This window comes from Phyllostomus hastatus, unplaced genomic scaffold, assembly GCF_019186645.2.
Source record: "Phyllostomus hastatus isolate PE091 unplaced genomic scaffold, TTU_PhHast_1.1 phas_contig_80, whole genome shotgun sequence".
Lineage (NCBI taxonomy): Eukaryota > Metazoa > Chordata > Mammalia > Chiroptera > Phyllostomidae > Phyllostomus > Phyllostomus hastatus.
Window position 1 is genome coordinate 6,476,988 of NW_025333960.1, and position 288,358 is coordinate 6,765,345.

Sequence of the window (288,358 nt, forward strand, 5' to 3'; positions counted from 1 at the left end):
AAGAAAGAATTTTTTTCCCTTGAAGAATGTACACTTTTACTTGGATCATCTTTCGGCCTTCCCTTTATTAATAATTCAAAAGAACAATCTCTTCTTATATTCATTTGTTATCTGCTGTCAAATGAGGAGCTATTTTAATGCCATCATATTTAAAGTTATTTTGAAGCTGATCATCAGGTACCAGGTATCTATAGTTTGTTTTGAGCTATGCCATTTTGGGTGTATAAAGTAATACAAGTGGGTTTCTAGTCCTCAGGTCTACCATCCAGCTAGAGAGACAAAACTAGCACTAGGACGTGTGATATAATCTATGACATTAAAAGATTCTATATTGTTCAGTGTTAATTGTGAAATCAGACAACAATTTCTCTAAGACTTCAGAGGAGGAAGAAAGAGGTCAATGGAAAAAAAGGAATCGGAAGTATTCCGAGAAGAGGCCTGTTTTCACATTTAGTAAGTACTCAACTCTGGGTTACACTGAATCAAAGCTCCTGGAGTCTTTGTTGCCTCTTGTAACCAGAAGGCTGGATGTTAATCTCAGGCTTTGTCTACTGGTCAATACACCCATTACCCAGGTTAACACATACAATTTCACTCATACCCCCTAAAGCTCCCTTTGTTCCCCTCCCAATTGCTACCCTCCCCCTTCTCCCTTAGGTAACTACTATCTGAATATTAACACCATATATTCATTTTGTTTTCTTTTGAAGTTTACCTATTTGCTCTCCATGCCAGCTATCAAGCTATCTCGCTTCCAAATCCACCCTTCTAGTCTCTGCCTTGTGACGAGGTTGAGAGTCCACCAGCCCCATTTCTGTGTTTCTGTGCCAGCTGTTCCCCTAAACTCAGCCAGGAGAACAGATAGAGAGAATCTGCAGTCTGAAGAAAGAAGGGACTTGCTTCTTCCTGCAAGCTTTCTGCTGGCTCTCTACTCCCAATGTCACTCTAGTAGTGTTTCTTCCCCACCCTCCCATTCTCAACCAGTTACAGTGCCTTCCTGCAGTTGTAGCTGAGTCAAGTTTGTGATTTTCCTAAGACTTTCAGAGCCAGCCTCAGCGCACCCCGAGAAGCCAGTCCAAACACCAGAGAGCTGGGCCCAGGAATCAGGGTAGCATTCCAGAAGACGCCCCACTTCTATGTTTCTACATTTCAGGAATTCTAACATTTTTGTTTTGTCTACCAGACTAAGGATAAAAGCTACTACCTCCCCATACCTTTTTTTGACTTTTAGTCATCTAGTTTACATCTTTACAATCTAGTTAACAATTCTTTACGTTGTGTTCTCTCCATTGGAATAACTGGTACAGTTTCTCTCTTTTAACTGGATCCTGACTGGAATTATTCACAGTTGGTTCTTTTGTGTCTGGCTTCCTTCACTCATCACGTTAGTGAGACATGGATATAGTAGTACATAAAGCTGTAGTTCACTACTCTTTGCTTCTGTTTAGTGCTCCATTGTATGGACACGCCACAACTTATCCAACTACTGTTAGTAAATATTCAGGTTTGGCCTCTTACATATGATGCTGCTATGAATATTCTTGTACATGAGTTTTGAGGTGCATGTGTATGCATTTCTGTGTGTCCTTGAGGTGGAACTCTTTCATAGGGTATGTAGATATTCAACATTAGTATGATCAGACTGTATGGTTTTCCAGAATGGTTGTACCAATTGCATTCCTCCCAGTAGTGGAATGAAAGTTCCCATTATCTATATTTTAACCAGCTCTTAACATGTCAAACTTTTAAATTTTAGCTATTCTGGTATATGTGTGGTAGTATCTCATTGTATAACTTACTTATTTCTGTGTAACAAATTTTTCCCAAATTTGATGTTTTAAAAACTGCATTATCTCACAGTTTGTGTGAGTCACCAGTTCTTTGTGAGTGATTCAGCAGGGCAGTTCTGCTCAGGGTCTTTCACTCACTTGGCTCTTGGCAGGAGGCCTAGGATCCTTGCCTTGTGGGCCCTTACAGGACATGGCAGGTTTCACACTGCCTGAATGAACAAAAGAGAAGGAGTGAAAGAAAGCCATGGGGCCTTTTCCGGCTGAATCACAGAAGCCTCATGTTTCATCAGTGTTATTCTCTCTGTTGAAAGCCAGTGCCCACACCTAGACTAGTGGCAAAGGGGGGCGGGTGGAATTAGGCTCCATGTTTAAGTCTATAGTCGTTCCCTGTAATCCATGTGGACATGTTCTAAGACCCCCAGTGGATGTCTGAAACCACAAATAGTACCAAATCCTATGTATATTGTACTGTTTTTTCTATACATACATACCTATGATAAGGCTCAATTTATAAATTAGGCACAGTAAGAGATGAATGATAATAGCAATAATAATATAGAACAATTATAACAATATTCTGCAATAAAAGTAATGTGAATGTGGTCTCTATGAAAATACTATACTGTACTCACATTTTCATTTAAAGGAAGCACTGTATGGTTTCTCTTTGGCATATCTTGAATTGCCAGCATCACTACACTTGTGTTTTGTGGCCGTAATTCAGTAAAGTAAGAGTTACATGAACATAAGCACTTTGATATAGACAGTAAATCTGATAAATTGGCTACTATGTGACTATTGGGTGGAAAAAGGGATAAGCTGAGTTCCAGGTAGGACAGAGATAGAAGGCAAGAGATTTCATTATGCTACTCAAAAAATGGAGTACAACTTAAAATTTGTTTATGTATGGAATTTTCCATTTAATACTTTTGGATCATGGATGGTTGTGGGTAACAGAAATGATAGTGAAATTGTGGATCAGGAGGCATACTGGATCAAAGAATTTGTGGACAAAGCTTAAATTCATCACATGCATTATGGTTTTCACTAACAAAACTGCAATTGTCCATTTGAGTATACTCTGGTGAAGGGTCCAAATCTCTTGAACATTTTTTTTTATTGTTTTTAAAAATTGATTTGTAGAAATTCTTTGTATATTCTGGACACAAACTCTTTGTTTGAATTATGTGTCGCCATTGTCTACGCAATCACGGGTGATTTCCCCTTTATATTCTTCAGTGTTTTCCAATGCTTTCTTCAGTTAACAAAAATTACTTTTATATTTTAAAATATCTTTAAAAAATAAAGTTTTAGTGGGGACTGACAGTAAAAGTAGACTGTAGAGAGTTACGATGACAGTGGATGTGAGGGAAGGAAGATAGTAGGTGCTGCCAGGACAACTATTCACTGGAAATCAGTCACTGACCCGAACATTCCAAACTCTTGTTTCTTTGGAAACTTATGAGAGCAGGCATTTAAGAAACTTTAATTAATCAAGTTCAAGTTCTACTTTCTGTCCCAGATTGTGAAGATGATCCCAGGGATGACATATTATGTCCCCCACCTTCCCAAAGAGGTAAATGCTTTTGGGTTTACTCTTTGCTTGCTCATAAGAAATGCATAGATTAGAACTCAAAATGTGAGCAGGAACACTGTATTAATTTGTGAGTAACTAGTGAAGCAGCAGAAACATTGGCTGATCTCAGTAATGTCTAATCAATGCCCCCTTCCCTGTGGTTTCTTTCAGGTTTGGTTAGCTTTGTTATAGGAAAGGTTTCTCCATTATGAGCCGTTCACCAATTAATAAAAATATTTTCAAATATCTGAATTCTTGGTACTTTGTTGTCCTTCGGGACACAATCTAAAACTCTATCTTGGGAGAATTCTTAACTTTTTCAAAGCCCCAAATGATGAGAATGAAATACTATTATTGGTGAAGTCATGGCACATTTTAAAACAGTTTAACATGAGAAATAAATTAAAAAGCATCCACATTTTGTCTTTTCTACTTAGCATCTCCTGGAATCCCACTGAACAATTTCTTTCCTAACCTAGACCTTTACCTGGCCATGAGCCACTGTTCCAGTCACCATGTGAAAAGGAAACCTATTTTAATACTAAATAGGTCATACTGTGAGAAGTCTCATCATAGCAGAGGGCAGCTTGCGCCATCTGCTGGAAACATTAATAGTCATCTTTCATGAATTGTCCTGAGTCTAGTCAGTTCACAACCTCATCAGCTTTAGTACAATATTTCTGAGTGACAGTTTCTTCTCTTGAGACATTCCCTTTTATTTATTTTAATTTTTAAAGATTTTATTTATTTATTTTTTAGAGAGAGGGGAAAGAGGGGAGAAAGAGAGGGAAAGAAACATCAATGTGAGAGGGAAACATCGATTGCTTGCTTTTCCTACACCCCCAACCAGAGACTGAACCCACAACCCAGACATATGCCCTGACTGGGAATTGAAACAGCAACCCTTAGCTTTGTGGGCTGACACTCAACCAACTGAGCCACACCAGTTAGGGCAAGTCCAGGTGATTTTTAGAGGATGTTTATTAAATCTAGGGAGAGTGAAACAAGGAAGGGCTTAGGATAGGAGCAAAAGGAGAGGAACTAGTTGTGAAACCAGAAAGGTTGCATCTATGCTGCCTATCACTACAAGAACAAATAAGTAGAGACAAAGATGGATCTTTATGGGTGCTTTATTCAGATGCCAGCAATCTGAGACAATGGCAGGTAATGTACCTAAAAAACCATCTTAACATCTCATCTCATCTTCAGCCAAACCTTTTTATAAGGAGAAGAAAGGGTAGTTAGGTAGGGGTTTGGAATTCAGGGGAAAAGATAAAGCTTTTAATCAGATAAAAGCTGCAGCCTGGCAATTTTTCTAGCATCCCTTCATCTGCTGACTGTAATTCTTTATCTGTGTCCTGGTTGGCAGAAGTTTCCTCACTGGAGTATACAATAACTCAGATACCATCTTGATTGCTTGGGGCACATCCTGGGACACAAAGTTTGAATTGCTTGCCGGTCTCCAGGAATTAGGGTATGTCTGGTCATACATTTCAGTACCTGGAACAACAGCTTTCTACACACTTTAATCACTAAGCCTCTTAACTGTAACTTAAAACTAAAAAATTTTAACTCTTGAGTTCCCCCATCAGTTGGGGAAATGAGCCTAGGCTGAGCTGCTTTGGCTCTCTAAGAAGTCAGAGAAAAGGGGTCCTTGGGAATAGGTTCAGGGGGTTAGCCGGGGATGAGCTGCCACTGCCCATTGCTCCCTGATTGCAAATCTCATGGGTCCTATAGGGTTTGGGGGATGCATGCCTGTGGGGAAGAAGAGGGGAAGGGAAAAGCGTGGGCATGCTTCTTGGAAGGAGAGCAGGAGATAGAGGGAGACAGACACTCTTCTAGATTATGTTTAAGATAAAAGTGAAGCATAATTTATCCTAAACTATGCAGAATTATTGCTGACTTTATCTATTCTTACCCCAAAGTGTGTTCTAAGGAGGGGTAAGATGATAGGTATAGTTGGAAAATAGTTAATTTCTTTAAGGCGATCACAGTGGTGTGTGCAAGCTTTCCCACCAAACCATCTCTCTTCTTCCCTCTCTCTCTCTTTCCTTTTCTCCTTTCCATTTTCTTTCTCCTTCCTTCCTTGCTTCCTTCCTTCCTTTCCTCTCAATCTTTTATTTCTTTTCCCTTCCTTTAATCCTTCCACTCTTGCTCCTCCTCCTCATCCTTCTTCCTCTCTCTCTTTCTGTCTTTCTCTGTTAACAAAAATGATTTGAGAATCTGGTATGTACTCAAAACAAAGATCATGGGCTAAATAGTTCTACATATATTTTTTTGTTAGGTCGGAGTCATGCAAGAAACTGAACAGACACAGAGAGCTAAGGAGAGCAGGATTTATTAGTTTATTATAAGAGGGAAAGTAGAGCCAACCGAGGGAGGTTAAGAAGAAAGTGGGACCAACCAAGGGAGGCTGGGGAGCCAACCAAGGGAGGTTGGGATTCCCTCCGTTGTTCTTAGATCAGGGTTTTTAAAAGCAAAAACCTGCAGTTGGGGTATTAGAGTCTGATTGGTTAGAGCTGGTTGCTAGGTTAAAGCTGCATCCTGTTATGCTGGATAGGCTGACCCCAGACCCTAATCTTCCTGGGTAGGGTCTGCAGGCAGCTTGCCATTTTCTCACCTGGTGATTTTCATTCCTCCTAGGCCTGCCTAGATCTAACATTCTTCTGTTGACAAAGTTCCCAGGTTTCAGAATCATGGCAGAACACTGATGTGCACTGAGGATAGACAACTGGAAAGTAACTCAGTACTCTTATGGTTCTTGGGTGCTGGGCTCAGAAAGTTCGTTATTAGCCAGACTGTTGGGGCTTCTGCTCCCTAAAGAGACCTAGGCTTGAAGGTTCAAAACTTGGCCCTGATGATTTGTCACCATATTGTTTGTTTGACCACTATTGAGCTTGCAGGCATAATGAGTTGCTGAACCCTACTCTCAGCTGGATTCCTGCTGCTCCCCAATCCCAGCCCCATGCCCCACAACTGCACTCCTCTCTGCCCCTCACCTCTGCCCTGACAGTACCCCCACTGTGGTGGTCTGGATGGTTAGTTTCCCCAGACTGGTCTTCCCTGTTCCCACTTGTGGACCCTTGCCAGGCCCTGCCAATGAGTGGAATGCACTAGCTCTGTGCTCCTCACAGGGGGATTTAACAGTGAACTGAACTCCCATCAATACTTGTTTCACTGCTTACCTTGTTTGGCTGTACCTGGTTGCTATTCCAAGCTCAATCCAGCCACTCCAACTGTGAGTACTTTTTTTGGATTTAATAAAGTTTTATTTTTCAAAATGTACAGGTGGTAGGACCTTCACCAGCAGCTGGGGCATTCCCACCTTTGGTGTTTCTGGTGCAAATTTGTTGAGCTGTGTGCTTTGAAACTAGTTTAACAAGTCCTTTACTAAGGAGCTCCTGAAGGGCTGCCCTGGCCAAGGAACTGCAGATCTTTAGTCACTCAGAGACAACAGCTGGGGTTATAAGCTTGTAGGTGGATAATTCCTTACACAATTTGTTGTATGTTGTTTTGTGAAACAAGACCACGTTATTGAGCCTATCCTGAACTTTGCCTTTGGACCACTTCTTCTTTTTGGTCTTGCCTCCAGATTTGTTCACTGGGTCTTTGTCTTTCTTGGACAACTTTCCAGCATCTTTCTTCTTCTTGTCCTTGGATAACATAGCAAAACATGAAAAGCAGCTGCTACCACTGCTGCCTTGATAAGATGTTGAACAAAAAGGAAACTGTGAGTACTTTAAATCCTTGTTTTCTTCTGGATGTGATGGCAGTGTTTCCACATGGATGGCTCAGCAAGTTTTACTTGCAGTGATTTAAGAAAATTACTTTATCTGATATGAATTTGAAACCCAGTGAAATAATACTGTAAGCTCTGGGTCTTCTTTTTTATAGGAATTCGGTAGAAGGATTCATTGGATATGATGACCATTGGGGTCACATGTAGTAAGGACTTATTGTATTTACTTTGTGCTCACAGAGCAGTCTAAAGTTATATTACTTTTCTTCCTATTGTTACTAAATATAAGTAGAATATGAGCACATCTACTCTTGAGAGGTGTTTGAGATTATTAGTTGAACATCTCTGTTAGAATGAACAGCAGTCTCTTCTGTCTTATAATTCTTTTGTAAAGCTATGAAAATAATTTTGAATTCTACCTTTTGAGACAATTATGTCTTCAGAGGAAACTGCTCAAATTTTCCTGAAGGTCTTCACTTTATTCTTCTATCTTATTTTTCAAAGGGATAGTTATTCTTGTGTGAGCGAAGTGTGTCAGAAGGCAGTTTTGCTCATTTCTTCTGTAAGGGTATAGAGGGCACCAGAGCTGAAGTCTATCATATTAGATATTAAAATTATAAATAATTTCAACCACAGATAAAATAAACAGGTAAAGCGTTAAAAATGTCACAACACAATAGAGTTCTTTCATCATAGGTAGATACACTCTGCCTCCTCGTACAACCAAAAGAAGAGCAACAACAAATTTAAAAACAACAAAATAAACCCCCAGAACTGACAGAAAATTGAACTGTATGGAAGTCTGACAACCAAGGAGTTAAAGAATAAACATTCATCCGGACCAGTGGGAGGGGTGGAGACAGACAGCTGTGTGGAGAGGACTTGCACCAAGGCAGTGGCTGGTGGACCAGGCAGTTCCACATTTGCCTGCAGGTAAACTGGGAGGAAAAACTGGGGGGTGAGATGGACCACACAACCCAGGGCTCCAGTGTGGGGAAATAAAGCCTCAAAGCCTCTGATTGAAAAACACCTGTGGGGGTTGAGGTGGCAGTGGGAGAAAATCCCAGCCTCACAAGAGAGTTCATTGGAGAGATGCACAGGGTCCTAGAATGTACGCAAACCCACCCACCTGGGAATCAGCACCAGAAGGGCCCAATTTGCTTGTGGGTAATGGTGGAAGTGACCGAAAACTGGCAGAGAGCTGAACAAATGGTATTGTTTCCTCTCAGACTCCTCCCCGACATTCAGTGTTACAACACAGCAATGTGGGTTGCCCTGCCCTGGTGAATACCTAAGGCTCCACCCCTTTCTACTTAACAGGTGCGCTGACACACACACACACAAAATGACCCAAATAAAAGAACAGATCAAAGCTACAGAAAAAATACAACTAAGTAACGAAAGATAGCCAAACTAGCAGATGCACAGTTCAAAACACTGGTAGTCAGGATACTCACAGAAATAGTTGAGTATGGTTGCAAAATAGAGCAAAAAGTGTAGGCTATGAAAAGTGAAATAAAGAACATTTACAGGGAACAAATAGTGAAAGAAGGAAACCAGAACTCAAATCAATGGTTTACAGCAGAAATAAACATTTAGCCAGAACAGAATGAAGAAACAAGAATTCAAAAAAATAAGGAGAGGCTTAGGAACCTCCAGGACAACTTTAAACATTCCACATCTGAATCATAGGGGTGCCAGAAAGAGAAGAGGAAGAGCAAGAAATTGAAAACTTATTTGAAAAGATAAAGAAGAACTTTCCCAGTCTGATAAAGGAAATAGACTTCTAGGAAGTCCAAGAAGCTCAGAGAATCCCAAAGAAGTTGGATCCAAGGAAGCACACACCAAGTCACATCATAATTACATTACCCAAGATTAAAGATAGAGAGTCTTAAAAGCAGCAAGAGAAAAGGAGAGAGTGACCTACAAAGGATTTCCCGTAAGACTGTATGCTGATTTCTCAAAAGAAACCTTTCAGAGAAAAAGGGGCTGGAAAGAAGTATTCAAAGTCATGAAAGGCAAGGACCTATATCCAAGATTACTCTATCCAGCAAAGCTATCATTTAGAATGGAAGGGCAGGTAAAGTGCTTCCCAGATAAGGTCAAGTTAAAGGAGTTCATTATCACCAAGTCCTTATTATATGAAATGTTAAAGGGACTTTTCTAAGAAAAAGAAGAAGATAAAAATTGAACAGTAAAATGATAACAAACAACTATTAACAGCCGAACCTAAAAAAAAACAAAACAAAACAAACTAAGCAAACAACTAGAACTGGAACAGAATCACAGAAATGGAAATCACTTGGAGGGTTATCAGCAAGGAAGGGGAGGGGGGAATGGGGAAAAAGGTATAGGGAATATGTAGCATAAATAGTAGGTAGAAAATAGACAGGGGGAGGTTAAGAATAGTATAGGAAATGTAGAAGCCAAAGTACTTACATGTATAACCCATGGGCATAAACTAAGAGGGGGCGGGTTGTGGGTAGGAACTAAGGGTGTTCAGGGCAGAGGGGAAAAAGAGGGGGAAGTGGGACAACTGTAATTGCATAATCAATAAAACATGTAAAAAATAGAGTTCTTTCTTATGAGCTGGTGATAACAATAGTAAAGAAATCATAAAGAATCTTGAAGGTTTTCAGATTAGATAATGGGAGTTCATTGGTTGACATACTCAATAATATACACTGAAGCTGACTGGGTAACACCTTAGAGAAAAATCAGAAGTACCAGCTCTTACCCATACCATCCACGTGACCTTGGTTGGTTACTTAACCTTTCTGAACTTTAGCTCTCAACTGTAAAAAGGGGTCATCACATAGAATTGTTATTTACACTTAATTCTCTTAAAAGAGTAATAAGTGTTTAGAATTGAGCAAAGTATATAGTGCTCAATAAATGTTACCTAAAGAAGCAAATTAACTTCAGGTTCCTTTTCATGATATGCACGTGGTAACTAGCTTCTGTGTAACTATCCCTAATGGTCCCCATCTCCTGATGGTCATGCCCTTGTGAGTCTCCTCAAGGTAAAGTATTCTAGGTTGTAGGTCTTTGCTTTTCATCACTTTGAATATTTTATGCCAATCTCTTATGGCCTGAAATGTTTCTGTTGAGAGATTAGTTGAAAGTCTTATGGGAGCTCCCTTGTAGGTAAGTAACTGTTTTTCTCTTGCAGCTTTTAAGATTCTCTCTTTGTCTTAACCTTTGACATTTTAATTATGATGTGTCTTGGAGTCACCCTCTTTGTGTTCTTTTTGTTTGGGACTCTCTGCGCTTCTTGGACTTTACATATTTTCTTCACTAGGTTAGGAAATTTTTCTGTCATTATTTTTTCAAATATGTTCTCAATCCCCCACTTCTTCTGATACGTCTACAATGCAGATGTTGTTATATTCTGTGTTTTCCCAAAGGTCTTTTAAACTACCCTCATTTAAAAAAATCTTTTGTCTTTTTGCTGGTCTGATTTGGTGCTTTCTGTTACCTTGTCTTCCAAATCACTGATTTGATCCTCTGTTTCATCCAACCTACTGTTTATTCCTTCCACTGTATTCTTCACTTCAGATATGGTATTCTTCATTTATGGCTGGTTATTTTTATGGTTTTTATTTCATTTCTTATGCCTGCTATGTCTTGGTTGAAGTTCTTGCTGAGTTCCTTGAGCATCTGTATAACCATTTTTAAAACTTTATATTGGTAAATTGCTCTCTTCCATTTCATGTAGCTTTTTTTTTTTTTAACCTGGAGATTTCTCCTATTCTTTCATTTGGTACATGTTTCCTTGTTTCCCCATTTTTCTGCCTCTTTATGTTTATTACTATGTGTTATATAGATCTGCTATAAAGTCCAGTCTTGGTAGGGTGGCCTTATGTAGTAGGTGTCCTGTAGGACCTAGTGGTGCAGTCTCCTTGATCACAAGGAATTTCTCTTATGTGTGTTATGTAGGCCCTCCTGTTGTAATTGATTCTTGATTTTTATTGTCCTTTTCATGGATGAGATCAACCCTAACAGTGACTGACTGTGAGGATTTACTTGTATTTCAGTGTACGAGCTGCTGTGCAGGTGTTGACCACAATAGCAGAATTTGCCTAGCAGGGTCTGGTGCTTGCTGAGATCTCCCTTTAGATATCCTGCTTGTAAAGCTAATTGGATTCTGGTCTGATGTTGGCAAAGCTGGTTACTGGGTGTGTTGGTACTGCGGCCTCTTAGGAGGGACTCTGGTGCAGGTCAATGTCAGATGTTGGCATAACTGGGCCTGGGCAACCTATTTGGAGCTACAAAGCAAGCTGCAATTTGTGGTTACCTCTGCTGGGCATGGGTGTGCACAGTAAGGGCCAAGCTATGTACCAAGGGCCAAACTGTGCACCAAGCTGTGCAGCACTGGGTCCTGGGGACAGGTCAACAAAAGTCCCATGGCACCCTGAAATATGCCTCTGCCTGCTGGCCATGTGGTAGGCTTAGTCACTGGAAGAGCCTGATAATACTCAACTTGCATGAAGTGGGTTTTCAGGGAGTTACCAGGTAGAGCAGAATGGTATCTACCATACTGATAAAAGTTCAAATTTGGTGCCATTGCTGTTTCTGAGGCCATGGGTACCATGCAGCTGCCACCTCCTGGGTGCTTGCACACTTTTGTGTTGAGGAAGGTCTAAGGAAGTGTTCAGGGGTTCCAGCAGAGTTTATCAGGCCCAAGTAGACCAAGATTTGCCTATGCAAAGGGACAATCATGCTGTTTAGGTTTGTAAGGGAAAATTGGCTCCAGTCCTAGAGTCACACAACTCAATCTGTCCCCTATTCTTCCAGGAACTTGATCTCAGCCTGGCGAGGTTCCCAGGAATCAGGAGGATGGGGCTAGTGGACAGCTCATGAGGGGAGGTGCTGGTCAGGTTTGGGAAAAAGATAGAGGGAGTGGCACCCTTCCCAGAGCCATACAATTAAGTCTGTCCCAAATTCTTCTCACATCTTGGCAGGGCAGTGCCACCAGGAGTTGGAAGGTTGAGGCCACTGGGAACCCAGAGAATGGGGCTAACCCATGTCCTGTGAGAGGGAAGCATTAGTAAGGTTCACAGGACAGTAGGGGATTAGCTTCTCCCCAGCCAGACAACTCAGTCACTGACTCCCCTTGAGCCTGTCCAGGCTTCTACATCCCAGCCCAGACAGCTAACTCCTCAGCAGAGTACAAGCTCTGCAAGGTGGGGCTACAAGGAGTCCAGAGGGTGGAGCTATTGCTTTTCCTAGGTTGATGCCATATGGAGCAGAGTGCTCTACCCAAGAAAGATGACATTTGTAGTGTGGGAGAATGACCCAGCACAGCCATCCTTGTGGATGTTCCTTCAGCTCTCTCCCCATAGCCACAAACCTCAGTCTCCCCTCTCTCAGCTCTAGTCTGCTCTGCCCTACCTCCACCATAGCTGAGGGTGAGTGGCTGCAAATGAAATTTTGTGTGTTGGCCCTTTAAGAGGATACCTGTGGCTCTAGCAGACTGCTGTCTCTCCCTGGTGGATAGAATGCTCTCTGATTTTCACAGCCAGATGTTATTTTGGTACCTCTTCCTGGCTCAAGTGCTCTCTGCTGGGGAGCTCAGCTTGGGCTTGAGACCCCCGCTTCTAAGGAGGAAACTTTGCAGCTGATATATCCCTTCAAAATATCAACCACTGCCTGTAGGAGCAGGGCCAGCTCTTTTCATGTCTCTACCATTCCTACCAGTCTCAATGAAGCTTCTTCTATAAATCCTTGCTTATAAGACTTATATTCAGCTAGTCTTCAGTTGGTTATTCAGGTTTCTCACTCTATATTTTAGTTATAATTCCAGAGTGGTCCTGAGAGGAAGTGAGTTTAACATCCACCTACCTTTGCTGCCATTTTGCATCTCCTGAATTCAATATTTCAAAAAATGAGTTTAGTTTTGAGTTCAACCCCCAGTTGGGGCACATAGGGAGATAGCCAACTGATGCTTCTTTTTCATATCAATGCCTTTCTCTCTCTTTCTTTTTTCTCCCCCTTCTTCTATCTCTAAAATCAATTAAAAAATTGTATGACTGCATTATATGGAATGCTGACAACACTGAAGACATAACAGTTTTTGTTAAACCAACAATGAAAGGGACCAGGTCCAGAACAAGACTTGAGCCAGCCTGTAGGGTGTGGTTTCTTGACTTAAACTAAGCCAGCTAGTCTATAGGACTTTATTATGGCAGCCCTGGCAGACTGATGCAGGGATCATATGGAACTTTCTTCATAGGTTCCCACTTGGGCTTCTCTTGAGCAATAAGGTCTCTCTTGATCTTATCCATTGGTGTGTGTTAATTAGCCTTATTTACCAAAGGTTATCTGAGATTATGTAAATTTGAAAATCATGTTGGCTAATTCCCATTTTTCTTAGAGTTTTAGGAATATTAAATTCATATAAGTGCTTGCTTTTTCTAAGCAAATTAAAATATGTCTGTTTTATAAGATTTTTATGAATTTTGGCAATACCATGTAGAGGTAAGAAATACCACATTTGCATACATATTATATATACACAGACATATACAAACATACAGAATGACACAAAGAGAAAATTTTATTCATGAGTCAGGCAAATATAGTAATTCAAAATTCACTCTTTATACAAAATAGTTGGATCCAAACTGTGTTTCTGGCAGATGGAAAAGGTTTAGGTTATCTGCTCAGTGGGGGTATGGATGAAAAAGGGGTTCTAGTAAAGTGACCTCACAGGAGGATGTGATAAAAAATTCCTACCTGGGCTGGTCATTGTGAGTAGTCACATCCCAGGCACATAATTTAGTAACAGGCTTATCTTTGCCTTAAGCAAACCATGTCCATTGTTCTTGTACATCTAGGTTAACACACCTTGGAAATGCCTTTTCTCAGACCCCTTCTACTTTATTTTATTTTTATTTTTTATTTTATTTTCCAATAACAGTTTATATACAATATTATATTAGTTTTCAGGTGTATAGCATAGTGATTTCACATTTTTATAACCATTGACATAAGAAACTTCCAAACATGTAGTGCATTTTTAGGAGTTTATTTGAACCAAAAGGATGACAATTACTGAAAAGCAAAATTTCAATGGATTGAGAAAATGCTCCAGAAAATGATAGTTTCACCAATTATTTTACATATCAGAATCAAAGGGGAAGATGTAACTGGGCTACATGAAATCCACTGGTGATAGATTAGGGAGGCAGGAGAAAGCATAGGGGAGAAATTTCTGAGATTGGATAAAAAGTAAAACAGATGGACACATACTTCTTTTACATTGGTTGGTATAGGATATTTAACAGTGAACATTTATAGCACATAGAGATGGTAGACAGGAGAAGAAAATAACAACAAGGGGCTCTGTGGTCTTGTGTTGTGGTGGGAGATTGTGCCCTAAGGGATCTGAAAGAAGGTGATTATTCTGACATTCCACAAGTATGTTACTGTAGATGAAAAAAGACAATAGACAGGCTCAGGTAAGGTAAAGATTGACCTTTGTCAAGGAAGATACTGGCTTAGGACATGACTACCAGCCATGACTCACTTTTAGTTAGGAAGTTTTAATTTCAGATCATACTATATGGTTACTTTAGGTCTCTGAGTTAGTAAGGTTTTCCATGTAGGCCTTACCCGAGTGTGGCAGATTTAGTACATGGCCCTTTTTTTGGCCATATGTCACCAGAAAGGGACCAGGCCCAGAGCAGGACTTGAGCCAGCTTGTAGTATGTGGTTTCTTGACTTCATGTAGGAACGATTTTACAAAACAAGTCCAGGTGATTTCGAGAGTACATTGATTAAATCTCAGGACAGTGAAACAATGGAAGGGCTTTGGACAGAAGGAGTAACAGGAGAAAGCCTAGGTTGTGATGCTTTTGGCCATTATAGGAAAGAAGTGAATCATGTAAGGCTGTGTGGACTCACTGAGAAGTAAAAGTCACAATGACAGAAGAGGGCCAAGGCAGCGCTTCTTTCAGCTGACTGAAAAGTCAGTTAAAAAGGGGCCTTGGAGATAGGTTCAGGGGGTTGCCTGGGATGAGCTGCCACTGCCCACTGTTCTCCTGGTTGCAAGTCTCAAGGGGACCCTTACGGTTTAGGAGAAAGAGAGCAAAAGTATACATCCAAGAAAAGGAGAGGCCTGGGTGTGCTCCAACAAGAGCACACTGGCTTCCTTTATCTTGAGGATTTTTATGTTTTCTAAAGGTGAGAATTTTAGACGAGGTCTCAGGGAGGGTCTCATTAGAATATTCATCAGCTTTCTAGGTGCATCCTTCAAACCAATTTCCTTGAACCAATTTTTCTCCTATTTTCTTTAGGAGTCTTAAAAGGCTCAGTTAAATGATTTCCAGGAAACATGTAGCAGACTCACAAAAACTCTTAACACCTAAATTCCTCTCCGCTCAGAAATCTTGAACTATCTATTTTGTGGGTAGATGTTATTCAAGTAAAGGAATAAATATCTGTTAAACTGAAAAAAAAAAAAATCAACAAGCATTTTTACAACCTAACCAGGGATGCAAGAAGCATCTCTGAGAGGGTATAAAAGATGTAGCCACTATGATTCAGAGTCACTCCCAAAGCTGGACAAGAGAAATACTTGCCTTGATCATGTAGCTCAGTTGGTTAGAGTGTTGTCCCAACATGCCAAGGTTGTGGGTTCAATCCTTGGTCAGAGCATATAAAAGAGTCAATCAATGAATGAATAGGTGGGTAGAGCAACAAATAAATGTCTCTCTCCCTCCTTCTCCCTCTCTAAAAACAAATTAATCGAGCCCTGGCTGGCGTAGCTCAGTGGATTGAGTGCAGGCTGCGAACCAAAGTGTCGCAGGTTCGATTCCCAGTCAGGGCACATGCCTGGGTTGCAGGCCATGACCCCCAGCAACCGCACATTGATGTTTCTCTCTCTCTCTCTGTCTCCCTCCCTTCCCTCTCTAAAAAATAAATAAATAAAATCTTTAAAAAAAAAAGTGCCTGTTAGCCTCATGGCACCCTTATAAACAAAAACAAAAACAAAAACAAATTAATCAATATTTTTTAAAAAAGAATAAAGACTTAGAGAAATTCCCTGAAACCTGACAACATTTGGTGCCATATGGACTGCAATGGGATGCAACCCACATTTCTGTTGGGTTAATCATCACGTTGCAGTTCCCCAATGGCTGCCTACAGATATAACCCTGACAACCTGTGACTCTGACAGGCAGAAATCCAAACCAAATTTTCAGGACACAAATGGGACAAACAGAAAGTAATGACTCTCTCTGGGAGACAAATGATCAATAATCAATGAATATTCAAAACCAGGAGTACCCAAAGAGGAACCCAAAGGGTGGGTATCTCCAAATATTTTCTCCTTTAATGTAAATGTAGAGATGGAGAGGTTGTTACTGCCCTTATTTGATCAGACCCCAAGCAGAAATTTGAGTGACTTGACTTGGTAAGAATTTTTACTTTTTTTTTGCCAGCTTTACCAAACATCCTGAGTTCTTAGCTACAACCTCCATAATGATTGGAATGTCCTAACTAGACTTTTGTTGCAGATGGAGATGAACTCCAGGCTCTTGGTGGTCATGAACAAAGAATTTAATGGACTAAATAAACAGAGTTAAGTGAAACAAGAAACAAAGTAAATAAGATTTATTAAGAAAAGTACATTTCTCAAGATATGGGAGTGGGCCATATCTGACTAGAGAATGGCCCTCTTCGGCTGAAATGGTGCAGGATTTATTGAGCCCCATAATTCTCCTTGATTTCCCACACAAGTGAGGAAATCATAATGCTAATTTAGGATAATAAGGCAAAGGTGAAACGGTAGTCAACTGAAGCTTTGGTGCATAGGTATGGCTCCTTGCCCCATGTCACAAGGCAATCCTCAGAAATCAAGATGCTGACTGATGATAGCTGCAGTGTCTCAGGACTTCCTCATTCCTATTCTATCTCCTGACTCAACTTCCCTCTGAGAGCATGGTTCTCAAAAATTCCTTTTCCGGGTTGTCAAGGGAGGATGCTCAATCTTCTGTAGATACTTCCTACTGGAAAGGAATAGTAGACCCTGCCTGCTGAGAACCAACAAACTCTCACCCTATTTCATCTAGAGTTTGTAGAGGAATCCCTGAGACAGGCATGGACACCATGTGTTGGAAAGTATCAACATTGGACTCCTTAGGGATTGGTTGAAAACCCTGGAGTGACATCATCTTGGTGTGGAACTCTTCATGGGGCAAATATAAGAATTGAAATAATAATTATAATATGTGGTTACTTCAGGATTGTCTAGGAGAAGGGCCTGATATCTGGTCAATCTATTTCCTGTTAGCCAAAGATGCCCCTTCATTTCTAATACTCTTTGTACCTGAGGGAATTAAGGCCTCTAACTCCTGCCCATGAGTTAACTTATTAGCAGCTTCCTCAGTTAACATGGCTGTGGCTGCAACTGCTCTTAGACACAGAGGCCACCTAGTTGCTTCATTGTCCATCTTTTTGGAGAAACATACACCTGGTTGAGGCTCATTTCCTAGTTGTTGGACTAGGAAAAGGCTATTCTCTGTTTCTCTTCTACGTATAAATAGAAAGGCTTAAGTCAGGAATCCCTAGGGCTGGGGACTTGAGTAGACCCCGCTTGATTTTATTAAAAGCCTGATCATGTTCCTTTTCCCATATAATGGGTATGGTGTCTGGTCCCTTAGTAGTTTTGTATAAAGGTTTTGTGATTAGTCCAAAGCTGAGGATCCAAATTCTGCAAAGTCCAGTCATTCGTAAGAAAGAGCAAAGTTATTGTTAGATGGCAGATGGTGTTAGCTCAATGATTGCTTTTATTCTTTCTTGTGACAGTTGTCTAGATCCTGGGGTTAGGATATATCCTAAATAATTTACTTTTTGTCCGGTAATTTGGGCCTTTTTCTTAGACACTCAGTATCCTTTGTCTCCAAGGAATTTCAGAAAGTTCTGGACCAATCTTTACTTCCATGTTGGTTTAAGAACAAGGAGGATTGGAGTACTGCAGGAAGACTGACAGGGTACTAGTGCATGTGTTCCCAAATTTCTCTGTGATGGGCTGCATACCCTCTAGACCTCCCATTTGATAGGATACTGTTTCCTATGGGGATAGGCTATCCCCAGGCTTTAAGCAAATTTAAACTGGTTGGGCAGTGTTGGCTTTTTCAGGAATTCCAAAGTCCCAAATTAAGGGACCTACTTTTTGTAAAATTTGTTCTGAGATGCCATTTTCTTATTTACTTCCACTGGCTAACATAATTTAAAAGATATTATCTGGGACCTTCTGAAACCTCAAAATGGTCCATAATTTGGCCAAAAGTTCTAATTCTAGCAATATATAGGATATTATGGAATAATTGGGAAAGAATGTAAAAAAGTTGGCTTTCAAGTTGACAGGTGACGGGGGGTGTTTAAAAAAAGTTCAAGGTTTTCCTTCAACTCCCATAATATTAATTGAATTAGAAGAGAGAGGTCTAGCATAAAAATTTTGGAAAGAGTGAGTGGCCCCAGCATCAACAAGAAAATTAATTTTCTTACCTGCCATATCAAAGGTTACCTGGGGTTCCTCAGTAGAGATCGAGATACTGGTGTAGGGCAGAGTTAAATTGTTCCCCGGGCACCCTGAGTCCTCAAGTGCTATCATGGCCTTTGGTGATACCCTTTTCTACTCTGGGAATGGGGGCAGTCTACCTTCCAGTGCCAGGGGTCAGGGTTTTCACCTTTGCATGTGGGACATGGCCCTGGGGGTGGCCTACTGCAATCCCTTGCCCAGTCTCCAGGGAATTTTCACTAGAGGATGTTCAACATTTTTGCCCTTGGCATTTTTGTGGATTTCCTGGGTTACCTTGAGGTAGCTGGACATTCCCAATTGTGCTGCTAACAGCTAGTACTATTAGTTTGGCCTGCTTTTCCACCCTCTTTTTCTCACACTGGCTCTGCCCTTTTTCATTTCCTCCAAGTTATGATTCTTAAAGACTGAGAAGGCAATATCTATCAACTGGGTCATAGGAGTTTGTGGGCCCATTTGTAATTTCTGGAGCTTTCTACAAATATCAGGGACTGATTCCTCTGAGGTACGAGCAGAGGCTTCAGGGCTTTGGGGCCTACTTGGTTTACCCTGAGAGACAGATGGGGAACTTAGAAGGGGGTCATCTAGAATGTCATTGTTGACTCCTAAAGGGGCTGCTTCCCTTGGCCCAGAACACATGGGCTGTATTGCCATACGGAGCCATGAAGGCTTGAGCATAGGGAACCCCTGACCATTTTCCTAACCTTCTACAAAACAGGTCTAACTGGAGTATGGTGTTATAATTATTGCTCCCATTTTCAGGCCATACTTTCCCTCTCTTAGTTTGTAATGAGGCCAAGCTGTGTTGCAAAATAAAATCAACCTCTTTTTCTTGAGATTTTCAGGGTCAAATTTATCCCAGTTTCTAAGAATGCATCCCAATGGGGATCCTAAGGGAATAAAGGGTGCATTACTCATCTTATCTGTGGAATACTTGGGGAAAAGAAAAAGATGTTGGAACTCCTGACTCCCTAGAGGCATTCTCCTTTGTTTGCTCAAGGAGTACTCTAGTGGGTTATAGGGCATCCCCCATTATCTCACTATCATAAGCTACCAGACATCTCTGGTGAAACTAAGAGAGCTTGAGAGCCAGCAGAAAACAAACTGGAGTTGCTGGGTACTAATTGTACTCTCTTTCCTGGTATCTAAAACAGAGGCTTTGGTTAAATTGGACATGGCTTGCCTTATGAAGAGTCCAGGTAAGTTGGACTCCTGCAAGGAGTTGTAGGGAGGTGACTGTACCAGTCATTTGAAACATTTCCTAAAAAGACTGAAGACCAAAGAAAAACTGCTCAGCCCAGACAGACTGTTCCTGAGTTTGAGAAAAACATCCTCCAGTTACGTGGACCAGGTTGTCTCCTGTCTCTAGTATCTACAGGACAAAAACAAGAGACAGTTAAAGAGGAGAAGTATGCTCTCCTCTGTAAGGTACCAGCAGGGAAATTGATTAACTGGAACTATTTTCCTCTGCTCTTCATGAGCACAGAGGGGCCAGGAATATTCTGGTTTGTTTGTTTGTTTTACAAAACTAACCTGGGTTGTAAGGGCCCCCAAAAGGATTTTCAGGAGAGATATACGTAAAAGGTCCCCTGTTCCCACTTGGAATGAACTGTCAAAGGCCATTCCCCAGCTTGAGTAGGGCAAATAAGAGGGCCCTAAGGAGAACAAAGGACCAGAAGTGCCTGTTAATGGTCTCCAATGGCAAAAACAATGGTGATATCGGCAGGAAAGTGGAGGTAATGCCTCACCTGCTCTAGGTCCAATTGAAAGGGCCCACCAACATTGACATACATTCAATGCTAGAGTAAATGCAGCAAATGTTTTGGTTGCAGATGCAAACAGAGGGGCTAAAATACAGTGGGTGAAGCAAGTTTTATGAGGAATGTGATTGGCTTGCAAATGAGATTGACAGTATAAGAGGACAGAGTGAAGAAGGGAGGTGCACCTGGGAACCCTTCCTGAGAGTTACAATAGCCCTAAGTGGAGAGCCATGGCGAAGGGACGATGTTATGTTTTACAGTGTGCCTCGTTTGCATGGATATTGTCATGTGCCTGCAGGGAACCTAGAGACTCTTCCCCAGTCCATGACCAGGTAATCCTCACATAAGTGTATTTCAAGCAGTGGGAGGCTTATTGGCTCTTAACTGCCTGACTGATCAGTGCCCACACATAAATGGCCAACTCTCTTCAAAAAGCTGGTGTTTCCCAAGGCATTAGAAAACAAAATGGAAAGGAGACAGAGAGAGTGAAAGTCTCTTTTAACCACTGAGGCAATGAGGAGCTGTCTTACCACTCCAGTGCTTCCACAGAAGACCTCCTGTCTGGCTTGCCAAATTGCTGCAGATGCAGACAGGATCCAGGCTCTTGGTGATCGCAAACAAAAAATTGAATGGACTACAAACACACAGTTAAGTGAAGCAAGTGAGGTTTATTTAGAAAAGTACACTTCCCAAGATATGAGAGAGGGCCACCTCTGACCAGAGAATGGCCCTCTTTCACTGAAAGGGTGAGGCTTAATTGGGTCTTATAATTCTCCTTAATTGCCTGTATGGGGAGGAAACTGCAATGGTAATTTAGGATAATGAAGCAAAGGGGAAACAGTGGTCAACTGAAGCTCTGGTGTGAAAGAGTGGCTCCTTGCCAGTTGTCACAAGGTAATCCTTAGAAATCAGGATGCTGACTGATGACAGCTGTGGCATCTCAGGACTTCCTCATTCTTATTCTATCTCCTGCCTCACCTTTGTAATTGCTAAAACTCTAGAGAAAGAAAGAGCCCTACTGTTTTCTTTATTTTCTGAGGTTCAGTGGATGGGGGCTGTGAATTAAAGTCACCAAAGACAGATTAACAGTAAAAAAGTTTTATTTCACATGCATATAGAGGCTTTTCAGAAAACAAGTTAAAAAACCAGAGAAGCAGTTAGGTCCAGGGTCTTATACACTTTTTTTTTAAAGGATGACAAATTGTGGTGAAGAAACTCAATAAAGGAAAAATGGAAATTGTTAAAAGCTGACAAGAAAATGTATGGTAAATAAAAGTAAAATATTTTAGTATAGTTTGTAATGCAGTTTCAAGTTACCACAGGTGGTAAGAGTTGTCTCTTAGTCTCCTATTTCTGGTTTGAGAAATGTGGACATCTTTAGAAGGGGATTTTTTTTTTTTAACAAATGGAATGGAAACTTGGGTTTGCATTTAGGCCAATGGAGGAGTAATAGGGGAACTTAAGAGTTAAAGATTTTAGCTTCAGTTATAGTTGATAGGCTTGTGATTAATGCATATGGAAAACTGTTATTCCAGGAATTGGAATGCATGACCTATGTAACTCCAGGAGATTGACAAGCCATTCAGCCTTTGTGCCCCAGGGCTCTGCAAGCAATGAAGGTGGTATTTGAGCCATTGTGTTCCAGGGAGCTAATGTCCTTGATGCAAATAAAGAATAGTTGATTGCTGATAAAGAAATAATGGGAGAATCACCACCAGACTGAAACTCTTATCTGATTAACCTTTGTCCAAAACCCCTTACCTACTCCTTTTTTCTCCTTATAGAAAGGTCAGCTAGAGATAAGATGTAAGAAGGATTTTAGGGTACATAACCTGCCATCTTCTCAGAGTGCTGTCCATCTGAATAAAATGCCCATGAAGATTCAATCCTTGTCTGTACTTACTGGTTCTAGTAGTGACAGGAAGCATGAACACTAACTTTTATGGTTTTAGGAAGGCAGAGAACTCCTCCTGTGTTTGCTGTTACTCAGTTGCCTTCTATCAACATAAGAAACTGTCAATGTTCAAAACTGTAGATAATTTTTATGAGTTTATTTGACCCAGACTGATAATGGCTGAGAAGCACAACCTTCACAAGCTGAGAAAATGCTCTGGCAACTGGCAGTTTTGGACCTTATTTTATACATTCTAATCAAAAGAGGAGGAATAAGTAGGTTAGATAAAATTCATTGGTGATAGATTAGGGAAGTGTGGGAAACCTCTGGGACTGGATAGAAAGTAAAATGATAGATACATACTTCTTTTACAGAGATAGATACAGGATAGTTAACAGTGAACAAACAGCAGGAGAATAATTTCAATGGGGGAATTTGTGGTCTCTGCTCTGGTGTGGTTGTCATGCCTGGAGGGATCTGGAAGAAAAGAAGTTACCTCAACATTCCAAAGGTGTGATATTGTAGATGAAACAGGAAAAGGCACTGGAATTTGGGCTGCCTGTCACTACCAAACCCAATAAGCAATAACAGTGATTGAATCTTTATGGGTGCTTTATGCAGCTGGCCAGTGATCTGAGAAGATCACACGTTCATACCCTAATAGACCATCTTTTCTTTTCTTTGCAGGCCAAGGTTTTTATAGCAGGGAATAAACAAGATGTAGTGAGGGGTTTTGAAATTCAGGGAAGGTCAGGTAGAAGAAACTGCAACATTCCTGTCTTTGGTGGTTAGCTATTCCCAGGGCCAGGTAGTTGTTTGTCCGTCCCTGAAACACAATGGCCTGGATGCCTCCACTTGTCCCCAGGCAGTAATCTTTAGCAGTGCCCCAGGAGGTTGGCTGCTTTCCCAGGAGCCAGGATGGGCCTTATCTGTAGTTTCTCAAACAAAAGCTTTAACATGTACATTATTGTTAGACTTATAACTACTTACCTTAAACTAAAATTTTTCAATTCTTAAGTCCTCTATCATAGATGCAAAAAGATGACAGGCTTAATTAAGGTAAAGGTCGACTTCGGTCAGGAAAGGCTCTAGCCTAGCATATGACTTCCCACCATGACCTGATTTTAGTTAGAAAGTTTTAATTTCAGAGTATCCTGTGTGGTTACTTTAGGTCTCTAAGTTTGTAAGACCACCATGCAGGTCTTCCCTGAGCTTGTCAGGTTTAACATGTATCCCATTTTCACCCATGCTTTAGATAAAAATAATTATTTTTTGCCAAAGTGGCATATTTTGATATGGCACTGTTAAAGAACAAAATTCAATTGAGTAGATTTTAATTTGTGAATTTGGTAGCATCCCATCCAGCAACTAGAAAGGTGCTCTAAGGAGCTGTAGATAATGGAGGGCTTTTATAGGCAGAAAAAGGGTGTGACAGGAAAGTTAAGAGTGGATTATTTCAATAAAGTCATTTCTCAGGGGAAGACAAGGCTTTTTTTCAGGCAGATTACCTTACTAACGGTGACCATGAAATTCCAGACTGATTGGTTTAAAATACTGAGGCAGGTTAGTAAGAAGCTAGAATAATTCCTTGACAAGTAGAATGAGGAAGACAGAGAGAAAATAGTTAAATAAGTGGCTGAGAAATTACTAGCCAGCTAAAAAATCACAAGACCCATCCTCTCTAATGAAGGATACTTAGGAGCAGATGGTTTACATCTCCCCTCCCCAACTGTTACAGGGTACAGCCAAGAGGGGGACCCCAAATGGGCATTTGAAATGGGGTCCAGAACTCAAGGTGTCCAGGGGATTTTTGGATGTCCTCACCGCCGGCCCCCCCTCCGCCCTCTGCCACCCCATTCCCCAGGTGTGGGTTGGGGGAAGGGACAAATGGAGCAGGGCCATTGAGAGCTGTTTCGCATAGCAACAGCCTTTCAGCTAAGCTCTGGTGTGGTCATTTAACATATCTATAGCCTTTAGCTGGTCACTTAGATATGCTAAATAGCTATGGCCAGGCTCAAGGCCAGGGGGAATGGAAGTAACTTCCCTACCAAGACGCAACTGGGGGCAGGTCCCCTGAGTTACAGTGCCTGCGTGGGAGCTGGGAGAAGATTGGCTCCATGACATGGGGTTACACCTGCCCAGACCCACGATGGCGACCAGAAAAGCTGGAGAAGACAGCAGATTGAGGGCAAGTGTGCCCAAGTGTAGGAGGAGTCGGAAATGGGGCTGCAGAAGAAGATTGGCGCGGGGGATTTAAACCCAGAGGCGGCAGCCATTGAAAAGAGAGAACCATGCACAGCCCTGAGGAGGAGAACCATGTGCAGCCCTGGGAGAGGTGAACCATGCGCAGCCCTGAGAGGGAGAACCATGTGGCTGTGGAAGTGCAGAGAAGATCACAGCTATTGAGGAGGGAGAACCACACAGCTTTAGCAGAGTGAAGACTCCCGCGGCCCTGAGGGAGAACCACAGGGCCTGAACAGAGTGGGGACTCTCCCTTCCCGTGGCCCTGGGAGAGAGGACCACGTGCCTGTGCCAGAGTGGGGACCCCCGCAGCTTTAGAAGGGGGAACCACCACCTGGTTTTAGCAGAGATCCTGGCGACTCAGTGGAGGGTGCCGGGAACCCAGGGAGGTCTCCCAGTAGAGATGGAGTACTAACTGGGAAAAACCAGAGGACTGCCTGAGCCATGGACTTCTGTTTCCTTTCCTGAGATACGGTACTCTGGACTGGGCAAAGGGGGAAGGAAGGAAGGACTGTCTGTTTGTGGGTGTTTTTAGGGACTTTAGGATTTTTGATAAAGACATTAGGTCACTACTTGAAGTTTGTATAGCATTAAATAAACATTTTCTTTCCTTTTCATGAATCTCTGGCGTTGAGAGACGTCTTTCCTCGGGTGGCGGACATAACAGACCCGGGGCCTTCTTTCAATAATAGTATATCATCCCAGGCTCCCCCTTGTTTGTTCTGTAACACAACCATAGAGTGATAGCTTAAATCACCACAGACAAGGAGATAGATAACAGTGACCTAGTTAGTGCCATTAGTACCAGGCAAACCCCAAAGCAGATAAAGTCAGGGGAATAAATAACAAAAGACAAATCTAAGATAGAGGTGAAGCTGACTAGGACAAGATTCCAAACACCAATATAGATTCCTTTTGATGGATCAGCATATTGAAAAACACATCTAAAAATTGAATGAATATTCTGATTGGGACCACCCTTAAAATATACACTTGTAAAAACAGATAAAAACCTTCAAGACAAAGGACCTAGTACATACTCTCCATTGAATATGCCCGTGTCTCCCTTTCCTCAGGTGTGAAAGTTTTATTGTTATAAAACAATTTTTATATGTTTTACAAACATATCCTCACCTGAGTATATGTTTATTGACTTCAGAGAGAGAGAAAGGGGTAGAAAGAGAGAGAGAAACAGACAGATGGACAGACATTGATGTGAGAGAGAAACATCGATTGGTTGCATCCCATATGTGCTCCGACTGGGAATGGAACCCACACTCTAGGTATGGGCCCTGACTGGGAATCCAACCAGCAAATTTTTGGTGTGTGAGACAACACTCCAACTAACTGATCCACTTGACCAGGATGGTTTTATTTTTTTAACAGGTATATTTTGATCCCCTTCACAAATTTCCATGGTGTAAATACACCAAAAGGGCTGACTTTAAATGACATTACCAATGTGACATCACTGCATTAGAGTTCTAAAGAGGTGTACATAGTGGTTCAGGTAAGCTGGCTTGAGTTGGCTTCAGCACACCATGTCTGTATCACTTTTCTTCACACCATGAGTCTTGGTGTCAGGGACACAGACACTGATAACAATTATTAACTGTGGGGGTTCAGACCAAGTCACCCCAAGACATGCCTCTATAGTATGTAGATTATTTTGAGCTAAAGGCAACCATGAACCTGTGGGTTCAAGAGAAACTTCTGCTCCCCATTTTACTAACTAGAAATTTTTGAATTAGAGGCTTTGCACATAATAAAGAGATTATCGTGTAACAGAGTGATATGCTTCCTCTCTCTCTGATGGCCTGCACACTAATAACTCCTGCTATATATATGCTAATTAAATAGAGCAATTCTACTTGAGGCTTGAGCATCCCCCCATGTCAGCAAAGAGGTGGGGAGTTATGCAGAAAATAATGACTGTTTTTCAAAGATTCACAGGAGTCTCCGTAACTGGACTCAAATCAGTAGGCCAGCAGACCAACTGGGAACACAAAAAATTGAGAGATTTCATACTCTACCTTGGATCTCTTATTGTCTGTCTACTGACAACTCTCCCTGTCTTCCTCCCTTCCCATACCTTGACAATAAAAGATGCCTGGATTTCAGACTCTTTTAAAATGGATCTGATAATTAGTTCTCCCATTTTCTTGAGCTAGACTTTCTTGATCAATTAAAATTTCCTTGCTCCAAACTCTGATCTATTGAATATTGACCTATATTTTGATCATCGGACACATAGATCTTCAGCCTGTAGCAGTCAGAGATAACCTAACTGTATGGCAGGGCAAACTACTGATTACTGAACATGTGCTCTCCCTGACAGGACCTTCTGAAGTCCCAAGGTGCCTAACCTCATCCTTAGCTCAGAGTATCATGTAGATCTCATCTTCCCTTTCTGTCTCTGGACCTCTCATGTATGTGGTGGGGTCTCTGACTCATGTGTGCAGGGTTCCCATACATATGTATTGCATTAACTTGGTCATTTTCTCATGCTAATCTGCCTAGTGTTTATCTGATTATTAGACCAACTGAAAGATCCTTGGGAGTACAGGAAATTTCTTCTTCTCCCACACTATTTGTCTTTCATTAATAGGTTTATCATCCATTATAAATGCAACAGTATTAGAATAACACTGCAAATAATATTGCTGCCAATATGCTTATTGAAAACAGCATTATTTTCCCTAGTCATTTTGATTGTCTGAAGCTTGTTTTCTAGAAGAAAGCATGGGAACTAAATTCTCTGAATTTCTGCAGATTGATTATAGTTGTCTGTGACCTTTATACTTAAAACTCATTTTTGCTGCATATAAAATTCTTGGTTCACATTTTTTCCCTTACAAAATCTTAAGTATGTGTAATCTGTCTTCTTCTAGCATTGAGGGAGAACAGAGTTTGCCACCCCAAAATATGCTTTTTTTGGGATGTTGATTATTTTAAGCTGGTTATTTATTTTCAAAAACATGAAAGACTCAAGAAAAATCTTTGAGCTCCCTTCTAACTGCCTAAAAGAATTTAGATTGATAGCCCTGGCCAGGAGCTCAGTTGGTTAGAGCATTGACCTGTTATGCCAAGGTTGCAGGTTCTATTCTCAGTCAGAACACATGCAAGTATTGGTCAATAAATGCATAAACAAGTGGGAAAACAAATCGATGTTTCTCCTTTTCTCTCAAATCAATCAATCAATAAAATAAATAAAAGAATTTAGATAAATGACCTACTCCAGGAAGACAGCTATCATTACAGATAACTATGGTTTAATATAAATGACAGTGTGCCAAATGGGGTAAAACCTAGTAAGCCCCCTTTGATCAAAGTCCTCTTTGTGTCCCATTGTTAAAGATGGCCCAGCAAGCATTTGTTTACAAAGCACTTTGTTTTCCATCTCCATGTCGATTGCCTTCTTTCCTTTTGAAGTCTTAAACCATAAATTCTCTTTCTCCTTAGCTCAACATGGTATATAGACCTGAACTTATGGAGTTGATATTCTTATGGAGTCTCCACACTTACATATGTAATTAAATTTAGTTATTATCTTCTGTTAATCTATCACATGTCAATTTGATTATTAAACCAACCAGAATAATTTAGAAGTGTAGAAAGAAAATTATTTTCCTATACTGCAGCATAAAGAATCTTGTCACAGCCTGATAACAATCTAAAAATCTATTTCCTCACAAGTCACTTCTCTTATTGTCTAGATGCCCAAAGATATTGTCTTTGAAATCCAATAATTCACTACAATATGTGTTGGCATTGAGCATTCTGCATTGATATTCTCAGGTTCATAGGATATTCTCTTAATATGTTTCAAATGTGTATATTGTTTTACTTCAAGAAAGTTTTATTGAATTATAGGTTTTAGAATTTTCTCCTATGTTACTCTGCATCTTCAGGAACACCTATTATCCTTTCTTTTTAATTTTTATTTAGTGATTTTAGAGGAAAAGAAAAGAAGGGGGGAGAAAGAGAGAGATCGATCAATTGGTTGTTCCATTTGTTTATGAATTCATTGGTTCATTCTTATATGTGACCAGACCCAGGATTGAACTGTAACTTTGGCAGCATGATTAACCCAACTGAGCTTTTGGGCCAGGGCAGGGACTCCTATTATCTCCCCCCAACACACTGGTCAAATATATCATAGTTTATTTAACACATATTTGTGTGTAAGTATGTTTGTAAGTGTGGATTTCACATGGTGCTTTTGTTCCTACCAGGAGCTGTCTGCTCTTTTTATCTGTATTTATAAGAAAAAGTCTAATTGTAATAGGGTGAATCAGGCCAGATCACTGGGGAGCAGAGGAGGGGACCTCAGTAGTAGCACCAGAACTAGAAGGTTGCAGGAAGCCGGAGAGGCTGCCTGGATTGAAATCGCAACCAAAACCACATGACAGCCTTCCCACTCCCTGGAGCTACTGTAAACAACTGGTGAACTCATGACCCAGTAGGAGAAAGTTATGCTAAGGCTGCATGGGGCCAAAAAAGTCAAAATACATGTGTGTGCTGGAAGTCAGCAAGCTGCAGCAGGGGACAAATGCCCTGCCCTGGGTTGAGATCCTCATGCACATGTGTGCAGCTGGAAAACTTCTGCCCCCTTCCATAAAATGGGTCAAAGACAACTGTGACAAACATGGCCAACATTGGCTCACATGGGTTGAAAAGCTGGACACTCCCACAGCATGTGGGATTTTGGAAGGGGACTTGAAAACACAATGTGTCAGACGACTCTCTCTCTCGCTTGCAGATGTAGGGCCCACTTGGGGCTTAGGCCTTACACGATTGGAAGCCCACTCACAGAGGCAGAGTCCTGCAATGGACATGCCTTGTTCAGTGCCAGTATGTGAGACACTGAGACCCTGGCAGCATGGCGTGTGGGTCCTGGACTGCTTCCATTCCCTTACCCAAGAGCACTGCTGGGCAGGCTGGGAGCAGCACATGGAGGCTGGGAGCAGCACACGGAGGCATGAGTTGGGAACATTCCTTGGTCCTAGGGGTGCAGGCAGCCTCGGACACCAGGGCCCCATGAATGGAACTTTCCCTGCATAACCATCTGGAGTGATTTGGCAGTGCACGCCATACCCTAGGAGAGAGACAGATCTGCCCAAGGTGATGGTGACACTAAACCCACAAGTGCACACCAGAGAGAGAGAGAGCCCGAGGACGGAGACCAATTTGTGTTGCCAACTTGGGCTCCAAAAGGACAGATAAGCAATAATGGGGAACTTTTGGCAATGGATTTGGATTTCAGTCTTTCTGGGAACGTGGGAATTTCTGTACTTTGCTGGAGATTGGCTTGGAGCAGGAATGTTCTCAGCGCCCACCCCTCCCACTGGGTACCCTGTTAATTAAACCTCTTTTCCTTCTCCACAAATCTTGTGATATGCTTGTACATGGTGGCAAGCAGCTGGACCCCAGGCGGCCCAGTTACATAGTTTTGTTCTGTGTCTAAGAAGTCATTTCCCTTTGGGACAGCTGTTTTCAGAAGAGCTAAGAGTTTCCTTAGTATAGGAGGGATCTGTAATTCCTCCCCTGTAGGCTAAAAGCTTGGCAACATGCTGTGAGACCCACAGGGCAGGGGCTATTACTGTTTTCTTCTGGGTCTGTGGTTGGTCCAGTGCCCAGCACAGTGCTTTTCCTCCACTTAAAGGAATTGAGCAATTAGCCATGATGTTGGAGCAAGTAGCCTGGTGGAAGGTTTTTCTAACTACTATTTCCATAATGTAGGTTGTGGAAGATAACAAATCTGTATCAATCTTTCAGTGTCTGCAGGCATTACTTTCCTTTATGTCTGTCTGCAAACAGCTGGTCTCCACCTGCCCAACCAGGGAGCTCTCTGTGGACCTGCACTGCCAACATTTGCTGGACATCATCCCAGGCATCTTTGTATGCCTATAGATTTATAGAACTCTTTGTATCTTGCAGCTTCTATGGCTGTTGGTGATCCTTGGTATTCTTTGGCTTATAGATGCATCACTCCAGCTCCTGACTCTCCTATTTTCATTTTGATGTTTTTGCCTATCCTCAATATTTGTCATATTCTCTTAAATTTATTTTATATTTTTCCTTTTTGATTTTTAAAAAATTTTTTAAATTTCAAATTCTTCTCCTTTTCACTTTTTATCTCTCTTAAGGTGTTTTTGGTTATGTTTATTTTCTCTCATATTCCTTTAGTATAGTCTTTATTTCTTAACTTTTTAAATTTCAGATTATTTCCTGAATTGTCACTTTATTTCTGAGTTTTCCTAATTCTTATTTATATTCTTTCACATTTTGTAGCATTCTCTTAAGGTTTTTAGCCTGTTCTGAAATGATAGGTTACAGTTGTGGTCTGTTTGGTGAGCATGTTTTCTTTGTCTGTAGGAATGTGATCCTACTTTTTATTCTATTTTTTTGCTGAAAATAACTTTTATGACTTTTGATCTCAATTCTTTTCTAATGCCCATTTCCCCTCTATGAATTTACTTTTCTTAACCATTCAAAAGAAGCAGAGTTTAGGAGAACTTTTTCACTTAGCAGTGCCTGCTGTTGTCTTAGTTGGTATGCTAAAACATGGAAGCTTGCCTTCAGAATTTCCCCTTTCCCACATTTATCTGCATTTTCTCTTTCCTACATTTCTCTTGTCCATGTCCTACAGAATTCTTATTCCATCCCGGGAGTTTCCCCTCTGTGTGGGGTCTTGTCCTGGAAGGGTTGCTCTAGGCCTTCAGCTCTGTGGGCTCCTTGCACTTAACTTGCTATTGGATGGGGAAAAAAATCCTTTCTGTTTTCAGCTGCTGTTCCCTTCATGCTTTCATGGGGGAACCTGATGCTATTTTGGAGTATCTTCTGGTCCATCAGATGTTTTATTTTCCCCGTTTCTACTTGTATTATGCTGATACCACCAGATCTTGTACCTATCTGTGGTTCATCCTTACTAATCTTCCCTTTTGGAATTTGGGGTATATCTTGTCAACTAGCTTTGTCCCAAGCATTGTCCATGGGTTTTGGTTTTGCTATCTAATTACTCAGTCCATAGCACCTAATGGATAAATGACCCTTGATCCATGTTTAATTTTTTTTAATGATCCATTCTCAATAATTTGCACTTTGGACTCTGACTAGAAATAAACACATAAATGCAGAGTAAATTAAAGTAACCCTCTCAGGAAAGCCTTAACAACAAAGCTGCTTAAAAGTAACTATCCATAAAAGTAATTAAAGTTTCCTAAACCAGAATCTCTGACAACTACTTAACATGCCTTAATGTTTTAAATTCATCCAATATATTTTTATTGGGAATCAGTCATTTGTTGTGTATTCTATTAAATGCTATTCTGGGTATAAATAAGTATAAAGCATAGTCTCTCCCCTCAAGGAGTTTCTAATATATCTGGAATTTTATTGGATACATGAAATAGGAAAGTAATTTATAAATGACAATGATATAAAATGTATCAATTGTTTCACCTCTTGTTGCAGATTGACCATAATGTATCAAGTGACAACTCCCCTTCTTCATAGTTCCCTATAATCTATTAAGGAAAATGGATGTGATACGTATATTTTTGATCTTAGACATCAAAAACTAAAACAGGATAGATTGTTTACTTAAGAAAAAATTGCAAACGTCTAAGAACTAAAACTAAATTCCAAATGCATAATTGAGGTAGAAAAAAATAGTTCTTTTACCACCTTAAATGAGAACTCAATGTGCTGAAACAATATGTATAAAACAGATAAATTGGAAATAATAATATACATAAAAATTTTCTTCAATTTATAAAATTGTTAGTGAGCTCTCATTCTGCATTTGTATTTGCTTTGCTTCCCCCCCCCCGCCGCCCCAGCCATTTGCATTGTTACATCCCTTCTTTTACAGCTTGGTTTGGTGTCTTGTTTGATTTTCTGGTGATTTGCTATGAAGAGTTCAGTACAGTGGACAACCAGGTCAGGAACTGGCTATGTCAAAAACCCTGGGCCTTCTCTGGACTTTGGCTTTTCTCTTGAAATGAGTATGGAATACCACGTGTGGTAGATAGAATTTCACACTGTCCCCCAAGGTGTCTCCCCGAATGTATACCCTATTGAATCCTCCCCTTGAGCGAAGGTGGAACCTGAGTTCCATGGGGTATGGCAAAAGTAAAGGAATATTATAATGGTAATTAACGTCCCTAATGACATAAAGTTAATCAAATGAGAGATTATTTTAGGTGGGCCAATTTATCACATGAATTTTTTAAAAAGGGTCTCAAGAAGAAACAGAAGTCTGAGAGGTTTGAAGCAGCAGCAGAAGACGCTCTCCTGTTGGCCTTGCAGAAGCAACTGCCATGTGTGGTGTGGGCCAAGTGCAGTGTGCCTCCTGCACAGCAGGAGGCCCCTGGGATCTGAGGCCTTCAGTCCTACAACCACAGGAGCTGAATTCTGCCAACTGCCAGTGAGCTAGAAGAGGACTTGGATCTTCCAGGTAAGAACTTATCCTGGATACCACCAAATGGATTGCAGCCTGAAACGCTGAGCAGAGGGCATGGCTTAGCCTGACTCCTGAGCCATGCGAGCTGTGAGATAATCAATGTAGGTTTGTTGTGAAGTTGCTAAATTTGTGGTACTATTACACAGCAATAGAAAGCTAATATAACAAATCTTCAAAAAAGCCCTTCTTGTGAATTCCTGGGTTCCTACTCTCCCTTTCCCCAATTTCATCTCTGCCTCACAGCCCAGTCCCTGGGATGACCTTTGAAAACACCAAGTAGATAAGGTCACTTAGTAGCTAGGACACAAAAAGGCTCAATGCCTGCCTCTTACATGAGTGAATGAAGTCAAGAAAGCAAATAGCTGGATACTCCAGAAGCTCTCTGCTTCCTCACTTTCACTTTTCTCCAGTGTGCACATTAACAGAATGCAGGTAAATATTTTTCTATTTTCTATTGGGTAAATATGGTTAAATGTAAGACCCTCACCTTTGTCTCTGAGGCTCTCACACACTAGTTTATATAGAAAAGGAGGAAGTTTCAAGCCTTCCTTAGTGTAAGCCAGCATTTGCTATATGAGATAACAGGGAGATTTAAACTATGACAACAATATTATACAGTGTAGCTGCTCCTACAGAAAAAGACTATGTAAGACAGTGAAGTAAAATATGAAACTTAAGGCATTATGGAAGAAACCAATGACTTAAAGGAGTTCTATAGAATTAAAACTAGCTTGCAGCATTAAAAATCAACTAATAGAACTTCCAGCCGAGATGGAGACATAGGTGGACGCACCGTACCTCCACGCACAACCAAGATTGGAACAACAATTTAGAGGCAGAATAACACCCAGGACTGACAGAAAATTTATCTGAATAGAAGTCAGACAGCCAAGAAGTTGAAATAGATCCATTCATCCAGACTGGTAGGAAGGGCGGAGAAGAGCAGCCAAGCGCGGGTCGTGGCACAGAGAACAGGGAGAGTTGGGCACATAAGGCAACCGGGAGCATGTAAAGCATCTGGGGCGCACAAGATTGCAGCAGGTGGACCCTGAGTACGCAAGCGGCAGCTGACAGACCCAGTGAGGCGGTGATTGTGGACCAGGGCAGAGCACGCAACCCAGGATCCCAAGGAAGGGACTGAGGTCCCAGGAGAACGGAGCTACCGCCATTGTTCCCTCTCAACCCCGCCCTCACATACAACATCACAATCTAGCGACTGGGGTGCCCAGCCCTGGTGAACACCTAAGGCTCCGCTCCTCGCTGTAACAGGAGCGACCAGACCCCCTCCCCCTCAAAAAAGAGAGAGAGAGAGAGAGATGACTCAAACAGAAGAACAAATCAGTGCCCCAGAACTCATCCTTTTGAGCCACCAAGAGATAGCTAACCTATCAGAGGCACAGTTCAAAACACTGGTGATCAGGAAGTTCACAGAATTGGTTGATTTTGGTCGCAAATTAGATGAACAAATACAGGTTACCATAAAAGAAGGAAAATGCATAGGGAACCAATAGAGATGGGAAGGAAACTGGGACTCAAAACAATAGAGTGGACCAGAAGGAAGAAAGAAACAACCAAACAGAAAATAATGAAACAACAAGAATTCAAAAAAAAACAAGGAGAAGCTTAGGAACCTCCAGGACGTCTTTAAACGTTCCAGCATCCAAATTATAGGGGTACCAGAAGGGGAAGAGGTAGAACAACAGATTGAAAACATATTTGAACAAATAATAAAGGAGAACTTCCCCATTCTGGCAAAGGAAATAGACTTCCAGGAAGTCCAGGAAGCTCAGAGAGTCCCAAAGAAGTTGGACCCAAGAAACACACCAAGGCACATCATAATTACATTAGCCAAGGTAAAAATGAAGGAGAGAATCCTAGAAGCAGCAAGAGATAAGGGGACAGTAACCTCCAAAGGAGTTCCCATCAGACTGTCAGCTGATTTCTCAAAAGGGACCTTACAGGCAAGAAGGGGCTGGAAAGAAATATTCCAAGTCATGAAAGACAAGGACCTATATCCCAGATTACTCTATCCAGCAAAGCTTTCATTTAGAATGGAAGGGCAGATCAAGTGCTTCTCAGATAAGGTCAAGTTAAAGGAGTTCATCATCACCATGCCCTCATTTTATGAAATGTTAAAGGGACTTATCTAAGAAAAGAAGATAAAAAAAAACATGTATAGTAAAAGGACAGCAAACTTACAATTATTAACAACCACATGGAAAGCAAAACCAAAAGAAACTAAGCAAACAACTACAACAGGAACAGAATGACAGAAATGGAGATCACATGGAGGGTTAGCAACAGGGGATTGGGAGGAGGAGAGAGGGGAAAAGGTACAGAGAATAACTAGCATAGGTTGTAGGTAGAAAATAGACAGGGGAAGGGTAAGAATAGTATGGGAAATGTAGAAACTAAAGAACTTATAAGCATGGCACATGGACATGAACTAAAGTGGGGGAAGTGGGTGGGAGAGGGTGTACAGGGTGGAGGGGAGTGCAGGGGGGAAATGGGACAACTGTAATAGCATAATCAATAAAATATATTTAAAAAATCAACTAATAAAATTAGTTCAAAATATGGACTTTCTTTAACAGATCTTGTTTCAGCAAATTTGACAAAATGTGGATAACATTACTATCATAGAAAATGCTAACATACTTTATTTGCAATTTGAAATTACAGTAAAATATTGGGAACTATTTTAATCAATACTACATGCACATATTTTGGGAGACTTTTGTATTCTTAAAAAAATCTGTTTTATACATTTTGTTTACTCATTGTTTTATCTATTTCTTGAAATTAATGTTAGTAGGAAAATAACTTTAATAAATGTTTCATTCTTGAAGGCATCTCAGTATAAAGAGTTTGATAGAAATTAGCCTAGATAAGCCAATTCTAAAGTTAAAAATAGGTTGTATCATGCTGTTATATCTGTGGTTTTGAAAATACTGTAAATACTATTATATTAATTATACTCATAAGTTTAAAAAGAGAATCATATATAATTCTTTCTCAAATGAAAATGCTTCAGGTATAGATGAAGTACTTTAAAAATGTGTTTCTTAGGTGGGTCTATGTTTTGTGGACTTAAACATTACAAAAAATTTTAACCATACACAAAGTAGAGGGAAATGTAATGGATGCTTCTATTGGTTTCTTATTGCTGCTTATCAGTGACTTAAAATAATACAAATGTATCTTACTGTTCTGTAGGTCAATAGTCAGACTTGGGTCTCATTGAGCTAAAATCTAGGTGGTTCTATAAGAGAATCCATTTCCTTGCTTCTATGGGCCACTTACCCACATTCCTTAGCTTGTGCCCTGTTCATCTTCAAAGTAAGTAACATGATGGAGTCCTGTGAGACTGCATCTCTTTGTGGGCTGAATGTTTATGTCCCCCCCAAATTCATGTTAAAATCCTAATGCTGGAAGTTAGGTTATTTGGAGGTGGCATCTTTGGGAAGTGCTTAAGTTATTAAGGGTGGAACCCTCTTAGTTCTCTTATAAAAGAGGCCCCATAGCAGTCCCTCTCCCTTCTATCACAGTGAGACAGTAAAGACACAGTGAGAAGATCCAAGCTATGCAATAGGAAGAGGGCTCTCACCAGAATGCAGCCCTGATCTTGGACTTCCAGACTCCACAACTTCAAGAAAGTTCTATTGTTTATAAGCCACTCAGTGTACAGTGTTTTGTTATAGAGACTGAATAAAGTAAGACACCCTCCTTCTTTTTTTTTTTTTTAGTATTTTATTTATTTATTTTTAGGGAGAGAAGGGAGGAAGTGGGAGAGAGAGAGAGAGATCAATGTGCGGTTGCTGGGAGCTATGGCCTGCAACCCAGGAATGTACCCTGGCTGGGAATCGAACCTGGGACACTTTGGTTCCCAGCCCGCGCTCAATCCACTGAGCTATGCCAGCCAGGGCAACACCCTCCTTCTGTTGTTAGATCTTCCTCTGACTCCAATAGAGCTGGGAAAGTTTCTCAACTGGTAAGGACGCAGGTAATTAAATTGGATCCACTGGGGTAATCCAGAATAATTTCTTCATCTCAAGATCCTGAACTTTAATCACATCTGTGAAGTCCCTTTTTCCATTTAAAGTAACAAATCCACAGGTACAGAGATTAGGATGTGGACATGTTTGGGGGGCCATTATTCTGCCAACCACTATGCCATGCATCCAACTTTTTGCTTCAACGTTGTCAACATTTTGTCAGTATTGTTTCTTATCCTACTTCCTTACTGTTTTCTGGAGTATGAAAACTAATTCCAGAAATCATATAATTTGCCTGTAAATACTTTTAGTATATTTTTCTAATCTCAAAAAAACACCCATGACCACAGTATCATTTTTATAGCAAAATTACCAATCATTCATTGGTGTATAGTATCCCCCCCACATCCAAGTTTCCCAACCTTTTTTAAAATGGGTTTAAAAAAAAAACTAGTTTATCTTAATTATGACCCAAACAAGGCCCACAAACTGCATTTGGTTAGTATGTCTCTCCAGCCTGCATTACAGCAGATCTCCCTCTTATCCCCCTCCTTTTGTTTCTGATGTTATTTGTTGAAAAAAGAAATTGGGTCATTTGGTCTATAGAATTTCCCACATTCTGGATTTGGCTCATTGCTTTTTGGTGGTGTAATAGAACGTGTTCATTTGGTTCCTACATTTCCTTAAGTTTGTAGTTAATTATAGGCTTAAATGGATGTACATTTTTTTTTTAATTTGTGAGAATACTTTACAAGTGATGCTGCATATACTTCCTATTGTATGTCAGTGTGCACATAAAGTCTGGTTCTCCCAGTGTTGGTGATGTTAAAATTGTTCACCTGGACATATTTTAAAATATGACAATATCCCCAATTCATAATAATAATAATTAATCTTTACTGCTTACTCACCATATACCAGGTGTTTTGCTGGTTGCTTTCTATATGGTTTTCTCATATGACATTAACTATATTCATAGATTTGTGAAAACATACCAGAATTGGTTGGTTGGAATTCTGAATTACTGCTCTGAGCTTCATGACATTTCTTGTAACACGGGATAATGATTCCTGCTGATTTATAGCTTTATTTTGAGGATTGAGACAAAAGAAAAAACTTTGAAAAGTCGACCACGCTATGCTACACTGTTACAACAGTAGAGTGAGTTAAAAGAAAAAGGAAAGAAAACCCATAATAAATAGTCATTCTGACTGTCACCTCCTTTATTCATCACACTTTTCTTGAAGGCACTTCATGTGTCAGTCCTCCAGGAGCGCAATCTAGAGGCTGGAAGGGAAAAGGAGCAAGTCATCAACTCCAAGGACAACGCAACAGTGAGGCCAGAGCAGTTCGCTTTCTGGAGCTAGCTGCTTTCCCCAACCCGCTCATCCTCTGCCGGATGCCCCTCAGGCCCGCGGTCTTCCAGGGGATGCCGAGCCGCCTGTTGGAGCTCCAAAGGAATGCCGGAAGGCAGCTCAACAGTGCACAGCGGAAGCCCGCCTCCCTACCGGGAGGCGGCGCGTGCGGGGGAGGGGAAGGTCTTGCTTGAAGAAGTGATTACTAGTGGGCTGGAGATGTTAGATGGTGGAGGGATTAAACAAAAAGGAAAAAAAGACTCATGGACGTGGACTACAGTGTGGTGCTTACTGGGGGAGGGGATATAAGAGGACTGAATGATGATTGAAAAAGTACAAATAAATTTTTTTAAAAAAGCGATTACTCAAGCCACGCTCCACTTGCCTTGCAAGGAGGCCGGGGAACCTAGCCCGTGATAGCCCTGAGCCCGCCCCCCCCTCGCCTGGACGAAGGCGATCTTTTGTCCTAACGGCTTTGGTGAGCCCAACTGACTTTTCCTCCAAACGCTCCCCTTGCCTTTCTCCCGGACTCCGGGATTTTCTGCCAGACTTGAGGTCGTGGGGCGGGGTTTCAAGGGGACTACGCTTTGCCGGTCCGTGCGGAAACAGGAAGCTGCAAGGCTGCTGGACCGTGTTCGGAGGGCGTGTAACTTGTTGGGGCCCTTGCAGGGGGTGCTGTGGTTTCGGATCTGTTCTGTGTCGTGCTGAGCCGCCCAGTGCAAGTAGGATTTTACATGTATCATTGTAACTGTGCTATAATATTTGTGTTTCTAGGTTATTTACTCTTTCTTGTCACGGAAAACTGGTAACTCGTTGCCCTTTTAAGATCGCAAGTTAATGTATCAAAAAACAGTATTTTGGATATTAATTATTTATTTGCTAGAAAATCACTATTACTTAAGACCCATGTTATTAAATTGTAGGTGTTTCTCACTTCCTAGTTTACTGATGTAGATTGAAAAACATCTAATTTAAAATACCATTTAAGATGAAAATTTTAACCACAGATAGCCATTGACATTGTGGTAATATATTTAAGATAATGAGCAAGTAAGAAAAAAATTACAGGTCAGTGTATAGTAAGCCTTTTTTAATGCTCTTTTTTGGGGGTGGGAATTTAGATATTCAAATGCTTTTAAGATAAAAATTAGACAATAGATAAATTATTTTGCTCCCTATTATGGATTGCAGCTACTATTCTCATGTGTTGGCAAAGTAGAACAATGCTGTATATGTGCCTTGTATATATATTTTATACTATAATTTAAAAGACCCATTCTTGAATAACAGCATAATGTCAGTCATTTTTCTTTAGCCCTGTGGTTCTCAGCTGCTGCTGCTTCTTTATTTTTATTATTGGTGAGGTTCTGTATCTGTGTGGCACAGAACAACAGCCATGTGCCTTTTAAGAAGTGATGTATTCTCCACTTTATTAGACAGCTGACTGAGTGAAAGATTATTTAGCAACAAAACTCACATTTTTGGTTTTATTTCAGGTAAAGTTGCTCTGATTTGGGGGAGTACAAGCCAACTTACAGCTTTCACACTTAACACAGTCTCATCTACTAGTTCTGTTCTTTAAAAGGGGAGAAGGTGACTCAGTGATATACCCCTAAACCTAGGCTCCTAAGACTTTTTAAAACAAAATTTAAAAGTGATGGATTTAGTTCTGAAAGACCTTGATACAGGATATTGCTAGCTTGTATGGTTCTCTCTGTGTGTTTATATTTCTTTTTAAAAAATTGTGGCAAACCCTACATAACATAAAATTTACCATTCTAACCATTTTTAAGTGTACAGTTCAGTGTCATTAAATACATCCACATTATTCTACGACTATCACCAATATCCATTTCCAGAACTTTTTCATCTTCCCAAACTGACATTCCATATCCATGAAATAACTCCCCATCCCATTACCCCCAGCTGCTGACATCCACTGTTCTACTTTTGTCTCTAGGATTTTGACTACTCTAGTTTCTTCAGTAAGTGGAATCCTCATAGTATTTGTCATCCTGTGACTGGCTATTTCAATTAGTATAATGTCCCCAAGATTTCATCCATTCTGTAACATGTATTAGAATTTCATTACTTTAAATTTTAAAAATATTATGGTAAATACACATAAAACCATCTTGCCATTTTTAAAAAGATTTTATTTATTTATTTTTAGAGAGGGAAGGGAGGGAGAAAGAGAGAGAGAAACATCAATGTGCGGTTGCTGGGGGTCATGGCCTGCAACCCAGGCATGTACCCTGATTGGGAATCGAACCTGCAACACTTTGGTTCGCAGCCCGCACTCAATCCACTGAGCTACACCAGCCAGGGCCATCTTGCCAATTTTTAATGATACTTTTAGATCAGTTTTCTTATTGAGGTTTAAGATATCTTTGTATATGTTGGATAACAGTCCTTTATTAGATGTGTCTTTTGCAAATATTTTCTCCCAGTCTGAGGCTAGTCCTCTTGTTCTCTTCAACTGTATTATTCACTTTTAAGTGTATAGTTTAGAGTTGAATATATTCACATTTCCAGCTAATCTCTAGAGCTTTTCTGTCTTGCAAAACAAACTATGCACATGAAACTATCATCACCTATTTTTCCTTCCCCAGCCCCTTGCAACCATCATTCCATTCTCTGTTTCTATGAATTTGACTATACTAGGGACACCTACAGTAGGGAATTTGATTCCAACTCATAGATGGAATCATACAGTATTTGTCTTTTTGTGACTGGCTTATTTCACTAAGCATATGTCCTCAAGGTTCATCCATGCTGTAGCATGTGTCAATTTTTTTCTTTTTAAAGGGCTGAATAATATTCTATCATATATATATATATATATAACATTTTTTTCCTCTTCATCCATTGACAAACATTTCCTTTTCCCCATGTTTTAGCTGTTGTGAATAATGCTGCTATGATCATGTGTGTACAAATGTCTGTATGAGTCCCTGATTTCAATTGAGTAGATATCTAGAAGTGAAATTGCTTGATCATATGGTAATTCTTTTAATTTTTTGAGGAACCACCATACTGTTTTTCCCACCAGCAATGCACAAGAGTTCCAGTTTCTTCATGTCTTTGCCACCACTTGTTATTTTCTGTTTTTTTCTTTTCCTTTTTTTGTTGTTAGTAATTGCCCTGCCCTGTCTTTTCCCATCTTTTTTTTTTTTTTCCTTGAGTGATTTGTCTGAGACCATACACTGGGAAATAACATAGCTAGGACAGAGATGTCTCCAGCTGCCTGGATTACATAGCCTGGAGTCTAGGGGAGTATTCAGGAGCTACCAAGCATTTTTGTGTACTTCCCTTTTAGAAGAAAGCTGTTTTCTCAAAGAGGTTCAGGGAAGATTGTCACTACTTCTCTATTCACCAGAGAGCTATTCTAGTGTTTCTTTTGTATGAGTCCAACATAGGGCTGGTGAGACGTGTGTTCTGTGTATCTGTTTGCCAGTCTTTCAATTTCTGCCTGGTCCTTTGATCAAAGGAAATAGGAACAACTTCTATATTTCTTCCTGTTCCTGTGATATATGTAGACTGTTAAGCATTTAAAAGCAGATGATGTACCAAAAGAGCAGTAATATGGTATAGTTCTAAAATGTTTGGGGAAGTAAGACTAAATATAAGCTGTTGTTGCTACAGACATTTATTGGGCACCTATTGTTTGCAGGTACCAGATAGGAGGGGGGATATGGAGGTAAGCAGGGCAAAGTCCCTGTTTGCGGGAGCTTAGAGCCTAGTGCAATAAGAAATGCATTGTATATCATGACCAGTACACACAGATACATGTACATAAAAATGGAGACAAAAGTTTTGTGAAGTAAACTTTGCTATGCCTTGCCTTTATGTAGTATAGGTTAGTATTTTCTGTTGTTTTATTTTTTAAAATTCTGGTCACAAACCACCAAGCTAATTTTATAAACTAGTGATGGGTTAATTTTAGCTTCTGGAAAAATTCTGGGATAGTAGGTATTATTAAGCTTTTTTTTTTTTAAGATTTTATTTACTTATTTTTAGAGAGAGGGGAAGGGAGGGAAAAAGAGAGGGAGAGAAACATCAGTATGTGGTTGTTCTTGCATGGCTCCAACCAGGGGCCTGGCCCACAACCCAGGCATGTGCCCTGACCAGGAATCAAACTGGAGACCTTTTGGGTTGCTGGAAGATGCTCAGTCCTCTGAGCCACACCAGCTAGGGCCTAAGCTGCTTTTTTAGAGTCATTACCTGTGATGTTAGGAATAAAAAGTGTGAATGTGGTAGAACTAAAAATACCGCAGATTCAGCATTTTAGTTTCTTACCAGGGGTCTTTCAGGACCTTTAACATAGAATCTAGTTTCCTTACTGACAAGTAAGGAGGGGTGGTGTCTGCCTTTTGATTCTAGGCCAGAACTGTGGTTGGGAGGCCTGTATAGTTTTCCTGCTGTGTTATCATTTGATGAGTTTACTAATACTGGCAAATTGAACTGGGGAGTGGAAACAATAGCATTTTTTTTAAGATTTTTAAAAAGATTTTATTTATTTAATTTTAGAGAGGGAAGGGAGGGAGAAAGAGAGAGAGAGAGAGAGAGAGAGAGAGAGAGAGAGAGAGAGAGAGAGAGAGAGAAACATCAATGTGCAGCTGCTGGGGGCTGTGGCCTGCAACCCAGGCATGTGCCCTGACTGGGAATTGAACCTGCGATGCTTTGGTTCACAGCCCACACTCAATCCACTGAACTATGCCAGCCAGGGCGAAACAATAGCATTTTAGTAATTTTGCTTTAAAAATTTTTTTTATTGTTACCACTTAGTTCATGTCCATTGGTTATATATAAGTTCTTTGGCTTCTCCATTTCCTATACTATTTTTAATCTCCCCCTGACTATTTTGTGCCTGCCTATTATGCTTCTTATTCCCTATACCCCTCCCCCATTCTCCCACTCCCCACTGACAACCCTCCATGTGATCTCCATTTCTGTGATTCTGTTCCTGTTCTAGTTGTTTGCTTAGTTTTTGTTTTGTGTTTTAGGTTCAGTTGTTGATAGTTATGAGTTTGTTGTCATTTTACGTTCATAACTTTGATCATGTTCTATTTCTTAGATAATTCTCTTTAACATTTTATATAATAAGGACTTGGTGATAATAAACTCCTTGAACTTGACCTTATCTGGTAAGCACTTTATCTGCCCTTCCATTCTAAATGAAAGCTTTGCTGGATAGAGCAATCTTGGATATAGGTCCTTGCCTTTCATGACTTCAAATACTTGCAGGCAATCTTGCAGGCAAGAAGGGATCAGTTTCTTTTGAGAAAGCTGATAGTCTTATGGGAACTCCTTTGTAGGTAACTGTCTCCTTTTCTCTTCCTGCTTTTAAGATTCTCTCCTTATCTTTAATCTGGGGTAGCTTAATTATGATGTGTCTTGGTGTGTTCCTGCTTGGGTCCAGTGTCTATGGGACTCTCTGAGCTTCCTGGACTTCCTGGAAGTCTATTTCTTTTACCAGATTGGGTAAGTTTTCTTTCATTACTTGTTCAAATAAGTTTTCAATTTCTTGCTCTTCCTCTTCCCCTTCTGGCACCCCTATCATTTGGGTGTTGGAGCATTTAAAGTTGACCCAGAGCTTTCTCAGCCTTTCCTCATTTTTTTGAATTCTTGTTTCTTCATTGTGTTCTGGTTGGATGTTTATTTTTTCATTTTGTTCCAAATTGTTGATTTGAGTCCCAGTTTCCTTCTGTTCACTTTTGTTTCCTTCTATATTTTTCTTTATTTCACTTTGTATAGCCTTCATTTCTTCCTTCATTTTGCGACCATATTCAGTCATTTCTGTGAGTATCCTGGTTACCAGTGTTTTGGACTGTGCATCAGATAGGTTGTCGATCTCTTGCTTGCTTACCTTTTTTTCTGGAATTTTGATTTGTTCTTTCATTTGGGCCATATATCATTTCATTTGTCATTGTATTTCATATATCATTTCATATTTCATTTGTCTTGGCACACTTGCTCTGTTGTATGGGGTGGAACTTTAGGTATTCACCAGGGCAGGGCAATGTTTTTTGCTGTGTTGTGGCACTGTCTGTGGAAGAGTGGTCAGAGGGGGGAAAATGCCACTTACTGGTTCTGCTCTAACCCCACTTTCTGTCACTGCCCTCACTTCCTACAAGCGGATTGTGGCCTCTCAGATGCTGATTCGCAGATGGGTGGGTTCATGTGTGTTCTAGGGCCCTGTGGGCCTCTCCCATGGGCTCTCTCGTGATCCTGAGAGTTTCTCCCATTGCTACAACTCCTGCAGATTTTTACATCCAGAGGTTTTGAGTCTTTAGTTTCCCACACTGAAACCCCGGGTTCTGTGGTCTGTCTTGCTTCCCAATGGTTCTTCCCAGCTTATTGACCCATGAATGTGGGACCAGCTCATCTACCAGTCACCTCCTTGGCAGTGGGTCCTCTCCACCTTGGTTGCTTGTCTCTGCCCCTCCTACCAGTTTGGATGAATGTTTCTTTAACTCCTTGGTTGTCAGACTTTCATGAAGTTTGAATATCTGACAGTTCTGGTTGTGTTTTGTTTTTAAATTTGTTGCTGTTCTTCTTTTGGTTGTGCGAGGAGGTGAAGCATTTCTACATATGTCTCCATTGTGGCTAGAACTCCTGGGCTGCTTTCTCCAAATCCTTAGTGTATCAGTACATGAGCAGATCCACTTAATTTTGCTTTTTAAACTCAAACTGGCTTGTGCAAAGGAAAACTTCTAATATGGACAGAATTATTCGGCACTTACAAGAAAGCAACATACAGAATATAGTTTTTATTCAAACTTCCCATTTCCTGGTTTTACAGTCTAGTGATACAAGATGGATAACACATTCTTCTCCCCTGTAGTTATTAATAAGGCAGGCAGAGGTGGTTGCATTGGGCCTGGGTGTAGTAATCATACTGCTCTGATGAAGGAGCAGACCCTCCTTTCATTTAGTTTAGGACAACACATTTTCTCTGCATTAACTTGTAAAAGAGCCTGGGCAAAAGATAATAGTAGCATTTAGTTATTTAGGCTGCACGGCAGTGACGATTTTAAATCATTGGCCTTTTTATTATGACTGAAATAAAATTTAAGGTTTACTTTTAGTGAGGAAAGTATATGGGGACTTCAGATGTGAAGCATTAGAAAGTGCATGTCAGTAAATGAGTGGAGAAAACCAGGTTCAGCCTATGATGGCCACAGCTTATAGATTTCTTCCAATTATTGGCATTTGTTCTCTGCTGGTCTTCATTCCCTTTATCCTGATTAATGCTGTTTGAATTATTGTATTGAGTTTGTTGGAATTATTCAGATTATAAATTTTATTCTATAATCTAATCCTGACATACCTGCCTTCTAGAAAGATTTACTTTAAAAAATATTTTCATTTTTAAAGAAAATTATTGATTTTAGAGATAGGAAGGGTGGATGGAGAGAGAGAAAAAGATAAAGAGAGAGAAAGAAACATTGCTTTTGTTGTTCCACTTATTTATGCATTCATTGGTTGCATCTTGTATGTGCCCTGATCAGGGATCAAACCCACAACCTTGGTATATTTAACTAACTGAGCTGCCTGGCCAGGGCTAAAATACTGTTGTGAACATCATTTCTATCAATTTTCACAACATTAGTGGGATTAGGTACTGTGATCCTTATTTTTAAGGCTCAGGAATAGTCTATGGCTTGCTCAAGGTCACAGAGCAGAGCTACAGGTTGGGTTCTTTCCAATTCAACACAAATTCATTCTCTTTCTCTCTCTCTTTAGATTCTCTCTCTGACACAGGATAAAATACTGGAAGAGGAACAAGTGGCTGCTCTTAGGTTTTCTACTTTCCTTCCAAGGAAGGCAGGCTCATATCTACCTTCCCTGGGGGTAGGAAAGTCTTCAGTGCTCCTAATGGCTTGTGTCCAGCAGGTTTCCTTTAGCTGTGTTGGAAAATGAGGAAACAGCTCTGCTCTGAGGTTGTCTTAAGGGTAAGCACAAGGAGATGGTCACTTCATACCCATCTGGAAGCAACCATCAGGGCAGAGTATCGTATTACCTGATGTGTGACTTTGAATGTTGCCTGGCATGATAGCCTTGCAGTGTGCCTTTTGAAAGAAAATTAAATAGTAAGATCAAATGATTGCTTTTCAGGTATTTTATTGAATCAAAACAAAGGAAATTAGGTGGTATTAAATAATATATCCATTATTCCTTAGAGTCTCTCTTATGAATATCAGCCAAATAGAGAATTTATGCCCTTAGACTAGAGAATGTTACTAACATTTGTTCAATCATTCCAAAGTTTGTGCGTAGATGGATGACTTTCTCCTCGTCTACATCATTAAGTACAAGGCTTATAGGATAGAATGATCCACAGGATGCCTACACATCCTAAGCTGCCTGGAACAATCTTAATTTATACTGTGGTCCTGTTTTTATTTGCATTAATGCCACTTTTTACTCTTAAAGGTGTCCCCAGTTGGAAGATAAAGTACGTGTTGACTATAGTTATGCGGCACATGTGGTTCAACCTTAGAGACAACAGAGGTGGTGAGGTGGTTCTAGGTAGAGAACACAAGGTATGGCATATGATCACTGATGGTCTGGACCTAGTTGATAAAGACACTGTGGATTTTCTGACTGGAGTTCCAGTGAGAGCAGTGATCCCAGGTTACATTCACAGGTGCTCCTGACCTCTCTGACAGGTCATATTTAAAATCTAGCACTTGTGCACTATTCCCTCTGTAATAGACCAGTGCTTACTATATTTGATGCCATTCAAATGCAAACTGAGGCATGATGAACACTTGAGGCACAGACCCTTCATTTTACTCCTGTAGTATCATTTCATCTGTTCTGAAAAGCCACAAATGGGAGTGACTACAGTATTTCCTAACACAGCAGAACAACTATCAGTGCTCTATTTGAATAATCCCAAAGTGATGTCCTCATTTTGTCTGTTTCTGAAGGTATTTTCAATTCTGGGGCTATGTTTTACATTTTGGTCATAGCTCAAAATATGTTTGCCCCTATTTATTTTTCTTGGGTAAGGTTTTAAATTTTTCCCAAATGTAGTGCTCACTTATTATACAACATCACCATGAAAAAAGCAAAGGGCTTTATAGAGGCTGGGGCTTATGTGCAAGTGTGAACAGTTCATAAAACTTCATTTCACAGAGATTATTTTAGATGCTACAAAAATGAGTGTTCCTGACTCCTTCCTTGCCTAACAACCAACCATAGGAAGATTCCTAGATTCATCTTAGAAAATCATCTTTGCAGAATAGGATTTCCTTTATTTATGGCTCAGTTAGGATTTATGGTTAGAGTCTCTCCCAGTCCCCTTGCTCTGCAAGACTTCTGGAGCTGCTTCCACAGCTGAGTGCTTCATAGCCTACAGGTTACCGGTCATTTTAAGATTCTTGTTTTGAGCAATATTAGTTGAGGAACCTTAAGTAGAATGTCACCTCTTATATCCTGTCTCAGGCCATCATTTTCTTAACTTTTCTCTTTAGGGGTGTCAAAAATAGATGCTTTCAGGCTTGACTTGGGGTGGTGAACACACAATGCAGTGTACAGATGATGTATTTTGGAATTGTGCACCTGAAACCTGTATAATTTTGTTAACTAGTATCACCCCAATAAATTCAATTAAAAGGAAAAAAATAGATGCTTTCTTTATACAATGCACAGTTCATCTATGACTCAGATGAATCCATAAACATTGTAAAGGTTCCCATAAAGCCATGGTTCATACATGTCTTATTACAGAAGGCCATCCAGAATTTTAAGGCTAATAGGCAGGTGAAAAGCCCATATTGTGAAAATATATATATATATCCTATTTTGCCATGTATAATGCGCAATTTTTTGCCCAAATTTTTGAGGGAAAAATAAGGATGCTCATTATACATGGGTATAATGATTATATACAATGGGTATAATCATCCTATGTATGATGTGCACAAAAACGTGGGTGAATATTTTACGTGGCAAAATACCTGAATGCTGTTTTCAGAGATGGCTCTGACAGAGCCTGTCCTCAGCCCAGAGCCGAGAGGCCAGAGCCCAAATTGGAATGTATTCCTTGGATCTCTGACGCACACTGTGTTGAATAGTCACTTCTTTTGTGGAAAAGAGTATAGAAAAGTAATGAACCCACACCAAAACATTACAGAGGGTTTATGACCTATTAATTTTTAAGGCCCTGGAGGGTGTTAGAAAATCCTTTTAGGAGTCAAATTATACTCAAATAATATTTGTTAACTTTCCCTATTATGTCTACTAAAGCATCTATCTGATACATTTTCATTTAATGATTTCCAAAGTGGTGATAAAATTTTATCATTTTAGGGGGGAAGGAATTCTAAGAACATTATTCTGGCATACCCAGTTGTGATCCTTGTCGGTAATCACACTACGGTATTATCATTGTAAGAGTAGAGGACAAATTGTTTTGTTGGGAATGTAGATAGAATTCTGTACCTCATTAGTTCTTAAACAAAGGGAGCTAGTGATAATCACATTATTGAGAAACATAATCCAAACCTTTTGCTTTTCTCTGTAGGTACATGGCTAAGACCTGAACAGCATCTGCATCTTACCCAGGATTCCTCTTTCCTCCTGGTGAATTCTTGATGGATCTGAATCTTGGTTGCTGGCAGCTCCTCAGCAGGAGAAATGGCTACTATCAGATTGGGGTTTGGAAGACTGAATTTTTATCTGTTAAAGAGGAGGAGTTTCTTGCTGTTGAAACTCATAGCTGTTGTCTTTGCTGTGCTTCTATTTTGTGAATTTTTAATCTATTACTTAGTGATCTTTCAGTGTAATTGGCCTAAGGTAAAAACTTCAGCCTACGACAGTGAACAAGAGACTCATGAAACTGTCCTGAAAGCCATGTTTCTGGCTGATACCCACTTGCTTGGGGAAGTAAGAGGCCACTGGCTAGACAAATTACGAAGGTAGGAGCTAAAATCAGGAATCATTCTGAAATTCTGTAGGCACAAAGGTAGAGTCCTCTCCCCATGGGTCAGGCTTAATGGCTTCAGGGTGCTCATTGTTTCCTCTCACAGAAAAACATGGGACATTTGACTTTTCCTTCAATTTACTATTCACTGAGCATCCTTTATAGATAGGACCCAGAATTTGGAAGGCAGGTCTGGGTTTGAGTCTCATGACTTTGGACAAGTTACTAGGGCCCTGTGAGCCTTTCTCTGCTTTCTTGTTTGTAACTGGGTTGATATGAGAAACTCCTGAAGAAAGTGCCCACAGAAATGCCCAGCGCATGGCTGTGGTCGGCAAAGGTATGTTTCCCTTACCCCTGGATAGGGGTGGACACAGGGTTAGGTTGGTGGACACCTCTCACAGTCACTGGTATAATTCTGAGCTCACCTGGTTTTTGTCCACTTTGGGCAGGGGGAGCAGAGTAGATTTGTGGCTTTCTTCCTGGGGAAAGGATCAGCTCCTGTCTCTCCAGCTTAGACCTGCCTTTCGTAGTCCTTCTGCTTTCCCACTGAAGACTTTTTAAAAATTTAATTTTGGTGAAACACACATAATATAAAAGTTACCATCTTAAACATTTTTATGTAAGTGTAATTGTAATTGTCCTCTTGTGACTGGTTTAATTCACTTAGCATAATGTCTTCAAGGTTCATCTTTTATAGTCTATTCCTGCAAGTAGGAATGTCCTCAGAGTGCTTTGGATGTAAATGAACCTTGTGTTAGGTGGCAGGGGGAGATGTATGATGCCCCCAGGGGTGGATGAAGAAGATAAGATGAAAGAAGGGTGTATGGAGGGGCTGATACACTCTTCTACTCATAGTTTTAAACCAGGATAGGCATGACATGGAGAAGGCCAAGGTGAGATTGAGCTCCCTTGTGCTCATTTGTATTTTACAAATTGTGCTTTATTTATGAGCTGTACCCCAAGCAGTCTTTGCTGTCCTGTTGCTCCTGCTGTTTCTACATGCTTTCTTCCAGTGCAAATAACAAGTCAAGAAAGCCTGAGAAATGTATTTTGCAAGGTATCTTTAGTGAAGATGTACCAAGCAGCAATTTACATTGGGCCTGAAAAGTCCCCTCTGACCAAAAATTACTGTCCCCCATTTATATGCCCCAGGATAGAACATTTCTCTTTTGCAGGGGATGGGGGGAAGCAGCCAGAAATATGCTTTAAAAAGGAGGGAAGAACTGAAGAGTTTTAGGAAAATGACACAGATCAGAGTTGGTTAGGGAGGAAAGGAGGAAGGTTGAGAAAGCATTGACATTTTTGAATACGTTGTGTGTGCCAGCACTTTACAAATGCTATCTCATTTAATCCTGTAACTATTCTGTGAAAGTAAGTTTTTATTATCTTCATTTACCAATGAAGAAACTAGGAATCAGAGTAGGCAGCATTCTCAAAACTTCACAACTGGTTATTGTGTAGAACTGGGATGTTGAGCCATTGCTTGTCAGATTTCCAGATCTCAGGCTCTTTTTATTTGTCTCACCTGAAGGCTGATTACTTGTATGTCTGAAGTCTACAGGATTTACAGTTTTGATATTGGCTAGTTTGTTTCTCTCATTGTCTCTCCTCAACTCTGAAGGCAAGAAGTTGAGATTCCTTCAGGAAGAAGTGAAAGTTAAGCCAGATGCTGCTGTCTCATCAGTGTGGTACAAAATCAGTCTCCATTGGGCAGCTTTGGAAGCTGTGTTAAACTCTGATCCCTGGGGCTCTCATGACTGAGTGATGGCATTGTGGTGCAGTGTGGGGCTGTATCTATGGGTACCATACAGGGGAAGTCAGCCTTTGATATTGGGAGGGGCAGCCTGACTCTCCTTTGTACCTTTGCTCCCCATGTTTAATTAAATATGGATTCTTTGGCCCTTGCAAGGAGTGGATGGGAATGTGAGGGTGGGGCCATGGGAGGAGAACGGTACCATTTAGTTCACCTTTTAAATGGCCCATAAGACAGATGTAGGCTCCACCCAATAAACAGACTGATACCTTTTTCCTAATGGCCTTTAGAGAATGGCAAATGGAGAGAGCCTTCCAGACAGCTCTGTGGTTGTTGCAGCCGGAAGTTGTCTTCATTTTGGGGGACATCTTTGATGAAGGGAAGTGGAGCTCCTCTCAGGTAGGACCCTTTGATCCTGGTACCCTAGTCCTGCTTTCAGGGTCCTGTACAGGCAATCCATAAAATGCATGAAGCAATATCAGCTAGGGTTGGAAGTTTTTTGCTTAGTCTCTATATTAAAAATGTATAGTCTGTCTTGAAGATTATTAGAATCTGTGTCTAATGCCAATGTTGAGTTAGGTTGACTAATCTTACATTTGCCTATGTAGCAACTAGGTAGTGTAGCCAGACATCACTTTGTTGGAAAGCACATTCCCATGAACCTCTTGAGAAAGGGGAAAACTGCTAAGATGGATGCTATTTCAGTTGTCACCTAAATTACCAAATACACATTGAAATGTAATTTGACTTTACACTCTTATTTAACCCCGAAACTGTAAGAATTGTGCTACATAAGTTATTTGCTACTATCTTATCTTTTTTCTTCTGAGGGAGAGGTGCAGAAGAAGCCATTGGCCTTAGAGTGAGGTTCCTTTGCTTGGATTGATATGATGGAAAGAGAGGCTGTTCTCAATTTAGTGGTCAATGCTTTGCTTATTACATTTCTGGAATTAATAGTAATAAAAAAGAGCTCTTCTTCTTAAAAATGTTTAGTCATTAATGATTTTTTGGAAAATATTAAAAATTCATTGGTATTTTACAGGACAATCCAAAAGCTGTACAAAGAAAGTCTTGGTCTAGATATGATAGAAACCCAGAGTTTATAGTGTTGCAATGTTTGTTATAATCTGGTTCAAAATTAAATATGAAATAATGGAATGTTATAAGTAAAAAGCAACTAGTTATAAAATGAGATTTGATATCTCATTTTATGTTGCTATATATGTTGCTTTTCCAAATTAAGGGCAACATTTTGTGTGTTTCTAATTTTATGCTATTCTGTTTTACATTATTCTAACTTTAAATATTATTTGTTAGAGTGAAGTTTTTGTAAATGTATTGAAGAACTCTCTACACAGCATGTTTTCCTAGGTTGGGCTAAACTTAAAACTTTTAGGATGAAGTTGGTTATTATTCAGCTAAGTATTGTCTACCCTACAGTATCTAATTGATGTTTTTAAGCTTAATAAAAGTAAGAACTATATGAACATAGTCCTCAAGATTTAGTAGTTAGATTTTGTTTTCCCCCCGACTGTCATCAGGTTTCACTTCCTCAGTTGTGGCCATAGGGAGATGCTAATGCTGAAGCTGTTCTTTTCCTTATCTTGGTGGAGACACATGAGTTCACTTGACATTTCCTCCTAAGTGCCTGTTCTTTTCTTAAAAAGTATATTTTATTGATTATGCTATTATAGTTGTCTCAATTTTTTTCTTCCCTTTATCCCGTCCGTCCTGCACCCCCCGCTCCAGTATTCCCCCGACCCTTAGTTCATATCCATTGGTTGTACATACAAGTTTTTTCACTTCTCCATTTCCTATACTATTCTTAATCTCCCCTGTCTATTTTATGCCTATGTATTATGCTTCTTATTCCCTGTACCTTCCCCCCATTCTACCTCTCCCGCTCCCCACTGATGACCCTCCATGTGATCTCCATTTCTGTGATTCTGTTCCTGTTCTAGTTTTTGTTTTGTGTTTTAGGTTCAGTTGTTGATAGTTATGAGTTTGTTATCATTTTACTGTTCATATTTTTGATCTTCTTCTATTTCTTAGATATGTCCCTTTCACATTTCACCTTATCTGGGAAGCACTTTATCTGCCCTGCCATTCTAAATGATAGCTTTGCTGGAGAGAGTAATCTTGGGTGTAGGTCCTTGCCTTTCATGACTTTGAATACTTCTTTCAGCCCCTTCTTGCCTGCAAGGTTTCTTTTGAGAAATCAGCTGATACCTACAGGCTAACTGTCTCCTTTTCTCTTGCTGCTTTTGAGATTCTCTCCTTATCTTTAATCTTGGGTAACTTAATTATGATGTGTCTTGGTGCGTTCCTGCTTGGGTCCAATTTCTTTGGTACTCTCTGAGCTTCCTGGACTCCCTAGAAGTCTATTTCCTTTATCAGAATGGGGAAGTTCTCCATTATGTTTTTAAATTAAGTTTTCAATTTCCTGCTCTTCCTCTTCTCCTTCTGGCACCCCTGTGATTAGGATGTTGGAATGTTTAAAGTTGTCCCAGAAGTTCCTAAGCCTCTCCTTATTTTTTTGAATTCTTGTTTCTTCCTTCTGTTCCAGTTGGATGCTTATTTCTTCCTTTTGGTCCAAATTGTTGATTTGAGTCCCAGTTTCCTTCCTTTTACTTTTGGTTCCCTGTATATTTTGCTGTATTTCACTTTGTGTAGCCTTCATTTCTTCCTTCATTTTGCGACCGAGCTTAATGAATTCTGAGCTTCCTGATTACCAGTGTTTTGAAATGTGCATCAGATAGGTTGCCTATCCCCTCGTTGCTTACCTCTTTTTCTGGAGTTTTGATCTGTTCTTTCATTTGGGCCATATATTTTTGTCTCAGAGCACCTTTTATGTTGTAAGGGGGCAGAGCCTTAGATATTCTCCGGGGCAGGGCAACCCTCTTTGCTGTGTTGTGGCACTGTCTGTGGGGGAGGGGTCAGAGAGGGAATAATGCCATTCTCTTGTTCTGCTCTAGCCCCACTTTCCAACAAACTTTCCTGTGAGACTGGGTCTTTTTCCTGCCTTCACAACCACCACTGTATTTTGCAGCTAGAGGCTTTGAGTCTTTAGTTTTCCTGTCTGTCAGCCCCTCCTTATCCCCTTGGTTCTCTCTCCGCTGGCTGGGCTGCTGGTCTCCATGTCTCTGCCTCTCCTACTGGTCTGGATGAATGTTTTCTTTAACTTCTTGGTTGTCGGAGCTCCATGCAGTTTGATATTCTGGCAGTTCTGGTTGTTTATTGTTTTTAAATTGGTTATTATCTTTCTTTTGGTTGTGTGAGGAAGTGAAACATTTCTAAGTATGACTCCATCATGGCTGGAACTCTGTGAAAACCTAAGAGCCTGTTATAATTTGTGATGATGTGATTTTCAAGCTGGGGTCCACTTGTTGTCTTTAGGGGATCTTGAAATAACAGCTGTATGAACCAAATATTGGGGGGGGGGTGTTGCCAGTTAATATGTTAAGATGAGGATAGCATTTAATTAAAATTTGGCATCAAATTAAATAATTAAAATATTAGTTTTAGCAAAAGAAGTTTGACATAAAATTAGAAAATTTAAGTTCTATATTAGCTTTATGGACATGTAATTTGGACAGGGGAATTAGCTTCTCACCATCAAATATGGAGCACAGGGAGGAGAAGGTTCTTGGGTCTCAGCAGTGACCTTTTATCTTGCAGGCCTGGGCGGATGATGTGGTGAGGTTTCAGAAGATGTTTAGGCACCCGCCCCATGTGCAGCTGAAGGTGGTTGCTGGGAACCATGACATTGGCTTCCACTACCAGTAAGCAGTTCTCCAAAGTATTGCAACACAAGCGCTCTTGCTAACTACAATTTTGAAACTACAACAATTGAGGTGAAAGCTTTACCTGGGCTGTGTGGAGGAAATTTGTGTAAGATGTAAGCTCTGGAGTGTAAGCTTCATGAGAGTCAGCATTTTCTTGGTGCATAGTACACCTTCAGCAAATCTCTTAAATGAGTGACTTGTGTATGCCCTTGGTGATTCTAACTTAAAAGTTAGTTTTAATGGCCAGTTATTTTCTTGGGAATTGGAAAGCAAGATAATTTAGACTTACTAGCTAACTATATTGCGCTTATGTGCCAGCCTGCATTAAACACTTTACTTTCATACATTAACTCATTTAATCTTTATATGCTCCAATTATTTTACCCATTGTACCTGTGGGAAAATGGAGGCCCTGGGCACTAAGTCTCTTGCCATACAGACCTCATGGTCAGTCAGTAGTGGAGCTGAGAGCTGCACCTTGATAATCTGGGGCCAGCAGGAGCTCTGAACTAACAATGCTAGTTGGGGGCTCAAATCCTGAAAGGTTTTTGTGTGTGTGTTCGTGATAACTCTTAAGAGGTTTTTAAATGGCTTATTCTGAAAAATGTGTCTTTTTACAATTGAATGTAGGATGGACACATATAGAATAAAACGATTTGAGAAAGTTTTCAACCCTGAAAGGCTGTTTTCATGGAAAGGAATTAAGTGAGTATTATTTGTGAATTCTTATGTCCATTAGCCTTTGGAAACTTAATTTTTCTAAGGTGACTCCCATACTGGGTCAGACCCATGGTCTCTCTGGCCTGGTTCACAGTCTCTGACAAAGGTGCCTCAGGCTCTTTTCATTGATGGTCCCCATTAGAGTCACCACACTAGTTTTCCCTAACAATCCATGGTGGCGGGGTCATATGACTTTGCCTAATTACCAAAGGAATTTTATTCTGTTGGCACTATCTCTGGGTAATATAAATTTAATCAGTCCACTTATAAAGGGGTATTTTTTATTTGTTCAAAATTTACTTATTTCATTTTATAAAGGATGTTTCTGTGGTTATGGTGTCCTAGGATGTGATGACAAGTGTGCTTGCTCACTGTGCTCTGCAGCTCTGTGCCTACCCGTTCCACCACTCCCACCAGCTTTGATTTTTAGATCAAAGCTTCTTAACCCTTTAGTATGACCACCAGTTCCAGCTCTCCCTCTGCCAGGCAGTTTTTGTGCCCATCTCTGTCTCTGGACCCTTTCTGGTCTCTGTGTGTTTGCAGCACAGTGGACCAGGGAGTACATACACACTATTCTAGCTACAGACCTAGTGGAAAGAGAAAAGGTGGGAGAGGTTTTTTTCCACCTATATTGATTATCTCCTTCCCATGGTATCCAGCACTCTGTTGGCTTTGACTAAAGCAGCTCACTGGGCCCATCAAATGATAAAGTCTATGGGAAGCTCCCAGAGACCAGGTTTCAGTGGGTTCTCTACAAGTGCTCATTCCTTCCCTCCTTTGCTTATAGAACAGTCTCTAGTAGCTTCGTTTCCTGAGTCATAATGGAGACTTGACATAGTTTCTCTTTGGGCATAGAGTTTAAGAAATTTTAATTAAACACACTGATCGTATCATTTGATTAGTCAGGTACTCATCTCTAAAATTCTTTAAATTTCAGGCAGTCTTTATGATAGGTACCTTATTCATGCCCAGTTGATATGAGTGTAGGAAATAAAAGCATATTTATTGGGAGTTTATAGAAAAGGTAACCAAAGTAAAGTGGTTGCAAAGGAGAACCATAATTAACTCCATTTGGGATTATCCATATCAGTCAGCTCTAACTAGCACTCCCACCCCCCAACCCTGCCTGTTTGCTGAGTACACAGACATTACCGAACGTCGCCCACACTGCATTTATGTACTAACAATATCTAACATTCACTGACTGCTTTCTACTGGCAGGCCCTAGTCTATGTATTATTTTATTTAATTCTTACAATGATGATGATATGAGTGTACTATTTATATCTCCATTTTGTAGATAAGGCACAAAGAGGCTACGTAACTTGCCTCAGGACACATGGTTCAGTGCTGAATTTAGTGGTAGTCTGTCCTCAGAGCTTCTGTACTCGGGGTTTCTCACAAGTTCTGGGTTACAAATCCTTTTACCACGTCTTGGACTCCACACCGAATAATGCTATTTTGTTTTCTTAGAATTGACTCCTGCCTATAAACACAGATTAATCGAGTTGAGATTTAAAACTGTTCTGGGGGTTTCTTCACCCTGTGGATGCCTAGCTTTCATTATTGCAAAGAAGGCAATACACAGAAAGCCTCCTGACTTTCTGTTTGCTCCTATCTGCCTTAGTTTTGTGATGGTCAACAGTGTTGCATTGGAAGGGGATGGCTGCAACATTTGCTCTGAAGCAGAAGCTGAACTCATGGAAATTTCTCACAAACTGAATTGCTCCCGAGAGGTAGGAGATCATCTGAATAGTACAGGTCCTTCTGTTCTGGCATGTTCTAAAGGCATTGCCAGTTGGAGCACTTCGTGTTTTTTCAGTCTCTCAGCTCCCTCTTTCCTTCTTACCATGCACTGAATAATGGGTTTGCTAGGTTAATGGACTGATACCTGACCAGAAACAGCGCTCTAGCCACTGTGAGAACAGGCAGCTGCAGCTGGCATCAGCCCCAGTCCTTCTGCAGGTGAGGTGGAGAGAAAGCAGCTCCTTGTATTTGGTGGAACTGCACAGGGGACTACACAAGTCACCTCTCACTCCTCTCTAAATCCTGGACAGCATTTTCCACTTTACCGGAGAAGTGATGCTAACTGTTCTGGGGAGGACGCTGCACCTCCAGAAGAAAGGAGCATTCCCTTTAAGGAGAGATATGACGTGCTTTCTCAGGAGGCCTCACAAAAGGTTTGACAGTGTGCCAGATTCTAAAAGTCACTGAGAGGCAGGTGACTTTTGTTAGTTTTGACTGAGAGACGGAGGGTACAATTTTGGCAGTATCTCAGATATTTGTGTCATTGTTTTGTTTCTACCCACCCACGTAGTAAATCCACTTCTATTTCCTAATATCAAGTTAATAATATCCTCAGCTATTCTTTATTCAGAGTTTTTCCACCAACTTAAATGTATTTGGAAATGTAACTGGAACTTAAAGGTTAAATTTTTAAAGATTCTCAAAATGCTCTTTCTTAAATATATATTTATATAATAACATATAAATGTATTTATAAAATAAATTTATAAATATTTATAACAATAATGAAGTCTGGGGTAAGAGGAATAGATTCTCTCTAAGAGCCTGAACTTACTTTTGATAGGGTCTAAATAAACCAAAGGAGTTTAAGGAAAAATTAAAGCAGTCCTATGAAGTAGGGATTTCGTATTTAACTTAATGAAACCAGCAGTGGCCTAGCTCTGGGCCCCAGCAGAGCTCTGTGCAAGCACTAACCACCCTTTGCTGTCCCCTGGGTATGGTAGTTGCTGTGGTGGCTCCAGCCTCGCCTGGTCCTGAGCGGCCACACCCACAGCGCCTGCGAGGTGCTCCATGGGGCAGGAATCCCTGAGCTCAGTGTGCCCTCTTTCAGTTGGAGGAACAGAAACAACCCCAGTTTCATCATGGTAATGTGAACATTTATTTTCGTCTCAAAGCTTTCATAAGTATTTAAATCAACACAGTAATCAACTATTAATTGCTGCAATCTGTAAAAATATACAAAAGCTGTAAATATACTTCCCCTTCTCCACACGCACACTTAGTTTGTTATACTGCCCCCTGTCTGAACACCTTCCTGGCATTATTCCAGAGGGATGAGGGAGGAGCGGCTTATAGAGTAGTTTATCCTTCAAGGATGGTGATGTCCTCTGATATTAGACTCTCTGTGTTTATGTAAGGAAACTGGATCATTGCTTCATTGGGTGTACTTAGCCATCTTGTCTTGTTGTCCAAATGTGCGCATGTACTCTGGCAGAAGTATGCTACAGCTCTTACAAACTGTTTAAGGATGTTGTTTCAATTAGTGATTACCTGATGTTTCAGCTCCTTTCTTTTGCCCTTGGGTTGTAGCATCCAGTTCATAATGCTTTTGTGTCGGGTACTTCTACTTCATGAAAAGATGGGAAAAACCTCATGTTGTTAAATTCAAAGTAGTAAATGACAACATTCCCCACAGCAAAAGTGTCTACCAAAAAAAAAAAAGCCATTCAGATACCTCTAGGACATGTATATCTAGGTGACACATTGCTTATTTTACCATCAAGTGGCATGAAAAATAGCCTTGTACTCCTGATTCTCGATGACTGTTGCTCTAAATCTCCATGCCTCTCTGAGTAGCTTTCAGTTATGCCCATTATACTTTAGAGGAACCCCTGATTCCCCTCTCACCACTGCTTGGGTAGGAACTCCTTAAGTTCCTGAGGAGGAGAGCTACTTCCATGCCTCACCTAAGTAAGCCAGGAAAGCTGCCTTTCCTCCGTTGTTTCTAAGTCAGATTGATGTGTTGAGCTGTGTGTGGAGTTCTTACTGCAGCATAACATTCTTGTTTTCTTTCCAGGGCAGCATGACACCCACAAAGTATGCCCTGGCCAAGTGCTACCTTCCCCATGAGGACACAGTTCTGATCACATACTGTGGGGCAGCTGGGTTCCTTGTGGTCATTATGTTAGTTGACCTTGGACTTCTAGCCTCACCTTTTCTTCTTGGTTGTAAGCTGCTCAGAAAATTTAAGACAGTGTGAAGAGCAGGAGACTTTTTGCATGTAGTAATAAATATCAGAGCCAAAGAAACTGAACATCAGGCAGTGCTCATGTGAGATGAGACTAAAATAGACTCTTTATGCACATCATAAAATTCTAAATTGTTGGTGCAAATTACTGCAGAATAAATAGTTGATTGTACTGTTTTCATGCTATAAAAATGGAACATGTATTCGATGACAATTGTGTTTTCTCATTTTATCAAATATATGTATAATCAAAGATGGTATCCGTACAATATGTAAATGCTATTAATGTCATCATATGCATGCACTAGACAATCCTTCCTTCCCCAAGGTGGAGCCAGTAGCCTTGGAGCTCACTTGGAATTAGTTGTATACAAACCAAGCACTGGGTTTGCTTCTGTCCTCCTAAAAAGCTGTTTTCAAAGTCCTATATATTATAAGGCTGTACACCGAAAATAAATGTACAGATGCTACAAGCAGGAATATATTGTTTACACAGACTTTTGTACTTCTGTGCTAAATTAATAGAATCAAATTTTTAGATAAAGTGTAATGTTCTCTCCAGCAGACTGAGTTGTTAAATCTGAATTTAATGCCTATCATTGATCAAAATAAATGTGAAAAATTGACAAGGAAGTGGCTTTGGTATTTAAAAATAAATATCTTGATAATTTTAAGCCAGATAGAATGTATTATTTTTGTATTTTTTCTAAGAGACTAGTCCTATTTTCAGTCAAACTTTTAAATAGAAAGTTTAGTTACTGGGGAGTTATTGAGTAATAATGCATGTAACAATATACTATTTCATTTTGTGTGTATATGTGGGGGTATATCTGTTCAGGTTTTCCTTCATGTTTTTATTTTGAAAGTGCAATGAAAACTGAAAATAAGTTCTGCTTTATATGTCTCAGTTCAACTGAGAGTTTTGTCAAAAAGTTAAGAGTGAAAGGGGCAGGATTTGGTGATAATAAAATACGTGTTTGTTGCCTTGATTGTCTATAAAGTTGCCATCCTTTCATGTTAAAGTTGGTAGTATTTAAAAATGGATAGGTTTATAAAGGGTTCTAAAAATGCTAATTACATTATAAACTTGAAAATACTTAACGAAGACTAGAAGACTAGAAAGAAGTTACTGAAGTAATGTAGGCCAGGCCGTGACTTCTCTGGCTCTGTACTGTTGAACTGTAACTTGGACATCATCACAGATTAGCTTTGACCTAAGGGAACTGCCCTCAAAGCTGTGGCTGTGGAGAGAGTATAAAACATCCCTGCTACAGTGACTCTTGCTTTCTAGAGTGCCATAACTTTTGAGGCTGCCTTTGTAAATCTTCATATATTTTGACTTCATATTTCAAATAAAAGTTTTGTAATGTTTCTTCTTCAAAAGGCAAATGAAAATGTCATCCTTTGATTCTCCTAAGTAGACACAAATATTGACACCCTTTTGTCTTTTTCTTCCTTTTTACTTATGATGGAACCTATGGTCAAATGAATGGTTCAAAAGCTTTGACGGTAGGAATAGTTGACCTATTCCCACTGAGGGAACTTGTAAAAGTCTTTAAATAGTAAAATAATCAATAAACATTTTGTCTGGAGAGAAAAAACATCCTTGGTTCCTTGGAAGAAGCTTGTGATGTTAGTACAGCATTAATTATAAGATGTGGAAGAGTTATGTGTATAATATAATACATATAATTTTTAAAAATCAAGGAGTATTTTTCAGTATCCTGGTAAAATGTCCTAAATTCTACAGATACTATTTATTCCCTTTCTTTGAGCAAGCGGTGGGTTATGCTGCCATTTAGCTGTTAGCACAATAAAAACACATTTCTTTTATAGGTATGGCCACAATCAAGGCCCAAAGATCTCCAAGGATTTTTCTTCAGGACTTATACAAAATAATATTAAATTCTATGGTCTGTACATTATAATAAACTGGCAATAAAATAACAACAAAAAGAATATATGAAAGGAGACTGTTGCCCAAGCATTGTGAAAATCTAGAGAATCATTTTTAGACAGGATACCCTTTGCAGTAGTGAATGTGGTAGGTTTTCTGCCTAAATATAAAAGGCTCAAAGTAGCTGTAATTTAAATGCCTGAGGCTAGCGGATACTCAAAATATTACTGAAAAAAAAAAAAAGCTTTTCTTACCATTCTGTAGCTTGGGGCCTACTCTAAATCTTGGGCTAATGCAGATCAGAAGAGGTGGCCTCTTGTCCGTTTGCAGCTTAAAGCTAGAATTGGAAAGCCTGGCTCACTGCATTACACAAGTGACTCTACAATCATGTCACATAACTTGGGAAAAGTGTGCTTTTCCGCCATCTATCAAGTTTTGAATTAATGAACAAATCACTGAATAAATGAATAACAGGGGCCCCCACCCAGAGAAATTTCACTGTAGTGTCACCCAAGTGAGAGTAGATGGTTTTCAATGACAAATGGGTGGGGGTGGGAGGCTAGGGAAGGCCATGTTCAATGAGAACAAAAGCTACAAACCAAACCTGAGGGGAAAGAGGTAGCCAGAGGCTTGGTGGTCACACATGGAGAGGACACAGAGCAGGACAGACGGCAGCATGGATGACAGTGGGAACTCACTACTTTCTACCATGGCTTGGGGCTGACAGGTAGTTTGGAAATAACTGCTCTGCCTGGTGTGGTAGCAGAGAAAGGAGAGCAGGCGGAGAGATGGCGCCAGAAGGCATGCCTACTGCCCTAGACGCCTCATAAGAGTTCGTACTGTTTGAGGTGCATCCTCTGGATGATGTCTCGGCAGTCATTGAACACCCTGCGGATGTTCTCCGTGTCCACGGCGCAGGTGAAGTGTGGGTAGCAGTAGTGTTTGCCATCCCCTGTCGCAGTGCTGATCCTCTGCAAAAAAAAAAAGGCGTCAGTGCAGCAGAGCCCTGGCCACTTCGCCCTAGGGCACATGGAAACGCAGCCCCCACCCCATTCATTCTTGGATCAAAGAATAGAGGGCTTGGGTGTTGTCTTGTTTGTTTGACATAGAAATACAGAGCTGTAGGGAGTGTCTAAATAGTGAACACACAACTGGAAACCCAAAGAATTTTAGCTTACCTCTTGCCCACAGAAGCTTAGAATTCATTTGAAACAGGATGAACATTTAAAAGACAGCCAATGAAAACAGAATTTAGGGTGGAATTTTCCAGAAATGAAGGTCTAAACCAACATCTTTCAGTGGAAATTTTGGTGATAATGAAAATGTTCTATATCCTCCCTGTCAATAAGGTAGCCACTATGCTGAGCTGATGCAGCAGAGACTGATTTTCAGTTTTATTTAATTTTAATTTAAATATCCACACATGACTAGTGGTTCTGTATGGGTATAACCTCAGCCATGTTACTTCCTCCTCCACATAGACCTTTAGCATTTCCTAGGGTGTCCCTGGGTTAAGTGCTGTGTGGCCAAATAACTGAGAAACACTGAGTTAAACATCATCAGTCATGACTCGTGAGGACATCTTAGAGTGACGTGCTCATTTGCATTGTGAAGCTAAGTGGGGCAGTGTGGAGAGGGGCTGTCATGGGCTAAATTGTGCCCCTCCCCCACTCATGTTTAAATCCTAACACTCAGCACCTCAGAGTGTGACTGTATTTGGAGATAGGGTCTTTAAAAAGGTAATTAAGTTAAGATGAGTTCATTAGGGTGGGTGCTACTCAGTAAAATGGGTGTCCTTAGGAGATAAGGACACAAACACACAGAGGGAAGACCATGTGAGAACACAGGGAGGTGGTGAAAATCTACAAGCCCAGGAAGAGGTCTCAGGAGAAATCAGCCCTTCTCACACCCTGACTTCAGACTTCCAGCCTCCAGAACAATGAGAAAATAAATTTTCTTTGTTTAAGCCAGCTAGTCTATAGGACTTTGTTTACGGCAGCCCTGGCAGACTGATGCAGGGGTCATATGGAACTTTCTTCATAGGTGCCCACAGGAATCCCCGATGTCCTCTTGTCCCTCCACTCCCACCCCCTATTTTTCCGCAAAGTAGCTCAGGAATCAGCTGTTGGAGAAATACTGGGGCTCTGCAAGGGTGATATGCAAATGTTCATCAGGTTATGAAAATCCTAAAAGGAGAGATGTTTTTAGCAGCAGTTGGGCTATTCTTGAGCAATTAAAAGTTTTTTTTTTAAGTTAGGGACACCAAAGTCTGTAAGTTACATATCTTTTTAGCCCTAAAACACAAGGTGAGGTGTGTGGCACAAGGAGAGTAAGTGCATAGTGAATGAATGAAAATAGGCTTTCTTCTGTAATAATGTGACCAGTTCCTCTTTGCCTAGAAAGGAATGGAGTTATTACAAAGGTTGTTGCAGTTTGCAAATTTCAAACAGTTTAAATCTCGAAAAAAAGCTAATGTTCATTAAAAATAATATGAATAAGCTTATCAAGGAAAACTGGGCAGTTCTAGACTCTGCCCAGTTTGTTTGGCTGGGTCACCTAGCTGCTGTCTTATTCTCTGAGGCCCTTTCTTAGGAGATAATGGTCAAGGTGAAAGAAATCTGAGATGATCTAGTAAATATGAGGAGGACAGCTCAGAAAACATGCAGGCTTCTTACATGCTAAGAGTATGCAGACACAGGGTTGTGACTACATACTTATCACCTTCTGCTTTAAAAGGTTTGGCAACACTGGCCTTGGAAGAGACTCTCTGGTCTAGGTCTGGGCTGGGGCTTGTAGGTGGTTTCCAGCTTGAGGGACAGATCTGGTTGACTATGACTAGGGGGTGCTGGGGGCTGACTCCCTGGCCCTCCCTCCTTTTGTCTCCTTCCATTCTAAGATCCTCCTGTTTTAAGATGACTCTCCACAGGAAGAAATGACTTTGCCTGGGACAAACCTCCTGGTGGTCAGTCCCCTCCTCATGTAGTGCCATTTAAGGAGAATGCTCAGACAGCACTTGGCCCCTTCTCATGGAAGGGTTCCTCTCCTTGTGCTCTCTCCCTTCCAAGCCCCAACCCCTCTTTACCCTCCTAAAGGACAGGTTCTCCCCCTGCACCTCTCCTCCTTTTATAACCTTTATTCCCCACCCTCTCTTGGGGCCTTGTGTTACCAAAGTTATCTTTTCACCTACGATTTGCTCTCTTCCAGATTAAATACTAATAAATAACCAATTTTGTAATCCACTCTGGATGCCTTCTAAGTCTGGGGCTGAGGGTTCCAACTCAAAACTTCTTGGATGACTCACTGCCTCAGGCAAATCCCACAATAAAAAATGTAAGCTGATGCCTTCCATGTCTTTATTTCCCTGATTTGCAAACTCCATACAAGCCAGGTTTGTCCACTGTTAGAGAAAAGGTTTCTGCCCAAGGACTGAATGGTGGGGACATGGCCATTCATATTCTATTTCTAATCTTTATCTAGATGCCCAATTTGCACACTTGGTTATTGTTTCAATCTCATTAGAATAGCATTTGTAGAACACTTTTTAATGTGTTTTTATATATTATAGTCTTGTAAGATGCTCCTTAAGAAAAGAAATCTTTAATCTACTAGAAGCTAATTTCCCTGAATGAAGAGACTCACAAAATGCATCAGCACAGCAAAAGTTCCTAGAAGTCTGACAACAGAGAAACTTGTCTCACTTTGTTTAACACAGCATTTCCCAGATGGACTCAGTACGCAGCTCTTTCCCAGCAGCACTACCTGTTACTTCCTGGGGATACTTGTTCCTCAGATCTCACCTTGGGACTTGGTTTCTTACCCTTGTTACTTTCTCACTCAATATAGGATTCAAGAGGCAAAAGGGAACATCATAAAAGGAGGGTAGAGAAGGGGTTCCTAGGTGCTGTGCTGAGGATCTGATTCCCATGGAAATGCCCGCCTTCAGCCTGGACCATCTCTGCTGCAGACTGGGTTGATTTCCACTTCTGCACAATGGACATGTGCCAAGTGCTGTCTGGGTATGACTGGAACATGGTCTTGAGTAAGTCTTGGCATCTGTTAGTTTCTGGCTAGTGAAAATTTGTAGCTAGTTATACACTGTGGCTTATTCAAATGAAAAAAAATAGATAAGACAAATAAATATGGTAAACTTTTACCAGTTGGTCAATTTGGGTGAAGAGTATATGGTAGTACAATGGATACTACCCACTGGGTAATGGATAAGAGTATATGGTAGAAAGAATTTATACAATTCTTTCACTTTTTAATAGAAAGTAAAAAAAAAGTCTGTTTCTGAGCAGGTCCATTTTCACATTAATTTTAGCCTCTTAGTGTTAAATGGAAGACAAAGGATTAAAGGAGGACCCAGGTTGGGTGCTGGTATTTCAGATTCTGCTGAAAGACTCTTTCCATTTTGCAAAATACAATAAGCAAAAGGGTCTAGCTTGTCTTCATGCCATTCTTGCTTGTAAGCTGTGTGACCTGAGGTTAGACATCTAATGTCTCTGAACCTCAATGTGCTCAGTGATGAGATAAAGTAACAATACTCCTCTCATCTCTTATAACTTGAGGGGAGATTAAACTAGATCATGAAAGGGTAAGTAATTTTCAAATTGCAAAGAACAATACAACTCTATGGCTGTAGGAAAACAAAGGTTAATAAAATCACTTACCAAGAACAGATCCCTTATAAAGAACTTGGCTCTTGTAACTTTGGGATCTTCTCCTGCATCTGGTGTTGCTGTAGAAATTACAAATGGAATTTTAATTAAGTAATGTGGACCAGAGATACAACTCTGGAAAATATAAAATGAGTTACAAAGTTGGACTGCAGTATACTTATAGCATTAAAAGGCATACAGCTAAAATGGCAAAAAGCTAAAATGTCACTTTCATTTTTCTTTTCTCCTTTCAAATCATTTTAATAGTTACAACTCTCATAGAACTTTCATTTTTGGTGGTGGGGAGATAACTTCCACTCAGATAAAATGAAAGCATCTCATTAAACACTTGCCAAGCCCACAGCTGCCTTCCCCTTCAGCACTCTATGGAGGAGAGAAGACCCAGCAATCTCCAGGAGCTGGGTGCCAGGCCTATGGCTGTAGCTTCAGCAGTGGCTCTGCTCATCTGGACTGTGGGGCTGTGTTCTCATTCCATCTGGCTTGTTCTTAGAAAGACCCTCTCTTACTGTTCCTCCTAGAGACTGCAGCATCTGCAGCCCCTAATTAAAATCATCTGTGGTGACCACTCAGCTCTAGGCCCTTTTGAGCCTTTCTCCCATGCACATTTTATGTTCATGGAATCATTATTCAGTAGTTTCTGTGGCCCTGTGAAACTTATTTTCCTAAACTGTAGGCTTCAAGTCAGCTTGTTTTCATCACTCTCTTCCCTTTTCTGTTACAACTACTGTGGTACTGGGAAGCTCTGCAGTTGCTGAGTCATCCCTGACCTGAAGGCCTGCCATGTTTGGCCAGGACAGGTGCCTGGGCAGGCCCAGTGCAAAGGGGAGAGAGGATTGAGCAGGAGAGGAGCACAGGGTGACTGAGTGTGTGTAGGGTAAGATCATAATGTCACAAAGTGTGGGGAGGAGGAGTAGCATAGCATAACCAGGGTTGGGGGGAACAGTGTCACTGAGAATGTGGGGGAGTGCACAGTGTGACTGAGTGTGGGGGGAGGAGCACAGTGTCAGTGAGTGTGGCAGGGAGGAGCACAGTATTGCTGAGAGTAGGAGAGTGAAGCTTTTACTATTGCCTAGACAGGTCAGTTTTGGCCTCAGCCTGTAAGATTACGTCAGTGTTGGTAGGGATAATAAGCATGGTGTGATTTTGTTTCAGAAAGGTGACTTTTCAGAACTTCAGAGAGTTTTCTGGAAAGCTGAGTGACCGGAGTCAGGGAACCTGGGCTACGAGCTGCATTGACTTGATCCATAAGCTGAGAAGAGGGGAATGAGGGTCAGGACCAAGGCTATGAGGAAGGAATAACAAGGAAGTGTATGTTATCATAGATAGCATTTAGGAAATATCTCCACAGAGCTTGAGTATTGATTGGTCAGGTGAAGGAACAGGGTGAGGAAACTGGTGACTGGGAAAGTTAGAGTCAGTTGCTGAGAGACAGGTAATCCAGCAACAGAGAAGGCAACACAAGGGGTGCTCTGAAGATTACCCTCAGGCAAATGGCACGTTACCTTAGCCTTGGAAAGCACACCGCTCGGCTCTCTGAGGTTAGTGCAGAGGCTGATGAATTTTCTTAACTTCTTTATGGGAGTTTCTAGGAAAGTCCCTTTCATTGTGCTTGATGTAGTTTGGGACTCAAATTTAGGATGTGGTGTTATTTTCCTATAAGCAAATCTTTCCTACAAGAGCCTGGTTGCCCAGTGTCTACTCAAAACTGAAGAATAGAAATTGGAAATGGGATTATTATCTCTACCAGGGTTTGCCTGGACAGGACCTTCTTGGCTTTAGCACTGAAAGTTCCAGGTCCCAGGAACACCCACAGATGGTTGGTCTCCCTGAGAGGTGACCAATGTCTAGCTAAAATCATCCCTGGAGACAAGAGATGTAAACATGGTGGCTGAAATCACAGGCTTCAGAGTAAAGGGTTCAAAGCCTTCCTTGTCCTCACAGGTTCTACCTGACTTACTTTGAACAAGCGACTTTACCTCTCTAAGTCCCACTTTCCACCAGAAAACATAATAATAGTAACTCTCACATAGGGTTATGGTGAGAGTTCAGTGTGAAGATCAATGCAAAGGACTGCCCAGTTCATGGTAGTCCCAACTGAGGCACCAAGAGGTAGAACTTATCCCAACTAATGACATACTCACACCTAAAACCTGCCCTTTCTCTAACTGGACAGTTTAAATGGAAAGTCAAATTCTGAAATTTTTACAAATGGAATCCTACATAGGACATTTTAATACTCTCCTACTTGAGGTGGGGCAGTATTTGAGAGGATTGATATTAATTAACTGACTTTTCTAGATTCATCTGAACTGTTTGAATTATAGTTACAGGGCTATTAAAAGAACAATTAAATCTTTTCCTTAGTCAGGAGAAACTTGTTTTGAAATCTTACCATCTTCAGGAACAGTATAATTTGCATACTCTGGGAAATAATCTTCAATTTTTGATTTCCCTGCCAAGACTTTTTCTGCCAGCATATCTTGTTTGTTCAAGAACAAGATTATAGAGATGGTCCTTAGCCACCTGAAAAGGAGATATAAACACACAAATTTCACATCCTCTGTATGGGCAAGTACATCTAACATAGGAGGAATTTAGTGAAAAGGACAACATTGTCACCTTCCTGATGATATATAGGATTTAGCATTATTTAATATACCAATATCTTGGTCTCCCACTCCATCTATAAGAAAGAAATTCATGATAAATAATGATAAATAAACATAGGAGTTGATTTAGCAGTGTAGCACTTTCTAACTTACATTCACTGAATACATGAATTTACTGGTACCAAAACTAAGGTTTACTTACATAATATACTTGGATTATGGTAGTATGATTTACTAATAAAGGGTCAAAAAAATAGAAGTTAAATGAAGGTACAGGACTCATTAGCTAATCACACAAAAAATAGTTTGCAGCTGCCTTCATTCTTCCCCTGACATTTCTAACTACATCTGAGGTTCTCTAACCTGGAGCAGGATGTTAATCAGGTCTGTATCATTGCACTGGACAGAAAAGGCTAAGGGAAAGGGCTAAGGTACAGTGAAGGTGTAGGCTGGAAAGTTCTTTGTTTAATTAAACAGATGCTGAGAAATGGCTTAACATGAATTCAGTGTGTGCATCAGCAAACCTTTAGAAATTCTGTTACTTCAAAGGAATCAAGCTGATGATTAGTGCACAGGAATCTTACTATGAATTAGAAACACCATCCATTCTTCCCCCAAATGGAAATAGCCTTAAGGTTTTTTCTAGTCAAAAAATACAAAAAAATGTAATTAAAATGGCAAAATTCAAAGACAAACAGAGAATCTTAAAGGCAGCAAGGGAGAAACAGGAAGTAACATTTAAGGGAGCCCTGATAAGGCTAACAGCTGACTTCTCAATGAAAACACTACAAGCCAGAAGGGAATGGCAAGAAATATTCTAAGTAATGAAAAGCAAAGGCCTGTGACCAAGACTACTCTATCCAGCAAGGCTCTCAATTAAAATGGAAGGCCAAATAAGGAGTGTCCCAGGCAAAAGAAGGCTGAAAGATTACACCTCCACCAAACCCCAGCACTGCAAGATATGCTAAATGGACTGCTTTAAGAGAAGGGAGAAAAAGAGCAAGAGAGAGAGGAACACAGGTACAAAGGGGACAAAATGGCAATGAATAAATACATATCAATAATAACCTTCATTGTAAATGGATTAAATGCTCCAATCAAAAGACACAGGGTAGCTGAATGAATAACAAAACATGACCCACACATCTGCTGCCTAAAAGAGACCCACCTCAGAACAAAAGACCTACACAGACTGAAAGTGAAAGGTTGGAAAAAAATATTTTGAGCAAATGGACAGGAAAAAAAGAGCGGGGGTAGCAATATGTAGACAAAATAGACTTCAAAACAAAGGCCATAAAAAGAGAGACCCAGAAGGACACTTCATAATACTCAAGGGAAGAATCCATTAAGAAGACATAAATAGTATAGACATATATGTACCCAACATAGGAGCACCTAAATATATAAGGAAAATTTTAGAGGACTCCAAGAAAGATATAGACAGAAATACAATTATGGGGATTTTAACACCCCCCTGTCAACAATGGATAAATATTCCAAACAAAATATCAAGAAGGATATTGTAGAACTGAATGACCCATTATATCAAATTGTACTTAACTGATATATATATAGAACCTTTCATCCCAAAGAAGCAAAATACACATTCCTTTCAAATGCATGTGGAACATTTTCAAAGATAGACCACATGATAGGACACACACAAAAAAGCCTCAACACATTTCAGAAAATTGAAATCATATCAAGCATCTTCTCAGATCACCAGGGACTGAAACTAGAAATCAATTTCAAAGAAAAAACTCAAAAACACTCAAAATCATGGAGATTCAATAGCATGCTGTTAAACAATGAATGGGTTAAGAATGAGATCAAGGAATAAATAAAAAAATTTCTGGAAACAAGTGAAAATGAACACACAATAGTCCAAAACTTATAGGACACAGTGAAGGCAGTCCTGAGAGGGAAAATCATAGCAATACAGGCCTACCTAAAAATGATAGAAACATTTCAAATAAACAGCCTAACCTTACATCTACGAGAACTTGAGGAACAGCGACAAACAAAGCCCAAAATGAGTAGAAGGAAGGAAGTAACCAAGATCAGAGCAGAATTAAATGACATAGAGACTAAAAGAACAATTGTAAGGATCGATAAGTCAGGTGTTGGTTCTTTGAAAAGATAAAATAAAATCAACAAGACTTTAAGTAGGTTCATTAAGAAAAAAAGGAGAGAGGACCCAAATAAATACAATCAGAAATGAATCACAAGAAATTACAACTGATACCACAGAAACAAAGGATTTTAAGAAGTTAGTATGAATATCTATATGCCAAGACATTTGAAAAGCTGGGTAAAGTGGAAAAATTTCTAGAAAAACATAATCTTCCAAAATGGAATAAAGAAGAAGTAGAAAGCCTGAACAGACCTACAATAGCTGGTGAAATCAAAGTAATAATTAAAAAACTCCTGGCACACAAAATCTCTGAACCAGATGGTTTCACAGAAGAATTTTACAACACTTAAGGAAGAGCTAACACCTATACTTCACAGACTATTACAAAAACCCAAGAAAAGGGAAGACTCCCAAACTCTCTTTATGAAGGCAGCATCATCCTAATCACCAAAACAGATAAAGAAACAACAAAGAAAGAAAACTAGAGTCCAATACTGCTGATGAACATAGATGCTAAAATCCTCAACAAAATATTGGCAAACCACATTCAGCAATACATCAAAAAGATCATACACTATGATCAAGAGGGATTCATCCCAGGCATGCAAGGATGGTACAATATTCATAAATCAATAAATGTAATATATCACATAAATAAAAGAAAAGACAAAAATCGCATAATCATATCAATAGAGGCAGAAAAAACATTTGATAAGGTTCAGCACCCATTTATGACAAAAAAAAAACAACAACCACTCAGCAAAGTGGGAGTAGAGGGAGCATACCTCAACATAATAAAGGCCATATATAAAAACCCTACAGCCAACATCATACTCAAAGGGCAAAAACTAAAACCTTTCTGGCAAAGATCAGGAACAAGACAAGGATGTCCGCTTTCACCACTTCTATTCAACATAGTATTGGAAGTCCAATCCACAGCGATCAAAGAAGAAGAAGGTGTAAAAGGCATCCAAATTGGAAAGGAGGAAGCAAAACTGTCATTTTTTGCAGATGATATGATAGCATACATGGAAAATCCTATAGACTCCACCAAAATTACTGTATACAATAAGTGAATTTGGAAAAACAGCAGGATACAAAGTCATATTCATAAATTAAAGGCATTTTTGTATACCAACAATTCAATATCTGAAACAAAAATAAGGAAAAAAATCTTATTTGCTATAGTGACAAGAAAAATAAAATACCTACAGAAAAAAAATTATTTATTTTTAACCAAGGAGGTAAAAGACCTATACTCAGAAAACTACACAACACTGAAGAAAGAAATTAAGGAAGACACAAACAAATGAGAGCATATGCCATGTTCATGGATTGGAAGAATTAACATCATTAAAATGCCCATACTACCCAAAGCAATTTAAAGATTCAATGCAATTCCTATTAAAATACCAATGACATATTTCACAGATTTAGAACAAACATTTCAAAAATTTATATGCAACCATAAATGACCCCGAATAGCCACAGCAATTTTGAGAAAGAAGAACAAAGTAGGAGGATCACCATAGCTGACATCAAACTATACTACAAGGCCACGGTAATCACAACAGTCTGGTACTGGCAAAAGAACAGACACATAGATCAATAGAACAGAATAGAGAGCCCAAAAAATAAACCCAAGTCTCTATGGTCAATTACTATTCAACAAAGGGGCAACAAGCATAAAAGGGAGTAAAAATATCCTCTTCAACAAATGGCATTGGGAGATCTGGACAGCTACATGCAAAAAAATGAAACTCAACCACCAACTTACACCATACACAAAAATAAACTCAAGGTGGATAACAGACTTAAATATAAGTCGTGACACCATAGAAGTCCTAGAGGAGAACATAGGCAGGAAAATCTCAGATATTCCACACAGCAACATTTTCACTGATATGTCCCCTAGAGCAAGGGACATAAAGGAAAGAAGAAACAAATTGGACTTTATCAGAATAAAAAGCTTCTTCATGGCTAAAGAAAACATCAGCAAAATGAAAAGGGAACCAACCATGTGAGAAAACATATTTGCAAATGATACCCTGGACAAAGGTTTGATCTCCAAAATACATTAAGAACTCACACAACTCCACTCCAGGAAGACAAGCAACCCAAATAAAAATGGGCAAAGGACCTGAACATACACTTCTCCAAGGAGGACATACAGAGGGCCTAGAGACATATGAAAGGATGTTCAGCATCACTAGCCATCGGAGAGATGCAAATTAAAACCACAATGAGATACACATCATAACCAAATCAATGGATCTGGCCAACAAGTTTTGGCCAGGTTGTGGAGAAAAGGGAACCCTAGTGCACTGTTGGTGGGAATGCAGACTGGTGCAGCCACTGTAAAAAACAGTATAGAATTTCCTCAAAAAAGTGAAAATGGAACTGCCTTTTGACCCAGCAATTCCACTGCTGGGATTATACCCTAAGCATCCTGAAACACTAATTCAAAAGAACCTATGCACCCTAATGTTCATAGCAGCACAATTTCCAATAGCCAAGTGCTGGAAGCAACCTAAGTGCCCATCAATAAAGGAGTGGATCAAAAAACTATGAAAGAAGGAACTCCAACCCTTTGCAACAGCATGGTTGGACCTGGAGAGCATTATGCTAAGTGAAATAAGCTAGGTAATTTCTTATATAATAAAGACTATCAGTTGATTTCTCAAAAGGAACCTTGCAGACAAGAAGGGGCTGGAAAGAAGTATTCAAAGTCATGAAAGACAAGGATCTACATCCAAGATTACTCTATCCAGCAGAGCTTTCATTTAGAATAGGAGGGCAGATAAAGTACTTCCCAGATAAGGTCAAGTTCAAGGGGTTCATCATCACCAAGCTTTTATTATATGAAATGTTAAAGGGATTTATCTAAGAAAAAGATGATCAAAACTATGAACAGTAAAATGACAACAACAAACTCACAGCTACCAACAACTGAACCTAAAAAAACAAAAACAAACTAAGCAAATAACTAGAACAGGAACAGAATCACAGAAATGGAGATCACATGGAGGGTTATCAGTGGGGAAGTGGGAGTGAGAGGGGGAAAAGGTACAGAGAATAAGTAGCATAAATGGTAGGCAGAAAATAGAACGGGGAGGTTAAAAATAGTATAGGAAATGGAGAAGCCAAAGAACTTATATGTATGACCATGGATGTGAACTAAAGGGGGGGAGTGCTGGTGGGAGGTGGTGTGCAGGGAAGAGGAGAATAAAGGTGGGAAAATGGGACAATTGTAATAGCATAATCAATAAATATATTTAAAAAAACACTAACAGAACCTTATCAAGGAACAGCCCCATGTTAAGTATGTCTATATAGAGATGGTCTAAAGAGATACTTTTTATAGTTTTGGATTCTTTAGTAAGGGAAGAATTACTATATCTGGAGAATAAAAGTAAAAGTGAGCTTAATGAGACTTCTAATGAAAGAAAATTTGCAAACCAGTGGTGAGACTGAATTTATTAGTTTTATAACCTGTTGTTCCAGATGCTTTCAAAAAGGTCCAGGGACTCTCTCAGCCTGTTGGTGTTGTTATCTTCCCGAATCACCATGTTGTAGCTACTGCAGGCTGCCACATAAATGATAGCGGTGACATCTTAGTGAGAGAAGAGGGAAAAAGTTAGACAGATGGCCACTGGGGGTTATGATAAAGTGCACATCCCACTGCTACCCATTTGCAGGGTACCTTTCTTTCCACCAGCATAAGAATGACCTGAAGTCACTCTGTGTGTGTAACTGATTGTTCAGTAATGCGCTCAATCAGGAGTCTACCCATATTAGCAAATGGTAAATGGAAATTCGGGATCTTAAATTCCTTATTTCTGAGATTCATATTTAAGGCATTTTATGGATGATGTCATTCAAAACTACTTAAACCTAGTAGCAGCAGTGAGTGTGAACATTCATCCCATTTTCTTGAGAGCATAGGAATCACCATTAAAGCACTGGATCCATTTTCTTCTCTCATCCCTCTGGCCACCAACATCAAACATGCTGTGGAAGAACAACAGGACAATTATTTGGGGGTGTGAGGAAGTACCCTGCCCTTCTGTGCTCTTCTCCATTGCTGTCCAGCTTGCAGCCCCACCTGTGCAGCCTCAGCAGACTGCTCAGGCCCAGCCCTGGGTTCTGCACTAGGGTGCTAGGTCGGTATCCACACCCAGTTACTTCTCTCACTCAGCTCTCACCCTGCGGTAATCAGGCTGGCTCAGGCCCCTTTTCTCAGGGCAGCCTGCACAGTGCACCCCCCTGCCCGAGTGTTCTGGCTGCAGTTTCTCTCTACCTACTCCAAGGCCTCAGATCTTTCTCACCTTACTTAAGGCCTTTCCAGTCTTGGACTCCTCCCTTACTTAAACTTTCTGCATGTACCTCAGGACCACAGAATCTGTATTTATTTATCCAAAAGGATGGCAGTGCACATTTGGGATTCTGCTCCCAGAAGCCTGAGGGCTGCAGGTGGGAGCTGGGTCACCTTGGGTCACTTGGCCCCAAGTCCTGTAGGGCCCCAGCAGGCAGCAAGGAGAGAGAGCTTCCTGCCCACAGCTCTGCAGCAGGCCTGCTCTTGACAACACACTTACTGAAAGTTTACTTTGTCCACTTGGAATCGTGTCTCAAAAATCCCTGATGTCAGAACTCTGCATCTGAGAAGGTCCTGAGAACAGGAAGAGAAAAACAAACCAAGTGACATCATCATTCTCCAGAAGGAAAGCCCTGGATAGAATTGTAATAGTTTTTCAAAGAGCAGTTTTTTTTTAATAACAGAAACAACAATAATACAGTAATTAAAATCTCAGATGAAGTGTTCTGTTCCCTCCAGAAAGTTGCAGTTACAGTATCAAGAGGCTTGAGAGATGTGCTTTTATTTTCTTTAGGGTTTTTTTAAAATTCACTGATAAATGTAGCCCATGATTGTTATGCTCCTGACAACCACGTTACACCCTTAGTGTTCTGGGCAGAGACACTGCCAGTGCTCTCCTGGTACAACTGGGGAGCCAGCTGCTTCAGGTTCAGATTGATTTGGATGAGAAACCAAAGGAGGTATAACTCTGTATTCACAGATCATGGAATTTTTGGACTGGATGCTAGTTGATTTAAGATCTCTTCCTCACGTACTTCTATTCTAAGATAAGAGATGATTGCAGTCTGGAGGGTATGAGAAAGCCAGTTTTACAAAGCTGACATCTTTTGTACATTTGTTAGATGTAAGGGGTATTTCTTTCTGATAACAAATCTATTATAATGTTAATGAAGCAGACCCTCCAATCATTCTGGAAGCTGGGAGGTGGTCCTCCCCTGATAGCTTGATGAGAGAGTGCTTAGGACAGCCTATGGAATTGACTCAGGACCAGAAAGGCTCCATTGCTCTGCCAGGTAATTCTGAACTCTTGGAGTCAACCTCAGAGACAGGTGGAGTTCAAGGGATGGAGAAGAGTGCAGACCTCCAGGAAGGGCAGAGAAGAGAGGACCTTCAAGAGGGTCCCACGACCAAGGCCCTGCCAGGACACAGACACTGGGGAGTATTGGATGGAGGCAGTATGAATGGAGACCCTATAACTTCTTTGGAGTTCAGTAGCTCTGGAGGCATCTAGAGGACTCTCAAGCTGAACAATTCAGGGTTCTCCAAGTTTCTACAGATGCCTGAGGGTCAAAGGTTTTGTGGGCACAGAAGGTCTCTATCTGCTACTTAAAAAGGGGTACTTTTCTCTGGCTTAAGCCCTGGACAGCCTGGAGAGTGAGCCTGGAGAGTGTTTGCAACTCAGACAAGGGCCAAAAGCAGAATGGGCAGAGTTTATGAAGCTGGGGAAGTAAAGGGTTAGTTTTCTGTTGAGACCTCCCAAGAGGAATGGGAATTGCTTAGTTCTATTGCACAAATAAAATTATTTTGATATTGGGAATTTAGTACGTCTCAGTGAGCTAAGTCAATGAGCCAATTAACAGGGCATGGTAAACATACTGCGTGTGCATACAGGGTTCACACAATTTGCAAGAAGTAGTTATTTAAAGAAAATTTTCCTTAATCCATTAAAAATAATCCTTGAATAATGGCAATTTCTTTAATCTCACAAGGTTCCAATGGGTAGCTGCAGCTCTAACTTCACATACCTGGTCTGTGGGGGTGTAGTCCACCAAGCTGACACTGTCGATTCTTTCCAGGAAGCTGAAAAGCAAGCCAGCAGTGCTCAGAATGTGCTCTGATGACTTTCTCCTGGTAGTGGGTGACATATGGGATCGTCACACAAGCGCAGGAAGATAGGGCAGCAGAGATCCTAGGGGGTGTTCCCATTTTCTTTCCTGTACATGTGTCTGCCCAGGTAGCATAACATTCCTGACTGAGGGGTTACTGTCACCTCCTTTTTTCTTTTTACATCTGCCTTCCCTCTTCCGTCTTGCCCACTACTGTAGGGTTGGGAGTGAGGGGCCACTCAGAAAGTGGGAGGGGGCACAGGCCTCCTTCCAAGGCTAAGCTAGAGGAAGGCCATGCTGCCATGTAAACACAAAACAGGAATTGAGAGATGTTCCTTTAGCATAATAAGTCCTGATAAGATCCAAAAGTGAGCGGATGTGCACACCTGGTGGAAGCTATAAGACTGGTCCCAGAAGTCTGGTATGTTACACAAATGGAGGCATGGAGAAGTAGGTGGAAAGAAAGGAGATCATATTACATCTGCATGTGGAAGAAGACAGACACAGGTACTCTTCCTCCACTGACCCACCCCTCTCCCCTGATAGAGAGGCCACCCTCTCCACCTTGTCTAAAATAGCCACCTTGTCCATCTCCACACCAACCTTGCTTTTTCTTTACAAAGCACTTACCACGGACTGACATGTTTTACATTTGTTTTTTATCTGTTTCTTATCTGTCTCTGTCTCAAAATTTTAGCCCCCCAGGACAGGTCTTTGGTTGGCCCAGGGGTCCCCAGCACTTCATATAGACCTGCCCCCTAAATATTTGTCTGATGAATGGACGTTTGCTCGCCTCCCCCTCTTGGAGCTGGCAGAGGTAAGTGCTCAGCCCCCAAAGGACACTGTCATGTTCAAGACACAGGAAGAGATGGGGACTGGTTAGCTGGTGGTTTGAAGACCATTTCTAGACAGACAGGGGCAGTGGGGCTTCAGGAAAGCATGTGAGGACAGGAAGGGCATCTCAGTGGCCTATGCTTTCCATGGCCAGGGGAGGCTTCTACAGTGGGGAGAGTGAATGTGTCTTAGACAGGGACAGGGTCTTGCTTCCCTGCCTGGCCAAGCCTGGAAGGTTTGGGTTTCATCACTGGGTATATGAAATAAACCAATGAGCGGGTCTTTCTCTAAGCCCCTGTGCTTGGGGTCATATTGCACAGCACAGGGTGTTACTTACCATCTCCACACGCTCTCTGACCAGACTGCCTTGTAGGTTTTGAGATGCTTTCAGCATGGGCAAGATGGAGGCCAGAGACGCAGTAAAGCCACTTAATTCTTTTGGCCATCTTCACTCCTAGCTAAAGACAGTCCCAGTATCCTGGTGCTGGGGTGACATTCTGGCGGCCCCCTGTCCATGCACCATTGATTTGGCACAAAATCTGGCTGCTGCAGGACCAAGAGGCAACCCTGTGGCAAGTAAGCCACCAGGCTGATGTTATGGATGCCCTTTCAGAGACATGAAGTGGTGGGGGCAGTGTCAGAAATGAGGACATTTCACCTGGAAGCCAGGGCCAGTCCTGCCCAAAGGGAAGCACCTGTGGAGACTGGTCTCTGTCACTACACTGCCTTCTGTAGGAGAGGTCAAAGAAAGTCAACTGTTCCTGGTGGACTACAGAGCTATGGCCAGGTGGCAGGGCTCCTGAGAAGCCAGAGGGACCCTGATCTGCCTGTGGCCTTTCTGGTAGGTGCTGCTGCCTGTGTACAGAGGTAGGTGAAGTGTCGGGGTATGGAGCTGGTGCATGAGATGGAACAGTCTGGACAGAATACAAACAACCCTGGAAATGCCACAGGAGGGAAGATTGTGGGAACTGGAGGAACATGAAGGCCCCTGGGAGCGGAGAGCCCTGCCCTTGCTGGAGACCTGGTTTGAAAACCACAAAGCAGTTTGGCTAAGTACTTGGTGCTCTTGAATTTGGTGGAGTGAAGAGTGCCATGGAGTACACACTGAGTTCCTGACCATCTAGCAGGAAAGGAGGCAAAAGATTAGTGATGAAGTGAGAGAGGTGTCTGCTCCTGAAAAGAGAGCTCTGGAGTGTAACTCAGACAACCAGGAGGGTCTTGGATGGGAAGATGAGCTGTTCTCTGCTCCCATCCCCAACCTGTGGGCTACAATAATTTGATTTAGAAATGATATGTTCTGTTTTCTTGGCTGGGGACATATAATACTGACATATGATACAGAAACCCATCGTCTCTGATTAAAAGGGATGAAAGTAACTAAGTAACTAAAAATTAAACTAAATATAAAGCCTTTGGCTATAATTAGAGTTTAGGAAGCAACCAATTTCTATCAGGATGCAGTTAGGGTGGAGGGAGGTGGGTGACTTGATTAAGATGGTAATAACTAGTATAAGTAGAAACAATGGAATATGGTTTAAAAATACTTCAAAAGTTTCTGATAGATGAGATTAAAGACCGCCTTCCAAAGGAAGCATAGTACCTTCCTGAATGCTGCTAAAAATAAGTAGTTCTGAGATGTTGATGACAAAGGCAAAGATGTCAAATTCTTTTCCCATCCCCAGTGTCCAGGATGGATACTAAAGATCCTTTTGACTTTTTGACTCTGATGCTTAACCATCTAAGTGAGACCTGAGAAGCATCAATGAACATTTCCAAGTGTATCTTCTGAGTTGTTACTGATGCTGAATGGTATTCTCCATTCATGGGTTTCATGTTTGTGCAATGAAAATAAAAAGTGAAAACTCCCTTTGAATGTGAATGCATTTCCCAGTTCTTTGAAACACTCTCTAAGGCAGGGGTGTCAAACTCATTATCTCCAGGGGCCACATCAGCCTCGCGGTTACCTTCAAAGGGCCAAAATGATTTTAGGACTGTATAAATGTAACTACTCCTTTACTGTTAAGGAATTGAAATTACATTCGGTCCTTCGAAGACAACCGTGGATGTCACCGAGGATGATGTGGACCTCGGTGAAAATGAGTTTGACACCCCTGCTCTAAGGAATAAAAGAATAAAATAAAAATCTATAATAGTAGATTTATGCCAACTTTTTGACTAGATCTTTGGTTCAATGCATCTACTTCCCAGCATGTTATAGAGGGACTTCAAATCAGGGGTCCTAAAATGGAAATATATACAGGGATGAATTTTTTTAAATCCTCACTTGAGGACATGCCTACTAATTTTAGAGAAAGGCAAAAAAGCAATTTACTTCATTTTTTCATTTTCTGCTACACCTGAGGATATTTATGTTTGCAGAAGCATTTTTAATCCCATCATCTGGATCTTCCTTTTGTTTCATACTAGTGAAAATAGCAATCCATTGTTTATTTCTCATCTACTGTCTGCCCCTCCTCAAAAATAACTTAAAATTCAGAGTTCTTACAGCCATGGAGTCAATTATGAGAGGGGACAGGAAGGGATCATGAAAAGATGACTTATTCTTAATTTATTTTTATTTTATTTTTTCAAGTATACTTTATTGATTACACTATTACAGTTGTCCCATTTTTTCTCCCCTTTATTCCCCTCTGCTCTGCATCCCATCTCCCACCAGCATTCCCCCTTCCCCTTAGTTCACGTCCATGGGTTGTACCTATAAGTTCATTGCCTTCTCCATTTCCTATGCTATTCTTAACCTTCCCCTGTCTGTTTTCTACCTACCATTTATGCTTCTTATTCCCTGTACCTTTTCCTCTGTTCTCCCTCCTCTCCTGCCCTGCTGATAACCCTCCATGTGATCTCCCTTTCTGTGATTCTGTTCCTGTTCTAGTTGTTCGGTTTGTTTTCCTTTTTCTTTTTTTTTAGGTTCAGTTGTTGGTAGTTGTGAGTTTGTTGTTGTCATTTTACTGTTCATAGTTTTGATCATCTTTTTCTTAGATAAATCCCTTTAACATTTCATATAATAAAAGCTTGGTGATGATGAACCCCTTGAACTTGACCTTATCTGGGAAGCACTTGATCTGCCCTTCCATTCTAAATGATAGCTCTGCTGGATAGAGTAATCTTGGATGTAGATCCTTGTCTTTCATGACTTTGAATACTTCTTTCCAGCCCCTTCTTGTCTGCAAGGTTTCTTTTAAGAAATCAGCTGATAGTCTTACAAGAACACCTTTGTAGGTAACTCTCTCCATTTCTCCTGCTGCTTTTAAGATTCTTTCCTTATCTTTAATCTTGGGTAATGTAATGATGATGTGCCTTGGTGTGTGCTTCCTTGGATCCAGCTTCTTTGGGACTCTCTGAGCTCCCTGGAAATCTATTTCCTTTAGCAGATTGGGAAAGTTCTCTTTCATTATTTGTTCAATTAAGTTTTCAGTTTCTTGCTCTTTCTCTTCTCCTTCTGGCATGCCTATGATATGGATGTTGGAACATTTAAAGATGTCCTGGAGGTTCCTAAGCCTCTCCTCATTTTTTTGAATTCTTATTTCTTCATTTTGTTCTGGTTGAATGTTTCTTTCTTCCTTCTGCTCCAAACAGATGATTTGAGTCCTGGTTTCCTTCCCTTCACTGTTGGTTCCATGTATATTTTTCTTTATTTCACTTTTTCCTCTATTTTGCAACCATATTCAACCATTTCTGTGGGCATCCTGATTACCAGTGTTTTGAAATCTGCATCAGATATGTTGGCTATCTCTTCATTGCTTAGATCTATTTTTTGAGTTTTGTTCTGTTTTTTCATTTGGGCCATATTTCTTCATCTTAGCACATGTGTTACATTGTAAGTGGTGGAACATCTTAGATATTTGTCAGGGCAGGGCAACCCACTGCACTGTGGCTCATATAGTAGGGGAAGGGTTAAGAGGGAACAGTGACACTTGCTCAGCTCTTGGCTGGCTTTCAGTCACTTCCCCTGCGACACACAAGGAAATTGGGCCCTTCTGTTGCTGATTCCTGGGTGGGTGGGTTTGTGATGTTCTAGGACCCTGTGGGCCTCTTGAACGAATTCTCCTGTGAGGGTAGGAGTTTCTCCTGCTGCTGCAACTCCCACAGGTTTTTCCATCCAGAGGTTTTGAGGCTTTCTTTTTCCGAGCTGGAACCCTGGGTTGTGTGGTCTGTCTTGCCCCGCCTCCCCCCAAGTTGTTCCTCCCAGTTTATCTGCATGCAACTGTGGGACCACCTGGTCTGCCAGCCACCACCTTGCCCATTCCATCCTCCAGACACTGCCTTGCTGTGTGTCCTCTCCACCCTGGCTGCCCATTTCTGTCCCTCCTACCAGTCCGGATGAATGTTTCTTCTTTAACTCCTTGGTTGTCAGATTTCCATACAGTTCGATTTTCTGGCAGTTCTGGTTATTTTTGGTTTTTAAACGTTTTATTGCCTTCTTTTGGTTATGCGAGGAGGCAGAGTATATCTACCCACACCTCTGTTTTGGCTGTAAGTCTTAGATGACTTAAGAATCATTTTTTTAAATGTATATATTGGCTTAAATATTTTAAATGATATCTTTTGTGAAAAATTTAGCAAGTTGTAACTCTGTCAAGGTAAGTAAAAACTTTTCTGTTATTGCAATTGATTTCATGATCCTTATTTTCATGATACTGTGGAGTGACAAAGTACCAGGCAATTCTAATGAGCAGCAGGTTAAGATCCAAGCTACTTATGTAACCATGCAGAAACCCCATTTTCTTTAATCTGACATTTTCTCCTCTTGATGTAGACTGGCCTCATCCAAAACCCTGACTCACAACACCTTCCTCTCCCTTACACAACCATTCCCTTAATCATTAAGCCCTCAGAACAAGGAGGTTCTGGTTGGCATCAAATAATCTTAAGAACAAAGCCTGGGTGGGGTCTATTACCACCAAGGAAAATATCTAAACCTGTTGTTTCAGCTCCAGGACCAGAAAAATGCAGTATCCCACTGACCAAATCTTTGTGAAACCAGACAGAATGAGAACATGGCTGACATCAGGATGGGATGCAATGATCAACTACCCTCTACCTTAGCACTGACCAATCAAGAGAGATCACAACCCTAACTCCCGTAGTCACCATGATTAATGATCCCCCCATATATAAATCCATCCCCTAGAAGCCATTGGGAAGCCAGGTCTTTGAGCATTAGCTCACCTGTTACTTTGAGCATAGCACCACAAATAACAAACCTTCACTTTCTTTGTTTCAAGCTGCTGTTCAAGTTTTGTTTTGGCTTTGAAGCATGCAGGCAAATGGACCCATTTAATCTGGTAACACTTAAAAGATTCTGTAGCAGCATCTGCAGAATTTGCAGCTGAACCATATCCCCAGGTGAAACAGTAGTTCATGCACGTATCAGTGTGAGAAGCACTGTATCTTTTTTCCTCCATTTTTACTGCCATCCAACTCTAGGCTCTAATTTCTTTTCATCTGGACAATAAGTTTCTGTGATTCATGCTCCTGCTCCTTTCCTTAGGGTAAAGTCCACACTTTTAATATGGCCTCCAAGCCATTCACAATGTGCCTGATCTCTTTCTTCTTCACTGTTTGCTGCTAAACCCTCCACTCCAGTCAAATCCCATGTAGTTTTTGGCCTCTGACCTTTGTGTAATTCCCACTTGTTTTTCTTTGAAGCCCCAGATTAAATTCAATTCTAACAACCACAGATACTGTATTTCTATTCATGTACTTACTATTTCATGACTTAATTAGCATGATATACTGCCTTATACTGTGATTTAATGTTTTTAAAAGTTGAGGTATAAAACACAATGTGTAAAATGCACTACTCTTGTGTTCATCTGGATGAATTTTTTACATCTGTATACACTCATGTCCATTTTTCTTTTAATATGTATGCCTTATCTACATAACTGCATTGAGTGCCACTTAAGGCAGAAGCATGTCTTTGATTTCTAGAAAGACACCTAAGATAACCAGCACCTGATATATTTTAGCCTAAATCTTTTATTGTAATCAATCATTCTGAATAAACACTGCTGGTTTGTCCTGACACTATTTAGGAGGGAGGATGTATAAACCCTCAAGAGCAGGAGCAAATATTTCAAGTTGGAAGAATGCTATGAAGGAAAAGGACACAAGTGTTCTGAGGGAATATAATGGGGCTCTGGCCATGTTCCCACTGCACCCACCTTACCCACTGTGTACATAGTCATTAGAGAGCCTTAGTCATGATTATGAGGGAGGTATGCATTCACACGAAGACACTAGCAGGAGCACACTGAGCTGGGGACCAATCACACTAGGCCCAGAAATTGTCATTAAGAAAGACACTGTCAGTCCTTCTCCTTATGGAACTTAGCATCTAGTTATAGAAAATCCAACCTAGATAAACCAGGCAGGATTTTTTCTAATGCCCAGTGATTGTAAGGAAAAAAAAAAAAAGACAGGGCCCTGCTCATCAGTTTGTTCAATGTCCACCGGCTTGTGGCTTTTTGTCAATAGTACTGAAAGTCTTGAGCTTTGGATTTTGGCTACAGAAACACTTCCAAGAGGGTGTTGTGCATATTGCAAAGAAAGAATCTAAAACAGAAGGTCCCTCACTTCTGTTTCACAATGTGAGAATGTCTGGCTGACCCTGAGACTGTATTTAATTAGTAAGGTTATCACAGTGGTGCTTATTTTAGGTGGCTCTTTTCCAAATCAAGGACAGCTGGGTAGGCACAAAGCAACCAAGACTCATTGTACATTTCTATTTAAAAGGCACATACATGCATTAACATTCCATCAAGAAGAAATAGCTTTAGTAAGAAAGTTCTCCAGTAAAGTTCATATCATCTGAACTGAAATAAACAGTTCATAAATAACTAAAAATTTATCCTAGGACCATGTTGGGAACTGTACATTTGCAGGCAGGAAAATAAAAAGATACAAATAAAAACTACTAGTAGTTACATGGAAGATTACTTAATATTTCCTTGGTATGTTTGAGTTCGATCTTTTTGAAAACTATATCTATTTGTAGCCTGGGGAAGTTTCAGTATGAGGAAGTATCTTGTTGACTTGAAGAAACTATTATAGTAAAGAACTAGTAATAGGGCTTCTAGAACTGTGCATGAAAATTCTATGCTAACTGAACAGAAATTCAGGTGGTAAGGGTGAGCTTGGGAAAATCACCATGCTTTCTGAACCAAACCTACCTCTGAATTAATTTTTTAAAAGTTTTTAAAACAGTATGCACAAACATATGCAGTAACCTACAATTTAAAATAATTTATTTGACAAACTTCTGTGGTTCGCATTTCAGCATTTCACCAACTGCAAAAATGAGAAAATAATTCATAGGTCTAATGTTTCTGAAGTAATGTTTATGGTTCCTGAAAATATACATTTATATAGTTTGAAATGAACATATTTTAAGAATGCCCAAGCTTATTTAAGCATTATTTAATCTCATAAAATATATTAATATTGTTGGGAATATTTATATTATAAAAGGGTCTTCAATTTACAAAAGGGTTCAACACTAAGCTATTTTCCAAGTTTTAATTATTTTTTTCAGTCTCAAGAGGGGTTACTCTTGCTGTTCTCACACAGCTGCCTTTGTGAAATCACCTGGATAGGACACAAAAAGGGGAGGAATTTTAGAAAGATGTGGGGCAGACAATGGATAGGTGTCCCTTACAGAAGACTTCAGAACAACCACCAGTCAGATATAAAGATACTTAAATATGAAGATCAGTTCTCATCTGCACATGTTTTTCCCCCTTAAACACACTTGTTTGCCCTGGAAAACATGTTATAATGGTGAATCTTTCAAAGGGCCTGGGAGAGTCCCTATAATTATTTTCTGGAACACTGGAATTCTCTTACGGAGAAATCTTCCAGTGAAGGAAAAGAGGAATTTTAAATATCCACAAGTACTTAACTTAGATTAACATACCTGCCAACACAAAAGCAAACTGATGTTCTTCATGTTTTGAGGCTACAGGTTTTCCTTTTCAGCCAGAAATACACACTGCCATTCCAGAAAGGTGGAAGGCAGCACAGCTAGGCTCTAGCCTTAGAGGGTCAAGCATGCTGTTCAATCCTGCATCTTTCCTTCTTCCCTGACTTTCAGCTGCCTGCATGGCTAAGTAAAACATTCCAACTTATACTGCCAAGAATTTTTAAATGAGTTGTTTTAGAACATGATAAATGCAGATAACTAGAATGTTAAATGCTATTCTAATTTTATTTCTATTTTTGGTTGTTAAAATCAAAAGAAAACCTACAAACACACAGTCCCAGGATTTCCTCAATCCAACCAACAGTTCTTTGGCAATGTTAGAGTGAGTTATGTGACTGACATGGTAATCAACATATTTTTGTAAGAAGTCTAATTAAAGTGCTGAAATAGGAAAATAGCTAGAAATGTTAGAGAAGTTCATTTGAAAGAAATGCCATATGTTAAACCCTGTAAATCTTTTAAAAAACTCTTTAACAAATAAAAAAGCAATCAAACACTTTTTCCTTATAATGGAAGTTACATGGCATATTTTTTTTGTTATAAAAGACAACTACCATACAAAAAATTTACCCAATGTAAACAATAAGAGGGTATTACACAAGACTGTCCTAAAGTAATTTTAATGTTATGAAAACAGATTAATAGTCAACTGTAGTCCCGTTTTGATGGCAAAAAATAAACGATACACAGAAATAGCACAGTCCGTAAGTTGAATGAGGTATTGATAGCTCTGTAATCAAAGCAATCATTCTCCTCTTTAATTTTTATGCACCATATGCCAATTTTGTATACTTTCAATTTCACTAAATTAAAAACACCCTTCAATTTTGACAATTCGGGCAGAAAACTGTATACACGGGAACTAGAGATGTGATCTAATTTTTGAGACAGAATCATATACACCAGATTAACTAATCTTGTTAAAATGTAGCTATAAAAATACACATCATAGGCTATACAGAACTTTAAAATCCAGTTAAGGGTGGGGAAAGCTTAGAATTCCTTAACGTATCTAAGAACACTGTAAACCCAAAGGTAGAAGCATCTTAAGAGCATTTCAGCATTCTGGCATATTCAAAGTTTTTAGTGTATAGTATCTCTCTAATATACACAGAACATTTCAAAAAGTAGCTACAGGCATGAAACCTCAGAGTGAGTTCTGTTGTCACACTTGGTCTCGCAGGCGGGCCAGTCTCTGTGATAGTTCATCCTGTTCCGCGGAGGCCACACTTGTGCCCACGGAACCGGTCTGCCCCTGCGGCAGCTCCATGTTGAGGTCCAGGCCGGCTTCGTCTGCCATTTCCTGGAGCAGCATATCCACTTGGTTTTGGGGAGTGGTTAGCGTCGTGGTGCTGCTCATCGTGTCTTCCATTTGCTGCGTCTGGACGTCCAGCGTCTCAAACTGGTGCTCGAATTTGTCCATCAAGGCAGAGATCTTCTCCAGATTCATGGTTTTCAACGTCGCATCCATCGACTTAACCACTCCAGCCATTGACTTGGTCACCTTGCCCATCGTCACCGCCGTTTGGACTCTGGCAGCCACGGCATCGACCCGCGCACTCATTCTCAAGAAATTCACCGCTTGGTTCTTCTGGCGAATGGCGTTTTCAGCATGTATCCTTGCAACTTCCATGTTGCCCTTCTGAATGGCCTTTTTAATTTTGGCCTTTTCGGCCTTTTCCTCCTTGTCGCATTTTTTGGCACTTCTGCTCAGTTCTTTGGCTGCAAACTTTAAGTTGAACAGGTGTTTCTCCATATTAGACATAGTTGAATGGCTCCTCGGGGCGGGCGGTGAGGGCGGAGACGAGTGTTGAAGGAAGGAAGACTGGAGGTCTGCCCGGCCTTGCTGCCCCTTTGTTTTGGTCCTACTTCCTGTTTTTGCTGGGCGGCGCAGGCGGTGACGTCAGAGCTCAGCGCCGGGAGGTGAGGCCAAGGGACAGACCCACTAGAGGGACGCCTCCAGAGCTGAGCTCAGACCTGACTCCGCCTACGTTGCTGTGCTGATTAGAGTGCTCCCTCTGCATTGAGTTCTGCCCAGTTTTAAAGTATTTAAGCTTTAGCAGAGTCACAAAAACTCGTGTACACACCCAGTTTCTTAGGCATATATCTACTGAAACGTGCAGAAAGCGTCTAAAGTTACAGGTAAAAAATACCCAAACTCTAAAGTTGGCAGGCCTGAACGTGTCTGGGCAGAGGGCTAAAAGCTAATAGTGAACTAGGTCTGCCGACTAACACCTTATTTGCATGGGTAACTTCCACTTTCTCAAGGGAACCTGAAACCATTGGTTTGTTAATACATTATAAAACAAAACAAAAATTGTGTCATTGTCCTGCCTCTCAACCTTTGCCTACAATTTGAGCTAGCGTCCTGTGATATCCTTTTGTTTATTCAGTAATGGGCAAGAAAATACATTAAAAACTATGGACCACCAGATTTTTACGTGGCTGGAAGTACGGCTTACAGGTGAGTTGCCAGCAACTATTATCCAAATATCTTTCTGTAATTTAGTTTAAAAAAACAAACAAACAAACCATCATTTACGGACATGATTCTATGTTTTATAAATATCCAAGGAACTTCACTCACATTTTTTGACAGGTTAAATTGTCATTTTAAATTATGCAGGCAGAGAACAGTGATTGGGACCCACACCCACTGGCATACCTCAAAACTGTCACTGTGTATTATACCCTTTAAAAATGCAGGCTTCCAAATGGCAGCAGTGTGCCATAGCCTTTTTTTTCTTAGAAAGATTCCTCAGTACAGCAATAACAAAATATAAGAAGGCCCAACCTGCTCTAATAAGGTTGAAAATGATTACTAAGAACTAATTCTGTTTAGAGATTATTTTAATTCAGAGTCTCACTATCCCTTTGTGCCTCCAAGTGTCTTGCACCACTAATTAAAGGTGTGCTGGTGTCACATGTATGCTCCTAAAACACAGCTATGATTATATCATTCTTGTGCTCCAAAACCTGGGCAAAAAGGTAAAACTCCTCTATGTGGCATAGTTGGTCTCCACTCTCTTCCCTTTCCATCCCCTGTGAAGTAGTTAAACCAGAGTGAAGCCTGGAATTTGAGTGTCATCTGTGTTATCTGATCAGGGTGGAGCTTGAGGATGGATGCTCCTCCCTCACACCCTGGGCTCCCCTCCTGTTCATCTCTCTGCCTGTCACCCTCCTCACAAACCTCCTCCTCCAAGAAGCCTTCAAGGCCCACTTCCTCTGCCACAGCATACATGGTAGACTATCTGAGGGGACAGACCACCTATTATATCACGAATGGTGTGGAAGCAGAGAACAAGACTTATTCCTTTCCCCCCAGTGGATAGCAAGAGCTCTGGACACAGTAGGCATTACCTCCAGTGAGGCTTTGCTGAACTAAATGTGGTTTGCAGGGCATAGGACATTACCTTCATTAGCAGCTTGGCCAAGATTACTTTTCCCTAAAGTAGAACTGTTTCTTCACATGAGACATTTCCAGAAATAGAATATAAAGGACAAAGAGAAGAATCTATTTTAAGTGGGGCTACAGGGCCTACGCCCCTTCTTTACTCAACCCCATCCTACCTTCCCTTTCTTTTGAGTCCCTGCCTTTCCTTGCATTTAGCAAACCACTTCCCTAAACCTATTCTGTGTTCCACAGTTTGCTTAATGACAAATTCTCACTAGGCGGGGGTGTTTGTGATATAATCATGAGAAACTTTGATAGATTGTGAGGATAATGACAACTAACATTTATTAAGTACTGATGTGCCAGCCATTGTTCTGGCTACTTCACATGAATTAACTCATCTCATCCTCATAAACCTTATGAGATAGACACTAATCAACACTTCCAATTTATAAGTAAGGAATCTGAAGCACAGAGAGATAAGTAGCTGGCCTATGACCACCCATCTGTTGAGTGTTAGAAATAGGGTTCCATAAGTGTAACAGGGACCAGTAATAAAACACTGGGGAGTCCAATAAGTTAACAAAAATAAAAGACTGAACCCTGGCTGGCGTAGCTCAGTGGATTGAGCGCGGGCTGGGAACCAAAGTGTCCCAGGTTCGATTCCCAGCCAGGGTACATTCCTGGGTTGCAGGCCATAACCCCCAGCAACCACACATTGATGTTTCTCTCTCTCTCTCCCTTCCCTCCCTAAAAATAAATAAATAAAATCTTAAAAAAAAATAAAAGACTGATCATTTTTGGATTAAAAGAAGTTGATTTACCAATTGTCTTCTGAGAAAATTGGGAAGTTGCATTGACTGCAAGGTTAATATCACTAAGTAAGGTTGCTAAAATAAGTTACCATCCCCTGAAGCTACATTCACTGAATAATGGCAAGTCTCCTCTCCAGGCTGATCAGACAGTCTAGAGAATGGGGTGGAGTTCCAGGAGCCACATTTTCAGAGACCAGGGCAGACTGAAACACAGAAGAGAAGACTGACCTCATGTTTGCCAGCTGCCCCTCCTCTCCCTGAGCTGGGGATATTCCTCGTGACTTTGATTCAGTTTAGCTTTAAATCCTAGCTCTAGAAATCACCCTTCTCTCTATCTATATGTATATATACCACTCAGAGACCTAGTCTTTCTCCAGGATAATCAGCAATGCCTGAGATAGCAGAAGACAGTAACCTGGACCTGACTAATGATCACAAGGTCTGGAATTTTGGCAGGCTAAAGACAGCATCTTGACCTAAGTAATTGTTTCAGCTCCTACAGCTGGTTACTTCCCAATGAAACCAGACAGAGGGAAGCTGGAACAGACCTTAGAACTGTCCTCAAGACATGAAACAATGATTTATTACGCTTACCTCACCTTCAACCACTCAGCTCCCAACCCCTCTGCAGTGTCTTGTGACTTGCCCTGTGTAATCTGTAACCTGCACTACATCGAGGAGATTGGGCTTTTGAGCATTAGCTTCTCATTCTCCTAGGTGGCACCATTCCTAATAAAATAGTCTTTCTTCACTGCATTTCCCAGTGTTCAGTGTTTGGTTCTGGGACAAACCCTTTCTGTTTGGTAACAAAATCCTATAACAAAGTGGAAGAGTCCCTATCACTTCTGTACTTCTATAGTGTGCTATTATCTCATTCAGTTTCTCTCTGAGACAGTGATCACTTGAGGTCTAAAGGAAGCCAAAAAAGAAGTGTTAACTTTAAAGTGGTTTTGAATTAAGTGATCAGATATGAGATATCTGAACTAAAATATAATGAGTGCCCACTCTTCTATTATATTTGATGGAGTTGGGCTACAATTGTCCAGCTCATGCCTGTATTCCACAAATATTTACTGAATTCATGGCTTGGGGGATGAACAATATAGGGGATAGGTAAATCACTGCAGATGTGATGCATTTGTAATGTGCCATAAAGCAGAGATATTTATTTCCTTCAGTGTTTCTTCTTAACAATTGGTGCATAGAAGTTTGTGCTGGCTGTGCTTTCCTGATAAATTTGACAAGTGAGGCGTTCTAGCAGATATTTCTTTTCCAGGAACCATTAAGATGCCTTGGGACATGATTAACCATGTCCTAAATACAATTAATTGTAGCCAAGATTAACATCTGGAAAACAATATTTAATAATGAATCTTGGTATACTGCAGGAAAAACAAAATGTATTTTTTAGTTTAGGAGTTAAAAGAGAGTTCAAAGTTGATTTAATTTCAACTTACACTAGTGTGCAAAACTCTGCAAATTCTTCCATCATTTACATGAAATAAAATAAGGAAACAAGCACAAATTGCATTTAACATGGCTCCTGGTCATTGGAAGCACTCCGGTATTTCCTCTGCAGAGGCTCACCATTGTGTGTCTGTCACAGCATCATTTCCCAGCAGGCACCCATCTCTTAGCCTCATGAGGAAGTACATGGTTGACCAAGAGGAAAGAATGAAATTCTTAGGACTTCAGGATAAAGCCTCTGAGAAGGGGGTCATGAGAGCCGCTCTATTTTCAGAGACCACATATACTGACTTGTTCAGATACCACTTGTCAGAGACAGAATTAGAATGAGAAATGAACCCTCAGATCAACATTCACTTCACATGAGTTTCTTATTTGAAGAAATCTGAGATGTCATTAAACATGTTCAATTGTGGATAAAATTATTCCTTTTTTTTGGAAAAATCATCTATTAAGTCTTGTGGATTTTAGAAGATATATTTAGTCACTACATATATCTTAGCAGAGAGTCACAGTGTTAATGTAACCAGCTAGGAGTTAACAAAAGAGAAGGGAGCTAGACTGTTTGAGCCTGACTCAGTGGAAGTTATACTTAATCAGGCTTAGGTCTGGAACTTACAGCTTCAGATACCTTACCATGACGTAAGATGGTGGCCATAAAGAGGAGGTCTCTAGCCTGGGAAAAAGATCAAATTGGATATAGGGAGGATACAAAACAAGCCCACAAAGAGCCAGGAAAAAGATTGGTTTGTTTGGAAAAAAAAAAAAAAGCCCAACCACTCTCAAGCCCTAGGTAATATAATCAAAGCTTAACAAAGGCCCATCTCAGTAGCACCTGTTCGTTTGTGCGTTTCCCCATTTGTTTACATATTGTCTCTTCTTGCAGCCATACAGGTCTATGGTCAGGCTCCAAGCACAGCTCTAAGCACCAGCTGGAGTGAGTCCAAGAACAGAGACTAAACTAGCTGTATGGGGACAGAGACTGAACTGGATTAAACTTTGGCATTGACTGGACTGAATTGCCGATGCTGGGCCAAAGGCGCAGAATCTCTGGATACTGGTACTTTCTCTGGGCTTGGGGAAGAGAATGCTGGACTTCTTCCATAGCAGAATGGAGCTGATCCATCTGTTTGGTTGTGAATGAGACACTGAGCATTTGGAGGAAGTCCTTAGATATTGCTCCAATAAATCTCACCACTACACCTTATTCTGCCATGTGGTGGTCACTGAAATGCTTTTCTCACGACTCTGTAGAAGAACCCCATTTAACTGGCAACAACAGCAAAGTGATTTCTTTTGTATCAGTTACTGCCTGACTCAGGTAACTGGTATGAGGAAACTTTCATTCCCTCTTCACAGAAATCACACATATAGATTCACATTAATATCAAGTAGAATAAGAAGCAATGGCAAACCATGCACTTAAGTGGTTTCATGTTAACAAAACTGCTAGTTCTATTTGTGTTTAGATTTCCCTATGTTAATACAAAAGAATAAAGCTTGTATTTCAGAGGTTGCTTTGATATCATGGATTCTAATTATTATGTGATCAATGAAGTTTGGTGTGACAAGAAGAAAATTAATAGATGTCCTAAGTTAAATTAGAGTAGGCCAGAAGATGGAAGGAAGGGACAAAAAGGGGTTAATCAGTTAAAAACTGTAGGCCAGCTAATAACACCACTCATATTCCAGAGTATATGTTGGAATTTCTGATTAACTTCCAGGTGGCTAAAAGAATAGCCAGGTTCCATGGAATCCCAGGAGCCTCCACTTCTTGTTTACACATGAACTTTCCAATATGCTGCCCACAGTTTATCCACATGAGCAAACACTTCTTCCTTGTCTACCCTGTGCCTATTCCAGAACTATTCCTGCATCAGCTTCTCTCACATCCTTTGTCTACAGCCAATGAAAATTCTTTCAGAATGTGTTGTATCTTTCTTCCTCCTACTTGGTATATAAAAAAACTCAACAACTCCAGGACAGTGGACATGCTTGCCTTTTCTGCCTGGCCATGCTGCGAGTGGTTTAGGCTTCATGCTCCAGGACCTGGTATTTTTCCTCTTTTTCTTTCCCTCTATCTTTTTTTCTCTCTCAAATCAATCAATAAAAATAATAAAAAAATACATCAAGAAAAAGACTTTCAGCCATGGAAGTTAAAATTTTTGTTTCACAGGTGTAACAAAAACATTTAATTCTAATCACTGACACACACATTATCTTAAGGTTTTGCTTTCTTTTATGAATGATTTTGATATAATGTTATCAAAGGGCAAAAACTCTCAGCAAAGTGGAAACAAATAAAAAACATACCTCAACATAATCCAAGCCATATATGACAAACCTATAGCTAACAACATAAGGTACTCAACAGGGAAAAGCTAAAAGCATTTTCCTTAAGATCTGGAACAAGACTGGGATGTCCCCTTTCACTTTTTATTCAATACAGTATTGGAAGTCTTAGCCACAGCAATCAGACAAGAAAAAATAAAGGCATCCAAATTAGAAAGGAAGAAGCAACACTGTCATTATTTGCAGATAACATAATACTATATATGAGAACCTTAAAAATTCCACCAAAAAAGTACTACAACTGATGAGTGAATTCAGTAAAGTAGCAGGATAGAAAATTAATATTCAGAAATTGGTTGCACTTTTATATACCAATAATGAATTATCAGAAAGATAAATTAAGAAAACAATCACATTTACAATTGCATCCAAAAATACCTAGGAATAAACTTAACCAAGGCAGTGAAAGACCTGTGCTCAGAAACTTATAAGATACTGAAGAAAGAAATTGAAGATACAAATAAATGAAAGCATATGTATTTTGCTCATGCATAGGAAGAATTAATATCATTAAAATGTCCATACTACCCCAAACAATCTATAGATTCAATGCAATCCCTATTAAAATGCCAATGCTGTTTTTCACAGAACCAGAACAAATAATCCAAAAATTTATATGGGGCCACAAAGACCCCAAATAACTACAGCAATATTCAGAAAGAATAAAGTTAGAGGTATCACACTACCTGATATTTAACTATACTACAAGGTTATAGTAATTAAAACAGCATAGTCCTAGCATAAAAACAGACATGTAAATCAATGGACCAGAATACAGAGCCCAGTAATAAACCCACACTTATGTGATCAATTAATATTTGACAAAAAGGGCAAGAACATACAATGGGGCAAGGGCAATCTATTCAATAAATGGTGCTGGGAAAACTGGACAGGTACATGTAAAAAATATTCTGTATACAAGAATCAAAGTGGATTAAAGATTTAAATGATAGACTCAAAACCATAAAGCTCATAAAAAACATAGGCAGTAAAATCTCAGACATTTCTCTTAGGAATATATATATATATTTGATATATCTCCTTGGGCAAGGGAAACAAAAAATAAACAAATGCTACTATATCAAACTAAAAAATTTTGCACAGCACAGGAAACCATCAAAAAATGAAAAGATGACCCACTGAATGGGAGAAGATATTCACTAATGATACATATGATAAGGGGTTAATATACAAAATTTATAAAGAACTCATACAGCTATGCAATGGAATATTCCTAAGCCATAAAAAAGAATAAAATCATATGTGATAACATGGATGGAGCTAGAGGGTATTATGCTAAATGAAGTAAGTCAGGGAGAGAAAGGCAAGTACCATATGATTTTACTTATATGTAGAATCTAAAGAACAAAATAAACAAAACAGAAACAGAATCATGGATGCAGAGAACAAACTGATGGTTGCTAGATGAGAGAAGGCATGGAGGACTGCTTGAAAAAGATGAAGGGATCAAGAAATACTAATTCATAGTTACAGAACAGTCATGGGATGTAAAGTACAGCATAGGCAATATAATCAATAATATTGTAATAACCATGTGTGGTGCCAGGTGGGTACTTGAGTTATCAGGGAGATCATTTCATAAATTATATAATTGTCTAACCACTATGCTCTATACCTATATAATTGTCTAACCACTACGCTCTATACCTGAAACTAATATAAAACAATATTGAATGTCAACTGTAATTGAAAAAGGAAATTAAAAAAATTATCAAAGGGCAGCTTCATTACTCCCTAAATCCTACTTTAAAAACTATTAATTATACTTCTTAATATTGTGAACACATTCTCACTGTGTATTGGGAGGACAAAAGTACACTATAATGTATTTACAACAGTGTTCAGTTTTCTCTGAGACAGTAGTAGAATATTCTTTTCTAAAGGAGGCCATGTAGTAGCAGGTATCAGTACTTCATTTCTTTTTATGGACGAATAACATTCCATTGTATGGACAGATCACACTTTGTTTCTCCATTCATCATATGATAAACATTTGCATTATTTCTACTTCCTGGCTATTTTGGATAATGTTGCTATGAACAGGTATTGTGCCTTTATCTGAGCTTTACAGAAAAATTAATTTAAATGTGTATATATGAGAATGGAGAACTATGAATGGTAGAGAAAACAGAAAAAGAAGTTATAAAAGTCCATTCATTTAACAAGAGGTTTTTGAATACCTATGGCTAGGCATTTTGGCAGGCACAATGGTAAACAATAATTCCATGTGAGCAGTCATCCACAACAAAGTTTAAAAATCTTGATTAGACTAGTTATTCACTGAAGAAGTATTTAATGAGATGTTATCATGTTAGGTACTGAATAGAGAACAACTCAATCCTAGGAAATGACTTCTTATAAAATTCTCTGTCATTATAAGTTAATTATATTGTAATCAGTCTGGGGAAAAATTGTAATCAAACAAAAGTTACCACTAATTTTCATAATGATTTTTTGAGATATTAAGATATATTTTCAGTATGGGAACTATATTTTGAATGAACATATTTGCTTTTCCATTTCTTTTCTACCTTTTTCTCTCTTGAAATAGTTTTAAAAAGATAAAGTAAGAATATGCAAAATCTGAAGTTTTAACAGGTCTTATTCTGAATATTCTCAGCAGTGTTCCTATATTGTGACCACACTCAGCTGAAGCACATGGATGAGACAGAATTTGTTTCATAGTGTAAGGAGTACTGAAGGGGACCAAAGTTTTTCTACTATAAGCTGCCTTCCATGAAGATGATTTTAAGCGTTATTAAGAAACAAAAGACTCAGAAGAATCTATGCACCTCTCCCCTTTCCAGCTCAAGAGATTCAGATGGAAAAACATGCTTCAGGAACTATAGCATAATCATTAGACAAGAAGACTCCAAGCAGGAGCCTGTCTATTATATCTCCCCAATCCATGACTCCCTGCCCTGCTTTCATACTTTGTCCATAGTATCACATATGCCCAATTTTGCCTCACTGACTTCAGAATTTTCATGCTTTGTGAATTCCCCATGTTCACATATTAAAATTTTGATTTTCTGCTGTTAGTCTGTCTCTGTTCATTTGATTACAAGCCCAGCTAAAAGAACCTGGAAGGTGGGAGGAAAAGTATTTTTCTTTAGTTCCCATGTATTTACTTCTATCCAGCAATCATTAACCACTTTTAAATAGAGTCTCTGTTTGTGCTTTTTTCCCTTTTCATATTAAATAGAAAGCCTGTGAAAATAGGCAGATTCAAATGATCAGCAGTCTGAAAACTAATGTCACTGAGGTGTCCAAGTTAAAATTTACAAGCCAGTTGCAAAAAGGAGCCTCAATTAAAGTTCATTTAAAGTGCGTAAGTAGCCCTGGATGGTGTGGTTTAATGGATTGAGCGCCTGCCTGTGAACCACAGGGTTGCTGTCTCCATTCCCAATCAGGGCACAAGCCTCTGTTGTGGGCCAGGTCCCCAGTAGGGGGCGTGTTAGAGGCAACCACACATCGATGTTTCCTACTCTTTCTCCCTTCCTTCACTTCTGTCTAAAAATAAAATAAATAAAATCCAGAAAGAAATAATAAAGTTAGTAGCTAAAGTGATCATATTCAGAGTTGTGCAACCACTTCCATGATCATTTTTAGAACATTTTCATCACTTCAAAAAGAAACCTTATACTCATAAAAGAGTTACTCCTCATCAGAATCTGCCTGAACCCACCCTCCCCACCCTGGCACTATGCAGACCTAATCTACTGTCTGTCACTGCAGATGTAACTCTTCTGGACATTTCATATAAATGGAACCATACAATATTTGGCCTTTTATGTCCAGCTTCTGTTTTCAAAGTTTCATCAATGTTTCAGCATATGTCAGTACTTCATTCCTTTTTATAGCTAAATAATATTCCACTGTACAGGCATGTCACATTTAGTTTTTATCAGTTGATGGGCATTTATCTGTTCATTGGTGGTTTCCATTTTTTAGCTATTATAAATAATGTTGCTATGAACATTTGTCTTGAAGTTTTTGTGTGGACATATGAGGGGGAACTCATGAAAAACCAAAATTACCTTCTGGAAGGCAGACCTCTTTGTAGTACAGGCTTCCCCTGCTAGGTGAGTGCTCTAGGAACCCATCTGATTCAGTGTACCAGCCAGCATTGTGGTGAGAAGCTGCATTCAGTTTCAGTGAAGTTTTTTGAAGACTCTTTCAGTGCATTTGCCCATTTCATGATGGGTGATTTATGAACACACCTGTCCACACTACACTGAGTGTTCAGCAGTTTTTGACCAAAACCACATGACCTCCATGCCCAACCTTCCCTATTCACCCAATCTCACCTCCAGTGACATTTTTTTTGTTTCCTCAGATGAAAAACATCTTCAAAGGGAAAGGTTTTGCTGATGTGGAAGAGGTGAAACAAAAAATGGCAGAAACACTAAAAAGCATTAAAATTGTTCAAAAACTGTTTTGAGTAGTAGAAACAACATCTCAATAGGTCTATTGCATCAAATAGAGAGTTCTTTGAAGGTGACTGAAATTTACATGTATAAGAATAAACACACAATTTTTTATAAATAAATTCTGGCTTTCTGAGGCCCCACCTCAGTACTTTTTTACTTGAGCAATGAGGACCTCTATAGAAGAAAAACAACTACCCTGGCTTTCGTTTGCAAGCTGTTAAAACATAAATTAGAAGGAAATGTAAGTTGTTGAGAGCGGCTTTACAATCTGGAAAATGGGTGCTCCTGTGACAATATACTTATTTATAAGCTTAGAGCCAGGCCTCAACACTTTGATAAGTTAGCAACTAACAGAGCCTGATGCACGTTTGATGCTCATACAACATTTGTTGAACATTTAACCTACAACAGTCTTCACAATATTTAGGTTTAAAATTTGAAATCCTGGATAAATTAAGTAATATTCTGGTATAGAGTAGTCCTGCGTATTCTTAGGTGCTTTTGTTTCCTTCTCTGTAAAGTGAAGATAGAGTCTGGATTAGTGTGAGGATCAATTTGTTAACTCATATACTGTGCATAGAATAGCACCCCCCCATGGTAAGTTTCGATAATGATGAGCTATTTTGCAGCTACACTTTGAAGCTTAGAAATACAGGACACACCTCTTAAGCTATGCACAAGCTGTACACTTTGTTAATAGTAGTACTTAGTGGTTTTTGATCTGAGTTCCCTGGGTTCCTTGTAAGTGTTTCAAAGAGTTCAATGAACACTTAAAAGAACTGTACCAACACCCTTCATGTACACAGATGTCTTAAATACCATACTGCAATTTGGGGGGCATCACCAATGTATTAATTTGTGCTGTTGTGTTCCTTATTTTCTTTGGCCTTCTGCTCACATCTATATATATGTATATTTCTCTTCCCCCTACATTTTATTATGATAAAGTTCAAACATACAACATACTAGAAATAATTTTATAGTGATTTGAATGCTTGAATATCCACCATCTAGATTCTGCCATTACCATTTTATTGTACTAACATATCTATCTACCTATCCATCTTATTTTTTATGCATTTTGAAGAAATTGCAGACACTAGTACACTTCTTCCTAAATACTTAAGCATGCAGCTCTTTGTCTACAGATTAATATTTGTTCACAGTTTTTTATGTAAAATTTAGGTCCCAAGAAACACAAATACTGAGCTAACTGTATATTTTCTGAGTTTCGACATATGTATGTATCCGTGTAACCCAAACTATCAAGATATTATGTGATATTTCAAATTCTGGCAGATGTGTTATTTGGAAGGAAGGTTGTAGCAGAGCACCAGCCATTGTTTAGATGATGCAGCACCTGTCTCACAGTATAACTGTAAAGGGAGGCCCAAAGGCACAGGGGATGCAGTGCCCTATGCAGTGGGTGGGGGGGGGCTGTCCCCCATACAGGTGAGCCCAGGCTCTTGTCATGTTGGGGACCGCCCTGCCTGGTCTCAGGAAGCTGTAGCCCCCCATGACTTAGCCTGAGTGAGAGACCTCTGGACCAGGAGCCACTAAGGAGATAGAAACTTATTTCCCTGGCATGAACGCTGCCTGTTCTGTGCCTAAACCTCCTAAGCTTGATCAGTTAGCCAATGACGGGTAAGATTTCCCATGGAGGGAATCGCCTAAGACAGGCATGATCACGTGGAGGCTTCTGGGAAGAGACTTGAGGCTGTGGAAATGAAGGGGCGATGGACATCAACCCCTGCCCCCTCAGCTTTGGCAAAGCCTGAGTCCTTGTTCTTAGATGTGAGAAATCCAAGTCTTCTCCTGGCTGCCTTTGTCTCCTCTGTTAACTCAGGCCTGAGGAAATAGCAGGGGCGGTACAGCCCAGACCAGAGACTGCAGACCCCTGGGGTAATCAGGCCTGGGACATAGAATATGCAAGATCCTGTGAGATCTGTTTGCTGGAGGATGTTATTAGATTAGAATTTGTAGGCACAGACAGGAAACTAAAACTACCCTTTGAGCCCTGTTACTCCTTTCAAATGATAAAATTCCAAGCTCTGCCCAAAATCACAGTGGGGATTCTGTCTGCACCTTTGTAAGTCACCTACTTCTTTTGATCTTTTCTGCCAGACTGTGAATCCACAAATTAAGTCTGTATTCTCAATAAAAATCTGTTTCGGAATAGATACGGGGCACTCTCCACTTGAGAGAGTGGCCATTCTGTCCCTATTTCCCCACAGGACCTGGTTGTCTCTGTGTATGTATTTCTCGTGTTTCGACGAGCATCTACAGCAGGGATGGACACTGCTGGCCGGTATCCGCCACATTGTCACACAGTAACTGTCACATCCTCACGTAAAAATGTGACACATTTTCGTGCTAGACATTATTTGTGTCTTTAAAAATTTAAATGTCTTTCAGACTTCATGTTATGTTAAGAACTTAAGTTGTTAGAGGCTATTAAGAATTCAACTTGGAAAAACATTGTTATAGTTCTTTTCACATTTCTGCATAATTTAACATAAAATGTCTCCTGTGAATACAAGGGAAACAACAGTGACAACAAAAGCCCAGTTTTTGCTACCATTTGCTACTACTCATCTACATAAGCCAGAATATTCTCATACACCCCCATCCCAGCAGGAAAAAACTGGATGTTGAGTCTAGTGAATCGCCATCTATGATAGTGGAATTTCAGTTTGTTTTATTCAAAATGGCCCCACAGAACTTATAATAAATAAATATGATCAATGTGATATCTAGAACATATTTAACTCTAATAAATTACCACTTTGGTATGATATGTTTATTCTAATAAAGTACCACTTTGATTTGGCATTTGATATAAACGGCATTTGGTCCTGTGGCTACAAATTTTGTAAACTGATTCTAGCATTTAATCTGGGTTCTCTGGAGCCTGGTGTATCTGGGGGTCAACTGAGGGGCCACAGAGGAGAGCAGGAGAGGCTAAGGGCCAGTAGTTGGGCTCCTCACTGCCATTGATCCCTCCTCACTGTTGTCACCTCACACAGAACACTGTTTGAATAAGGGGTCTTACATCTAAGAAATAGTGGAAAAGTATTGCTTTAATTCAGCAAAACATTATTATTATTCTTTTTACCATGTATGGTTCAAGGGCTTGATTTTCAAAGCCTTCAAAATGAACCTAACAATAGTTAGTGAATGGGAAATATTATCAGAAACTAGTGTGACATGCTTCAGGGACAAGGACTTGGAGCCCCATCTAGTCTCAGAGTCTTCTCTTCCGTACAAAGTCTGAGGATTCAATGAGGTGTCACATGGGAATCCAGGAGGATTTTCCACTCAAGGGAGTGGTTTTTCTGAAAGATTTAAAAAATCCATTTATACAGTGTAAGAGAATGGAAAACATATAGGTTGGTCTCTGCCCCTGACTCCTGGCACAGAGCTCCTGAAAGCCTTGTAGTCTCCTAAATCATAAGAACACTAAGAGCATCTTTCATTCTACTATTTAGCCTTTGATCCCAGGTCCTGACATGAAACTTCTAAATCCCTTGGAATATACTGAATTATAGGGATCTTGTTTGTTCTGGTCAGGTGACTCTGGATGGATACCCGAAGCCACCCAGGACTGATCACCAAAAGGATCAAGCCATGATTTCAGTCCCACCCCCTCGGTCTCCAGGAAGAAGAGAGGGGGCTGGAAATGGAGTTAATGATGGATCATGTTTACATGACCAAGATCCCATAAAAATTCCAGAAGTACAGGGTTTGGAGAGCTCCAGGTTAGTGAATACATGCATGTACCTGAAAGGTAATGCCACCCAAACTCCTGTTGGCTATTCATCTGTATCCTTTGTCATATCTTTTAATAAACTGGTAAACATAAAAATAAGTATTTTCCTAAGTTCTGTGAGCTGTTCTAGCAAATAACTGAACCCAAGAGGGAGGAGATCATGGGTACTTCTGATTTGTAGCCAAGTCGGACAGAAGTTGTAGGTAACCTGGGGACCTACTACTTTTAAGTGGCCTCTAAAGTGGGGCAATATCATGGGTCTGAGCTCCTAACTTTTGGGTCTGACACCATCTCCAAGTAGATAGTATCAGAATTGAATTAAATTGCAGGACAACCAGCTGGTATCACAGAGAATAGATTGGTGGGGGAAAAAAAATCCTCCTCCACATCTGGAGTCAGAGTGTTGTGAGTGTGGCAGTCATGTGAGAGTAAAAGGCAGACACACAGGAGGAAAAGTAGAGGTTTCCTACTCACACAGAAACATTGGAGCTAAGTTAAAACTTCTCAAATATTCCTTCTCAAGAGGAGGGTTTCCAAAGAGCATAGAAGACATGGGTAATCAGGGGTTGATCAACTCACACAGAGATATCTGACCTACCTACATTGCCCTGCCACTAAATTTATTCTTCATACCTAAAAAAATATTGTACCATTAACAGGAACACTTTCAACTCTGCAGATTGAGAAAATATAACTGAAAATAAATTTGGCTAGAAATAAAGGTCAAATGGGAGTTATGAGGAATATGTATGTGTACCCAGATGGTTGATTACATATTTGATGAGTTCAATAGCACATAGTAACACGCACATTTTAAATTATAGTTTCTTCTATTTTGAACTGACCTACAAAAAAGTCAACTTTGAAGTTGAAACTTCATTTTTGCTAATAACTTCTGGATTTTCCTGAAACCTTAGATTCAAGGACTTGAGAGCCATGAGCTCCAAGTCAGTGTTAGAGAAAGGACTCCTGACAGACGGCAAAGGCACACAGGGATGTAGCAGAAAGTCACTTTACCTTTCTCACTGCTCTTTTTTTCTGGATAGTCTCTGTCTTTGAGAGTATTGTAAAACTAGTTATTCAAATGGATATACTCCCAGAGACTCATGATGTAAAGACATTGGTGCAAAGCATAAGAACCTACACTCTTAGCTGTAGAGCTTCAAGTTACACTAAACAAAGTCTAATATTATAAATATATTCTAAAGATCCAATTTTCTCTCTCCCAAAATAGCAGCTTCCAAGAAGCTTTATTATTAGGACTTAGAGGAAATGCATTTTGGGGTGTAATGCAGTAGAGATTGTTTTTAAGGTTCAGAGTGTGAAGTGGGAAACTGTATCAAGTATAAACTCTGGTCATTTGCACGGCTTGCTTGATACTTCAAAGACACTCATTTTTACCACAATTACAATACTGGAAGCTCAATTACAGTGATTGTTCCACAATTCCTCTAGCCATGTCAGTCTTGATGTTGGACAGTGCATTCTGGCTGCCCTGGCCTAACACAGCCTTTGGTCAGGGCCATGGATGTGGCCACTGACTGGGCCGCTAGGGCAGTGTGATGGCGTGGGAAACACGGCTGCATGGGGACAGGCTGCCTGGCCATTAGCAAAACTGATCTTCCCTGTCTCATCTGGGATCTGGCCTGCAGTTTACAGAGTGCGCCTGCCAGTCTGGAGCAACGGATGAGAAGAGCAGATGGGGAAAGTGGAGTCAAATGTGTAGACAGCAGGAACAGAAGAGCTGGTCCCTGCAGTGCCTCCTACTCACTAGTGGTTTCTGAGACTCAGAACGAATTTCCCTTTCTTGAAGTTACCTGAGTAAGTTTCCACTCCTTGCATGCCAAATAGCATAATATAGACCTTAATTGTTTTTTAATTTTTATAGAATACACGCATTATAATCTGGAAGCTCCCATTCATGAGTGTATATGTTTGCAGGCTTGGAGAATGGCACTGTGGCTGGTTGAGTACATAAATGCATGTTTAGACTTTCACCTATAGTTGACAAGAGGACCCCTGGCCAGTCTTGACCAGTGTTCCCATTACTTTTCCTGCTCTGATTCTTTCTTCCCTGTAATCTTTCTCTTTTTAGATTGAGATATAATTCATATAATTTCACATAACATAAAGTTGAACATTTTGAAGTATACAATTCAGTATTTTTTAGTATATTCATAAGTTTGTTTAACCATCACTATTATCCAATTCCAGAACATTCTCATCATCCTCCAAAGAAACCCTGTGCTGTTAGTAGTCATTCTCATTTTCTCCCAGCTTCAAATGCCTGGCAACCTCTAATCTACTTCCTATCTCTATGGACATCTCTATCTCTATTCTGGACAATAATATTCACTATGTCATGTATCACATTTTGCTTCTTCATTCAGCATTTTATGAACACTGTTTGTTTTTTCACTTTTGGGCCATTAGGAATAATGCTGCTGTGAGCACTGGTGCATAAATCTTTGGGTGGATATAAGTTTTAAATTCTCTTGGGTATATATCCAGGAGTGGAGATGCTGGATACCTCTGTGTTTAAGCTTTTGAGGACCTGTGAGACTGCCCTTAGGTTATTTATCAGCAGTACAGCCATACAGAATTTCAGCATCACTGAGAAGCATCTCTTCCCCCAAATATTCCTGTGGTTTCTGCCATGAAACAAGTTACTTTAAGAGGGTTTAGAATTACTCCCTTCATAATAAGCATTATGCCTCAAAAATCAGTACTGTTGAGCAATGCATTTAAGTGCCACTCGGAGCTTTTCCCCACTCCTACACCCAAATCTAAACCAGCCTGGTTCTTGTGGACTGAGTGATTCATCCAGCTGTGGAATGAAAAGAAATGTATCTACTAAATGACATAAGAGTAACCACAGCAATATCTCCACAAATGTAAACTTAAGGGCATGGCCAATATGAAAAGGCAAGTGTTCAAGGAACTGTTAAGCATGTCAGGAAATGAGAAATTTTAAATACTTTTCTGGTTAAGAAAAATTTTAGTTAGCTAATAGTTTCTTTAGCATATGCAGTAGAAGCCCATTAAAACCTTTGGTGGTCACTTCAGGGAGCATGGAGCAGGTCTGTGCTGCACCCCTATGTTTTATTATGCTCTTTGGAGCTGAGGATATAGCTGCTGCTCATCAAATGCTCCCAGACTGGGGGTGAGGGTGGAGGTGTGGGGGTGTAGTCAGTTCTTGGTTGTGATCAGAAGGAGGTTAAATAAATCTTACTAGTACCATCAGCCCTCCCCCATCTCATCCCAGAGACCCTCTTCCCTCCTCTGGAGAACTCCCTCTCTCCACCCACTTATATATGATTTGAGGCCCTTCCTCCTGAAACTAACTTCTGAGGACTGAACTTCCTGGGTTCAGGACTCTCCTCTCTTTGAAATTGTTCCAGTGTGTTTAATCATTTCCAAGGCTTTGTATACCATCAGAGGGCTGATAACTTCCATACCTGTATCACCAGTCTCACTGTGAGCCCCAGGCTCCAACCAATTGTCTGCTTGAACTCTCCCCTTAGACATCCCTTTGGCATCTCAAACTTAACTTCTCCAAATGGAAGCCTAGTATCTTCCTCTGTTCTTCCATAAACAACTTCTCCCTGTTTCTCCATATTAACAAATAGCTCCATGACCCACTGCATTGTCACCTTTAATCCCCCCTTTCCTCTGCTGTCCTCACGGATCCAATCCACCACCTGACCCAAGGCACCCCACCAGGGTCTCTGCCTTCTTCTGTTAATTCTTCATACTGTAATCAGAGTGACCCTGACAATCTCATTCATGGAGCTGATGGGCATTCATTGTATTTGGAAGAAAATCTAAGTTCCTTGGTATGGCCTTCAATACTTGGGAGGATCAGGCAGCAGCCACCTTGTTCACCAGTTTATGGCTCCTCTGCCATCACCTATCTGCTTCCACAGTGGCTTCCTATCACGCCTGGGACACACCCACTGCCTCCTCCTTGGGCCCTTGCCATTGGTCCGTCTCAGTGCCAGTCAAAAGGTGATGGTGTCTGATTGCCTATGGATGAGAAAGGGCCGGGGATGGCCACACAACTGTTTTCTCCTTGAAATTGGTATTTACAGTATAGCTCCATTAGTTGGTTCCTAACATTGTGAATTCCCAGGTTTTATGCTTATGGAATCTTTTCTATGTGTATGCATTTTTAGAATGTATAGACTAAAAATGTAAAAGTGCTGATTAATTGCTGTCCAAAAAGTCATATAAAACTAGCTAAATAATTTTTGTTATCAAAACAGCAAATATTTCTAGAACTTCTTGATTAACATTTTCCTGGGGGACAATTATTCTCTAATAGTTATAGAATGAATCTAAAATATCAATGAACAATCAGCCAGCTTTAGCACCAAGGCCTTTTTCTTATTTCTCTTCATTACATTTTTCATCAAATATTTACTTATTATATTAAGTACCATCTACTTTCAAGGTCCTAATTTACTTCTGTGTATCACTTATTACTTCAAGTAAGAGCTTGGACTTGACTGCAGTTTTTGATATTATTTTAACTTGGGGTCCCTGCTACAAAATTAAAATAGAAAAAGTAATATCTAATTACATTATAATTTACAGATATATCTATTTATATCTATATAAGCAAAAACGAATAGAACTGAAAACAATGATCAGGATGAAGTGAATACAACAGGCTTCTGATTCTTCCCTGAAACAGTGATTCCTTGGATTTTCAATTTTCTATCTACTAAACATGCCTCATTTTAAAAGCTGATTTCTGTAGTGAGATGGTAATTATTTGTTCCTTGCATTCAAGAGATGTTAGTAACACTGGGAGCACAGCACCAATGTGTGTGCAATCATTTAGTCCTATCTTCAAAGTGGCCTGGGCCTGGCCCAGAGCAGACTTACTATTGTGCGCAGTCGATCAGCTGGTATTCATTTGACCTCTCAAAGCATGCTTTCACACCTTCATCATCCCAAAGTTTCTTCACATGATCAAAGAATTCCTAAAATTTGAAAATGTTATTAATAAGAGAATGCAGGTGTTATAATCCTTCAAAAAGTTAAAAATAAAAAGAAACTGCCCTCCAAAGTTTACAGGTAGCGCATGAATTATTTTTTTTGTGGAAATCTACTTTGCATATGGTAAAATACAGATTTCGCATTCTGTGTAATGGAAAATGGATGTATATGTGTTATCATTGTGCAAATTAACCTGTCAATCATCTTTATCATTTCAGAAATTTCCCCAAAATGAGACTGCAAGACAGAAGTTAATGACATTCATTAACTAGAAGCACAACTAAATAACAATTTTAAAGTTTTTAGTATTCAATAATTTTAACTAGTGGAACTGCCACTTCAGCAATGAAAAAAATGCCTATTTTAATGGTAAGTTCTGTTTTAGCTGCTTTAAATTTTCTATGTGAGCCATGACTATGAATAGACATAGTTGAGCAGGTAGGTTACAACTGGCCCAGAAGCATTAGGCACTTAAGAATGAGACCTTTAAAGTCACATCCTTTATGGACAGTAATTTATTGTTTTTTGGCATTAAAGAAAAAAACAACCACCATGAGTTAAGTGTGAACTGTGATTGTTGGTTCACTCAAATCTGCACGAGCACAGTGCTTAGTTTCATCCATTATAATGAGGAGCATACTTGAAGCAAAAACTTTCCTTATTGAAAAGTAAAAGGTGGCTTTAGGAATTCATATTGCCAAAATTACCCAAACTAACTTAATACTGTTATGAAAACAAATTCCTACATGTTAGTTAATTGTTCATAAGTAGAAATTTTCATAAAACACTTTGTTACAGTATTTACAACTCTTTCCACATCAGTCATTTGTCCCTCATGGCAACCCCAGAAGCACCCATTCCATCTTTGCACGGAAGTGTCTGGAGTTACCCGACCAGAAAGCAGCTGCGGTCTTCTTTTTTTTGTATATTTTATTGATTATGTTATTACAGTTGTACCATTTTTTTCTCCCCTTTATCATCCTCTACCCTGCAACCCCCTTCCACCAACGTTGCTCACCCCCCTTAGTTCACATCCACGGGTTATACATATAAATTCTTCGGCTTCTCCATTTTCTTTCTTTTTTTTTTTAAGATTTTATTTATTTATTTTTAGAGAGGGAAGGGAGGGAGATAGAGAGATGATAGAGAGATAGATAGATAGAGAGAGAGAGAGAGAGAGAGAGAGAGAGAAACATCAATGTGCGGTTGCTGGGGGTTATGTCCTGCAACCCAGGCATGTACCCTGACTGGGAATCGAACCTGAAACACTTTGGTTCCCAGCCCGCGCTCAATCCACTGAGCTACGCCAGCCAGGGCTTCCATTTTCTATACTATTCTTAACCTCTCCCTGTCTGTTTTCTACCTACCATTTATGTTTCTAATTCCCTGTACCTTTTCCCCCATTGTCCCTCATCCCCACTGATAACTCTCCATGTGATCTCCATTTCTGTGATTCTGTTCCTGTTCTAGTTGTTTGCTTAGTTATTTTTTTTTAGGTTCAGTTGTTGATAGTCGTAAGTTTGTTGTCGTTTTACTGTTCATATTTTTTTTCTTTTTTTCTTAGGTAAGTCCCTTTAACATTTCATATAAGGGCTTGGTGATGATGAACTCCTTTAACCTGACCTTATCTGGGAAGCACTTGATCTGCCCTTCCATTCTAAATGATAGCTTTGCTGGATAGAGTAATCTTGGATGGAAGTCCTTGCCTTTCATAACTTGGAATACTTCTTTCCAGCCCCTTCTTGCCTGAAAGGTTTCTTTTGAGAAATCTGGTGACAGTCTGAGGGGAACTCCTTTGTATGTAACTGTCTCCTTTTCTCTTGCTGCTTTTAAGATTCTCTCATCTTTAATCTTGGGTAATATAATTATGATGTGTCTTGGTGTTTTCCTCCTTAGGTCCAATTTTTTTGGGACTCTCTGAGCTTCCTGGATTTCCTAGAAGTCTATTTCCTTTATTAGACTGGGGAAGTTTTCATTCATTTGTTTTTTCAAATAAGTTTTCAATTTCTTGCTCTTCCTCTTCTCCTCCTGACACACCTATGATTTGGATGTTGGAAGGTTTAAAGTTGTTCCAGAGGTTCCTAAGCCTCTCCTCATTTTTTAAAAATTCTTGTTTCTTCATTCTGTTCTGGTTGAATGTTTCTTTCTTCCTTCTGCTCCAAACTGTTGATTTGAGTTCTGGTTTTCTTCCCTTCACTGTTGGTTCCATGTATATCTTTCTTTATTTCACGTTGCATAGCTTTCACTTTTTCCTCTATTTTGTGACTATACTCAATCATTTCTGTGAGCATCCTGATCACCAGTGCTTTAAACTCTGCATCTGATAGGTTGGCTATCTCCTTACCGCTTAGTTCTTTTTCTGGAGTTTTGATCTGTTCTTTCATTTGGACCACATTTCTTTGTCTTGGCACACCTGTGACATTGTAAGGGGTGGAGGCTTAGATATTTGCCAGGCCTAGGCAACCCACCTTGCTGCGTTGTGGGACTGTATGTGGGGGAGAGGTCCAAGAGGGAATAATGCCACTTGCTGTGCTCTCAGCCTGCTTTCAGTCACTTCCCCACTACCCCACAAGTAAATCTGGCCCTTTTGTTGCTGGTTTCCAGATGTGTGGGTTTGTGTATGTTCTAGGACCCCATGGGTCTTTCCAACGAACTCGCCTGTAAGGCTAGGAGTTTCTCCCACTGCTGCAACTCCCATAGGTTTTACAGTCAGAAGTTTTGAGGCTTTACTTTCCTGGTGCTGGAACCCTGGGTTGCGAGGTCTGTCTCACTCCCCAGTTGTTCCTCCCAGCTTATCCTCACATGAACGTGGGACCACCTGGTCTGCTAGCCACCGCCTTGACAGTGCATCCAGCAGCTGAGTTGTTTATGTTCCTCACAGCTGCCATGATTCCTAAGAGTCAGCATAGAGTCTTTGGAGGAAAAAAATTAAGAGTTGCTATTTTTCTTAGAGATTTACAATTCCATACAAAGGTGTATCCGAGTATTGTGGGGCCTGATGATTATCCAGTTTGGAGCACTCTTTGTAAAATTAAAAAAAAAATTAAGAATACAAATTAGGTATAACATCTTTGAAGGGGGAGTAGGAGTGAGGGGCTCCAAGTTTAAGCTTTATTATGTTCTAGTATGTCTAATTCTGACTTCCCAGAATTAGGAACAGCCTTTAAAATTATGCCATATGCCTCTGTATCTGTTGTCTGTCAGTCTGTCTGTTACTATTATCAACAAATCCAAACTGTCCACAGTTAACAATGAATGGACAATGTCCACAGGAAGGAGAGTAGCTGAACCCCTCAGTTTTTACTGTCTCCCTAGATTTTTATTTCCTTTTGGAATCTCCCACTGCTACCTCATCAGTCTACTGGAATTTGTAGGCTTCCTGAAAAAATATTTCCTTCTAAGAGCCATGTGAAAACACATGCATGCACCGCATTGCAAGAGAATACTCCGTTCTGTTACTCTTGAGATGGTCCTGGCAGAGAGTGATAACCCCTGAGTTATGGCGGTATTTGGAATTGAGCCCCATTTTTCTCCCCTACTGCAAAACTCCAGTGTAGTGGTCCCTTCAGTAAAATTCCTGACTGTCTTTAGTGTCAGAATTGTTTTTTCTTTAACAGTGTGAGCTAATGCCTTTGAGACAGAATTACAGATGAGTTCTTGGCCAAAATTCAAGACACATGGTTTCTGGGGTACATGTTGATAGGAATAGTAAGGCAGGAATTGTGGGCACTATGATTTTATTTTATTTTTAAAATATTTTACAATATGAGAGAGAAATATTGATCAGTTGGCTGCCTCTTGCACATGCCCCAATCTGTGGAACCCACAACCCCAGGCATATGCCCTGACAGGGAACTGAATCAGTGACCTCTGCAGGTTGATGCCCAACTGACTGGGCTACACCAGTTAGGGCTGGGCACTGTGGTTTTAAAACAGATGCTTTGGACAATGCCAAGGAAACACCAAAGCAACAACAATCTCTCTTTAACTTCTACATTGGTAAACAAAGATGTTGAAATAGAAGATAGCTAGGTCCCCAGGATTCTTAGTGTCTTTTTTTTAATGGGGTTTAAAGCTTCATCAAAAATTCCAGGGCTGCTGATACTATTGTTTCTTCAATATTTTATTAGGAAAATCTTACAAAAGTAGAGAGAATCACTCTACAGGCACTCATTTCTCAGCTTCTCTATTTATCAACACTCAGCCCATTTTTTTATCTGTATCTCATGCCCTTTTTTCCACCTTTATTATTTGGTAGCAAATCTCCTAGACAGCATTTGTTCTATTTCAACATTATTTTGAAAAAACAAAGGGTTTTGAAAATCATAGTCACCATGCCACTACCTCAGCTAAAAATACACAAACAAGTAAAGAAATAATTCTGTAAAATCATTAAGTCAGTGCAGCTTTTCAGCTATAATTAAAAACTTGCCCAGAGCCAGGCTAGAATTCTCATACATTTACCACAACAACTGGGAAATAAATGAGGAATAATTTTGGTATGCCTCAATTAGTAACTAAGATGAATAATACCAGAAAAGGTAATTTGTGTTGTATGTGCATATGTTTGGAAAAAAAAGTGGTTCACAGTGAAATGTGATCTATTTTTGACATCTGAGAGTATATAGAAATTGAGAACATAAAAGGAAATTACTAAGTGACATTACTTAATTTTTTCTGTATTATTGAATATGAGACTCATCTTGGGTTATTCATATATTTATCAAATAAAATGCATGCACATTTGTGTTACTTTTACTCAAAAGAGTTCAAATTGTGTTAGAGAAAATATAATGATATCAAATCTAAACCTACTTTTTAAAAAGCAAGGATTTAAATTTTACAGCATAATTTGGATTTTTAAGTAAAAAAAAATTAAAAACACATATGCTGTCTATATCTCCTTTATATATAAAGCATATCCAAAACTAACTTGGAATTTGCAGGTTACAAATGCCTGGCATTGTCTTGGAATTTGAGAAACAATTTTCTTCTTTTGCTTTTAAATTCTTCATAAATGCTCTAAAACACAAATAAATGTATGTATGATAAGACACAGCAGAATAAAATTATTGCATGATATCTCTGCTAGTATCATACAATAAAATACCTTTTTGCTTACAATGACACTTCAAGTATATTTTTTATTTTTGAAATAAGAATCAAAAGCACATTTCTTATCTCTTGAAATGAATGTTGTCCAGTGGTTTGTAGTGAAAGCTCCGGCCATACACACAAGGCTCAGCAGAACTGCTTTCATTCAGTGCCTTGTCCTGAGACTAGTGGAAATTGTCACTGCACTGAGTATGAAAATACTATTCCTGGCACATGGCTCATGGCACAATATTCTTTCTAGGATGACTTATGGATATTCTTCTAATTCTAGCATCAGAAATACTTTTTTGCATCTCTCAAGCAACTGCTTTCTATATCTTATTATTAATTTTTAATCTTATGGTCCCTGTGACTTTTCTACTGAGCCTTTTTACATTACTGAGTGGAGAAATCATGTGTCAGGGTCATTCCTGGCATGGGTATAGGGCTTTGCATTATGCTCTGGGTACTAACTTCACTTCCATTTTCACATGACTTACTCTCCTGTTCCTAGCTTCATTCCCTTGTATTCTCTGAAATTGTTATTTTCTGAATAAAGGTATTTTATTAACTTGTTTCATAGCTTTGTCAGCAGCACTACATCTTTTCTAGGACAAACTGAAGCATAAATAAATGTTTTACCTCATTTTTCATTGGAACACAGTGAGGAATACCCACTATTATAATCAAATGGACCTTAAAAATAGGCAGTTTCAGGTCAGTAGCCATTTAACTGAATTTTCTAAAGCTCAAGTTTAGGTCTAATTCATTTAAAATACACCTACTCCATTTTATCCCTTGGATAACAGAATGATCTAATAGATTTCTGTTATTTTTCTTTTTCAGATATCAGGTGGATATTAAGTTAAAAGTCTGGGTGGGACCTGTCATGCCTTGTAACACTATGATTATGTTATTTATAATCTCTGTCCATCCTCAAATCTAATTTAATACAGTATGTCTACAATTTTATTTAGGAGCAGCTTTCATAACTGTGCTAAAAAGAAACCCCAAACCAACTAATTCAAAACCAGTAGCAGTCCCCACACCCACATCTTTCCTAGTGTGAAGCATGACAGGAATCTCAACAGGTAAACTATAGAAAATAAGGTCACACCTAGCATTTATCCAGTGCCCACCATGTTCCAGGCACTATTCTAAGGGTGTTAGATACATGCTATCATTTATGTCTCAGACAAATCCCATTTTATAAAATGAGAATGATTAAGGATACTTTCCATTTGCTCAAGCTTCCTTGATTAGGAAGTAGACAAACCTAGATTCAGAAGCATGCTTTGAGGCCAGCGAGCTTCCTCACTCTCTGGTCCAAGGCAGTTGCTTGTGCTGGGGAGACCAGTGGGGACAAATACAAATTTATAATGAACACAATTCTCTTTGTTTTTTTTTTCCCCCTTAGGACAGCCTAGATTAACTATTCTTTGGATTAGTTAAAACAGCTTTATGAACCCTGACCAGCATGGCTCAGGTTCAATTCTGGATCATGGCACATGCCTGGGTTGCAGGCCAGATCCCCTGGTTGGGTCTCATGCAAGAAGCAATTGATGGATGTTTCTCTCACACAACAGGTGTTTCTCTCCCTCTCTTTTGCCCTCCCTTCCTTTCTCTCTAGAATAAATTAAAAAATCTTAAACAAACAAACAACTTTATGGGGTATATTTTATATACCATAAAATTCACCCATTTACACAGTCATGCCACCATCAACACAACCAAGTTTTAGAGCACCTCCATCACTTCCGCACCTTTTTTGGAGCTAAGCTCTACTCCCACCCCTGGTAACTTACTTCTGTCTCTATAGTTTTGTCTTTTTTACAAATGTCATATAAATAAAATCATACAGTCTTTTCTACCTGGCTTTTTTCACTTTGCATGATACTTTGAGATTTATTTATATTAGAAGTTTGTTCCTTTTTACAATTTCACTTCATTTTATTGTGCTTCACAGAGGTTGGAGTTTTTTACAAATTGAAGGTGAGACACTCCACCAGCAAAAAGATTACGACTTGCTTTATTGCAATACTCGCTTTACTATCATGGGCTGGAACCAAACCTGCAATATCTCCCAGGTATGCCTGTACTAAATTTGATGCAATCCTTCATTAATTTCACTGCAAAACATATAGCTTTTCCTAAGACTTGCCCACCAATAGAGTCAAATGATTAGTCAAAAGACTTGCAAATCTTCCAAACTGGCATGAAGGCACTAGTTTCATACAAGGCAGTGAAGGGGAAGTTAAAATTAACTACAGGAAATTCTTTTTTGGGACAAAGTTGAAGAGAATTCTGAATATATCAATATTGATTTAATTTGAGGCATCTGATGGCAACTCTGTGGTAATGTTAAAGAAAAAAATAAAATATGTCATTCAGCAGTGGTTAAAAAAACTACAGATACAAGGGAATAAAAACCACTTTTAGGAGATGAAAACACGTAGCTGGATATTCAGTGTATACATATTCCAACTTTGAATTTAAAATCATATTGTCAGTTGTCCAAAGCAGCTTGAATTTGAAGTATATGCTATGAAATTGTACAAATATTTCCTGTTAAGGGCTGAAAAAACCAGTGTGCTACTATACTATTTAGCTTCCTAAACTACCTTGACCTACAGATAACAAGCAACAAGTTTGAGGGACTAAGGCCAACCTGCCTTAGGTAGAAATCCCATCAAGAAAAACTTCAGTTTTAATGTACACAAATTTCAAAGTAAATCATAGCATCTGCTCTTTATATATAACTTAGCAAAACCTTAATTAAGTGGCCAAGTACATTGCTACTGGCTTTAGATCTTTCAATAAATGCACTACTCTTTCATTGGTCTGAATGAATAGAAGCATGGCAAAACAAATGCCACTTACTTTTAAAACACACAGTCCCCTCAGAATGAAGTGAAGGGTACAAGAAATCCAACCCCTAACACCCTTTAAAGAAAACAAGAGCTAAATCTGTTTCTGATTTGAATATAGATTCCATTTTTCAACCCCCTCAAATTACTGAAAAAAAATGAGGTAATTTCATATAAATCACAAATTGAGTGGAAAAATTATAAGTGATATATAAAGAAGGATTTACTTAAAAAAAGACTTAAAGGAGTGATATTTTAAATCAAAATTTCAAATACAAAAGGTGCTTTATGTTGCTTAATCACCCAGACTTTCAGATGCTCCTTATTCTACAGTTACCGATTTGGCAAGGTTAGGGGAAATCAACATCACAGTCTCTAAGCCATCAACCATAAGGGCATCATGCTAAGAATGCCCTGCAAGCAGCCCACTGAGTGGGGTACCTGATTATTCCTTTCGTGTTCTTAATGGTCTTGGTATCTTCCTATCACAAATCACCACTGGGCATCCCTACCTATCAACCACCTGATGAAGAGCATTCTGGCACTTGGCTTAAGTGTGGTCTCACATGACGATCATGATGGCAGGCATCAACTTATCCACCAAAGCCAAGGGTCGTGTTTCAATTCACCAGCCAGAATGCCTTCAGAGTGCATGTGATTCCTTTGATGTTTAGTGTCCCTTCAAGACAAGTAGTGTAATGATAGCCACGTCCCATTATCTAGACTGACTTCTGGTGATAAAGTTCTGTTGCCAGTTTCTGAATTTCATCATCCATGCTCAGTGCTTCCTGAATCAAATCGGGCAGCTGCTTCAATCCAAGCATGATTTCTTGACATCTCTCCTGCATGGAGATCTTGTCATCACACATCATAAGGGCAAACATCAAAAGGGATACAGACTGGCTGGTGTAAGCCTTTGTTCTGGCCATGCCAATCTCAGGCTAAGGACTAGTGTGAACTGCCCACAGTGTTTGTGGTCCCCACAGTAACAGCTCCTCCCTTCTTACAGTACTGAAGACCCATCAGGGCAAATGCTGTCTCACTTGATTGACTAATGAAAAAGCAAAAGTCACATTGAAAAACTGGTATGTTTCTATCCAGGGAATCAGTGGATAGAAACTACCATAACAGGCTAGTCAGTCAGCATTTTGAGAACTGGCCGTGTTGCTACACCAGCATGATAGTTGTCTCACAAGCAATGAAAATCAGAAGCCTGGCCCTGGCTGGTGTGGCTGTGGACTGAGTGCCAGTCTGTGAACTGAAAGGTCATGGGTTTGATTCCTTGCCAGAGCACATACCTGGGTTGCAGTCCAGATACCCAGTAGGGGGCATGTGAGAGGCAACTGATGGATGTTTCTCTCCCTCTCTTTCTCTCTCACTTCCCCTTTCTCTAAAAATAAAAAAGAATAAAAAGCCAGCAGCTCTGGATCTCCTTAATGTGATCCTTCAAATGACCCAAATTCACAGTAGAGTCATCAAAGCTGACTCTTCCTCTTATTGTGTTCACAATTGACTCTGGCTGCTCAAAAATTTTCTTCTGCATAAATGAACTGAAGTTTCCCTTCATAATTTGCTGGAGTTCCATTTGGAGGGTTTGCAGAGCTCTCCCAGGGTGATTCTCCTGACTTTAGTTTAATTCAATGGCTAGAAAGATAGCTACCCACCACCTCAGTGACATAATCATCTTCAAGAATGGTGATGTGATTGATGTGTTCCATGACAGCACTTGCATTGGAAGCAAAGTAATACCCCCAATGTTTTTTCTTCAACAGAGAAAAAGCAAGTTGTGCTGTCGGTTGGAGCACTAGGGGAATCTGTGCACACTGTCCAAGATGGCAGCAGGGAGAGGTTTTTAGCCTGAGCACACTGAAAGCTAGTAATATGAATGGATAGGGCTCAAGCCCTCCTGGAAAAGCCAGAAATATAAATGGGTGGGGCCCGAGGCTCTGAAAGCTAGAAAAATGAATAGATAGGGCCTTTAGCACAAGAAAACTAGAAGGCTGAGTGGATAGAGTCTGGAGCCAAAAGCTGGAAAGATAATTGGATTAGGAAAAAAGCCCTCCCCTCTTTTTACCCTTAAGAAAGAACTTTGGGCTTGAGCAGGGACATTGAGATGGTGTTTGAGATGGGAATCCAGCATTCTCCCAGGTTGTGTGGCACCTGAATAAACCTCTTTTCCTTTTTTAAATTTAATTTTATTTTAATTGTTGTTCAAGTACAGTTTTCTGTCTTTTACTCCCATCCCAGCCCACCCCCCCAGCCCTCCCCACCTCCTTCCCATTTCCACCCCCTCCCTAGTTTTTGTCCATGTGTCCTTTATACTTGTTCCTGTAAACCCTTCCCCTTTTCCCCTGAAATTCCCTCCCCTCTGGTCACTGTCAGCCTGGTCTCTATTTCAGTGTCTTTGGTTATATTTTGCTTGTTTCTTTGTTTTGTTGTTTAGGTTCCTGTTAAAGGTGAGATTATATGGTATTTGTCTTTCAATGCCTGGCTTATATTGCTTAGCATAATGCTTTCCAGTTCCATCTATGCTGTGGCAAAAGGTAAGGAGCTCCTTCTTTCTTTCTACTGCATAGAATTCCATTGTGTAAATGTACCATAGTTTTTTGATCCATTCATTTACTGATGGGCACCTAGGTTGCTTCCAACACTGGGTTATTGTAAATTGTGTCACTATGAACATTGGGGTGCATAGTTTCTTTTGGATTGGTGTGTCAGGTTCTTAGGATATAATCTTAGAGGTGGAATTGCTGGGTCAAAAGGCAGATCCAGTTTTAGTTTTCTGAGAAAATCCCATACTGTTTTCCATAGTGGTTGTACCAGTCTGCAATCCCACCAACAGTGTACTAGGGTCCCTTTTCTCCACAACCTCTTCAACACTTGTTGTATGTTGCTTTGTTTATGATGGCCGTTCTGACTGGTGTGAAGTGGTATCTCATTGTGGTTTTAATTTGCATCTCTCTGATAGCTAGTGATACTGAGCATCTTTTCATGTGTCTCTGCATCCTCTGTATATCCTCTTTGGAGAAGTGTCTGTTCAAGTCCTTTGCCCATTTTTTAATTGGGTTACTTGTCTTCTTAGAGTGGAGTCCTGTAAGTTCTTTATATATTTTGGGAGATTAAACCCTTGTCTGAGGTATCATTGACAAATATGGTTTCCCATACAGTTGTTCTCTTTTAATTTTAAAACTATTTTCTTTAGCTGTGTAGAGGCTTTTTATTTTGATGAGGTCCCATTTGTTTATTCTTTCCTTTATGTCCCTTGCTATAGGGGACATATCATTAAAAATGTTGCTGTGTGAAATAGCTGAGATTTTCCTGCCTATGTTCTCCTCTAGGACTTTAATGGTGTCACAGCTTACATTTAAACCTTTTATCCTCCTTGAATTTATTTTTGTGTATGGTGTAAGTTGGCGCTCGAGTTTCATTTTTTTACACGTAGCTGTACAGTTCTCCCAACACCATTTGTTGAAGAGGCGATTTTTACTCCATTTTATGTTGCTGCCCCCTTTGTCGAATATTAATTGACCATGGAGACTTGGGTTTATTTCTGGGCTCTCTGTTCTGTTCCATTGGTCCATGTGCCTGTTTTTATGCCAGTACCAGGCTGTTCTGATTACAGTGGCCTTGTAATACACTTTGGTATCAGGATTGTGATCCCTCATACTTTGCTCTTCTTTCTAAAAATTGCAGCAGCTATTCGGGGTTGTTTATGGTTCCATATAAATTTTTGAAGTGTTTGTTCTATGTCTGTGAAATATGCCATTGGTACTTTAATAGGTATTGCATTGAATCTGTAAATTGCTTGGGTAGGATGCACATTTTTGATGATGTTAATTCCTCCAATCATTGAACATGGTATATGTTTCCATTTGTTTGAGTCTTCCTTAATTTATTTCTTCAGTGTTGTGTAGTTTTCTGAATACAGGTCTTTTACCTCCTTGGTTAGGTTTATTCCTAGGTGTTTTATTTTTCTCGTTGCTGTATCAAATGGGATTTTTTTTCCTGATTTCTGCTTCTGATGTTTCATTGTTGGTATACAAAAATGACTTTGACTTCTGTATATTAACTTTGTATCCTGCTGTTTTGCCAAATTCATTTATTAGGTCGAGCAGTTTTTTGGCCTAGTCTATAGGATTTTCTATGTATACTATCATGTCATCTGCAAACAATGACAGTTTTGTTTCCTCCTTTCTGATTTGAATGCCTTTTATTTCCTTTTCTTGCCTAACTGCTGTGACTAAAACTTCCAATACTATGTTGAATAGAAGTGGTGAAAGTGGACAACCTTGTCTTGCTCCTGATCTTAGTGGAAAATATTTTAGTTTTTGCCCATTGAGTATGACGTTGTCTGTAGGTCTCTCATATATGACCTTTATTATGTTGAGGAGTGCTCCCTCTATTCCCACTTTGCTGAGTGTTTTTACAAAAAATGGGTGCTGTACCTTATCAAATGCCCTTTCCACATCTATTGATATGATCATGTGATATTTGTCTTTGCTTTTGTTTATGTGATGTATTACATTAACTGATTTGTGAATATCGTACCATCCTTGCATCCCTGGGATGAATCTCACTTGATCATGGTGTATGAACTTTTTAATGTATTGCTGGATGCAGTTTGCCAATACTTTGTTGAGGATTTTATCATCTATGTTCAACAGTGATATTGGCTTGAAGTTTTCTTTCTTTTTGTGTCTTTATCTGGTTTGGGGATTAGGATGATGCTGGCTTCATAAAAAGAGTTTGGTAGTCTTCCACAATTTTGAATTTTTAGAATATTCTGTGAAGGATAGGGGTTAGCTCCTTCTTAAATGCTTTGTAGAAATCAACAAAGATAGCCCAGAGCAAGTAGAAGGAAGGAAATAACCAAGATCAGAGCAGAATTAAATGACATAGAGACTAAAAGCACAATTCTAAGGATCAGTGAATCCAGGAGCTGGTTCTTTCAAAAGATAAACAGAATTGACAAGCCTTTAAGCAGGCTCATCAAGGAAAATAAAGGGAGAGGAGCCAAATAAACACAATCAGAAATGAAAGAGGAGAGATTACAACTGACACCACAGAAATACAAAGGACTGTAAGAAATTACTACGAAGAACTATATGCCAAGAAATTTGAAAACCTAGGTGAAATGGACAAATTTCTAGAAAAGTATAATCTTCCAAAACGCAATGAAGAAGCAGCAGAAAGCCTGAACAGACCAACAACAGCAGATGAAATTGAAGCAGTAATAAAAAAAAAACTCCCAACACACAAAAGCCCTGGACCAGATGGTTTCACAGGAGAATTCTACAAACCTCTTTTCCTTTTGCACCAGCACCTGCCTCACCAGTTTGTTTTTTTGTGGTAACAGGCCCTGAACCTCCATTTTTAAAAAAATTTTGTTCAGTAACAAGACTGAAATTTCTTTCTTATTTTTGCTTGTTCTGTTGTATATTGGAATTTGATGAACAGACAGTTTATGTTCACTTTGTACAGCAATCAATAAAGTGCTTTCTCATCTTTTGTCAACTGCTTGGCCAGGAAAATGAACACTTTTATTAAATACAAGTGCAAAAGTACCTCCCAATTGTTGGATAACTTCACCAAGGTGGTAAAACTGTTGTCTTGACTTTCCCGATTGCCATACATGTACTTAAGAAGTTTGGAAATTATCTTTGTGTCTGTTTTAGCTTCAAAGTCACAGCCTTTGCTTTCAAAAAACTTTTTTGAGTTTTTGTGGTTGGTGATGATCCATTGTGAATAGCAATAAGTTCATTATTTTTATCAGAGTGCTGAGGATGGCCATTGATTAGGACTGGGTTTGCTATGTGCTGGCCAATGGGTATGAGCTATTCCAAGGTTTACCTCAAATTTTATATCCAAATCCATATACCCTGTTGTTTGTGAACTTCTTCATCCAGTGCTTTTACTTTGCTTTTCTTTTTAATGAGCTGGATTTTGCAGCCACTGACTTCCCAGTCTTTTTCATTGTCTTTATCAGCTCCCACACCAGCAGAATCATATCCTTTGTATTCCAGTCTCTGAAGGCCTTTGACTAGGGCCTCCACAATTTCTCCTCTTGTGAGAGGGAAATGGTAGTTTAAGTCAACAAATATATTGCACATGATGCAGAAAGCATGATCCACAAGGCAAGTGGTGAGTGTCTGGCCAGGCTGGGAGCAGACTTGAACCTACAGGGCTATGTGAGGGCTTGGGGTCCAGTTTGTTCCTATTTTAAAAAGTTGCTGAGTTCTATTCTATTGTACAGATATAGCACAATTTGTTTATTCATTCACCAGTTGATGGACATTTGGGTTATTTCTAGTTTTTGACTATTATGAATAGCACTGCTAGGAATATATGTATACCAGTCTTTGTAAATGGACTTTTATTTTCATTTCTCTTCCCAGGAGTGGCATTGCTGGGTTAAATGGTAGGTGAATATTTAACTTTAAAACACTGCTGTAACTGTTTTCCAAAGTGGCTATTCTGGTTTACATTGTCAAGGGTTCTAATTTTTCCACATCCTTACCAATACTTGTTTTTTTCAGTGTTCTTAATTTCTCTAATTACTAGAGTAATTTTAATTACTCTAGTAGGTGTGTAGTTGACATCTCATTGCCCTAGTGAGGGAGACATCTCATGTAATTGTGGCTACCTGCATATCTTCTTTTGGAATGTCTTGTCAAATATTTTGCCCATTAAAAAATGGGTTGTATGTCTTCTTATTATTGAGTTTAATTATTTTTTAATTTAAAAATTATAAATGACATTCAATATTACTTTATATTAGCTTCAGATGTATAGCATAGTGGCTAGATATTTATATAGTTTACACAGTAATCCTCTGAGTAAGTCTACTACATACCTAGCATCATACATAGTTACAATATTACTGCCTATATTCCCTGTGCTGTACTTTATATTCCTGTTGAGTTTTATTTTTTATAAGACCAAGAAATTAATTAATTAATCAATTATTTTTATTCTCACCCGAGGACACTTTTTCATTGCTTTTAGAAAGAGAAGAAGGGAGAGAGCAATCAATGCAAGAGAGAAGTATTGATTGGTTGCCTCCTCGGACCAGGGATTGTCCCACAACCTCAGTTATGTGCCCTGGCAGGGAATCAGACCTGCAATTTTTTGGTTACAGTGATGATGCTCCAAACAATTGAGCCACACCAGCCAGGGCAAGACTAAGAGATTTAAAAAAACTGAATTCAAATCCTTTGTCAACTATAGGTTTTTCAAATATTTTCTCCCAACTGTAGCTTGCATTTTAATTTTCTTAAGCATCTTTTGTTGAGCAAAGTTTTTAATTTTGCCAATATTCAATTAATCAATTTTTTGTTTTACCATTTATGCTTTTTATGTATATTCTTTCAGTTTCTTCCAAAAGTTTTATAGTTCTTACATTCAGGTCTAAGATCCATTTGAATTAATTTTGCGGGATGGTGTGAGGAAAACTTTGTTTCACATTTTTCCATAAGGCTATCCAAGTTTCTCAGTACATTTACAGAAAAGACTATTTTTTTCTCCATTCAATTACCTTAACACCATTGTTGAAAATGACCATACACATGTGCACCTGTTCCTGGACCCTCAATTCTGTTCCACTGATCTATATGTTTATTCTCATGTCACAGTGTCTTGATTATCCTAACTTTGTAGTAAGTCTTACAGTGAGTGATGTTAAGTCCTCCAAATTTGTTCTTTTCCAACTTCATTTTGGCTGTCCTAGGTCGTCTGAATTTCCACATACATTTTGGAGTTAGCTTGTCAATTTCTATTTAAAAAGCCTGTTGGTGTTTTGACTGAGATTGCATTGAATCTATAGGTCACTTTGGGGAGAAGTTCCATCTTAACAAATAAGTTTTCTAATCCATAAACATGATATATGTGTTTATTTGTGCCTTACTTAAGTTCTTTCAATAACATTTTGCAGTTTTCAGTGTATAGTCATTTGTTAATTTGTTTCTAAGTAGTTTTTTTTGAATGCTGTTTTAAATATACATGTTTCTTAAATTCCATTTTTGGATTTTTTTCATTGTTAGCACATAGAAATATAATTGATTTTTGCATTTGATCTTGTGTTCTGTAACCTTGTTAATTTCACTTATCAGTTCTAGTAGCTTTCCATTCCTTTGCTTGTAGCTGTGCACAGAAATAGTTACCTACATAATCTCGGGCTCTCTCTGTTTCTCTACCAAAAGTGACCCCATGAGGCCTGGGACAGACTCAGAATTCCCTGTGGTTCCAAAGTGCAGAAGAGTCAAGCCAAAGGGACCTCCACTGCCACACTGGCAAAGTTTCATGGTTTTTGCTGCTCTTATACTTTTTAAAAGATACAATAAGATTTATCTAGAGATTCTATATTTTGTTTCTAAATTGTAACCTCATAAAACAACCGTGATAAGTATAAAGTTGTAGTAATCAGATCCATGACCCATAATAAAGAATTAAATAAATCTATCCTACAGTGATGGGAACATAATTTTCCTCAAGTATTATTTTTCTCCAAAATTAATTTTTTAGCTTTTGATTTTTCCTTTCACAATACTCCCACTCTTATACCCAAGATCTTCTATGTAAAATCCTAATTCTCTGAGGAAACTGTGTACTTGGAGCATGCCAAAGAGACTTATAAGAGAAACTTATTTGTGTGGGAACAGGAATAAAATAATTCGGTGTTTTCATTAGGGACTCAAAGAATCACGACTTTATTCTTTGCTTCCCGACAAGGCCCCATCAAGTTATCTGACAAAAATTCTCTTTGGATCATCAAGCTTGAATTACATAACATTTAGAGGCATTGTTCTTGGTCTTCTTAGTCACTCTGAATCCTTCTTGTTTTATGTGCTGAGAGGTAAAATGGGGAGAGGAGCCCCTCTTTTGGGGAATAAGGTTACATGAAAGCAAATGTCTTTAGAAGTGAGTTTGCTATACTGACAATGACATATTTCTTAGGAAAATTTTAGTATAAAACATAATAAAGGTGTATAAACAGAGCCATAAAACAATATTTATGGTTTGAGCATGGATGTTGGTATTTGAGGCCCTGGGCTCAAATCCCATCTGGGGAAATCTAATTGCTGAGGTTCAGTTTCCTTCTTCGCTCCTGTAGGATGTAAGCTCCATGAGGATCTGTCTTTTCTGTCTACTGCTATATGTACAGCATCTAGAATTATGCCTAGCAGGTAAACATTCAATGGGTATTTTTGGATTGGATGGATTCTGTGAATGGATGGGAAGTTTTAATCAAGAGAATCCCAGAGCTCTGCTTTAGGAACATGAATGTGGGTTAGAGACATTTGCCATTAATACAGCGAGGACAGTCTAAAAACACTGTGATGAGACATGTTTTGGAAGAGGTGACAAATTAAATTTAGATAAGTTGGGTGACTGGTGGGATGATCAGGGACATGTGTGGGAGGGAGTTACAGATGGAGGACTGGAATTCAGGACAGGGATGAAACTGGAGACGGGATGAATTTGGGGAGGAATCAATAGAAGGCTGCTGATTAAAGTCACAATGCTGTATGAGCTTGCCAAGGTTGAGAGGTAGTGAAAAAAGCAGAGAATAACAAGGATTGGATCATACAGAACAACTAAATTTGGGGGATTAGAAAGATGGAGGAAGAAGAAGAGAGTGAAGAAAAGAAAAAAAATGTACAGGGAAATGATAATCAGGAAGTACAAGTGGGGGCAGGGGCAATGGCAGAGGTGGAATTCAACCATATCATTGAGGTGCAAATAGAATCCATGAGTAACAGAGGTGGATAGAAACGGTCCTCTGAACAATTTCACTTACTCCAATGAGAACTACAAACGATTTCCAGGGGCTATCCATGACACAAGAAACCTCATAAGCAGAATGGTTTCAGTTTTTACTCTCTCAATTAATCTTTTAGGGCCAAATAACAGAATAGTGGGCAGGAATAGGATTTTAAAGGGAAATCCATAAGAAGCGTGATCTTTATTTTATCAGGTTTTTGCTAACTTGACTCTAAATATCAGAAAAATGACATTGTCTTGAAAAAGGATTCATCAAGAGAGAATAAATTAAGGCCTCTGACAGGTTACAGGAAGAAAAAATATTTTTCTTGTAATCTTTAGCCAAACCCAATTTTCTTCTGAGCTCAAGAAAATTGTTCCCCAACTTTCAGGGAAAGAAGTAACCAAGTTCATATTTGAAAAACCTTTGCAAATGTAAAACCTATATATAATGGTTACGTATTATGTGATTATTGCTATGATTGTTCTCAGGACCTGCCTGGGATCACTTATCTGAGCAGTATCTCCTCTTCTCTGTGATGGAGCACCTTCCTCAAAAGAACCTGCTACTTAAAGATGGTAGAGAAGGGCAGTTCCAGCACTTCTCTTCAATGTGTAATGGACATCTTAAAGTCAACATGACCAGAGGTCAACTCCCGATCCCTCTAAACCTGTCCTATCTACAGCTTTCACATCTCTCCTGATGGCAAATTTTTTTTTTCAGTTGCTGAGACCAAGACATGAACCATGTTAACGCTTCTCTTTCTCTAACAGGACACATCTAATTCATCACGAAGACTCCACTTTCAAACTGTATCCAGAGTTGACTATCTCACCACCTGCATGGTTCTCTCATCACCTAGCTTACTAGAACAGCCTCCTAACCTGTCTTTCTCCTTCCAACCTATAGCACTTCTGGAACTGCAGCCAGGATGCTTCTACAGTACAGGGCAGTTCAGGTCCCTCCTCTGCTCACCACCCCATATGGAGCCCTATTCACTCAGAGTCCCTATAATGACTAAAATACTCTATTCCTCTGGTGTCCCTCTCTCCATGACCTCCCTAGCATCGCGGCATCATTCTCCTCCTGCTCACTGTTCCAGCCACACTAGCATCCTGCTGTTCCCCAAACCTGCAGTGTGCTTCCATCTGAGGCAGTGCCTTAGCACTGCTTCTCCAGCTGCCTGGACTATCTGTCCTGCTCCTGCTTTGCTCACGTTGGGGCTCTCCTTAAACCCCCCCTCTCAATGAGATTCTCCCCGGCCAGCCTCTGTAAAACTGCAATCCTCTCCTCCTCCAGCCCAGGCCCCTCAGTCTGCCCTGGTTGGTCTTGTCTCTACAATGCTTAGCACTGCCTAAAAAACTTTGTACTTAATTTGTTCATTATATTCTATGTATTCTCTGTATTCCTTGCTAGACTGTAAGCCCCATGAGGACAGACATCTTCATGTTTTGTTTCCTGATGTATATCAAGCACTTAATATAGTCCTTGACACACACTAAGAGTTCAATACTATTTGTTTCATGAGTGAATGAATAAACTTTTCTAGGAAGTCCTCTTTTGTCACACTGCTTTCTACCTACATTGTTCCCCACATTTACCTCTATGCTAAAGTTTATGCTCATTAACAGAGCTGAAAATTTGTATACATTATTTGTTAGTAATTTTGAATAGATAAGAAACTGGTTTGTGTCTACACGTGGGTTTTATATTCAGATGTTTAAAGGCATGTTTCACATGCAGAGACGTGCAGGGATACACGGCTTACAGTGTGTGGACTATCCACCCATGACTAAAGACACGTCAAACATCCCAATGACTCTGTCAATATTCTTCTGTCTGCCCGAATCCTGTGAACCTGTCCAGCCTTGAACAGTTGCAGCACAGTAATTTTTCTGGAATCCAAGAATACCATTATCTTCAGAAAGTCATAAATAATTCATGTCATTGATAATGTATTGACTAGGACATGTAAAAGAGCTTCCTGTTTTGAAAGACTGGCGCTGAGACAAACACCTCTCACATAAGAGCCTCGCCTGGCCGTGTTGCCGCACCTCTCGCCAGTATAGTCTGCCTGGCCCTTCCCTGGTATGACTTGTGACTGTCACTACTGTTATTTATGCAGCTCCCTCTGTGCCCTGGGGATTATTTTTAAAAGATTTTATTGGTTTGTTTTTAGAGAGAGGAGAAGGGAAGGAGAAAGAGAGGGAGTGAAACATCCACCGGTTGCCTCTTCTACATGCCCCTACAGAAGACTGAACCCACAGCCTAGGCATGTGACCTGACCAGGAATTGAACTAGTCACCCCTTGCTTTGCGGGCTGATGCTCAACCAAGTGAGCCACACTGGTCAGGGCGTGCCCTGAGTATTTTAATCCACGTCCACGTGATTTGGCAAAGTATAAATCTACCTAGGTGTGTGGCCTGAGGGACATTCTACCAACGCAGTGCCTTCTTTCTTTCCCTTGGCTTCTGCCAGGATTTATGTCTCTTCTTCCCTCACTAAAGATTGTTTCTACATGACACCTCCCCAAAATATCCATCAAGAGCCCTTTATTTCCTGATATGAATGGTAATCCAAGGATAATAAGCAACATGCATGTTCAGTTACCACCTCAATTTACACTCCTATGCAGTCATCACATTAACCCCACAGGACCCTTAAATAATCAACCTCACTGAAAGGTTTTGTTGGACACCTGCTGTTTGTCATTTTATTAATCTGTCCACCTACTTATCATCTACCTATCATGTATATATTTATGTTTGAAATAAATATATGGAGATAAGGATGAATACATACACACACATATATTTGTTATAATTGTTGTTAAGGCTATTGATCCATGAGGGGAAAATCAAAACATTGGATATTGGATTCAATTTTAAAAATAAAGCAAATAGCCCTGGCTGGTGTGGCTCAGTGGATTGAGTGCCAGTCTGCAACCCAAAAGACCACTGGTCTGATTCCCAGTTATGGCACACACCTGGGTTGTGGGCCAGGTTCCCCAGTTTGAGGCATGAGAGACAACCACACACTGATGATTCTCTCCCTCTTGTTCTCCCTCCTTTCCCCTTTGTCTAAAAATAAATAAGTAAAATCTTTAAAAAACTTAAAATAAAGCAAATAATTATAATAATAATGCAAAACCAGTTTATTCTTATATTATTAATAATTATTGTATTATTTTTCATATGAATAACCCTAAACCTACTTTTGCCCCACCCTGTATGTTTCTCATAAAAATGTAATTTACTCATTTAGGTTATAACATTTACATTAGTGCTGTGTGATTAACTCACTAACTCTTCTTCTCTCTCTCCAGCTCTATGTAATGACATTAGTTCACAGCTGGTCCAAAATGCTGGGACTTTGGGTTTTGCCTCTCCCCATGTGGGCCTGTTTGCAAGAAATATATACCAGATTCTGACAGTATCATTTGTAAACTCAAAAGAAAGCTTGTGTCTTTGATAACACTGTCCAAAAGAGTTATAAAGGATACTAAATAATCAAGTAATTCAAGAGATGAAACTTTTTATACTGTAAAGAAAATCTTTTTTTTTCTGACTGCAAAGAATTAAAATTAGATCAGTCCAAAAAAGTGATATAACAATATAAATCAAAAGCCTTAACAATGATGTCTCTTTAAGTAGTTCTATTAGGAATTTAGCCTAACAGGAAAGTCAGAGAGTTGCAGAAAGCTACATATCCATGCAGTATTGTATATAATAGCAAAAAATTGAATGTCTACAGTGGGCACTTTGTTAAATGAGTAACAGGATACCAAACAATGAATAGTAAGTGAAAAATGTTCCTAGTAAGTGTAAAAGGCAGGTTTTAAATCAGTAGCTATGCTAAGATCCCAATTTGATAAATAAATGGATATGCTTGTCTATAAGATGCTGCAAGGATATCACCAAAGGTTTGTAGTATTTATTTCGGGGGCAGGGTAGAACCAGGGAAGAATTTTATTTTCTTTCATATACTTTTTTATATTAAAATTTTTTAAATCCTGCAATTACAACTGTATTCTGGCATCACATTAAATGACACATTGTTGGTGCCCAGTGGTTACTTCTCATTGGCTTTCTGCTTATATGCTCATCTCTAAATAGGTGGCATGTCTATGTAAAATTAACTAATGGGAAAGAAAGAAATGGTCATTTTCCTCTAAGGCAGTAATATTCTCCTGTCAGGGGAATGCTCTGGTGTCTATCAGCTGACCCCGGCTTTGAACAACCTCATAGCTGAGGCCTCCATTCCTGCAGGAACCAGAGGCCAGTGTCCCTAGTCACCTGGAGCTGATGAAATGGGAATTGTTTTGTTTTAACCCTAACCCATGGGGGAGACCACTTCTCCTTAGAGAAGGCTGGTCTCCTTACTGAAATCATTTAATGAGATCCAAAGAACCCATGTGGAAGCCAGGTCTTCAACAGAAGGCCACTCTTCTCAGCCATGTGACCAAAGCATCAGGAACAATAGGCCAGGCCTGTAGCAGCAGAGTTCTGCTGTTATTCAGGTCTTAACACAGACAGGTGTCCCAGACATGCAGACAGAGGGCCTGAACCTCAAACTAAGTTTAAAGGAAATATCTGTCTAACAAAATCTAAACTTGCCTCATAGTGGAATTTATATTATTTTAAGTACAATGCCTTTCATTACATCTGCTCTTATGTCACTATCCTTAAATCTGTAGTTTAGTGTGAATGACACTTGGTCAAAATGCATTATTTATAAATTATTTTAATCTGTATTTCACTAAACATAATTTTATAAAGTTAATTTTTCCTGAGATGGGTACAAAATTGTTTAAGTGTGTCTTTAACATTTTTAAAAATTGTGAGATTAAAAAAAAGTGAGATTCACCTAATATAAAACTAATCATCTTAAAGTGTACAATTGTCATGAATATATTCACAATGTTTAACCACCACTTTTATTTAGTTCCAGAACATTTCATTGGTCCAAAAGAAAATCTTGTGCCCATTGAACAGTAAATCTCCATTCTTTCCTACTCCCACTCCTTCAATGCTAGGCAACCAGTGATTGGCTTTCTGTCTCCATGGATCTGTCAATTCTGCATTTTTTCTTACAACTGGAAGCACACAATACTCAGTCTGTGTGTCTGGTTTCTTTCAGCATAATGTCTTCAACTTCATCCATGTTGTAGCATATAGGAGTACTTTATTCATTTTTGTGGCTGAGTAATATTCCTTTGTATTCTATGCCACATTTTATTTATTTCTTCATCTATTGATGGACATTTGGATTTTTCCCACATTTTAGCTATTATGAATAACACTGCTATCAACATCAGTTTACAGGTACCTGTTCAATCCCCTGCTTTCAATTAGTTGGAATTGCTGAGTCACATGGTGGTTTTATGTTTAACCTTTTGAGAAACCACCAAATTGTTTTTCACACTGGCTGTACCATTTTCTATTCCCATCAGCAGTTTATGAGGCTTCCAATTACTCCATATCCCCACCAACATTTGTGATTTTCAGTTTTCCATCCTAGTAGGTATACAGTGGTGTCTCACTGTGGCTTTGATGAGCATTTCCTCAATTGCTAATGATGTTCTGCATCTTTTCATGCCCTCATCAGCCATCTTTTATGGAGAGCTACCTCGTGAAGCCCTTGGTTCATCTGTAAGTTGAGCAGTTTGTCTTTATGGATACTACACCTTTAATTAAATAATGATTTATAAATATCTCTCCCATTCTACTGGTTATCTTTTACTTTCTTGATAATGTCCTTTGATGCATGAACATTTAAAATTTTGGTGAAGTTCATTATATTGATTTTCTATTGTTGCTTAAACATTTGGTGTCATATCCAAGAAATCCAAGGTCATGGATATTGATCCCTGTTTTCTTCTAAGAGTTTTATGGTTTTAGTTCTTATGTTTCAGTCATTGATCCACTTTGAACTAATATTTTTGTATGGTATGAGGATACGTATATATTTTAGAGCTAGCTTGATCTAGATTATTTCTCAAATTCACATGATTTTGGTTGGAAAATGACATATTTCAATGCAAAAACAAGTCAGTACTACAAAAACACACCTAATTTTATCAATAAATTTTGTAGTTCCTTATTTTCCACAAATGGAATCTGAAGGATTTCATATGGAACTTGTATCATCATGTCACCAGATGGCAGTTTGTCAAAGGTGGTCCCTGTTCTCAAGTTGTTTATAATTTTGCAGATTATGTGCCTAGCACAAGGCCAAGCACTGGGAAGATGGACCACAAGCATGAGCCACAGCTCCTGTTCTTAATAAGCTAACACTGTAGTAAGCAGACCATGACTAAGATATACCAAATTAAAAAATGATAAAGGGCACAAAGTACTGAATATAATATGATAACTATAGCTATGGTGCCAACTGGGAAAGCCACAGGAAGACAGAACTATAGGACTTTGGAAAAGGAACAGAATCAGTCAATTTCAGAATAGATTAGAAAGTTCTCCCAAGGAAATGGGCTTGAACTCAAATAATCAGCAGGACATGAAAAATGAACATGATAACAGTTAGGATACTCTGAACAGATTGGCTCAACTGAGTGGAAGAGGTTAATACCAGATAGCATGGTAGTGAGGGTGATGGAGGGTTCCCCAGGGCTTTCACCAAGTTGCTTTGGTGAAAGCCCTGGGGAACTCTTGGCACACTTGGGTTACTGTAGAGAAGGTCACTGCAAAGCAACTTGAGCAAAAAACTTCATAAATGAATGTTGCTGCTGCAGGTCAGGAGTCTAGGTGATTGTATCTATCAGCTAACCTGTTATTGTCTAATAATGTTTACCTAAATGTATCATATGCACTAGTAGGATGATTTTGTGTGTGTGTGTGTGTGTGTGTGTGTGTGTGTGTGTGTGTGTTTATACCATATGAGCTTAGTGCCTTAATATTTACATAGTGTAGAGTTGGTTATAGATTTTTTTCATTTTAAAAGCTTTTAAAATGTTTTAGTAGGGAAAACACCCAGGAGAGAAATAATCTCATTTATTTCAAACAAACAAGTATGATCTCTTGATAATCAGCCTTCTACTTAGAAGGCTAAAAAAGTCCCTGTGGCTTTTCTGAGCTCCCTTCCCGCCTGGATGTCAACAAGGGAGTGGGTTCTGCTGTGGCTACAGAATAACACCTAGTTGTTCCCACTTCTGTGGCTGGCAACAAAGATACAAACAGAAATGGAACTTAAAAATAACTGTGGCCAGTAGATCTGTTTAGAGTCTCAGCATCACTTTCATGGAAACCTTCAATAGGATCCTAGCAACAGCTTATGAATCCATGTAAGCTCTGCAACTTTGAGCTTTCCTTCACAGCTACTTAAGAGACATCTTAGAGAAGCTCTCCTTTCCAAATCAGAATGTCTTGCTCTGTAAGTTCTGAGTAGTAGTTTCATTTCTTAATTATTAAGTATTGAAATAGTTTCGATGGAAAAATCAACAGGCTACACAACAGGATTTTATGTTATGTTAAATGCCAAAGGGTTATCAGAGATAAAAATTAAACATAGACTCACTCCACCCCCAACATGTCCCTGAACTCCACTACAGTGTAAAGAATTAAAGTTTTACAAAACTCTTGGTGATTTGCACAAACAATGAGGTTTCTCTCCAGTGTGAATGCCATATTATCATAAACAACACCCCCCACCCCAAGGACACGTGATATCAGAGTGTTGGAAGCTGGGGATCATACATGTACTAATAAGTGCCCTGGAGAATTCTCCTGTCACAGCAATGGTGTGGTAAGGTTCCAGGGAGACAAATGGCATAAGCCAGGGCTCTGAGCACTCCCATATCACCCAGCCCCACCAAGACCTAGTACTCAGCTCCTCCTTGAAGAAATGGCTTGAGTGAATTATATTCAAACTATTAAAATCATTCTCCCACTTTAATCTTTACCTTGAATACACCTGGCATCTCATAATTTTTTAAAATAGTACCTTTCCTAGGATATTGGAGAGCTGTAGAAAACTGAAGCCTAGAATTTTCCTACAATTTTCTTCTCATTTTCAATGACCTGAGCCTTTTCTTCTTTTTTTAAAATATATGTATTTATTTAATTGATGGATAATTGACATGTAACATTACATTAGTCTCAGGTATATAACATAATAATTTGATACTATTTGTATATACTGCCAATGAGCCTTTCTTTCTTCAAGTACTCCTCTGTAATGCGAGTAATCAGATTTGTGATGTACTTCAAACACAATATTTACTCTGAAACACAGCAGTGTCAGTATGTTACAGGCTATGTCTTTGTACACTGGCATTTTATAAAAAGGCCATTTTATAGCTTCTGGATCTAAACTTTTCATATGTCTTCTCAAGTCAGATGAGCATTATTTGTATAAATAGCATGTAAAACTCTGTCAATCTGTTTCCTTCCAGATTATGGTAGCAAATGACAAGATAAAAATAGGGATAAAATAAACGTAGGCTACAAGGAGACACAGAGATACTTTATTTTTAGAATCCACCTAGAAAAGGATATTTGTGCTTATGTTTGTAAACCATAGATGCATAATTATTTGATGTGCGGGGAATCTGATGGTCTACAGTCTTCCCCACCAAATATGCTTTGCAGGCGCCATAACTTTGCATGTACATGAAGCCCCCCAGGGGAGCTAAGAAGCTGTGAGAAAATGCCAAAAGTGAGTGTGCAAACCATCTTCAAGCAATACTGACATGGAGGGAACCCACCACTCACACGATCTCATCTGGAGAACCTTACTGGTGCCAGAATTTCTAACACCACTTTAAGCTTCTTATTTATCACTGTTTACCCAGACTTAATTAAGTACACTGGGAAAGAACACGACAGTTGGCCATTTTTCATGGGTTTTTCAGTTTTGCCTGGGGCTAGCCTTGACTAACTTCTTGGCATTCCAAAGTAATCCATCGGTAGTACTTAGGCTGCTGTTGAGAGCATCACACCTAACCCTGCTCCTCTGTGTTTCAGCAGGCCTGGCTGGAGTGAGAGCAAAATGACAGGCTGACCAAGGCACAGGTCCTGTTGCACGGAGCTAGAGGACCAGCTAGAGGTGGGGTGGGTCCTAAACTGAGCCAGATCTACCAGTGGTATTTGTGGTATTCAGCCTTCTTTATAACTAATGCTTTACATTTAGTTTATCATACACATTATGGTTATAAGCAATAATACTGCTGGTGACTTTTAATGGATCAAGATTTGTTTTGAATTGTAAATACTGTAGAAAAGTTCATTTATTACTATGACTGGGAATTGTAAGTGCAGAGAAAGCAGGGCCTACATTTGTAAGTCAGGCAATTCACACTGATGACCATTCATTATACATTCATGTATAATCAGAAAGTTCCTGCAAGTCCACTGGAATTTTATGACTGCAGCCTAGCTTGACTAAACACTGACAAGCCACACCAGGTGTTCTGTTATTGTTGCCAAACCTAAGGGTACTGCAGAAATCTTTGGGGAGCTTTTAAAATAGATGGATTCCTCAAACCTTCCCCAAGAATTCCAGAGTCAGGTTTCTGAGGGCAGGCTTATTTATCTTGTTTGAAAAGCTTCTTAGATGATTTTGAAGCACAGCCTGATTTGGGAATAACACATTGATCCTACAGCTGAGAAATTCTCAGGGCTGCTTGAGACCTTGAAGGCCCAATTACGGGGATGGCTTCTGGTTTGATCAGGATTAATTTACTGAGGAAATAAAAAGGGAATTTTGCAGAAGGAAGTAGGAAATTGACAAGTCAATGAAACCAGGTGCTAAAAACCACTTTGTGCCTTTCTTTATTATTAAGCCAATCCAGTGCACGTTGCCATGATCTATTAAATGGATACTTCCTAAACACACAGAAAAACTTCTTTTAGTAAAATTCACCAAGGCAGGTAGATCTCAAATACAGGCAATCATCCAATCAGGTTCAATGTTTATTAGTTAAACGATGGCTGACAAATGTTGCTGAAGTCTGAAATGCTCTATATCCATGCCTCCTATCAATGCTGCAAACATTCAATAATGATCAACTCAGATCATGCTGTAACAGTGGAGAACAGCTGCAGCCCATGCTATTGAATATCATAGTGTTGCTTCCAGGCACAAGAGCAGTTGCCAAAAAAGTGATGTGTTATTAGCAGAAACTTCAGCTCTAATACCAATATATCTTAAGGAAATATAAAATGCATTGTCTGGAAATTTGTATAGAATAGAGTTTGCCATTTTCAGATTCTTATTTTCTTTTATATTTGTCATAAGAAATGGAGATCATTTTAAACTAGCATTTAGTTAAATACTATAACCTCCTGATTTTTAGTTTTGCACAAATGTTGGCCTTACCTTCTTGATTAGACCATAAGACCTTGAATAGGGATTATTTAAAAAATCTTTTCCATACCTCTCAATCCCCTGAACACTGCTGGAGCTAAGCAAACATATATTGAATAGTTTCATAAGCTTGGAATGTACAAAGGTGAGTTACATTAACAAAATTATGAAATGATGTTTATAAAATATAAAAATATTTAAATGAAAATTTGAGAAAACCTATATCCCTTCTTTAGTCACAGGTAGAAGAATCATTATCAAATACTATTTCTATTCAGTTCTGACCCTGAAGATGAATTTATTTTCAGTGGAAGTTCTGGTGCCCCAAAGGGATAGGAAAAATAAACAGGAGTTTCTATTCACCTTTCATATTCTTCTCCATATTTCAGTTATTTGGGGTCTGTGAGGACTTAATCCTAGTCAGTACAGGCACCTCCTCTGGGGCGAGCTGTGCTCCACTGCAGAATATGAACTGTGTTTTAGGACAGTGAATTATAAACTGAAGTTGAGCACATAAAAGGCTGATGGGCTGATCTTCCTTTTCTCCTGATTTCTAAAAGTCAGGATTCTTCATCCTGTTTCTGATAATATACTTCACAGGTAGGGATCATAAAGGAGGGGCAGACCCACTTTTCTTCTCTCTCCTTTTCAGAACAGGGAACAGTCATTTTCTTTTACTTTAATAATTTTCTCCTTTGAGAGAGGAATTCAAATGTCTTTCACTTGCCAGGAGAGTGGGAGGAAGGTGGGTGGAAATCTTTAAAGGCCTTTAATAGCAGCTTGACACAGAACTTAGCTGGAGGAGCTGGTGCTGTAACCCATTCAGAGCCAAGACATTTTTTGATATTTTGCTGGATGGGGAGAATTAAACATTCTCTGGTCAGAATGACCCCTTATGGACTTACATACAGCAATTTGGACCCAATTTAGGGTAGACACATTGCAAAAAAAATAAAAGCTTAGCCAAAACAGAGCAATTTGCTTTTAAATTCATTAGCACTGATTTCTTTTTACCTAAGATAATTAATTGTATGTGAGAGAGAAGAAAACAAAAACTCTTAGAAAGACTGGATGGGATGCTCTCTGGGACCACACTTCTGAAAGGGCATGGCCTGCACAGGTCAGTCCTTGCTGGAGGCACTGAGCCCCACTGGGGGAGAAGCGCGCTCTTCCTGGGCACCAGCACTGACAGCTTGGGGCATGGCTCAGCATCCCTGTTTCCTCTAATTGGTATAGTTTCTATTTGTTCTACTTGTTGGGAGGCTCATGGCACACAAGCTTACTACAAAGCATGCCATACTTCCTTCTACCCTGAGGACACCCCTTCCACCTCTCCAGAGCCTCCCTAAAGGATGACGTCTCGGGGAATGGGCAGAATTCACATCCACCCACCAGCTTTTTCGTAACTCTCAGGTACCCTCTCACCTTTCAGCTCTGCAGACCTACTTTCCTAATTTCATGGGGGCAAAATCTTGCAACAAACAAACAAACAAACAAACAAACAAACAAAACTATACAATCTAGAAGATGTTACTAGATTGAGGCAGAGGAAGAAATGGCAGATAGGGGACGAGAAACTGAGCATGGGACTGACAAAAAGTATGAATCACAGTAATTCCACTAAAAATGTTACAGTATCTGGGACTTTCTCCCTTCAAACACTACTTTGCTAATTGTCCTCTTGTTCCTTCTTTTACATAGTAGTGACTGAGACTGAGTAATGCCCCCTGTTTATTCGCCTTTTTGATCTCGAATTCTTTGTATACCATGAGTCATATATTTCCTCCCACTTTTCTGACTCCCTTATGAATAGGACACCCAGGGCCACACAACTTTCTCTTAATTCAACACCCACAGCAAGTTCTGTTAAGGCTCAGAAATCAGGTACTAGCTTTTTCCCCCAATTTCACTGAGGCTGGAAAATAATTATTTTTTCAATGTATTCTATTCAGGCACATAATACAGTGTTTTTAAACACACACGGACCAGCGCCAATATCTTGGCTCAGAGTAAAGTGCTAATTTGTATGTTTTCAGTGAATTACTAAGTGCCCTAAAAAGTGCATGCATAAAAGAAAATGAAAAGAAAAAAATTACTCAATCTGCCTATGCTTGAGAAATACATAATCATGTGGCTTTTTTTGGACAAAGGTGTCAAGAGTATGTTTAAAAAGCACAGCATTAGGCTTATCAGCGCTTTTGATAACTGTAGGGTGTCTTATGAAGGTGAGGTAAGGTCTTGCAGTTGTAACTCCTGTATAAACAGAGAACATGGCTGTCTGCAATACCACCTATAAATGTGGGAAATAGTCATGTGGTTGAATTCAGTTTCAATGTCAGGACACGGTGAATGATATAGGAGACTCAGAAGCAGTCAGCTAGATTAAGGGTCATGCCCATTTGGATGGACAGCTTACCCATTGACCTGAAAACAGAAAAGCATTGCAGAGAAGGTTTTATGGCAGCAAGAGGTTCTCATCAGCACTGGCAGGGAAAAGATTAGTATGCCTGGCCCCTTGGGGGTTGCGGGGAAGCACAGCTGGTAGGCTCAGGCAGTGGTCACTCCTCAGTGAATGCCACCTTCCATCCAGCACAGGCTGGGAGGTCACATGGACATGAGGGTACCAGTAGGGGCTCAGAGAAGCACAAAGAACAGCCACAAATAGTGCTTCTCACTTAGCCCTCTCCCTGTCAGTGTCACCAGTGCTGAGGCTGGCTAAGGAGAACTCATTGTTTCTTTTGCCCACATCCTGTGGTTTAGCCTTGCCTGTCTGATACGGCAGCCACTAGTGACAGGCAGCATTTGAGCACTGGATATGCTGTTTTCTCAAAATGAGATGTACTGTACATGCAGAATACATGCTGGATTTCAAAAATCAATTATGAAAAACATTGTAAGATATCTCTAATAATTTTTAGCAACTGCACATTAAAATAATATTTTGGTTATACAGGGGTGGGCAAAAGATTTATAGTTGTGAGTATGTGAAACACAGAGTTTTTGCTTGTATTATTATTTATTAATTGTTGTAGTTTTCATTTGCATTACAATGGTAAACCTACTTCTGCCTACCCCTGTATTGTGTATTGTGTAAATAAAATGTTAAATTTCACTTGTTTCTTTTTACTTTTTAAAAATGTGACTGCTAGAAAATGAAAAATTACACATGTGGTTTGCATTTGTGGCTCACATATTCCTGCTTTCTGTATTTGGTCAGTACTGGTCAGAAAATGTGTGCATTGTAAAAGGCTGGCCACAGTTACATGGACTGATACAGTTACTTTGAGATCAGAAGAATGTCTTGGTTTTGCAAACACACAAACAAAAGTTTGATTTAAAAATATTTTTTCTCTGAATAGCTTATGTAAGTACTTACAACATGCAAATATTGAGCCTAATACCTTTTATGTGTATTAACTCATTTAATTCTCATGACGACTCCGTGAGGCTGGCCCCATTCCCAAGCCTGTTTTAGAGGGGAACAAGCTCTGGCCTGCTGAGGTGCTGCTGCCTGGAAGAGCAGAGGTAGACTCTGAACTCAGGCAGCCTGGCTCCAGGGAGTAGCCTTCCTTCCACAACCATTTCTGTTGAATGCCGAAAGTTTAAAATGCTTTTAACATAACCTGGATTATATACATTCATAAACAAGAAATGGAAGAGGCATCCATATCTGGAATTCTAGTCTAATTTATGGCAAGAATGACTGCTAGAATGTGATAAAATTTATAGTTAATTGCTTTACAAAAAGTGGTTGATCTTCCACCATGTCCTCTGCATAATCTGAATCTGTCTTCATGGAAGTAAGACTTTCAGTAACTTAGTGCCAGCTAATCTTAAAGCACTGACATCTATCACAGTAGATCTCAAATAAAAGTCTTGAGATTTATGTTTCTCTTTATTGTGCCCATGTAATCCCTTCAATATTACCTATGTAAAATTTTCCTCTAAGAGATGACATGACACAAAGAGGAATATATGTTAATAAATTAGAAAACTAATTTCTTTTTAGGGTGGACTGCAGGTGAATAAAATTGGATAATGATACATGGCTACCATTGGCCTTCATGCGGTCCTCTTCTGTTTTATTTTATTATTATTTATTTGTTTAATAATACAAAGAACACCATGAGTCCCCTGCCATCCCCTATACTAAACATGATCAGTAACTGAAATTTACCTACATGTTCTTACGTGCCCTCTCTCTGCCTCCTGGTTCACTACCCTGAATATTGTGATCATTCTCTTCTCCTTAAAATTTTTTATCACAAATACACACACACACACACACACACACACACATACTGAAACAATACAGTATTTAGTTTTGCTTGTTTTTGAACTTTACAGAAGGGTATTATGTTACATATACCTTTTCAACATGTTAGTTTATCATTCAATATTAAGATACTGAGATCCATCCATGCTGTGGTATGGGTGTAACATATTGCTGTATAACTCATTGTGTGGGTATTCCACATATTATCTATCTATTGCCCTGCTAGAGGCATTTGTGTTATTTCTAGTCTTTTGTTTTTATAAATAGTGCCACTATGAATATTCTTGAACATGTGTTTCCTGTTATACATTCCCAATGAGAACACTTATTTATTAAAACCAACTTAATTTTGAAATCCATTGTAATCCCTACCCTTCTGGTAGTAGCATCCCCTAGGTTTTCCTCAAAAAATACTGGAATAAACTAAGACCCTGTAGCTTGATGATTCTATTGTGTCCAATCAGAATTTCCTTTCCATGTTACTTATCAATACAGCTTTTCTGTCCCCATAATTGTGTACATAACACAAAGTAGTTTATCATTTTGCAAAAGACAAGGTTTATCCTCAAAGAACTCAATAATTATTATATAAAATGGTGTTTTTAAGAATTATGCAATTAGCCAAGGAAATGTCTATAACTGCTCTTTGCTTTTTTGAAGCAATATGATGTTTAACTTCCACAAAATGCTGTATTTTCTCCGCTCTTGATATAGTACTGTTTTAATAAGATTTTTGAGGGTGGGGGGTATATAGGAGGTGGATACTATCACATTAAATGTGCATATCTATTATAGGATATATGGCAATTTCAGAAATTCTACATTATTTAAAGTGTATAATAAGGCCTTCTCAAGCCTAGGTTGGGTTCCCTGGCTTGGGAGACACAAAGGAACCTCAAGAGTTGTTCAGAGCTATGTTCAATGGTTAGGTATTCCAAAGTCCAATTTCTTACATGTAAGACAGAGAATGCTTTATTTGCAATGACCATAGACATGGCATGTTGAAAAGATGCACATGAGAGTAAATGTTGATAACAAAAAAAATACATTTCCCCCTATATTTAAAATCTTAATTTGAAATGGCTATAAAAGCCACTGATAATTTTAGTCATTTACTGGTTGATATTTAAATTTAACTTGTAGAACATCAATCCTGTAGTCACAGTCTCTGAGTGGGCTAAAATGCAAAGACACCTGGTAGAGGTAGCACATTAGTAGTCTGTTTTCAATAATACACACCTCGGTGTTACTTAGGTCTTCCCAAGTAAGCAGGTTAGGAATGAAGTTGTCAGCCATGTGTATGTCAGTCTTTCTAACTTTTTAGAGTTTCTTTCTAATTTTTATTGTAATTCAAGTCCTTTTCTGGTTCTAGTGTTTGAACTTGGCCAACACTAGTAACAGTAATAACTCACATTAATTGTGTTTTTTAGCTTACCAAGCATTTTCATGCATATGTTCTAATTCATTTTTTCAGAGCAACACTTGAAGTAGGTATTACTATTCCTATTTTACAGATGAGAAAATTCAAGAGCAAGGTAGCTAAGAGACTGTGTCTGGCTGAGAATTGACTCAAGTGTTTTTAAACTTGGGCTCATTCCATTGTACCATACTTCACTGGGGCCAACTGGAATGCCTTTGAAAAACTGTGTGGTTACAGGACTCATCCTCCAATTTACAGCTGAAATATTTTTATTTTAAAGTTGGTTCCCACAATGTAACTGTAAACATTTATTTTTGAAGGCCTAAAATATTTCTTATTTAAGTTTTTCTAAAAGATTTTATTTACTTTTTAAAGAGATGGGAAGGGAGAGAGAAACAGATGGAGAGAAAACATCAATGTGCAAGAAATAAAATGATAGGCTGCCTCTCAAATGCCCCCAGTTGGGAACCTGGCCAGTAATACAGGCATGTACCTTGACTAGGAATTGAACCCATGACCTTTTGGTTGGCAGGCTCGAATTCAACCCCCTGAGCCACACTAGCCAGGGCTGAAAACCTTAAAATATTTAAATATCCAGAGTTAACTTAACTTTAACTTGACAAAAACTTATCCTGTTTTAAATACCAAGGACATAATAAAAAATTTAGATATTTGCTCTGAACAAAAGTCTTATTCAAATGTATAAACAGAGTATAAAAAGATAAACCTTGGAAAAGAGAGCATGAATGTGACAATGCAAAAGTCCGTCCATTTCAGGGATTAGTTTCAAGTCCCTATAGAATAGTTTTAGGTAACAGCCCATGAAAAGAAGTAAAAAATTAAAAATAGAAACTTATCAGAGATATTTTCATACCACATCCAAGAAATGTAACACAAGCCATCTGAAACCCTAAGAAAGAATAAGAGTATAAAACCAGAAACTGTAAAAAGTTACTAACTGAGCTAATGTAGCATGTTCTAATGGTATACACATAACAACAACAACAAATTATTAAAGACATCTTTCACCGGCTCAGTAAGCTGTAGAACCCTTCCTCAAGTTAGTAGAAGAAATATCCCATTTATATTTTCCATCTTGATTTTTTTTAGTGACTATACACTTTAGTTTATACAGTATGGTGCAAGAAAATGAATGAAGTGGCGAGAGAATTCAAGAGAAAATGGCTGACTTTAGCAAAAGTTTGGTGGATAAACTGTCCTTCAGGGAAGGGATTGCATCTTGTCTACTGTAATTTTTCAGTTTCCTGGCTTCCCTAGAGCTTACCTAGGAGGTGTTCAGGAAATTCTCCTTGAATAAGTGAATGATCCAATAATTTCCATATTTCCATTTTTATCTACTTCATTTCTGCAGCTGAAAGAATTGAGTGACTACTAAATCTGATTGTTTACACAATAGCTGGAGGTAGGTTACAGTGAATTGAAAGAACACCCTGTTATTCCAGTTAATTTCCCCTTTTCAGGCTATTCCATGAAGTTGAGCCTGTGCCACACAAGCTCTTGCCAGCAGGTCCCTCTCTGTAAGGCAGTTTATCCACTAACCTCAAGGCATTTCACGAAATGACTGTTATTCCATCTTGCCTCTACCATTGATACTACCATATACATACAATGTGCAGGTATGACTTATAATATGGATACCACATATTGCAACCTATGGGAAGAAATCTAATAATAGAAATTTTAGGTGCAATGACAAACTATTAAGGAGGTATAGACTTGGTAAATAAGTAAGTTGCTTTCGTCATAAATATTGCTTGTAATCACTTTCCTTCTCTCTGTCAATACCATGAGACCCATTCTCCAACCCACAGTGTGTTTTTCTCCACTCCACTATTTCTAGTGTGACTGGGCCATAGAGAGCTGGTCCCCCACGACATCTACATACTGTTTTAGTTTTTTCATCAGTCTGCAGTTGTTCCTGCTGGAATGTATCTCCCAACCCATGGTGAGAACTGATAAAAATAGGTTCTTAAGAAAAGGGATTTTTACCTTCTATATGAATTTTTATCCATGCACTCATTGCACTGATGAAATAATATGTTTGTCATAATTCTACTGGTTCTCTGGGATGGAACAGCCTTCAGGGATCTCTTGCCTAGTATTTATTCACTTTTATAGGTGATGTAATGAAAAACCCAGATACTGAGTGATATTTCCCAAGGTTTTGTGGCTAGTACACATCAAGGGGAGGAGAAGCTAAGACTCTTTCTATAGCATTTCTCTATAACACCATGCTGTCTCTGCAGACATGACTCTATGCTCTGAGGACCTGAATAGTGATGTAATGGATGCTCACTCTGTTTGCAGTTAGCACCATTTTTGAAGAAAAAAATTGAAAGCAGGAGAACTAAATGGGACTTAACATGGACACATAAATAACCTTGTTTATAAAACCATGAATGGGTTATGGTTCAGATATTCCAGAGAACTTAACTCTTCCTTGATATTCACTTATGGTAATCTGTTCCAAGAATAAAAATGATAGTGTGTCAAAAGAAAAGCTTTTTAACTCTTAAGACAGGTAATCAAATAATTCTTATTCCATTCCACCTCGATAGTCTCTATTCACTGTACATATATACATAATGTGTAGTTATGAGATTTCCTTCCCAAATAGAATGTTTGTAGGCAACACAGTAACCTGTGGGAAGAAAGCTAGTAATGAGAATTTTAGGTACCAAGCAAGGTGGTAGGAAGGTATAGATTCTGGGGCCCAGTGGCAGCAGAGTGAAGGTAGGAAGGGTGCAGACTCCAGGGTCAGATTCTGGACCTCAACCCACCATGACTAGTGGTGTGGCCATCTCTGCACACAGTCTCCTCATCTATGAGACAAGAACACGAATAGTTCCCCCTGCTGGGTGTTGTGAGGATTAAGTGAGCACATATATCGGAAGCTTTTAGAGAGTAATGAGTGCTATGTGAGTGTCTGCTCTTCTGGAAGGGTGAAATCCATGTTAAAACATATGGGCCCATTGAGTTTGCCTACTTGATTTTGATTAAACAATGTGAAAACAAGAGAACAAAAAATGGCATTAAGTAAAAATAAATCAAAGTGCTTATTATATCAGAGGCAAAAGGATAGATTATCTCAAATCCTAGTAAGTTTTGAAGCTTCTTTTCATCAGCATACTCTTTGCATTCTAACTGTGCTGTTCAGATGAAGATATTGCTTAGAAGATTAATATGCCTCTCTGCTTACATGCCTTTTATCAAGTTCTCATGACAAGCAGCATGTGTTTGCTGTATTGTGAACAGTACATATAGTACAATAAAACAAAATTAGTATTACTCTGAAATCCTTCACACAGGCCTTCATAGGTTTGGAAGACACAGTATTGGCACAGTTCCTGAGGTAGGTGAGCTAGAATAACAGAAGGTGTTTACTGAGATTTTAGGTTGCATGTTCAATGTACCTTAAAACTGAGAAATTCTCAATGAATCTCATGTCATGTGATGCATGAGCAGTAAGAATACTGGTCCCAGGAGAAAGAAATGTCACTTCTATTCATGATTTTGCCCCTATGGTGCTGTGAACTTGGACATATTCCACAAATGCCCTGGAATTCTTGCTCCTCATTTATGAAATCACTCTAACATTATTGGAATATATTCACACACACCACAAACTTATTTTTAAAAAGAAGACCAAAGGGAAAAAGAGTGATAAAAAATGGATTTTGTCTTCTTCTTTTTTTTTTAAGATTTTATTTATTTATTTTTAGAGAGGGAAGAGAGGGAGATAGAGAGAGAGAGAAACATCAATGTGCGGTTGCTGAGGGTCATGGCCTGCAACCCAGGCATGTACCCTGACTGGGAATCGAACCTGCGACACTTTGGTTTGCAGCCCGCGCTCAACCCACTGAGCTACGCCAGCCAGGGCTAGGATTTTGTCTTCTGATTCCTAATGTTGAGGAAGAGTAGAATGGCTTTTTATTTTAATACAACCTTTATGACTTTATGACTTATTTATTTTTGGGTTACATTTTTGGGGTTATCTCTTGGTATTCACAAATGATTATTAGCATGAAGGGTAGAGAAATTTAAAAATGGAAAAGAGGACCTGTAGCACACAATGCAATAACAAATATTAGTAATAAATAGAAAGTACATTTTCAACAAAAAAAAACTTCAAAGTTTTCAACACAGCCAACTAGAGGAGTTGTAGTACTTCTAAATTTAAAACTTTTATTCCAGCAGTTATCTCATTATACACATCAGAAAGTGTTATGCTCTTATAATATTTGAACCCTCTTTTCATTATTTTTACATAAAAATTATTTTGCATATGAGTATGGAATTTTTTTCCAGTAGGCTACTTGAAATTGAGTTATCTACAAAAACATTTTTTGTAATTAAAACAAAGTGGGTGGGAAAACCAAAAGATCAACACAGACAGCTGAATTTAAGAATGAGAAGAGTGGCTACTAAGCCAGGTAGCAGCAAAAATGTGTGTATCCCAGAATTGTGCTGACAAACCTGCAAGAGCCTACAGAGCAGAGTAACTCTAGAAACCGAAGCTATTGATTTTTAGGTGCCAGTGGGGCAGTACTGGACCATGACAATGATGGATAGATTATAAACCACTCCCAACTGGAGAAGCCTCTTCTATAGGCATTAACCACTATAGTTAAACCCTAGGTAAACTAATAGTCAGTGAGATTCTAGGGAGCCAGTCAAGCTAAATAGAAGATTTCTAGATACTTATGGGTTTAATTCTTTCAGCAATAAAACTTTTCTCCCCATATTAATTACTTTTGAATAGAAATCTTTCCGAATCATTCTATACATCCTTGTCTTCTTAGAAAAACGGAATTTCACCTCTTGATTCTTGAAGACCCAGGACCTAGATTAGGAGCATCAATTACTGTATTTGTGGTATAGACACAGTGATACTCCAGAAAATCTGTCCCTGCACAGAATGTCTGAGGATTTGCTTTTTGAGTTCTTATGCCTGTGTTCTATCTATTTCTGCTTCTTTCCTTGTTGTCTATAGTACTTCTCTTCACTCTCTCTTAATTTATATTCTGATATAGGTTTAGAGCAATAGTTTCAGATGTGGATAGACCCTTTGACATTGTGGCTTCTAGAGGGGAGTGCCAGCTCTGCTGACATGAACCATGTGATATGGGGCCAGTTATTCTGCCTGAATTTCTTCACCCATTTCATTGGGATTTTCATGATGCCTATTTCATAAGAGGGAGGGAAGGAGAGACAGAGGGAGAATGAATAAGGTAATCCATGTAAAACCTCAGAATGGTATGTGCTCCATAGTTAACTATTCAATGATTACCCAAACCAATGCTATATAAATATTTTCATAAATGAGCTAAAGAATACAACTGAACTGAAAAGGACACTAGAGTGGTTCAACAGAAGACAAGATAAAGCAGAAGAATCAGTTAACTCACAGACAAGGCAGTGGAATTCACCCTGACTTGTCAGAGCAGCAAAAACAAAAAAGAATAAAAAAGTGAAGACAGCTTAAATGATTTATGGGACATCAAGCTAATGCATTATAGGGTTCACAGATGGAGAAGAAAGAAGGGATATGGTAGAAATCTTATTTGAAGAAATAATGGCTGAAAATTCCCTAACCTGGGAAGGAAACAGACATCCAGATCCAGGAAGCCCAGACAGTTCCAAACAAGAGGAATCCAAAGAGACAACACCAAAACACATTATACTTAAGAAGTCAAAAAATTTAATGACAAGGATAGAATATTAAAGGTAGCAAGAAAAAAAAATGCTTGCTATGTACAAGGGAATCCCCATAAATCTATAAGCAGATTTTTTAGCAAGTACATTTCAGTCCAGAAGAGAGTGGAACGATGTATTTAAAGTGCTGAAAGAAAAAAAAAAACCCAAAAACTTCCAACAAAAAGTTCTCAAGCCAGCAAAGTATTCTAGCATTGAAGGAGAGCTGAAGAGTTTTCCAGATAAGCAAAAGTTAAAAAATTCATCACCACTAAAGCAGCCTTTAGCTGAACAAGAAATTTTGAAGGGACTTTAAGCTGAAATGAGAGGGCACTAATTAGTAACCAGAACATACATGAAAGAATAACTGTTATTGGAAAGATAAATATATAGAAAAAGTAGTGGATAAATGATTTATAAAGCTAGTATAAAGGTTAGCAGACAAAAGCAGTGTAAATAACTAGGCTTACAATAATAAGTTGAGAAATATACAATACAAAAAATGTAAAATGTAGCATCAAAAACATAAAACACATGTGTGTGGCAAAATGTTGAGCTTTAGAAGGGGATCAAACCTGTTATCAACTTAAAATAGACTGCTGCATACATATAAATAGACTGCTACATATAAAATAGACTGCTACAACTTACAACACATAAGTTGTTATATGTAAGCCTCATGGTAAGCACAAAGCAAAAATGCATGGTGAATATACAAAAGAAAGAAATATTAGCATACCACTAAAGAAAATCATCAAATCACAAAGAAAGAGAGCAAGAAAAGAAAGGGCCAGAGTGAAACTACAAAAACAGCCAGAAAACAATGAACAAAATGGCATTATGTACATAACTATCAATAGTTACCTAAAATGTAAATAAACTTAGCCCTGGATGGTGTAGCTCAGTGGATTGAGCTCAGGCTGCAAACCAGGCATCATGCCTAGATTGCAGGCCACGGTCCCCAGCAACTGCACATTCATGTTTCTCTCTCTCTCTCTCTCTCTCTCCCCCTTCCCTCTCTAAAAATAATAAAATCTTCAACAAATTTAAAAAAATGTAAATAAACTAAATTCTCCAATCAAAAGACATAGAGGTCCTGAATGGATAAAAAACAAACAAACAAAAACCAAGACCCATATCTATGCTGCCTACAGGAGACTTATTTTTTATGTAAGGACAAACAGACGGAAAGTGAAGAGATGGAGAAAATATTCCATACAAATGAAAAATGAAAGAACTGAAATATGAGTAGCTTTATTTACACAAGACAAAATACACTTTAAAATGAAGACTTAAAAAACTGTAGTAAAAGACAACGATAGGTTATTACATAATAATAAAGGGGTCAAACAAAAGGATACAACATTTGTAAATATTTACGCACCTGACAATAGGAGCACCTAAATATATAAAGCAAGTATTAACAGAACTAAAGAATGAAATAGATTGCAATACAATATTAGGAGACTTGAATATTTCATTTACATCAATAGATATGTCATGTGATAGAAAATCAATAATGAAACATCAGCCTTAAATGACACATTAGACCAGATGAACTCAATAGATATATACAGAACACTTCATCCAAAAACAGTAGAATATACATTCTTCTCAAGTGCACATTCTTCTCAAGGATAGATCATACATTAGGCCACAAAACAAGTCTTAGTGAATTTAATAGTACTAAAATCACATCAAGCATCATTTCTGACCACAATGGTATGAATCTTGAAAATAATTACACAAAGAAAACTTGAAAATTTACAAATGTGTGGAGATTAAACAACATGCTACTGAATAACCAGTAGGTCAAAGAAGAAATCAAAATATAAATTAAAAAATACCTTGAGACAAATGAAAATGGAAATATACAAAAATCTGTGGGATGTAGCTAAAGCGGTTCTAAGAGGGAATTTCATAGTGACAAATGCCTACTTCAAGAAACAATAAAAGTCAAAAACAAACAACCTAACTTTAAACCTGAAGTAACTAAAAAACCATAACAAATATAGCCCAAAGTTAGTAGAAGAGAAGAAATAACAAAGATTAGAGCAGAAATAAATGACATAGAGACTAAAAAGACAATAGAGAAGATCAATGAAACTAAGACATGGTTCTTTGAAAAGATGAACAATATGAAAAGGCCTTTAGATAGACTCATTAAGAAAAAACACAAACAAAATCAGAAGTGAAAGTGGAGTTGTTGAATTGATACCACAGAAATATCAAGGTTCATATGAGACTACCATGAACAATTAAAGACAACAAAATAGATAACATAGAAGAAATGGATAAATCCCTAGAAACATATAATCTATAAGACTGAAATCATGATGAAATAGAAAATCTGAACAGACTGATTACTAGTAATGAGATTATCAGTAATCAAAAATATCCAAATAAACAAAAATCCAGGACCAGACAGCTTCACTAGTAAATTTTACCAAATATTCAAAGAAAAATTAATACTAATAATTCTCAAACTCCTCCAAAAATTAGAAAAGGAGAGAACTCTTACAAACTCATTTTATGAGGCTAGTATTATCCTGATACCAAAACCAGATAAGGATGCCATAAAAAAGAAAATAACAGGCCAATGTCTCTGATTAATATACATGTAAATATCCTCAACAAAATATTTGCAAACTAAATTCAACAGTACATAAAAAGGATCAAGTGGGATTTATTCCAGGATTGCAAGGATGGTTCAACAGCTGCAAATCAGTCAATGTGATATAGCACTTCAACAAAATGAAGAATGAAAATCATATGATCATCTCAATAGATGCAAAAAAGCATTTGACAAAATTTACCAGTGATTTAAGATAAAAGCTCTCAGTAAAGTGAGAATAGAGGGAATGTACTGAGCCTCACCTGGCAGCTGAAATGAAGCTGACTTGGCATACATTACAGACTGGGGTTCCTAAACCCAGGAAGGTTACATAAGCTCTGGAGTCAGGTGGCCTGGTCTCCAATCCTGAACCAACTACTACCTCCCTCTATGACTCTGGATAAGTCAGTTACCTTCTATGTGTGTTTGTTTCCTCATGTGTGAAATGAAGAAAATAGTGTCTATCTCAAAGGACTATTGTGAATACATGACTTAGGATAGTACTTGGCATGTAGTGTTATGTGAGCATTAGTCATCATTTTCATTGGAATCAGGCCAATTTATTGGGTTGGCCAAAAAGTTCATGTAATTTTCTCTGTACTACGGCTCTAGTAGAACTTCATTCAAAGCAATTTTGTTAGATTGCATTGTCACAGCTGTCATATAAGCATGCATTTTAAAAAATCAAAATTGGTGAATTTTTATGCAGCCATTTCAATATTGAAGACGGAAAGTATGCAAAATTTTTAGCATATTATGCTTTGTTATTTCAAAAAAAGTAAAAATGCAACTGAAATGTGAAAAAAGGTTTGTGCATTGTGTGGAGAAAGTGCTGTGACTAATTGAATGTTTCAAAAGTGGTTTGCAAAGGTTCTTAGTACTATTGATATTTTGGACAAATTATGCTTTGCTGTGGGGCTGTCTAATGCATTGGAAAATGTTTAGCAGCACCCCTGGCCTCTACATACTAGAGGTCAATAGCAGGAGATAGCTGACATACTCAAAATACCCAAATCAGTGAAGTTATTGATGAAAATGAAAAATGTGGACTTTCAATTCAAGATGGTGGAGGAGTCAGTGGAAGCTACACTAACCTCCTCCCAGGACCAACCTGGAATTACAACTAAATTGTAGAGAAATTATCCTGAACACTACCTGGGGACAAACCTTATAAGGATGAACAGACAGAAGAAACCACTTTACCACAACACTGGCAGGGAGTGTGGAGGAGACACAAGAGGGCTGGCTGGGCTCCCATAGGCAGCAGCTGAAGTTCAGGAGGGATATTTCAATGGCTGGGGGTTCTGCCTGAAAAGTGTGGGGTCTAAACCCCAAGTTGGGCTCCCCAGCTTGTAGCACCAGAGCCATAGAAAAATCCAGATAAAATCTAGCTGTGAAAAGCAGCAGGGTTTCTATCCACCAGGGAGAGGTGGCTGGAGACTCAGAAAGCCTCCTAAAGGACCAACACACAAAATTTCATTTGTAGGCACATAACCTGGGCTACAGTAGAGGGAGGGAAGAATGGACTAGAGACACTTGAGGAGAGTCTGGGATTGGTGGCTCTGGGGAGTGAACTAAGGAATAGCCTCCAGGATCCCCGTGCTGAGTCATTCCCCATACTGCAGAAGCCATTTGTTTTTTCATGCAGAGTACTCCTCACCAAATGACATTAGCCTGAGGGAAAGCAATTACTCTGTCCCATCCTCTGGAGCTTAAGCCAGGCAGCTGATTACAGCCTGAGACTATATACTGATTAGTTTAATAAGCAAGATTGATCTCTGGGAGCTATGGGACTTCAGTTGAGCTTCCCTCAGGCCCGATGCTGATAAAAGTTGGCCTTGGTGTGCAGCCTGATTCTTTCTGCACAAAAATGGGACTAGCAGAGAGAGCCACATGTTGTGGATCACTGATAGCTCCAAATGGGTTGATCAGGAACAGTCATAATCAGCATCTTTGGTTGGTGATAAAGGCCTACACCAACAACCAGAGTCTTTGCAGATCTACAGAGATATAATACATAGAAACAAACACAAAGAAACAGCCAAAAATGGAAAGACAAAAAAGAAAAGACCCTGAATAAAAGAATAAGAGATTTCTCTAGAAGAAGAGCTAGATAAAAGGGAGGCAAGCAATTTACCAGCTAGGAAGTACAGAATAAAGATTATAAGGATACTCAACAACATGAAAAAAGACTTAAAAACCATAAAAAAGGACCAATCAGAAATAAAGAATACAATATTTGAAATAAATAATACACTGGAAGGAAGAAACAGTAGGTTAGATGAAGCAGAATATTGAATCAGTGATTTGGAAGATAAGGTAGAAAAACACACACACACAGGCATAGCAGAAAAAAATAAAAATAAAAAAGAATTTTAAAAAATGAGGAGAGCTTAAGAAACATTTTGGGCAAGAAGTGTAACAACATCCACATCATGGGAATACCAGAAGGAGAAGAGAGTGAGCAAGGGATTGAGAACCTATTTGAAGAAATCGTGACCGAAAACTTCTCTAATTTGGTGAAGGAAAAAGACACACAAGTCCAGAGAGCTCAGAGACTCCCAAATAAGTTAGATCCAAAGAAGACTTTACTAACACACATCATAATTAAAATGATAAGACTTAAAGACAAGGAGAGAACCCTAAAAGCTGCAAGAGGAAAGCAAGTGGTTACATACAAGTGTGAACCAATTAGACTGTCATCTGCTTTCTCAATAGAAACATTTCAGGCCAGAAGGGGGTGGTGTGAAATATTCAAGGTGATGAGAAGGTACCTACAACCAAGGCTACTTTATCCAACAAGGTTCTCATGTAAAATTGAAGGATAAATAAGGCACTTCCCAGACAAGAAAAAGCTGAAGGTTTGTTAACAACAAATCAGTACTGCAACAAATGGTAAAGGGCTTGCTTTAAGAAGAAGAAGGGAAAGAGAAAGGAAAAAAACAGAGGAAAGTATTCTAACAATAAAATGTCAGTAAATACAATCTTTCAATAATTATCTTAAATATAAATGGCTTAAATGCTCCAAACAAAAGACATAGGTGGCTGAATAGATAAAACAAGACCCATATATACACTCCCTCCAAGAGACACATCTTAGATTGAAAGATACACACAGTCTAAAACTAAAGGGATGGAACAAGATATTTCATGCAAATGGAAAGGAAAAGAAAGCTGGTACAGTAGTACTTATATTTGACAAAATAGACTTTAAAACCAAGATATAGTAAGAAACAGAGAAAAACACTACATAATGATAAAAGGAACAATCCAACAAGACGATATAACCCTAGTAAACATTTACACACCCAATATAGGAGCACCTAAATATGTGAAGCAAATCTTGATAGACATAAAGGAAGAGATTGACAGAAATACTATCATAGTAGGGGATTTAAACACCCCATCGACTTCAATAGATAGATCTTCCAGTCAGAAAATTAACAAGCAGACAGCAGCCTTAAACAGCACACTAGATCAAATGTATTTAATTGATATTGTCAGAGCATTTCACCCCAAAGCAGAAGAATATACATACTTTTCAAGTGTCAATGGGACATTTTCTAGGATAGACAACACGTTGGGACACAAAACAAGTCTTAGTAAATTTAAGAAGACTGAAATCATATCAAACATCTTCTCTGACCACAATGTTATGTTAAGAACACTGAAAAACACACAAAGACACAGGAGCTAAGTAACATGTTATTAAACAATGAATGGGTCAACAATGAGATGAAGGAAGAAATCAAAAGATACCTTGAAACAAATGAAAATGAGGACACAACAGTCCAAATCTGTGGGACACTGGGAAAGCAATCCTAAAATAGAAATTCATAACATTACAGGCTTATCTCAAAAAACAAGAAAAAGCTCAAATAAACAATCTAACTTTACACTTAAAGTTAGTTGTTTACACTTAAAGTTGTTGAAAAGAACAACAAAGTTCAAAGTAAGTAGAAGCAAGGAAATAATAAAGATCAGAGCAGAAATAAATGAAATAGAGTCTAAAAAATGATGCAAAATATCAATGAATCCAACAGCTGATTCTTTGAAAAGATAAACATGATGGACAGACCTTTAATTAGACTCATCAAGAAAAAAAAAGAAAGGGCCCAAATAAATAAAATCAGAAATAAAAGAGGAGAAATAACAAGTGACACCAAAGAGATACAAAGGATTGTAAGAAAATACTAGGGACAGATATATGCCAAAAACCTGGACAACCTGGATGAAATGGATAAATTCCTAGATGCATACTTTCTTCAAAACTAAATCAGGAAGAACCTGAGAATCTGAATAGACATATTATACCTAGTGAAACTAAAGCAGTAATCAAAAAACTCCCAACAAACAAAATCCCTGGACTGGATGGCTTCACAGGTGAATTTTGCCAAACATTCTGAGAACTCACACCTCTCTTCAAAATATTTCATAAAATTCAAGAGGAGAGAAAGCTCCCAAACTCATTTTATGAGGCCAGCATTATCCTAATTCCAAAACCAGATAAAGACACTACGAAAAAAGACACTTATAAGACAATATCCCTGATGAACATAGATGCTAAAATCCTCAACAAAATATTAGGAAACTGAATACAGCAATGCATCAAAAAGATGCACCAATGCACCATGATCAAGTGGCATTTATTCTGGGAATGCACGGTTGGTACAAATTTGCAAATCAACAAATGTAATTCACCACATAAACAAAATGAAGGATAGTCCTGGCTTGCATAGCTCAGTGGATTGAGCGCGGGCTGCGAACCAAGCATCGCAGGTAAGATTCCCAGTCAGGGCACAGGTTGCAGGTTGCAACCTGCAATGCCTAGGTTGCAGGCCATGGCCCCCAACAACTGCACATTGATGTTTCTCCCTCTCCCTCTCTCTCTCTCTCTCCCTCTCTCTCTCTCTCTCTCTCTCTCTCTCTCTCTCTCTCCCCCCTTCCCTCTCTAAAAATAAATAAAATCTTTTAAAAAATGAAGGATAAAAACCGTATGATCATATCAACAGATGCAGAAAAAGCATTTGATAAAATCCAGCACCCATATATAAGAAAAACTGTCAGCAAAGTGGGAATAGAGGGAACATACCTAAACTTTTTTTGTTTTTTTTTAATATATTTTATTGATTATGCTATTACAGTTGTCCCAACTTCCCCCTTCACTCCCCTCCACCCTGTACACCCTCTCCCACCCACATTCCCCCCTTTAGTTCATGTCCATGTGTCATACTTATAAGTTCTTTAGGTTCTACATTTCCCATACTATCCTTACCCTCCCCCTATCTATTTTCAACCTACAATCTATGCTACTTATTCTCTGTACCTTTTTCCCCTCTCCTCCTCCCACTCCCCTGTTGCTAACCCTCCATGTGATCTCCATTTCTGTGGCTCTGTTCCTGTTCTAGTTGTTTGCTTAGTTTCTTTTGGTTTTGTTTTAGGTGTGGTTGTTAATAATTGTGAGTTTGCTGTCCTTTTACTATACATGTTTTTTCTGTATCTTCTTTTCTTAGATAAGTCCCTTTAACATTTCATAAAATAAGGCCTTGGTGATGATAGCTCCTTTAATTTGACCTTATCTGAGAAGCACTTTAATTGCCCTTCCATTCTAAATGAAAGCTTTGCTGGATAGAGTAATCTGGGATATAGGTCTTTGTTTTTCATGACTTGGAATATTTCTTTCCAGCCCCTTCTTGCCTGCAAGGTCTCTTTTGAGAAATCAGCTGCCAGTCTGATGGGAAGTCCTTTGTAGGTTACTGTTCCCTTATCTCTTGTTGCTTCTAGGATTCTCTCCTTCATTTTTACCTTGGCTAATGTAATTATGATGTGCCTTGGTGTGTTTCTTCTTGGGTCCAACTTCTTTGGGGCTCTCTGAGCTTTCTGGATTTCCTGGAAGTCTATTTCCTTTGCCAGAATGGGGAAGTTCTCCTTTATTATTTGTTCAAATACGTGCTCAATCTGATGCTTTTCCTCTTCCCCTTCTGGTACCCTTATAATTCGGATGTTGGAATGTTTAAAGATGTCCTGGAGGCTCCTAATCTTCTCCTCGTTTTTTTGAATTCTTATTTCTTCATTATTTCCTGTTTGCTTTTTTTTTTCTTCCTTCTGGTCCACTCTATTGTTTTGAGTCCCAGTTTCCTTCCTATCACTGTTGGTTCTGCATGCATCTTCCTTTATCTCTTTTATGGTAACCTGCAATTTTTTATCTAATTTATGACCAAAATCAACCAATTCTGTGAGCTTCCTGATCACCAGTGTTTTGAACTGTGCATCTGATAGGTTAGCTATTTCTTGGTCGCTCAAAAGGATGAGTTCTGGGGCACTGATTTGTTCTTCTATTCGAGCCATTGCTCTCTCTTTTTTTTTGGTCTGGTCGCTCTTGCTACTGTGAGGGGCGGAGCCTTAGGTGTTCACTGGGGCTGGGCACCCCAGTCGCTAGATTGTGACGTTGTATGTGGGGGCAGGGGTGGGAGGGAACAATGGCGGCAGCTCCACTCTCCTGGGATCTCAGTTCCTTCCCTGGGATCCTGGGCTGCGCGCTCTTCCCTGGTCCACAATCACAGCCTCACTGGGTCCGCCAGTTGCCGCTTGCATACTCAGGGTCCACCCGCTGTGAGCCCTGGAGGGCTTACATGCTCCCGGTTGCCTTAGGCGCCCAGCTCTCCCCACACTCCGTGCAGAGCAACCCGTGCTCCACATGCTTCCTACCAGTCTGGATGAACGGGTCTACTTCAACTTCTTGGCTGTCCGACTTCCATTCAGATAAATTTTCTGTCAGTTCTGGGTGTTATTCTGCCTCTAAATTGTTGTTGTTCTAATCTTGGTTGTGCGTGGAGGTATGGTGCATCCACCTATGCCTCCATCTTGCTGGAAGTCTCAACATACCTAAACTTAATAAAGGCCATATATGGAAAACCCACTGCCAGTATCATACACAATGGGCAAAAACTGTAAGCATTCCCCTTAAGACTGGGAATAAGACAGGGATGTGTGCTTTCACCTCTCTTATTCAACATAGTATTGGAAGTCCTAGCCACAGCAATCACATAAGAAGAAGAGATAAAAGGCATGGAAGTTGGAAAGGAAGAAATAAAACTGTCATTAAAGGCAGATAATGGTACATAGAGAACCCAAAGATTCCACCAAGAAAGTACTAGGACTGCTAAATGAACTCAGCAAAGTAGTAGGATACAAAACTAATATCTAGAAATCAGTTGCATTTTTATATGTCAATAATGAACTAACAGAAAGGGAAACTAAGAAAAACAATCCCATTCACAATAGCTACAAAAAGAATAAAATCCCTAGGAATAAATCTGAGCAAAGATGTAAAAGACCTCTACCCAGAAAATTGTAACACATTGAAGAATGAAATTGAAGAATATACAAATAATTGGAAGCAAAAACTGTGTTCGTGGATAGGAAGAATTAACATCATAAAAATGTTCATACTACCCAAAGTAATCTATAGATTAGATACAATTCCTATCAAGATTCCTATGATACATTGCACAGAATTAGAATGAATATTTCAAAAATTTATATGGAGCTACAAAAAGCCCGACATAGCAACATCAATCCTGAGAAAGAAGAACAAAGTTGGAGGAATCACACTACCTAATATCAAACTATACTATAAGGCCATAGCAATCAAAACAGTATGGTACTGGCATCAAAGGAGAGGCATAAATCAATGGAATAGAATAGAGAGCCCAGAAATAAACCTACACCCTCACAGCCAATTAATATTTGACAGCGGAAGCAAGCACATACAGGGAGCTAAAGATAGTTTATTCAATAAATGGTGTTGCAAAAATTGGACAGATATATGCAGAAAAATGAAACTTTTTACACCACCTTAGATCACCTTTTTACACCACACACAAGAGTAAATACAAAATGGATCAATGACTTAAATGCCAGACCCAATACAATAAAAACTGTAGAAGAAAACATAGGAGAAAAATCTCAGACATTGCTCATAACAATATTTTATCAAATATATCTCCCTAGGCAAGGGAAACAAAAGAAAAAATAAATGGGATGAAATCAAATGAAAAAGCTTTTGAACAGCAAAGGAAGTCATCAACAAAATAAAAAGACAACCCACAGAATGGGAGAACATATTCACCAATACATGTGATAAGGGGTTAATATCCAAAATTTATAAAGTACTTAGATAACTCAATGCCAAAAAAACACAAACAACCCAATTAAAAAATACTCAAAAGATCTGAATAGACACTTCTCCAAGGACATACAGATGGCCAATATACATATGAAAAGATGCCCAATGTCACTAATCATTAGAGCAACACAAATTTAAAACCACAATGAGATAGCGTCTCACACGTGTCAGAATGGCTATCATCAATAAACCAACAACCAACAAGTATCACTGAGCAGGAGGAGAAAGGGGAACCCTTTTGCACTGTTAATGGGAATGCAGATGGGTGCAGACACTGTGGAAAGCAGTATGGAGATACCTCAAAAAACTAAAAATGGATCTGCCTTTTGACCCAGCTATCCTACTTCTGGGAATATATCTGAAAGAATCCAAAATACTAATTCGAAAGAACATAAGACCCCAATGTTCACTGTAATGTTATTTATAATTGCCAAGATATGGAAGCAGCCCAAGTGTCCATCAGTAGATGAGTGGATAAAACAAATATGGCACATTTATGCAATGGAATACTTCTTGGCAGTAAAAAAGAAGAAAATTTTACTCTTTGTGACAGTAGGGGTGGACCTGAAGAATATTATGCTAAGTGAAATAAACCAGTCAGAGAAAGACAAATATCATACGATTTCACTCAGTTAACTGAGCTAACCAGGAAAATGGGGACAGACTCATAGAAAGAGAGCAGGATGATAGCTAGCGGGGGGAGGAGAGTTTAGGGAGTGGAGGGATTGAGGAAAAGAGAAAAAGGACTCATGGACATGGACAACAGTGTGGTGATTGCAGTGGGGAATGAGGTATAAGGGGACTAAATGGTAATAGAATGGAAAAATACAATAAAAATGTACTTCAGAAAAAATGAAAAATGTGTCTTCTATTTTATGGAAGAAACTAGACAAACTTTTTGGCCAAAAAAAGATGAAGACTGAGTAAAAAAATTTTTGATATGTTCTCATGCATTTTAAAGTCTCAATTTGGTTTTTCTTTATATTTTTATCTTAGCTATATAATTTATTCTAGATCAAAACATCTTCAGCAGAATAGAGTATTTTTGACTCTTCCTATGCAACTCCAAGTGTTGGACAGCTACAGGACACAGAGTCTCCTGCAAGCACCATAGCCTGGCCCTTTAAGCACAAGCCAGGCTTGTTCTGAGGTCACTCAAAGAAGTGTTGGATTAAATTGGGCAGCCTGTGTGTCAGTGCAGGTGTCTGACAGTAGATATACAGATGCCATCCCATATCCCTGCTCCCAGGACCCTGTTGGTCTCAGGAATTCAGCAAGGATACCAGGATCTGCACAGCCTGTCTCTAAGGAGAAATGGGAGGGAGGGTTTTACTGCTCCATCTGTGACAAACAAGGCCCTGTGCATGGTCCTGGCATACATGTGTTGATGGCAAAATCCCTAAATAAAGTTTCCAAAACTTCAGCATTTGGTAACATCTAAAAAGACAGTCTTCTGGAAATGGGATGGAAAGGACAGAAGACTAAGAGGTAGCATGTGATTACATGCTTTTGATCCATAAGGTCAAAACAAGCACATATAGGTAATTTCTTGTGATTCAATCTAATAGATAATAAAGCTCTTCCATATAAAGGCATATCTGAATGATACATGAATGAAAATAGCAAGAAGAAAACTAAATGAGGAAGTAGGAGATTCTCTGTTCTAGTCCTGACTTGACCTCCAGGTCAACATGTCTGAACAATCCTAAATGAATCTCTTAAAATTTTGCAGTGAGAACTTGCTCATGTATATAATAAGTTGTAGACTAGACAAACTAAAGTCCATTCCCAATGGAATGCTAAGATTCGAGTAGAATCCACCATAAGAATGTAGGTAAGGAGGTGTAGTTGAAATGAGGTAAAGAAGTCAATGCATTTGGCCCATAATCAAATGGAACAGTAGTGCTGGGAGCAAACTGGTGGATACAGAGTAGGCACTTGAAGTAGAAAACCTGTAAGATTTAGTCTCCCAGATTTTTTGATAATGAGAATGACAGGAGAAGCATAAATAGAAACTTGGCTTAAATACTAAGTAATTTCAAGTTTACTTCAATAAAATCAACTCGGACAATTTAGAGCAATCTTTTTATTGAAGGACAGACATTTTCTAAATATTATTATTCTTTTCTATACTGATATTTTTATTTATTTCTACCATAATATTCATAGTATGAAATTTTATACTACAGTGAGCATAAAAGTCTCCAGTTGATACCTAAAAATTAGCTTTGAGAGAGCGAGGACTCTCACAGTGTCTTGCCATTACATTTCTGCAGGACTAGACTTTCTAAATTCTATACATGATGTGGGAGATTTGTGAGTAGGATCCCCTCGAATGCTTCCCAATTTGTACATGGTGCTACTCTTACTGCACTGTCCCTCATCCCTGGTTTAGCTGCAGAACTCATTCATTCTCCAAAGTCCAGTTCAAGCCTCACCTGCCCTGGAACAGCACTACTAACTGCTCCCTCATGGGCTAATCCCACCTTCCGCTGCACTGGTGACATTTCAATGTATCCTAAATTATTTATTTAAAATCTGTGTACCGTGTTGCTCTTTATGGTACAAAGATTTGTCTTAGTATTTCTAATGCCGAAGATAGTTCCTGACACGTATTAGATAACCATTTAAAAAAATGGAATTGAATGTCTATTCAGATAAAACTGATAATGTTTAATTTGAAAGATATTAATATCTAGTAAATTGGAAAAATTCATGTGATAATGTAATGTACCACTTATTAATTATAACTTTTTAATAGTAGATATAAGAAACACTGATGATAGTCTTTATCAACTTAGTTCTTTCAAGCAGTTAAAGATACTAGTTGGTGTCATTTTAGTTTCTTCAGTGATTAGAGAAATTCAAAAAAACAAATTGAAATACAATGGTTTAAGAACTACTAAAAAACTTTTAAGAAATTTAAAATGAATACTTTGAAATTACATACCATCATTTAATGTGTAAAGCAATGGAACATAAGATAAGGTCAAAATTTACAAGATTGGGTAAGGAGCAGAGGCTTGAGAAAGAGGGATGGAAGCCTCCCAATAATTTATCAAATCAACAAGCTTCTAGTATCTTGCAAAAGTATTCTTTAGAGTGATGAATACACTGTTACGATAAAAATAAATACAACCTGACAATAACTCCATAAAGATTTTAGAGAGAGGAGGAGTTTCATTTTGTGTAAAAATGAAAACTCAAATAATGATCATTATTTTTCTATAAGTAGTTATTTGATTGAGACTACATAAATGGTTCTAGAAAACAAGAATAATGGGTGGTTAAAACTCATTTTTGAAACTAAACATCATTCTCATATCTGATGGATGGAGTAGAAGGGGAGGAAAATCAAGAGAAAGTATCTCTTTTTTTTGTTTTCAGAGATGATTCTTATAGTAGTTTTTGCTATGATAAGATCTTTCACTCCTTTTAGATATTCTGAAGCATAATCATTGTACTAAGTGTATCATTTGGGCAATAAGCTCACAATCTAGATAATATTTTGTGCATGATTCAGCATCTGAATATATGTGTGTTTGAACTGAGTATGTGGAGAAATAGGATAAACAAGACTTTGCTAAGGTTCATATTACCTCAATTTGGAATGAGCAAGTTCAAATGGAAATGAATAAAGCAACTAGTACATTTATTTATTTCTTCTTTTCCTATATTTACATACATTATAGAATGAAAAAAATACAATTAGCCTGAACATAGTTTTCACTACTAACATTTCTTTGAACACTAGTAATTATGTGCATGTGTAATAAATTAACTGCCACAACTATGAATGCATTTATTAGCTCAAAGATAATATTCTCTATTTTCCTGAACACCTGGAACTGAGTTGGTAAACCAAGGACTCATCTGGAGTTCTAGTCAAGCTTACTGCTCCCACAGAACTGAAAGGGACTAAAGTTGCTATGCTGGAAAATAGATCTTAATTTTTTGATGAGGAAATGCTTCCTGACCAGATAAGTCCCAGCATAATTCCATGGTCTGTTAATATTTCCTTCTTATTTGTGTGTTTTCCTTTCTAGTCTTCCTGAAGCCATATTCTAAATCTACACTGTCTATTTTTTAATAAAAACAAGTAAAAAGTGGGTTTGGTAGTCTATGCTCATCTCTCTCTATCTCCCAATCTCCTTTCAATACCCACCTTTGACTTTAGCTAAGCTGGGTTCTTTCCACCCTTGTTTAGTTTCTTTCTCTCTTTCTTTTCTTTCCTTTCTTTCCTTCCATTCCCTTCCTTTTCCTTCCTTCCTTCCTTCCTTCCTTCCTTCCTTCCTTCCTTCCTTCCTTCCCTCCCTCCCTCCCTCCCTCCCTTCCTTCCTTTTTCTTTCTTTTCTTTCTTTCTTCCTCTCTCTTTCTTCTTTCTTTCTATTTTAATTGTTGTTCAAGTACAGTTTTCTGTCTTTTACTCCCATCTCAGCCCACTGGTCCCCAATGATCCCCACCTCCCTCCCATTCCTACCCCCCCTAGTTTTTGTCCATGTGTCCTTTATACTTGTTCCTGTAGACCCTTCCCCCTTTCCCCTGAAATTTCTTTGTTTAGTTCTTAGTGCTCTGCTGATGAAAATGTTACTCTCCCAGAAGCCCCACTTACTAGGTGTTATTGTGAAGCCTTCAGTCTGAGCCCTATAGTCCTTCCAGAATTTCTAGTCTAGCCCATATAAGTTAGCATTATATTACATGATATATATTTTTGAAATATTTTATTTATTTATTTTTAGAGAGAGTGGGGAAGAGAGGGAGAAAAAGAGAGGGAGAAACATCGATATGTGAGAAAAACTTTGACTGGTTGTTTGTTACACGTCCCCAAGCAGGGCCCTGGCCCACAATCGAGGCATGTACCCTAACAGAAAATCAAACCAGCAACCTTTTGGTTTGCAGGAAAAGGCCCAATCCACTGAGCCACACCTTTCAGGGTGTAAATTACATGATATTTTATTGTTCATTAATTTTACATATTATATATTACATATAACATGTTACATACATCTTGTTTCTTCACTAACTCTTAAGTTTTTTGAGGCTAGACTTCACAATTTAGACTTTGCATAATTCACAGTCCTAAGTACAGTGCTCAGCACATGGCAAATACTTGACTTTAGCACACATTTCTTGAACATAACTATAGTCATGCATTGCTTAACAATGGGGATACATTCTGAGAAACACATCATTAGGCAATTTTGTTGTGTGTACTTACACAAATCTAGATAGTATAGCTATTGCACACCTAGGCTGTATGGTATAGTCTACTGCTCCTAGGCTACAAACCTGTACAGTATGTCACTGTACTAATATTATAGGCAACTGTAACAATGGTAAGACTTTGTAGCCTAAACATTCCTAAACATAGAAAAGGAAGAGTAAAAATATGTTATAAAAGATAAGAAATGATATATCCATACAGGGCACTTACCATGGAGTGTACAGAACTGGAAGTTGCTCTGGGTGAGCCAGTGAGTGAGTGGTGAGGGAATGTGAAGGCCTGGGGCATTACCATGTGCCACTTAGACTTTATTAACACTATACACTTGGACTACAGTAATTTATAAATTTTCTTCTTTCTTCAATACATTGAACTTAGTTTATGGTAACTTCATAAACATTTAAATTTTTTAACTTTCTGACTCTTTTGTAATAGCTTAAAACAAACACATTGTGCAGCTATTTCTTTATAGCCTATTTTATAAGCTTTACTCTATTAATTTTTAAAAAGCTTTTAAAACTTTTTTGTTAAAAAGTAAGGTACACACACATTAGCCCAGCCCTATACAGGTCAGAATTATCAATACCACTGTCTTCCACTTCCACTTCTTGTCCCACTGGGAGGTCTTCAGGGGCAATAATGTGCATGGAGCTGTCATCTCCTAGGATAACAATATTTTCTTCTGGAATCCCCCCGGAAGGACCTGTCCAAGGCTCTTCTTGAGGAGGTGTGACTCTTTTCTGAAATACATCCATGGAAGTTTGCTTGGTTTATTTTTTGATCATAGACTTGTTTACAAGCAGATAATTGTACCATGAACATTCCTCTTCATTAATGAAAACCTTTCAAACTTTTTAAGGAGCTTGTTAAAGTCTGCAAAAGCTTCTGCTAGCTCCTTCACTGTGAATTTTCCTGGGGTGGGTGTGTGGTTCTTCTTCTTTTTCTCCTGTGGTTTCCTTTCTCTTGCCTCTTCTTCAGCTATGTGTTTCTGTTTAGGTCTGACAACTTCTCATTAGTCAGTTTCTCAGGAACCATCTCCAGGAGCTCTTCCATGTCACCCTTATCCAGGTTCAAATTGTTTACCATTTCAGCCACAGCACTTATTTTTACAACTTCTTTATTCCTGGCAAATCCCGTGAAGTTGTGGATGAACTTCTTGACTGTCTTCTTTCAAATGTCATTCATGCACTCCTTGGTGATATCACATCAAGCCCAAGCAAGGTTCTTGATGTACAGATGTTGTAATCCTTCCATAACTGCATCAGTGTCTCCCTCAGTTGCAGCAATAGACTGGACAAAGGTCCTCCTCAGTTACTAGGCTTTAAAAGCTGCTCTAACTTCTTGGTCCGTTGGTTTGAACAAAGAGGTGGCATTTGAAGGGAGAAACACCATGTTGACATTGGGGAAAAAATCTTCAATAAAAGGAGAATTGTCCTGGAGAATTATCAACAATAAGCAAAATCTTGAAAGGTATGCTATTCTCCAAACAGTACTTCTTCCTTTTTCTGGCAGGCCAATGCAGGAAGGCATCTTGGAAGAGGAGCTGGGTCATACATGACTTCTTATTCCTCTTGTGGTACACTGACAATGTGTGTTTACTGATGTGTTTGAAGGCCCTGGGGTTTTCACTGTGACAGATCACAAAGGGTTTCAATTTCTAACTTGCAACACTGCCCTCAAGCAAGACTCTTATCTTGTCCTTGAAAGCCTTAACACCTAGCATTGACTTGGTCTCCTTATGGAAGAAAGTCCTTTTAGAACTGGGAGTTTTTATTCATATAAATATTTGCTCTTGCAAGTAATTTTCTTTCACAATCAGCTTATTAGAGGTTCCAAAAATTCTTCAGTTGCCTTCACACCAGCACTCGTAGACTAACCACTCACTTTCACATTATGTAATGAATAGTGATTCTTGCATTATTTAAGCCACCTAGAACTAGCAGTAAGTTCAACTTTGTAGCTGGGTCCAGCCTTTTCAACATCACAACCTTTTTGCTTTGGCTGTGATGGTCATGGTGCTGAGAGGGACATGGGTCTGTGTCTGATCTTCAATCTAGGTCATTAGAAGTTTCTCCATGTCTGACATGGGCCTTTCTCAAATTTTGTTAGTCTCATTGTCTCCAATGAAGCAGATCTTTTAACAGCTTCCATCACTTTGGCCTCGTTCTTCAAGATCAAAGCTATGGTGGAATGGGACGTGCCTGACTGGTGAGCAACAACCATCACTGATTTTCCACATTTGTAGTCCTTGATCACTGTTAATTTCATTTCCAGCTCAATTGCTCACCATAGCCTCTTACTGGCAACATTAGTAGTGGATTCTGTATGCTTAGGTGCCATGATAAACATAACAACATGAGATTAAATCAAGCACAAGAGAAATGATGCAATTAAGGGATGCAGTAACATGAGTTGTGTAAGTCTGCTGCTGGCTAACATGGCACACTGTTTTACAGTAAACTTTCTTAATAAGTAGAAAAAGTACACTCTAAGATAATAAAAGGTGTAGTATAGTAAGCACATAAAATAGTAACATAGTAACTTATTATAATTATCCAGTATTAGGTACTGTACATAACTGTATGTGTTATACTTTTATATGATTGGTAGTACAGTAGGCTTATTTATACCAGCATCACCACAAACCAGCATTATGTGACTAATGTGTTGTGCTACAATGTTATAATGGCTATGACCTCACTCACTAGGTGATAGGAATTTTTCAGCTCCATCATAATCTATGGCACCACTATCATATGAGCCATCCACTGTTGACCAAACAATGTTGTGCAGCACATGACTGCATGTGCCAAGCAAGGAGGATATGGTTTCTACCGCAAATAAGTGGCAAAACTCAACGTGCCTAACCATTATGCGAGCTTTAAATAAAAGAATGGGCATAAAAGTTAAACATTTGAAATTGTGACACATAATCAGCTTTGTAAGTCAGTTCAGCCTTGTTAGTTGGAGGAACTTAAACTCACTCAACTCTGAATACTTACTCAAGATGGACCTTAAGGACAAATATACAAAATGCACACTGTGTTCTCGAGAATCTTAGTTTTTTACATAGAGGATGTTAAAAAAACAATAGGCAGGTTTCTTTTTTTAAATCCGTACCCAAGGATATGTTTATTGATTTGAGAAAGAGAGAGAGAGAAACATCGATGTGAGAGAAATATATCAATTGGTTGCCTCCCATATGTGCCCTGACTGGGGACTGAACCCTCAACCTTTTGGTGTATAGGACAACTCTCCGAAGAACTGAGCCACCAGGTCAGGGCCAGCAGACAGGTTTTCAAAGTGGTGAGAGCAGGAACTGATGGGAAAGAGTAACGGTATACAATGTACAGATGTAGGTAAGCATGTCACTTGGGAAGGAAGCCAGGGTTTTTGTCTTTTCTTGGGCAGAAATTTTAAACTATTTCTGTGAAAGAAAAACAATGTGGGGCTGGCAGAATGTCCTAAGACCAAGAGGGAAAAATGCAGGATGAGCATAGAATGAACAGGAAACTCATGTGAGAAAGATGACATGTGGCACACATCTAAATGGTTAGAGAAATAGTATCAAAGAGCTACCAAATGCTCTAACAGATTATTAGCTACGTAGAACCTAAAGGTCAAATGCCTTCCAAGGGTCCTGTTTGTGTTAATTACATAATTTGTTATTTCCCTCAGAGTCATGAAGCTGTTGGCTTCTATATTTTAAAACTTCAGCATTTACTGAATGCCAATGCAATCTTTCTGTATTTTCATAATCAAGCACTTGGCATTTTGTCTAGGTACCAAAATGATTTCCACACAATTTACTTTAACATTAAATTGTACTTGAAAAATATTTACTTGGCAATTCAGGCTAGAAATTTTCTCCATACTAATAATATTAACTGCAATTAAATTTTATAAATGATTATTCACTGTAAGATAAAAGTATGTTATGCCACACTGGCTCTCTCTGGGGACGAGACTGAAGTGCCTGGGGCAGGAGGAGTCAGAGGGACTTTTCACTCTTTTATGTCTTTTGGATTTTGTACCATAAACAAATACTTCTTATTTAAACAAGTACAAATCCAATTTTAAAAATAAAATTGCTTTGTGTAGTGAGACTGTTATCCATAAAGTTGATTTAATTCAAACTATAGGCCATAATAAAGAACAGAATAAAAATTGTATGGGACTATTTTGAGAGGTGAAGGAAAAACTCCATACATTCATGGATGACATCCTCATGCAAAACTCATTATTTTGCCTCTAAAAACATCAGTGTACCTTTCTTACAAACCACATGTGTCAACTCATTCAAATCTTGATTTGACATATGAGTAGCCTACTGCTCCTTTCATCATTTCCCCAGAGAGCCCTGAAAAGTCCAACACATTTTCTCTCAGAGTTATGTAAAACTACCAATGAGGACAAAATGCTCTAATACTGAGGTATTTTTAATGTCATACCCTTCTGAAAACAGCAAGTATCTTTACATGTGAACTTCTGCTTTGCTAAACCAGGCAACAAACTTCCAATACATCCAAATTCAAGATGAAGCTTGACAACACATTTTCAAAGGATCTGAAGTTTCACTGACATTCAAGAAATTTTAAAAGTGTTGCTTTACTTTGTGACCATTCAAATATATTTTCTTTTTTAAAAAGATTTTATTTATTTATTTTAAGGGGGAAAGAGGAAGAAACAGGAGAGAAACATTAATGTGTAAAAAAAACATCAATGTGTGGTTACCTCTTGCATGCCCCCAACTGGGGACTTGATATGCAACCCAAGCATATGCCCTAACCGAGAATTGAACTGGCAACCTTTTGGTCTGCAGGCTGGTGCTCAATCCACTGAGCCACACAAGCCAGGGTGCAAGTGCATTTTCTACATGAAGAAACATGTAAGGGAAATTTGTGGCTGAAGCCCAGTTCTCTTGGCACGTTGGTATAGACAAGATGGTGCTGCTTTGGCTGATCCTCTAATGATGTGTTTTTATTATGTGAAAAGCAGCATCGTGATCCACATTCTATTTCATTTTCATTATGACATTTAGAAATAGTCAGAAGAACTGACAAAAGCATTACCCCTTAAATATTTATTGTAGATAAAATGTAGTAGTGTGTTAAAACTAAAGTATAAACATTTTGATAACAACAGGATATTTTTATAGTCTCAAAGGGCATTCCTAAGCATACTTAAGTATTACAAAGGGGAAAAGAAAGGTACCTCTATGGAAGAGACCCATGGCAGACAGCACCTCATTAAGTGATCAGAATTAACGTCCCCAATTCTTGGGAAGGGCACAGATCACTTCTGTGTTTTTGATACCAAAGCACTAACCAAGTCTAGTCACCAACCAAGTCTATAGTTTCTCGAGGAACCATAGAAAGGGCATTCCATAACATAAATGTCTGGTTAATGTCATGGGAAAATAAAAAGGAAGGCTGAGGTACTGTTCTAGAATCAAGGAGAAATAGAAATTAAATGCAGTCCTTGTTTCTGGATTGGATTACTGACCAGAGTTATTGTTATTACTATTACATAGTTTCACTATATAATTTATTATTGGGACAATTGTTAAAACTTGAATAATATTTGTAGATTACAAAATAGCACTGTATTAATGTCAACTCTTCTAAATTCCAATAACTGTGCTGTGGTGATGTAAGTGGGTGTCCTTTGTCATAAGAAATACATACTGAAGTATTTAGAAGTAAAAGAGCAGGATTTCTGCAATCAACTCTCAAATGGTTCATAAAAAATGTGTGCTAGTATGGCCAAATGGTATCTATTGATAAGTCTAGGTGAAGGGTATATGGGAGTTCTTTGTACTATGTTTATGTTTTGGGGGTAAGTTTAAAATAGTTTCAAAATAAAAAATTAATTATTAGGAATACACCTTATGATAATACTTCAAAGAAAAAATAAAAATTTAAAAAGTATCTTCACTGAAGCTCTAGATCTCACTGAAGTATTTTATTCAAATACTCCACACAACTCCTTGATAGCAATTCCTTTTATTAGTATATCAGATGTGCAAACAAAGTATAATACTAATTCTATGGTGGTTCCATTCTTTCTTAGCATTTTGACATAAGCAAGGTGAGGCTTAGAAGGTTTCTGATGGAGTAAATGTCCTTTGCTCAATGACAGACAAACTCCCAAAGCACCATTCCAAGGGTAGATACACAAAAGCAGCCAAAGACAACTTGCATTTTGTGTGTCCCTGACTAGGCTTGACAAATGGTTCCCCACAGCCTTGGGAAGGAACTAGAATCTCTTGGCAAGCACTCTGGGGCCTTTGTAACCTGTTTGCTTTTCCCTCCATTGTTTCAGCTGTTGGTCTCCAACCTGCTCTCAGCCCCACTGAGTCATTTGTAGATCCTGGCAAAGGCCATCCCCCTTCTGCACTTCTCTATGTCCACTTCTGCTCTCAACTCTACCATTCATGGAAGGCTCAGCTTGGCATGAAGCTGGTTGGGGGAGGTGATCACTGTTTAACCCCCTCTAAGCCATCTAATCAATTATAGACAAAGTTTAGTAAAAAAAAAAAATGGCACTGCTGTGACAGATGCCTTATCTCTTTTTCTAGCCATTTTGCTCCCCCAAGTCCTTTTTAGAAATTGTAGAAATCTCACTAGTTACATTGCAATGCCTATCGTAAGCAATAAATAAAAGCTGTAAATAATGATGTGCTGTAAATACATTACAGGATGCAAATATGAGCTTGAAAAAAAGAGAAAAGTAATTATTTGCCATCTTGATAAAAGCCTATAGGATAACCATGTTGTGTTCAAGAGAAGGGGGAGGGCTGAGCAGGCACACACTGGCCCACACTTTGGTGAAAACAGGGCAGAGCCTATTGCACACACAAATTCTGCATCGGTTTCCCTTGGAGGAGAGGATTTTGAGGATGAAAAATGTCTCAAGACCACCATTCCAGGCAGTGAAAAGTTTGAAGTACTGTTACTGATGGGTACATACACACAGCATACCTATACACTTTTTTGGCACAACTGTAACAAAAATGATTTCCTGAGGAACTTAACAAATATATTTTGCTTTGAAACATGCTTAATCTAATTGCCAAATAACAGTATTTTAGAGAAATGTTTATTCACAAATAAGAGAAAATTAATATTCATATCCTATTACATAAGCAATATTGTCCTCCAAGTGATTAGGAAAGCAGGCCTAAATCCTGCAGATGTAAAATGAACTACATTTTCCTACCAGATAGTAAATGTTCAGAAGTAATCCATGTTATTATTTAGAGCATGTATTCTCTTCTCATTTGATCTGAAGGATACATACCTTAAAAGTAAACTGAATTCTGTTCTTCCTATTTTTTCCTTCAGAGGCAATCAAATATCAGAGAGTACTTCTCTCTACTCATGGAATCTTTACTCATTTATTATCTTGGAAATTACTTAATTGTTAATTCAGAAATACATATAGGAAAAAGTACTAGAGATATTTCTTAAAGGTATTCTGTCTTCCTGAATATCAATTTCACCAATACATTCACAAAAGCATTTTTTCTAATCCTATTGTTAATATTTTGATACAAAAGAAAGCATTTCTCTTAAGCAGAGTTAGATTTTGAAGATAGTTAATAATAAATTAATACTAACATTGATTCTCAGTAAGCCACCTCATTAAAAATGGTTCCATCCTGCACCACCTAAATTATTTCAATAAGGATTTACATACCTGGGAATATTCAAAGTCAGTGATAGGGGCTATACTCTTGATATAATCTGATCGAAATTGGTTTTCTGGGTTGGCCAGTGGAACTGGAGGTATTATAGTACTCATCGCTGAAACAATTGTCTGAAATGGAATAAAGAAAAATATATATGTGGATAAATATACCACTTAGGCTCCATGTGTGGTAATCTAATACATTTCTGTCTACATAGTTTCAGAGAGAATAGTGCTTAACTTTTTTAGTAAAGAAGCATTTAAATAAAAATCCTTACCACAATAGCATCTTTAACATTTTTCCGAATGTCCAGAATTTTTTGCTTCTTTTCCCTGTTAAAAGAGAACATTATTAAATTAAATAATTAAAAGAGAAGTGCTATTAATTTATTGTTAGCACTGATTTGAATGAATTGAGTGGGATTTTAAATTTCCAGCTGTGGCACCTGGCTAAACTGGCTTTCCTAGAGGTCAACATCAGCCCCCAGGACAATAGTTTTTATTTGCAAAGTTTTTATGTGGGAAAGGAAAACAGCCCTCTTTTCTAATTTGTACTCTAAACCAATTTGAATAGCTTTAAACAACCACAAAAGTTACACAAAATGTGGCAAACTTGTCATGAATATTGCATATAAAACCTATACAACTATACTTATAAATATATTTGGTTTTAATCTATCCATGTATTGACAGATATGAATTAAAATAGATGCAGACAAAAGATACAGAGAAAAGTAAATATTGACATATTGGTTGTGTTCAGAGCAATACCAAAAATACAGATCAATACCTCACGAATGCCTAATAAATCCTATTTTGTTAAACAAGTTACTTTACTTTTTGATCTAGACATTGTCATAAAAAGGATTTACCTATGTATTGGGTTGGCCAAAAAAATCCATATGGTTTTGTCCATAAAGCACATAAAAATAAGAGACACATTTTTTCATTTTCATCAAGAATTTTATTGACTTGGATATTTTGAGTATGTCAGCTACCTCCAGCATGGTATAACCGTTGATTGTTTTCGTGTCTCAATTTGATCATTATCAACTTCAACTGGGCTACCCAACTGTGGAGCATCGTCCGGTGAGAAATCACTAGCACAGAAAACTCAAAACCACTTTTGACAACTTCCATCAGTCACAGCACCTTTTCTATACACTGCATACATCTTTTTTGTTGCTGTTTTTCAGTTGTGCTTTTACCTTTCTTGAAATAATAAAGCATAATATGCCAAAATGTTGCCAATATTAAAAAGGCTACTCAAAAATTCACCAATTTGATGTTTTTTAAATGCACATGGATATGACAGCTGTCACAATACAATTTAACAAAATTGTTTAGAATGAAGTTAGAGATAACTAACGAAGCACTACTAGAGGTATTTTATGGAAAAAAACCCACACGAACTTTTTGGTCAACCCAATATAATATACCAAATTCAATAATACACTCTTACATTCTTCTCCCTTACAGGTGCATTCATTGATTAAATTGACTGCCTAGAGAAAGCACTTTTGGGGAGGTTGAGAAAGAAGTTACAAAGTTTGCACGCAGTTCAGAAGCAAAATCGAAATTGACCACTCCTTACTCGGGATTAAATCCATTGACGTGCAGGATCCTCATTTGTTTGACGATAGTGCTTTTCCCAGACTCACCAGCCCCTACAAACAAACAAAAAGAATGCTGTGATTTGTGGCCCTTTGCCTTTGCCATCTTTCATGCCAACACACATTGAGCAATTATCCTACCCCAACACACGCATTCTCAATCAAGTACACGGCAGCTCTGGGCTGGAGGAGCTGGCCAGAGTCGCTGGCCAGAGTCCCTGGCTGTGCGCTCTGCTCTGGCCAGGAGCCGCTGTGAGCGCTCTCCCTCCTTACCCAGTAGCAGCAGGCGGTGAGTCGCTTTGTAAGCCAGGCGCTCTTTCTGCAACTGCTTCTCGATCTTTTTGTTGGCCTCGCGTCTTTCTTTTTCATCGACGCCCTGGTCTTCTGTTGTCTTGCTGTTGCCCAAACAGCCCATGCCTGCCTGCTTGGTTGGACGTCAGGCACAGTTAGGAATTTGCACAAAAAGCAAAAGAGAGTTGTAGATAATGTGTGGATCCTGCGATGGCTTCTTTTCCTTGCTGCTGAAAGAGATGGTCTGGTCTCTCCGTGTTTTCCAATCAGAACGCGTTCTTCTCCCTCCCCCTGCCCACCGCAAATTCGTAACTAAAAAGGATGCAGGGAAGACGCACGAAGTCAAAAGCTTTTTAAAGGTATCTGTTCAGAATTATTTGCTGGATAAATGGCATACAGTGAATGGTGAAAGGGGCAGAGAGCGCCAGGCTCTGCTGGAGCCAGCCGCTTGGCGCTGGGCACTCCTGTTGCCCAGGGCTCCCCCTCCGAGCTCAGCCTGGCTCAGCCCCGCCCCCAGGTGCACAGCGCCCAGCGGGGACCCGGAGGAGGCTGTGTACTCTGCCCGGTGCGGGACCCTGAAGAGTGGTGGCCGAGAGCGGCGGGAGCAACGGACTGCGTTGCTGAGTTCCCACAGGGTGACTATAGCGTGTAAGTACACGCTAGCCTCTGCTCCCCTCTCTGCCTCCTGTGCGAGACCTGCCCTCCTTCCGGGTCTGAATTCCGCTGGGGCTTCCACGCTGCTGAGAAGGGGGAGCCGGCCAGCTGGAGATAGGGGGCAGTGGCCGTACGCTGGTTCCGGGTAGACGGAGTGGCGCTAGCACTAAAAGTGCTGGCCCTTGAGAAGCTCACCCACGTGGTGTCCCGAACACTGCCTGACGACTGTCTCATACCCCAACCCCAGGAGAGTGGGTCTGGGCGAAAGCTCCCTGCCAATCCTTGGGATGCCTCCCTGCTCTCAGGCAGGGGAGGCCTCACGCAGGATCATACATATTCTATCAGGGAGGAGGCTCTGTAAGAAGCTCACCAGTCACACCGCCTTTGTTCCCTTCATTTTCCAGACTATTCTAGCACACCCACACGGCCGCCTCCCTTAGGCTCTTGTCTTTACCTCCAGCCCCCGTTTTCCTTTGCAGTTCTCTGAACAGATGTGCTTGCTCCTTTTCTCCAGGACACTCTGGCCTCTAAATTGGCATTACAGCCAGGAACAAATGAGGGCAGGGGACAGGCATGTGTTCTAAGGTATTGTGACTGAGAGGGAGGTAGGTCCCTCCATTGCTACTACAGCCAGCCCAGAGGGGCAGCCAGCCTCTTTGCACTTGGGTTGCTGTACTTGAAGGAAGGAGGGCAAAAGAGGTGACTGGGCAGCTGTCCTGGGCCAGCACTGTGCTGTGGATCTCACTTCCCTGTGAGTTATTGTCACAAGTTGATGCTCTCTAGGCTCTGTGGGCCCAGGCACTGCACAAGGATTCTTTTACATGTCTTTCCTAAGCTCTGTCTTCAGGTGCCCCACTTTTCTCTGAATCCACAACATTTCCCTCACTTTCTAGATGGCTTGGCCTTTTCCGGCACAGAGAGCAAACTCCCACCTTGTGGGGGCTCCTGCAATGCTGTCTCTGAGCCCGGGGTCATGGCAGTCTTCACCCTGTCAATGTGTCCCTTCTCCTCTGATATCCCCCCTTTCTTCAACCTCTTTTCTATTGGCTTGTTTCCTAGAAGTGTAGAAATACATTCAATACTGTCTCATTTAAAACCAACAGCCCTCCTTCAGTGGCAAGTCCCTAGTAAGTTCCACCAGCTTTCCTCCTATCTACTACAGACAAGAGTTACAAAGAGAATGTGACTCCCACTTGTCCTTCCTTACCACCTGTTCATATCACAGCCTCTGCCAGCCCACCTCCCCACACTGGAACCATTCTCACCAGGGTCATCAGTGTCTCCCAGTGGCTAAACTTTGGTCTTTGCCTTCTTTGACTTCTCAGTGGAGTTGGCTCTGACTCTCTTTGAGATGCTTTTGTCCTTTGGCTTTGACTAGATAGTCTTTTTGATTTCCTGCTTGCCCTCTGGCTGGTAGATCCTCCACTCCTCCATTGGGTGGAGGTGCCTTCGACCCAGAACAGCTTTTCTCCCCTTATTTAGGCACGCTCCTGGTGAGGATGACTTTATCTTGCATACTCTGACTACAGATCTGGCTACCTTGATATCAGATCTCCAGCCCAGCTGACTCTCCAGTCCACTGCTATCTCCCAGTACACTGCTACCTCTGTACCTCACAGGGATCTCCAACTGTCCCTGCCAAAGCCTGAGCTAATCCCCAATGTCCACTCCAGATCTCCAGCCTACTCCTCTCTGGGAATAAGGGCCCCCTTGTCCAACCGGAACATGGAAGTCATTCCTGACTCCTCCTGCTTGCCAACCCAAACAGAATCTTGTTGATCTGTGTCCTGAATATCTGTACTGTCCTTTCCACCCCATCTGCCACTGCCATCATCTTAGACCACTAATCTAACTCGGGTTTCAGCAGTGGCCTTCTGCTCACTTACTCCAGTGCACCCTGCACAAAGTTGCCACAGTGGCAATACAAATCTGACCATGTCACTCACCACTACCTACAAGCCCCTGGCCATGGCCCTTCAAGACTGGGTCAGTGTAAACTCTGGGGCTTCAGCTCTCACTTCTTTCCCCTTCCCCATCTGTTCTTCTACTTGTACTTCCTAAACATCTTAGTTCATCACTTGGCTATATGTGCTGGTGCTGCTCCCCTCTCTGGAAAACCTTGGCCCCTTCTTCAGTTGGCTAACTCCTAGTTATTCTTCTAACCTCATCACTGCCTCCACAATCAGGATTAGGTGCCCCTTCTCCAGATTCCATTATCTCACTAACACTCTACATTAGAATTGTTCTGTTTACTGTTCTTTCAAAACTCCACTAGACTGCAGACTCCATGAGGGCCATGTTGAGCCTGTCCTTTGCACCTGCTATACCTGTGCCTAGTTTAGTGCCTGACCAGGGGCAGTTGCCCCTTGAATCTTTGCTGAATAGATTAATGAATTCATGAACGCCAAAAATAATTCTTGCTTGCAACATGGGCTCTCAGTAAAAGAATTTCATGGCCAGAATCATTGAAATTAAGAACAATCTAACAATAGCTAGAGGGGACACAGGAGGGGACAGTGGGGAGAAGGGTTTTCAGGAACTACTATAAAGGACACATGGACAAAACCAAGGGGGAGGGTCGAAGCAAGGGAGGGAGGTGGTTTGGAGAGAGGTGGGTTTGGAGGGGTGGGGAGAAAAGATGGACAACTGTAATTGAACAACAATAAAATAACTTAAATAAAAAAATAATTTCATGGCCAAATTTTAAATTTATAAAATACTTGTGCAGTTTAGTGCCACATTGAAAACAAAAGTACTCTTTAAAAAAGTATTAAATCACTCTTTTTGACATAGGCTGAAGCAAACATATAGTGCTATGCTACATTCTGAGATAGGTCAAAGGTTCTAATTTTGTGAAAGGAGACTATTTAGCACTATCTTCAGGCCTCACACCTGTGTTAACACAAATATTCACACGTGGCAATATCATCCTGGCCTGTAGGGTGGCTAATAGAGCAGCCAGAAGGTGAGAGAAGGTATATAAAAATAGCACAGTATAGTGGAATGTTTATAAAGATTTGTCAGGTTTTTTTTTGAAATGCCAAGATTTCTGTAAATTGTGAAGAGGGGACAAAACAAATACCATTAAAACTTATAAAGGGAGAATTAAATTAGAACCCAGAAGCCACATTTTTAAGGCAGCCTGATATTTACCCTAAAAATACAGCAAAATATTTCCACCTGTCAAGATTTAGGAATTAAGGTTAAAGATAACTTTTTATATGTTGAATTTCATGTGGTTAGATGAACAGATCTAATAGAACAGATCTGCACTGTATGACCTATGGTGTGTTCCACAGTACAGGGCTAAACACTCTGAAATATAAAAGCAATGTCCTTACATAGTGATGCAGTGTTTCTTAAAAGAAATGCAAAGTCAGTCTTTACTTAGTCCTACATTTATCAGGTAAGGGCACAACACACCTTTAAAAGAAAAACCTGTCACCTGGCCTTTTCCTTGTCTGATCTGGGAAACTGATCCTAATTTGTGTTTCCAACCATGGGATCAGAATTCAAAATCCTAACTGGCTCACCTGGAGAAGGGGGAGCACACCTGTAGGTGGAGCATAGAGCTCTGGGAGGAATTGCTGGCATTGCAAGCATCTGTTGCCAGGCAACAGCAGCAGTGCCCTCACTGTGCAGCGCACACCCACCTGCAGAGATAAAGGGCTGCCCTGCAGCAGCCAGGTGCCCACAGAGGGGCGGAGGCGGCTGGTTCAGCGACAGGCTGGGGCGGAAAAGTAGGTGAGGGAAGGCCCTGGTCACATCAGGGAGAGCTGGAAAGGCATAAAATGTGGGTCAAAAGTTCAAAGATAAAGCAAGGTGATTTCTTCCTCACTCTTCTTGTTGATGTTTAAGACAGACAGGGTGTCTCAGAATTCTAGTGCATTTGAAAGTTTAATTACTTATGCTTCTTTTAAATTCTTTGGTTTTATGAATTTTCTATACTGTAATGATTTTGAAATTTGCTTTTGTTTTGGTCCCTCTGACTGAAGTTGGCAAATGTCAAAAAAAAAAATTGCACCTGTCCTCTGGTTAGCTGAAATCAAGTCCATGATGGCAGTGAGAAACAAAATTTGTTTCTCTTTACACAAGTTTAACAACTGGTGGAAATATTCAAGGAAACTTCTTCAGTTCATGACAGGCCTAGATATACGAGATGCTGAGCTAGTTTGAAAAATGACTAGAGTGTTATATAGCACAAGATAGTGGATAGTTGAATTTAATTTTAAAAAGTCATTACTTAAAAAATTTAATAGCTGGTCTTTCAGTAGCATTTGATATTTTAGAGGTTAATAAAGGTTAAAACTGCATGTAGACTTTTGGAACAGATATATAACAATTCCTTTAAAGATTTTACTTATTTTTAGAGAGGGGAAGGGAAGGAGAAAGAGAGGGAGACAAACATCCATGTGTGGTTTCCTCCCCTGTGCCTCACACGGGGAACTTGGCCTGCAACCCAGGCATGTGCCCTGACTGGGAATTGAACCGGTGAACCTTTGGTTCTGGGCTGGCACTTAATCCACTGAGCCACACCAGTCAGGGCAGTACATACCAATTTTTAAGAGAAGAGGAAAAACAGTTTAAGAAAGATAAGTAGTCACTAATTCAGTGCAATAACAATGCCCCAAGAAACCAAAGGCTGCAGTGAGTTTTGCAAACCAACTTGCTGGTGCCAGCACAGTGGCGGCTGACTACTGTTGTGCACACAGCCTTTCCTCCAGTTTGTGCCATTTTAGACAACTTGCTGTTGTTTTATCTCTTTTCTTTTTCAGTATTTGATGGAAATAACCTATGTTATTAACCCACACTGGACCGGAGACAGAGATCATTTTCCATTCTTAACAGTGGAGTTCCCTCCATGACCTAATCACAATATACTTTAAAAGTATTATGGTTAATTTTTTACATTTTTAAATAAAAAAGAAGGGAAACATTTCCTTTTTGTATATAATATTCTGCAATAAAATATTTTGCACTTTATTGAAATAGCTGTCTCTTTTTTCTTTCTTACTCCTACAGTCAAAGTAATATTAAGTAACTTTTGGAAATATCATCCATAAAGGGTAATAATGCAGTCTTGTTCAACTGACAGCTTTAAAAACCAAAATAGCAGCAAATTGTAAGGGAAGGTATGCTAACTGTCTCTGATTCCACCCCATGTCCAAAAACCCAAGACTGAAATATTGGCATACACGATTCAGTGCCACAGGCAGGAGTTTATTACACCATGCAAACCCGAGGTGGGAAGCTACTGAATGATAAAACAAAACAACAAAACCCCCATAAAACAATGCAGAATCTGCATTGGGGCCAAGTACAGAGGGTCAGTCACCAGGGCAGAAAGCCCTGGGTGCCTAGCAACAGGCAAAACTGGGAAAATAGGGACCTTGCCTCCAGGGCTTCAGGAATAACCTTTCCTTTCCTATCATGCCACTGATCATGTGGTTTAGACTCCCTGACCTTTCACATCTTGCTCATGTGATTCAGACCCTCCCCAGACCTCTCCTCCCCTGGCGTGTTACTAGTCACACAGGTTATACCCCCTCAGAGGGGGAACAAACAAGGGGTCTGAAACAGTGTGCCCCAGGACAATGAGGTTCTGACCGGCATGAAATGTATCTAGGCTTCTGTTCTGTTTCAGCTCCAGGCCCAGAAAAGCCACACCAACTCTGACAGAAAGACCAGCAGCACTGACAGATGACCCCTGCCCTGGTGCTGACCAATGAGTGGAGATCACAGCCTTGAAAGGACACCCCTGGAAAGCTGATGAATATTCTATTGAGCTTCTCCCCTAGCACCTCCCCTAAAATCTCCACCCTTAAAAGCCTGTGTTTTTTCCCTCCCTCACTCCCTCTTCATCCCCTCAGCCCCTTACCTTTACCTTTTTCTCTCCTGAGCCCATTTCGTCTACTGCTCATTTCTTCTACCTCTGTGACTTTCTAACTAAACTTTCTCTTGTAGTTTGATTCTTGTCTCTGAATTCTTTCTTAGCCAGAAGTCAAGTACCAAGGTTGCTAAACTGAGGTTCCATCTAACTCTACCAGTCTCACATCAGATGTCACCTGGTGCCAGTCTCCCAGCCACTAATAACAGGAAGAGTGAAAATTAGCACTTGAACAGTGAAGATAGCATCCTTATCTGTTTAATTTTGTTCTTCAGCCTCAAATAGCCTAACAAAGTATTGGACTACATTAGAGATTCAAACACATGTTGTTTAAATGTTGTTTTATATACTGATGTGAAGTTTCAAAAATAGTCTAGCTGATTTTAAAGACTTTTTTTTTTTTTTACTAATTAACAAACATCAGATAAAGTTAAATGTAAAAACTGTGAACAAATCCACCATACATGAATACAGTTTAAATCTTAAGGGAGCCCTGGCTGGGTGGCTCAGTTAGTTGGACTATCGTCCTGTGTACAAAAAGGCTGTGAGTTCGATTCCAGTCAGGGTACATACCTAGGCTGCAGGTTGATCCTGGGCTGGGGCATGTACGGGAGGCAACCAATTGATGTTTCTCTCTCTTTCCCCCTCCTTTCTCTCTAAAATCAACAAACATATGCTCAATTGAGGATACATTTTTTTAATCTTAAGGAAATCTTATGTTAAAAAACATTTTGGCACTTAGTTCTAGATACCATGAGTTTTCTAGTTCTCAAAAACCTACATTCACTACTATTTTCTTATGAAGTAAATCGGATTTCATAAAGTTCCCTGATTTGAAGCAAAAATAAAGGAAAACAGCATTTTAAATGCTTAGCAAAGTTCTCTTGGTATCACTGAGGTGCCCTTGTGGGACATCAGAGTTACCAGAAATGTGGTGACAGCAATTCTAGTCTTAACACACTAAGTTGATGTTGGACTTCAGCAATATCTGCCTGTCTTGCAATTATTTTCATATTTTAAGTAAATCATGTACCAATATGCTGAAAGGAAAGATAAGTAGGAGAATCTGATGTTGTCCCTACCCATTGGAGATTCACATTGAACATATTTATTTTTACCCACAGACTTTTACTGTGAAGCAGATAAGAAAACTCTAAGACCAATTTCTTACATTCTTGAGCAGCTGGGGAAGTTAAGAATAGCACACTCCAATCATTCAAATGACAATGTGTGACACTATATATGAACCAAGGGCTGAAAGGTGTTGTGGAGCCTCTAAGTGGGATGTGAGGGTTCATGGAATTGTGAAAAGCTTCATCAAGGAGGAGGGACCGAAGGCATGTCTTAAAGAATGGTGGGGTTGGATCACATCATAGACAGAAGGAACATAGTTTGGGTGGGAAAGACTGCAAGGTAAAAGCAACAGAAGGGAATTGGTATTGCACAGGAGGGAGATGGGCCAATAATGAAAACAGTCTCAGAGGCAGGATGAATCAGGTGAGTTCTTAGAAATAAATATTCTTGGTATGGCAATTGTTCTCAAGCTATTGGGTTGGCCAACAAGTTTGTTTGATATTTTTCCTTAAGGTGGCTCTAATAGGCCTTGGTTGTCTTTAACTTCATTTGAAATAATTTGTTAGATTGTATTGTGACAGCTGTTATATCAGCATGCATTTAAAAAAACATCAAATTAGTGAATTTTTGTGCAGCCTTTTTAATACTGAAGATGGAAGAAAATAAGCAACATTTTTGGCATATTACGATTTATTATTTCAAGAAACGTAAAAACACAACTGAAAAGGAAAAAAGATGTATGCAGTGTATGGAGAAGGTGCTGTGACTGATAGAACTTGTCAAAAGTGGTTTGCAAAGTTTCGTGCTAGACATTTCTTACTGGATGATCCTCCACGGGTTGGGTAGACCAGTTGAAGTTGATAGTGATCAAATTAAGACATGAAAACAATCAATGTTATGGCATGTAGGAGATAGGTGACATACTAAAAATATCCAAATAAAGAATTGAAAATCATTTGCACCGGCTTAGTTATGTTAATTGGTTTGATGTTTGGGTTCCACATAAGTTAAGTGAAAAAAACACCCCTTCTTGACCGTGTTTCCACATGAGGTTCTCTACTTAATTGTAATGAAAATGTTCCATTTTTAAAACAAATTGTGACAGGCTATGAAAAGTGGATACTTTACAATAATGTGGAATGGAAGAGATTGTAGGGCAAGCTAAATGAACCACTGCTGACCACACCAAAAGCTGGTCTTCACCCAGAGAAGGTGATGTTGTGTATATGGTGAATTGGAAGGGAGTCTTCTATTATGAGCCCCTTCCAGAAAACCAAATGATTAATTCTAATGAGTACTGCTCTGAAAGCAGCACTTTATTAAAAGTGTCCAGAATTAGTTAATAGAAAATGCATAATCTTGCATTGGGATAATGCAAGATTGCATGTTTCTTTGATGACCAGGCAAAAACTGTTAAATCTTGTCTGGAAAGTTCTGATTCATCCACCGTATTCACCAGATATTGCACCTTCAGATTTCCATTTAAATCTGTCTTTACAAATTTCTCTTAATAGAAGAATTTCAGTTCCCTGGAGGACTGCAAAAGGTACCTCGAATAGTTGTTTGCTCAAAAAGATAGAAAGTTTTGGGGAGATGGAATTAAGAAGTTGCCTGAAAGACAGCAGAAGGTAGTGGAACAAAATGGTGAATACATTGTTCAATAAGGTGATTGGTGAAAATGAGAAATACGTCTTTTATTCTTACTTAAAAACTGAATGAACTTTTTGGTTCTCATATGAAATGCTCAGTTTAGTGGTTAACAGCGTGGGTTATAGAGCAAGGACTGAATGGGCTCAAGCCCCTCTTCTGCTATGTTTCTCTTAACTTTTCCCTCTGTAAATGGGTGAGGACAATGGCATTCTCACAGTAACGTGGTGAGAACTATTATGAATCCATTCATCTATCACAGCACCTGGTGAGTAGTGAGCTCCCAAAAGACGTAGTAATTATTATTTTCATTCAACATTAATTTAATAAATACATATCCATTTTATCCTTCTACATTATGTGTCCTTGAGGAGCTTCTGATTTTTTCCTATTAGGCAGACACACAAACAATGAACTATAGTATAGGCAACAAAGATTTGTTCAATGTCTACCTACATTTAGTTGAGCAAAGTACTAGCTGTTAGCTGGGAACATAAAAGCAATGATACATGTTAGAACAACAACAAAAAATGCACAAGTGATAGATGAATTGCTAAATCAAATATGGTCTATATGTGCAGTAGGATATTATTCTGCTTTAAAAAGGAAGAAAATTCTTTTTTCTATTTCTATTTTTAAAATGTTTTAATAGCTATTTTTTATTGTTGTTCAATTATAGGTGTCCTAATTTTGCCCCCCATTGCTCTTCCCCACCTCCTCACTCCCACAGGCAATCCCCACCCTGTTGTCCATGTTCATGGGTCCTTGATACATGTTACTTGACTAGACCCTTCGTCTTCTTTTCCTCATTCTCCCCCTCTCCTAATCCTCTGGTCATTGTCAGTTTGTTCTTTATTTCCATTTTATACATGTACCACAGTTTTTTTGTCCACTCATTCACTGATGGGCACTTAGGCTGTTTCTAGCACTTGATTATCATAAACAACACTGCTATGAACGTTGGGGCACTTAGATTCTTTTAAACTGATGATTCAGGATCCTTAGAGTATAATCCCAGCAGTGGAATCACTGGATCAAAAGGCAGTTTCATTTTTAGATTTTTTGAGTAAATTCCATACTGTTTTTGACAGTGGCTGTATCAATCTGCATTCCCACCAACAGTGTACTAGGGTTCCCTTTTGGCTACAACCTCGCCAGCACTTATTAGTTGTTGATTTGTTTATGATGTCCATTCTGAGTGATGGTAAGTGGTATCTCATTGTGGTTTTAATTTGCATCTCTCTGATGGCTAGTGATGTTCATCATTCTTTCATTTGTCTCTGGGCCCTCTGTATATCCTCTTTGGAGAAATGTCTGTTTAGGCCCTTTTCCTATTTTTTAAATTGGATTGTTTGTCTTCCTGGTGTTGAATCTTTATATATTTTGGAGGCCAAACCCTTGTCTGAGGTATGATTTGTAAATATATTTTCCCATACAGTTTGTTCCCTTTTCATTTTGCTGTTGTTCTTTTTAGCTGTGCAGAAGCTTTTTAATTTGATGTAGTCCCATTTGTTTATTTTATCCTTTATATCCCTTGCCCTGGGGGATGTATCAGTGAACGTACTGCCGCATGGGATATCTGAAAATTTCCTGCCTATGCTCTCCTCCAAGGCTTTTATGGTGTCACGACTTATACATAAGTTATTTATCCATCTTGAGTTCATTTTTGTATATGGTGTAAGTTGGTGGTTGAGTTTCATTTTTTTACATGTACTTGTTCAGACCTCCCAACACCATTTAGTGAAGAGGCTATTTTTATTCCATTTTATGTTCCTGCCCCCTTGACAAATATTAGCTGACCATACTGACATGGGTTTATTTCTGGGCTCTCTATTCTGTTCCACTGATGTGTCTCTTCTTATACCAGTAGCAGACTGTTTTGATTACCGTGGCCTTGTAATATAGTTTGACATCAGGTACTGTGATCCTTCCTACTTTGTTCTTCTTGCTCAGATTGCTGAGGCTATTCAGTGTCATTTATTTCCATATACATTTTTGAAATATTTGTTCTATATCTGTGAAATATGTCACTGATATTTTGATAGGGATGGTGTTGAATCTATACACAGCTTTGGGTAGTGTGGGCATTTTAATGATGTTAAATCTTCCAATTCATGAGCATGGTATATGCTTCCATTTACTTGGGTCTTTCTTAATATCTTTCTTCAGTGTTTTGTAGTTTTCTGAGTACAGGTCTTTTACCACCTTGGTTAAGTTTATTCTTAAGTATTTTATTTTTCTTGTTGCTAATGAAAATAGGATTTTTTTTCTTAATTTATGTTTCTTATATTTCATTGTCAGTATAATAAAATGCCTTCAATTTCTGAATGTTGGCTTTCTGAATCCCACCATTTTGCCAAATTCATTTATTAGGTTGAGTAGTTTTTTGGTGGAGTCTAGGGGGTTTTCTGTTTACGCTATCATGATATCAGCAAACAGTGACAGCTTTACTTCCTCCATTCCAATTTGGATGTCTTTCATTTATTTTTCTTGTCTGATCACCATGGCTACAACATCCAATACTATGTTGAATACAAGTGGTGAAAGCAGACACCCTCATCTTGTGCCTGATGTTAGAAGAAAAGGTTTTAGATTTGCCCCTTGAGTATGATGTTGGCTGTAGGTTTCTCATATATGACCTTTATTATGTTGTGGGATTCCCCATCTACTCCCACTTTGCTGGGTGTTTTTTTTATCATAAATGGATGCTGTACTTTATCAAGTGCTTTATCAGCATCTATTGATATGACTATGTGGTTTTTGTCTTTCCATTTGTTTATGTGTTGCATTACATTTATTAATTTGCATATACTGTACCATCCTTGCATCCCTGGGATGAATCCCATTTGATCATGGAGTATGATCATTTTAATGTATTGCTGGATCCTTTTTGCCAGTATTTTGTTGAGGTTTTTAGCATCTATGATCATCAGCCATATTGGCCTGTAGTTTTCTTTCTGTGTTGTATCTTTCTCTGGTTTTGGAATTAGGATAATACTGGCCTCATAAAAAGAGTTTTGGAGTCTTCCCTCTTCTTCTTCTTCTTTCCTCCCCCTCCCCCTCCCCCTCTTTCTTCTCTCTTTTTCTTCTTTTGAATAATCTGAGAAGAATCAGGGTTAGCTCTCCCCTAAATGTTTGGTAAAATTCTCCTGTGAAGCCATCCGGCCGAGGGCTTTTGTGTGCCAGGAGTTTTTGATTACTGCTTCAATTTCACCAGCTGTTGTAGGTCTGTTCAGGCTTTCTGCTTCTTCTCGACTTAGTTTTGAAGCAGTATATGTTTCTAGAAATTTGTCCATTTCACCCAGCTTTTAAAATTTCTTGATATATAGTTGTTCATATTAATTTCTTACAGTCCTTTGTATTTCTGTGATATTGGTTGTATTTGTCTCTTTTGTTTCTGGTTTTATTTATTTGGTCATCTCTCTTTTTCTCTCTCTAGTGAGTCTGGTTAAAGGCTTGTTGATTTTGTTTATCTTTTCAAAGAACCAGCTCTTGGATTTATTGATCCTTTGAATTGTTCTTTTAGTCTCTATGTCATTTAATTTTGCTCTGATCTTGATTATTTCCTTCCTTTACTTGCTCTAGGCTTTTTTTGTTGTTTTTACTCTAGTTTTTGTAGATGTAGGGTTAGGTTGTTCATTTGAAATGTTTTTGTCTTTTTTAGGTAGGCCTGTATTGCTATGAACTTTCTTTTCAGGACCGCGTTCACAGTGTCCCATAGGTTTTGGGCTGTTTTGTCTACATTTTCATTTGTTTCCAGAAACTTTTTGATTTCTTTCTCGATCTGTTGTTGACTCATTCATTGTTTAACAACTCAGTCTTTGTGACTTTGAATATCTTTGAGTTTTTTTCTTGAGGTTGGTTTCTAGTTTCAAGCCATTTTGATCTGAGAAGATGCTTGATATGATTTCAGGTTTCTTGAATTTGTTGAGGCTTGTTGTGTGTCCTATAATGTGATCTGTCTTTGAAAATGTTCCATGTGCATTTGAAAAGAATGTGTATTTTGCTTCTTTGGGGTAAAATGTTCTATATATACCAATTAAGACCATTTGATCTAGTGTGTCATTCAATGCCACAATATCCCTGTTGATTGTTTTTGGAAGATCTATCTATTGTTGACAGTGGGATGTTAACATCTCTTAGTGTAAGTGTTGCCATCTATATTTTTCTTTAAGTCCTCTCAGTTTTTCCTGATATATGTCAGTGTTCCTATGTTGGGTGCATATATGTTTACAATGGTTATATCTTCTTGATGGATTCATCCCTTAAGTATTACAAAGTGTCCTTCTCTGACTCTTTTATGGCCTTTGGTTTTGAAATCTATTTTGTCTGATCTAAGTATTGCTACTCTGGCTTTTTTTTTCATGTCCATATTCTTGAAATATTTTTTCCATTCCTTCAATTTCAGTCTGTGTAGATCTTTTGTTCTCAGGTGGGTCTCTTGTAGACAGCGTATATGTGGGTTGTGTTTTCTTATCCATTCAGCTACTCTGTATCTTTTTATTGGAGCATTTAATCCATTTATACTTATGGTTATTTTTGATAAATATTTATTCACTTCCATTTTTCTGTACCTGTTTTCCTCTCTCTCTCTGACTTTCTCTTTCTTCTCCTCTTCATAGCAGTACATTTAGCATCTCTTGTCGGGCTTGATGGAGATGGACTCTTTTAACCTTCTTTTGTCTGGGAAGCTCTTTATTTCACCATTTTTATTTTATTTTATTTTATTAATTTAATTTAATTTAATTTTATTTTATTTTTACTTCTGTTTATTTTTTACTGCTGTTCAAATGAAGTTGTCTCCATTTCCCCCTACCATTCTCCCCACCCTAGCCATCCCCACATCTCAACTTCGATCCTACCCTCTTTTGGCTTTGACCATGTGTCCTTTATACAAGTTCCTTGACAATGCTTCCTCCTAAGCCCCCCAATATCCCTTCCCATTTCCCCTCTGGTTAATGTCAGCTTGTTCTTAATTTCAATGTCTCTGGTTATATTTTGCTTGTTTGTTTAGTTGATTAGGTTCCACTTATAGGTGAGATCAGATGGTATTTGTCTTTCATTGCCTGGCTTATCTCATTTAGCATAATGCTCTCCACATCCATCCTAGCTGTCACAAAGGGTAGGAGCTCCTTTTTTCTTTCTGCTGTATAGTATTCCATCATATAAATGTACCACAGTTTTTTTATCCAATCATTTGTTAATGGGCACTTAGGTTGCTTCCAGCACTTGGCTATTGTAAATTGTGCTGCTATGAACATTGGGGTGCATAGGTTCTCTTGAACTGGTGTTTCAGGATACTTAGGATATAGTCCCAGCAATGGAATTGCTGGGTCAAAAGGCAGTTCCATTATTAGCTTTCTGAGGAAATTTCATACTGTTTTCCACAGTGGCTACACCAGTCTGCATTCCCACCAACAGTGCACTGGGGTTCCCTTTTCTCCACAACCTGGCCAGCACTTGTTCATTGATTTGGTTATGATGGGTTTTACAAGTGAAGGCTATTAAAAGTGAAATGAAGGAAAGTATACAGGGAACGAACAGTGACAAGAAGGAAACTGGGACTCAAATCAATGGTTTGGACTAGAAGGAAGAAATAAACATTCAACCAGAACAGAATGAAGAAACAAGAGTTCAAAAAAAAAAATGAGGAGAAGCTTAGGAACCTCTGGGACAACTTTAAATGCTATAACACCAGAATCATAGGGATATCAGAAGGAGAAAAGGAAGAGCAAGAAATTGAAAACTTATTTGAAAACATAATGAAGGATAACTTTCCTAGTCTGGCCAAAGAAATCAACTTCCAGGAAGCCCAGGAAGCTTGGAGAGTCCCAAAGAAGTTGGACCCAAGGGAGCACACACCAAGGCACATCACAATTAAGTTACCCAAGGTTAAAGATAATTGGAGAATCTTAAAAGCAGCAAGAGAAAAGGAGACAGTTACCTACAAAGGGGTTTCCATAACACCATCAGCTGATTTCTCAGAAGAAACTCTACAGGCAGGAAGGGGATAGAAAGAAGTATTCAAAGTCATGAAAGGCAAGAACCTATATCTAAGATTACTCTATCCAGAAAAGATATCATTTAGAATGGAAGGGCAGATAAAGTGCTTCCCAGATAAGGTTAAGTTAAAGGAGTTCATCATCACCAAGCCCTTAATATATGAAATATTAAAAGGACTTATCTGAGAAAAAGAAGATCAAAACTATAAACAGTAAAATGACAACAAATTCACAGCTATCAACAACTGAACTTAAAAAAAAAACAAAAATAAAAATGAACTAAACAAACAACTAGAATAGGAACAGAAGCACAGAAATGGAAATCACATGGAAGGTTATCAGTGGGGAAGGGGGAGATGGGGGAAAAGGTACAGGGAATAAGTAGCATAAATGGTAGGTAGAAATAGACAGGGAGAGGTTAAGAGTAGTGTAGGAAATGTAGAAGCCAAAGATCTTATATATACCACCCATGGACATGAACTAAGTCGGGGGAATGCAGGTGGGAGGGGATGTGCAGGGAGGAGGGAAATAAATGGGAAAACTGTAATAGTATAATCAATAAAATATATTTTAAAAAAGAAATGAAAAAAGTATCATTTCCTTTCTTAGGGAAATGTATGCTAACCTTTGCAAGCCACCTTGCATCTTAATTTTAAGACACCGAAAGGTGTTTATTTCCAGCACGTCATTGATCATCACCACAACTACAAGATGTACTTTATTATCCATATTTTGCAGGTAAGGCTGTTGATTTAAGGTCACACAGGGACCTAAAATGGGTGGAGTGTGTCTGATCTCAAAGCCTGTGCCCTTTCCAGAAGAAACTCTAAGGCTCTTACAGATTAAAAAACAAAAACAACACACTATTCTCTCTTCCACTAATTTCAAAAGGAAAAATGAAATAAGCCCACCTCCTTTCTAGCTCAGTTAGGCAGGTTAATCTACACATGGTGACTGATGAATTAGTTAAGTCTTTGCACAGTTGCCTTAGCAACTGGTTTCTTTTAGAATTTGGCTTAGTTACAGAGTTTAAAGCAACAGTATTCTGTATAATAAGTAGAATGTCAAATTGTATGTGAAATTAAACAGAAACTAAAATTTTTTTTATCACAGGTGGGAACTATGTACCTTTCTCAAAGTTGGAATGGCTCATCTTAAAACTTGCAAGGTTGCTGACAAAGAACAAGGGACATGGAGTCTAATATTTGTCTACAATTGTCGTTACATGATTTGTTTATATTTGTCATTAAGTAGGAACCATTTGATGGATTTATGCTATGGACAAATTAAAGACTGATATTCAATAGAGAGTTTCTGATTGCAGAAGAATCCCAAACTATCTCAGATGTATTAGAGTGGGGATTTTCAGAGAGGAAGAAGGGACATGCAAATACAGAAGGCAAGAAAAAGCCTGAAGGGATGGACTGAAATTGGAGTGACTGGTATAAACTCATGGTTTCTAAAATATGTATGTATATGCTCATAATTATGTGCATACCTATATATGTACATTTGTATGCATGTATATATATATATGTGTGTTTATAAATGCAGATATTTCTTAGTTCTGTCTGCTGAAAAGCTCAAGGCGTTAAGATGCTCTAGTAGCAGAGAGCACACCTTGTGCCCAGATCTTGGTCTTTTATATTATTCTATACCAAGGGAACCCGGGCTCCTCAGAGAAATGGCTGATTCCAGGGTGGAGGCAGGGCAGCTACAAGATAAACCTGGAACATTGTTATGCCAGAAAGTAAGAAAGTGTTTTAAAACAAAAGCCAGACTAAGGGGGCTCTCATTTAGCCAAATCTGGGATGATTTTGTTACAGGGTGCAGCCAAGAGGGGGGACCCCAAATGGGCATTTGAAATGGGGCCCAGAACTCAAGGTGTCCAGGAGATTTTAGGATGTCCTCATCCCCCTCCCCCCAGGTATGGGTTGGGGGAAGGAACAAATGGAGCAGGGCCATTGAGAGCTCTTTTGTATAGCAACAGCCTTGCAGCTAACCTCTGTGTGGTCATTTAACATATCTATAACCTTTGACTGGTTGCATAGATACGTTAAATAGCTGTGGCCATGCTCTGAGCCAGGGGAATGGAAGTAACTTCTCCACCAAGACCTAACTGGGGGGCAGGTCCCCTGAAATACAGTGGCTGTGTGGGAGCTTGGAGATGATTGGCTCCATGACATGGGCCACAGCTGCCCAGACTCATGATGGCAGTCCAGTAAAGCTGGAAGGATATGAGTTCTGGCATGTGAGGCCAATTGTAGGAGGAGTCAGAAATGGGGCTGCAGTGGAAGACTGGTGCGGGGATTTAAACCCAGACGTGGCAGCCATTGTGGGGAGAAGCATGCGGTTTTGGCAGAGTGGAGATTCCTGTGGCCCTGGGAGAGAGAACCATGTGGCTTTAGCAGAGTGGGGACTCCCGCAGCCCTGTGAGAGAGAATCACCATGCAGCTTTAGCAGAGAACCGCTACTTGGCTTTGGCAGAGTGGTGACCCCCCCTCCTTGCAGCCATTGTGCAGGAAGAGAAGCATGTGGTTTTGGCTGAGTGGGGACTCCCATGGCTCTGGGAGAGAGGACCACACAGTTGGAGCAGTGGAGAGAGGACCACATGCCTTTGCCAGAGTGGGGACCCCCACAGCTTTAGGAGGGGGAACCACCACCCAGCTGGTGCAGAGATCCCGGCGACACAGCTGAGGGTGCTGAGAACCGAACGAGGTCTACCAGCCAAAATGGATTACTGAGAAGAACCAGGGGCTGCCTGAGCCACAGACTTCTATTTCCTTTCTTGAGATATGGTACCCCAGACTGGGCAAAGGGGGAAGGAAGGACTGTGGGTGTTTGTGGGTGTTTTAAGGGACTTTGGGATTTTGATGAAGACATTAGGTCACTACTTTAAGTCTGTACAGCATTAAATAAACATTTCCTTTCTTTTTCACGAATCTCTGGCATTGAGAAACATCTTTCCCATAGGCAGCGGACATAACGAACCTAGGGGCTCCTTTCGGTAATAGTATATTGTCCCAGGCCCCCCTTGTTTGTTCTGTAACAATCTGAGCACCAAAACATTTAAGTATAGTAATGAATTCTACACAACTGAAAAATATAGGAATATCATATGCCCAGGACAATAACAAATAGGTAAATAAATAAATGGGGGAGAAGGAGGGCACCTGCCCTCCTTCTGGCAACAAGCGCATGTGGGAAGGAATCCTGCAAGGAAAGAATAAGCATTTGCAACCTGCAGAGTGATGTTTGGGTCAGACAAGATTCAGCAATGGTGGCTAAATCTAGGGGAATATTTTCATGAGGAACAGGCTAGCTGTGTGGTCTCCCCACTGACTGCTTATTAGTTGCAAAGTAAAAAATAATAACCAGAAAGTGGAGGAATTAGACAAAAATTTGGCTAATCAAAATGAACACCATCATAGAAGGGGGGGCTGGATACCATCTGCTGTCAGATGCAGAGCCTGAGAAAGACACACATCACATGTAGTATTTTGGCTGGGGAGGCTTAACCTAAACTTATGGTAAATAAGGACAAAATATCAGGCAAACCTAAAACTTAAAAAAAAATGGAGGTGGGAACTATTCTTCAAAAATGGTAATGTTATGAAAATAAACAAAAGACAGGAAATATTCTAGGTTAAGGGAAACTAAAGAGATACCAGAATCTTGACTGTATTCTATGATGGAGGGGAAAAAATTGCTAAAAAAATTGGGTCAACTGATAAAATTGGAATTACAGATGGCAAATTAATATATTTATTGCATCAATGTTAAACTTACTGAAGCTGCTACCTGTGCCTTCGTTATTTATGTAACAAAATATCCCTATTCTTAAGTACATACAGAATTCTTTCAGGGGCCATGATGTCCACAACTAACTCTCCAATGATTAAGAAAAAGAAATCCTGTATCTATGTCAATGTCTTCTGTCTGCAGAGAAAATGCAACTGGCAAGGCAAATAGGGGAGATGTTAATAAGAGGTGAACCTAGGTGGTGGGTATCTAGGAGTTCTTTGTATTCTTCTCATTCTTGAGTTTATGTCCAAACAAAAGGGTAAACAATTAAAATAGCACCAGTGGGGTTCTCTGCTCTGCACATGGTCCATATGTACATTAAAAATAAAGTGCCTGGGCATCTAGGATTCAGCTGAGCTCTCTTCAGACCACATAGACTGTGTTCAGTCTATACATTAACAATGTTGTGTTCCTGTACCTCAGTGGTACCTCTAATATAGAAACTAAAGTAATGATATAGTGCTGATGGGCAGCTAAGAACAGTCTGACTATTCTCCCCACTGTGATTATTAGTTTCCCTTGAGCCATGCAGTTGCTGAAGGACTCATACTGTAAGAGGGTGCAGCCAGGGGGCCCCCCCAAAGAAGGATTTATAATGGGGTCCAGAACTCTGCGTGTCCAGGAAATATTAAAAATATGGGATGTTCTCACCCCCACAAGTCTGAGCTGAGAGATGCAATACATGAAGCAGGGCCATTGAGTTGTTTTGCATAGCAAAAGTTTTGCAGATAACCTCTAGAATGGTCATTTAACAAATCTATAAACTTTAACTGGTTTCATAGATATGCTAAACATCTGTGGCTAACCTTTGAGCCAGGGAGAAGGGAGTGACTTCAACCCAGGATGTAACTGGGAAGCAACTCCCCCTGATTACAGAGCCTGTGTGAGAGCTTGGAGGTGACTGGCTCCATGCCATGGGGCCATGCCTGCCCAGACTTACTATGGCAGCCCAGAAAAGCTGGAAAATACGGGAGTGCTACTAGGTGTAACTGATTGTAGGAGGAGTCGGAAATGGCGCTGTAGATGAAGATTAACGCTGGGATTTAAACCCCAGCATGGCAACAATAACAAGAATCACCACATGGCTTTGGCAGAGAATCACCATGCAACTTTGGCAGGGGAGAATCACGTGGCTTTGGGTCTCCCTTTGCCACACTGCTTAGGAAGCTGTAAAGCAAGATGTAGCAGCGATGCAGACCTCTCTCTTAGCAGTTTGGAAGAATGCAGGAAAGACATTGCAGGAAGGAAAGGAGTGAAAGGACTCTTGCTGGTGGGCCATGAGAAGGTGCCATGTGGTTTTGAAATAAGAACTGAAGATCCTGACAACATAGCTGATGGTGCAGGGAACCGAGGGAGGCCTGCTAGCCGAGCACGGATTACTGGGAAGAACCGGTAGCTGCTGGAGCCACAGACTTCTATTTCTTTTCCTGAGATACAGTACCCCAGATTGGGCAAAGGGGGGTGGGGGAAGGGAGGACTGTGTGTGTTTGTGGGTATTTTAAGGGACTTTGGGATTTTGATGAAGACATTAAGGCATTAATCTTAAGACTGTATAACTTGAATAAATAATTCCTTTCCTTTTCACCAATCTGTAACATGGAGAGCTATAATTCTCTGGCGAGGGGCAAAGTGAACCTAGTACAGTGGGACCCCAGGAGAAGGGGGGGGGTCCATTTGGTAATATTGTGGGACTTCTCTGGTGGCCAATCAGGGAAAACAATGGGAGACCACATACTCAGTAGCTTTAAAGTGATACAACTACTTGCACATGTGCAGTAAAAGCCTGCCAAAACTAGCCAGGAAGGGTCCGCCCTGTAAGAATAGAGTCCCTCTAGGCCATGAGGTCAGTCTCTTCTTGGAGTTGGCCTGCTCCCATGTTCTCTGCTATAAACTCTAGGTGTTCAGTTCAATTCTTTGTCCTGATCATCAAGAACCTGGTTACCTGTGCCCACTTGTGACAATACCAGTTTCTGCTTAGGCCTGGAAGGAGCTGTCTCTGATTCCCTACTGAATTGTGGTCCAAGGGGAAAGCACTGAAGCTGGGGGATGGGAAGGCCCGGGAATGCCCATCACCTGGGCAGTGGATGGCGCCATGCTGGGCTCTGCCCATGGAAGGTCAGACCTTCCAGCTACCACCCTTTCCCTTAGGGAGACTGGAATCCAGTCCCCAGGGAGACACTGGGGAGACATAATTGCCCATAGCAGATATGACAACATATATTACAGGCAGGCAGGCCTCAGAAGCCCAAGGATACCTTGGTTTGGGCTATGCTCACACCCAAAACTTGTCAGGAGGAAGGAAACTTGGAGGAGGCCTGGGCACTATGGGCAACAGAGGGAACACTGATACAAAGGTGTGTGGGGGGAGCAGGCTGTGCTCAGATTGGGGAGCAGTGACTACACAGGTAGCAGCTCAGTGGCTGGAAAGCTGGGTCTGTGAGAGGTTTACAATATTCAAATACTAAATGTAAGCCAGGCTTTTATTAAGTGTTGAGGTACCACATTGTTCTTCTGGATCTGCAGACTATCCCCCACCCTTGTGGCCAGGAGGCTGGCCTCTGTAGCCCAGGCTCCCACGAATGTAGAGGGAATGGAAAGGTGGAGTAGAGATCAGAGTGTCCCACAGGCCCCTCCCTGCCAAAATGTCTGGCCTTGGCTTCACCCTTCACTGAAAGGCAGCTCCTAGCCAGAGGCTCTTTGCCTGGCTCCAGTAACTGCTCCTGCCTCCTGCCCTTGAGGCCTCGGGTTGCAATGGCTCCCTGCTATAGCCAGCCCTGGAGTATGGCACCATCCCTTATTGGTTTCCTTAACCTTCCCCATACCTTCATAAATAATAACTTCATCAGCATTTTAAAATAACAGAATTTGGATGGGTGATTTATTTCTTGCCAGGATCCTGACCTAAACAGCACCCTTCCTCTGGGCTGATGTGTCCCTGTGCTGGACCCATGGATTGGGAAATGGAACCAGCTGGATTTCAGTCCCCACCACAATTTGGTCAGGTGTCTTTGTGCAGCTGAGAACCTGCACAACTGTATTTGGCAGCCGGACACACTGTCAGGTTCTGAGTAGACTGTGATCCTACACCCACCAGAAGGAAGATTAATTTGTGGACTGGAAAGGTGGGGAAAGGGGAATGTGGACAATTAAATCCAGTTCAGAGACCTGGAGACCTGGCCAGGGTGGTGAAGATAACAGACATTAAAAAGAAGAATGAAAGAGAGAGACATTCCAAAAATCTTGCAAGAACTTGGGTTGGGGATGGGGAGAATAAAAAAATGCCTCAAAATTCACAGAATTTGATTGGAAACCAATACATAACATAAAGCACTTGTAGGTCATTGTTACAAAGAAGCAAGCTATTTTTCTTTTACAAAGATGATTAAAACACATACAATAAACTAATTATATACTTACCAGGTAAGTATTCATCCATATATTTTTCAATTTTTAATTTTGAAATAATTTGAAATTTATAGAAAAGTTGTAAGAATAGTATAAAAATTTTCCACATACCCTTTATCCAGATATTCTAATTGTTAAAATTTTGCTATATTTCTTTACCATATATTCTCATTACCTGTATCTATATCTTTATATTTACACATTTTTTCTGACCCATTAGAGAGTAAGCTGCAGATATTATGTCCTTTTCAATATGTGTTTCCTATGAATGAAATTCTCTTATGTAACCAAATATTGCTACAGTTCTATTAACCAAGCCAGTCAATAAAACCAATGATGGCCCTTAGAGCCATCTCCCTCATCCTTCTTCCAGGAGCAAGTCACCATCATGCAGAATTTTGCCATATCTCTTTTTTAATATGACTGGGAATTCTTCTCCCTGTAGGTGACATGGGACAACTATTGTTAAGTATGCACTTCATGCCCTGAAGGAGGCTTTCATCACTAGCAGCTTCTAACACAACATGGCTAAATCTACTCTCAGACGTAGACCAAGCACCTTCTGCAAATCAGGGTGGAAAACTTCGGTGCAGACATTTTTGAAACATGATGTATGAAGGCATTGTAAGGGTTCATGGTGTTGTATTTAATCCTTATTCATGAGATTGCCTTTATTATTTATAACTTCCCAGTTAGTTAAAAATAAAACCAATACCTCTACATTAAAAATAAATAAAGCCACAGAGAAGTATCCTCAATTAAAAAAAATCTAGTGCCTCCATGTAAAGAAAATATACTACCCTTGCCTGAATGGCTAAGTTGGTTGCAGCATTGTCCCAATACACCAAGTTGCAGGTTTGATCCCCAGTCAGGGTGCATACAAGAAGCGGCCAATGATTGTATAAATAAGTGGAACAATAAATTGGTTTCTCTCTCCTGCTCTCTCTTTCTCTCCTCACTTTCTCCCTCTCTAAAATCAATTTTAAAAAAGAAAGTATATTAGATTTTGAGATGCACTGACAAGTGAGGTTAAGTCTCCAGGAGGCTGCAGAACAACACAGACAGTATTCCTCTGCTTGTCTACTGTTATCTGTGGTCACAGACTCTCGTCTGTGAATAGGAGAGCCTGATGGCCCCCAGTAAACTGCTGGAACCAGAGAAGGGAAGGTTTTCACTTTTGTTTTCCATCCTCCTGAATGTGTGTTCTTTTCAGTTAAAGGGGCCAAGTATAATTTAAATGAACAAGTATAATTTAAATTCACTCCATTTAACCCAACCTTCTTGTTAATACCACCCATTATTAGTACTTTGTTAAGTGCCATGGGAGGCTCACATTAGCCTGGCATTCTCCCGTTTCCCACCTGAGTTCAGCCTTCTCCTTCATCTGGAGTGCTTTCCTCTGGCATCTCTGCACATCTGTGCAAGTCCTCCTGAAATCCTAGGCTCAGTTCAGGGACTCCTGCCTGAAGGGAACACTGGTCTTTTAGCTACTGGCCTCATCAGAGTCCCACTGGTTCTTTATTTCCCTTCCCCGTTGCTGTGGATCTTTGTGAAGCCTGGTCTTTCTCTACTAGGATAAAACCTCCAAAGGCTGTTTCCTACTATGCTTGTCAGACTAATGCTTACTGAGTAAATGAAAGAAAAACTCTACATGCAGCCTCAGGCAATGTCCTGAGGTGGGTAGGGTCCTGGGCTAGACCACAGTGTCATATTCTCCATGACCATGAGGCTCACACAGGGCTGCCACTAGTCTAGCCCTGTTTTGTGCCTGTGAGCAGCAATGTGAAAACTCCCAACACTCAGCTGTTTCACTTTTATTTGTTTCATAATCTGTTCTGTTTTCTGTATCCTAAAGTATGATAATGAAACCATATATTTATAGACATAGGTTTTCCACAAACACTATTATCATCCTTTTAAAATCTATAATCCATAAAGGAAAAAGGATGCATTATTGCATATGGATTTTCCTATGGTAGAATTACTTTTTTAAAAAGTTACGAATAACAGGAAATATTTTTAACTTTATTGAATGTATTTGTAAAACATACTGTTTTACATTCCTGTTTAACCAAATAAAGTGTTTTTAAAGTATCTTCTCAGTCTTTGATTTTACAGGATCTTATGGAAACCAAAAGAAATTAACAGAACTCTGCCTTCTCTAGTGTTGTTTTCTTTCACAAGACATTGAAATATTTCCATGCAGGAGGCTTTAAAAAAAAGATAGTATTATGGTAAAATTTCAAACATATGCAAAAGCAGATAGAACAATACAATGGACCCCATGAACCCTTCACCCAGCTTCAGCAGTCATCAACTCATGCCTCATCTTATTGCATCAGTTCCCTCATCTCTCTGCCTTCTCCTGGCATGTTGATACACAGAGATCTGATCAGATCACTGGAGAAGGGCCAGAAGGAGTTTGCCAAGGCAATGGCAAACAGCCCAAGATGGGATTGGCTGAGAAGCTGAACACCTCTGGTGTGCATGGAATTATGGGCCAGAAGATTTAAACAGGAGGGCAGAGACTTGCTCTCTTGCTCTTCCTCAGGGATGTCTGGGTGGTGGTGCTGCAGCTGACTGCATTTTTCAAATGATGGTATTTTAAATGAGAGAAGAAATTCCAGGCACAGTCTAGGACTGGTCTGGCCTGAGAGAGGGTGGCAGGGCTGATTTTCTTTGGGTGTTGTAGAGGGTATAGGCTCTGAGGCAGAAGGCTGCCCTTCTTCCAAAATTGTGTAACTTTTGTATCTTATGTTGTTTTAGTTTGTAAACTAATCTTATAGAAATAAAGTAATTAAAAACTAAAAGGGGGAATGTTGGGGGAACTCAAAGATTTTAGCCTCAGTTGATAGGCTTAAGTAACTAATGCACGTGGAAAGCTGTTATTCCAAAACTGTAGGTTTTGAATAAAGACTCCTTTCGTTTTTCACCAAACCTCTGCTCCAGAATTTTGCCCAGAGGGTGGTGGTGGGCATATCACAGACTTCATACCACCCATAATCTTTCAGTGTATCTGAAAAATAGAGGCTGTTTTAAAGTAATACATTTGTAATGTCATTATTGTACCTGAAATAATTGACATTAATTGCTCAGTATCATCAGACATGTGATCACTGGGTGAGAAGGCTCTTGACACCAGGATCTGGATGTGGGCCTGGTGTCAATCTGAGGTCTCTGACTGGTTCCAAGTTCCAGATGTTTCAAGGACCTCTGGATATCGATTCTTTTACTGACCCCAAACTGGAATTACTGCTGCAAGATTACAGGTAAAGTACTGATGATGTGAAGACTGTGACTTCTGGCTCCTGATGTTCTTTGATTAGGTGTATTGGAACAAAAATGAAAACTGCATATTATGCTTAAAAAAAACACACACCAAAATTCAGATGCACAACAGAGTAGGAAACTGACAGAATCTGTATGGATCCCATGTTGATTTGATGTTAGAAATTTGCTCATTTCTTTGTCATCCCCTTTCCTTTAAAAGGTGAGTACAGAATAAAAAGAAAACTTTGAAAACTTTCTAGTTAATCATGTTTTTATTATACATGTAAATTGTCAAGTCATTGCTAAACTTACCCAGAGCTTGCTGCCCCCAAGAGCATGCAGGCCACACCACTATGTGTTCAGCCCCTGAGCTCCAGTGGTGATAATTTTCGCCTAATCCAGTCTGTGATTTGATCCTTTCACGCAAAGAACGGGTTGCTGCCCTGCCCTAACTCTCCAACTTTGCCAAGAAACCAATGGGCCTCTGGAAAGATGGCTTCACCTCAATGAAGAACTGTCTGAGAGGACGAAGCCATTCTCCCACCTTAACCTGTGCATGTTGAGAAGAAAGCACTAGTGCTGTGAAAATGATTACGAAAGTGATGATGATCTTCAAATCAACACCCATGCAAACCTCCCAGCAACATGGCACACAAAACATCCTCTCTAATACATTACTTAGTGAGAGATAAGAACTACTTCTCCATCTCTGAATTTTCCTTCAGTTCCTCATCTTCTCACCTGCTTGATAGTTAGATTTCATTTGTGGATTTTATCACTGATCTCCTGACAAGTATTTATGGACGGCTGATGACAGGTGGGGTTGTCCCAAGGAGTAAGGGACTTACACAGGTGGGCTGTGGCTTCCATTAAGGACTCTACTGTTCATCCCAAGGACATGAGAAGCCACATCATGGTCAGAAACAGGACACCGATGAAGGAGTTTTAGTTTCACAATAATTGTTAGGGTAAGAACTGATCATGGGTAGGACAAAACTGGAACTGAGTGGCAGTTAAGAGGCAATGTGCCTCCTTGGGAACAGAGGGGATGGGAACAGTTTTGTGGAACAGACTCAAGAGTGGTGCATGATCTTTCCAGGATTATACAGAATCACATGTGTACACAAGTCCAGGGCTCAGATTTTCTTTACCACAGAAAAAAATATTCCCAGAAGAGAAAAAAGAGGACACACTAAGGGGGGGATGGGACTCTGGTGCTCCTTTAATTCCAACTTGAGAATGCTGTAGTGTGCTTCCCAGGTCCCATCAGTGTCCACATACACACCTGCCACCTGCCCGCCATCCCTCCCACATACAAACCTGGCATGGCATTCATCTGACGAACAGAGCGCTTTAACTTCCCTTTGAAACAAGATAATAGAGGAAACTGTCTAGTACTCATGATTCACATCTAGTAGCTTAATGCACACTAATTTTCTCTCTAACAGGTCACAAACTTGGGTGGCAGTCACCTCCCAGTTACCAGCATGGAATCCAAGTGTCCCTGGCACACTTTTGACCAATTGCAACAAGCCCCGCTTCGCATTGCCAGCCAGGCAGGACAATCTAGCTTTCCTGTGCGGCAGCATCACCTGGTGGCTGATTTGAGGAATAAACCCAACCCAAGCATAGATCTTAATGTCTCTTTCTGAAACAGTTAAGTGCTGACTGCCTGCCAGGCACCACTTCCGTTTTCTTCTCAGTAGGACCTTGTAGGTTTCTTTCTTCTTTTCTCTTTGTTTTCTATTTCTTACATGTCAGTTAATCAAAGCTCAGGAAATACCTACTTGAAAAATACAAAGCATATTTCTTTCCCTCCCCCTTCCTAATTTTGCTGTTTTCTATCTTTCTGAATGTCCCTGTACTTTAGCTGTTAGCTGTTATAGTATCATGTTCATTATCCATCACTGGGTTATGCCATTTAGCATTTACATTTATAAAACAGTGTTTCAAAGTTATCAACATCTTAACTTGTATATTACCCCTGAATTTGTATATGTTTGTAAAGTCCACATTTGGAATCTTAGAATTAAGATTCTTGATATTGTTCATGTACAACACAATTTAAATGATAAAAATAGAGGCAAAACATGACATTATTCACTATTAGACAGATATCCTGTGGGTCAGGACATAAAGTACAGAGTTACATGTGATTAAGAACAAGGTTCCAGTATCTGGAATGTTTAAGGAACTACTACAACTGAAAAATAAAAAGACAGATAACCCAATTTAAAAAATGAACAAAGGATTTGAATGACATTTCTCTAAAGAAGACATACAAATGGCCAATAGGATATGTGAAGAGGCTCATCACTATTAGTCACCAGGGAAATGCCAGTCAAGAGCACATAAATACCATTTCATACCCAGTAGGATGGCTTTAATAAAAAAGATAATAACAGCCCTGGCCAGTGTGGCTTAGTTGGTTGGAGCACTGCCCTGTACACCAGAGGGTTGAGGGTTCAATTCCTGATCAGGGCACATACCTAGGTTGCAAGTTTAATCTCCAGTGGGGGGTGCATATGGAATGCAGCCAATCAATGTTTCTCTCTCACATTGATGTTTCTCTCTCTCTCTAAAATCAATAAACTTAGTAAAAAAAATTTTAAAGGCAGTTAACAAATGTTGGTGAGGATGTGGAAAAAGTGTAATGCTCACATATATATGCTGGTGGAAATATGATTCAGCTGCTTTGGAAATGTTTGACAGTTCCTCAAAATGTTAAATGTAAAATGGCCCAGGAGTTCCACTCCTTGATATATACCCAAGAGAAATGAAAACATATGTCCAGACAATAACCTGTACATTAATATTCTTGGCAGCATGATTCATAATAGTAAAAAGTAGAAACAATGCAAATGTCCATCAACTAAATGAATGGATAAAATATGGAATATTATTTGGCCATAAAAAGAAATGAAATATTGATATATGTTATACATGGATGAAAACATCATGCTTAGTGAAAAAAGGTAGACAAAAAGACCAAATATTGTATGGTTATTTATGTGAAATGTCCAAAATTGACAATCTCATGAAAATAGAGAATATGGTGATGAATTCACAACCTTGTGAATACACTAAAAACCACTAAACCATATAAGTTAAAAAAGGGTTAATTTCATTGTTTGTGAATTATATTTCAATTATGAAAAAATATGGCAATCTTTTTGGATTGGAATTTAAATGCACAGCAAGATTTCCATGTTCTCATTTGTTTTGTCAATGATTATTTCTAATTTCCTTTATGTCAGATTCTACCAGGTGGCATGGAGAATACAGAGGTGAATCAGAATGAATACGACTCTCAGAGAACATATAAACTGATAATGGATTTAAGCTAAACTTATAAATATCTACAATATAAGGTAAAAGGTATTAGAAGGAAAGTACATATAAGATGAGTAGAGACTTCAACAGAGGGGATCATGAAAGGTTTCAAAGAGAAGATAACACTTGAGATGGCCTTTAAAATATGGGGAGGACACGGCCATTTAGGGATGTGGGAGACATGGTTCCAGGGGCAGAGGGCCAGGTGAGGCAGAGAAACAGCAAGTAGATGGCAAAGAGAGAATGTCTGGTGGGTTCACCAGAGGAGTGGTTCATGAGACATGAGTGAAGATGGTCAAAACATCCAGTTATAAAATAAGTAAGCCCTGAGCATGTAATGTACAGCAAGGTGATTATAGATAATAATACTGTTATATGAAGTCTGTCCAAAGAGTATTCGGCCATGTAATATGAAAAATAGAAACATCTATTCAAGAAGATGCAAGAAACATTGTGCATAGGACAATGATACCTCAGCCACCTTCAAAGTCGGCGCCTTAGGACCTCACACAGTTCTCCTAACTGCCATCAGCTGCCATCAGCTATCATATTTTCCTGAATCTCATTGACAGTATGAAATCCTTTCCCTTTCAAAGATGATTTTACTTTTGGGAAAAGCCAGAAGTCATAAGGCACCAAATCTGGGCTGCAACGGGGCTGAGTCACCTGGGTGATTTGATGTTGCACCAAAAAAAACTCTGCAAGAAACATGATGAATAAGTGGGCATATTGTCGTGATGAAGCTGACAATTACCAGTTGCCCATAGCTACAGCCTTCTAAATCATCCAAATAGTTTCTGCAGAGGAATGTTCAAGTTTAACGCAAAATTTGCACAGATTCGTTGCTCTACTCACTCAGTCATTTTGAATGTGATGGCCATGCAGTACACATGCTCCCTTAAAGGCGTATACTACCCCCATTGACTAGCACAGTGAAGTGGTCATTGTTCATGCATGCACATTCCAGTCCACTTTCCTTGGCTGCCAGGTTACACTGATGTTGTGCAAACTGTTCTCATTATATTGCCAATGGCTAGACATTTTTCCAGACAGGCCTTGTATATGTGAAAGTTGCTAAGAGAGTAAATTTTAAAATCCTTATCACAAGAAAAAAATTGTAACTGTGTAGTGACGAATGATACCTAAACTAATGCGATGATCATTCTGAAGTATGTGCAAATATCGAATCATTATTGTTGGACATCTGAAACTAATACAAAGTTACAGGTCAGTTGTACCTCATTAAAAAAATAAAACAAAGTAACATCCAAAAAAGAAAAGTTTACTATCTTAATCCTGTACTCTGGGTCTAGAGCATCTACCTGCTGGGACACAAAGGGAGATGGTGGACACCCATGGGCATTTACACTTGGTGCTGGAGACCTTTTTTGCTTATTAACATTTTGATTTTATACTGACGTTCATTTATTTATCAAAAAACTTTCCTTCAGGAGTCATGCGGGACATTGGAAACAGTAGAAAACATGCAGGATGAACTCCTCAGATGCAAGAGCTTACTGAATTCAGACATTAAGCAAACACATGAAAGAAGATATAATTGCAAAATGTGTTAAGTTCTACAAAGAAAAGAGGCTATTACTCAGGGAAAGAAAATGGGCATTAAGTAAGGCCTCTATGAAGAGAAAGTGATGAATGAGCTGAGCTGTGAAGCATGGGATGGACTTCATGCAGGTACGCTGAAAGAGGACAAGTTTGCCAGGCAGAGGGAACACCCTGTGGGGAGAAGTACAAAAGGAAAGGGACACAGAGAGAGACAGATGTACCGTGCTCCCAGAATGGTAGTTTTTGGTGGTATTTCACCAATTAAAAAATGGGTGGGGAGTGTCAAGCAATCAGCTGGGTCAAGGAGAGCCACAAAACAACCAGGCTTCAGGCAGAGGCTTGTTTTCTTTCTAATCTCTCAGGGGGAAAAATGTTTCATTTCTCTGCGTTAGATGATGTGATATTCAAGAGGACTCAAAATCATAATCCCATACCCCTAGAAATGTCATTCCTAGGATTTTAGAAATATGGCTTAAATATTTTATTTACTGCCAAACACCAAATTATGACCACGATGGCCAAATGGCAAATCAAAAGTATGCTGCCTGCGCTGACTGGTGTGGTTCAGTGGGTTGGGCATCGTCTTGCAAAGTGAAAGGTCACTGGTTTGATTCCTGGTCAGGGCACACGCCTGGGTTGTGGGTTTGGTCCTGGTTGGGGCACAGACAAGAGGCAACCAATCAATGTCTCTCTCAAGCAACAGTGTTTCTCTCCCTTTCTTTCTCCCTCCCTTCCTCTTTTTTAAAATAAATAAATAAATAAAATCTTTAAAATATATATGATGCCAGAGGTATTTTTCCTCAGTGATTCTGACATTTCTCGATGAGTCTTTATCTGCTAAGTGGTCCACCCACGCTAATGTGTTCCGACTCTGAAATCTTTAAGTGATGCCTATGATTTCTCCCAAGAGAGGAGTCTGCCATTCATCCATGGACTCCTAAGGAAATAATCTGCCTTCTAATGCACAAGCGTCTTTAGCTTGCAATATTGATTGGTATTATACATTATGAAATCACTGTTTAAGACAGGAATCCAGGAATATTTTCATTTTCTCACATTGCTAAGGAGCAAATATCTATGCATCTGTCTGTTTCGTCATTGTAAGGAAACACAATAAAAACATGAAAAAAACAATAAAAATTAATGTTGAAATTAAGTTCAGAGATAATTTTAGAATATATTAAATAAATGTGTCTAAAAACCAACTCCGAGGTATGGGGAGAGAACAAATACCAGTTAGAAACAATTTTAAGCTCTCACTTGTGTTATCCAGCTCGGAATTGTTACAGACTCCGAAGTCCTTTCCACTGGGCTTCTGACACTTTGTGAAGCTGGAGTTGCTGGTGCCCTGTCTGAAAAAGTGGCCATAACATGGCAGAATTGAGACATGGAGAGACAGAGCTTGAGTGACACTGGCTGTCAGGGCATATGCACTTCCTGACTGCATGAGGTACTCCCACTTCTAACTCACACTAGTTTCAGTTGGAATTCTATCACTTACAATGGAAAGAGTCTCAATTAAAACAATCAATGTACAATTTCCCTACACGGTTTGCCCAACGAATGGCTTTATCTTAGTAGGAGACCCAACAATAAAGCAGTATAGTTTTATAATGTGCAGATGTGGATATTCCCATGATGGTTGGCATCATCTAGGAGCTCAATAAACATTGAAATGGGCAGCTGATCTGAACACAAAACTGCTCTTTCGATTCTGACTATATGATTCAGAAATTAGCTACACCACTCTCGCCCCACTTTAGAGTTTGGTGTTTAACCTTTGGGATCATTAGAATACATATTCAACAAACCGTAAGGATTTCTGTGCTGAGCATATTGGTTTAGGTTTGGTGCAGCAAGCCTTAATTCACTATCTCATTATATGAGGGGACACTAGAAGTTGTCCCCCTCTTGCGTTTTAACATATCTATCCTTAAACAAATTCTTTTTAAAATAGTAAATATTTATTAAGCCTTTACTACATGACAAGCACCATTTTTAAGGGGGAACCCATTCCCCCTCAAAACAACATTAAAATGCATAGATCTTAAGTGCACTTTTTTTTTAAGTTCTGACGTGTTTACACAACCCCAGTTAAGATACAGCACATTTCCATGACCTCAGAAAGGTGCCTCGGGATCTTTTCCAGAAATCTGCCCACTGAAACTACTGCTCTGACTTCTATAATAATAGCTTGCTTTTACCTGTTCTTGAATTCAATATAAATACAATCAAAAGCAGATACTCTTGTATATTCCAGTATACTCTTTTGTATATGTACGTAATATTTAAAAATGTATCCATGTTATGTTATCAATCAGTAGTTTTTTATTGTTGAGTATTTCACTGTATGAATATGCGTATATATGTGTACATATATAATTTGTTTATTCATTCTTTTGTTAATGAAAATTTGGCTCGCTTCCAGATTTTGGCTATCTTGAATGAAATTGATATAAACATTTGTACAAGTATTTATATAAACACATTTTCATTTTTCTTGGGTAAATCATAGGAGTGGCATTGCTGGGTCACAGGATATCTGTTCAACCTCACAAAAAAAATACTGTTTCGATGAATTAATTGTATAGTTTTACTCATACCACCAACAAAGAGTGAGTTTAGCTTCTAGATCAGGGTTTAGCAAACTTGAATTTGTCACTCATTTTTTGCTTAAACAGCTAAGAATAGTTTAAGTGGTTGGGGAAAGAAATCAAAAGAAGAATAATATTTCATGACACTTAAAAATTCTATGAAATTCAAATTTAAGTGCATATAAGCAGTTGTAGTGGAACACAAATGGATGGTATGGGGCTGCTCTCCTAGTCCAGGATGGGGTGGTGGGGCTGCTGCTGAGATGTAGGCCTGCCAACTTAACCCTCTTACCCCTTGCCCCTTAGAGAGAAAGTTTGCTGCACATCTTTGTCAACATTTGGTGTTGCTGGCTTTCAAGTCATTTGAATGAGTGTGAATTGCTATTTATGATTTTAGTTTATATTTCCTTGATGACAAATGTTGTTGGTAGCTTATGGGCTCTTCCTGTATCTTCTTTTGTGAAATGTCTGCTTTAAATCTTTTGCCTTTAGCCTGCAGATTCCTTCTTAAGTTCTGGAAACAAGTGCTTTGCAGATGGGTACTCTGAGGATGTTTCCTCCCAGCACAGAGATGCAGCCTCAGCCCTGCACAGGAGTCACTGTGAGGCCATGCTCTTGCATAGGCGGCTTCCCAGGAGGGTTCTGGATCCTCCCTTCAGCACGACTCACTCCCAGCTCACAGCCTGTTCTACCAACTCCCCATCATTGCAACTCCAAACTCCCCTAGGCTTCCTCTGCTCCCATACCACTATGCTCCCCCTCCCCGCACAGGGGTGAAGAAATCCCATGAGGTAGGTTATTATCCCATTTTTACAAGTAGGGAAAGTAACTAGCTTTTTTTTTTTCTTAAGAGGAATAAGAAGAGTTTCCTGGCTGAACTGAAATGTTCTGTCTAAGGCCTGGCTGTTGTTATACTTCTTTCATGGTCCTCAATAGGTGAAGGAATAAACAAACTGTAGGACGTTCAGACAGTGGACATGACTCTACAACCCCTGTGTTCTGTAGCACAGCTTCACTGGGGTCAGTTTTCTCTGAGGACCATAAAGAAGATCAGTTTCAAAAAACACAAATCAAACACTTTCAATTTAAATTGGGAGGATACTTTTTTCCAGTAATCATACAATTCAGATACATGAGCCTCACATATTTAGTTATAGTGTTCTGTATACCAGAGGGATTGAATAAATCTTAGTTCTACCCCACCCCCAACAATAACAATAACCCTTGATCCATCTTCTCTTATACCTACATTTCATTCATCAGTAATTTTTTAATTTACCTTCCAAATCTATCTAAAATCTGACTGCTGCTCACAACTCCAATGTTACTGCCCCATCCCAAGCCTCCATGACTGTTCAGATTATCACAAATAGCCAGAATAAAATCCAAGGTCCCTTTAGAGCCTTACAGGTTATTATGTTGTAAGGTAGGAGGAGGCAGTCTGGCTTCCTCACCCAGGTGTCTGGGTAGCTAAGGGGAGCAGTGTTCCCATAGCCTTAGAGGGGCCTGATAACCAGTGTTATAGCCTTGAGACTAGGCCAGATAAAATGTTCCCATAACATGAAGTGGGCGTGCAGGCACAGAATTATGTTCTGTTCTGTAATGTTCTGACAGTTTTCTAGCTTTGTTCCCCTCTAGTACTTAAACAGGTAGGGACTCCCTGCTGGGGGCGATGATGATGAGACACACAAGGAGACAGGTGCCACGATGGGTGCCACTCTGGGGAGCTGGAGCCATGACACGAGACATGCAGACACACAGCTTGCAGCACCCATGAATAAAGGCATGCCAGACATCCCAACAACTCCATGAATATTTTTCTGTCTGCACGAATACCATGGACCTGCCTGGCCTTGAAGGGTTGCAACACATATGTGGTTGGCCACAACACACCTGGCTCATGAAAACCTTTGGGCATTTTCACTTGCCTATCTGTATCCTGGGATACTCTTCTCCAGACGTTTACCTGGTCCTTTTATCTCCATCAGGCCCTGGAGCAAATCTCTACCTCCTCAACAAAATCTTCCTGGCTATTTAAAATTGCAACCCTCTCAGCAATCCCAGTGCTCACTAGTTACCCTTCAGCTGATAGCAGTGATGGAATATGGTAGAGGTAACTCATGGGTGGGGCCCTAGGAAGAGGAGTGTTTATGGAAAGGGTGGGAAAAATTAATACTCTTATCTTCACTTATTTTGTGATTTGTTTAGTTGCTGGCATGGGAGGCACTCCTCAAAAACTGCACAACTCTAGGATGAGCCTTGAGATCAAGCCCAGGTTTTGTCCCTTGTTAAAGTGCCAGTGTTTCTGGGAAGGACAACATGCCAGACCTTACACTGCAGTGTGAACTGGGGGGCATCAGGAACAGGGAAGCAGGAAAATGAAATCATCAGACCCTGCTGTGTGTCACAGTGCTTCACCTCACTCAATTTTCATAATGATTCTTCTGGAAAGTATTCTCACATCCATGTTATAATCAAGGAAAGGGAGCTCAGAGGTGGTGAATAACCTTCGAGAGGACAAAGAGCCAGAATTCCAAACAGGTCTTGGTCCCGGAGTCTGTTCCAGACCCTGAACAGCTGGGGTTCTCTACTAGTTCAGACGATTATGCCCCTCTAAGGGTATGTGCAGAGACACTGAATATATAAACAAACAGTGCATCTACCATATATAGAAATGGAACTCTGACCCACCACCTGCAGCCACCAGCCCAGGAGACCAACCTACCATCTGCAGTAACCAGCCCAGGAAGTGAGACCTCTATCTCTAGCAAACTTCCAAGAAGCCAAACAGTAACCCATGTAATGGCCCCGAATAGCCAAGACTTGAGTAATAACTGACAGCTTCCCTGATTTTTGCCCCCACCTTCAACTGAGGACCAGTCAGAGAGCCAAATTGTGCACCCCTAACCAATCAGATAGGATGTCTACTTCGATTTAACCCATCTACAGTTTCCCCACACCAACAGCCTTTCCTTTTTTCCACTAAAAAGCTTTCCCATCCCTCTGCCTTCCTTTGAGTCTGTCTGATCAAGTGATGGTGGCTGATCCTCTTGCTCTGAATAAACAGTCTCTGCTTGTTCTCATTTGGGTGGTCTTCATGTCTTTTCACAGTGTGCTCACAGAAGTAACTGTATGTTGTGTACATATGGCTTGTGGATGCTTTTGGTTGATGAGCTTGTTCTTGGTTAGCATGAAGAATTAAATATATTAGTTTTTCCTGGTTTTTTGCAGGATGCACCATGTTCCATCTGGAGTTCCGCAGTGTCCACAGGTTGGGAACATCGACACTGGCCCTCCTCGCCCCATTCTGGAATCATTATTTCATCCAAGCCCAAACAGGAGCAGTTCCTTCTGAGAAAATACCATTAGACCAAAAGAGGGAAGTGGATCTGAATATTCAATAAACATTCTCCATTAGACACAGCAAAGTATATCAGCTGTAGCTCTGCATGCTTTTTAGTTGTATGAAACACTTATCAATAGTGGATGTTCATTATGTTGTTACATTAAAAAGTAATTCTAAAATAATATATTAGTTCAAAATAATGTCAGAGATAAAGAATTATGGAACTGTCCCTTATTGATACAGGAAGGGAAGAAAGACATTGAAAAGCTTTTTTACCCCATGGCATTTTACCGGTTCTCTCCAGCATAATGAATTTGTTTGTACAATGAAAACCTATAATAACACATACACACACAAAGAGGGACACTCTCATATTTCACAGGAAGTTCACGTAAGTCAATTAGGGCACTTCTGACCTGGACTTTGAACAAATGTGCTTTCTCCAGATACAGAATCTTGACACAACTATGGAGAAAGTGCCAAGTGTTCCTCCTTTTGTCTGCTCTAACTGGAACCTTAATATGCTATTTTCCAATAAACTCTTCAAAATGAGGAAAAAAGTTGTTAACTCTAAAAACAGAAATATATTCTCTAAGTGTATTTGGATTTTTCAGTGACAAAGCTGTCTGGAATACATGGTCACCCCCTCCTCCTGCCTCCCTCATCCCATCCTCTGCCCTTCCTTCCCTTCTTCTTCCTGTGCAGGGTGGGTGTTGTAATGGCTGGTTTATACCCTTGTCTTCCCACAGGGCTATGAGTTCCTGAGGATGGCCTCATATACAGACACCCTGGGAAGAGCCTGAATTAACAACCATATAGCCCACAACACAGCACTAATTCTTCAGAACGTACAAGTTGCTCCCCAGATCACACAGTTGATTGATTTGTAACTTATGCTGTTCTGGGGTAGGCTGGCTTTGGCCTTTACTAGGCTTTCTTCTTGGGGTGGCTGTGGGCTTTTTCTACACTGGCCTCTGAGGCTGACCAGCCCTTGGGGTCTCAGGGAATATGAGGCCCAAGTTGTCCTGGATCAACTTCTGTCCTGCTCTCTCCCTTGAGTCATTTTTGCTTTCTGAGTCTTGCTCTGCTGCTGCAAAGTGGTGAGTTTTGTGTCTACAGATTTTGGTAGCTGGCCTACCTTCAGCTGGGTCTAGGTACATGTATGCCTTGTGATTTCGACCTGCCACCTTTTACAGAGAAGCCACTTGTGAAGAAACGGTTAGAAATGTGGGCTTGGCCTCCCAGATGGGAGATGTAAAATCATACTCTCAGATGCTCCCTGGACACAGTTGCTTCTCTGTAGTCAAGTTAAAGATTCCACGTTGTGGCTTGGCATTTATTCTTACAATTGTTTCCATAATCAAAAAGAGCTAACTTAGAACTCTACTGTCAAAAATTCTTTATACCCTGGTCAGGTGTTTCAATTGGAATGTCATTCTCTACACCAAAAGGTTGTGGGTTTGAGCCCAGTTGAGGCACGTAGGGGAGTCAACTGATTGATGTTTTTCTCTCAAATCAATGTTTCTCTCTCTTTTCCTCTCTCTCTAAAATCAATAAACATATCTTTGAGTGAGGATTAAAAAAATTCCTTACACACCACTGTACAAGTGTGGCTGATGCTTGGACTCCTCCTGTCCCCTAAATGTTTTAAAACCATTTTTATCAGAACTTAGAAAAAAATTTGATGGTATTCTTACAATAGTAGTATATATGCAGAATATTCATTGCTTTTGAAGATAGTTTTGGGGGACCAAGTTAGTAGCTCCTGAATTTCACAACAAATGTATTTCTTTTAACAAAACGTAGTGTCTTTCCTTTATGCTGATTTATAGTCACTGTCCCATAATTTATAAAATATATCTTCTAATATTGATTTGTGGAGCATTTTGATGGTTGGATATAGAAACCACTATATACTGTCACTCAAACTTTCTGTGTTCGAGAACCATTAATCCTATTTGGTAAGCACCCCAGGTTTCTGCCACATCCTGGGGGTTGTGGGCCCTTTCGGGGTTCCTTGATAAATAGAGAAATGAGGCTGCCAAGTGTGAACCCCCAGCAGGTGTCCCAATGCTTCTATTGATAGTTTGCCACCAGGATCCATAATAACACTGTGCATTTATGTGCAGACATCAAAATTCTCCTGAGCAATTAAGTTCCTATGTTCCCGTGCTCCCTACTAATAACACCTACAGGGCAGCGTTATCTGTCATGATTAAGGAGATTTGTTCGTGGATCCTTGTGATAACAGAATTGACCCTTACTACTGCCATTCATCACAGAGCACTTCCACACTCACATTGCTATTTCTTTTTTAGGACTGTGTCATTTCTCTTAGACTACACTGTGAATTTCATTTGGGTTGAGACTATGTCCTCTACCTTTTGGAATCTCTGTATTATCCAGAGCAACTGCCACCTAATTGGTTCTCAAAAAAATGTTTGTGGTTTTTGAGTAGAAGTGATTCTATGAATAAAGTTACCTTTTCCCTTGTATCAATTATGTAGCTCAGGATATGGACATACTTGCTCTTTGTTCTCTCCTGTTATGCCAAATATCCTCTTCCTGAGTTTTTCCTGGGAAACTCTTAGGTCATATTTCACTTCCCTGGTGTGAAAACTCACTCAAGTACAGAAAAACACACGAAGTGAATGCTAATCCAAGGCGTGGAGATGCAGGCCTTGTCTGTGTCTCCTCTGTTGGCTTAAAGCAAAGCTCAGCCGGTTATACTTTGCATCCTTCCTCTTCTGGTCAGCAGCTGTACCATGGCCCGGCCCCTGCTTACTGTCTGACAGCCTGCATCCTCATTTCCCTCCAGAAGGCAAGTAAAATAAGAGTAGCAGGAGACTTGATGGTGGGCCCCTCAATGTCCTGTGTATCTTCAGTGGCATTAGTATGACTCCTTGTAACAGCATGATGATGCTGTGATTCCTCCTGAAGGCGGCACAGGGATGCGAGGACAGCTCTACAGAACAGATGTGGGCAGCCTGGAGGTACAGGGGAGGGCATGGCTCACCAGCACCAGGTAGGTGCTAGATCTGCAGTGCCAGCCTCCCTGGTTGGGAATAATTTACCCCCTAGAGTTGTAGTTAAAAATGTTTTTAAGTGATGCTTTCTTATACATAAACTACAGCTTTCAATTATGGGACACCATCTTTCCTAATTTGGTCAATTATCTGGGCTTTTTAAAAGGAAGGCCTGATCTCACGTCTGAGATCTGCTCATAAAGGAAGCAAACATCAGCTCCTCCTTGACTGTTTCTCTTTTCCTAGTAAGGGATTTAAAAGAAAATAAACAATTTTTTGGAGCATTTTTAGCATCATAGCAAAAATGATCAGAAGGTACAAAGGTTTCCCATCTGCTCCATGCCCCTACCCCGCACGCACTGCTTCCCCTATTATCAACTTCCCCCAGAGCGGTACCTGTGTTACAATAGAGGAACCTACACTGACACACCGTCATCACCCAGAGTCCACAGTATACAGTGTGGTTCGCTCTTGGTGTTGCACATTCTATGGATTTGGATAACTGCATAATGAATGACATGTATACACCATTATAGTATCACACAGAGTAGTTTCACTGTCCCCAAATGCCTTGTGTTCTGTCTGTTCATTCCTAGTAAGGGGATTTTAAAACAAAAGGGCACAGTTTTCACATGGCTGCTAAACATATTTAGAGTGACTACTTCAGCTGTCAGGGTCTAATTCTCTTTTTTTGATTAAAGAGTTTGTTTCAGTTTGAAACCAGCTAAAAAATAACAAGTATTAATAAATTTAGACATGATGTAATTATTCTGGGTGCTATGGGGGAAGGAACCATCATTTAGGGTTTTTTGTTTATGCTTATTTATTTATGTAATCTCCTGATTATTAGATTTAGGCCCTAGTAGTTAGGCCTTATCTTTGTAAAAATCTTGTGCATGGAAATTTTCCATAGACTAACTGAATCAACTAAAGAATTTGCTAGATGTCTTGGTTCTAACTGAAATATCTGCTTGCCACCAAAGAATTTCACTGGCATTATGAATTTGTGTGACATTGTTAACAGGAAACTTATTTGTGGCAGAGGCCTTGAGGCTGAGTCTGTACATCTGAATGCTTAGAGAGCAGACATGTGACCTGTGCCAAATGAGCTGGTGCTTTATCAGGAACCAGGTGAGTACAAAGACCTTGTCATTCCTCTCCCATCTCTGTCTCTTCACCTGCAGGAGGTAGCCACCATTTCAGTTTCTAAACTTGCATTTGTGTCCTTCCAAATTTTCTCCACTACACAGCCAAAGTCCTCCCAAGAGCAGTTACCATGACTGCTTGACTATTTCCATCTTTATAATCTTTAGCCTTCTGCACCTGCTATTTCATGAAATGGCAAACCCAATGAATTTCTTTTCAGTCCTCATTATCTTTGAGCTCCCACCTGAAAATGCTGATCACTCCCTTATTCCCAAAACTCTTTCCCTTATTGGCTTTCCCCAGCTGTCTTTATTATTCTTCATACTTCTCTTCTTCTGACATTCTTCTGAAAGGATGAGGTTCTGTGTTTTACTGCCCTAGGTTCTTTTCTCTCTCTGCACATTCTCCCTGGTGTGGCTGCCCACTCCCTTAGGATCTGGTGCTAGTCTATTATTTTTGCCTGTCCATCTCCAGCTCAGTCAGCTTCCTGAGCTCCATCCCCACAGCAGACACCCAACTGCTTCCCAGAAATGCCACTGGATTCTCATGGGTGTCTCACCTTTAACACATCCAGACAGAATTCATGTCAGTCCACCCACCTCTTCCTCTTAAATTCCTTGTTATGGGAAATATCATCCCCATCTTACCTCACAATGGAGAATATTCACCAACATACCCCATTCCCCTGACATTTAAGAACAATTTTTAAAAAATTGGTTTTAGAGAGAAAAGAAGGGAGCAAGAGAAACACCAATTTGTTGTTTCACTTATTTAGGCATTCATTGGTTGCTTCTTGTATGTGCCCTGGCGGACAATCAAAACTGCAACCTTGTTGTATCAGGATGAAGCTCTTACCAGCTGAGCTACCTGGGCAGTACTCCCCTGACATTTTTCTTTTCCTTTACCTCTTCAGTCAACAGGTTCTCTAGATTCCATTTTGCCTATATCCACAACCATGTCTGTTTCTTCCTTCCTCCCTGTCATTACTACATTTGCCTGTGTCCACATCTTCACGTATCTTGACTAGACCATTGCGACCGTCTATAGCAGGCTACTCAGGCATTTGCTGATTTTGTGCAGTGAAGCCAGACTGCCTGAATTTAAATCCTGGTTCCATTAGAGTGGTTGTATAAATGTGGAACAGGATTAGCTTTTTTGAATTGTGTGACCTCGTGTTACAATTTAGATTACAATTCAGAGTATAGGTATCACAGAGAGAACTGATTTAGCTGAATATAGGATCCTGGGATCGTACCAATTTATTGAGTGCTAATCTCTATGTTAAGCAAATTTATATACATTATTTCAATTAATTTCACTTAATCCTCTCAGTAAGCATGTGACTTTGGGATTATTATTGATGTGGAAACTGAAGCTCAGAAAGGTTTACCTGCATTCAAATATCTTTGCCAGATAGAGCAATCTTGGCTATAAGTCTCTGCTTTTCATGACTTTGAATATTTCTTGCCAATTTCTTCTAGATTGAAAGTTTCTTTTGAGAAATCAGCAGACACTCTTATGGAAACTCCCCTGTAGGTAACTAACTGCTTTTCTCTTGCTGCTTTTTAAGATTCTCTCTTTAACTTTAACCTTTGGCGATTAATTATGATGTGTCTTGGAGTGGGCCTCTTTAAATCCATCTTGTTTGGGACTCTCTGTGCTTCCTGGACTTGCATGTCTGCTTCCTTCACCAAATTAGGTAAGTTTCCTTTCATTATTTTTTCAAATATATTTCCAATTTCTTGCCCTTTCTCTTCTTCTTCTGGCACCCCTATGATGTGAATGTTGTATTACTTGAAGTTGTCCCAGAGGCTGCTTACACTATGCTTATATTTTTGGATTTTTCCCCCTTGTTGTTGTGATTGGTTGTTTTTTGCTTCATTATGTTTCAAATCATTGATTTGATTCTTGGTTTTCTCTACTCTACTGTTGTTTCCCTGTAAATTGTTCTTTATTTTAATTAGTGTCTCCCTCATTCCTATCTGGATCTTTTAAATGCTTTTGAGGTCCTTACTAAGTTACTAGAACATATGTATAAACCAGTGTTTTGAACTCTGCATCTGATAGATTGCTTATGTTCATTTTGGTTAGCTCTTTCTCTCGAGGTTTGTTCTGTCCTTTCATTTGGACCATGTTTCTTTGTCTCCTCATTTTGGTATCCTCCCTGTGCTTGTTTCTATGTATTAGGTTGAGCTGCTATGACTCCCTGTGTTGGTAGCATGGCCTTATATAGTAGGTGTCCTGTAGGGGGTCCAGTGTCACAGTCTCCCCTATCACCCAACTGAGTACTTGAGGTGTGCTCTCTATGTGGTCTGAGTATACCCTCCTCTTGTATTGGGTTGGCTAAAAAGCTTGTTATGTTTTTACTGTAAAATAAAAGACATTTTTCATTTCCACCAATAACTTCATTGATTTGGATATCTTGAGTATGTTGGCTATCTCCCTCTATTGCCTTCTAGTGGGTAGAGGCCAGGGGTGCTGCTAAACATCTTCCAAGGCATAAGACAGCCCCACAGCAAAGAATTATTTGGCCAATAATTCAATATCAACAGTACCAAAAAACTTCGCAAGCCACTTTTGACACATTAGATCAATCACAGCACCTTCTCTATACACTGCACAAATCTTTTTGTTGCATTTCAATTGTGTTTTTTCCTCTCTTGAAATAATAAAGCATAATATGCTGAAAATGGTGCATGTTTTCTTCCATCTTCCATATTAAAATGGCTGCACACAAATTCAGTAATTTTGATATGTTTTTTAAAAATACATACTGATATGACAGCTGTGACAGTACAGTCTAACAAAATTGTCTTGAGTTAAGTTAAAGATAACTAAGCAGTACTAGAGTCATTGTACAGAAAAGAAAGTAATGGGCTTTTTGGCCAATCCAATAGTTGAAACTTTATTGCTGTTGTCAGGTTAATGGAAGAAATTTACCCAGGCCCGTTAGCTGCAAGGGCTGTGACCACTGACCACCAACCTCCACTCTCCATGTAGGATTAAATGCACAGGAGCAGGGTGGTGGTGCTTCAACATGGACAGTATGTACTGTCCATTGAGTGGGCAGGCTCTGTAGTTTCTCAGGTGGTGCAGGCCAAGGTCAGCCCCCAGCTGTGCTCTGCTCAAGGCCACGTGGCATGAGTTACAAAGCAACCTGCAGATGCCTGCTACTTGTACTGGGCTTAAAGATTCCCAGGCAAAGTCAAGCTGTGAACCTAGGTTGGCTGTGGCTAGTGCTGGGCCTGGGTCCACTTAGCAAGAGGTATAGATAGGGGCTAGGGGCTCACTAAGGCTGGCTGTTGCTTGTTTGAGAGAATTTATGAAGTTGTGAAGCATGAACCAAGACCAGCCATTTATATGGAAAAGCCACTGTTAATAGCTTGAGTGGGCCCATAATTTGGGCAGGGCAGACCTCAGGGGATCTCCGGAACAGGGCAAAAGTATAAGCCTGGGTGATGAAGTCTCAGATATTGTACCCACCTGCTGGCTCTGCATGGGGAGGGCTCAGAAAAGGAACAATGGCCTCTGCTCACCTGTCTGAGAGAAAGCTGTCCCCAGCTCTTGCCTTGATGCCAGACATTTCACTCCCTCCCCGTGTGCTGCTGGTGACTTTCAAGCTGCTATCCTGGTCCTAGAGTTTAGAGGGAGTGAGTCTGAGTAAGTCCGTGTGTGGTTTCTTTAAGAGAAACTGCTTGGGATTCCAGAAGTTTCTTTTACAGACTGAAGCTCCACTGGTTTTTGTCGCCAGAAGTTATGAGACTTATTTTTCTAGCACTGAAATCCTGGGCTGGTGGTCCTGATGTGGGGCTGGGAATCCTCGCTTCCAAGGTATACCTCCCAAATTTTTATCCACCACACACAGGTGTGGAACCAGTCCATTCCATGTCTCTGTGTCTCTGCCCCTCCAACCAGTCTGGATGGATGTGGATTCTTTAATTTGGCAGTTGTCGAACCTTCCATTCAAGTTGATTTCTGATGGTTCTGAGTGATGGTTATTTATAGTTTAGCTGTAATTTTTTATATCTTCTACTGACTTTAACAGCCACAGTGCTGTCTCAGGTGGTGGCCCAGTGAAGGCAGCACATTGATGAGGATGTGTCCCAGAGTTCCACACAGCTCAAGTCTACCACACACCTCAAAAACTGCTGTCGTGGTCACTGACTGCATTACCATTAAAGTAAAAAAAAGGGGTATTTATTTGAAAACAAAACAGAACAAAACAAAACTGTTCAAAACCTCACAGTGAAGTTTTGTTGTTCTGGGTTTTCTTTTGTTTTGTTTTGCAACTGCACCAGAAATTTCCTCTTAGAGAAACTAAAGACATAGATTAAGATCATGCCAGCATTCTGTTTATAGGGTAGAGCAAAAGTAGGTTTATAGTTGTGAGTATGCAAAACACAGAGTTTATTCTTGTATTATTATTTACTAGCTATTGTATTACTTTCCATACAAACAATTATAAACCTTGTTTCACCCTACTCTGTACACTAACAGTCAAATACAAATAAATAAATAGGCAGTAGTTGTCCCACATAGATTTCTTCTTTTTTGAAATGTATTCCTGGCAGAGAAGTACTGTACCAAACACACAGATAAACAACAGGAAATAATTGAATAAAGCAAAACCTCCCACAAATGCTACCCACAACTGGCCATTTTAAATTTGAATAATTATCTGGCCAAAGGATATTAATGTCAAACAAATAGTTAGGTGGCACATGATGACTTTTCCCCATTTGGAAAGTGAACAGGAATTTACATCATAGTCAACAAAAGATGTGGAAGAAAAATCAACGTCATCTACAATATTATAAGCTCACTGGCAGAAAATTCACTTGAAGAATGGTGAATGTAGCTTTGCTTGCATTGTGTGTTTGGATAAATATTTTGATCTCACACCCAGTCTTGCCAATTGTGCTTTTAATTGGCATTGGCCCAGGGCTGTTGTCTGTGTGGCTTAAGATAGATCAGAGATAAGAAGCAGCCTGTGGACTGCATCAATAATAAAAATTGTAATTTATTAATTTGAGCCAATGCTTAAAAATAAGTAGGTTTCAAATGCAAATGGACATTTCTATCGTATTCTGGAAATTCAGAAAGCCTGGCAACATTGGGCTTATATTCCCATAAGGCAACAATGGAATGAAGCTGGATGTACTGTCTCTTTTACATAGGGCATACAACCTCTTATATGAGTTTTGGACTGAATTTTGTCCAGGAAGAGAGGCCTCATTGGAAACCAATCCTACTAGACCTCTATCTTGGACTTACAGTCTCTAAATTATGAAAAATAAATGTCTGCTGTTTAAGCCACTCAGACTGTAGCATTTTGTTGTGGCAGTTGAAACCAACAAATACACACACAATTCATGCTCTGAATGTGACAGTTACCTGAGAATTCCTCCCCATGGTCCACCTTCCACATGTGTTGGCTTGCCCACTTCAAGAACATTCCAGCCCCATTCCTACCACACTGCTCTAGTTTGGACTTTATAATTCATTCTGAATTGGCTGCCACCTAACTGGAACTTTTATCTTATCTCCACCTGACATGCTACAGTCATCTGATGCCTGAAAGAATGCTCCATCTAAAAGTTAAAATGGGACCACATTACTCTTGCCACGAAACCCTCATTGCCATGCTGGCTCCAAGCCTCCTGTTTTCTTAACACTGTGTGGGGTACACAGGTCTTAGTCTTGTGTAGGAAACAAAGTTCAGGTCATCGGGATGGACCCATGGAGGAGTCAGAGCATATGAAAGCACCCATGCATAGTGGAACAAAGTGATATATGAGAACGGCAAACAGAATTCAATATGGACATATGGGAAGTAAACATTTATTCCCACTGGAGGATGCTGGGCAGGTCTCTTGGAGGAGATACTATCTCCGAAGATGGATCTAGCCTTAGACTAATGGGTATGGAGTAAGGAAGGACCCTGAAGCCAGTCTGTCCTTCCTGAACCTATGAGTTCTCTGTCCCCTAGTGCACACTGCTAGAATAATTAGGTGAGTGAATGGGGTCAATAAGCAAGATAAATGGCTATTAAACATAATGGCAGCAGAAGCAAGCATTTGAAGATACTAACAGTCTATAAATCAGTCTTCCAATTCAGAGATTTCTACCTTAAATCCATTCTAAACCCTAAAAAAACTAAGAACCTTTCTGTGTTTAATTTAAATATACACAAAAGCCAATAAACAAAACTGACCTGATATAATACTATGTGTTTTACTGTTGATGTCACATTTCCCCCCCAAAGTGTGAGCCATTTGATTCACTGTCTTTTCAGATATGATGTGATATACAAGCTACATTAGTCTATAAAATGTCTTTAAAGAGGAGAGTCTTTCAACGTGTATTACAAGTTAGCTTTTTGGAGCTCACCAGTCCATTCTTTAGATCTTATCTTCCAGTTCCTTTCACAGAATTGCAAGTTTGTGCTTGTGTATCTCTGTGTGTATATATATATATATACACATACACACACATACATAGCTTCACATGACCTTTTCTGCTCGACAACAAAAGCACATTAAAATGACATTGCATTGCCACAACTCTAGACCTTATTTATTTTATTCTCTTATTTCTTGAGACCACAATGCTCTACTTTTTGAGTTATTTTAATCTGATGCACTTGGCTGTAATAATTTCTAATTAATTTCTTTTCAGAAAAAATACACATGTGGGGATATCTGAAAATCTATTTTACCCTCACACACACAGTGGTTTAATGAGGTGTGAAATTCTAAGGTTATAATTCCGTAATTCAGACCTCTGAAAACACTGCTCTGCGGTATTCAGGAAGTCAGCACTGTGGATGAGAACTCTGCTTCTGACCTGATTTGCTGCCCCCTGTCAGGCAACTTGCTTTTTCATTTTTGTTTGTCTCTCCCCCAAATTTATTTTATCTTAGAATCCAGAGATTTTACCAGAACTGCAGCTAGTTTTGTGTTTTTATCTTTCACTCTTGCAGTGGGTGAGCCATTTCAAACTTGAGATTTGTTTTCTAGACCTTAAATAAAAGTCACATTCATTTATAAGCAGAGATCTTACTCAAATCATGGACTATGTTCTTTCCCTATACACAGGAGAGTACAGACCTGAATAATTATTCTTCTGTATATGTATTTAACAAAATTTGGGTCAAAAGCTCACATCTTACATTTTTTTATTTTTTTTTTTTGCCTTAAAATTTAAAAGGCAACAAGTAACACCTGGAATTCATGATTTTTTTTCTTCGATTCTACAGTAGCGTGCATGTAACTTTTTTTTCTTTCTGTTAACTTGTAGGGCTGTTTATGCTTGCTACAGCTAAACCTCTAAGAATATACTGGCAAATCATGTAGTTTATTACTTTAAAACACTGGTGATTTCGCTCCCACTTTCATGCATGCGGTTAGTACAGAGATTAGCTGTGGGGGCCAGCCACGCTATTCTGCTCCTGAAAGAGGAGCAAACATTCTGAGAGCACCAGGGTTGTGCTTAATGAGACAGAAGTGCCATATCTTCAGCTGTTGAAGTTATTTCTCGAAAGGGAACAAGCCACACCTACAGACAACTCGGCTATTATTCTGTGATTGGAAGAAACGCTTTGTGACCGGGCTAAAAGGGTTCATAAATCTTTCATTTGTGTTCTTGAAGTGCAGCAGGACTACTACTGTTGCAGGAAATGAGATGCTCGAGTTAGCCATCCCTGTGGATTACATACTGTGGAAATAAATCAATTGAGAAGGGAAAATTCCCAGAGAAACTCATTAATTGGTAATAAGTGAGCGACTGGCCAAAACTGCAAGGTGTAGAAAAGAGCAAAATCACAGGGCGTTCTCAGCCAAATCACTGAAGTAAATGTTGTCAGGGCAAGAATCATTCTGCATAGGATTTAAGGCTGAGAAACCGTCCTGTTTCGCATCTGCCCTCGTCGCTCACCCTGGGTGGCGATGACAGCGGGCCTCCGCTCAGGGATATGGTTGCCGCCAGAGCCCTGCAGAGCAGCGCCGGTGCTCACCCCCACCCAACCCTGAATTCGCGCTTTCAGCGCCCAGCACACCTACCCAGGAGCAGGAGCCGGTGCGTCTGCTGTAGGTCTCGCTTCTGCTCCCGGAGCATGCGGTCAATGTTCCTGCTGATTTTCCTCGCCTCCCGCTCGGCCTCACGCTCCTCGGCGCTCAGCTGGTCCGGGCGTCGCCTCCGTTCCTTCTTTGGGTTGGCTTTGGGTCCGGCGCATGCGGGACTCCTGCCAGCGCCCCAAGGGAGAGGGGTCAGAGCAACGTCCCTCCTAAGCGCCGGGACAGAGACTGGGCTCTGCCGCGCCGCTTCAGTGGCCGGTTCTGAGGTTGTGCGCGGGGCATCCTCTGCGTCTCCGAAGAGCAGCGGCCTCAGACTGTAGCACAGACCCATGTGGGCGCGGCACGACGCGAGGTCAGCTGGCGCAAGGCTCAGGCAGGACCCTCAGCTGCTGGACTTGAGGGGGTTGCACCTGGACCCAGGGTAGGGGTGCGGGAGGTGCGGGCCCAGGGCCACTGCCCCTCACTGCCCTGGTGGGCCATTGTGCATTTTCCTTTGGGCGAAGGAGGTGGTGGCCACCAGTGCTGGAGATCACCTGATAAAGCGGAGAGCCCTCCGCGCTGACCAGCATCCACGAACCCGGCCCCCCCTTACCGTAAATACCGCTGGTCAAGCGGCTCTCTTTACCGTATATACAACCACAATGGTCGGCTTCCATTACCGTAAGTACCGCAGCCTTGGCTAATCCACGTTACTGGAAATACCGCCTCTAGGTTCACATTACCCCAAGTATGGCCTTCTGGGCCGGCCCCCAAGACCGTAAACAACGCTGCGCGCACCAATCTTCAATACCGTAAATACTGCCTCCCGAACCTGGCGCAGCAGCATACAGTGCCACTGGCAGTGGTGGTGCTGTCCCCACCCAGAGCTGCCATTACAACACTTAAAATACCACTGTGTCTTTGATTTGGGTATTGGTAAATAAGAATGGAAAAGCAGGTGAAGGGATACAGACGCTAGCTTGAAGATCTTGCATTCCTCAATATAGTACCTGCAGAGATTTGTGCACTGGCCACTCCTTTTTCAAGCTCAAGTCTTACGCACAAGCACACCGTTCGCACTTTGAATCCCTACTTTAATACAAAAATCTCTAAATCAGGAGGTCCATGACATCACTTTCAATAATTGCCATACGTGTTAAAAATTTGAATATGAGCGCATGTAATTATCACATACTATTTGTATTTGTTAAAATGAGAATATAAAATTGTACTCTGTACCCATTTTTTAATTCCCAATGTGTATAGTGCAGAGAGGAGCAGAGGCACAATCAGACCTGTGCCCTCTTTGCGTGCCTTGTACGGAAGCAAACCCACCAGAGACCCTCACTTCCTCAGTTATCTCTCATTTCATGTCTTACAGAGCTTTTGCAACAAATGAACATTTCAATAGCTTTTAGGAACTCTGCAATAACATGTGTTCCTTAATTTGGAGCAAAATGACATGGACTATATAATTGACAGTTAAATAACATCTAATATAAATACATCAATACAGGAAATTGGGAGGTTTGATGAAAAATAAGATGTCACGCAGTTTACACTGTACCGGTTGGCACTTGGTGTGAACATTACATTTGATTAAAATTTGTGAATAGAGAAATTAGAGATCCGCCCTGGCTGGGTGCGTCTGTTGGTGGGAACGTCGTCTCATACACTGACAGTTAGCAGGTCGCAGGTTCCATCCCAGGTTAAGGCACAGGCCTAGGTTGTGGGTCCCATCCAGGTAGGGGTGCCTATGAAAGGCAACCGATCCACGTTTCTCTTTCTCCCTTCCTCTCTCACTAAAATGGATAAATATATCCTCGGTTTTTTTAAAAAGAAAGATACTGGAGATCCACAATTCATATTTATTTTAAGGCCTTGTTAATAACAGCAGAATATACCAAATAATGTTTTCGATGTAACATTACCTCCAAATTTTTTGCTAAAATTATGCTGTACTTCTAGATCTTTGAATCTAAAACATAGAGGACTATAAAAAATATAACTTGGGAAAACAGAAAAGGTTACTAAACATTCCTGTTATTTTCACTATTTAGTCATGCAGCATCCTCCATTTATTCATTAATTTATTTAATATTTATCAAGCAACTACAATGTGGCATTCTGGTTGGAATTGGGTGAGATAAAAAACATGGATGTTTGTGGAGTTTATACACTAGTGAGGTAGAAATATGTTCAGCAATATAAATGCAAATCAATATATTAATTATACACTGCAAATTATACAAGTCCACTAAGAGAAAGAATAGGGTTAGAAGATAAGGGAAGGTTCAACTTAAATTGGAAGGGGAAGGGGCTTGTATGTGATATAAACAAGGCCTTTCAGAGGAAGACCTGAAGAATACATACCAATTCCTTTCCTGTTATAGTTTATTTGCTAAACTTTATCTACTACTATCACGTGAGATGGATGACATTTTATTTACATATTGTAGCCAGCTTAAAATAGAAACAAATATAGGACAGATATTGAAAATTAAGTACATAAATAAAATAAAATGTATCTAAATGAGAATTCACTCACATTTGTTTATTTAGGGAAAAAATAGAGACAATGTTCTTTATTGATACCTTAAACTGAAAGGAAATTCTTTTTTTTTTTACGTTAGAGTTTCTTTTTTTTAAAAAAAAAATTTTATTTTAATCATTGTTCAAGTACGGTTTTCTCCCTTTTACTCCCAATCCAGTCCCCCTCCCAACCCTCCCCACTTCCCTCCCATTACCACCCTCCCGCTAGTTTTTGTCCATGTGTCCTTTAAATTTGTTCCCGTGAACCCTTCCCACTGTCCCCTGAAATTCCCTCTTCTCTCCCCTCTGGTCACTGTCAGCCTGTCCTCTATTTCAGTGTCTTTGCTTACATTTTGCTTTTTTTGAAAGGAAATTCTTAGTATCCTATTAAAAGAATCCTAGGAAAAAACGCTCTACCTATTTTGCCCACATTTCAATTTCTTTCAAATACTTCTAATTGCACAATCAATTATTCACAAATTAGATTTTGTAGATATGTATAGGATAAATTAGAATAAAATATTTAAATTTATATATCACTGTTAGTTAAATTTAATGTTTCTTCTTAATCCAGAATGATTTCTAATTCACAAATCTTTGGGTCATATACGAGACCTGTCTGGAAAAAGTCCAGCTATTGTTAACATAAGCAGAAAGGTTTGTGCTACATTGATTGACATTAACTGACAGCCAGGGAGAGTGGACTGGAATGTGCATGCATGAACAATGATGACTCCACTGTACCAGTCAGTGGGGCAGTAAACATCGTTGAGTGAGCATGTGTACTTGATGCATGGGTCACCAGCCAGCAGTGATCACGGAACGCTGTGGATGGCTCATTAAAACTTGAGAAAAACATACACAGAGACAACCAGGTCCTGTGGGGGAATAGGAACAGCAGGGCCACTCCTCACGTGGGGAGTGCCTTGGCCACCCTCTCTCCTGGAGGGTTCCATGGCCACTCCTCACATGGGGAGCGTGCCACTTGACCACCCTCCCTGGGAAAAGCGCCCTGTTCCCCTCCAGAGAGGCTTTTTATTGGTTTCATTTGCATAAGAATTCAGGTAAAAGCTCAGTACTCATTGCTAGGAAGTAAGGATCAAACAATAGATAACAAGGAAGTCTGAGGGCCTATTTTGAGTCAGGATCAAAGAGCTGTAAAACTTCAAGGAACAAACTAACTTCCTTCTTGGACCCTTCTCATTCAGCTGAGAGCATTCTAAACAAAGAAGGTTTCACAGGAATTTACATGTTCTTTCTTAGGCCTGATCACCCGGGGAATCCGCCCTTTCCAGCACAGAGCTGCACCACCTTGTCATTGTTTTAGGCTTAGGTGGAGCAAGGGAAGTGAGGCAACCGAGAGATAAGGAGATTTTCTCCCAGACGATGAGGAATCAGGCTATATCAAAGCGGAGGAGCAAGGGTCCATCACCCGCTTTTGCTGTAGCCCTCAAAGTCCTTTCTTGGGGGCCTCCCACGTGATTGTGCCTGTCTTAGGTCGTTCCCCCCTTGGGGAATCTTACCTGTCTTTGGCTAACTGACCAAGCTTTGGGGTTCAATTATGAATGAAGCAGCAGAAGCAGCGCTCCTGCCAGGGAGATAAGCTTTTGTCTCCTTGCTGGCTCACAGTTCCAAGGGTGTTCCCTTAGCCTTAGCCTAGGCAGGGGTTACAGCTTCTGGTACCAGGCAGGGTGGTTCCCAACATGTACTATGTGGCTGTTGCATTCAAAATGACTGAGTGAGTAGAGCAATGAGTCTGCATCAGATTTTGTGTTAAGCTTGAACATTCCTCCATGGAAACTATTTGGATGATTCAGAAGGCTGCAGCTATGGTCACTTGGTGATTGGCGGCTTCATGACAACAACATGCCTGCTCATGCATCATGTCTCCTGCATAGTTTTTTTGTGAAACCACAAAATCACCCAGGTAACTCAGACCCTCTACAGCCTAGATTTGGTGCCCTGTGACTTCTGGCTTTTCCTAAAACTAAAATCACCTTTGAAAGAGAAGAGATTTCTCATGATTGATGAGATTCAGGAAAATATGATGGGGCAGGTTATGATGGCAATTATGAGAAACTGTGTGAGGTCCCAGGTTACCTATTTTGGAAGGGACTGAGGCATCAATGTCTTATGTACAATGTTTCTTATATCTTCTTCAATAAATGTCTCTATTTTTCATATTATCTGGCTAGATACCTTTTGGACATTATACGTAAGCAATTTATAATGTCAAATAATGTGGATCTGAAAATAGAATGATTATGAATCTGAAACATATGTAAAATGTATGAAAATTTTACAAAGGATGGGGTGGGTAAAGGAACTATACTCTCACAAAGATCCAATATTTTATTTAAAGTAGTATAATATTGACTATAAGTAGATTGTGATAAGTTACCCATAGAATTTTCTGCAGTGATGAACATGCTCAATATCTGCATTGTCCTTTAAGGTAGCCACCAGTCACACATACTTATTGACTACTTGAAATATGGATTTTGTGACTGGAGAACTAAATTTTAATTTCATTTAATTTTAGTTATCTTAAATTTTAAAGTTACCACACGTGGCTAGTAACACTTGCAGCCCTAGAGGAATCACTGAAAATAATGAAAAGCAGGATACCTGAAAAGCTAATGGGGGAATAAAGTTGAAATACAAAAAAAAAAAAAATTCAAGTAAGCCCAAATAAAGAAGGAACAGAGAAAAACAAATTAAATAGAAAATAAATAACAAAATGGCTGACTTAAATCCAACCATTTTATAATTAAACATAAATTAAAAGACAGAGAATGTCAGAATGGATAAAAATGAAAGGGCCCCACTGCATTCTGTTTATAAAGAAGTCACTTTAAATACAGACACAAATACTATTGGTTATTGGTAAAGAGAAGGAAAAATTTATATGATGATTTATTAGTTTTCTAGTGCTGCAGCAATAAATTACCACAAACTAGCAAGCTTAAAATAATAGATCATTCTCACAGTTCTGGAGTCCAGAAGTAACAATCAGCATGTTGGCAGTGCCACATTCCCTCAGAGAATCCTTTCATGCCTCTTCCATCTTCTGGTGGCTCCTGGAGATTGTTGGCTTGTAGCAGCATCACTCCAATTTGCCTTTGTCTTCACTTGCCTTTTTCCCTGTGTATCTGTGAGTCCTTTTCAGTGTTTTATAAACCAGTCTCATTGGATTTAGGGGCCCCCTAATCCAACATGATCTCATCTCTTTCCTTACCTGATTACAATCTGCAAAGACTCTATTTCCAAATAAGGTCATATTCTGAGGTTCCAGGAGGACATGAAATTTTAGGAGACACTATTTAACACACTACATAGAAACATTAATCATGAGACATTTGGAGTAGCTACATAGATTTCAAGATATGGAGATCTCTTGAAACTGAAGAGGACTATTTCATCATGGTGTAAGGGTCAGCACATTAGGAAGACATAACGAATATAAATGTGTATACAGAGCTTCAAAATACATGAAGTAATCTGACAGAATTTAAAAGAGAAGTAAACAAATCCATAATCTTAGTTGAAGCTTTAAACATGCTTGTTTCATTAACAGAAAAAACTAGAAAGTTTGAATGACAACATAAGTCACCTTTACCTAATTTATACTTATAGAACCCTATTTCCAACAAATGCTCTTTGCGAGTTCAAGTGGAAAGGTCACCAAGATAGATCAGATCCTGGGTGAAAAAACATCTCAACAAATTATGAAATATTTAAAGTGTTTTGGAGTATGCTTCTGACTATGATGAAATTCAATTAGAATGACAATAAGTTTCTAGAAAATTCTCAATATTGGAAATTAAACAATAAACTTCTAAATAATTCATGGTTCTTTGAAAATTTTAATAAAATTAATAAATTCCTGGCAAAAAATAGAGAAAACGTAAACTACCAATACCAGGTATAGAATACTTTGATAATGAGTACATACATCAAAATTATAAATGGAAATAATATGAACAACATTTTATCAACACATTTGATGACTTAGATGGAATGAAAAATTCCCTGAAAAACATAATTTTTCAAAACTAATGCAAGAAACAGAAAAACTGAAGAATGGTGTACTAGCAATAAAAATGCAAATTGATGACTTTACTGGTGAATTCTATAAAACATGTAATGAAGATAATAGTACCAACGTTATACAAACACTTTCAGAATACAGTATAGAAGAAGGAAAAACAAAACTCAATGACTTGTCTGAAGCCAGTGCATCTTTGCTAAAAACTGGACACATAAAATAAAAGGCAGGAAATTTTAGGCCAATATTGCTCATAAATATAGATGCAATGATATCTTAAATACCATTAAAATTAATACTTTAAAATAATATTTAAAAATATTAGCCAACAATGTATGAAAATAATGTCATAATCAAGTGAGCTATATCCCCAAAATGCAAGGTTGATGTAACATTTGATAATGCCATCCACCACATTAACATGTTAAAGAAAAGGCATAATCACCTCAATAAATACATTAAAGCATTTGAAATAATTTAATATCTATTTGTGGAAAAACCCAACTCTTAGCAAATTTGGAATAGAAATAAACTTCCGATAATGGAACATTCCAATAAAGATAACATATCCTGTAGCTAATATCATAATTAATGGTGAAACATTGAAAATTTCCTTCTTAACATTGGTCACAAGGCAAGGAAGTCTGCTCTCACTATTTTTCTTCAACATTATACTTGAGGGTCTAAGCCATTGCAATAAGGCAAAAAAAAAAAAAAGGAAGGAAAGGCTAAAGATTGGAATGGAAAAGTAAAATCATCTGTATTCCGAAATGACATGATTGTTTATATAGAAAATATCAAGAAATAATCTGAGTTTAGCCAGGACTCAGAATACTCAATCAATACACAAAAATAAATATATTGCTCTGTTCTAAGAACAACAACAATATAATTGGGACATGAAATTTAAAAATTCTCTGTACAGTATAATCCAAAACCACAAAATACTTAAAGATAAATTTGGAAAAGCTGTAGAAAACTTCTGTACTGAGAGCTACAAAAAACAGTTGAGAGAAATTAAAGAAAACCTAAAGAAATGGAAAGGTATAACATGACTTAAAATTCTTATGATGCACATTTGTCTGAAATTAATCAATGTGTTTGATGCAGTATCAATTGTCACCCCAGAAGTCATTTTCATTGAAGTTGATAAGCTGATTCTAAACTTTATATGAAAATTCAAATAACCTAGAATATGTAAAGGAATCTTGGTAATGAAGACTAAAGCTGGTGAACTCACACTACTTTCCTTTAAAACTCACTGTAAAGTCACAATTATTAAGATAGTGTAGTACATAAGGACAGGCAAATAGATCAATAAAATGGAGAGCAGAAATAGACTCACACTTGTGTGGTCTATTGCACAAAGGTGCAAAAGTAATTTAGTGAGAGAAAGTTTTTTCAACAATAGTGATGGAACTACTGGATATCCATATTAGAAAAAAAATGGGCCTTATTCCCTACCTTACACAATATACAACAAAGAACTGGGGATTAAACATAAACTTAACTGTAATATCTGAAACCATAAAGCTTTTAGAAGAAAACATTAGTGGGGACAACATGGGGATAGATGGGGATTTCATGGGCTGGCAGGAGACAAGAAAATTAACCACAAAAGAAAACAGATAAATATGACTTGATAAAATTAAAAACTGCCCATCAAAAATTCTATTGAAATAAATAGAAAGTATTTGAAATACATATATTGACAATGAACTCTCTCTCATAAACCAACAAAATAAGAAAACTCAAAACTGTGAAATACTTGAACAGACACTCTACAAAATGGATATGATTTGCCAATAAGCAAATGAAGAGATCAACATCTTTAGTCATTAGAAAAATGCAAATTAAGACTACATCTACTTAAGTGGCTAAAATTAATAGGATACTCAACATCAGCCATTGATGATGCCATTGATAAGGATGTGGAGAAACAATGCTTAAGTATTTTTAGTAGGGAAAGTATATTGGTCTTGCCACAAAAATAGTTTTATAGTTTTATTTTATAAACTTAATAGATTTACTTATCATTTAAACCAGAAATTCCACTCCCGGGTATTTATCCAAAGGAACTTTAAATATGTGTCCACAGAAAGACTTGTAGAAGAAAATGTAGCAGCTTTATTCACAACACCACAAAAGTGGAAAAAACACAAATGTGTATCATCAGGGCAATGACTAAACAAATTGTGAAATATTCATACAATTGACTTTCAGTCCTGAATAGAAATGATAAACTACTAATAAATTTTACAACATGGATAAATGTCATAGAGTGAAAAAAAAGCCAACACAAAAGATTATATACTCCATTCATATGAAGTTCTGGAACAGAATTAATTAACTCAAGTTGAAAAAAATTATTACAATGGTTGCATCAGGTGGGTAGTACTGAATGAATTTTCAGGGATATAAAGAATGTTCAATATGATAAGAATATGAGTTACACTGATTTACCCATTTTTCAAAATTGTATACCTGAGATATGGACATTAAAACATAAGCAAATTTTTACCCAAAAATCTAAAGTTTTAGTGGAGTGTGGAAGGCAGATAGATTTACAGATGATGTAAGAATGGCAAAATGCTTATAATTGTTGAAGGTGGGTGATGAGTATGTTTGGACTTATTATTTTATTCTGTTTAGTTTTTATACATGAAAAATTTTTTATTTTTTAAAAAATATTTCTTGATTTGAGAGAGAGAGGAAATATGTATGTGTGGGAGAAAGAGAGAGAGGAAATATGTATGTGTGGGAGAAAGAGAGAGAGAGAGAGAGGGAGAGAGAACAAGTGTATTGGGACAACGCTGTAACTGAGCTACTGAGCTGTAACTGAGTATGAAAATTTTTAGAGTAGAATGTTCAAAAGTCATGATCTACAAAATGAAATATATATTTCAACATAACGATAATGAAGAATGTTGAATAATTTAAAGAGCATAAAAAATACTCACGATAGCACTGGTTGGATTGCTCAGTTGGTTGGAGCATCATCATCCTTTACACCAAAAGGTTAAGGGTTGGATTCCTGGTCAGGGCACATACCTAGGTTGTGCGTTCGACCCCTGGTTGGGGTGTGTATAGGAAGCAAGCAATCGATGTTTCTCTGTCTTCTCTCTCTCTCCCTCTTTTCCTCTCTCTATCTAAAATCAATAAACACATCCTCAAGTGGGGATTCAAAAAATATTCATGATAAATGAGAAAGGAACTTACAAAACAGCACATTTTAGAAAAAAAAGACATCTGAATGAACAGTCACTGAAAAGCTGCATTATAAAATGTAAGCAGTGTTGTTTTCTAAGTAGTTGGATTTGTTGACCCTGAGAATGAATGTGCCTTTTAAGAAAGAATCCTTGTGGCTGAATTGGGCTCAGATTTGTAAAAAGTCTAGCAGCCTGTTTATAGAATTAACCAATGTGCTGAAACCTGCCCAGTCAATTAGGTCTGTGTAGCTATATTATTTGCATCTTTATCAACCAATCAAAGAGTGGCTCCATTCTGACCACTCAGGACAGAGCTATCTGGACCTTGACTCAAATTGGAGTCCTCATTTACATAGAAGTGAACCAATCAGGGAGGAGGAGAGGGGAGGGCAGGTGCTCTTTAGCTAAGTCAGTTTCACTTCTGCCTCAACAAGAGTGTGCTCTCAGATTCCATCAAAATCTGACTGTTTTGGGCTGGAGCTGCAACATCTAAGCTGTAACACCTGAGCTGTCTCACCTGTGCTGCTTCACCTGAAGTCACCTGGCCTATGCTGCTGTGACTGAGCTCTCTCACAATTGAGGTGTTTCACATTTGAGCTGTATTTCATGGAATAAAGTCTCCACCTTCACCATACTCCATATTGGGGACTCCTATTGGAGTTGAATTGGCAACAACGACCTTTGACAGATTATAGGTGATTTTTTTTCTTTGTGATCTTTTCCACTTTTTTCCTCAGTAAACATTTTTAAGTAAAAATCTTTGAGGCCAAAATCTTTCCTGAAAGAAAGGTTTTATTGAGCCATGTTCTACCCAGAAAAAGGACCAGGTCCTGAGACATGCAGCTTAAAGTTCTCAAGCAGCAGGGCTAGATATCTGCCATTCTGGTCCTGAGGGGGCTCTTTTATACGAGTTTGGGAGGAAAGATTAGGTTGTTTTGAAAGAATTTGTGTTGACTATAGACAAAGAGGGATGTGTGTGTAGCTAGACTAGTTCTGGGATAGGTTTATAGGTCAAAAGGAAGAAGTGTTTATTGCTTTGGATTGGTTGTGAGCAACAGTCTGGAAAGTCCATGTATAAGCAAGATGTGGTGGAGTCTGGTGGTTGGCTGTCCATTTTCAGACAAGAGATGAAATAACCGCCTGAGAGTTAATTCAAAGTTTCAACGTACATTCAGAAATGTGAGCAATCTTTTGTTGGTTTGTGCCCAGGGCTCTGACTACTGATTAACTCCCTGTCTCTTCTTCCCACCCAACAGTCTGCTGTAGTTTAATTTAGGACATCTCAGAATTTTTCTCTTTTCAACACATATAACTTCATCATTCTATTGATATCTTTCTTGGAATTCTTGTACGTAGTTGATATCTAGTTCAGTCCAAGGTCCATCTGGGCATTTGCTTATTTTTTAAAATCTCTGTCAGTACAGAAAAAGGCCCTAAGGTGAACCTAAGACCCAGAAGGAATGTATTTTCTGAGATAAAGAATAGTGGGTAAATATAGCCAGGGGTGTGCATAGTGGTTTTGTAACCTAACAAAATGGAGGTTTTGCTGCCTGCTGCCAAGAAGGCCAAACTTGTGAGGTGGATGCTGGTGCAAAAGGAAAAGAGGTTTTATTCAGGTTCCCCATGACCTGGGAGAATGGTGGACTCCTGTCTCAAACCAACTCAATCTTCCTGCTCCAGCCCACAGTTCTAACAGGGATAGGGCAGGGAGGGTTTCTTTTTTCTATCCAATTATCTTGCTGGGTTTTGGCATGTTTGGGGTCCTACTCATTCATCTTTCTAGCTTTTGGAACACTTGGCTTTTGTCCATTCATATTTCTACCTTTTGCTGTACTCTGTTTAAGAACCTCCCCTTGCCACCATTTTGGCCAATTGGGGACGACTTTTTGGTGCTGTGACTCTTTGTGGTAACAGTTTGCTAGAATTCCAATAGAACATGTAAGGACAATTCTAAAAATGTGTATATCTAGATTCTTTTAATGTGTTTTATGTATGTATTTTATAATAAATATGATATTTTAGTACAACTGGTAATAAGCACACATTAAGATTTTGAACTGAATTTTTTTCATTATTGAGTAAAACAATTATTTTGGAGGACACTAAATTAGAGAAAATTTGGCCAGCTATGCCATTTGGGGATCTCCCTCGCAAGACACTCTGGGAGGCCCAGGGATATGGAAGCAACTTCTCTGGGCTGTTGAAGTGGGCTGCTGGTTAGCCAGCTGAGACCACATCTGGTTCTGGTTGCTGCTCAATGAACAGAGGCTAGCTTGAGCTAGACTGTGTCTCATAGCCATGGTCAAGTTGATATCATGAGGCCTGTCCCTGATGGAAGTAGAATGGACATCAGGGCATCTTCTACCCTAAATTCATTCAAATCCATACATTCAATAGCTTGTGGTTTACAAGCAGTCTGATGCCCCCTGAAGAAACTTGGATGTATCCCTATTTAATTTCTAATTATAAAGCCCTAATATTTTGTATGAAAAGTAGCTTTTTGTTTTAAAGAGTACCTCGCCCTGACTGGGTAGCTCACCAGGATGTTGGTTACACCATCATCCTGATACCTTAAGGTTGTGACTTCAATCCCTGGTCAGAGCACATGTAAGAATCAACTAGTGAATGCATAAATAAATGGAACAACGAATTGATGTTTCTCTCTTGTGTGCATGTGCTCTTTCTCTGTCTCTTCTCTCTTCCTAAAATCAATAAATATAAAAAGTAAAAAAATTTTAAACAGTATATCAAATAGTTCAACAATCTTCTGCAGTAGGGGAATGAATGGATAAAGTGAGGCATAAAGAAGTGAAATCACTGATGTTAGGTAGGACTAGGGCAGGAGTGTCAAACTCATTTTCACCAGGGGCCATATCAGCTTTGCCTTTAAAGGACCAAATGTAATTTTAGGGCTGTATAATGCAACTAATTCTTAACAATTAAGCAAGAACTTGGTGTTGCCACTGGGTAGAAACAAGGTGTAGGGCTGGATGAAACAAGGTGGAGGGCCGGATTCAGCCCAAGGGCCTTGTGTTTGCCACCTGTGGACTAGGGTCTCCAGGTCTGGGCCATTCTAAATGTCATTCTGGCTAAGTGTTAAAATATAGCACAGTATTTTGCAGACCAACTGTAAACAGAATGAGCTTTACAGTAACTCAACCCAATAAGTGTAGCCAACTCCAAAGAATACATCAATGTGTAATTGACCAAATAGTGTATGTATGCAAAGACTAAACCTTCCTTCAGGGAGAGAGCTTCGATATGTATCCTCTGTCTCCTTTACTTGACGCAAGTAAATTAAAACCACCTGCGACAACCACATGTTGCTTTTAAGTAGAGCACCCCAAGCAGTGAAGTCCTTGAGTTTGGTAACAAATTTGGCAATTCCAGATGGGACTCTCTTAAAAGGACCCTCTCTTGGCTTGGTGTGGATGCTTGGTAAAGCAGTCAGCCATGCATGGCAGCTGATCCAGGGCTTACTCACCTGTGTCTCCACTGGACAGAAGATCTTTTCTGTAGGTGACTCCCACTTGGTGCTGACCACTGGAATGGCTGCCTGGCCAGCCTTGAAAGTGAAGCAGAGTGGCCACCTGAACCTGTTTCATTCAGTGCTTTGGAAGGGAGGCAGGTAGGTCGGTCCCTGCAGTCACTTTAATTAGTGCTTCTATCCCAGTTTTAGGGAGAGGGTTTTGGAAACATAGTTTCAATTCTGGTGTGTGCTTGGTTCCTGCTTGGTCAGGCAGGAACTGTCTCCAGGAAGCCAGATTCAGGGTAGACCTAGGTCTAACTCTAGAGGCTTGAAGAACCCTGGTTGGGCCATCTGAGACATCCTTGACGGACTGTGGTTTGATTGGTATTCTTTGCGCATTTGTCTGGTTCATCTTATATGTAAATGTTCCAACTATGGGAAACCCAGATTTAATCTCTGAATGCAGCCCCTTGAGGTGCATTCTTCAGGACTGGATAAAAAGACCTCTGTTTATTTGATTTAAAGGAATGAAGTACTTATATGAATTAAGAAATATAACTAATGGGCCAGTGGTTGGAAACTGCCTGTCCTGTCCCAGGAAGCCTTGCTTGAGGCTGGAAGTCTCTAATGGATTTGGGGGCATTGTTTTCTAAGTGCAGCTTCTTTGCTTCCTCAGATTTCAGCATTTATTAACCACACATAAGCTTCTCTCTTTCATCCCCACACTGCTTTTACCAAAAAGTACACTTTTCGGAGCACCTGCAGCCAGGGTGGAACTCATGATGGGAAATGGGAATGGCACCAGCCATTCCCATGATCAACAGTGTTCCATGATCAAATGAGGTCCCATAAGACAGGCCACACCAGCTTCATGAGGAGGACAAGCACATGAGTTCATGGTTTCTGGTGGAAGTGATCTGGGATAAGAGAGGATCTCTTATCTAGAAGGACAAGACTGAGTGGCAAAGGTTTGGCTGTGGGACTCAGGGTCTAGTCTGTGGGTATAAAGATATATGGTTGGGGTTATATGGGAAGAATTACCGGTTTTATCTATGAGGGGTTTGAGTAAGACTCCCACTGCTTTCCTTCCTCTGAAAGATATGAAAAAAAATTTCATGCCACATCTCTCAAAGAGTCTCATTGACATAAAGAGATGTTCTGTTAGCAAGTATGATTTCAGAAATTTTACCAAAGGTATGGTAACAGAACTCAAATATCCTGGGAGTAGTGAAAAGTAAATAAAACTAAGATTATGTGATTGGATTGGTGCCAAAAAAGAGCAACATCTGCTATAATTTATAAATGTAGTTTGAATCAGCTTTACTGGATTTGCAAAATGAAGCAGGTTGAATCAACCACATGTATTCATTTTGAGTAACAGAAGCCAGAAAGGTGGTCTTCCTAGTCACATGATATGAGAGGAAGGTGGAAGTGACACAGAAATGAATTACTTTTAGTAAGATTTTAGAGTGGTCTTAGAAAGTAACTTACTGGTTTCCTGTCCATTCACTATCTGCAAGGATGGCTTTGACGTCAGTGACTCTATGCAGGTGCACAGTTATGCCTTTCTTTGTGTAAGAGCTCAAACAAGTCCAGAAAACTGAGATCTCAGCTTCTTTTCTAAGCAGCAGCTCATTACCATCCCCTCTCTCCTCCAAAGCTGTGAGGTGGCTGGGGATGGGGCAGGACAAGGTACTTTTAAGCTGTGTCCCCTCCTTGGGGAGTGGCCTTCATTCATCCTGGGGACAGGTTCCCATGGCTTGGGAATGTGCTGACCGGCAGTGGAATGAATGGGCTGACCTGGGCACTTGTCTTGATGTAGAAGCAGCAAGATGGAGCAGCCCAGTGTTTTGTCCCAGCAGAGGCAGCCATGGAAGTTTGGAAAAAGAACACTGCACTGCTAAGATGTGAGCTGGAAGAGACAGATGCAGGGAGGCCATACACCCAGAACCTCTGTTTTGGCAGTTTAGGTCTGAATTGTAGCATGTGAGCTGTGCTGTTCAACTGTCACTGGAATGAGATTAAGAGAAGGTGGGTCTGCCTGGCATGGTTTGGGGTGTGCAGGTTCTTGACCTATGCAGGAAAAATTTCAAGACCCAAGTCCTGGTAAAAGTGAGAGTAAGTTTATTAAAGCTTGGATCAATGAGGCAAAAGGAGGGCCCTTGGAGACAGGATCAGAGGGTAAGTATAGGACAAGCTGCTACTGCCACTGCTCCCCTGGTGGCAAGTCTCATTGGAACCCTTAGTATAAAGAAAGTGAAAATAGATGCCTGAGGAAAGGGGCACAGGCATGCTCAAGGGAGAGTGTGCTGGTGTCCTTTGTCCTGAGGGTTTTATCTATTTTCTATAGGCAGGAATTTTAGCGGAGGTCCCAGGGGAAGATCTCAACAGACTATCCATTAGCTTTCCAGGTGTGTTGATGCATCAAAATGAACTCGGTCAGTTTCACCTCTTTCTTGGATTAGTAAGGCTATACTTGGTTTTCTGGCTCTATTTGTTGTTGTTGTTGTTGTTGCTGTTGTTCTCTGTTCCCCTGACTAGGGTAATTTAAGCCATTTGCTCTTAGATATCTTTGATTGGGGAGGAGAGATGTAAACCATCTGCTCCTAGGTGTCTGGTTAGGGAGAGGATAGAAGCTTGTGATTTCTTAGCTGGCTATTACTAATTGCTTGGTCATTTGTGCAGCTATTTGTCTCAGTTTTCTCATTTCACTTGTCAGGGAATTTTCCTAGTTTCTCACTAATCTGTCCACTTATCTTAGTAATCATACTGTAACAGGGTGCAGCCAAGAGGGGGGCCCCAAATAGGGTTTTGGAATGGGGTCCAGAACTCAAGGTGTTGAGGAAATATTAGGATGTCTTCACCCCCACCCCCCAGGTGTGGGTTGGGGGAAGGGACAAATGGAGCAGGGCCACTGAGAGCTGTGTTGTACAACAACAGCTTTGCAGTTAACCTCTGGTGTGGTCGTTTAACACATCTATGACCTTTAACTGGTTACATAGATATTTTAAATAGCTGTGGCCATGCTCTGAGCCAGGGGAATGGAAGTGACTTCTCCACCAAGACGTAACTGGGGCACAGGTCCCCAGAGTTACAGTGCCTGCATGGGAGCTTAGAGAAGATTGGCTCCATAACATGGGGCCATGCCTGCCCAGACTCATGATGGCAGTCCAGTGAAGCTGGAAGGATATGAGAGTACTGACAGGTGTAACTGATGGTAGGAGTTGGAAATGGGGCTGCAGAGGAAGATTGGCGCGGGGATTTAAACTGAGACACAGCAGCCATTGGAGAGAGAACCACTCGGTCTTTAGAAGAGGGGGGACTCCTGCAGCCCTGTGAGAGAGAATCATCATGTGGCTTTAACAGAGAACTGCCACTTGACTTTGGCAGAGTGGTGACCTCCCTCCTTGCAGCCATTGAGGAGGGAGAACCACATAGTTTTGGCTGAGTGGAGACTCCCGCAGCCATTGTGCAGAGAGGACCACATGGCTGTGGCAATAGAAAGGAGAGCCACGTGGCTGTGGACATGTAAGAGAGAGCCACAAGGCTTTGCCAGAGTGGGGACCCCTGCAGCCTTAGAAGGGGGAACCACCACCCAGCTTTAGCAGAGATCCCAGCGACACAGCTGATGGTGCCGGGAACCGAGGGAGGCCTACCAGCCGAGACGGATTACTGGGAAGAACTGGGGGCTGCCTGAGCCACAGACTTCTATTTCCTTTCCTGAGATATGGTACCCCAGACTGGGCAAAGGGGGAAGGAAGGACTATGGGTGTTTGTGAGTGTTTTAAGGGACTTTGGGATTTTGATGAAGACATTAGGTCACTACTTTAAGTCTGTATAGCATTAAATAAACATTTCCTTTCCTTTTCACGAATCTCTGGCATTGAGAGACGTCTTTCCTCTGGCGGTGGACACAACGAACCTGGGGGGGTTCCTTTTGGTAATAGTATATGCTCTAGGCCCCCCTTGTTTCTCTGTAACAATACTCCCACCTATCTCCAATGTGGGGGGCAAACCTTGGGGAGGACTTCTCAGCCCATATTGTCTAGGAGTCCAGAAGACAGGGTCAGAGGAGCCAGGACCTATAACTGCAGTAGGAGGTGACTCTGCTAATGTGGGCATCTACAGGAAGCCATTTTGCAGGGCATGGGAATGCTGCTCAGCTCCCACGTGGCAAACCAGTTGGGGACGCACACAGAACCACACCCACAGAGAGGTTTTCCCATAGGGAATCAGGCCTGCATTGTACTTAGGCTGCTATGAGAGTTGCTTTTGCTAAAACTCCCTCACCCTGGATTGAGGCAGCAAATGTTTTCTGTGTATCTTTATCTTCCTAAAATCTGTGCTAAACCTCCCAAGTATGGAGTGTAACCAGTTCAACCACTTTTCCCCTTGGTTTGCAACATACTTCCCTTTGAAGTAGTTAGCAACATTATTTCCTTTGTTATCTGTAAAAGGTAATCACCTGCATCAAACCTGTACATAGTAAATGAGGACCGTCCTCCATGTAATGTCCCCAGAAAAGCAATAAAAGCCTGTCCAGGTGAGGGTTAGGACCCTCTCTCTCTCAGAGAGTGGCCATGCCATCCCTTTTTTTCCACAGGACTTCTGCAGTCCCTGTGTATTTATTCACTGTCAGCCACAACACACACGGATCCTGCTGGCTAGGATCCACATTAGGCATCTGTGCCCAGAGAAAGGATATGAAGTGGGTGGTGCCTTGTGTGAGCACCCCCTCATGGCACTGCTGAGTTTCCTTACTTCTCCTTCCTGTTTCATTACAACCTGTGCCTGCACCTGTTTCCTGTCTTCGCTTTCATTCTTGAGCTCCTACTCTTTCCAAGCTGGGCACATGGGGTAGAGGAGCACAGTCAGTGAAAGATGGAAACTGTGGGTTATATAGGTCTCAGGTGATCTGCTCATCTCAAGGCTGGTCCCAGTGCCTACTGGGCAGTGGGTCTGGGGAACAAAGAGGTTGTGAGTGAGTGGTGCTTTTTTTCCTTTATCCTGATTTTCAGAAGGGCATTAGTTTCTAAATTGCAGCTGTGTATTCAATAGCAGCTAACTAGAGAATGGTGTCTAACAGGATGTCTGGTCTTAGAGGGTCTTGTGCTGTGTGGGCCTGAACAGTGTGGCTTCACATACATGGCCTTACCCTCTTGTGTCTGTGTACATGTGCACTGTGTACATGTGCACATGCAGAGTTTGTATTTCCCAGGATTGCCTCCTGCCATTACAGAGGGCTTTTTGTGGTGCTTTATTCCAAGAGAGTGGATGCAGAGGGCCCTGTCAGAACTTCTTGAGCTGCTGTCCCTCCCTAGACCAAGGTGCCTTATAAGATGCAGCTCTTCACTCAGCCACAGAGCAGGTATCATTGTACTTTAGAAACCATGGGACACTGACAGATATTATGCAGAACTGTCATATGCTGTGCCCCATCCACTGGGCTCCCCCATTCTGCATAGTCACTTCCTGCCCAAATAGCACCTGCACCTCAGTCTTGGATAAACCTAGCAGCTCAGTAAGTGATTCCTGAATGAAAATTATGGCTTGGTGTCCTGAATCATATGGGAAAAAGATTCAAATATGACAGCACCTTCCCTCCTTTCCTCCTTGCTGGCTTTTTGTTGTTGTTGTTGTTGTTGTTGTTCTTAGAACGGCTGTAACTCTGGTCTATCTTGCTGATTAGAGCTCCACCCTCAGAGTATGAGTGGCAGGGTTTTGGTCTCCTCAATTTTTCCCTGCTCCTGCCTCACCTGTTATGCTACAGGTCTCTTGTTAGAGTAGTGCTATCTTTACGCACTCCTGTTCTCAGGAATCCCAGAACCTAGGGGACCCCAAGATTTTCACATCAGGCAGCCAGAGAATTTTACTCCTCTAACTCAAAGACATACTCCACTCATACTCAGTAAAAAGCAGTTACAGAAGTATTATCCTCATCCTTATGCCCTCCAGAATGAAGATGGAAAAATCTCAGGGTTGGGGGGATTTGTTAGATAGGACAAGGGTCTCAAAGCCTAGGCAGTTCTAAATTTTATTACTAAATGTTTTTCTGGCTAACTGTTAAAATGTAGTACAGTATTTTGCTGACCAGCTGTAAACCCAGTAAGTGTAGCCCACTGCAAATCAATGTGTAATTGACCAAAGAATGTATCCAAGCAAAGACTGAACCTTACTTCAGGGAGAGAGAGCTTGGCTATGAATCCCTTTTAGTTGCTGCAAGTAAATAAAACTACCTGTGACAACCATGTGTCATTCTTGAATAGAGCACTCTGAATAGCAAACTCCTTGGGTTTGGTAACACTAACATCAAAGGACACACAGAAACACGGGCTTACATTATTGATATTCTTTATATTTAGGCTCTGCTGGGAAAGTTCCAATTAGAAAGTTCAGCGCAATCACTAAACTTTATAGCACTAATAAGAAGGAAATCAGAAAATAAAGAGAGAACATAATTACCATACTTCAATGATTGATAAAACAGTATAAAAATACAATCTAAAAGTAGATGTTTTTCTGCAATTTAATTTACCTAACCCAAGATTATCGGGTTGACTTGCTCATGAATATACTATTTCAGCATAGTACTCAGAAAATGAGTTACTAAATGATGTAACTACATAAACATTAGTTATAAATATCCTGGTTTTATGATCATTATTATTTAACAATGAAACAGAGAGAAAGCATTTTAACAACCTAATGAAACTTGGGACACTGCACAACTTTCAAATCCCTTAGCTTTCATAAACCGAGCTAGATTATGTTGTGCTTCAGACTACGTTTCTGTTGTGAGCCAGTAAAATGCCAGCATCAAATGTAACAATGGACTCATCATTCACAAGTCTGACATAGGCAAGTGTGTTTTGGAAGGGTGTGTGTGTAAGTGGCTGACTGCTCCCTAATGTACTTCCAGCATCTAGAGAAGTGTGTGGCACATAGTAGGCACTCAGGAAACATACATTATTGATCAGCCATAGTGCCGACTGTGTTAACACATTGTCTCCCAGAAGCTTCTCTTTTTGTTTAGTTTTATATTTATCCAAGTTGTATATGCATAATTCTGAGGCAAATTGTTCTCTAATTTATGAAAAATAGCTTTCCTTTACAATCTTTCCATCCAATTCTTGCTCTTAGGCAACCAATTTCAACTTCATTAGCCCTTTGTTTTTTTTAAGTATACTTTTCTTACTCTTATAATTTATAAAATTTTATATGTATATTTAAATTTATAAAATTTTATATACTTAAAGTTATAAAATATATGAGAATTTTATAATTCCTATGTTTCCATTCCTACTTTTTGATTTTTTAATTTTGTTTAATCTAAGGGGTTCTCAATATGGATGATGGGACTTTAGCTTTCACTGACACCTCTTGCTCCCTCCCTCCCCCCCAAAACTTCCCTCTCATGTTTGCTCTTTTTTTTTAATTGAGGTATAATTAACATATACTGTAACATTATACTAGTTTCAGGTATACAATGTAATGATTTGACGTTTGTATATATATTACAAAGTGATCACCATAGTAAATCACCATGCTGTACAATATACCCCAGGGCTAGAAACTTGTACCCTTTGACCCCTTTGACCCCTTTGCCCCCTGCCTCTAGCAACCACCAGTCTGTTCTCTATTTATGAGCTCAGTGGTATTTTTTCTTTTCATATTCCACATTAAGTGAGATCATATAGTATTTGTCCTTTCCTGTCTGACTTATTTCACTTAAGCGTAATGTCCTCAAGGAGCATCCATATTGTCACAAATGGCAAGATTTTTATGAATGAATAATGTTGAATTCTATACATATGTCACATTTTCTTTATCCATTCATCCACTGATAGACACTTAGACTGTTTCCATACTTTGGGTATTGTAAATAATGCTTCACTGAACATGGGGGTGCAATATCTTTTCACATTCACTTTTCGTGTCCTCTCAAAAATCCCATAGAGTTTAAAAATGTTTTTAATTGATTTTAGAGAAAAAAAAGAAAGGGAGAGAGAGAGAGAGAGAAACATCAATTTTGTTGTTCCATTTATTTATGCATTCATTGGTTGATTCTTGTATGTGCCCTGACCTGTGATTGAAACCCTGACCTTGGTATATGTGGATGATGCTCTAATCAATTGAGCTACCTGGCTAGGTCAATCCCATAGAGTTTTATTGAAATATAGTTTAGATCAATATTTATGTCATTATGACAGTATAGCTTCTCTCTACAGTTGAGCCACTTGCTATATTAGAATCATTTTTCCATTTCTACATAGTGTTGTGTTTCCCTTGGAGGGAGGAAACCCTCTTGGTTTACTCTGGTTTTCTATGTTCTTATCACTAATTCAGCTCTACATCCTGCTCCCCTCTCCCCAGCATTGTAAGAATCACCTCTGAACACATTAAAAACATTAGTATCATCAGTCCCATCATCTGCTCCCCATTGGACTGGCTGCTCTCTCAGCAATACATGAGTATTGCTGGGCTCTCCCCTCGCAAGGAAATGTTCTCATCCCAGGTATTATTTTCACCTCTTTTCTTTGGCCTTTTTGCCTCTATTTTATTACGTAATGTTTGAAAAAAAACAAAATTCAATTATTATATAACATTTCATCATTTAGATATACATTATTTTTCTTAATCATTCTGCTGTTTTCTTTAGAAGCAGTATTACAGGTTGAAGTGAATTAACTTAAAATTGACTATTTTTAGAGCAGTTTAGGATTCACAGCAAAACTGAACAGCAAGTGCAGAGGTTTTCCAGGTACCCCACACATGCATATCCTCCCCCATTATTAGCATCCCCATCAAAGTGATGCATTTCTGATAATCAATGAACCTACACTGACACATGATTATAATTCAAAGTACCTAGTTTACATTACAGTTCACTCTTGGTGGTGTGCATTCTGTGGGTTTGTACCAATGTATGGTGACATTTATCCATCATTATATTATCATGCAGGAAAGTTTCACTGTCCTAAAAAAATCCTCTGTGCTTTGCTTATTTATTTATCTTTCTCTTTTCTTAACTTCTAATAACCACTGATTTTTAGTGACCTCATAATTTTGCCTTTTCAAAAATGTCATGTAATTGGAATTATATGGTATGGAGTTTTTTCAGATTGGCTTCTATCACTTAGAAATATGCATTTCTGGTTCCTTTATGTCTCCTTGTGACTTGATACCTCACTTCTTTTTAGCTCTGAAAAATACTCCATTGTCTGGAGTAAAACAGTTTATTTATTCACTCACCTACTGAGAGAATTCTTGGTCGCTTCCAGGTTTTGGCAATTATGAATAAAGCTGCCAGAATATCTATCCTTGAGTTTTTGTTGGATGTATGCTTTCAATTTATTGGGGTAAATACTGAGGAAAATTATTGCTGTAGGGTTTCCTATTTTCTGGCTGCTATGAATTTCTCCTTCTTGATTTATTCTGTTTTGTAGAAAACATCCTTTAGTAGATTCCTGAAAAGGGTACACTGAAAATAAAGTCTCCAAGAACTTGCATATTTAAAATGTCTCTCCCCCCATCTTTAATTAGTACTTTGTCTAGATATAGATTTCTCATTTGTAATATTTTTCTCTTAGACTTTTAAGGCATTTAGTTGACTTAGTTTTCAGTGTTGCTTTTGAAAATTTCACTGCTGTCCTGACCTTGATCCTTTCCATGTAATCAGTGTTGTTTTTTTTTTTGTTTTTTTTTTTATCTTGGAAATTTATGGGCTCTTTTTTTATTTTCAGAGGTCTGAAATTTCATAGTGTGGACTTATTGCATGCATTTTGCTAGGTACATGTTTTTCTTTTTCATGTTTAAGACATTATTAATTAGCTTCTTTTAATTTAGAAACCTGGTGTTTCAGTTTTGAGAAAATTTCTTGCTTTCCTTGATGGCCTTTTTTCCCTTTCTTTTCTCTATTCTTTTTGAGAAATCTGTTCACTTACATGTTGGGCTTCCTGGTCCTATCTTAACTTTCTTACTTTCCCTCTTCTGTTTACCAGTCATTTGTCTTTTTGTTTTACTTTGTGGGTAATTCTTCTCAACTTCATATTCTACATATTCATTGATTTCTTAAAATAACACACATACATTTATTGAGATAAAACTGACGTCATAAATTTATCCTTTTAAATCGTACAATTCAGTTTTTTTTAGTATATTCGTAAAGATATGTAACCATCACTACTTTCTAATTCAGAATATTTTCATCATCCTAAAAAGAAACACCATATCCATTAGTAATAACGTCCTGCTTCTTTCTCCTCCCAGCTTCTGGCAAACACTAATCTCTTGTGTCTCTATGAATTTGCCTGTTCTAGACATTTTATATGAATAGAACTATAATAATGTGTGGCCTTTGTTTCTGATTGCTTTCACTTAGCGTAATGTGTTTCAATTCCACCCACTTGCGGTGTGTATTAGTGCTTTGCTCCTTGTCATTACCAAGTAACACTTGATTGTAGACCCCACTTTGTTTACCTCTCCACCACCTGATGGGCATTTGGTTTTCACTTTTTGACTATTATGAATAACACTGTTATGAACATTTGTGTACAAGATTTTGTGTGGACCTATGTTTTCATTTCTTTTGGAAATTTCTGGGTTTTATAGTGACTCTAAGTTTAAATTTTTGAGGGCCTGCCACATTATTTTCTGCAGTGGCTGCATCATTTTACATTCTTAGCAGTAGGTATGAAAATCTCAATTTGTCTACATCCTCATCCATACTTGTTACTGTCTTTTGAGTGTGGCCATTTTAGTGGGTGTGCAGTGGTATCTCATTGTAGTTTTGATTTGTAGTTCCCAATGATTAATGTAGTTTATTTATTTATTTATGCAAAAAAATGGCCAGAAGTCATCCCATTTACAGCTTATTTCACGTGATTCTCAGCACTCAGTGCACTTTCTTGGGGAAAACTTTTTTTGTCTCAGTTCACATTATAAATTATTTTACAAATATAGAACTGTGTTAGAAACAATATTTATAAAAGCCCATGTGATTTTTCATATAGAATAATATCCATTGAAACTGTATTTTTGTACACACAGTATAAGGGTAGGTGGGCTCTTTGGTTGTCTCTTTACAGGCATACTTTGGAGATATTGTGGGTTAGGTAGTTTTATTGCTATTAGTATCCACCACATCCCAGACACTAAGAGTAAGTAGAGGTGATGCATGACCTGGATGTAGCTCAAGGATATGTGGGGTTTCTTGACCTCCAGAAGGAAATGTGTTGCTGAAGGGGAAGGGAAGGGGGGATCCCCTAAGTATCTGTATGCCTTTTCTCTTGATAAGATGAGATTCTCCAGAAAAGTTGTCTCCATATTTTTTCCCAAAGGGTCTAAGCTTGAGCTTGGGCCTGAGCATTCTGATGGCTGAGTGTGTGGGGGTTGGGGTGGGGGGTAATAGGTAATATCATCATTCAGTGTGGAATTTTCAGTCAATCCCCCCTGTTTTCAGTGCCATAATCCCTTCTCTGCCATGCCTACTTTAGACATTTTGATACATCCTTTCAAGGATCAAAGATCAAGGCCAGGGCCCCTGTCAGAATGGGTGAGGGTCAATTGTTCAGATGTTAGTGGAGGAGGGGATATAGGGGCCTGTTTTAAAAATTATTCTTAGCCCCACAATTACTCTCATTTCTAGATTTATCTTCCATGTCTGTTATGTTCCCAAGTCTTTGAGAGGCAGATGATATAAGTCAGGTGTCTCTTCATTCTCCCACTGCTGCCTTAGGATACAGCTTTCTCCTGCATGCTGCTATTCACCATTGATCCCTCTGATTGTGGCTTCCAAGGTTTTCTTCTCTCCTCCTATCTTTTTCTTTTTAGTTCTATTTCAATCCAGTGTGGTTTAGAGAAGCAGCAGATGTTAAGCACCCTTGATCAGTTTTAAAAATATAGATAAAAATTAACAAGTATTAACAAACTCTTTGTGTGTCTTTGATCACAAAATACACATGTATAATACTTTTACATAAAGGAGGTCCTATTGTGGCCCCATTTAAAAAAATCCTCACTCTTCCCTTCCTTCTACCTAGAAACTTTTCCTAGGTAGCTAATAGCTAACACAGCTGACTGGCTAGGTGTGAGGAACAGGAACTGAATGTAGGCCCTGTGGGAATAGGACGCTAGTTTTTCTAATTCACTGTATCCCATGAATGAATGAGCTAACGTTACTTTAATAGTGGTGTCCCAAAGGAATAAGAGGAGGGGCAAAGTGCTGAGAAGTAGAGTGCCTCTGCCTGTGGTCCATCTTACCTCCCATCCCAACAGCAGATTCTCCAAACTTGGGGAAGCAGAGACGGAAGAGTAAGGAGCTGTACATTTTGAAAAATAAAACTTGATTAAATCAGTAAAACAAAAAACAAGTTTACCTGAAGTATCTGTGTGTCTCTTGGGGAGTACAATTCAGTAATTCAGGTAGGCTTTAGTTTTAGGAAGGTACCAAGACAGGCTTAGAGGGGAGAAGGAGCTAGGCAGACACTCACTCTCTAGGCACATGGGAAATGCAGTCTGCTGCAAAGATCAGCCCAGGTGACTGGGATAGAGACTGGAGTGTTTGCATCATGGTGGATCTGCAGCATATGACATCATCTGCAAAAGTCTGGCAGCTATCAAGAACAGAGCACCTACCCAATGCTGAAAATGGGAGAGAAAAATCATGGCAGTGCTCTTTGCGGAAGCCAGGCATGTCTCTGGTCAACATTGGAATCACTATTCATAGGTGCAGTGCCCTTTGTTACAGCAGCCAGCTGTAGGGAAGCAGGGTGGTAAAGAGATTTGCAAGGGTGCCCAGTCCTGGTCCCTCAAGCACTACTGCCTGAGTGAGTATACACTTCCAGGAACCAAATAAGACCCCCAGAAAGAGATCAAAAGGGTCTGATCCCCTGGAATAGGACAAGTATTCAGCTCATTCTTAGCATAGTGGTTCCCAAGAGTGCCTGGTGGCAAAGAAGAATGAGGGGGTGACACATGGGGGAACTTTATTCTATTATATAGGAGACAGAAAGCTTACTATGTGAGTAACAAAACTCAATTCAAAACCTGCTCAATGGTAGCTCCAGGTTACCACCCACATCTTATAGGTGGATTTGGCTTCCTGTTTGCCTCCCTCACTGGGATGCCCTTTCCACCCAGAATGAGCTCCTCTGGCACGTTCCTCCTGGGTGACTACTCCCTCTGCCATTCCTAATTGGGTTGGGGTGGAGCCTTGACTTTGGATGAACTGATGACAAAGTCAAGAATTAGTATCAAGAAAGTTGGTCATTCTTTGTTTTGATATGTAATGTGCAAAGTTAGATGCTGCCAGGCAGCCAAAGGGCCTGGTAATCAGAGGAAGCCAGTCCACAGAGAGAAAAGAACATAACAGATGTTCAGAGAGCCACACAGGTAAGACAGGGAGAATGCTCAGGGCTTTTCAGGGGTTGGTTCAATCTCTTTCTGCCATCTAATGTGATCTTGCATTTGGGGTCAATGAGATAGACCTGCTGGCAGTGAAGCCCTAATTTTTGCCTCTCCCATTTTCTTTATTAGGGGGCCCCTCCCAGACCCTGGTAAACTGGGCTGGGTGCTCTTCTCTGTGTTCTCCCAAAGCAGCCTGTATCCTCAGCCAAGCTGGGCACTTCTTGAAGGAGCCATATTTAAATTCATCTTTGTTGTCCTATTGTGTATTATCAAGCTTGGCAATACCAAGAGCTCAGAGTTTTGAAACAGAGTGCTCCACAGAATGAGGGGCCTCAGGCATGTTCCAACATGAGCATGAAATGTATCTATCCATAGCTTTTAACAAGGAGAAGCTAACTGATGTCTTTAACAGAAGACAACTTTGGCTGCATTATGATAGGAGCAGCCAGAATGCAGTGGATTAGAGTGGTCATGAGGGATGTAAGGAACAAGAGCACAAACTGAGCAAAATTTTTGAGAAATTCATGAGGGAAAGAGTCTAATATCTGGGAGAGGCTGGAGGGTGAGTGACAGAGATGGGCTGGTGGGGGGCCTGGACCAGCAGCATCCAGGTGAGCCTGGCCAAGCAAGTGTGGATATTGGGACATGCAGCCCCCAGTTCTGACTGTGCAAAATTTGAAGTGATTTATGGATGTTGAGTCCAGGTGTTGCAGCCTTGGTGTTGATGCAGAAAGGAATGGCAGGCCGAGGACTGGACTTCAGACAAGTCTTATGGTGGTCAGTGTGCCCAGAGTAATGCTCTGTAGCATCATATTCTTTTCAAGAAATAATTTTTGGCCCTGGCTGGCATAGCTCAGTGGATTGAGCACGGGCTGAGAACTAAAGTGTCGCAGGTTCGATTCCCAGCCAGGGTACATTCCTGGGTTGCAGGCTATAACCCCCAGCAACCACACATTGATGTCTCTCTCTCTCTCTCTCTTCCCCCCTCCCTTCCCTCTCTAAAAATAAATAAATAAAATCTTTAAAAAAAATAAATAATTTTTGTATGATTGTGAGCTTTTGATAAAGTATTTAAGTGTGTCCTCAAAAGGCTTTAGAGTCTCTGATGGAGATAATGACCAGCATTCAGCACTGTTGAGAAATTCTCAGAAAGCAGGCCAATTCTGGGTGGAGCACAGAGAAGGTTAAGAAGCAGAGCAAAGGGGCTGGGGGAGGTGAAGGTCTGCTCCAGTGTGGGAGGCATGGCCCCAGAGGAAGTTCTGAGTTCATGGCAGTTGCTCAGAAGCAGCTGATTGGCAGGGCAGCAGTTAGAACCTGCGGCAGTTAGGAGAGGCAGCTCCGCAGCAGCTGGGGCTCTGAGAGGGTGCCGTAGGCATAGGCTATGGGCAGGGCTTAGGCCTTGGGCAACTGTTGAGCCATCCTCTTTGTGCTGTAAAATTTCCAGCCACAAGTTTTGTGTTGCAAAGTCCTGAGAACACAAAGGGCTAGGGGGTCCTGGGCATGCTTTCATGGTCACGGGCATGGGAAGGTTTGTCCTGTAGGGGTGGGGATGGGGCCAAGGCCTTGGTGGACAAGTTTTCCCTCTGCTCTCACACTTCTTGTGATGGTCAGGCTGATCCTCTGCACTTAAGAGCGCCACAGTGCCAACCAAGTAAATGACAGACGAGTCATTTCTAGGGAGGTTCTTGGCCTGGTCAGCAACATTTGTCAGGTATGTTATCCTTGACAATACTGTTGTTGGCCTGTGTTCCCTAGGAACCTGCCTGAAATGAGAAAAGAGCAAAGGGAGGGGATCCAAACCCACTCCATCCCGAGTGTCTTAGCCAGCACTGCACTCTGTAAATTGGGGGGTAGCTACTGCCTTTCTTGGTTGTTTTTCTGACTCAATCTACTCTCCACAAAGCCACCGGAATTCCAAAAAAACAACAAAATGTAGTCCTGGCAGTCCCTCTTAATGCTATGCGACATTCTTTTGGACCTACAGGGTCTCCAGGCCATTCTGACCTGGACCTGCCTCCCTGGAACACTGTGCCCAGCCATGATGTGTTAGCCCAGGGCCACTGTCTGCTGAGAGAGCACCTCATTATTTTGCCTCAGACGTCAGAGTCTGCTCCCTTGTTCTGGAAACTTTCCAGTCTCTCTGGGCTTGGTTTTTCTCTTACATTGTGTGAGGGCAGTGATTTTTAAAACTGTGCCTGACACATTGATAAATATTATTATAGTTGAATGAACTTAATCTTTTAAAATGTGGTGAGGAAAATATTCCATGAAACTTTTTTTTTATTCCATGACTTTCAGATTTTCTAGTAAAGTAGATGAACATGGTAGAAACATTCCTAACTTGCTCTAATCAGTAGTTTTGAGTTATTTTAAATGTTACTCTAATTTTATCAGCTGATTTCTATCATATTGAACTTAACCAAATAATCTGCTAACAGTATTGATTTGCCATTTTGTTAAATAAGTAAATGAAAAATATTTGGATTCTGGAAGTTTGTTCTACTGTAAGGTGCTGCAGGGATATGGTCTTTGGGCAGAGCACCCTGCAGTTAACAATTTGGGAGAGAGGGCAGCAGGATATGTGAGGAAGGGCTCTGGTTTGTGAGTCAGGACATATGTTCCAAGCTGAGTTTTGTGATAAACCAGTTGTATGACTAAACCAGGAAAGCAACATCTCTGGTACTTGCTTGTGCCATAAACATGAGAGGATTTTGTCAGGTTTCCTCTAGCTTTAACACTGGGGGTTCATTTCCTGATCATGTAAGCTGTCTCTGAATGTCATCCTGATGTAGCAGAAAAACTTAACCTCAGGGACTTAGAAGTGCATAAAGCCCAATTAAAAGATGATGTTTGCCCTTGCTAACTTTAAGATTGAGTTTCTAGGGCTATAAAGCAGATGATCAGAACTTAGGCTTTGAGGTCCAAGCAGGGAGTAGCCATCTTTATCTAAGTACAGATTTGGCCTCCTGGCATGTGGTGAAAACATTCTGCAGAAAAGGAGCAACAGGAACTGTTACAGAGCAAACGGGGGGGCCTGGGATGATATACTATTATTGAAAGAAGCCCCCAGGTCCGTTATGTCCACCACCAGAGGAAAGACGTCTCTCAATGCCAGAGATTTGTGAAAAGGAAAGGAAATGTTTATTTAATGCTATACAAACTTAAGTAGTGACCTAATGTCTTTATCAAAAACCCTAAAGTCCCTTTAAAACACCCACAAACAGACACAGTCCTTCCTTCCCCCTTTGTCCAGTCCAGAGTACTGTATCTCAGGAAAGGAAATAGAAGTCTATGGCTCAGGCAGTCCTCTGGTTATTTCCAGTTAGTACTCCATCTCGACTGGGAAACCTCCTTGGGTTCCTGGCACCCTCAGCTGAGTCACCAGGATCTCTGCTAAAACCAGGTGGTGGTTCCCCCTTCTAAAGCTGCGGGAGTCTCCACTCTGGCAAAGGCACGTGGTCCTCTCTCCCCGGGCCACGGGAGTCCCCACTCTGCCAGAGCCGTGTGGTTCTCCCTCTCAGGGCTGCAGGAGTCTCCACTCTGTCAAGGCCACGTGGTTCTCTCCCTCAGGGCCGCGGGAGTCTTCACTCTGCTAAAGCTGTGGTTCTCTCTCTCCAATAGCTGTGATCGTCTCTGCACTTCCACAGCTGCATGGTTCTCTCTCTCAATGGCTGCTGCCTCTGGGTTTAAATCCCTGTGCCAATCTTCCTCTGCAGCCCTATTTCCGACTCCTCCCACACTTGGGCTTCACATGCCAGAACTCATATCCTTCCAGCTTTACTGGACTGCCATCATGAGTCTGGGCAGGTGTGGCCCCATGTCCTGGAGCCAATCATCTCCAAGCTCCCCCGCAGGCGCTGTAACTCGGGGGACCTGCCTCCCAGTTACATCTTGGTGGGGTAGTTACTTCCATTCCCCTGGCTCAGAGCATGGCCACAGCTATTTAACATATCTAAGCGACCAGCCAAAGGCTATAGATATATTAAATGACCACACCAGAGGTTAGCTGCAAGGCTATTGCTATGCAAAACAAGTGTCAATGGCCCTGCTCCATTTGTCCCTTCTCCCAACCCACACCTGGGGAGTGGGAGTGAGGACATCCAAAAATCCCCCGGACACCTTGAGTTCTGGACCCCATTTTAAATGCCCATTTGGGGTCCCCACTCTTGGCTGCACACTGTAACAGAACCATGAGAAGGATGGGTGGGTTTTTTTTTTAAGATTTTTTTTTTTTTTATTTTTAGAGAGCAGAGAAGGGAGAGAGAAAGAGAGGGAAAGAAACATGAATGTATGGTTGCCTCTCACGCGCCCTCTACTGGGGACCTGGCCTGCACTCCATCCACTGAGTCACACACTCAGAGCGAAAAGGATGGTATTTAACATTTAATTGTTTACCCCATGAGAGGCTACACTCCAATTTCATCATTAATTGTCCAGCTGACATGACATTTCTGGAGCACACTTACTCTAGAATGAGGGGGTTGGAATAGAATATTCTCTGGCTCCCTTTTATCACTACTGAGCTGTGATTTAATTTTACATCCTTGAAATAATATGTAGCAGATAAAACTTGACTTTATCCTTTGGTGTGCTAAATTGATACTCTTTTTTTTAAATTTATTTTATTTTTTATTTTAATCATTGTTCAAGTACAGTTTCCTCCCTTTTACTCCCAATCCAGCCCACCCACCCAACCTTCCCCACTTCCCTTCCATGATCACCCTCCTCCTAGTTTTTGTCCATGTGTCCTTTAAATTTGTTCCTGTAAACCCTTCCCATTGTCCCCTGAAATTCCCTCTTCTCTCTCCTGTGGTCACTGTCAGCCTGTCCTCTATTTCAGTGTCTTTGGTTATATTTTGCTTGTTTCTTTGTTTTGTTGTTTAGGTTCCTGTTAAAAGTGAGATCATATGGTATTTGTCTTTCACTGCCTGGCTTACTTCGCTTAGCATAATGTTTTCCACCTCCATCCAAGCTGTTGCAAAGGGTAGGAGCTCCTTCTTTCTTTCTGCTGCATAGAATTCCATTGTATAAATGTACCATAGTTTTTTGATCCATTCATTTACTGATGGGCATCTAGGCTGCTTTCAGAACCTAGCTATTGTAAATTGTGCTGTTATGAACATTGGGGTGCAAAGGTTCTTTTGTATTGGTGTTTTAGTGTTCTTACGATAGAGTCCCAGCAGTGGAATTGCTGGGTCAAAAGGCAGATCCATTTTTAGTTTTCTGAGGAAGTATGGGACTGCTTTCCATAGTGGTTGTACCAGTCTGCAGTCCCACCAACAGTGCACTAAGGTCCCCTTTTCTCCACAACCTCTCCAACACTTGTTTGTTGCTTTGTTTATGATGGCCATTCTGACTGGTGTGAAGTGGTATCTCATTGTGGTTTTAATTTGCATCTCTCTGATAGCTAGCGATATTGAACATCGTTTCATGTGTCTTTGGATTTTCTGTATGTCCTCCTTGGAGAAGCGTCTGTTCAAATCCTTTGCCCATTTTTTAGGTGGGTTGGTTGCTTGTCTTCTTAGAGTAGAGTCGTGTAAGTTCTTTATATATTTTGGGAGATTAAACCCTTGTCTGAGGTATCATTGGCAAATATGTTTTCCCATACAGTTGGTTCTCTATTTATTTTGATACTGTTTTCTTTAGCTGTGCAAAAGCTTTTAATTTTGATGAGGTCCCATTTGTTTATTCTTTCCTTTATGTCCCTTGCTCTAGGGGACATGTCAGTAAAAAAGTTTCTGCATGAAATATCTGAGATTTTCCTACCTATGCTCTCTTCTAGGACTTTAATGGTGTCACAGTTTATATTTAAGTCTTTTATCCACCTTGAATTTATTTTTGTATAAGGTGTAAGTTGGTGCTCAAGTTTCACTTTTTTGCACATGGCTGTCCAGTTCTCCCAACACCATTTGTTGAAGAGGCTATTTTTACTCCATTTTATGTTGCTGCCTCCTTTGTCAAATATTAATTGACTGTAGAGACTTGGGTATATTTCTGGGCTCTCTGTTCTGTTCCATTGGTCCATGTGCCTGTTTTTATGCCAGTACCAGGCTATTTCGATTACAGTGGCCTTAGAGTATAGTTTAGTGTCAGGTATTGTGATCCCTCCTACTTTACTCTTCCATCTCAAAATTGCAGCAGCTATATTTGGGGTCATTTATGATTCCATATAAATATTTGAAGTCTTTGTTCTATGTCTATGAAATAAGCCATTGGTACTTTAATAGGTATTGAATTGAATGTGTAAATTGCTTTGGGTAGTATGGACATTTTGATGATGTTAATTCTTCCAATCTATGAACATGGTATATGTTTCCATTTGTTTGTGTCTTCCTTGATTTCTTTCCTCAGTGTTATGATGGAATTTTTTTCTTGATTTCTGCTTCTGCTGTTTCATTGTTGGTGTACAGAAATGCTTTTGATTTCTGGATATTGACTTTGTATCCCACTGTTTTGCCAAATTCATTTATTAGGTCAAGCAGTTTTTTGGTGGAGTCTATAGGATTTTCTATGCACACTATCATGTCATCTGCAAACAGTGACAGTTTTGTTTCCTCCTTTCTGATTTGGATGCCTTTTATTTCTTTTTCTTGTCTGATTGCTGTGGCTAAAACTTCCAGTACTATATTGAATAGAAGTGGTGAAAGTGGAAAGCCTTATCTTGTTCCTGATCTTAGTGGAAAAGATTTTAATTTTTGCCTATTGAGTATGATGTTGGCTGTAGGTCTCTCCTATATGGCCTTTATTATGTTGAGGAATGCTCTCTGCATTCCCACTTTGCTGAGTGCTTTTATCATAAATGGGTGCTGTACCTTATCAAATGCTTTTTCTGCATCTATTGATATGATCATGTGGTTTTTGTCTTTGCTTTTGTTTATGTGATGTATTACATTTACTGATTTGCGAATATTGTGCCATCCTTGCATCCCTGGAATGAATCCCACTTGGTCATGGAGTATGATCTTTTTAATGTATTGTTGGATGTGGTTTGCCAGTATTTTGTCGAGGATCTTAGTGTCAATGTTCATCAGCGATATTGGCCTGAAGTTTTCTTTCTTTGTTGTGTCTTTATCTGGTTTTGGAATTAGGATGATGTTGGCCTCATAAAAAGAGTTTGGGAGTCCTCCATCTTTTTGGATTTTTTGGAATAGTCTGTGAAGGATAGGGGTTAGCTCTTCCTTAAATGCTTTGTAGAATTCTCCTGTGAAACCATCTGGTCCAGGGCTTTTGTGTGTTAGGAGTTTTTTGATTACTGCTTTAATTTCATCAGCTGTTATTCTTCCTGTTCAGGCTTTCTGCTTCTTCTTCATTGAGTTTTGGAAGATTCTATTTTTCTAGAAATTTGTCCACTTCACCTAGGTTTTCAAATTTCTTGGCATACAGTTCTTCACAGTAATTTCTTACAATCTTTTGTATTTGTGTGGTGTCAGTTGTAATCTCTCCTCTTTCATTTCTGATTGAGTTTATTTGGATCCTTTCTCTTTTTTTCTTGATGAGCTTGCTTAAAGCCTTGTCAATTTTGTTTATCTTTTTGAAGAACCAGCTCTTGGATTCATTGATTCTTACAACTGTGCTTTTAGTCTCTGTGCCATTTAATTCTGCTCTGACTTGGTTATTTCCTTCCTTTTTCTTGCTCTGGGCTGTCTTTATTGTTGTTCCTCCAGTTCTTGTAGACGTAGGGTTAGCTTGTTTGTTTGGAATGTTTCTAAGTTTTTTAGGTGCACCTGTATTGTTATGAACTTCTCTCTCAGGACTGCTTTGGCTGTGTCCCATAAGTTTTGGGTTGTTGTGAGTTCATTTTCATTTGTTTCCAGAAACCTTTTGATTTCTTCCCTAATTTCATTCTTGACGCATTCATTGTTTAATAGCATGCTATTTAATCTCCATGATTTTTTATTGTTTTGGTTTTTTTCCTTGGGGTTGGTTTCTAGCTTCAGCCCCTTGTGATCCGAGAAAATGCTTGGTTTGATTTCAATTTTCTTGAAATTCTTGAGGCTTGTTTTGTGTCCTATCATGTGGTCTATCTTTGAAATTGTTCCATGTACATTTGAAAAGAATGTGTATTTAGCTTCTTTGGGATGAAGGGCTATGTATATATCAGTTAAGTCCATTTCATCTAGGGTATTGTTCAATGCCGCTATATCTTTTTTGGATATTTTGTTTGGAAGATCTGTCCATTTTTGATAGTGGGGTGTTAAAATCTCTACTATAATTGTGTTGCTGTCAATATCTTTCTTGAAGTTCTCTAAGATTTTCTTTATGTATTTGGGTGCTCCTATGTTGGGTGCATATATACTTACAATATTTATGTCTTCTTGGTGGATTCTTCCCTTGAGTATTAGGGAGTGACCTTCTGGGTCTCTCTTTATGGCACTTTTTTGGAAGTCTACTTTGTCAGATATGAGTATTGCTACCCCGGCTTTTTTTTCCTGTCCACTTTTGGCCTGTGCAGGTCTTTTATCCTGAGGTGGGTCTCTTGTGGCCAGAATATGTGTGGGTCATGTTTTCTTATCCATTCAGCTATTCTCTGTCTTTTGATTGGAGCATTTAACCCATTTACATTTAAGGTTATTATTGATAGGTACTTATTCATTGCCTTTTATGTACGTGTGTTCCTCTCTTTCTCTCTCTTTTCCTTCCCTTCCTTATAGCAGTCCCTTTAGAATCTCTTGCAGAGCTCGTTTGGTGGAGGTGTATTCTTTTAGACTTCTTTTATCTGGGAAGCTTCTTATTTGGCCTTCTATCTTGATTGAGAGCCTTTCTGGGTAAAGTAGCCTTGGTTGCAGACTTCTGGTTGATATTACTTGGAATATTTCTTGCCATTCCCTTCTGGCTTGGAGCATTTCCATTGAGAAGTCAGCTGTTAGCCTTATTGGGGCTCCCTTGTATGTTACTTCCTGTTTTTCCCTCACTGCCTTTAAGATTCTCTCTTTGTCTTGAAATTTTGCCATTTTAAGTATGATGTGTCTTGAGGTGGGCCTGTTTGGGTTCCTCTTGATTGGGACTCTCTGTGTTTCCTGAATTTGTGTGACTTTTTCTCTCATCAAATTAGGGAAGTTTTTCTTCATTACCTTTTTAGGTGGGTTTTCTATCCCTTGCTCTTCTTCTTCTTCTCCTTCTGGTATCCCTATTATACGGATATTATTACGTTTCATATTGTCTTGCATTTCCCTTAATCCCTCTTCATTCTTTCTGAGCCTCTTTTCCTCTTCTTGCTCTTTCTGGGTGTTCTTTTTTACTTTGTCCTCCAATTTGCTAATCCTGTCTTCTGCTTCATCAATCCTGCTTTTCATTCCTTCAGTTAAGAAATTGCATTCTTCATTTCCTCTTGGCCTTTGTTGAGAGTTTCTATTTCCTTTTTCATGTTTATATAGTTTGCAGTGAGATCATTGTAGCTTCCCTGTAGTTTCTGGTAGCTCATTGTGAGTGCATTGAACTTCCTGATAATCATTGTTTTGAACTCAATATCTGATAGTTGAGTTGCCTCTATTTAATTTAGCATTTTTTTCTGAGGCTTCCTCCTTTCCCTTCATTTGGGGATTGTTTCTTTGTCTTCTCATTGTTCGTGAGACTCTTCTTGTTAGCCTCTGTTTCTTAAATTGATCTCTTCTTGTTCCCTGTGATTATGGTGTGAACTTCTGTGGTAGAATACTTGTGAGATTCAGTGGTGCATTCTCCTTCATGTGTCCTGGTGTTCACAGCTTCCCCCTGCTCTTTTTTGTGATCAGTTGGAGGAGTAAGGCAAAATGGTTTAAGACAGCAAGACAGTATTCTATGATATTTACAGTAGCAGCCAGTAGAGAAGAGATGGTATATCTTTTGGCTACTTATAGTGTTAACTGTGATCCTCCACCCCACTAGCCATGTTTTAGAAAGGATGGAAAGAAGATAAGATTCTTATTGGGGGTGAAAAGATTGTTAGTTGGATCTAGAAAGCTGTGAGGCTGTGGGAGTTCATATTCTGAGGTAGGGTGGGAATAAAGATTAGTAAATAGGAGTAGTGTGTAAAAGAATAGAGACAACCCCCACAATAATATAGTTCAGGAAATTGCGAAGTGGGCTGAGATCAGGTAGGGGTGTTGAGTAGTATTTACAATTGTATGAACTAGGTCTTATTTACAGTTATATTAAAGCAACAATCATGTGTCAGAATCTATGAGATATAGATAACAAGAATAAGGAGTATAGAACCTTGAGAGGTGTACTAATGGAACACAAATGAAGGATAGTAAATTATCAACAAACTGTGACTGAGATAACAGGGGGAACCTATCAGATGACAGTATAACCAGCCAAGCAAAGAAGATTATACAGAAAGAAAAAGAATACCAAAATACTATTAAAATAAAAAATGTCAGAAAAGTGAGAAAAAGATAATACAAATTTGCAGTAACTTGCAAGCTCAAAAAAAAAAGGGGGGGAAAGAAAGCAGAAGATGGAATGCAGGAGAGATAAATTTGGAGTGGAAGGAATAATACTAGGATGAAAGGAAGAGAAACATACGGGATTGAGAGATATAAAAATAATAAGAATTGAAAAATAAAAAGTCACTTAAAAAACAAGATAAAATCAAACAATCAACCAACAACAACAGCCAAAAAAAAAGACCAACCCCCCCCCCCCAAAAAAAAAACCAAAACAAAACCTCTTGTTGGTTTCTAACTGGTCAGACCAGTTTTTCTGGTCTTGCTGGCTTCAGCAGGCTGAGGGGCGTTTGAAATTCTTATCAGTCTTCCCAGTCAAAACTCAGTCAGTCTCTCCGGTACTGTCCCCAGGGCCAGGAGGGCACTCTCCCCAGAGCCAATTAGACTTTCCCCTGCAGGACCCTGGGCACTCCCGAGCACGCTCTCCGGAGCTCACTGCCACAGTCTCCTGGGCTCCGGGGCCCCGCAGAGCTCCTGTGTCTTTTCTGGATTCACGGTGTAAGCTCCGGGGATCATGAAGGGGCGAGCACTTTTACCAATTTCCCCGTTGTGGGCTCTAGGAACCCCCAAAGCACCGCGTCCCTTCTGGGTTCACAGCTCGAGAGTTGGGAATCCCGAAGGGGTGCACGCTTCCCTGAGTTCACCACTGCAAGCTGCAGAAACCTGCGAACCCCCGTGCCCTTTCCTTTTTCAGGGCTGTGAGGTCTGGGTTTTCCACCTATCCACACTCCCACTGGGCTGGGGTGTGTGCACATGTCCAGGACGTCCCTGGTTGTGCAGGCTGGGGGCACTCACCCCTCCCAGGGCTATGCATGGGTGCTTGCAGCCCCTGAGCGACTATCTCCCAGTTCAACTCCCCTCTCTGTGCCTTCAAGCAACAAGGCCTCCCCTGGTGTTGCTCAACCCCCGTTGTCTGGGGAGGGAGCAGTGACTCTGCTCTCCTGGGTGCCCTGAGGCAGACCCAGGATCACTGGGCCTGGGGGCTGCAACCCCCCGGTCCCTGAGCTGATCCCTGGGTTCCTGTTGTCCTGAAGCAGTCTCCTTACCGTCTGGTTTTTCAATGTCCGCTATAATTTTTGATGTCCTGTTTTCATAAATGTTTTGGTAACCTAGGCCCCTTGCTCTGTTCCTCTGCTGATCCGAGAGTTTCTCTCCCCTGCACAGAAGAGGATCGTGCTCCCTCAAGCAAAGCCGCCATCTTAAAATTGATACTCTTTATTGGTTAATGGGGGAGTATGAGAGACCACAGCTGCTACCATCCTAACTGATACACTACCACTGTTCTGCAGAGGAGTTCTGTCATCTGTCAGCCTAGGGTTTCCTGTGTCAATACTGACAAGTTCAAAGAGAAATCCTTGTGCACCCAGAGTACTTGTTTGTTATTGGTAGAACAGACTGGCAGATAAGATGCCCAAGATATTTGCAAGCTTGCTTGGCCCCATGAATCAACCCCTTTCCAGCCACAACTGAAACTTTCCCACATCTCAAAAGAAATTTTGCAGGCAAGAAGGGGCTGGAAAGAAGTATTCCAAGTCATGAAAGTCAAGACCTACATCCAAGATTACTCTATCCAGCAAAGCTATCATTTAGAATGGAAGGGCAGATCAAGTGTGTCCCAGATAAGGTCAAGTTAAAGAAGATCATCATCACCAAGCCCTTATTATATGAAATGTTACAGGGACTTATCTAAGAAAAAGAAGATAAAAAATATGGACAGTAAAATGACAACAAAGTCACAGCTATCAACAACCGAACCTAAAACAAAAACAAACTAAGCAAACAACTGGAATAGGAACAACATCACAGAAATGGAGACCACATAGAGGGTCATCAATGGGAAGGGGGAGAATGGGGGGGAAGGTACAAGGAATAAGAAGCATAAAAAGTAGATACAAAATAGAAAGGGGAGGTTAAAAATAGTATGGGAAATGTAGAAGCCAAAAATCTACATGTATGACCCATGGACATGAACTAAGGTGGGGGAATGTTGGTGGGAGGTGGGGTGCAGGGCAGAAGCAAGTAAAGGGGAGAAAAAAATGGGACAACTGTAATAGTATAATCAATAAAATATATTTAATAATAAAATAAAAATCACACATGCAGAACAAAAAAGACTCTTTGGTTGCAACTGACAGAAACACAAATTGAAGCTAGAAAAAAGCTAGCTTTTTTCTTTAAGCTAGAAAAAAAATAAAATAAAAAGAACTTACTGGGTCAGATAATCAGAAGTGTTGGGGTATGATGGTTTTAAGCTCAACTCTGTCCAGGGGCTCAAACACTGTCTGGTCGCTTGTGGTATTTCTTAGCTTTGCTCCCACTTTGTGTTGGCCTCATTCTCAAGTAAGTTCTCCCTACATGGTGGTGAATCTGGCTTACCTCATCTTTACATTTAGGTTTTTAGGCTCAAAAGAGATGCTTCTTCTTTGGTAATTCCAGCAAAAGTTCTGGGAAGAAGTCCAGCTAGACAAATTTGTGTCACATGCTTACTCCTGAATAAGTCACTGTGATCACAATCACTGTGATGAGGTGCCCTCATGGCCTTTCCAGGTGCACGTGTCTACTCTAGAGCTGAGGGGAGGGTTAAGGTAATTGGTTCACATAGTATTTTAAGAAAGTTTGCATTGGTTACAGACATTTAAGCACCGTGGTATTCCTCACAAAAATTTGTGTTTCTGATTTCTCTCAAAAAGGCCCAGCAGCCTTGGGCCTGCATGTCCCCATGCACAAACTGACTTCTGCTGTGTGATGGCTGTGAAGGCACAGGTGGGTCCCTGCATGTCTCTGTCTAGGCCCACAGTTTTCCGAGCTTGTGACCTTGTCACTAAGATTTTCCCAAGAAAGAAGGAGGATAAACCAAGGTCAAGCCATGAAAGATGTCAAGAACTAAACTTTTTTGGTGGATAATCCAGACAAGATCCTGGATACCTGGAAACAATATACTAGCTATTACAGAGCCAGAAACCTAAATTTAAAAATTTGACATTTCTTTGACAATTTTCCACATTTACTCACATGATTAAAGTCCTTTAGAAAAATAACAGGCTTTTCAGACAGGCTGAGGTTTAAAAGAAGGAATAAAGAATCTTTCTCTTAGTCCCAGAATCCACCAACCATCTTTTCTGACAAATATGAATAAACCAAAACTGACAAAGTGGGCTCCAGGTAGCAAGAAGCAAGGTCACGTGCAGCACCACATTCTACAAGGAAATAAAAACTCAGAAGAATGGCGACAAGAAGGTTTATTCTCTTATTTTCAGGAGGATTTAAAGTTTGTTTTTGGAGTGAGGTTGGGGTGCTAAGCATATGGAAACCTTTCAAAAGGAAAGGTTTGGAATTGTCTCACTTATTCAAAGTGTAATAGTTCAACATCTTCGATCAGGAGGAAGCTTTGAATAATTTTATATGTTATGATTTGGATTGGCTGTGGATGGGCATTTAATGGGTACTATTTTACTATAACTCAATGCTTGAATCAATTAGTTGAGTAATAGCACCCATCCCAGTCAAATGTTACTCCATGTGCTTGCTTGCTCATCTCACTTAGGAACAATGCCTGTGAGGAAGCCCAAGGAAGCCTTTTCCCTAGTCACCTCCACCATCTACCTGCTGCCCACCCTCAGGCCAGATGTGCTGTGTTCTTTTTTTCTGACAAACACACACATGTGAGCTCTGCAACAATGAATAATATGATTCTTACTGAGGAGTCACAAAGGGATTCCATCACTTTCAACATTCCTTTCTTTGTCTTGCTCTCTCTTAAATCCCTGTCATATTTTTCTTCTAGTCTCCCCTCCCCGAATGTTTTTTCTGAAGTTCCCTCAAACCCACCCACTTTTTTTTTCATATCTCACTTCTTAAAAATCTCCTCAGCTTGCATTGTTTTCAGAAAAAACATATCCATATTTTGCTAAACCCTGATTACCTGTTCTCTTCTTTGGGGTTGGAGTTGGAGGGGTTGGAGTTAAATTCCTGCTAAGTGATGGTTTGGAGGCTAGCTTTCAAGTGTTGTCTTTGAGACACACAGCCCAGAGAAGAGATTTAGTTTTTGAACAAAAATAAAACTAAACTCTGTGTGTGTGTGTGTGTGTGTGTGTGTGTGTGTGTGTAATCAGAAGTAAAAGATCATGTAATAAAAAATAAAGCTCAAAGGACTTCTTTGTAATTTATGACCACTGGGTGATTGCACAGACCTGGGGGCTTCTTGCAGGAACACTGAGGTTTGCATGTGTGACTGGGCGAGGGCATGAAGGCCGGTGGCTCTGTGTTATGGGAGGAGGGGAGACTTTGGAACCTGACAGCTGAATGCTGTGGAAGGGAGTGTTGGAGAGCCAGGGGCCAAGTCCTCCTCCTCCGAGAGCCCAGGGGGTGAGAAGGAACTTAGAACCAAAGTCAATGCCCAGTGTGGTTTTATGTCAGGATCAGGGCAGACACTGGTCATCCTTGTTCACAGCAGAATAATTTGAAATGTCCACATGGCTCACCAATGCTTTTGTACAAAGTTGGTTCTTTTGGGGAAACTTGGATAAAACATTAAATTTCATGACATGAGTTGATGAGTGGGTGTGACAATGGGAGGGGGTGGGGAGCACAGGGTACAGAGAGCAAAAGATCCCCTAAAAAGGTGCCACTCTAAGAAGAGTCCCAAGTGCATATGCAAACAAAACTGAACAACCGTGTGTTGAACCCATGTGAAGCGAACATGGCCTTGGGTGTGATGAGGTGCCTATGATCTTTTTTAGTTTAGCCTTATTGATTTAACTGTGAATCACTGCCCTCTGCCTTTCAAAGAGCCTCACTGGTCATTCTGTCTCACACTCAGTCTTGTCTCCCATATGACAGCTGAAATGATGTATGATCACATGCACATCTAACTGCTCACACCCATGCAGATATTTCAGTGGAAACCCACTTTCTCCCCAGGATAAAGTGAGAACTTGAACTTGACTGCTGAGGGCCTGCAGCTAGCTCAAGCTTGCTGCCCATTCCCCCACCCCCCAACCCTTGCTGGCCCTCTCTACCTGGCCACGAACTTCAGAGAGTGCATGTCACTTCTTCCCATTCATATCCCCCACTCTGTGTGTGGCCCATGCCTGCTTTGTAATGCTCTTCCCACGTCTTGGAATTCTTTCCCTCTTCTCCCCAAATTTCAACCTGTTCCATGTGCTACCACCTCTAATAGGAAAGTTATTCTGTCCACATATTGGCCCTTGGGGGAAACACAAAGTTGACTTGGGATCGTAAATCTGCCTATGGCATAGTAATTAGCAAATATATGGTCATACATTTTGAAAGGTAGACAGACAGGTGCCTTACTTCTGATAGTTCTTGGCCCTTTTCTCTTTGGCCAGAGTGATGACCACTTTACCAGCCAGCTTGTTACCTCTAGGTAGTCCCTCTCCTGGACTGAGCATATGCATTTGTCACAGTATTATGCATCGATTTCTATTTGGTCAAATTTGTAACTGTGGTCAGATGATGCCTTTCCTCTGCATGAAATCCAAATTCTTTGTCTGAGCTTAAAGTCTCTGCATGGTCTGGTTTGTGCCCAATTGGGCATGACAGCTCTCCATATGCCCATGGAAGGCACAGAGGTAGCAGTTGCCCTTCTTTTCCCCCCTGCCAATCATTGCCCTCTGTGTGAGTGGGTTTCTGCCTCAGTGTAACAGCCTTGCATCACAAAACTTCACTGGTGCTGGAGCAGTGCCTTGGAACTCAACTGGTGTGCTGATGACAGTGAACCTGCCCTCACTTTTTGGTCCTCTTGGCAGAACCACACTGGCTCTTCCTTCAGTGGTGGCCAGATTCCAGCTAAGAATGGACAGTTTCTGCAAACATAATGTGCCACCCAGGAAGCCTCCTAAAGCTATGTTTTGAGCCTACTTACTGCAGCAAACTACTTTCAACAGTAACAAGCCTGGACTGGCCAGAATCTTTGGGCCTCTTTATAGACTTAGGTTGATGAATCTGCTTGCCCAGGTCAGCAGGGGCAGTTCCTGCAGCCATCCATGCACTCTCAGAACTGGTTTCCTGGCCCTTCCTCAGGGGCTCCAGTGGTTGAGGTGACATGACATTTTGTGCAGGAGTCCACCATGTGCTTAGCAGTGAAACTGCCCTAAGAAAGGAAGTTATTTCACATGTGAATACAATCCAAAGCAATGCCTTGCTAGTATGGGAGGTTGACATGAACTTAATCTTTGAATGTTCAGAGCTTTAAAAATAAAAATAAAATTAATTGATTATTTCAGAAATGATACAGTGAAACAAATGAAAAAAATCACCTGATGGAATCTTCAGAATAATAATACTTGTTTAGATATAGTGTACATTTATGTCAGTCAAGAATTTTCTGTGGGGGTATTTGCTTCTTTTATCATATTAAGTCTTGATCTTTTGGCCATCACAACTTTATTTGAGCAAATATGGTGAGCCAGAGTGTTCATGGAAAGCGGTTCTTTGGCAATGGTTTGCAAACTAAACAAGTACCCACATTTCAATTACTTCCTGTAACTTTTTACCTAATTTAAAGCCAGGGAACCTCGACTGGGAGGCAGAAGTCTTCCAAGCCCCACTTGATACTGAAATCCTCTTTGTAGTGCTCCAATGTATAGCCTCTGTCCCAGCATCTCTGATGACAGAGAACTCTGTAGTGCTCAAGAAAGACACGCCTGTATTTGTTGGCTTCTAGACTGGCCTTGTATTAAGCCAAAATGTGCCTTCTCATACTCTTCCTTTTCACCTCTTTAGTTTTAATTCTTCCCTGTAGGGCTCCATGGAAGTAAATCCTGGTTTTATCCTGGGTCTTCAGGGAACTCACTGTTGCTAAGCACCACTGACTTGCCTATCCAGGGACTATGTTGCTTAGGAGCCATACTGGCCAAGCCCTGGGATGTCCCCACAGCAGTGAGAAAGTGGAGAAGTCATGCAGTGGCCCTGGCCCAGTGTGGGTAGTAAGGTGTGGTGGGCCAGGTCCTCTCTATTCCAGGCTCCACCCACTCACATGTCGGTGTGGACACCTACTGTGTCATCCTCTTCATGTGGGCTGCCCTGTTAGGCTGTGCTGCATCAAGTTGGTTGGAGCACAGTGACAGTAGTTTTTAAAGTTCAAACCAGAACCTTTTGAGACTGAAAAGGGACATAATAATCATTCCAGAACAATAAATGTAAACAGGGACTGTTCTGGGCCAGCTGGGATGTATGGTCATTTTCCTGAGAGCACATGAGGAGCTGGATCAGGACTCCTGAGGCCTCAGGCTCTGAAGAGGTGTTTAAGAGGGTCTGTTACAACACTCATCCACATGAGAGTCTGATCTGAGGGCTCATTCATTCATTCAATAAACATTTATTGAGTGCCTGCTAAAGTCAGCACTGTGTGAGGCCATCAGGAGGCAGTGGTGAGCAAAGCCAGGCACAGGTTTCTTCTCTCATGGAGCTTGTAGTATTGGAGAGCAGATATCTGCTTAGCAATAATTAAATAACTACTTAATTACAAAAGTGGTGCTATAGAGAAATGCTGTGAGTACACAATAGGGTATAATCTCTTCTGAGTATGGTAGCAATCAGGAAAATGTTTCATGTTAAAGACATGAAGACTCTAAAGTATGAGCAGAATTAGCCAGACTGGGCTGAGTAGAGGAGGGGGCTTTAAGAGAGGGAGAAGGGAACAGTCAGGGCAGGAGAGAAGAGTGTCCAAGGCAGGGCAAACCTTATGGCAGAAACTCCCAGCTGGGAGGAGTTTGGTGCTCATGATGATATGAAATGTGACCACGTGTCTGGGGCACAGTGTCTAAGGTGAGGACTGGATAGAGGCAGGAACATAGGGACAGATGCTTGGGCCAGGTTGCATGGGTCCTGATACCATGCTAAGGACCACAGTTCAGGGATTTAAGAGTTTGAAGTGGTGTTACTTATAGGAAACCATTCTGTGTGGCATGGCAAATGTAGCCCAGCTCCTGATTCAGAAAGCTGATGGGGTGCAAGTTGGCACACAGGAGCTGAGCCCACAGATCAGTTTTCCTGTGGGGAATCAGACCTGCATTGTACCTAGGCTGCTGTGATGCTTATTTTTTCTAAAATTCCCTCACCCTGAATTGAGGCAGCAAATGTTTACTGCATATCTTTAAAGTGACTTCATAAAACCTCTGTGCTAAACCTCCCAAGTATGGAGTGTAACCAGTTCAACCACTTCTCCCCTTTATCTGCAACATCCTTCTTTTAGAAGTAATCAGCTACATTCTTTCCTTTGTTATCTGTAAAGGTAATCACTACAGCGAAACTGTGCATAGTAAATGAGGACCATCCTCCATGTAATATACCCAGAAAAGCAATAAAAACCTGTCCAGACAGGGGTCAGAGCCCTCTCTCTCACTTAGAGAGAAGCCATGCCATTCCTTTTTTTCCACAGGACTTCTGTAGTCTGTGTGAATTTGTTTATTGCAGGCATAGCACACGGACCCCACAGGCCAGAGTCTGCATCAGTTACACAGCTATGCTGGCTATTGTGAGTAGTAGTTTCCTCCCTTCTCACAGTAGTAGCTACTGTGAGAAGGGAGGAAACCTTCAGAATGATTTTGAGGGTGTCATATAGTGGAAGTTATAGGTGCTTTGGTTAGGACAGGAAAAGTAGAGATGGAACAAAGTGGATGGGTTGAAAATATATTTAGGAGACAGGACTGGCAGAGCTCACCAATGCATTAGATGCAAGTGGGGAGGGAGAATGAGAGGTCCAATCTGTAGCACGAAGGGCTTTACCACGGAGGCACCATTTTGTAAGATGAATGAGATGGTGAGGGAGGCGCTGTTGCTGGGACGAGACAGATTGTGTGTTGGAACTGCTGAGATTGATGCCATGTGAAGCCTTCCCACAGGGATGTGAAGTAAGTAGTTGATCTGGAGGACTGGAGCTTGGAGCAGAGATTTGGCCCAGACATAGGTATTAGGGGCATTTATAAATCTATTTGAAACCACAGGAATGGGTAAGAACTTTGAGGGAGAGCTCATAGAGAAGAGAAGTGAGTCCAGGACAAAATCTTGGTAAACTCCAATGTTTAAAGGTTTGGAGAAGGAGGAGGAAGTCTCAAAACAAACAAACAATCAAACAAACAAACCACCCCCAACAGAAAGTGGCCAGAGAATCAGAAGGCAGACAAAGGGAGTAATCAATTTGGAAGCTGAGGGAAGATTGTTTCAAAAAGGGACAAAATGTTTAACTGCCCTAGGATTCTGAGAGGTCAAAAAAATCAAGGCTGACAGGCAACAGGTTCATCAATGTTCAAGTCATTGCTGATCCACAGAATCATTTCAGTGTGAGGGTCCAATTAGAGAAGATTGAGAAGTGCATGGGAGCTGAGGAAATGAAACAGGGAACATGGGGGCGTGAGAGTCGGGCTGGGAGAAGGAGACACAGGGAGCTGGAGGAGAGAGGTGCCAGGGAGGGCTCACTGGGGAAAAGACAAGAGGATGTATTGAGTACTGCTGGGCAGGAATCTTGCCACAGAGAGGCTGAGAGCATAGGAGAAAGGAGACAAATAGAGTAAAGTGCCCGAGAAGTGGGAAAAGAATGGGTATCCATAGGAATTTAGCCCTTTGTTTGATGGAGAGTGTACATTTTAATTGGAAGAAGGTGAAGTGAATGGAAATAGCTGCACATAGGTTCAGACAAAATGGGGTCAGGATGTGACAGAATTCCTGACTGGCGACCTTGTGTTTTCTTTGAAATATGTGAGATAAGTTCATCTGCCAAACGGTGACAGAAAAATCTGGAGATTTGGGGAAAATGGGACTGTATGAAGTTGTTATTTGTTGGGTGGGGGAAAGTATAATTTGGAACTGTTTATTAAGTCCCAAGATGTGAAGATGAACCAGGAGAATTAACCACCTCCTAAGCATTTATAATAAAGTTTTCCCAAGAAGTTGATCAGCTGAACTGGCATTACAGACCGTGGTTACTTTCTTGGGTGCCTGTGCTAGTATTTGAGGCACAATGTTTCTGCCTCACCCTGGAAACCTGTTCTGGACTCAGTTTTACTAGTGAGCATCTGAGATGCTACTCTCATCTTTTTAGTTTATCCGCTCAAAGTATTTTCACAAACTTGTTTCTCTGCTCCCTGTCCAGAGATCTGAAGTTTGGTTTAAAAAAAAAATGCTTTCTGGTAACATCAGTGATCTTACAGTTGAAGCGACAAAGCCTCTACGCTTTGAAACACAGTACATTTTGGTGGTTCTTTTTATGGTTGTTCATGGTTGGGAGGGAGGTGGAGCAGGGCAGGTGGTAGAGGCCAACTTAATTGAGACAGGTAGGCCCCAGATGCAATGCAGTTCAGTGATAGTGACTGTCCTTATCTCTTGTCCAGCTTTAGCACTGTGTTCCTTTGTTGTAGAAATGATGGTCACACTCTGAGGGCCACATCTGGAGGCTTGAGTTACTATACACCTGGAACAAATTGCAGCCACTTCTAATGAGAAGCTATTTAAGGGCCACTGTCCTTCATGGTGTAACTGAACAAAGGTCTGGCTGCCTGCTGCTTTGAAAGTCCATGCTAAAGAGGCAGGTACTGATATTAAGGAAAGTGGTTTTATTCAGGTCTCAGCAACCTGGAAGATGGGGAACTCTGGTCTGAAAGCCCATCTCCTGGGACGATGGGACACTCATGTCACAACTCATCTTTCTATCTCAGAGCAGGCAGGGGTTTTGATGAGAGACAAGGAGAGCAAAGAGACCAGGGAGAGAGGCTGTGGACTTCAGACAGTGTCCTCACTGGTCCTTATATGGATCATTATTGTCAGTGTGCTGGAACAGTTTGGTGCCAGCCAAATTCTTGCAGTTGGGTGACCTGTCATGGTCATTTGTTGTACAAACAAAAAGTGGAACTGCTGGCACCTGCAAAATGCTTACAAAGAAACTGTCAGTATGTGAGTTCTTTTTTTTCAGTTTGTTAGTATATTTTATTCTGTGGCAATGCCACAGAGATTCAGGGAATTCAGAAATCTGGAATAAAAGTTGTTCCAAACTACCATATTGATGGATGGCCTAATTTTGACTTGTGTTGGTCTGAGGTGCCCCAGCAGTGGGCCTCAGCCTTTGGGGAGGGGTTAGCAGAGGGGGAAGGGGCAGGGAGAGGAATATTGATCTGGAGGTTGTGGTTCAGTGGTGTAGGACTTCCAGTGAATTCTTTTCTGAACTGTGTAAACTTCATGTCCTGATATTAAGAGTGTGTAGTAGAAAGATAATAGCTATTCATAAATATAAACACTGCTGATGCACACCAGCTCTTGGCTTCCAACATCCCACAGTCTTGCCAATCTAATCTCTAATTCCCGACAGGAAACTTCCACTCTACCTACGCAGATCAGATGAGGATGAATCACCCTTAAACGTGTTCAGAGCACTTCTCACTCAGCATTTTCCTTCACCTTGACACCATCAATTTCCCAAAGACAGGGGTGATGCCTCATATGTATTCATATTCTCAGTATTCACACTTAGTACTTTTCTGATGTTACTTACCTCCTTGAATTTTCAGAACAGCTGCTCATAAAGACTAGACATTGAAATTGCTATTGAAATGTCTAAAGTTTGGGTCTTTTCCCTTTGGTTATGACATCATAAAATTCTATTTCCTGTCTGCACTTAGTAGACACTAGCAGCTGTTGGGAACTGCCTTGCCTGGTTTCAGAAGCTGTAACCCCCACCAAGGCTAAGGCTGAGGGAGCGACCTTGGACTGTAAGCCACTAAGGAGAAAAAAGCTTATCTCCCTGGCAGGAGTACTGCTTCTGCTACTTCATCCATAACTGGCCCCCAATGCTTGGTCGGCTAGCCAATGATGGGTAAGATTCCCCAAGGAGAGAATGACCTAAGACAGGCATGATCACATGGGAGACCCCCAAGGAAGGACTTTGGGGGCTACAGCAAAAGTGGGTGATGGACCCTCGCTCCTCTGCTTTGAGATAGCCTGAGTCCTCCTTGTCTGCGAGAAAATCTCATAATCTCTTGGCTGCCTTACTTCCCTTGCTCCACCTAAGCCTGAAACAATGACAGAGGGTGGTGCAGCTCTGTGCTGAAAAGGGTGGGTTCCCCAGGTGATCAGGCCTAAGAAAGAATATGTAAAACCCTGTGAAACCTGCTTTGTTTAGAATGCTCTCAATTAAATGATAAGGGTCCAAACAAGAAGTTAGTTTGTTTCTCAAAGTTTTATAGCTCTTTAGCTATCTGACCCTGACTCAAAATAGGCCCCCAGAGTTCTTTGTTATTTATTGTTTGATCCTTACTGCCTGACAATGATTAATGAGCTTTATTTGTATTCCTGTGCAAATGAACCCAATAAAAGCTGTTGGGGAAAAGACTCTTGGCCCTTCTCCTTTGAGAGATCAGTCACTTTTCCTCCCCAAGCAGATCATATCTTGGTAGATTTATTCTCATCCCTGGCGGCCGGGGTGGGGGTGGGGTGGGCCCTGCGAGTGAAGCCCCCCCACAAGTAGCATTCTGGTGGTTCTTTTTTTTTTTTTTAAGATTTTTAAAAAAGATTTTATTTATTTATTTTTAGAGAGGGAAGGGAGGGAGGAAGAGAGAGAAACATCAATGTGTGCTTGCTGGGGGCCATGGCCTATAACCCAGGCATGAGCCCTGACTGAGAATCGAACCTGCGATAGTTTGGTTCACAGCCCACGCTCAATCCACTGAGCTACACCAGCCAGAGGCATTCTGCTAGTTCTTATTGCCCAGACCCAGCTCTCTTCTCTTTTCCTCTCCACTACCTCTCTACTAAGTGAATAAGAGGAGTTAATAAGAGGAGGTAAGAAGTGTAAACCATTTGTAAAACAAATGTTTAGTACTTATGAGTTAAAGAAGGTGCTTAAAGTGTGCTTTATCGCTTGTGAATTTTATTCCAAACAACAAGGAATTTGAAGCATAATGTATATAATATGGTATAGTGTGCCCTCTGCTGGCTTCCTTCAGAATAGCAGAGCGCCTTGGTTAACCTGTTCTTGTCACATTAAGGGAAAAAGAAATAAATGGCTTTGCACAAAATCTAGAAATTTAGCCTCTTGGAAATCTGAAGACACAGCATGTTAATTTCCCTTGGGTCCTCCTTCCTGCAGCTGCATGTTTTCCTTGTTGTCACTCTCTGCAGGCCCTTAGGGTTCAGTCTTCTCTGTGTTCTTCTCCTCTACTTACTTTCCAAACTGCAGACTTTCTTATCATTTGTCACATAACTCGGCCTCTTTGAGATTTTCTTTATTTGGAGTTTTAATCCCCATTATCCTTTTGCTTTCCTTTTAGTAAAGATTTGCAAGGGAGCAGTGCTATAAACATGCACTACCCCCCACCGTGTTTTATCATTAGATCTTTTATGATTTTGAGTCTTTTCTGCTCCAAATGCTTTGCTCTCTTCTTTGGGAACACCAGTGTGAGCATGTTAGATTTTCTTCCAGGTCCACTCATATCATGATAATCGTGATAAATGCCTTCTCATGCTCTCAGTCCTGAGTATGGTCTCTCTGACTATGTTTTAAACCAGGCTATTATTTGTGTGTTTCTTACTTCCATTGCCATTTTCATCTTTTAAAAAAGTACCTTTGCCTTCTATTTATTCTCTGAGAAGATTGCTTTGGACCCTAGTATATTTTTATTTCCATGTCATAGTTTTACTGATCAGAGTGGGATTTGGCCACCTGTTGCCAAACACAAGCATAACACAAAAGTTGGTGAGGAAGGAAAACAGTTTTTATTAAAATGTTGCCCAATTTGGGAGGGTGGAGAGCTCCCTGACTCCAGGCCATTCTCTTCCTCAAAACAAGGGAAGAACCCAGGCTCCTCCAGAACCAGAGACAGTGTCCAGAAACGCTATTCAACTTTTAGCTCTCCTGGAGCCCAAGGCTGCTATGTGAATGGCTCTAGAACTTGAGGCTTCTTTCCTGGAGTGCGCATGTGTGGGTGCCAGTGCTGCCCCCACTTTGCTGCAGCTACTTCTCTCTCCTGGGGTCTAAGGCTCCTGTTCAAGCACTACAGCTGGTCATTCAGAGGGAGCTCTGTTGGCAGGGCTGCTGGTGCCTAAGGCTGCTCATGTCCCCAGGTTTGGCGAGTGTTCTGAACAGTGTGTTCATGTGCTGATCTCAGAGCTAGAGAAGGGGTACAGTCTGAGACTGTTTTTGCAGCATGGAGCGCAGCACCCCATGGGCTGCTGCCAGGGCAAGCAGCCCCAGAGCACAACCCAGCACAGGGGACTTGGCCCGCAAACTCTCCTACCCATGACAGGGTGAGATAAGGGAACCAGTAGGGCCTGGTCTCTGCCCACCCTCTGTTTAAATCTTCAGGCCCTAAATCTCATGTGCTCTGGAAGTGTCCCACTTTCTAGCCAGTCCTGTGGATCTGTACCTCCCCCTGATCTCTGGGGAGGGATTTTTTTTCTTTGTTCATCACACTGGTCAGCCTGCAAGAGCATCTCTGCCCTGGATTAGCTTGGTTGCTTGGACAGGGTGATACTGGCATGCTTGTTTTGTTTACTCTTTATGCAGGGGTATGAAAATCTAGCATGTGCTGTCCTGTGGCATTGTTTTCTGTGACCCCTCCCTCACTCTGGGGTCTGGACTCTCACATGCTTCCTTGGGGGTCCTGCCCCCATCCCCAGCGATCCTGCCAGATCCCACTGTATCAATAGCATGTGTGTGTGTATAATCTCTTTCAGACTAGGGAGAACTATTTGTCTAAATACTGCCTCTTTTTCTTATTCAGTATTTCTTAGGATATGCATTGTCCTCTGACTTTCACCTAATGTTAATTTCCTCTTGAAATATATACTAGTGGTTCATTCTGATTATTACTCATTTTTAAGTATTACTCAAGACTTATGTGGGGAGGGCAGTGTTACCTTTCAAGAACTGTTTGCTCCTGAACACGGCTTCTGTGTGTGCAGCAGAGGAGTTAGTATTTCCTACGTACACTGAGGTACAAAAACCTAACTTCTGCTCTGAGTTCCTCTGCCAGCTGTGTCCTTGAACCCTATGGGAATTTTATTCCATTGTCTCGATAGTACTGGCTGTCAGTATTTCCAGAGTTGTCTCAGAGATTTGACTCATTGTCCTTGAACTCTGGTGAGAAAATCCTACAAAGTACCATATATTCAAATGTCAGTAAGAGTGAGCAGTTTGATTCAAGTGGATTGGCTGACCTGGTGGCAGTCCTGAACCTGGGATCCACCCTGTCCTTGTATAGCTGGGGCCCTAGCCAAAGGAAGGGAACCCAGAGAGAGGCCTACAGGACAGAACGAATGTGTGAACTCAACAGAAGGCTGCTTCAGTTACCTGAGATGACCCTGGAGGAATTTGCTGTCATTCTGGTTCAGTGCCTGCTGGGGGCCCCTGCCTGAAGTGTATTACAAAGCTAGCAGAGCAAAACTTTCCAGACAGAATAGAATTGGAATAAAAGTAAGACTGTCCTACTTGTAGGTGGACAGAAAGAGGGTATTTTGGCAGAAAGTGCTCTTCAATTGGTCAGAATATGCTTCTTCTCAACCAGCCAGCCTCAATAAGACCACAGACTTGAGGTGTGAATGTATGTTTTCCTTATCCGTTGCTGCATAACAATGCACCACAAAACTTACAGGTTTATTAATCTGGCACTCTGTTGCTATCTCTGCTGGTTCTGTGGATTGACTGGGCTCAACAAGGTGATCTGAGGGTCTCTGGGGTTGCAGCTAGAAAGAGGCTGAGGTGGGAGTCAGATAAAGGCTTAGTTGGCTTTAAAATACTTAATCTGCTGCTGCCGCTGCTTCTTAAAGCAGTCCCTTTAACATTTGTTGTAATCTGGTTTGGTGGTAACATACTCCTTCAGGTTTTTTCTTGTCTGTGAAGTTCTTTATTTCTCCTTCAATTTAAATGATAGTCTTGTTGGGTAAAGTAGTTTTGGTTGTAGATCTTTGCTTTTCAAAACTGATTATTTCACACGAATTCCTTCTGGCCTGAAATGTTTTTGTTGACAGTCTTATGGGAGCTCCTTTGTGGGTAATTAACTATATTTTTGTGTGTGTGAGGCTTTTAAGATTCTCTTGTCTTTAGCCTTTGCCATTTTAATCATGATGTGCCTAATGTGGGCCTCTTTGAGTCCATCTGGTTTAGGTTTTTCTATGTTTCCTTGGCTTGTAGGTCTTTCTTCTTTATCAAGACAGGGAAATTTTTGGTAATTATTATTTTAAATAGGTTCTTGATCCCTTGTTTTCTCTTTTTCCTTCTTGATCCCTTGCTTTCTCTTTTTCCTTCTGGTACTCCTGTGATATGTATGTTGTTATACTTCGTGTTGTCCCAAACGACCCTTAAGTTATCCTAACTTTTTAATATTCTCTTTTCTTTTTGCTGTTCTGATTAGGTGCCTTTTTTCTACCTTGTCTTCCAAATTGCTGATTTGTTACTCTGCTTCATCCAACCTACTGCTTATTCCTTCCAGTGTATTCTTCATTTCAGATATTGTTTTCTTTATTTATGATTAATACTTTTATATGGTTTGAATGTCCTTTTCTTTGATGTTGAGCATCCTTATAATCATTTACTTTAAGCTCGATGCCCAATAAATTGCTTGCCTCCATTTTATTTAGCTTTTTTCCCTAGAGATTTCTCCTGTTCTTTCATTTGGGGTCTGTTTCTTTGTCTCCCCATTTTGGCTGCCTCTTTGTGTTTGTTTCTGTGGATTGGATAGATCTCATATCACTTTCCATTTTTGTGGGTTGCCCTTATAGGTACTGGGTGACCTGTGGAGTCCAGTCATGCAGTCTTTATGACCACTTGAGCTGGGTGCTTCAGGAATGTTCATTGTATGGGTTATGTGTGCTGTCCTGTAATATTTGGGTCTTGATTGCTATTGGCCAATTTGTGCATGGGATCAGCCCTTAGGCTGGCTGACTGTGAGACTCAACCCCAGCCATGCTGTGTGAGCTAATGTGCAGGTGCTGATGACACAAAGCAGAATTCCTCTCTGCAAGATTGGGTGCCTGCCAAGATCGCCCTTTGATTATGCTGCTTGTAGGATTCTGCTCTGATGCTGTCTGAAGCTGGCCACTGCTGTGCTGATTCTGAGCTTCTTGGAAGGGACTTTGGTGCAAGCCAATGTAAGATGCTGCCTGTGGCTGTCCCCTGGCTATCCCTTTGGAACTATAATTAACCTACCTTTTAGGGCTGCCTCTGCTGGGCCTGGGTGCATGTAGGAAGGACCATGCTGTGCACCAAGACTGGCTTTTATCTTCAGTGGCTTGGGGGCAAGTCAGCAAAAGTCTCAAGGCATCCCAGTGAGATTCACCTCCTTCTGCCTCCACCTGTGTCTGCCTGTTAGGCTCAGTCACCGAAAGAGCCTCTGGCTGTACTCCTTGGTGGGTGTAAGCTCCCCAGGGTGAGGTGAGTTGAAGTCCAGAGAATCAGGTTTTCCTCTAGGCTGATGCCACATGGAGGAGAGCGCTCCAGCCAAAATAGGTGGTATGTGCAGTATGAGAGTGACTCAGCATAGGGATCCTGGTGATTGTCCCTTTACCTCTTTCCCCAGAGCCACAAATCCAAGAGTCTCTTCATAAGCCTCTAGTCTGCTCCATCTTCTTTCTGCTGGAGCCCAGGGTGAGTGGCTGTGTATAAAATTTTGTGCATTGGCCCTTCAAGAGGGTGCCTGTGTCTCCAGCAGACTCCTGTCTTTCACTGGCAGACAGAAACCCCACTACTTTTCAGTGAGATGTTATGTGGGTGACTTTTCTCAGCTCTTATGGGCTGGGGAATCTGACTTGGGAGTTAGATCCCACACTTTTTAGGAGATCCCCCTACAACTGAGATATCCCTCTAGAACCTCAGCCACTGCCCATAGGAGAGGGGCTAGCCCTTTTTCCATATCTGCCCTTTGTACTAGTCTTGATGTGGCTTCTTCTATAAACCCTTGGTTATAAAACTTCTCTTCAGCTACTTTTCCTGTGGTTTTTCAGGATGATTTTTCTATAATTTAGTTGCAGTTTTAGTTTGGTCCTGGGAGGAGGTAAGTGTAGCATTTACCTACTTCACCATCATCTTGAATCTCCTCCAACTTTTATTTCAGTTAATCACCCCTCCTCCCTACCTTACTCCCACTTTGAAGACTCACTTAGCAAAGAAAAGTTCTTTCCATAAAACATCTGAGATAGTCACTGGTTCTAAATGCAAGGAGGGCTAGATGTATGTGGGGGAGGTGGGAGGGTACTATCTCAGGACAATCACTAGGTTTCTGCCTTGCGTAACTGTGTTTTGTCTGGTGTGATGCCCAGGTTTATTGGGGATGATGATAGGTTTTGTTGATAATATGATAAAATTGTATACTTTTTTTTACATAGTTAAAATATATTTTGGAATTGAGTAGGTAGTTGGGGCCCAAGGAAGACTTTTGAGTCACTGTGTGGGATATATCCATTGAACGCTCAGTTGAGTGAGGTCCTGTGTTGAATTCCTGTCATATGCACATAATTTTCGTGGGGCTTAAATTTTATTTCTGAATTACAGGAAGATAAAAATTCTCTTTAGCAAAACTAGATACATTTTATTTTGGGGGGAGTATTAAGAATTACCTGTTTTTCATTATAAATAATTAATAATTTTCTGGATACATTTGAAAGTAGATTGTTTATATGTCAGTTTTGTAGACTTTTAGCAAATTTGATCAACTTTTGTTTTACTACAAACCCATATAAGTGTAAAGTATCTTCAATAGCTGTTTTGTTAAGTATTAGCATATGGAAATGGTATTTCATGTGTTCAAAATGTAGCCTTAATAGTTAAATATATGAAAAGCTTAAAATACTAAGATTTCTAACTGGAATGATATAATTGGGACATTGTGCTCATAGATTGTTGTGATATTATTTTGTATTAAAGCAGGATCTGTGATAAGCTCATGGTGACAATTAAAAATGATAGATACATGTAATCCTCCCATATTAATTTTCCATTTCTGCCCAACAGATAACCAAAATCCTAGCAGCTTAAAACCACACTCACTTATCATCTCTCAGTTTTGTTGGTCAGAGGTCCTGCACAGTGCAGCCAGATTCCCTGCTCAGGGTCTCTCCAGGGTGGCATCACAGTGCCAGGTGGGGCTGTGACCTCCTTCTTGGCTCGCTGGTTGTTGGAAGAATTCCTTTTCTTGCAGCTGTAGGCTGCAGTTTTGTCATTGACTGTTGGCCAGGGACCACTCTCAGCTCTAGAGGTACCTGTAGTCCCTTGGCATAGGCCCTCTGGGTGATTCACAATATGGTAGCTTGCTGCAGTTTAAGGTTGGCAAGAGCACAGCTCTCTTGACACCCACTCTCTAACTTTCTAAGGCCCACTGATTAACTCAGGCCCATTCAGACAGTCTTTCTTTGATTCATTCAAAGTCAGTTGTTTGGAATCCTCACAGGAGTGATATTTCATCATATTCAGCGGTCATGCCCACTTTCAAGGGGAAGTTATACAGGGAGTGTATATGATGAGCAAGAATCTTGGGGGACAATCTTAGAATTCTGCTCCCATGCCCAACTTATAAATCAACTTTGCTTCCATAATTTAGCAAGTTGAACTTTGGAGATTCAGAATGCATTTCTCCAATGGGTCCTTTTTTATGAGGCAGTAAGTTCATGGGGCAGACTACAAAATTGAAATTAATTCATAATGTCATTTAATTGTTCATTTTATTAAAATACCACTAGTGTATTCTAATGCAAATATTAAAAAAATAACAGAAAAATAGAGTATAACATGTTAGTATTTTTAATTTGAATTATAGTATCACCTTTCTCCCTCTATATTTTAACAATTCAGAATGCTTGCTCTTGAAACAACAAGAAGACAAAGAATGCAAATAAATAATATGATCATTAATAAATAAATAACAACCCAAGGGTAAACTCTTTCATGTCCTCACAACTGTGAACCTGCTTTTGCCAGCCCCAGTATAATACAGTGTCACTGGGAGATGGTGATCTGATTAGCCTTAGATGGGATTAGGGTTGGGGAGGCAAGAAAGGGGTAGGGCCTTGGAGGATCAGAGGAAGATTTTTGGAGATCCTTTCCTCTTCATTCTGTCCTCTGAGTGGGTTGGAAGAAAAGGTGAGTGTGTGAGAGTAGACCGAAAAAGATGAATGCACAGGATCAAAGGTGGAAGGAATAACTTTTCTAGCCTTGATCTTTGTCCCTTTCCCTGCTGCCCATTTTTGGTACCAGGAGCTGGTGGGCTCACTGAGGAAGTAGGGAGCTTGTGACAGTGAGGACAGAGCAGGAGAAGTAATTCTTTAGTGGGAGGCAGTGCTGGCAGGGCATCTGGATGGCCTGTTGGTGGAAGGAAATAAATCTGGGGTGATTAAATGGAGAGTTTTTCTCTCTAATACATTTCATAAGTACTAGTAAAGCAGTTTGTTGAATTTGAAAGATACCGATTAATGAATGATCCTTACCAGACTTAAACGTCTCCATTCAAAGTAACCTGTCCATAATTTCTCTTGCTTTTGTCTGTCTGATGCTAAAAGGGGAAGTTGAGCATTTAAAAGACAAGCCATATAAGCAAAGCTCATGGAAACATGGATTACTGAGCAGGCATTAAAATGCCTGATATCTTCTTAATTTCTCTAAAAAACTGTCATATCAAATACACCACAGTGATGACCTCTGTTGTAGATCATTCAGACCTGGCTTGCTTTACATTTATTTATATTTTGTAGGGAAAGAAATTTTATTTTCAAGGATTTATGTACATAATGGTGAATGAAAAATTGTGTTTCGACTATAAAAAGCTCACTTTATTCCAACCCAGCATTCAAGGTTTATGGTGATACCAGTTTGAATCTGGAGTGTTGTTGCTATTCCCATTCTTCCATTCCTAAAAGACGGTCTTAGAGGAACACTTTCTACAATTTCCAGTCAAAACTATGACACATCAAACAAAGTAATGAGTTAAACAAGTTTCTGCTTATATGGTCATATAAAATGAAATAAACTGTGTATTTTTTTTGTTTTGTTTGTTTTTTTTTGCTACAAATTGCCTTCACTCTGTGCACTTTTGGTATATTCTGGAATAAAAACATCTCAAAATATTATGATTCAAGAGTCAAGATGACCCACTCAGGAGGCTATAAAAATTGGTTTGAATAACTAGAACTGTGAAATGAAACCAGTTTAAAATATGAAATAGTTCTAAGCACCAAGCTTAAAGACATTAGCCCTAGTAGAAAACAGAAATCATTAAAGCTACACAATAACAAATGCAAACATCCTGAACCTGTATTTCCAGCAAGTGACACCCCATTGGCCAACAGGTCTCACTCACAGCCATGAGGTGTAACTCTTCTTTCTCTTTTCCTTTCTCTCATATGGAAGATCCTCAGAAATGACCATGGAAAACCTATGAATCATTGGTATTTACCCTGTCAACCAATTCCTGAAGAGATAACAGCCACAACTCTGAGATGATTATACATGTAGTGTTTAGGTGATGAATTTCTATACTTCAAAAAACTCTGAAAGACTGAACTGTCTATTTCAGAACCTAACTTCCTAGCAGCTTTTGTCCTTTTGAAGTAAGACAAAGGACAATTTACTGCTACACAGGGGTCAAATACAGCTAACTTGTCCATGGTCAAGTTTTACTTGAATAGACAATACAACTGGCAGACCTATGTACATGCTTGCTTTTTACAATAATTTTTGATGAACTTTTTTAAAAATAAAGAAATTCTAGGCTAAAAAATGTAATATTTGATCTTTTTGCTGATGTAAGGAGGAGGGGATGTAGAAGTCTCCCCTTCAAATTTTGAGTCATCTGAAGTGATTTGCTCAGGAGTTATGATACTCTATGGAAAAGTCATCAGTCCAGTTGCAAGGCTTTGTTTTCCTTTACTTTAAAAACACCCTCATTTTATTCATCTAAACTGTCCAAATATGCATATGAATGTCAGCAACTTCTCTCACTCACTTGAATTCCTCATTTTCTTATATACAGAAATTACGAAGGACAGCTAAAGAGGATTATAATATGAAGAAATTAAGAGTTGGCCAAGAAAAACAGGTAATCAACTAAAAATGGCCATAATAATCCAGATTTAAACAAAGAATACATATGTATCATGGATAACATGATAAAACTTCCATCTAATATCATAATTAATTTATACTAGATGACTTTACTAGTATATGAATTAATATACTAGATTTATGTCTTCTACCCTAGCTGTAAATATATTAAACAATTATTTCTTCAATCATTTCTCTTTCCCCTAGTGGTGGGATTTAAAACTGATTAATAGTATTTAGCAATTCAGTAATTTAGAAAATATAAAAAGGCAAATAGAAATAGTGGTTTTAGGAAAATAGAAACAGTATTGATTTTCACGTACTACTTGTTGGGGTGAAGTCTTCTTTTGGGAGTACTGGTGAATAGAACATTTTGTATTTTCTGAGTTACTGCTTTCTGGTCTCATCACAGACGGAAAACTCCCAAATCTCATGTAGACCCAGATTATCTTGGCAAAACTCTCCAGCTCCCAGCACACAGCACAGTGATTTCATCTGTTCTCTTTTTGCAATGTGGACCATGTTGCTCACTTATGTTGCCTTATGGGTATACGAAAGATAAATTTCCAAAGCCAAAATATTTCTGGGCATTGTGCAAACCCTGTTTCCCACCCTCCTCTAATCTTCAAAATCTAAATCAAAACAGTGGGGGGAAAAGTCAAGTCTTAAAAATTCTCTCTTTCTAAGAGATCTGAATACAGCTTATGTCCTTCCCTAATGACCTTCAGTTATAAATGATCCTGGTGAGAGCTGAGGAGTAAAATAAATGACAGGTTTTTAAGCAGGAAATATGTAATGTTATCACCAAAGGGTTTAATTTATCTGTACATGATATGCTGTCTGTGAGGATTGAGTTAAGGAAGTCCCCTGAAGCATAAGTAGTGTTTTTGACCATGATTTTTCCCCACACATGGTTGGGGCATATGTTGTGGTATAACCCTGAGGACTTGGATGATTTTAGCTGAACTCTTCTATGCTGGGCCCCAACCCCCAACATGTTCTTTATCCTTGTCCCCTTGGTTGGCAGTTAATGAGATGGATGCTTTGGAGTTCATTTTATAAACAGGATGTAAAAGACCATGATGATACAGGTGATTGCCCCATGCAGCCTGGTTCCAATCACAGCACCTTTGTAAAACACACCCAAACCTCCCTTCTTAGATAGCAGCCAGTTTTTGAGATGAGGAACTTTCTTGAAGTGGGCACAGGTGTAAACAAAGAGCAAACCAAAGACCAGAATACCATCCAAGGAGTACACATCTGTCATGGTTGCTAGGCTGAGCCCTGGCTAGGGAGTCTAGGATCAGCAGTGGCAGCTAAAGGCAGGGCAACCCAGCTCCTACTGGACACTTCCTGAGTCCAGCCACAGTGATGGGTAGGAGCCACAGTACGTAGGCAATTACATTTCTTTGTTTTGTCTTTAGGTTTGATGAGGTGGCCCTCTCTATACAGAAAGAAAAAAAATGTTAATAAAAAAACTGAGAATTATCCAACTTGTTATAAGGTATGTTTTGAAAGTGCTTATTTTTGGCTTTACATCATATAATTTTTCATATTGCATTAATATGTACCTATAACCAGACTTCTGGCCAAGATGGAGGTGTAGGTAGACACACTGTGCCTCCTTGCACAACCAAGATAGGGACAACAACAATTTAGAAACAGAATAACAACCAGAACTGACAAAAAAATTGAACTGTATAGAAGTCGGACAACCAAGGAGTTAAAATAGACACATTCATCCAGACCGGTAGGAGGGGTGGAGTTGGGCAGCCAGGTGGAGAGGGGTTGTGGAACAAAGAGCATTGGGACTGGTGTAAGGCATCCTGGGAGGGCAACACCGCAGCAGGCAGACCCTGGGTGTGCAAGCAGCAGCTGGCAGACCCTGGCCAAGGGGTGGCAATGAGCAGACCCAGCAAGGTGGCGACTGTGAAGCAAGGCACTGCGTGCAAGGTGGCTGGCTGACTGGGCAGTCCCAGGGTCCCAGTGCTGGGAAATAGAGCCTCAGTGTACTGATTGAAAACACCTGTGGGTCTTGAGGCACAGGGAGAGACTCCCAGCCTCACAGGAGAGGTCATTGGAAAGACCCACGGGGTGCACAAGCCCACCCACAAAGGAACTAGCACCAGAAAGGCCCAGTTTGCTTGGGGGAAACAGGAGAAGGGACTGAAGTCTGACAGAGAGCAGAGCAAGTGCCATTGTTCCCTCTTGGACTCTGCCCCCACATACAGCATCACAACTCAGTGACTGGACTGACCTGCCCTGGTGAACACCTAAGGCTCTGTCCCTCATACGTAACAGGTGCAAAAAAAAAAAAAAAAAAAAGATGGCTCAAACAGAAGAACAAATGAAAGCTCCAGAACCAATACTTTTAAGTGACTGAGAGATAGCCAACCTATCAGACGCAGAGTTCAAACCACTGGTGATCAGGATGCTCGCAGAATTGATTGACTTTGGTCACAAATTAGATAAAAAAATGAAGGCTACAATAAGTGAAATAAAGAAAAATGCACAGGGAACCAATAGTGATGGAAAGAAAGCTGGGTCTCACATCAATGGAGTGGACCAGAAGGAAGAAAGAAACATACAACCAGAAAAGAATGAAGAATTAAGAATTCAAAAAAAATGAGGAGAGGCTTAGGAACCTCCAGGACATCTCTAAACATTCCAACATCCGAATTATAGGGGTACCAGAGAGGGAAGGGGAAGATCAACAAGTGGAAAATTTATTTGAACAAATAATAAAGGAGAACTTCCCCATTCTGGCAAAGGAAATAGACTTCCAGGAAGTCCAGGAAGCTCAGAGAGTCCCAAAGAAGTTGGATCCAAGGAGGAACACACCAAGGCACATCATAATTACATTAGCCAAGGTAACAATGAAGGAGAGAATCCTAGAAGCAAGAGATAAGGAAACAGTAACCTACAAAGGAGTTCCCATCAGGCTGGCAGCTGATTTCTCAAAAGAGACCTTGCAGGGAATAAGGGGGTGGAAAGAAGTATTCCAAGTCATGAAAGGCAAGGACCTACATCCCAGATTGCTCTATCTAGCAAAGCTTTCATTTAGAATGGGAGGGCAGATCAAGTGCTTCTCAGATAAGGTCAAGTTAAAGGAGTTCATCATCACCAAGCCCTTATTTTATGAAATGTTAAAGGGACTTATCTAAGAAAAGAAGATTAAAAAAAACATGTATAGTAAAAGGACAGCAAACTCATAATTATTAACAACCACCCCTAAAACAAAACCAAAAGAAACTAAGCAAACAACTAGAACAGGAACAGAACCACAGAAAGGGAGATCACATGGAGGGTTAGCAACAGGGGAGTGGGAGGAGGAGAGAAGGGGAAAAGATATGGAAAATAAGTAGTATAGATGGTAGGTAGAAAATAGACAGGAGGAGGGCAAGAATAGTATGGGAAATGTTGAAGCTAAAGAACTTATGACACATGGACATGAACTAAAGTGGGGGAATGTGGGTGGGAGAGGGTGTGCAGGGTGGAGGGGAATAAAGAGGGGTAATGGGACAACTGTAATAGCATAATCAATAAAATATATTAAAAAATATATATACCTATAACCAGATTCTATAGATACTTGTATATTTTTAAATTATATTTATTATTTTTTTCTAGAACTTGTGTTCACATGTTTTTATTGTTGTACTTGAACAACCATTTCCCCCTCCCCCACCACTACTCCTCCCCACCTCGGCTATCCCTACCACCCACCCTTGATCTTACCCCCTTTTGGTTCTATCCATGTGTCCTTTGTACATGTTCCTGAAAACACTTCCCCATTTTTCCCCCATATCTCCTCCCTCCTCCTCTCTGGTTACTGTCCATTTGTTCTTAATTTCAATGTCTCTGGTTATATTTTTCTTGCTTGCTTGTTTTGTTGATTAGGTTCCACTTATAGGTCAGATTATATTGTATTTGTGTTTCACTGCCTGGCTCATTTCACTTAGCATAATGTTCTCCAGTTCCATCCATGCTGTCAGGAAGGGTAGGAACTCCTTCTTTCTTTCTGCTGCATTGTATTCCATTGTGTAAATGTACCATAGTTTTTGGTGCACTCATTTGCTGATGGGCACTTAGGTTGCTTCCAGCACTTGGCTATTGTAAACTGTGCTGCTATGATCATTAGGGTGCAGAGGTTCTTTTGAATTGGTGTTTCAGGATTCTTAGGGTACAATCCCAGCAGTGGAATGTCCAGGTCAAAAACACAGTTCTGTTTTTAGTTTTCTGAGGCAATTCCATACTGTTTTCCATAGTGGCTGGACCAGTCTGCATTCCCACTATCAGTGTTCCAGGGTTCCCTTTTCTTCACAACCTTGCCAGCACTTGTTTGTTGATTTTGTTATAATGGCCATTCTGACTGGTGTGAAGTGGTATCTCATTGTGGCTTTAATTTGCATCTCTCTGATGGCTAGTGATGTTGAGCATCCTTTCATATATCTCTGGGCCCTCTGTATGTCCTCCTTGGAAAAATGACTGTTTAGACCCTTTGCCCATTTTTTAATTGGATTATTTGTCTTCCTGGAGGGAAGTCATTTGAGTTCTTTATATATTTTGGAGATCAAACCCTTGTCCAAGGCATCATTTGTAAATATATTGTCCCATAGGGTTTGTTCCCTTTACATTTTGCTGATTTTTTTTTTTAGTTGTGCAGAAGCTTTTTATTTTGTTGAAGTCCCATTTGTTTATTCCTTCCTTTGTATCCCTTGAGCTAGGGGACATATCAGTAAAAATTTGCTATGTGGAAATCTGAGATTTTCCTGCCTATGTTCTCTAAAATTTTTATGGTGGTGCAACTTATATTTAAGTCTTTCATCCATCTTGAGTTTATTTTTGTGTATGGTGTAAGTTGATGGTTGAGTTTCATTCTTTTTTCACATGTAGCTGTCCAGATTTCCAATGCTATTTGTTGAAGAAGCTATTTTTACTTCATTTAATGCTTTTGTCCCCTTTGTTGAATATTAATTGACTATAGAGACCTGGGTTTATTTCTGGGTTCTCTATTCTTTTCCATTGATCTATATGTCTGTTCTCATGTGAGCACCAGGCTGTTTGGATTACAGTGGACTTGTAATACCTTTGGTTATCAGGTATGGTGATCTCTCCTACTTTGTTCTTCTTTCTCAAAATTGCTTAGGCTATTTGGAGTTGTTTATCGTTTCATATAAATTTTTTTTAAAGATTTTATTTATTTATTTATAGAGAGGGAAGGGAGGGAGGGAGGGGGAGAGAGAGAGAGAGACATCATTGTGTGGTTGCTGGGGGTCATGGCCTGCAACCTAGGCATGTACCCTGACTGGGAATCAAACCTGCGACACTTTGGTTCGCAGCCCGTGCTCAATCCACTGAGATACGCCAGCAGAGCTTCCATATAAATTTTTGAAATATTTGTTATATATATGTGAAATATGTCACTGGTATTGTAATAGGTATTGCATTATGGGTAGTATGGACATCGTGATGATGTTAATTCTTACAATCCAAGAGCATGGTACATGTTTCCATTTGTTTGTGACTTCCTTAATTTCTTTCTTCAGAGTTGTATAGTTTTCTGAGTATGGGTCTTTTAATTCCTTTGTTAGGTTTATTTCTAGGCACTTCATTTTTCTTACTGCTATATCAAACGATATTTTTTTTCCTGATTTCTCTTTCTGATATTTCATTGTTGGTATACAAAAATGCCTTTGATTTATGAGTATGACTTTGTATCCTGGTGTTTTGCCAAATTCACTTATTAGGTTGAGTAGTTTTTTGGTGGAGTCTATAGAATTTTCTATGTATGCTATCATGTCATCACCAAACAATGACAGTTTTGCTTCCTCCTTTCCAATTTGGATGCCTTTTATTTATTTTTCTTGTCTGATTGCTGTGGCTAGGACTTCCAGTACTATGTTGAATAGATGTGGTGAAAGCAAACATTCTTGTCTTGTTTCTGATCTTAATGGGAAAGCTCTTAGCTTTTGCCCATTGAATATAACATTGGCTCTATGTTTCTCATATTGGCCTTTATTATGTTTAGGTATGCTTCTTCTATTCCCACTTTGCTAAGTGTTTTAATCATAAATGGGTGCTGTACCTTATCAAATGCTTCTTCCACATCTATTGATATGACCATATGATTTTTGAGTTTCCTTTTGTTTGGTGATGCATTATGTTTATTGATTTGCAAATATTGTACCATTCTTGCATCCCTGGGATGAATCCCACCTGATCAACGTGTATGATCAATTTAATGTATTGCTGGATATGATTTGCCAATATTTTGTTGAGGATTTTAGCATCTACATTCATCAGTGATATTGGCCTGTAGTTTTCTTTCTTTGTTGTGTCTTTATCTGGTTTTGAGATTAGGACGATGCTGGTTTCATAAAGAGAGTTTGGGAGTCTTCCTTCTTCTTGGATTTTTTGCAGTAGTCTGTGAAGGATAGGGGTTAGCTCTTCCTTAAACGTTTTGTAAAATTCTTCTGTGAAACCATCTCATCCAGGGCTTTTGTGTGTTGGGAGTTTTTTGATTACTGCTTAAATTTCGTCAGCTGTTATTGTCCTGTTCAGGCTTTCTGCTTCTTCTTCATTGAGTTTTGGAAGATTCTATTTTTCTAGAAATTTGTCCATTTCACCTAGGTTTTCAAATTTCTTGGCATACAGTTCTTCACAGTAATTTCTTACAATCCTTGTATTTGTGTGGCATCAGTTGTAATCTCTCCTCTTTCATTTCTGATTGTGTTTATTTGGATCCTTTCTCTTTTTTTAATGTATTTTATTGATTATACTATTACAGTTGTCCCATTTCCCCCTTCTCTCCCCTCCACCCTGTACCCCCTTTCCCACCCACATTCCCCCCCTTTAGTTCATGTCCATGTGTCATTCTTATGAGTTCTTTAGCTTCTACATTTCCCGTACTATTATTGCCCTCCCCCTATCTATTTTCAACCTACATTGTATGCTACTTATTCACTATACCTTTTCCCCCTCTCTCCTCATCCCATCCCCCTGCTGCTAGCCCTCCATGTACCCTCCATTTCTGTGGTTCTGTTCCTATTCTAGTTGTTTACTTAGTTTCTTTTGGTTTTGCTGTAGGTGTGGTTGTTAATAATTGTGAGTTTGCTGTCCTTTTACTATACATGTCTTTTCTTTATCTTCTTTTCTTAGATAAGTCCCTTTAGCATTTCATAAAATAAGGGCTTGGTGATGATGAACTCCTTTAACTTGACCTTATCTGCAAAACACTTTATCTTCCCTTCCATTCTAAATGAAAGCTTTGCTAGATAGAGCAATCTGGGATGTAGGTCCTTGTCTTTCATGACTTGGAATATTTCTTTCCAGCCCCTTCCTGCCTGTAAGGTCTCTTTTGAGAAATCAGCTGCCAGTCTGATGGGAACTCCTTTGTAGGTGACTGTCCCCTTATCTCTTGCTGCTTCTAGGATTCTCTCCTTCGTTTTTACCTTGGCTAATGTAATTATGATGTGCCTTGGTGTGTTTCTTCTTGGGTCCAACTTCTTTGGGGCTCTCTGAGCTTCTTGGATTTCTTGGAAGACTGTTCCCTTTGCCAGATTGGGGAAGTTCTCCTTTATTATTTGTTCAAATACATGCTCAATCTGTTGCTTTTCTCCTTCCTGTTCTGGTACCCCTATAATTCGGATGTTGGAACATTTAAAGGTGTCCTGGATGCTCTTAAGCTTTTCCTCAATTTTTTGAATTCTTATTTCATCATGCTTTCCTGCTTGGTTGATTCTATCTTCCTTCTGGTCCACTGTATTGTTTTGAGACTCAGATTCCTTCCTTTCACTATTGGGTCTCCTCCGCGTATCTTCCTGCATCTCTTTTATGGTAACCTGCATCCTTTCATCTAAATTGCGCCCAAAATCAACCAATTCTGTGAGCTTTCTGATCACCAGTGTTTTGAACTGTGCATCTGATAAATTGGCTATTTCTTAGTCGCTCAAAAGGATGAGTCCTTGGGGACTGATCTGTTCTGTTGGAAACATGTCTTATGTCTTTCCCTGTCTCTGGTCACTCTTGTTACGGTGGGAGGCAGAGCCTTAGGTATTCACTGGGGCTGGGCACCCTGGTCGCTAGATTGTGACGTTATATGTGTGGGTGGGGGCGGGGGCGGGGGCGGGAGCGTCAGGGGACAATGGCGGTAGTTCCCTTCTCCTGGGCTCAGGCCCTTCCTTG

At 39.9% G+C, this 288,358-nt stretch overlaps 4 protein-coding genes and 2 pseudogenes across 9 annotated transcripts; 1 reads left to right on the forward strand and 5 right to left on the reverse strand.

Moving 5' to 3' along the window:
- Window positions 1–6,641: 6,641 nt before the first annotated feature.
- LOC123826318 lies at window positions 6,642–7,031 on the reverse strand (annotated as a pseudogene).
- A 31,923-nt stretch (window positions 7,032–38,954) lies between these two features.
- Window positions 38,955–59,764, forward strand: MPPE1 (metallophosphoesterase 1). 5 transcript variants are annotated; one of them, XM_045850381.1, is made up of 11 exons: window positions 38,958–39,087; window positions 46,115–46,323; window positions 48,903–49,296; window positions 51,345–51,453; window positions 54,733–54,836; window positions 55,470–55,544; window positions 57,187–57,295; window positions 57,435–57,524; window positions 57,617–57,739; window positions 58,310–58,450; window positions 59,383–59,764. In XM_045850381.1, the coding sequence occupies exons 3-11, from the start codon at window positions 49,016–49,018 to the stop codon at window positions 59,563–59,565; spliced, it is 1,215 nt and encodes a 404-aa protein (XP_045706337.1). In that variant the 5' UTR covers window positions 38,958–39,087; window positions 46,115–46,323; window positions 48,903–49,015; the 3' UTR covers window positions 59,566–59,764. The 5 variants fall into 5 exon arrangements, with proteins under 5 accessions (XP_045706336.1, XP_045706340.1, XP_045706338.1 ...); XM_045850380.1 differs by lacking the exon at window positions 46,115–46,323 and having other exon boundaries at window positions 38,955–39,087; XM_045850384.1 differs by lacking the exon at window positions 46,115–46,323 and having other exon boundaries at window positions 38,955–39,087; window positions 48,903–49,035.
- Window positions 59,765–60,672: 908 nt separating this feature from the next.
- Window positions 60,673–221,641, reverse strand: GNAL (G protein subunit alpha L). Of its 2 annotated transcripts, none has more exons than XM_045850378.1 (12): window positions 221,056–221,641; window positions 171,935–172,007; window positions 170,619–170,673; window positions 170,350–170,469; window positions 107,054–107,151; window positions 76,993–77,047; window positions 75,468–75,541; window positions 74,825–74,883; window positions 74,365–74,485; window positions 68,522–68,652; window positions 66,121–66,188; window positions 60,673–62,421 (listed from the first exon to the last, which is right to left on the reverse strand). In XM_045850378.1, exons 1-12 carry the CDS (start codon window positions 221,399–221,401, stop codon window positions 62,275–62,277), a joined length of 1,347 nt encoding a protein of 448 aa, XP_045706334.1. In that variant the 5' UTR covers window positions 221,402–221,641; the 3' UTR covers window positions 60,673–62,274. The 2 variants fall into 2 exon arrangements, with proteins under 2 accessions (XP_045706334.1, XP_045706335.1); XM_045850379.1 differs by lacking the exon at window positions 221,056–221,641 and adding an exon at window positions 172,227–172,742.
- CHMP1B (charged multivesicular body protein 1B) lies at window positions 86,119–87,799 on the reverse strand. The gene has a single exon (XM_045850385.1). The coding sequence runs from the start codon at window positions 87,675–87,677 to the stop codon at window positions 87,078–87,080; it is 600 nt and encodes a 199-aa protein (XP_045706341.1). The 5' UTR covers window positions 87,678–87,799; the 3' UTR covers window positions 86,119–87,077.
- LOC123826402 lies at window positions 115,451–121,238 on the reverse strand (annotated as a pseudogene).
- Window positions 221,642–281,222: 59,581 nt separating the features above from the next.
- On the reverse strand, window positions 281,223–281,438 carry LOC123826460 (protein kish-B-like). The gene has a single exon (XM_045850465.1). The coding sequence runs from the start codon at window positions 281,436–281,438 to the stop codon at window positions 281,223–281,225; it is 216 nt and encodes a 71-aa protein (XP_045706421.1).
- Window positions 281,439–288,358: the final 6,920 nt, after the last annotated feature.

Coding starts and splice junctions, on each gene's coding strand:
- GNAL (XM_045850378.1), bottom strand. CDS start 221,401: ATGGGTCTGTGCTACAGTCTGAGGCCGCTGCTCTTCGGAGACGCAGAG. Junction 77,048..107,053: donor CTGATCGACTGCGCACAATA/GTAAGTCTGCTC, acceptor CTTGCTTTTCAG/CTTCCTGGAAAGAATCGACA. Junction 75,542..76,992: donor ACTACACCCCCACAGACCAG/GTATGTGAAGTT, acceptor TCCTGTTCTCAG/GACCTTCTCAGATGCAGAGT.
- MPPE1 (XM_045850380.1), top strand. CDS start 49,016: ATGGCTACTATCAGATTGGGGTTTGGAAGACTGAATTTTTATCTGTTA. Junction 54,837..55,469: donor GACATTGGCTTCCACTACCA/GTAAGCAGTTCT, acceptor AATTGAATGTAG/GATGGACACATATAGAATAA. Junction 57,740..58,309: donor CTCAGGAGGCCTCACAAAAG/GTTTGACAGTGT, acceptor TGGGTATGGTAG/TTGCTGTGGTGGCTCCAGCC.
- LOC123826460 (XM_045850465.1), bottom strand. CDS start 281,438: ATGACAGATGTGTACTCCTTGGATGGTATTCTGGTCTTTGGTTTGCTC.
- CHMP1B (XM_045850385.1), bottom strand. CDS start 87,677: ATGTCTAATATGGAGAAACACCTGTTCAACTTAAAGTTTGCAGCCAAA.